We start from the raw sequence: 288,358 nt of genomic DNA on the forward strand, positions 1-288,358 counted from the left end.
TTGGGGCCTCATATGGAATTGGAAATTAGAAATTAATAATATATTAATACAGTCATGCATTGCCTAACAATGGGGATATGCTCTGAGAAATGCATCATTAGGCTATTTGATGTTGTGCGAACATCATAGAGTGTACTCACACAAACCTAGATGGTATGGCCTACTACACACCTAGGCTATATGGCACTACTCTCGTGAGACCACTGTTGTATATGTGCTCCATCATTGACCGAAACGTCATTATGCAATGCGTGACTATATATGATTTTTCAGAGGTAAAAAATTAGTAGCCAAGATGTAAGCAAGAAGAAAGTGAACGACTTGATTGATTCAAGGATTTTTATCAATTTAGTAGGAAGATTAAAGGTTCTAATGAGGTATGAATGTAAGCCAAATGCTAGTTCAAGTGATTGATTATGAAATACTTGACACGTACAGGAAGAAATGAAGACAAAAAGAGGCTAGGTATTTGGGGTAAATGTAGAAGCTTCAAGAGACTTAAGTTTTGAAGGTGTTGAAGGGCTAGTATGGTCATAACTGAGAGACTTGGAAGGAAAAGACTTTTGGGCCAGACATTGGAAAAATTCAATTTAATATGGAGCATTCCAATCTGTAATAATTTATGTGAATCCACCAAGAATGGAATATCAAAATGCCACTCTAAAGAGCTGAGTCACTGAAACTTTTATAGATAGGTGTCTTGGAGGGTGTGTGTGTGTGTGTGTCTGTGTCTGTGTATGTGTGAGACGGCGGGGGGCAGAGAGAAAGAGTAGAAGTTTTAGCTGTGGGTCGGGGACAGAGTGTGTTTCTACATGTTGGAGTGACACGGAAATGGTGTTCTTGGGGTATGATGAGACATGTGTCTTCTATGCATGGGGAAAATCCTATACAAAGCCACTGAGCTGTGGCAGGGTCTGTACCTTCCAAGACCTTCTATGTGACGGTAGTTCAGGGAAATGGTGGTTGATGAGACTAGAAATATGGTATAAGCCCAACTGCATGGTGCTTCACCAATCTAAGAAAGATGGCTTTATATTGTTATTGTGTCTCCAAAATGAAATAATTAGCAACTATAGAGTGTTTTACATATAGCTTTGCATACTGTAAGAGCTAACAATTTATAACTTGGTACTTACTGCATGAAAAAATGTATTAGTGAGTGTTTTCACATTCAACAGCAGTACTAGAAAATTTTATAACATGCCCAAGTGAGAGGGGATAAAGGACTCTGTTTATAACATAAAGAGCATGCTATTTTCACTTGGTAATGATAATGCAGATTTTAAAAAAATGAATATGAGACTGCAACTAAAATTTAAGAACCTTTGTATTAGGAAATAAAATTGTTTGTTTGTAAAAATGTTTGTACTATATTATCATTCACTATGGACCCATCATTAAGGAAATAGCAAAATAAGCTCTTCCAGAGAAGCAGTAAATTGTTGATTTCAAGATGTCTTCACTTTTTCTATTAGACAAATTCCATTCAAAGTACAAATAGTATAAAGACGACATATCCTATGAACCCTACATCTTACTTTTTGCTGAAAAATTTATATGAAAGAACTAATCAAGAAGTAAACAGTATTTATAAAAACAAGACAGGTGCCCAATAGTGTGAACATCTTCAGGAAATGAGAGATGCGAGGTCCATAAAAGTCTATGTAGGTTAAACCACATGTTTAAAATCTTGCAGCTGAAATAAACAATGTGACTGGATTTTGCAACCAGTAGACCATGATTTGATTGGAATTTGATCTAACTCCAGGAGGAATGTTTAGGAGAGATTTCAGCTGCTCCATTCTATACACACAGAAGAAAAAAAAATAACAAGAGATGGCAGATACTGTAATTTCTAATTAAAAATGCATCCCTCCTTCTTTTGTCCCTGCTCAATTGAAGTGGTAGGCACTTGTGCGTTTCCTGAGTGACAGTCCGTTCAGGCTGCTATAACAAAATATCACAGACTGGGTAGCTTGTAAACAACAGAAATTTATTTCTCACAGGTCTGGAGACTGGAAGTCCAAGATCAGGGTGCCAGGCCGGATGGGTGAGGGCTCTCTTCCAGGCAGCAGACCTCTCCCTGTGTCCTCATGTGGCAGAAGGGGCTAGGAGCTCTGTGGGGCTTCTTTTATTAGAGCATTAATCCCATTCATGAGGGTTCCATCCTCATGACCTAATCACCTTCTACAAGCTCCACCTCCTAATACCATCGCCTTTAGGAGTTAGAATTTCAACATATGAATTTTGAGGGGACACATACATACAGATCATAGAACTGAGTCTCTCTCCAGCTCCAAGGAGCAAATATCAGTAAATTTCAGCCAATCACCCCTTTCCTTTACTAGCAATTAATTTAGAAATGGGCATGTGACCCAATTCTGGAGGGCTATGAGGGAAGTCTACTCGGGGGGTCTTCTGAAAAAGGACCCCACATGTAGGATGATGGACCCCTCTTCTGGTGATGCCTGAACTATGGGGCCACCTTTATGTGGTAAAGTTAACTGCCTTCAATATCTCTTTCTGATCTGCTCAGGGCCTTGCCAACATGTGAGAATGGTGCAGCGGAAAGAGCTAATGTGTTTGATGACATTATTGAGACTGAATTAACCCACCCTGGAATCGCCTCTGTCCATATTTGTTGTTATATCAGATAATAAAACTCACAGTAAACGTTAAGACCATTTGACTCAGGGTTTCTGTTATTTGAGGCCAAAAGTGTCCACATGGTTACAGAATTAATAGAGGTTGAATTATGAGGGTATTTAGCAACTGACAACCTTCAATCTTGCACTGAAAGAGCTGGCAAAACATGCAAGAAAAATAAAATGTGTGGAGCTGAGAGGAAGAGGCATGCATAACAAAGAATTAGCAAGGAAGTAAATAACCTTGATTTCTCGCATTCGCTATGTAAGCATTCTGGCACTTACTGGATGGTTCCTGGAAATGCTTATTCAGCACAGATGTTATCTTTTTGCTTCCTTCACAACCTGAGAGCATACAATGTAAAGTAATCATATTGTAATTTCAAATGCAATTTTAACACATTCTTTCCTGAATAGAATATGTGTGCCTGTGAAGAAATAATTAAAAGAATATTGTGTCATTTTAAAATGGTTTATTCTTTTTTATTTATGCACCTTATAGTTGATTGTTTTTATTAAAAATATAATTTCCAAGAAAATTAATGTTGAATAATTTCAACTGGGACCATTCCTAGCCTTCACTTAGGGTACAGACACAAATAGTTATATTAAGTTTAGAGTGACTATCTAGAATTTTCCATAGAAAATAAATAATGTGAGGATAGAACATAGTCAATTAGAAAGACAGAAAGATTTTCAGGTCAGACAGGAACTGCAAAACAGACTTTGTCCTTCCATCTAAGTTTTCTTCTCTGCCTCAGACACTTTTTCTTCTACTCCTCCATATATCTTGGAGTCTCATGGGATTCCTAGGGCCAAGTCCTTCTTGTTTGTATCCAGAGACTTTCTGGGTTACCTCATCCACCCCCATTGCTTCAGCTATCTCCTGTGTCTTAAAGACTTCTGAATATTTATGCCCTGTCCAGATATCTCTCCTACACAAAAACCATGCATCTTCAAATTCTTCCTGGAAAATGTTGTTTGTCATTAAAACACTTCAGAATTGTAATATGCAAAACTTATTTCTACTCCCCAAATCTTAGTCCTCATTTTGTAATTTTTATTTAAATAAATGATATCTCCATGTACTCATACCAAAAATTCAGAGCCTTCCTCTCCATCACAAATCAGTAAACAATACATCAAAGTCTAATTTAGCTTTTCTCTTCTCTCCCCCACACCTTACTTGGAGCTCGTATCTCCTCTCACCTGGATTACTATAAAATATATTAACTGGTATTCCCCTACACATTACTTGGAGCTCTTATAGCCTCTCACCTGGATTACTATTAAATATATTAACTGGTCTCCCTTCTTCCATTTCATTTTCCAAAACTCAGGTTTTCTAAAAATACTTTCTTTCTAAAACATGACTTTGATTAGAAAAATCTCCAATTCTTTGTGAGGAATCAGAATTGGCCACCTCAAAATATGTCTCTTTACCTTGATTATTTTCTCTGAAGGACATTTGACCTTCGCCCAAACTGCCTAAAAGCAATAGACTGGGAGAGTCCTTGCTAAGCCCATTTTTATCAAAGTTCTGTTTAAGAGAAATCTCCATTTGTAAAGGTATCTCCCTCTCTGTACCAGGAAGAAAGAGGGATGGCCTTATCTCTAGAAACTTTTATCAGTGAAGAAGGCAAGGACTTAAATCTGTATACTCTTGATTACTGTGCTTTCTGCTCATCTCCCATAGCTGACTTCCCCACCCCCAACATCCTCCTTTGTCTACACGAATATGCTATTTAAGGTGAAAACCTCCACCATTTGTCGAGAAACTCAGTTTCTCTGCTTTCTCCCATGTATACATGTTATAAAGCTTTGTTTGATTTTCTCCTGCTATTTGATCTCATGTCAATTTAATTTGTAGCCCAGCCAGAAAGGACCTAGAATGGGTAGAGGATCGTCTTCTTTCCTTTCAGCTTCCTATTGCATCAAAGATAAAACCTAAATCTTTAGTATCAGGACATTCACACTCTGTGGCTCTCCCTTACAAAACCTTGCATTTTGCCATGCTATGCAACTCGAAGGAAGCTCTGTGCTAGCTGATAGAGATATGAATATAATGGTCCTTTTCCCTTGATATACAATGCATACTAAACTCTTAGAAGTTCCTCAAACATACCTCTCTCCTTCTTCCTTCTGGTCCTTTGTACACAATGGCTTGCTGCTCAGCTGCCTCAGAACATCTCACTTACATGAGACAACACACATTTCAACATCAACATCAAGAAGAGTCACAATCTCCTTCACATATCCATCCCTCACCCTCCATCTTCTCAGTAATCTGAGGGGAATCCCAACTTTTGTGTTCCCAGAGAACTTCACTTACAGCAACTTATGACACTTCACTTACAACAACTAATCGCAAAATTTTGTTTATTTTTCTTTGTTCCTTAAACAACTATTTAAATATTTGGCATATACTGTGCACTCAGTTTTTAATGAATAGCATATGAGTCTCAAAAAATTTCAATGACACATCATTTTGGAATTGTGGTATTTGACTATCTAAGACTATTTCATAGCAGGTGTTGAGTATTGTCTACGTCCTAGGATCTGAGTGAGATATTGAAGAGATCAAGACAGTGATGTGTCTAAGTGTATGTGACTGATAGAAATTGCTTTAGGACAATCCATTCTAAATATTTAGCATGCCAGGGTATATTAGTCATATTTCTATAATGATTTTATATTTTAATTTCCTTGGATATTTACCACATCCTTGTAAGTGAAGCCAAGCAAATATTATTATCATTCCTGTTTAATTAGTGAGGAAATCAAGATTCAGAGAGTTACAACATTTTGCACAAGGCCATACAGCTAGTAAATGGTAAATTCAGGCCTTAAAACCATATGCTTCAATTATGTCACATTTTCCTAGCACTGATAAATTCAATTTAATAATCTCTAATGCACTTCATAGTTTGCAGACACATCCAAAAATGCACTGTTCTTTATATTTATAGAAAGAAGAAACCACTGAGTCATCCATAGGTAAGTTCTGAGAGGATATTGAGATGCTTCAGTGAGAGAATACATTGGTGTTAGAGAATTATGCAACTTAACTTGTCACTGTGGACTCAGCCCTGGATTCTGGCCTCACAAGGATGTGATAACTTGTGACCAGCCTACAAGTAGGCTGGTTTACTCCAAATAATTTACAAAATTTTATGACCTGTACCAATCTCTGTATGATCTGAATGTTAAGTAGAATTGAGTCCATCCAACTCACTAAGCCACCTTCTCAACACCTGTGGTATAGATCAAATTGAGAAGAACAGGAAATAATTTTTTAATCCTTTCTTTAGAAACTGATCTTTCAAGCCTTCCGGAGATGGATCTCAAGGGAGGCATTTGCCTTCTTTCTGGGATTATCTGTCTCTTATGTTTAATGGATCTCATTTCAGGAGCCATCAGGTCAGTTAATCTCATCATCAAGGATCATCTTACAGGCTCATAAATATCATTAAAATCTCACATGCCAATTGATGGCTTACTCTGTGTATGGTCAAATGATGGATACTTAGTTACAGTCTGAAACAACAAAACATTTGGTAGTTGCCTATTTAGAGAGTTTAATTTTGTTTCAAGGATTACAGGGAAAAAAATAAGATATAGTCAACCAGTGTTTATTTAGAGTTCACATTTTAATTTCCCTTATTTTTTGTTAAAGACTGCTAACAGTGCTCTTAGGTTGCTTCCACATCTTGGCTATTGTAAATAATGCTTCAATGAACACAGGAATGAACATATCTTTCAAATTAGTGTCTTTGCTTTCTTCAAATACATAACCAGAAGTATAATTTCTGGATTGTATGGTAGTTCTATTTTTAATTTTTTGAGGAACTTCCATACTGGTTTCCATAGTGGTTGCATCAACTTACATTCTCACCAACAGTGTACAAGAGTTCCCTTTTCTCCACAATCTGTGCATACACGTGTTAGTTGTTGTCTTTTTGATAATAGCCATTCTGACAGGAGTGAGGTGATAGCATCTCATTGTGGTTTTGATTTGCGTTTCCCTGATGATTAGTGATATTGAACACCCTTTCATGTACCCGTTGGCCATCTATATGTCATCTTTGGAAAAATGTCTATTCAGATCCTCTGCCCATTTTGTAATCTGATTATTTGTTTTATTGATATTGAGTTGTGTGACTTCTTTATATATTTTGACTATTAACCCATTATCAAATATATCATTTGCAAATATATTCTAAGTGTCCATTGGTAGATGAATGGATAAAGAAGATGTGGTATATATATACAATGGAAAATTATTCAGCCATAAAAAAGACTGAAGAGGCGGAGTCAAGATGGTGGCGTAAGCAGACTCGGAACTCACCTCCTCCCGTGGACACAGCCAATTTACAACTACTCGTGGAAAAATTACCCCTGAGACAGAACTGAAAACTGGATGAGAGGAACTCCTGCAACAACGGACAATCCTAACTGAGGTGGAAGAGGCAGAGACTCCCTTCTGGAGAGGAAAAACGCCGCCTTCACAAGCCGCCAGCTTCACGGCCGCCGGGAGCAGCTCACAGGTATGCAGCCTCCCTGGAGGAGCGGGGCCCTGAGCCGGGAGCACCCCCACTGTGGGTATTTTGTGGACCCAGATCAATCGAGACCAGCGGCATAATATTTGACTTTGCCTGCTACTAAAACATTGGGGAGGACCCCCAGAAAAGCCGGTTCACAAAGAAACTAAAACTGGCTCTTAAAGGGCCCACGAGCAAACTCACCCGTTTCAGAAAGCATCCTAAAATCACCAGAAAGAAAGGTGCACAGTGCTTTGGTGACAAGAGACTCACCTAATAGGCCCTGAGTGCATCTCGGTGAGGGATGAGACCTCTCCAGGGACTGGGACATTGGCGGCGGCCATTGTTGTGGCCTGGTGTGGGCGTGCTGACACAGACGCCATTGGAGTTCTCCCTGGGGCCTGCTAGCCCAGGGTCTGCCCCACCCGCTAGAGCACCGATTTAATCCAGCTCAGCCAGGGCAGGCAGCCCACCCTAGAGACTGGCCCCACCCAACAACAAGACCTCAGGCAACTTGTGGGCCTGCATAGATTGGTGACTGGATTCTCTGCAGCCTGGCAACTGAGCCAACTTGAGCAGGGCAGGGTGTGCACAAGGAGCAGGTGGAGAGTGTGGGGTGGTGGCGGAGTGTGTGGGGCTCCCGCCGTGGAGAGACTGGGTCCACTTGGGGAGGTCGGGGCACTCACACGGGGCAGGACTGTGTTGACTGTGTGTGTGGACCTGTGGGCGGCAGGGTTTGTCAGCTGCAGAAGACTTGTGCTTCTCAGAGACCCACATAGGAGGTTTGCCCCACCTTCCAAAGCCTGAAACGATTGGGTGCTCCTGTGCCTGAGGCCAGCCCCACCCAGCTGCAATCCTCAGAGAGCTGACAAGAGACATAATAGGCTAGAGGCTTACAGCAATTGTAAGGCCCTGAGCCTAACAACCTGCCACGCTGGGGGCCTACTCACTTAAAAGAAATACTGCAACACAAATGTCATATTAGTACTTGCAGCCAACTGTGCTGGGGCTCCCCACACCTGATAAAGAGACTGAAGGGCCCACAACAACTACAAGCAGCTGAGAATTACAACAGCTGGTCAGGAGCATAACTCGGCCTCCCTGGGTGCCTACAGGGAGAGCAAACAGGCCACAACAGAAGGACACACGTAGCCCACATAGGGGTCAACCCTGGAACATTGAGAACTGAGGGAAGCACACTGGAAGCCTCCTAAGGCATCACTTACAGGGTCACCTATCCAAGAGCAGGAGACGTAGCTGACCTACCTAATACGTAGACACAAGCACAGGGAAAGAGGCAAAATGAGGAGGCAAAAGAATACATTCCAAGTAAGGGAACAGGACGAAACCCCAGGAAAGGAACTAAGTGAAACAGAAATGAGCAACCTACCAGACAGAGAGTTCAAACTAAGAGTGTTAAGGATGCTCACTGATCTGGGGAGAAGAATAGATGAACTCAGTGAGAATGTCAACAAAGAAATGGAAGATATAAAAAAGAACCAATCAGAAATGAAGAATACAATACTGGAAATGAAAAATTAATTAGAGGGACTCAAAAGCAGAGTAGAGGATACAGAAGAACGGATCCGTGAGCTGGATGAAAGACTAGAAGAAATTACCCAAGGTGAACAGGTAAAAGAGAAAAGAATTAAAAAGAGTGAGGACAGTCTAAGGGACCTCTGGGACAACATCAAGCGGACTAACATCCATGTTATAGGTGTCCCGGAAGGAGAAGAGCGAGACAAGGGGGGAGAGAATCTATTTCGAGAAATAATAGATGAAAACTTCCCTAACCTAAGGAAGGAAACAGACCTCCAGGTACAGGAAGCACAGAGAGCCCCAAACAAGATAAACCCAAAGAGGCCCACACCAAGACACATCATAATCAAAATGTCCAGAATTAAAGATAAAGAGAGAATCCTAAATGCAGCAAGAAAATGACAAGTTACATAGAAGGGAAACCCCATAAGGCTATCAGCTGACTTCTCAGCAGAAACCTTACAGGCTAGAAGAGAATGGCATGATATATTTAAAGTGCTAAAAGGAAAAAACTTACATCCAAGAATACTCTACCCAGCAAGGTTATCATTCAAAATGGAAGGAGAGATCAAAATTTTCCCAGATAAACAAAAATTAAAGGAGTTTGTCACCAAGAAACCAGTGCTACAAGAAATGTTAAAGAGACTGATTTAAGGGGAAAAGAGAAGACCACAAATAGGAAAAATTATCTATTTCCATGATTAGAACGTAATGGATACAAATGCACAAAAAAGAGGTTAGATATGATATCAAAAACACAAAAGGAGGGAGGAGGGGAGTTAAGAGCACAGCTTTCAGACAGAGGTCAAACTAAAGTGACCATCAATTCTGTATAGAAGAAGAAAGGAACAGAGAAGGACTACTAAAACAATGAGAAGAAAAAAGTTAAAAAATGGCAGCAAGTACATACTTATCAATAGCTACTTTAAACGTCAATGGACTAAATGCTCCAATTAAAAGGCATAGGGTGGCTGACTGGATAAAAAAACAAGACCCATATATATGCTGCATACAAGAGACACACCTCAGACCTAAAGACACTCACAAACTGAAAGTGAAGGGATGGAAAAAGATACTCCACACAAATGGCAATGAAAAGAAAGCTGGGGTAGCAGTACTCATATCAGACAAAATAGACTTTAAAACAAAAACTGTAAACAGAGACAAAGAAGGACATTACATAATGATCAAGGGAACAATCCAACAAGAGGATATAACACTTGTAAATATCTACACACCCAATGTAGGTGCACCTAAATATATAAAGCAATTATTAACAGACATAAAAACAGAAATAGACAGTAACACAATAATAGTAGGGGACTTTAACACTCCACTTACACCAACGGATAGATCATCCAAACAGAAGATCAATAAGGAAACATTGGCCTTAAACGACACACTAGCACAGATGGATCTAGTAGATATATACAGAACATTCCATCCAAAAACCGAAGAATACACGTTCTTTTCAAATGCACATGGAACATTCTCCAGGATTGATCACATATTAAGCCACAAAACAAGTCTTCATAAATTTAAGAAGATTGAAATAATACCAAGCATCTTTTCTGACCACAACGGTATGAAACTAGAAATCAACTATAGGAAGAAAATCAGAAAAGCCACAAATACATGGAGATTAAACAAAATGTTACTGAACAGCGACTGGGTAAATGAAGAAATCAAAGAAGATATCAAAAAATACCTGGAGACAAATGAAAATGAAAATACGACATGCCAGAATTTATGGGATACAGCAAAAGCGGTTCTAAGAGGGAAGTTTATAGTGATACAGGCCTATCTCAACAAACAAGAAAAATCTCAAATAAACAATCTAACAATGCACCTAAAGGAACTGGAAAAAGAAGAAGAAACCAAGCCCAAAATCAGTAGAAGAAGGGAAATAATAAAAATCAGAGCAGAAATAAATGAAATAGAGACCAAAAATAAAATAGAATAAATTAATAAAACCAAGAGCTGGTTCTTTGAAAAGATCAACAAAATTGACAACCATTTAGCTAGACTCACCAAGAAAAAAAGAGAGAAGGCGCAAATAAGTAAAATCAGAAATGAAAGAGGAGAGGTTACTACAGACACCTCAGAAATACAAAAGATTATAAAAGAATACTGTGAAAAGCTATATGCCAACCAATTCGACAATCTGGAAGAAATGGATAAATTCTTAGAATCATACAACCTTCCAAAACTGGATCAAGAAGAAGTAGAGAACTTGAATAGACCAATCACCAGTAAGGAGATCGAAACAATAATCACAAACCTCCCCAAAAATAAAAGTCCAGGACCAGACGGCTTCCCTGGTGAATTCTACCAAACATTCAAAGAAGACTTAATACCTATCCTTCTCAAACTCTTCCAAAAAATTGAGGAGGGGGGGAAGCTCCCTAACTCATTCTACGAAGCTGACATTACCCTGATACCAAAACCAGACAAGGACAAGAAAAAAAAAGACAATTACAGGCCAATATCACTGATGAACATCGATGCAAAAATCCTCAATAAAATACTAGCAAATCGCATACAGCAATACGTTAAAAAGATTATACACCATGATCAAGTGGGATTTATTCCAGGTATGCAGGGATGGTTTAATATTCACAAATCAATCAACGTAATACACCACATTAATAAAATGAAGAATAAAAATCACATGATCATCTCAATAGATGCAGAGAAAGCATTTGACAAGATACAGCATCCGTTAATGATAAAAACTCTGAATAAAATGGGTATGGAAGGAAAGTACCTCAACATAATAAAGACCATATATGAGAAACCCACAGCTAATATCATCCTCAATGGTGAAAAACTGAAAGCCATCCCTCTAAGAACAGGAACCAGACAAGGATGCCCACTGTCAGCACTCCTATTTAACATAGTACTGGAAGTCCTAGCCAGAGCAATCAGGCAAGAGATAGAAATAAAAGGGATCCAAATTGGAAAGGAAGAAGTGAAACTGTTACTATTTGCAGATGATGTGAGTTTATATATAGAAAACCCTAAAGAATCCACCAGAAAACTTTTAGAAGTAATAAACGAATATGGTAAAGTTGCAGGATACAAAATCAACATACAAAAATCAGTTGCATTTCTGTACACTAACAACGAAGTAGCAGAAAGAGAAATTAAGAATACCATCCCATTTACAATTGCAACAAAAAGAATAAAATACCTAGGAATAAACTTAACCAAAGAGGTGAAAGATCTGTACACCGAAAACCATAAAACATTTCTGAAAGAAATTGAAGGAGACACAAAGAAATGGAAAGATATTCCATGCTCTTGGATTGGAAGAATTAACATAGTTAAGACGTCCATACTTCCTAAAGCCATCTATAGATTCAAATGCAATCCCTATCAAAGTTCCAACAATATTTTTCACAGAAGTAGAACAAAGAATCCTAAAATTTATATAGAACAACAAAAGACCCCGAATAGCTAAAGGAATCCTGAGAAAAAAGAACAAAGCTGGAGATATCACACTCCCTGATTTCAAAATATACTACAAAGCTATAGTAACCAAAACAGCATGGTACTGGCACAAAAACAGACACACAGATCAATGGAATAGAATCGAAAGCCCAGAAATAAACCCACACATCTATGGACAGCTAATCTTTGACAAAGGAGCCAAGAACATACAATGGGGAAAGAAAGTCTCTTCAACAAACGGTGTTGGGAAAACTGGATAGCCATATTCAAAAAAATGAAAGTAGACCCTTACCTTACACCATACACAAAAATTAACTCTAAATGGATTAAAGACTTGAATGTAAGACCTGAAACTATGAAACTTCTAGAAGAAAACGTAGGCAGTACGCTCTTCGACATCGGTCTTAGCAACATATTTTCAAACACCACGTCTGACCGGGCAAGAGAAACAATAGAAAAAATAAACAAATGAGACTACATCAAACTAAAAAGCTTCTGCACAGCAAAGGAAACCATCAACAAAACGAAAAGACAACCTAACAATTGGGAGAAGATATTTGCAAACCATACTTCTGATAAGGGCTTAATCTCCAAAATATATAAAGAACTCATGCATCTCAACAACAAAAAAACTACCAACCCAATTAAAAAATGGGCAAAAGACCTGAACAGACACTTCTCCAAAGAAGATATACAGATGGCCAACAGACACATGAAGAGATGTTCAAAATCACTAACTATCAGGGAAATGCAAATCAAAACTACAATGAGATATCACCTCACGCCCGTCAGAATGGCTATAATTAACAAGACAGGAAACAGCATGTGTTGGAGAGGATGTGGAGAGAAGGGAACTCTCATACACTGCTGGTGGGAGTGCAAACTGGTGCAGCCACTATGGAAAACAGTATGGAGATACCTCAAAAAATCAAGCATAGAACTACCATATGATCCAGCTATTCCACTGTTGGGTATTTATCCAAAGAAGTTGAAAACACCAATTTGTAAAGGTACATGCACCCCTGTGCTCATTGCAGCATTATTCATAATAGCCAAGACTTGGAAGCAACCTAAGTGCCCATCAAGGGACTAATGGATAAAGAAGCTGTGGTATATATATACCACATAAGAAACGATGAAATCCAGCCATTTGTGACAACATGGATGGACATTGAGGGTATAATGCAAAGTGAAATAAGTCAGAGGGAGAAGGTCAAATACCGTATGATTTCCTTCTTTAAGTAGTAGATAATAACAACAATAAACAAACACATAGGGACAGAGATTGGATTGTTGGTTACCAGAGGGGAAGGCGGGAGGGAGGAGGGCGAAAGGGGTAATTCGGCACATGTGTGTGGTGATGGGTTGTAATTAGTATTTGGGTGGTGAACATGATGTAATCTATGCAGAAATAGAAGTACAATGATATACACCTGAAATTTTTACAATGTCATAAACCAATGTTACTGCAATAAACAGAAAATTAAAAAAAAATAAAAAGAATGAAATCCTCCCATTTGTGACAACATGGACGGATTAGGGGGCATTATGCTAAGTGAAATCAGTCAGACACAGAAACAAGAATAGCATATGATTTCACTTACATGTGGAATCTAAAAAAAGAGAAGCAAATGAACAAACAAAATATAAACAAACATTGATACAGAGAACAAATTGGCAGTTGCCAGAGGGCAGGGAGGTAGGGGGAAGGGCGAAATATGTGAAAGGGATAAGAGGCACAAACTCCCAGTCAGAAAATAAATGTCATGGGGATGTAATGTACAGCGTAGGGAATATAGTCAACAATATTGCAACAACTTTGTATGATGACAAATGGTAACTAATCTTATCAGGGTGATCATTTTGTAATGCAAATAAATGTTAAATCACTATGTGGTACACCTGAAACAAATACAATATTGCGTTTCAACTATACTTCAATTGAAAAAAAAACATGATTGACTGGAAGGAGTGGTGAGGAATGACATGGTAACAAGTGAGAGGCAAAGAAAAGACAATGTGGTAAAGGGAAGAGATGGACTGGAGAGAAAACATCCATGATGGAGTCAGGACGGGAGTGGTTGAAGTGCGGCAGGAGGAGTATGCAGTGGTTTGGAGGAGAAGATAGACCATGGAGACCTGCCACTAACACTCACTCAGGCAGGAGCCCACATAATAACATGTAACTAAAGACTTAAAAAATCAACAAGGTCAACACATTGTAAAAAAATATATGATCTATCCTCCTTCCTTGACAAATATACCTTTGTAACAATAAAATTGAAAAACACATAAAGCTAAGACGTCTGAATTTTATTATTTTTGCCCATATCTGGGTGTTCTGCTTATAGGCTATCAATGTTTCAATGAGAAAGAAAATAGAGACATGCATGTAATAAATTACTAAATATTTATTCAATATAAATTATTGTATGCTTACATCTCAGCAATGTCACTAATCATATTGTGATCAAGATTTTTACTTACTTTGATAGAAATAAACTGAAGGATTAAAAAGTAAGGTGTAATTATATTCAAAGTGCATTTTTCATAAAAATCGAAATTAAAGTAAATGTAAACATCAAAAAGGTAAAATAAGCATAAATTTCAATTTTTTATTGTAAAATATTCAAAATTATCTATGAGACAAATAATTTGTAATCAACGAATGTAAAACTTTACAATTAATCAAAGCTACATTAAAAAATTTATTATTTTGGAAACAATTCTATTTCAAAAAATAATTAAAAATAGTAGTACATTGTTCTGGTACTCAATGGTTACTTGATTGCTAAAGTTGTCAAAGTAAGGAATTGGTAGCAATGTAACTGTGATATTAAGTTATATGAATTTCATAATATCACCAATTGTTCAGGTTTTGTGTGCAACTGTTGTGAATAATGCACTAACCCATGAATTTCTCTGGATCCACAACTTGAACGGAAGAAAAGCAAGAGCATAGGCACTTGGTACCACTAAGTCCAGATTAAACATCTATTATGAGCCTGCTATCTGAAAGAAACGGTTTCACAAGTTAATGGGTTTGTCTTCTTCTCACATAAGGACCTTTGCTGCTCAGATACTCCACACCCTCCAAAGCCTTGGGCCTCTCTTATGTTGCTGTAACACTCATGACCTGTGTGGTTGTCTTTCTCCAAGACTTGGGGGACGACCCTGGAGATGTTTCTCTGGGGCCTGAGCAGGTTTGCAGGTAGCACCCAAGCACTGTACCCTGGTGATGGGTGACCGTGCAATAACTGTACCCAGGCACTGGTAACGTGCACGGCACTCCTACAGCCCTTTTTCTCAAACGTGAATGGAACAAAAATCACTGAGAATCTGGCAAAATGAAGATTGTGCCTCTTTAGATTTGAGGGGAGCCTGGAGGAGGTCCTGCATTTCTAACAGCCTCCAGGTAGTGTTAATGCTGCTGGTCCAAGCGCAAGGCTTTGAAGAGCAGGGATGTAAATTATATGTGCAGCAAGCAGAGGCTTTTCCTACTAAAGCTGAGGACAGCACTTATATCATGAACTGAGCACAGTCATCCAAGTTTGTTTCTGGCATTCAGTTTTTCAGATTAAATCAACTTAATTCTCAAATATACACTCACCAATATATTCTAAGGAAAAATAAGTAAGCAAACATTTATGTAGCTCCTTCTAAGTGATTTACATGAAATCTTCACAAAGCAATAACGTAGCTGCTGTGCTCTTATTTCCTCTGACTTTCAACTTAGGCGTCGTGCCACAGAGAGGTTGAGAATTTTGCTCAAAGTCAAATTACCAGTTGAACCCAGGAAGTCTGGCTGTAGAATTCAAGCCCGTCAGCATTGCACCATACGTCTTTCTCAGCATGAGAAGGTATGATGTATTTCTCTTCAGCATCAGTACTTCTCAGGAAAGAATCCAGAATTGCAGAGGACAAAAGTAGCAATACAATTGTTTCCACATGTACAAGATTATTTACCTTCAAATCCAACTTTTACCTTATTTACTAGGAATAGTTGGGTTGAAAATGATTAGACCCTAACATATATTTTTTTTTTTCTGTCTCAACAATATCTGAATTCCAATTCCATGGCCAAAAAAGGATCTCACATATACTTGAATTATTCCTTAAAGGAGAAAAATCTAACTTTTATGTAGTGCATTATTAGCATGTATTGTGATGGTTCATTTTAATATAATTGGAGAAATAGATTATGTTATGCTGGCTTTTTAAAAAATATTTTGAGCTGTACATAACTGTAAATGTTTTAAAATAAAAGAAAACATACATGTATATGTGTATATATATACACAAGAGAAACTTTAGGTTTTCTTTTGTTTTCGTATTTCGTTTAGTTGTATCTAAAATGGTCACCAAGACAATGCTTTCATCAAAAAATAATAATAAAAGAATATATATATATTTGAAAGTCTTCAGCACCCAAAAGTGTACCAGATGCAAGTCGATTATTAGGTTAGTGAACCTCACAATGATGCATCAGTAGTCTTCCACCCTTTTAAGTTTAGACTATGGTTACATGAATTGAATAAGCTCATCTATGTATGTTTTTTATGTTGTTTTCATTTCAGAAAACATAGATTTACTAATCAGGTATAATTATAAGTACAGTATAGTCATGGGAAACACATTTTTGACTAGTTTAAGTCTCAATCTAGAGGTATTTATGTATTTAGTAAAAACTGAGGGTTGTCTGTGGTGTTAATGAACAATGAAATTTATTTATTTTAAATTTTTTAAACATTTTTAAAAAGTTAAGCATTTTAAGTATTTAAAACAGGGATCAAACTACTTATTGAGGTCCAAATTAGCCCACTGCCTGTTTTTGTAAATGAAGTTTTATCGCAACACAAGCATGGTCATTTGTTTCTGACTGCAGTCATTGTCCATGACTGCTTTCATGCTACAGTAGCAGAGGTGAGTTTACGCAAAAGAGGCCCTATGATTCCCAAAGCCCAAAATATTTACTATCTGGCCTTTTGTAGAAAAAAGATTGCTGACTTCAAATAATTCCTTTTTCAATTATTATATAATTTTTCAAATGTTTCAAAGCTGTTTTGAAGACAAACTCAGACACACGCAAACACGTTACACTCAACACCTGTACAAAAATTACATATTAATCTCACCTATGAGTAACAGAATAGCAAATCTAATTCCACACACTATTAAAATTGATGAAATAACAAATTTATTCAACAAATATTTATCAAGGGCGTAGTATGTGCCAAACACTTTGCCATTGATAAGACAATTTGAAAAGGAAGGAAGAAGGGAAGGGAGGAAATGAGGAACAGAAGTTCAAACATAAGTGCCTGCCCTCAAGACATTCAAGAAGGAGAACACAATAATCTGATATTCCAGCTGAGATCTGGATTTTGAGGGGCTGTTAGTCATGAAAGAGAACAAGTGTGCGTGGTCTGAAGAGAACGAGTGGCAGAAGATGAAAGATAATGCAGAAGAAAGAACATGGGTCAAATACTTCCCGTCAGCCATGGCAAGAACTTTGGTGTTTCACTAAAAACAACTTGTGGCCATTAAATGTTGTCGGGTACAAAGGTGACTAATCCAACATGTATTAAACAAACAAACAAACAAAAATTCTGTATCTGAAAGGAGAAGAAAAGATTGGATGAAGGTAAGAAGTCTATGACAAGAGACCATTAGGGATGATTGAATCAAACCCATGAAACACAAAAGGTGTAATGAGAACAGTCCAAAACTTGAAGGTCTGTATAGAGAAGGAATCTTTGACAGTTCTTTCCTGAATAAATTGGGACGAAGTGTGTGAGGAGACCTGGAGCACCTGATGTGGGTGTTGCCATCCTAAATAAAATCAGTCTTGTTATGGCCTTTAATGGTCTCCTGCATGCAATGAGCTGCAAGTTCACCTTCACATTATGTATGCCCGTGTGCTGTCATTCTCCCAAGAAATGGTAACACAGCTAAGGTTCCACAGTAGTTGGACTTGATCCTTTCATTTGTCATCTACTTGTCTTCCAGTTGAACATTATAAAAAGACTCTCAGTATACAATACTATAAATTTTGAGCTTCTGTTCATCTTGGCTACTTTAACAGCAAATTTATAAAATTCACATATAATCTGATGAAAAACAATTAAAATAGGCTATTCAGTGATAGCTGAGAGAGATATGGCCATAGGTTTATTATCAATGAGTTCCATGTTTCATTCTAAGATTATCAGCATGTTGTATCTCGCTATCATAAATTTGTTTCCAAACCGAACTCTTTTATTAAGCAAAATGCTATAAACTATATGCTATATGCAATATATATAATATTTTATATATTATGCATTATATAGAATATGTTTTATATGCTAAGTAGGCTCTTAATCATAGAAATGCATATTTATTCAACTTGATGGTAAATCATAGTGCCTCAAGCTCTCTCCTTTAATGAAAGACTGGAGAAAGGAGTGTATACCCAAAACTTGGCATAATTGGAAGATGAGCATTCATGTTCAGAACATTTTTTAAAATTGAAAACTGTAAAGGAAACATGCAATTAACACCTGATTAATTCTTAACAGAAATTAACATTAACCAATTGAATAATTGCGTACTGATTTGTGATTCTATGGTATTGAAAGGCTAATTAACCATTGTTAGAATTTTGAAAGAAATGGCATTTATATGAAGTTACAATTAAACTGTAAACTCTTTTTCAAACTTAAAAAGTAATCTAATATTTGAGAAAATGATATTTTGGAGAGTATATTTAAGCATGACAGAACAAAGTGAAAATCTGGTATACTTGAAATAAAAGCAAAAAAGTTCACTTTTGTTGAAAAAAAGAAAAAAATGTAATTAGAACTTTACTATATTTAGAAGTAATGGTTCAAGAAATGTCTTTGTTCTGTTAGGAACTTAGTGACAGGAAACACAATTCATATGAGGAGATATACCCAGGTCTGTTCTGTAACTGGTGTCTGATAGTCACAAAATGGCAAACTGAGGGCCTTGATGCAAGCTCTTTCGTTGCCCATGGTGATCTCTAGGTAGAAGGGAGAAGACATCTTGACAGAATCCCTCCAATAAAAGGCAACCAGAATTGGGAGGAGGTGCAGACAGTACTCATTAGTCTTAAGACAATAAATTGTATGGATTGATCATATACATATGATTCTTGAGCCTTACAAAAATGAAAACAATTAAAATATGTTCATTCACAGCTGCCCTCAAAATTCCTGGCCAAAAGACAAAATTAATCAGCTATTTTTACAGATGCCCAAGGCAGCTGGGTTGAATTCAGTAAGACGGTTTATGAGGCAACATACCTGAACATACACAGGCTACACACAACACACACACATGCACGCACACACACACACACACACACACACATATTTCCAATGGTCATTTATAAAGAGAGGATCAGAACTCTGCGAGTCTCTAAAATTATAATTATTTTTCTCATATACAACTTCCTTGACAATATATCCTCTTGTATATCAAATAAGTGTTTCAAAGCTAGAATAAAAAATAGAACCATTCAGTATTCCTCTCTTCATCTCATAACTTGCATCCAATACATTGCAATTCCAGCTATTTCTGCCTTCAACATACACCCTTATTCTTATCATTGCTCTCCATCTCTCTTGTTAAAATTTTGGTGAAACTATCATCACCTTTCACCGAGACTATTACAAAATCCTCCTAACTTTTCTGTTCCTCTTTCCAGCCTAATGCAGGTGACTGTTTTTCTAGCAGCCAGAGAGATTTTTATAGCATAAATCTGATGCATTCTTCTCTCATTTATAACCCTCCAGTGGCTTCCAAATACAAGTAAAATAAAATTTAAATCATCTGCTGACACTTATAAGGTCTTATATGTGATGAGAGGTGATAGTAAGATTTTATATATTACTTATAAATAAAAGTAACCCTATTATAAAGGATTCTTCTGATTTCAACCCAAAGCTGTCAGTCTTGAAGTAACTTAGACACACTGATTATTTTTTGCAGATTATCAAAGCCTGAAAGGGTGGGAGGGGCAGGCAGCTGGAACCAGGCAATTGAATATGATCAAGACATTTTTAGACTCTCATTGCTATTCATCAATTTCCCCATCCTTTCAAAATGTATGTTTTATTTACTTTGGAAAAATATTGAGTAAAGCTATGTATTATAATTTTAAAAAATAAGTAGACTGAGAGTTAAACATAGCAAATCTCTCCTTCATTCTCCATCCCAAGTCCTGTTCCCCGGATGCATCATTTTAAGTACCTTACCTGTTTCTTCGGGTATTCTGTTATGTGTTTATAAATAGTATACTTATATTATTATTGTTTGAGTTGTCTCTTTTATGATTTTGATACCACATAGAATTGCACAAATTATCCTTTTTGTAGGTCAGTCTGTGAAAAGACAGCAGAGAAAAAAGTAAAATGCTGAGATCCCGGAAATGTGTGATTCAAGTCTAGCAATTTATTTATCAAATTACTATTTAGTAAAAGCCAATTAAGCACAAGTTATATTTTCAGCATTGTATATAGATGTGAATATAATTTGAATTCACAAATTATTAGCGTTATTCTTCAATGAGAAAACATTTATTAATATTCAATAGGGATGACATTGTGTATAATATAATGTAGCAATGTAACAACATAATAATAAAGCAATAACTAATGAAAATCTACTTTGTTATCATAAAAATAGAAAACAAAAAGTATAAAATCTCTTAAAAATCCCTTATCCTAAATCATATCCTTAAATTAAGCCATATTCAGTTATAAATTCATGTATCTATCATAACAAAATGAATAAGAATTTCTTGAAATTGCTTTTTTTATATTATAAAAGTAATACGTAACCATTACTAAAAAGATATGAAATTAAGAAAGATACAGGGAATAAATAAATCAACTGTAATGGAGAAGTCCTTGTAACAATGCAATTAATAAAACAGGAAGAATATTGTTTTTCTGGAATTAATTATCATTAAAACATTTTTAAGAAAATGGAAATATCAACCACATTTTATAGACTATTTCATCTTCCTAGGTATTAAAAGTGAAATAATGCATTTAAATGAATTGTAAAAATAATAAGAGTGGCAAAAATAGCAAGCAGAATATGTTTTATTCATTTGTGGTCTTCCATCCCTTAGGTACCATACATTTTGCACACATTATCTCATTGATCCCAGTTTTCAAATTAAATTTTAATAATTTAATAATTTTTTTTACAAAATACCATCGACAAACATTCTCTTTACAGTTATTGCCTATTCAAAATGTGTATTATATTTTCTTGTTTATAAGCAATTGTTCAAATATCCTTTCTACTACTGGAAAAGAGCAGTATAGAATAAAACAGCAAACAAGTAAAATAAATTACATACACTCTATTCTGGGATTGTGGTGACTATTTGCAGACTAGCCTGAACAATTCTGGGTCAGTCAATTAATATGTAATCATTTTCTAAAATTTTTGTGGCATAAAGTAGATTTACTCAAAAAATTTAGGGCAGATAAAGTAAACTATTATATGCTTTTTCATTTCGAAGCAGCAAATACCACAAATATTCATCTATTGACAAATACAAAAAGTAAAACATTCTTTACAGCTTTTCTTTGGCCTCACTAAAAGCCAATTCATTGTGAAATCTAATTGTGGTTAGTCCCTAAATACACTGGATTCTCATACTTTGCAGCAGTTATGTTTTACAAGTAGCCGTAAAACACTGAATTAGCAAATACTGAACCACTGTGCCTAAGAGAAATACAGGGTTAAGTTCCTGTGAGCCTCTGTTCACAATATTTTCAACAGCCAACAAATACATAACTTTGTTTTATGTTTTTTTTCCCTAAAGACTGCTTATTTAATATATATTGTTGATTCATTAACATAGAACTCGTGATCAACAACACTGTAACTGATCTTTAACTAAGTTTATCTACTGCCTGTTTTTTCTCCATAAGGCTCATCACAGCCTTCCTGCACTTAGGAACACCAGACAGCACCATGCTTGGGGACCATTTTAATCAGCGAAATCAACCATGAAAGGCACACACATATGAAAAACGTGGCTCTAAATAGACCTTGAAAAGGAAACGTTTATAATATGAGAACTGTAACGAGAAGGCACTTACAGTTACAGTTCAACATCAGCCGGGAATCTCCATGTCAGCAACTCAAATTTTTTGGTCTTCTGTGCATATCCTTGATTTATTGTGAAAGCGCTGTGAGTATTGACTTTGGAGTTACAAATAAACTTTAGCAAGTAGGCAAATTCACAAATACAGAATCTAGAATAATGAGGTTAAACTGCATCTCTTGAATCTGTCCAGTTCTCTTCATTTGCATCTAAGTACCATTATCTGCAAACAGTTCAATAGCTGTCAACTAGTCCAATCCTATCCACCCTCGACCATTCTCCATGTTTAGCCAAACTGGAGTTTTAAACACAAATATAATCATGTTATGCTTTGCTTAAAGCAAATTAGTAGCTTTCCACTTATCCTAGGATAAGGGGAAAACACTGAACATAGATTTCAAGGCCCTGCATGGTCTGGCTCTCTTTGCCTCTCCCACCACACTGGCCATCTGTCATTCTCTTCTTGCCATAATCCTTCCTGACACACTCCTTCCTTGTGCAGAATTGAGCACCTTGCAAACAACCCTATGATATAGGCAGAGGTGAATTTTTAACAGCTAAAGTAGTCTCATGGCTCTATGAGGAGGGTTAGATAAAGAAATCTGTACAGTCAACTGCTTCACTAAGTGGGGGGACAAAGTTCCCATCTTCCCTCCAATGACTACACTGTGTTTGCACTCAAAATAAGATTAGTATGTTGCTGGAACATATATAAATGTATATATAGATATAGAGATAGGTATAGAGGTATATATGTATACACACATGTATAAACATATATACATCCCCAGCTTTATGTTTTATATATATATGTTATATATCCCCAGTTATATGTGTACAGTATTCCCAGTGATGCAATTATTTCAAACCATTAATTCCTTGGTATAGATAACATATTGATTATTCATATCACATGATTCTCTGCCCTAATAACTATAAATTCTTTTTAGTTACATTAATATTAAAAGAGTTGAATTGAGTAATTGTTAGCTTGTACTCTAGCTGAATGAATATTGAGTGATGGGGTAACAATTTATTATTTATTTATTTTTCTTAAGTTCAGAGTCATAGAATGTAAGTGTGCTAGAATCGTGGCACTCTGCTCCTATGACTTGTTCTACCAACAGCCATTTTCCCCACCTGTGTAAAATCAGAAGCAATATTTCTTTTCTTTCCTATGAAGACCATATGTAAAAGATTCATTGTACAGTCATCCCCTGATATCCACGGGGGACTGGTTCCCAGACACCCCATGGATACCAAAATCCACAGATGCTCAAGATCCTTACATAAAACGGTGTTATTATTTGCATATCACTTACACACATCCTTCCATATACTTTAAATCATCTCTAGGTTACTTATACCTAATACAATGTAAATGCTATGTAAATAGTTGTTACACTATATTGTTTAGGGAATAGTGACAAGAAACAACAGTCTATACATGTTCAGTACGGATGCAACAATTGTAGGCCTTTCCATCCACCATTGGTTGAATCCGAGGATGTAGAACCCACAAATATGGAGGGTCTACTGTATTACATTTCTTTAATATAAAACATTTGGCTATTTAAAACTTTTTATTTCCAAATAATTTCAAACAGAAAAGTTGCAAAAGTAGTACAAAAAGTTTCCAAATTCACTAATTGTTGATTTTCTTTTATAGTTGCCTTTTCCTTTTCATTATGGCTCCTATTTATTTCTTGTGAACCATTTGAAAGTAATTTGTACATGATGCCTGTTTAATCCTAAACACTTCAGTGTATGTTTCTTAAAAAACGTGCTCAACATTATAAGTCATTAGGGAATTGCACATCAAAATAACAATGAGATACCACTACACACCACTTCAATGGCCAAAGTCCAAAACACTGACAACACCAAATGCTGGTGAGGATGTGGAGCAACGGGAACTCTCATTCATTGCTGGTGGAAGTGCGAAATGGTACAACCACTCTGAAAGACAGTACAGCAGTTTCTTACAAAACTAAACGTACTCTTACCATGTGATCCAGCAATCACACTTCTTGGTATTTACCCAAATGGGCTGAAAACTTATGTCCACACAAAAACCTGCACATGGATGTTTATAGCAGCTTTATTCATAATTGCAAAAACTTGGTAGCAACTAAGGTGTCCTTCAGTAGGTAAACGGATAACTAAACTGGGATACATCCAGACAATAGAAAATTATTCATCATTAAAAAGAAATGAGCTATCAAGCCATGAAAATTCATGGAGGAAACTTAAATACATATTACTAAATGAAGCCAATCTGAAGAGCTACAAGTTGTATGATTCAACCATTCTGGAAAAAGCAAAACTGTAGAAACAGTAAAAGGATCAGTGTTTGCCAGGGACTGGGGGGAGGGAGAGATAAATAGGTGTAGCACAAAGGGTTTTATGACAGCAAAACTATTATGTATGACCTATAATAATGCATACATATCATTATACATTTGTCCAAACCTGTAGAACATACAACACCAAGACTTAACCCTAATGTAAACTATGGACTTTTGGGTGATAATGATGTGTCCATGTAGGTTCATTGTTTGTAATGAATGTACCATTCTGGTGCAGAGTATTGATAATGAAAGAGGCTATGCACGTGTGTGGAGACGGGGTATATGGGAATTCTGTACCTTCCATTCAATTTTGCTGTAAATCTAAAAAATAGTGTATTTTTTAAAATTCAGATAAGCTCTTACATAACCAGAATACAACCATTAAAATTTGGGGATTAACATTGATAAAATATTGTCATCTAATCTATAGATCCTTACTCACATTTTGCCAATTGCCCTTTGTTCACTCAGGATCTAATTCAGAATCACAAGTTGCATTTAACTATCATGTGGCATTAGTCTCTTTAGTTTCTTTTCATTGAAAAGACTACTGCAGTTTTCTAACATCTTAGTGACCTTGAGGTTGCTCAGCCTGGGTTCCATCCCTTATACAAACATGCACCTCATGATTGGCTCTGACCGAGGTTAAGGGGAAGAAGGAAAGAGGAAGGGAGAGAAAGAAAGAGGAAAGGGAGAATTTCAAAATTATTTGATGTGTCTCATATCCTCAAAATGCTCCTGTAGGTGGATAAAGGATATACTCTTCCCCATATTGATGACAGGAAAGTATGGCTTAGACAGGTTAACTGAGAAGCTGAAGGCAAGTAGCAAGTTTTAAAATTAGTCTTCACAGTATTGCAAGACAGTTATTAATAAAAAGAAAAGCTAAGTTCTTTTAAATTATATTTGGGGAATTTAAAGGACAAGTTTTGAAATTATCACAGCAAACACAATTTCTAGAAATAAAACAAAGACAACCAAGTTCTAATTTAATTCAGTGTATACATCCTTTCTCCTGCTATCTATCTATCCATTTATCTACCTGTCTATCCATCTACGCACTTATGCATACATATCCACCCACACACATATATATATGAACCACATATACATAAAATAAATATATACACATATATGCAAATAACTATATACACAGACAAGGCAAATGCTAGATACAATAGGACAATTAGAGATAAATAAATATGGATGGTCTTTCACTGAGAGCTTATCCTATACCCATGCGAGATCCAGTTCAGCATTTTATGATCTAGGTTTTTTGTTTGTTTGTTCGTAAGAGGAAAATACTCCAGAAGCACTTAAAAAAAAGGCAGGAAAAAATGCAGATGTGAATACCATAGCAATTCATCAGAAATTGTCATTTCTAGAAAATATTGAGATGCGCAACTGTTATTCGACATGGTCTTTTCTTATGTTGTCTTGGCTTTTATGAAATCTGCTGCTAAAGCAATATTGGATATGTTTATAGAAAAATGCTTCTGCATAAAGATTGGTTGCCTCAAATACAATGGTAGAAAGTGCAAGGGAATAGGTGAAAGTGAAATTGTTTTCAAAGAAGAAATCTCTGAGACCGTCCCTATCTCATTAGAGCTGCACACTGAATAGAAGAGGTGATGTTTACATGGTCTGCGCTCAGCTGCAGAGAGAATAAAAGGTATTCTGATTTCCTGGTGCTGGGATGCTTCTGACACATTCTAGTCAGTCCTTCAGACGACTTTTCCTTGAGCACAAACCAAACACTGAGAAGCTATTTGTTTTATTTAAATACATGTTGTTTTTCAAAGAAATACACATTTGACCTTCATAAAACATTTTAACCACTTTATTTTTTACTGCATATCAAGAGATTTATGAAAATGTATGGGTACTACTGAACTATGGTAACTCAAATAAGTTCTATTGAACATAAGTGACCAAGATATATATACATGCGCATATGAAACAGGATTTCCTTATACTTGCAGTATATCTCAAACTTTTGTGTATATGAATCACCTGGGAATTTTATTAAAATACAGATTTAGCTTCAGTAGGTCTGGGGTGGAACCAGAGTTTCTGTATTTCCAATAAGCTCCCAAGTGCTACAAATGCTACTCGACCTTAAACCACATTTTGAGTAGCAAGGAAATGGAGAACAGGTAGAAATATATGATCCCTGTTTTGGTTTTCATTTTCTCAAGAATGAAAAAATACCTCCCATATTCAATTACTATTTATACTATAAATATATCTTCAAATACCATATATTTTTCTCTATATTTGTAGATTGATTTTACTGTTGTATTATATGAAAGTTTTTTCTTCCTTCCTTTTTTTTTTTTGTATTAAATATGTAGTCTTCCTGGCTTGAACCACGTATGGCAAGTGGGAGATTACACTGTGCTGTTCTCATGGAAACCTACTTTGCTTCCAATAAGTCTCACAACCACAGATATTAAAAATAATCTTTTCTTCAAAATATTTCTTCTTCTACATAAAAATATTGTTTACTTGCATTCTTTTGATGTTACTTATTTTTAAAACTACTGATGTCTATAGCCATGTGAACGATGTGGCAAATATTATCAAGAATGAAGTGGCTAATATACAAATATTGGAGCAGAGAAAGTATGTTTCCCTCAAATAGTTATATACTTGAAGGTAAGTCAATAATGTTTTCTGTAACGTTAGAGCTGTTAATGGAAGAATATGTTTTGGGAACAACAAAAATGAAGGCCAATGTACATGTATAGAGATTGTTGATACATTCAAATAAACAAAGATATCTGGTACACAGATGTGTTCATTATACTGTACAGGATATAGAAAGTTCCTGTAAGTTATATATTTAGAATTACAACTATATCTTTTACTCTCATCATTTTTAAGGACACTGCCAATCTCCACTATTTTCCAGGATATGTGCTTGAAGCATCACTGGGGAGTAGGGCAATTTACAGTAGTCTTCCCTTGTCCTCGGTTTCACTTTCCATGGTTTCAGTTACCCGTGGTCAACAGGGGTCCAAAAATTTTAAATGGAAAATTCCAGAAATAAACAATACATAAGTTTTATATTGTGTGCCATTCTGAGTAGCATGATGAAATCTCACACAATCCCGCTTCCTCCTGCCTGGGACGTGAATCATCCCTTTGTCCAGCAGATCCACACTGTTCTGCTACCCACCCATTAGTCACTTAGTAGCCCTCTTGGTTATCAGATCAACTGTCCTAGTATCGCAATGCTTGCTCTCAAGTCACCCTTATGTTACTTAGTAATGGCGCCAAAGCGCTAGAGTAGTGATGCTGGTAATTCGGATATGCCAAAGAGAAGCTGTAAAGTGCTTCTTTGAAGTGAAAAGGTGGAAGTTCTCAACTTAATGAGGAAAGAAAAGAAAATCCTATGCTGAGGTTGCTAATATCTATGCTAAGAGTGGATCGTATATCCGGGAAATTGTAAAGAAGGAAAAATAAATTTGTGCTAGTTTTGCTGTTGTGCCTTAAATATGTACATGTAGGAAAAAACAGTGTATATATGAGGTTTGGTACTATCCACATTTTCAGCATCCACTGGGAGTCTTGGAATGTATCATGCATGGACAAGGAGGGATTACTGTATATTAATAAAATTATGAGGAAAATTCTTCCCATGAAATTTTATCTATACTCTGCCCTTAACTATCTAAGTAGAGAAAATATTGAATCAAACATCCCAGGAGCCAGAGTTACCATGTGCTGTCTGTTCCCCAAACATGGTTAAAACAGACCTATGTTATGATTTATCAAATTTATTTATTTAACGCACTCAAACACACCCAAATCTTACAGAAGTATCCTGGATCTCAGCGAGATAAGGGGAACAGAAAATCTTGGCTAGGCTGCTAGGTGAATTCTGTATAGAGTATGTGGAGCCTAGCATGATTACTCAGCAGGAAAAACCAACCTGAGAAAAAGAACAGGGGAGAGGAAATAAGATGCAGTAGACATGGCTCTATATCCAGTCAAGTCTTAGGGGAGGATGATTAAAAATTTAAGAAGATAGGAGGGAAGAGGAAAGAACCAGGCCACTCCATGAACTTTATGTTCTTTTCTAACCAAATCATCTTCATTTACAGTTGATATGATTGTATCTAGAAAAGCTAAAGAATCTTAAACCAAATTCCTACTCTTGACCCAGTACCTGCACTTTTAGAAAGTGAGCCTACAGAAATGAAAAGCAGCTGCACGGAATTACATCGTGCATCATTGAGTAAGAAGAGCAAGTTGCAAACGAAATTGCATAAAACAATCCTGGTTTATTAGCAATAAAAAACAAAAGTTACAGCAAACCCTATACGTGTGTGTGTCCGTACAAGAGTACGTCCAGCTCATAAAAAAATGGAACAGAAATGAAATCACGACCCACCTAACTTTAATATTACCACAGTGGGGTGGATATCAAGAGGCAAAAATACAGGGAGGTCCTAAACTATTTATTAATAATATTGATACATATTCATGTTAGCATGTATTAACATAACAATACACCTTGATGACACCACTTAATAACTGTACATATGTTAGTATCAATCCTAATGCTAACGTTAATTATACATTTTTAAACTGAGGTAGGAACATTTAACTTGAGATTTATCCTCTTAAATTTTTAAGTGGACAATACAGTATTGTTAACTGTAGGCACAGTGTTGTACAGCAGATCTCTAGAACTTATTCATCTTGTATAACTGAAACTTTATACCCATAATTATTAATGTTTTTGCTTATGATGAATATATTATTTTTCTTTAAAAAGGAAACAAATTCTTGGAAGAGTTAGAGGTTGATGTGAATGAGTAATAAAAAAGTGGTTATAATACTTTCAGTTTGTGTGATATCATTCACTGTATTTTCTCAGATATTATTTCATTAAAATTAATTGAATTATATCATTTTTAAATGCAATTAGAGATCAGAAAAGCACTGTAATTCCAAACTAGCAGTGGTAAAGTGTTGATATTGACAGGAAAAGTGAACGGAATGTACAGGCTAGATAGTCTGGCAAACCTCACTGACTTCAACCTTCGCATCGAACTAGCTGCATGCAGAGGCGTCCCATCATTTCTTGTTTCATCGTCCTGGAAATAACTAACTGACCTTAGAAGCAAAAGTTTACTTTGAGGAAAGTGGCTATCTCTGAAACTCATAGCTATTATACATTACCAAGGTGTAATAGCCAGTGCGTTATGACATTTTTATTTTGCTTTAGACATCAGTATAGGCCACAGTTAAAAAAAAATCGGGTAAATATCATGCAGGATTACACTTTGCACAGTGATATTGAAGACCCTAGGTCAAATATTAAAATACTATAAATAAAGTTTAGCGGAAAAAAAAATGAAGAACTTAAGGTTTGACTGTATTTACACTTAGACCTCCTTTCTGAGCTCCTAAGAGAGAAAAATTAGTATTAGAAAACAAATAGACCCTTGGAAAGATGATTTCAGCCATCAACTCATTTTATAAGACATTCAAAGTAATTGCAAAGTAATTTTCATATTAACATTAACATGACTAGACTGTAAGTAGGTTTCAAAATTCAACTCAATTTTGAGCATCCTTTCTCAACTCATTGTTAAATCAAACAGAAACTGTATTAAAATTACACTCTTTTTTCAACATACTAACTATTTGTTAAAAAATGAGTGAGATTTTCCCCAAAAATAGGACCAAGTAAGTCATCCAAAAGCTTGGAGAATTGTGAGAGGAATCTGCCATTCAGCTCAACTTCCAAACTATTAACACATTTAGGCAATACGAGGAACAGAAATGGATGTTTTTTTCATAGAAATAATTTCCTCAGGCTATAAAATTGCAAATTGCTTTGACCTGCCTTTTATACTCAGTAGGAATAATCAAAATAATATTGCCTGAACTGCGTTATCATCCACAAATAATGCTCTTTAATAGTAATACTTTTCTGCTTTGATAGAATTTTTAATCCCAAGCATTCATGATCATTAGACATTCATCTACCTTAAAAGAATTGGCAAAATATGCAGGTAACAGACACCATTTTTATCTTAAAAAACAGGAGCAGAAAACAAACCCTGGGAAACAATGAAAACCAAGCAAGTGAATTTTTATGTTGATTTGATGGCTCAAGAAGCCTTTTTCTCATCCAAGGCTGTAGCTCTGGTATCTGAGAGAGCTACCACTCAGCCTTTTACGGGTGGTCTAATAATCCAAAGGAGGATGTAATGGTCTAATATTGAGGTAATGGCAAGGAGAGGTGGAGAACGGGAGCAGAGTTTAAAAGATAAAATGCATAAAACTTCGTGACATATTGGAAGAGTCAGATAAGGGACAAGAATGACTCGAGAAGTAATTTGAGTATATTTCTTTAAGTGTTCTTTAACTTTTTACCTTGCTGTCTAACTAGCATGGTCTAACTAAGGGCACTGGTAAAATTATCTCTATGAATTTTTGTGTCCTCTTCCTTCTAATCCCCTTGGCATAGATTACTCAGCCTCTGTCTGTGTTTTTTAGCCAAACTGATAAGAGACAATTCAGTGAAACCCACGCTAGTGATTTAGGCAGCTGGAGATCAATTTATCTCAGTGCTGGACCGTCTATGAAACTGTGATCCATTTCCAAATCTCCGAAAGGTATATTCCTTTCAGGATTTGTTTTGTCTCTTGCTTCCTTGAGGCACAAAAACAAATTTGATAGCCTTAGCTCTGAGCTACTTTAGCTTTCTCTTAGGAGTCCTGATCCTAGCTATAGCCCTAAACAAAGGTCCAAATACACTTTCAAACCTCCTTGATGATGCATCTTATTATGAGATGAGATTGCTACACATTTTGCTTAAAAATATGTCCTAAATAAATGAAGGTATATACCATGTTCACTAATTGGAAGACCTAATATTATAAAGATGCAAATTCTTTCCCAACATATCTCTAGATTCGATGGAATCTCAATCAAAATCTCAAATGAAAATTTGTTTTTGGTGGAACTCAACAAACAAATTCTAAAATTTGTGCAGATTTCAAGACAATCTTGAAAAAGAACAAAATAAGAAGGCTTGCTTCATAAGATGCCGTGACTTATTGAAAAGCTATAATGATTAGAAAAATGTGGTATCAACCCAATAATAAATAAATTAAACAACAGAACATAATTGAAAGCCCCAAAGCAGACACTTTGTATAGAAATTTGGTTTGTGATGAGGTTGGCATTGAAGATCAGTGGAGAAAGGAACATGTTTTCAATAAATGAGCCTGGGATCACTCGATATGCATATGTTTAGGAAAAATATCTTTGCCTCACCTCCCATCATATCCAAAAATAAATTATGGAGACATAAATGTGGAAGGCAAAACAATAAAAAAATTAGGAAGTCATTTAGGAAAATATCTACAGAATCTCAAGTTAGAGAAAGTTCTCTTCATCAGGATACAGAAAGCTTTACCCACAGAGGAAATTAATGATATATTTTACTGCATTCAAATTAAGAACATCTGTTCATATAAAGACACCACAGTGGTTCATAAAAAAATACACAAAATAGAAGGTCTTTGTGATACACAGAGAATAGGAGAAGGTCTTTGTGATACAAATAACCAACAAAGAACTTAGAAACAAAACAACAAAAAGCAAGAAAAATTCCTACAAGTCAGTAAGAAAATGTCTGATAACCAATAGAAAAATGTGAAGAGATTATACCAGGCATTTCATAATAGGTTAATTGCAAATGGCTACTAAACATATGAAACAATACTTCATTTACTGCATTAGTAGTCAAGGAAACATCAATTAAAACCAGAGAAATACCAGCATTGACCCACAAGAATGGTTAAACCCCTCCAAAAAGGAATGATAATATCAATACAGGCAATATTTGGAAGAAATAAATCTAACATACACTGTGAGAAAAAGTGTAAAATTTACAATCATTTTGAAGACCTACTAAACCTTATCTATGAAAGCTGGAGATGTGTACAACTGTAACCCAGTAATACCACTCAATAGTATTTACCTGAGAAACGTGTGCTCATAGGTATCAGATATATGTCTAAGAATCATCAGAGCATCGTCCCTCATAGTATCCAAGGAAAAGAAACACTCCAGGTATCCATCAACAGATGAATTGACAAATATTATGGTATACTCACACAATGGAATAAAATAGAGCAATTAAAATAGCTAAATATATCATGGATGAATCTCACCAGCCTAATGTGGAGATGTTAGATAGAGAAGAGTACATACAACGTGATTACTTTTTAAAAATGTTTAAAAAATGGTGAAATGAGACTACTGTTTTCAGTGTTGCAGACCAGGCAGTGATTGCTCTGCCACTTACACTAAAGGTGGTTGGCTGTGGTGACTGGGAAGAGGCCTACAGGAGCTTCAGGAGCTGCTGGCAAAGTTCTATTTCAGGAACTGTGTAATAGCAACAATTTGTTTACGTAAGTCTCCAATGCCTTAAAATTAACAATACAAATAATATTTACAGTAAATTAAAATATATTTCTTAGTTTGAGATAATAGTTACTAAACATAAAGAGTAAAATTCCATTGGTAGTGCACCTGTAATGAGAATTATTTTATATTCTAATAACGAATATATCCATAGTTTAATATTCATTACTGCTAGAGTAAGATCAATTTCAGTGGAAATTAAAGTAAACGAGAGAGTCATTACTAAGAGAAGCCCACTAGGAATTGTAGAGCTTACAAAAAAGGCCTATTAATGATTGGTATCAGGTGCATTATTTAGAGTAACATCCTCAACAAAATTAGGATATTCTAAATCCAATAAATATATGAAAAAAAATGAAGAAATAAGTAGAGAAGTGATTGACAAGTGACAGCAAGGAGGAGAAATCCACTCAAGTTAGCAAAATAGTATGAAATAATAATTTTTGCAAAAGTTAACAAAAATATTTATCTTTTTTTCTGAGTAACTATTCAAGAAAACATAACACACTAACATATAACCTCAACAATACATCTAAATTTAGAATATGCCAGCATAGGCTAAAATACTCTGTTTCTAATGCAACACTTCACCTTTCACAGGAAAAAGTGTAAGAGAAAAACATAAAGCCTTCTTAAGGGTTTACGATGCCTGCTTAAAAAAAGTTCACCAAATATCTGTGGCTGCCCTTTATTTGGTGCCCTGGTTGTTTCACACCTTCTGCAATGCACCATAGGACACTTCGGCATGAGTGTTGAGTGTCCTTTTCTTTTTTCAAGTGGGAAAAAGATGATTTTGAAAGGACAGGTGGGGAGGGGAAATATGCCCATTGCCTCAACTGTAGCAAAATCTCAGGCCATCAGTTTTAGGGAAGAGTATATTAGGAAGCTGACAGTCTATAAATTGATTCTCTTAAAATTATCTCACCTGTGACTCCCTTGGAAAATATTTGGGGACTTGCAGAATTATGTGTATGTTAATTTGTGGACCAGTGCTCTAGGCCCTTTCATTTACTCCCATGGCATCAAGTAGCACTGTTTTAGATCATTTCAAATTTATTCATTGAATAAATAATTAATAAACATCTACCATGTGCCAGGCACTGGGCTAGGAATTGGGTAGTAAAAATATACCAAGTCCTACTATAAAGAGTTCCTAATATAGGTATCTAAATTTTAATCCAGGCATTAATCCTGATTTCAGGCATATATTTTTGTCTCCTTTTTTGTTTAACTGAAAATGTCTTTATTTCTCCCTTACTCTTAAATGATACTTGAATTTGGTATAACTCATCTTGGCTGTATTTTTCCTCAACATTTTGAAGATATTGTAAAATTATTTTGTTAATACAAAGACCGCAAATGTCTCTCTTTTGTAAGTAGTCCCATTTTTCTCTCTGATTGGGTTTACGTTTTTCTCTGTTTTGTTTTCTGTAGTTTTACTGTGAAGTTACAGATTGTTAATTTTTTAAATTATTATTCTGTTTTTCCTGAGACCCATTGTGTTTGTTCCAGCTAAGAGTTCATTTCTTCAATTCTGGAAAGTATTCATACAATCTCTCTGAATCTTGTCCTTTTCCTTGTTGTTCTCTCCCTTGAATACACAGAACCTTTGCATTTTATCTTCTATGAGCTCCTAATTGCTCTCTTAGATTTTGTATCTCTTTTTTAATCTCTGTGCTGCATTTGAGGTAATTTCCTCAGATTCATATTTTATTTTGTTAGTTATCTCTGCATATCCATACGTGCATGCTCATCACTGAAATAAAAAATTTATGACCTAAAAGACTATTTGTTGAAGCAGATCATACTTTATTTTTTAAAACCCTCTACTTTTATAGTTTTTGTATTAATCCCTAATCTATATACAAATTTCAAATTTTTCTAATAAAATAATTATTTTTATGCAAATTGACTTTTATATTTATATGTTAATGTTCAGAGGATAAGGAAGAAACATGTTGCTGATAACTATGTGTGTAATAACCACTTGAAAATTTGAAACTTAATAAAGTATAATATATTTTTAACACATATCTAGTCTACATGAAATCTGATGCTACAGGTAAAGGAAAATGATTATATCAAATAATAAAGAAACGTTAAAAATATTTGGGGCTCTAACTTTTAAAATACAAGTCTCCTGCAGCGTGTAAACAGGCAAATTTCTGGTTTTAAAATGCATGAGTAATGAAGTAAAACATAATAGAGATATACCCATTCAACAAAATCATGCAGGATAAAACATTTCTATAACAAAATTGTATAAACTTGAATTTTATACTTTACTTATTCAAATGCATTTCTCATTCTTTATAAAATCCCTAAATGATGAGTTTCAATTATATTATTGAGAAAATAATATACATAATTTTATCCCTGTACTTTGGTATAGAATATAAATATGCTTTATTATGTTTTGTTGAATTAACACATAATATAAGAACAGAATAATTAAATTATATATCACATTTCTAAATAAAAATACATATGGAAATTTGAAGACAGTAAAGACCTCAAAAAATTATTTATTTATTAAGTAGATAGAATCTTATTCTGTGCTAGGTGCTAAAATACTATGTTTAGTAAAAATCAGACATTGTCCCTGTTCTCATGGAAGTTTTTAACTTATTAGCAAGACAGAGTAGGCAAATGACCATATAAGTGAATGTAAGATTTTTAACTTTGATGTTAGGAGAGGGGGCTTGAGGATCAGGGGTTCAGTTGGCAGGGCTCTGGGAGGTTAGAAAGAGGTTCTTCAGTAGCACTGAGTTGAGATGGACAGGATAAGAGTGAGGTATCCAGAACAACAATGGTGAGCTTCTCAGGGAACAGAATCATCGATTCAATGCCTGTGGTGGAAGGAAGCCAGGAAAACACAAGGCAGTGAACACAGTTTGTGTCATGAGCACAGTGAGATGGGGACATGAAATGAGGCTGGAGAAGGGGAAATGGGCAGCCCACACCAGAGGTGCTGCTTCCACACTCATCCCAACCCCCCACTCAACAACTGCAAGGTAGAGTTTGGAATTCAATTTGATAGATGATGTACTTTGATTTTTATTTTGCAAAGGGGGTGCCTATTAAGAGTTAAATATTTTTGACTAACTTGAGATTTTAAAATTAATTAGAGAATTTCTCTATCCTTGTGTATTCTATCAACAATAGAAAGTATTTGTGGGAGAAAATGACAATTTCTCAAAGCATAGTAGCATTATAATGGAAATAATCATATTTCTGTAACAATGGGGCTTCATTAACAACTGTCCCAGATGAGTATCCTCAATTTTGCTAACACAAACTCCTTTTGATGTGTACAGGTGTTCTTTCCACAAACTCACTGGATAATCATTGCCATCAGCCACACTTTGGGCTCACGAGTGTCTTGGAATTCTGTGGAAAGGTGTCCACACTGAAGACCCTGATGGGCATCTCAGAGCACAATATTTAAGCATGATAAGAATTTTCTCTGTTGAACTAATCAAGTGCCAAAACATTGAAGAAGAAGGAGCAAAATTCTCTTCTGCCTCCAAACAAGAGCTTCCAGAGGGAGGCCCTGGGGGAAGATAATGCAAGGTTCTAATTCTATGAAGACTGGGTCTTTTTCTGGTAATGCCTCAGTTTGGATAACACTAAGCGGCCTTGACAACGGCCATCACAGTGGTCTCTCTCAGGCAGCTCCCTCACACATCCTCTCTTCTCTAAGACAAGGTCCTTCTTATGGTTTCTCTGGTTTCTAGGAACCCATATATCTATTTATTCTCATGTTTCCCCCATTACCTCTTACCTCTTAATGTAAATACAAGCGTACACACGCAAGTGCACAGAAACACATACACGTTATTTTCTTTTGTCTGTCACCAAAATATCCTAAAGAAACATTTTTAAAAATGTATAAATCATTTAGCAACATACAAACTAGTTTCTTTTACCTTCAAGGTGATGAGAGCTCAATTTCCAAACAATTCGTGGAAGTGAAGAAATCACAATCTTCTATCCAGGAAAAGATGCCTTTCTTCTTTTAAGTGGTTGATTCCTTCTAATGGATCAAAACAGTAGGGAAGAGGGTGGCAGGGTTGAGGGGGTAGAATGTAGTTAAGTTTCCATATCTAAACTGGTTGAATATTCCCATTCAGCTCCCTTTCCATGATCTATTTATTGTTGGGAATTTGTGAGTGTGTAATAATGATGCCTGTAATTTGATGCAGCAGGTATTTCTTGGCAGAAAAGCAAGTGATTTTTCTGAAAAGTAAACAGCGATGCAGAAAATAAATTTCTTGGTAGGTTAATGAGGAAAAAAAGCCTGTCTGAAATTTTTTGCCTTCTAATTTCGAGCTGTGTCAGTCAGTGTTTGATCAGGAAAGCAGAACGACTGTGAGTTTTTATAAATAAGGGACTTGTTGGAATTAGGCTTCTCTCATTAGTGAAGGGGCTGGGGCGGTGATGTCTGGAAAGAAGAGATGAAGATCAAAGTCAACAACCAGTTCCTGTGATATGGTGGTGGATAAGTGGAAGCTGGCAGGGAAATTTGCGAAGCCAGGCATGTCCAGCATCTTAATGGAACCATGAGGGGGACCTGGGGGCAGACGTGTGTGTAAGACTATGAACTCTGCATCTGGTGGTGGCCTTGGTGTTGCTATTGATCAGTGCAGGCAGCAGTCAGGAAGTGCTCACATGGAGGAGGCTAGAGCAGGGAAAACCTGGGCTGCCAGGACCTCTGTTTCACCAATGAACTTCAGAGGATAATGACCGCTGAGTCACTTCTGCCTTCCAAATGGTGCACAAACCTTCGTTTCTGGAGTATGTGCCAATAATAATTCTGCCTGTATTGGGTTCTCCATTAACTTTTATCGTAGAATATTGGAGATTTAAGAGGCTTTTCAGACATACTCCTCTCTCCCCTAATTTTTGCTACCAACTCGATTTCCTCATGACAGTCATAGCCAATCACCCCAGCCAGGACAATAATCCTTTTCTATGCCTGTCAGTTTGAGAGTTGAAGAAGCCCAATGTGGCAAAGTGGCAGCCTAAGCTTCCAAGTTAATGAAACCATTACTGAGTCCCCTCAAGGAGGATTCTTCCCTAAGAAAGTAAGACCTCTATACTGACAGATCCCAAAGTTTCATGAGAAGAAAACAATTTTTTTTAAATAAATCAGCAGGGGAAATAGTGAGAGGAACTACTCCCATTTTCATCCCTTGATTACACTAGATCTTTAAATTCTGGCTACGGGAGAAATATGAGGACATTATCCTAGGTCCATAAAGTGTTGCCGTCCAGCAGGCACTAATTGCCAAGTTATCAGAAGGCCATTTCTCCATTCTATCAGGCCAGCTGCATCAGGGTCTCATGGAACATAGTAAGACTAGTGAATTTCATGTGTCCAGGTCCATCATCATGCTATATTTGCAGTAAAATGAATTCTCTGGTCAGAAACAATGCTGTGCTTAATACCACGGCAATGAATAGTCCAGCTGCAAGTCTGTGGATCGTGATTTTAGCAGGTGCGCTACAGACAGAGAAGGCAAATCCATATCCAGAGCAAGTGTCTATTCCAGTGAGAACAGTCTTGCCCCTTCCACAATAGAACTGGTCCAATGTCATCAACCAGACCAATGCAGTCAAACTGGCTGGCTTATTTCCTCAGGGAATACTGCCATATCATGGGCTATTCCCCAGAAATTTTTGTCACTAATTTTCCAATTACATTTCTTCCAAGTTCTTAACCATGCATTCAAATCATTAGCCTCTGCCCATGTATCAATGTAGATCTGTGTTTTGGCCATTTCTCTTTCCAGGCAAAACACGCAATGAGGTGTGCTGCTCAGTTATGCCAACTAGGAGGATTTCCTTTTACCATTGTCCTTCAGGGCCTCCCATAGTTAGATCATCATGCGGAAACTATCCTCCTCTGGGTAGCGTCAATAGATCTAGTAGAACCATCTACACACTGAGGGTGAATTTCTCAAACAACTCTTCATTGAGACCATACAACTATCATGTTGCTCATACAATGAACGTGTGCCTTCAGGACCAACTCAGATAGTATTCTTCATTCACTAGTACAACTTGATAATGGAGTACTGCAGTGCATGCTTAACTTTATGGCTTGGTGGGTGAATTACATCAAAATTTTTGACTCTGCAATGTGCTATTAGAAAAAAATAGTTTTCAGACATATTTCCTGGAGCCTTCATGACTACTGTTTCATTTAATTTGCTTCCTTGAAGAATAATCTCAAATTTTGAGTTGAAATTTAGGTCTGCCAGTGATACATTTGCTCATGACAAAAATGTTATGGTCTTCATTACATTGCTTATAATAACTTCTTTTCACAGTCACTGTCTAAACCAAGTGGAAGAATGGCTTCAATTTTCTTTCTAAGAGGCAGGTCAAGTTATTAACCTGACCATTGTTTCCAGAGGGTGAAGTCAGCCAACATCTGTCTTATACTTGTCTGTTCACTCAGATCTGTAAAGGAAAAGAACATCAGAAATAAGTTTCTTGTGTTGAAGCTGATATTTTTCAAAAAAGTTTAACATAGTCTTTCAGTTAAAAATTTTATTTTCTCATTTTATTTTCTAATGTAGTATGATTTTAAGGTTTTATACTCAAGTTACTACCAGTAATTGGTAGAAGTTCAGTGTATGTGTTATATTTAGGACTGAGTAGGTATTTTTCAATATAGATACCAACATATTTATAAGACAGATAGATAGATAGATATAGATAGATAGATATATGAATCTTTGACCCTTTGTTTATATTGATTTAGCCAAGGACTACAACGATATTTACATATTCTTGATTTATCTTTCACAAAGCTTGGACAAGCTTTCTAAAATTATTAATTACTGAAAGATTTAAACTTTGCTATTTTCCTTTATATAAAAATACTAAAACTAATGTCATCAGCATATTATATATATATATAAAAGGCTATATATGGTTATATAAACACAGGCAAATATAATGGGCATGTACAAATGTATATTTTTATGTGTGTATATATATACACATATATTTTTAATATCCATATTTTAAGTCAAACATTTTCTATTTAAGAAAAAATGTTTTCTAATAAATGATGTTATTTTAAAATGTATTTTTGAAACATAACTAAATTATTTAAAGTGTCAGTTTTATGAATATTCTTGAAGCAGAGGTGCAATTTAGTTTTTGGCAGATAATTTTTCAGAGCATTTTTCTAAATTAGAGGCAGCCAAATGTCATTTATTCATTTTATTAGGAGAATGAAACCAATAGGTAATCTGAAACCTGGCTTCAATCTTTAAAGTATTTAAACTCTTCTTTCATCAAATAGAAAGCTGCTTCATTGAATTTTACCATTTTTCATTTCCTTTTCTAAATGTAGATAATAATGGGTTCTGAAATAGTAAAATGATAGGTGATAGAGAAAAGACTAAAAAAAGATTAAAACATCAAATAATCTGCTAGCTGAATATTTATCTACAGAGTAGTCAATATCAAAGAATTAACATAAAACATCTCACTGTCTATCTCCATATAAGAGTTTACAAAATGTTTTACTAAAAAGAATAGAACTGATTTCTGAAGGGTTTATTTTGAAGAGTGAGTTTGGTAACACGTAAAATTAGTTCAGTCTGTTTCTCCCTCTAGTTTCTCTCCAGTTAAATCTACAAACAAAATCACTCTTAATCATATGAACTTTTCAACATATTTTTTTTCCAAAAAAATTTTAAGTCTTTTAAATAACGAATTGGATTTTTATATAACTATTGCCAATAGTAATCACAAGTATTTGTTTAAAGAGCAACACAGAGGACTTATAACAACTGTGTATAGTTAGTTAATGACCCTCGAGATTCCTCGAGGATTTTTTTCAGCTTATGTCCATTATTCTGCTGACTCACTCTGAACCTAAGGCTGCCAGACAAAATACAGAGAAACTTGAATTTCAGATAAACAACAAATGATGTTTTGTATAAGTATATTCCATCAAGGATTGGAACGTACTTACGCTAAAACATCATTTGTTGTTTTCTGAAATTCATATTTAACTTAATTTAACGTACTGTATTTTTTTTTTGGTAAAATCTGACCTACCTAAACGTTCCTCTTTTCAAACTTTCACAGGTGTCCTTGAGAGTAAAGACAGATGGCCTTGTCTTCTTCAGTAGTTTTTAAATTGTGCATGCCCAGATTCGCTATGTAGATTATTAAAATTTACCAGGTTTCTCTCACAGAAATTCTTTTGAAAGAACCATACCAGAATCAACAAGAGTTTTTATTATATATAATATTCAAAATTGTGCAACTTTAGAAGTGTTATCCTTATTAGACAGATATGCTTTTATTTCTGTATGTGACAAACTTTTTTACCCCGAGTTATGAATATTCCAACGTCGTTGCATTTAATTCAGTTTTCAAAGAAACACAACACAGAGAAGCAGTTATAATCAAGTGACAGGAGAAAAGCTAAATGTTGTGTATGGAGATTGAACCACTAACCGGATTGGTATCACTTGCTACCCAACTCAACCAGTTTCACACACTATTAACAGTTGAGGTATCAATGATGTTTAGTAAACTCAATAAATTTTAATCGGAAATGAAAAGATAAGGATCATCCTGTAAAATTTACGACAGTTTTTTTTCCTCCAAAACAGATTATTAATTCTGTGTTAATATAGTAAGCCATGTTTGTTTTATCTATCCTAACTTGAGTAATTTTTTTTTTTTTTTAGCTATTATGTGATTTTCTCTCAGGATCACTGTGAAAAGTGATCACATTTTATTTCTACTGACTTTGATGGTTTTCTTCTGCATTTATTACCTAAAATGCTTCCTAAAAATACAAAAAGATACCTTCTATGGTGTAATTATCTGGAATGCCTTATATAAATGGTCTTAAAATAGATCTCCAATATGACAACCTTCTAATGCCCTCTTTTGAGCTTTTCATAGAACATGCTATATGGAAATTTTCTTTTTATAATTAATTATGCCTTTATGACAAAAACCAAAGGGATAGCTAAAAACAAGCAGAATTTCTGATGAATTCTCTAAATCATGCAAAATTACTTTTTTTCTGTCAAAATAAAACTTGTTTTAGCAAATAGATTTGTGCTAAAATATCTTTTATTTATGTCCTGTTTTTTCAAACGTTTCCTGAATAATGTTTTGTGGATTGAGAAGTTATCTGTTCTTATTTTTTTTTTTTTTAATTTTATTTATTTTTTTCCCCCCAAAGCCCCACTAGATAGTTGCATGTCATAGCTGCACATCCTTCCAGTTGCTGCATGTGGGACTCGGCCTCAGCATGGCCAGAGAAGCAGCACGTTGGTGCGTGCCCGGGATCCGAACCCGGGTCGCCAGCAGCAGAGCGCGTGCACTTAACCGCCAAGCCACGGGGCCGGCCCCTGTTCTTATTTTTTTTATAATGCTTATTCAATAGCCACTTGGTCTTTAACCATTGCTATATAGTATATGGCACATGATCTAAATAGTTCTGCATATTAAATTCCATGGAATAGAGATGGGATAAACATAGCATCTTTTATTAAGAGGGTACGTTTAAATAGCAAAGAGCAAACTGGATTTAGAGTCTGACAATACTGGATTCAAATCATATCTTTAACATTTGTAACTTTACTGATTTGGGGGGATTTATCTAAATTTTCTGGGATTCATTTTTCTCACCCATAAAATTGAGCAAAAATAGACAATTCAAATATTTATTATAAAGATTAAAGTCATTTAAAATACCAAGTGAGATCACAGATACCCAACAAATAGTAGCAATAGTTACATCTGAGCCTTAAGTCCCCTTGGGGGATGTCTTAATGGACACCTCTCTAACATATCAGAAAATTGATCAAAATGAATCAAATGGAAATTACTTTATAAAACTGAAAATTCAGTGATCATTTATGGAACTATAACTGGAAGCCCAATAATATACCAGATTCCAGATTAATTTTTTTATACTCTTCCATATGTATGAGCCTGTGTTTAGAAGTTGGGGGAAATGTTATATATATATCCCATATATAAAATTGCATATATTGAAAATTAAATATACTAAATATTATATATATCCTATAGCAGAATGACCTGCTTTCATGAATTGAGAGGCCTCTTTCAACCATATGGATTCATTTCTCTTTTTATTTCTGAAAAATCTACCATTACTGGGGCTTCCTAGAACTTCAGCCAGTTTTCTCTCTCAGCCATCCAACTGGACAACTTGAGTGTTTCCGGAGCTCCCAGCTTTTAGAGTGGATGATTTTAATGTCTCTCCTATTTTAGAGTAAGTGACTCAGAAGGCAAATCATTCTACAATCTCACATATGCTTTGGACTAAGATAAAGCTGGCAATGCAGATATGATTTCAAGGAGATATAATTGAAATTCCACTTTTGTCCTGGTTTATTTCCTTTTTTTTTAATAAAGATTTGCCCTGAGTTAACATCTATTGCCAATCTTCCTCTCTTTTTTTTTATTTCCTCACCCAAGCCCTGGCACATAGTTGTACATTCTAGTTGTAAGTCCTTCCAGTTCTTCTATGTGAGCCACAGCCACAGCCTGGCTACTGACAGATGAGCGGTGTGATTTGGCGCCCGGGAACCGAACCCAGGCCACCAAAGCAGAGCACACCAAACTGTAACCACTAGGCCATCGGGGCTGGCTCTATATTTCCCATTTTTAATAACTTAATACTTAAAAGATTTATCAGGGGCTGGCCCCGTGGCTCAAGCGGTTAAGTGCACGCACTCTGCTGCGGCGGCCCGGGGTTCACCAGTTCAGATCCCGGGCACGCACGTACGCACCGCTTGTCAAGCCATGCTGTGGTGGCATCCCTTATAAAGTGGAGGAAGATGGGCACAGATGTTAGCCCAGGGCCAGTCTTCCTTAGCAAAAAGAGAGGGATTGGCAGATGTTAGCTCAGGGCTGATCTTCCTCAAAAAAAAAAAAAAAGATTTATCAGAAATTCTCAACTGTATCTAATTTACTGCCAGTAGAGACTGAGTATTGGTTTGTTCTGAAACTACTCTTTTAACTGTCTCATTGTGGTTTTGATTTGTATTTCCTTAACAGTAATGCTAATGATATTGAGCGTCTTTTTGTGTGTTTATTGGCCATTTGTATATCTTTTTGGAAAAATGTCTATTGAAATCCTTTGACCATTTTTTACTTGGGTTATTTGTCTTTTAATTGTTGAAATATAAGTGTTTCTTATATATTCTGGATATTAGACCATTATTTATACTGGCTTAAGATAAGGTTGACATAAGGGAGGCCATGCTGTAGAAAAGAAGCCCTATTGTAACTTTGAATGACTTCTGACAAACTAACCCAGCTGGATATGCACCCTCCAGGAGATCTAACTGCTCTGTAGAATTTACGACCCCTGCCTGTGCATGTACCTCTCAGCTGTGACAAGATGATAACTTTGTTCTTTTGAGTTCCTTAGGAATGTGATGACCCCCGAAGAGACAGTCTATACTGATAGCCATCATCAATGAAAACTGAAAGATCTGGTGTGGCGACTCCCAGTCTGCAACACCCGAGGGTCAACATTCCTAACCTACTCCCCTATAACCCACCGGCTTATATAACTGCTGCAAGATTTTTGCCCCCTTAAGATGGTTCTTTGAGACATTAGTTGGCCATCTCCCCCCTTGCTAGCAAGCTGGAATAAACTACCCTTTCTCTGCCACCATCTTGCCTCTTGATGATTGGCTTTTGTCTCGCAGCGAGCAGATTGTGCCCTATGTGCAGTAACATTATCGTATATATAATTTGCAACCATTTCCTCTAATTCTGTGGCTTGTCTTTTCACTTTCTTGATAGTGTCCTTTGATGCACAAAATATCTTAATTTGATGAAGTCCAATTTACCTGTTGTTTTTTTCATTGATTCCTTGTGCTTTTGGTGTCATATCTTAAAAACATACCTAATGCAAGGTCACTCGGATTTTTATCTGTGTGTCTTATTATGAGTTCTATAGTTTTATATCTACATTTAGGTCTTTGATCTTTTTTGAGTTTATTTTTGGTGTGTGTATGGTTTGAAATAGAGCTTCAAATTAATTCTTTTCCATGTGGATAGCTAGAAAAAAATCACTATTTTGTCTGAAATTGGTATAGCCACTTCAGCCCTTTTCTGAGTACTGCCTTCATGAAATTTTTCAATGATTTTACTTTCAACCTATTTGTATCTTTAAATCTAAAGTAAGGATTTTGTAGACCGTATATAGTTGTATCATGGTTTTACATCCATTTTGTCACTTTATGCTTTTCAATTGAAGAATATAATCTATTTATATTTAGTTTAATTACTGATAAGTAAGGACTTAATTCTGCAGTTTTGCTATTTGTTTTCTGTATATCTCATGTCTTTTATGTTACTCAATTCCTCCAATACTGGTGTCTTTTGTGTGACATATATATTTTCTAGTGCACTATTTCAATTCCCTTGTAATTTCTTCTGCCGTATTTTGTAGTGTTTTCTCTGGGGATTAGAATTAACGTCTTAATTTATACCAATCTAGTTTGGACTAATATCAACTTAATTTTTGTAATATAAAAATTGCTATACATATTATAAAATAGTATATATTATAATATAAAAATTTCTGTATATATTATATAAATATATTTCTCTCCATCTTCTCCCACCATTATGCTGTTGTTGTCACAGGTTACATTTTTATATATTATGTGCATGTCAACCCAGATTTATAATTACTACTTTGTGCAGTTGTCTTTTAAACAAGATAGGAAAAAATATTATTACAAACAAAAAATAAATTTATGTTGTCTTTTGTATTTATCTATGTATTCTACCTTCCAATGTTTTTTATCTCTTCATGTGGAATCCAGTTATTGTCTATTATCATTTCATTTCAGGATGAAGGACTCTCTGTAGCGTTTGTTACGATATTTATAAACTCTCTCAGTTTTTTGTATAGAAATGTCTTAATTTCTCTTTCATTGTTGAAGCATAGTCTATAGGATACAGAATTCTTGGTTGAAGGAAAGTTATTGTTTCTCCTTTCAGAACTTTGAATATGTCATCACACTTCCTTTTGGCCTCTACATTTTCTGATGAGAAAGTGATTAATCTTTTTGAGAATCCCTTGTAAATGATGACCCACTTCTGTCCTGCTGCTTTGAAGATTCTTTGTCTTTAGCTTTCAATGATTTTTTTTTTCAATGTTTCTATGTGTGGATATGTTTGAGTTTATCCTACTTGGAGATTATTTAGCTTCTTGGATTTGTACATTAATGTATTTGTCAACTTTGGAATTATTTAGCTGTGTATTATTTCTCCTTTCTTTCACACCTCTCTTTCTGGGACTCTCATTATGCATATGATGGTGAGCTTGATGTTGTCCCATAGAACTCTGAGCTCCTGCTCATTTCTTTTCGTTTATTTTGTATTCTGTTCCTCAGATTGAATAATATCAATTGATGTATCTTCAAATTTGCTAATTGTTTCTTTTGTCTGTTCACATCTGCTCTTGAGACTTTCTAGTGGATTTTTCTTTTCAGTTTTTCTACATTTCAATTCCAAAATTTCTATTTTGGTTCTTTTTTATAATATCTACTTTTTACTGATAAAATTTGATGAAACATCATTCTCATACTTTCTTTTAGTTCTTTGGACATAGTTTCCTTTAGCTCATTGAACATATTTAAAATAGCTGATTTAAAGTCTTTGTCTAAAAAGTCCAATTTCTGGGCTTCCTCTGGCACAGTTCCTATTGATTAATTTTTTTCTGTATACCTCATATTTTCTTATTTCTTTTCATGTCTTGAAAACTTTTATTTAAATTGGTCATTTTGAATATTATAATGTGGCAACACTGAAAATCAGATTTTCTCACCTTTCCATGATTTATTGTTTCTGATGATTATTTTAAATGTTATTGCTTATTTAGTTAGAGACTTTTCTGAGCTAATTCTTTGCCATTGTGGCCTCTGAAGTCCCTATTCTATTAGCTTGGTAGTTAGCTATACACTGAACTGATATTTTCTTAAATGCGTGGAACCAAAAAGCCTTCTAGTCTTTCCCTAAGGGTCTGTGCACGTGTTGAGACATGCCTGCAACACTTAGGCAGTTGGCAACTCTTCCTTAGTCATTACTTCCTTATTCTGAAGGTCAGCTAAAAGTTTTTCCTGATCATATGCACAGCCCTGTGCATATGTGTGGCCTTCTAAATTCCCAGTACAATGTGGGAGTTTTTCAAAGCTCTATGAATGTATCATTCCCCAAACTTTCCTCTGTGTTTTTTTGGTTAGTATACTTTTGGCACCCACTATTATCTATTGGCTCAGGCAACAGCAGCCTAATACATTAACCCATAAACATTTTGTGACAAATTTCCCTTGGAAGCAGCTTTAGCACTAGGCCAGTCCTGAGTTAGGTGAAGTAAAGACAGTCAGAAACAGTATGAACCCATCTTCTACGTAACCACCAGACACCTCAGAACAAGACGGGTCACAGGTGCGTTGTGAAAGAGGTTTGTCTGCTCCCTGGCACTCTCTGCACACCGCTCTTTCCGCAGCTACTGCTGAGCTGTGGAACAGGAAGAGGACCTCTGTAAGTTAAAATGCCACAAAGTTTACTCTTTTTACTGATGATAAGTCCATTGTTTTTTTCAATAAGCTCTCCCAGAGTTGTGACAAGACTTTGGTTCATCTCCAGAGATCTGAAAAAGTTGATTCAGACGGTTTTTGTCATTTTTTGTTGCTTCTAGGTAAAGACGGGATTTGGAGTTTCTTACTCCACCATTTTTACTCCTATCACGCCAACTCTTCTACTCTTTCCATCCATTATTATCCTTTGCTTCACTTTCTTCCTTACTGAGCTTAAAGTCCGTGAGTCCATTTTCTTGGCATTCTTGCCAAAACACTAAACTCTCTTGACCTGTAATTTTATACCACCTATTTGGCAAAATCCCAATGTTAGATAAACTCAGTTCTCTGATTTCCACTAATCTATAGCTTAGAAATGGAACGATGATAAAGAAAGTTCCAATGTGGAATATGTTTTCCCATCATTGTGTAAACACGCTCCCATCTCCTTCTGGTAATTGGGGCGATCACCCTTGCCATGATTCTGACTCTACTTCCCACCTGCTCCTCTCTAGACATAGGCAACAAGTGGCTGCTGCCAAGGAACTTTGCATGTCCACTTCTCCTAGCCTCATTTTTTATTCCTCTACCTTCTGGTAGGCATTTTTCTCTCTCTATCTTTTTTTATTTGTCTATCTATAACATAAGGATGGGGACTTCCTTACAAGAGAAAATTCAAATTTAAGCAGTTAAAATTCAAATTTGAAATATAAGATCCAGATGCGGAAAATTGATCATGCTATTTCAAGTGGTGAAAGCAAACGGACTAAAATATGTATATATGTATGGAAACTACTTTGTCATATGTATTAGGAATCTATTGTTGTGAGGAGTTGAATCTATTCAATATTTTATAAACATAAAAGAGGAATTAATTGGAAGGATTTCCAAGGATTTTGAAGAACTGAAGGAGAGAAAGTAGCAGCTCAGCCTCTAAAAAAATTCAAGGAAATTGGAGAATCTGGGTGCCAATTTCTTGCTGCATTATTTTCGCTTGCAGGGCTGGCATTCTGTATTTTACCATGCTTCATGTTTTCCCAACTCTAAGTTTACATTACATCTGATATAACTCTTAATAAAACCTACCATGGTGTCGGTGACCTAATCACAAGTTTCAGTGAGAAAGCATCTTATTTGCCCAACTTGAGACATTGTCTAAACATGATCCATTCATGTACTCTGTCGTTTTTTCATTATTCATTCATTTCTGCACTACTTTTTGTTTACCTGCCACGTGGTAACTCCTGTTTTAGGTAATGAAGAGAGCAGTGACAATATAAATGATGCCCCATGTCTCATGAAGTCGCTATTATACGAATGCGGGAGTCAATTCCAGGATGGCATGTACTCATGCAGTGCAGGTTTTGCTACCTAATTTTCTGAGGGGTATTATGCAAGAATGCGAATGAGTGGCAAGTCTCAGAATAGGGTCTGTGTGGTTGTCAGGTACCCTAAAAAGTGAATCATAAACCCTATTAATACTCTAGAATCAAAGACATTATAGTACGTCAGCTACATTTTATTTTGTTTGTGTGTTATTTTATTAGGAGAAGATTAAAAAATATTAGAGATGTTGACACATTACAAAACAATTATTTCTTTAGTGATAAATAATTGTTTGCCTCTTCAACTTTTGAAATTATCACATTTCCAGGCAAAGTAAAAGTACAGGTCAGGGGAGTTTCATCTGTCTTTAAGAAAAGCAGTTTTGTCATTATGGTAATTAAAGGTCATGGGAAAAGCATGTGTTGATAGGTACTTTGAGAAGTTGAGAAAGCTGTGGTTGCTGACAAACTGATGGAGTTCATCTTTCTTTCTTTAAGCTTGACATAAAGAACAGTCATTGCTTTTCTCAGGTAAGTCATGTTTGATACTGTGGCATAGACACTTTGTACTTCCACCCTTTCAGCTCCTTTCTCATTGATCAGAAATGTCATTTTATCTGGGTGACACACAAAATAAGTTAATATACACTTTTTTTCTCTTTTTTTTTAATTTATTTTTTTGGTGAGGGAGATCAGCCCTGAGCTAACATCGGTTGCCAATCCTAGTCTTTTTGCCGAGGAAGATTGGCCCTGGCCTAACATCCATGCCCATCTTCCTCTACTTTACATGGGACGCTGCCATGGCATGGCTTGACAGGCGGTGCGTCGGTGCGTGCTGGGGATCCAAACCTGGCAACCCTGGGCCGTGGAAGCGGAGCACGCGCACTTAACCGCTACGCCACCACGCCAGCCCCCTTAATATACATTTTTAACTGGATGGCGTTATCTAGTTGAGATGATTAGAAAATAGATAATGTAACTGATTTTAAATTTGTAACTTTTTTTCTTTTAAATATAAATGCTCATTTATAATTTATTTCTATTTAGGGCCAGTGTATCTTTTCTTCTGTTCCTGATTCTAATAGCATTTTGGTTAGGAGTTTATACTTCACATATTTCTAAAATTTCCAATTGTCAGTTTCAAATTGCTTCATATTTTTATATTTTTTAGAAAATTTTATTTTTCACATTCAAAAATTTTCAAAATATGACTATATCCATATATGTGTAATTTATTTATAACACGTACAACATATTTAAAAATTATACACATAGTGTATTATTTGCATATACAAAATTTATATGTAATTCACGTATTGTATGTGTGTATTTCTGTGTATAAGCAGCTATTAAAATATCTGCTCACTCTCTATTCTCTTTACTTTGGGTGACACTCACCCCAAGCATGGATATGTAATTCAAAAGAGGCCAATCAGAACATTGCACGCCTTTGGCCTCAGGTTCAGGATTTCGCACATGTTCCAAGTTGGTCCAATTAAAATAAACTTTGTTGAATTCTATCTCTAATAAATGTTTTTTTCCTACTCAGCTTAAAGCAGAGAAGATATAGCCATTTTGAGCCCACAAGGAGACTGAGAATGCAGTTAGGAATGAAGGCAGAGAGAATGAGAGAAGCTAGGTTCTGAAGATGTTCCTTGAGCCAAAAGCCGGATACACCCTGGTCTTTTCAGTTATGTAAGGCAATAAACGAGACTTACGTGAGTTGAGTTTTCTGCCATTTGCATCTGAAACTTCCCTAAGTGACAAAAGCAACTACACCTTTGACAGCATGTAAACAGAAGTTAATGATATGTTTGCTAATGTCAATCAAATGTGTTTCACATACTCATATGTATCCAACTGTCTTTCTCCAAAGCTTCTATCTATTCTAGTGGCTACTAAAATATCTGAGCTTTTTTTTTCCTCCCTATGGTATATGATTTTTTTGTTGTATGGTACCTGATTATTTTATACACTCCTAAAAAAAAAATCAGGCCATTTTCACTGTAAAAACCCACTGATTTTAGATGCATTTCATATTCACAAAGGTTAAAAATGACAGAGATTTGATGATAGTCTTATCTCTTGAAAATCCATCTATAACATTTTTTTCTTCTAACTAATTGTACATAAATTTTATTAAAGGTTTTGAGATATATAAACTGATGCTGTTTATGAGTAACAGAAAGACAAAATTTTGCCAAGTGCTTGCATAATAATATAAATTGGGTAGACTGAAGTGACATTATATGATTTCAAGAGGATTGAGAAGAAATGAACTTTTTCTTGCCAGCTGTTCTCCTCACAAGAGTCTGATGTCATACATGAACAAAGCCAATAATTCAAGACAATTTAAACATCAATTTGATAACAAGATTTGAGCCTCACAACTTGATCTAGTTTGATAATTTAGTAAGTCAGCTGCAATGAGTACAGGGCTTCTTTTCTTAAGTGAAGTGAAAAAAGGAAGGCTATAGGCCTTTTTATTTGCATTCCTTCTCCTGAGTACCCACATACACACACACATCCCCCTCCACACACATTTTTGGGTCCCTAGATTTACCACTCCAAAGAAGAAAAAAGTTACATCTATTAATTCAAATAAAAATAAGTGCATCAAAGAGAAGGAGAGGAAGAGGTTTCTCTTCAAAAGGCAGAGCAGTCTAGATTACTGCCTCGGCCTTAACCAGATCAAACTATTAGTCTTTAACCCAGTTGCCAAATGGGAAAGGGAGAGAAGAAGAAAGAAAGGGGAAGAGTTGAGAAAGAGAGAGAGAGACAGAGACAGAGAGAGAACTGCACCCTCTACCTCTGCCAGCTGGTCCAGACACCTTCCTAGTGTGATCCCATGGCTAGGAGGAAGAAGACACCACATCTGTGAGCGTTAACTTCAAAACCAGTAAAAAGTCCCAGGCCTGGAGGATACTGAGCATTTCAAACGGTAACTTCTCCATTCACTAGCTCTTTTTTCTTTGGATTGTAGTTAAGAAGGACTTAGTGTAAAAACCAAAGCAAACCAAAGAAAGAACCCAAAACAAACTAAAAAAAAGAAAAAACAACTTTCTCCTTCTGGAAGAAAACAAAATGTACAGATTATCAATTTATGCCTAATATTTTACATACTTGATTTTTAAAAAAACACTTGAAGCAGATATTATCACTATATTTTGCCCTAAATCCTCATTTTAAAGAGTCACGCAGTTTACCGATTCTTTCAGTGTTAAGTGGAGAATTCAGGTGTTTCCAAATTCAGGCCTTTCCATAAGGATTCTTTTGACTCTTCAGTGTTCAGATTTTTTTTTGTTGTTAATTAAATAGGGGAGTAGTCTTAAGTTAGTCCTTGGATTGTGATCAAGGTCTGAATATTTAGAGGATGAAAATGAAAACATAAGACAACTGTTTGATCTAATAGTTGAGGAATTTTCCAAGGAATATCTTTAAATTTTTCTCCTTTATTATTTACATTATTCAGTATATTCCAACACCTCCAGTTCTCTACCAAACATTGTGTAAGGATGATCCACCTATCTGAAGTGAGAGTTAAACTCCAGGTAACCTGGGTTGAATATATGTATCTTCTCACTTGATTAAGGTCTCTACTTCAGGATTACAGTAGATCCTTAGATAAGGAAAATTCTCAGTTAATATAGAAACTATGTCTGTGAGTTATATTTGATTCTTCCCAATTGTTCTTTCGAAAATCCCGTTAGTGATCAGTTTTGCTTCATAGGAGGGAGAATTCTTTCTTCATCTACTGTGACTACTTATCAGAAAAGCTTCATCAAATATAACTGACAACATGTTTCTATTTTAACTTCCTGTCATTATGAATTTAAAAATAATGACTCAAGGGGCCGGCCCGGTGGCGCAAGTGGTTAAGTGCGCGCGCTCTGCTGCGGCGGCCCGGGGTTCGCTGGTTCGGATCCCGGGCGCGCACCGACGCACTGCTTGGTAAGCCATGCTGTGGCGGCGTCCCATATAAAGTGGAGGAAGATAGGCACAGATGTTAGCCCAGGGCCCTCTTCCTCAGCAAAAAAAGAGGAGGATTGGCGGATGTTAGCTCAGGGCTGATCTCCTCAAAAAAAAAAAAAAAAAAAAAAAAAATGACTCAAGCTTATGACATAATTCATAAAACTTTTCAGTCTTCCCAGTGTGTCTATATCTCTCTTTGCTTTGTGGAGATCTTGTAACGGCAGTTGAATGCCATAAACATAATATTATACAGAAAAGAATGAATATTTAGAATGAGATCTGGAATGCTTATGTTATCTATTTGACATTAATTACCTACATATTTAAAACTTTCCAAAAAATATTAAAAATGTTATGATACGTACAAATTTCTGAGATTATGGCTACAATTGGTTAATATTATTAAACATGTGAGCACATCATTGACATCTTGTTGGCATGAAATATTTCCTTTCCCTCTACCTAACATTTTATTATGAAATTTTTGGTAGACTCAGGAAAGATTAGGGAATGGTACAATTGGCAATCATAAACCATCTGACCGGATTCAATATTTGTTAACACGTTATCTCCTCTCTCTCTCGCTCTCTCTGCTTCACTGCCTAAAAGTTTGTACAGTGCCTCTGGAGCTTGCCTTGGGCAGGGCAGTTGGCAGTTCCTGGGATACAGGGGGTGGGATGTGACTGTGAGCGGACAGATACATATCCCAGCTTTGCTATCCTCTGGAGGGAAATTCAGAGTCACATTTGACATGGTTTCTCAGTACTTCCCCAGTGGGACTGTGACTTTGTTGCCTGCAGCCATAAGTGGATAATTAACATAAATTTTATTGGTCTTTCTCCATTTCTTCTCTTATTTTCCTGTTCTTGTACTTGTACTTCCTGGTATCACCTTCCATATAAACTACATGCACCCGAATTTTATTTCAGGTCTGCCTTTGGAGAGGCTTCAAATTAAGACATATTGTTGCTTCATTGTGCCATTTAACTTATTCTTTATCCCTTTTATTTCTTACAAACAGGAAATCAGTGTCTGAGGCTTGCTTAAATTCAAGTTAAGTATTTTGGTTACAAAACGTGAATTTCATACTGCACCATATCAGGAGACCCATAAATATCAGCTTTCCCAATATCCATTATGCAAAATTTGACCCCTTGGTTACTAGATAAAATTCTGCCGGGAATTAAATCACTATATGTGTACATATAAAAGAGATGAATGTGGAACAAGCATTTGATAGTTCTTCATCATGAAGTGATAATTATTTATTTACATACAAGTTTTCTAAGGGAGATTTATTGGGTATCAGAGCTGCAAATCCATCAAGATTTACTGAAGTAAAAGGAGTCTGATTAAAGTTGCTCTTAGCTAATAGAAAAAAGGGTAATTTTTATTGTTAATGTTGGAAACTGTGAAAGAGAAAAACAGGAAGTAAAAACCTGACAATAATTAATGTGTCTAGTCTATTGTAGTGGTAATATAATTTTAGTAGAAATTTAGTAATAGAAGTGAAAACAGGACTTTTGAAATAATACATTGTGTGGATGTGTGAAAAAGATAATGCTGCATGTTTACAATTCTTTTTCTTGTTTTTAATTTTTTTTTCTGTGGCTCATAGGAAGGTAGCATTCTCCAGGCTCCCCTGTGGATTCATGCAGCTAAATGACCATGTTCTGGCAAAGGAAGTTAGATCGGTCACTTACCTTGCCCGTCCTTCAAGCTTCCATCTATGGCCTTCACACACTCTCCTTCTTTTCTGCTGGCTGCATGTAGGGAAACCAGGGGAGGATTCTAAAGTGTAGAAGACTGTGCAGTCACTAGATTGAAGGAGTTCGAATCCTTGCCAGAGCTCCACCTCATTCCATCATTGACTCTTACTGACATTGGAAGTAAATTAGGAGCAAAATTGTGTTTGCTAAGCCACTGAGATTTTGAGATTACTATAGCAGTTAGCATTCCTGGATCTATTTGAAGGGGAATATATGGGGCAGAAAGTGCAACAGAGGTGGAAGATAATTTCAAGCAGGAAGAGGGATTTAAACAACAAATATCCATCCATCCCAAGAAAAATACCCTTGGCTCTACAGATTCTAAAGCAGGATTTGACTTATTGAACCATTTATATCAGAGCAAGGTTGCATTCTAAAGTGAATAATGGACACCAAGATTGACATTTACACCAAGATTGACTATTTCACACTTGGAGACTTCTGAGAATGACTTTTCAATAGTCACTGCCTGGATGCCATTCCAAAGCATAGAACATACCATTTGTCCATTGGTTAGTATCATCGATCAGTGTTATTGAACTGTCAATGTATCTCTGTTATCATAATAAATCATTTTCCTGGAAATTGTTGCAATTAGACTTATAAGAAATAAATCAACTTTACCTTCAACTATCCAATTAGAAGATGTTTCAGGGACACTAAGTCATCTGTATAGACACAGACATTGATGTCTATATCAACGTATCTATATATTTCTATCTATACACTTCAATCTGTCTGTAGTATTTGGAATGTTGGTACACTGCTTCCAAAATAAATATCTTGTCACTTGTGACCGATTTTTATGTTATAGGGTACAAAAAAGAACATTAATCTGAATCAGGTTAACTGAGCCGTGAAATAAGGCTGGCATGGGGTTTGGGAAGAGTGTACTCAGAATTCCCTCAGAGACTCACCATTTAATATCTCAAGAAAAAATTAAAATGATCCTAGGGTTTAAAAAATACTATAATTAATAAGTTTGTAATTAACCACACTGGCTTGCAGTTTTAGAGCTCTAATACTTTTTATTCTCAGTACTCTTGTATTCCTTTCACAGTCCTAATGTGATTATAAATTTTTTTTGTTTGTCTTCACTTATTAACCTTTCACCTGCTTTCTCTAAACATTTAAAGTTAGACCTACCCATTTAAGAAGACACTGGCTATCAAATAATTCTCAAGTTAGTGTCATCGCTAGAGTTAGAATGTTAAAATATTAACTTGTGATTTTTAAAAACTCTTTTATTGAAAAAAGTTCCATGAGCATCTAAATTTCATTCACAGAAAATATATTCAATAAATAATTGATTATCATTACTTAAAATGTTCCTCTATAATTTGTTACATTTGTTTCATATATTTAGAGTTTTAATGCATATCACTCAGGAAAGTTTGGATTGCCTGGCGAGTATCATATCCTTTGTACTAAGAGCTCTTGAAGTGATCTAGATTGCTGCTTGGTGTACAATGTTACACCTGATTTAAAATGGTTTGTTAGTTCTTCCCCGGAGATGACTGATCATGTCTTATAAATTCCCCTAAATAACAGCACGAGCAACAGGGAAATTCGTTTGGACGGAATCCAATTGAAAATAGGCTTAGAGTATTGCATGGAAAAGTGTGTTTGTCTTGTTGTTGTTGTCATTTTTAATTGAAGAATGGTGCAAGTGATAAGACATGAATGAAACATTTAAAGTGGGGAAATGATCCCTTCACTTCTCATTGCTCATGAGGAAAGATTAGTCTAGATCCCCTCATAAACACAAGCAAGAATTTGGTACAATTAGAGAGGTCTTTCCCAAGACATTAGGGAGTCATTCCCTGAAGGTCCGAGTCAAGGGACAATTCCTGAAGCCTGTCTCCATCTGACCCTGCACGCTAGGAGGGCCCACCAGCTCCTGCTGTCCTGGCCTTGATTTGCAGCTTCCTATCACCCAGTGGGGCTGACTGGAGCCAGGCAGAGCATGTGGCCTGCTGGAGATCTGTAGGACAAGGGGGCAAGAGGAGGGGAGAAGCACAAGTCAGCTGGCTTACAAGAGGTGAGTGATTTCCTTTACGCTGTAATCAGAGGGTGAAATCTGCCGCACCAAAGTGGCTGAAGCTGTGAGAAACTAATGACAAGGGGTGGCAAAGAATTTCTCAGCTAGTATAATTATATTTTCTCAGAAAAAAAATCAATGGAAAGTAGATAAAAACAACTGGTTTCATTATTAAAAGTCTGTCTTTGGGCCAGATACAATCATTTTCTTTAAGTAGCAGAGAAGATTGTCATTTCCTGTAAAGCAGCCTTGCAGATGGGTTCAAAAAAAATCTATTGGTCTGAAAAACTTCACATGTCCTTCCCACATTTATCAATGTCATACTAGTAGCATTTCTCAGGCTTTTCCCACACTCATCAATGCCATAATGATACTGCAATGAACTAGCGTAGCGGTAGCCTTCAGACATTGAGGGCTGATTCAACAATTCGTATTTTATTTTGTTCTCAATAATGCCAGTTAGTTTCTTTCCCAGTGCCTTTTATTCTATATGTGTCTTTATTGCTTGATTTTTATTTTATAGGCTAGACCCAATTATTGCCCTGTAGTAAAATTTGTTTCTCAGAGAAAACTCAATTTTACAGAACAATTTAAAGAGGATGGTCTTTCTGTTTATTATTTCTTGTTGACCAAAAATCCAAGCTAAATGGGGGAGTGGGAAAGTATGTTTATGTGAGGTTTTGTTTCACTTCTGCCAACTCTCTGTATGATCTTGGGCAAATCCTTTAATCCAAATCACTTTGGTTTTAAAAACATGAGATTTAAAATAGAGACTCTTGCAGTTTCTTGCCATAATAAAACTCCAGAATAATATGATCTAACCTAAGTTATTAGATATGCAGATACACATAAAGAAAAATAATCACTTGACACTAATGCTCAGTTCTTCTCATTGGATAATTGCCCGTACTTATAAATTCTCAATAACAAGAGTGTTAAGGAGATATGTTTGAATAAATTAAAATCACATTTTTGAATGAGGATTTAAATTCTATACTGGATTAATTTTAGGATCCAGCTAATTTTAGGAAGTTCTAACAGTCTTCTTTAGTATAGTACTGGCATGTTATTGAAATGGAATCACAAATGATAAAGTCAGCTAGCATTAGCTATTTGCTAGTTATGCGAAGTGCCAAATCTATATAAGCTTTAAATAATTGTTTTCCTTAAAATTAATTAATGTAAACTCAAGAGGACAGATTTTAAGTGAAATATTGAAGCAAAGAGCCTCAAATATCCTTAAGCATTTCAAAGCCCACAAATACTCTAAAAATACTTAGTTCCTTTGGAACTGAGTATTACAATAATTTTTATATGTGCAGGTGGAGATATTTCCCCAGCTATGAAAGATAAGTATTCTGGGATTTTGATTTGGACAATCTCTTGATATCTTGGAATTTTCTTCATTCATTTATTCAATATCTATACTTCTAAGTCTTAATAATTTACCATCTCTGATTTTATTTTCCTGTTTGTAAGCTGATTCAATATTATATTTAGGTCAGTACTTGTTTTTATTGGCTGTATGTAAGGATCCTTTTGTCGTAGAAGATTAATGATCTCCATCTATACTTGCAGCTTCCAACAATCCCCCAAAACTAGTTTAAAGGTCCACTCAGTCTATTTCCTTCTCCAATCTTAACAGCTATTATGATGAATTTTCACTAATACAAAATAAGATGAAGGCCTGAGGGATGAAAAATTAAATATTTGTATACATTTCTTCATTTAAGTTTTGAAAAATTTTAAAAGAAAAAGAAAAATGTCATTATAAAATATGTACCACATAAAAATGTAGGAGAATGTAATACTGTGCTGGTTGGTATGACTGTACGTGAACTGCGTCCATAGAAGTGTTCCTCTTTCCCACACACTTAAACTCAGGAATGGCCGTATAATGTGCTTTCCTTTTCTTGCCATTTCACCAGTGTATATTCGATGTGAAGATGGCAAATAATGTTTATGTTCCATAAGTCTCTGGATCGAGAGTCCTATCTAAAAAGACACATCCGAGTGTGGTAGATCACAAGATCCTGGATTCTGGACACGCAGTTGTGACTGGGTGAGACTTTAAAGGTTCCTGTGAGGAGGATGAACATATGGAAGAGAAGTGAATAATTATAGCCAGAGGGTGAACTGTGGCAGATTGATTGTATCAATGATGCAAGATCTTGCTAAGTTGAATTATCAGGAGTTGAGTAACAGTTATAGTAACTTCTCATAACTGTACTGGATACAGACGGGCAATTTTAAAACTAGATTAGACCAAATATATTAGATATTCATGTACTCACCTTGGATTCTGGAATTAATATATTGTGTCCAGTACCTGAGAGCCTGATAGGTTGGTTAACTGAAGCCTGGACTGCATGGTTTCCTAATGACAGTGAGTTTGAAATACTGGAACTTTCCTGGCTCACTGAAGGGGTGGGTAGGGTCTAAAGTTTCAGCAAATGAGACACTGAAGTGGATAGATTTTGTGGAACCAGCTCAGCCACTCTGTAACTACACTATCCTCTGTGATGGCCACTCTTTGTAGGCTAGAGATTAAGGTAGAAGAAGCACTATGGAGTTTGGCTCCCTGATTTCAGTGGGCATGGCGTAATAATGGTCAAGTGGAGACTCTTGACACCGAGAGATGGAGTGAGCACCATTACTGTAAAAAGTAATGGAGACAGAGGAATAATGAAAATGTCGTGCATCTCAGTGATCACTTGTGGTGGCTAGTTGATCCCTGGATTGACAGAAATCAAATACATAAATTACTGAGGAAACACTTGCCTATACAAGAGGAGAATTTCCATGTCTGATGTGGAGAAACTCCAGTGGGAATTCACAGCCTCTTATCCAGGTCTCAGGAAAGGTTTATTTACAGACCTGGAGCTCCTTGACTGAAGAGGAGTTTAAGTCTAAACTCCTCTTCTTTAAGTCTTTGAGAAGAGATCCTGCAACAAAGCCATACCTGTATGCTACGAGTTTTCCTTGAGGTGTTTTTAGAGACTCCTGTGGCCTCTAAACGAAGATGTCAGTACTCAGGTAGAGGAAATAGACTATTTGGACATTATTAGATATTGAATGTGAACTGACCTTAATACTTAACGACTAAAATCTTCATCATTAGAAACACAGAGTGGTCACTCTGTGCTTATGGATGGAGTCTTGACCTGAGTCCATTCTATAGTTATGTGCTTAGTCTCAAAATATATAATGGAGGTAAATATGCCTAACTGTGGACAAATTATCCATATGGTTACTTGATCTTGGAATGAAGTAGGAATAATGGCCCCCTAGTCTCTCACTAAAATAATAAACCAAAAGCAATATTGCATTCCCTGGGAAATTGCAGATATTAGTGCCCCAACAAAAACCTTGCAAGATCAAGGGATAGGGATTCCTATTGCATCCCCATTTAACTATCATATTGGCCAAGGCAAAAGACAGATCTCTTACAATGACTGGATTTTGGTGAACTTAATCAGGTGTTGGTCAATCACAGCTGTTATTTTGATGTGGTTTCTTTGCACTACTCTTTTGCGCACTATCATAAGACAGGCTTGGGGGAATTTGTTTGTTTTCATACTTTACCAAACATCAGAACATTCCATTGATGATGTTATGCTTATTGGACTAGCAAGAAGAAGTAGCCAACAACCTGAATGCCTTAGTTGATCACAGTATGCCTGAAGGTAGATTTTAACTAGAGTATCAGTACAAACTCATGATATATATGTCCACTGAATGGGTTTAGAACAGTGATCCCAGTAGCAATGAGCACACCCGGTACACAAATTTTCATTTCTTAAAACCAGTTGCCACTAAATGGAACCAGAGAGAGCTGCTTGGAGAAATACATGATTCCGGGTCTGATCTTGCAATTTATCATGTGAGAACACAAGCTCCACTAATCTGACCATGAAAATGAATAACACGGTAATGTATTAAACATATTTAATATGATAAATAAGGATAAGTACATTGTACAGTGATACTCAAAATTTTAAAACATATAAGACAAAAAAAATTAAAAGAAAGATAATTTTACAGAAAATGTAAGGTCATAAATATACAAGAAATGATACAATTAGAATATTTCAATCTTACAACTAACTTTCCAAGTAAAATTATTTCAGGCAAGGATTATTTGATTGGGTAATAGGGTTTTTCAGGGTATCAAAGTATTCTACCAAAACCTAAGTATCAATTTCCAGGTGAACTATGTTCCGTTACTGTGAGTGACCTGACGGTCACCACCTTCACATAACTGACCACCATCCCAAATAGGAACACCTCAAGTGCCTCCTGATGATATGCAACGGCAGATGTCATAAAACACATGTTGTATTACTACTAAAATATGTAGCATGATCTAGTCTTAAAGAAATAAGTAAAAATCTGACAAGTATATTATACAGGAAAAGTGGAACTGGAATCCTTAAAACTTCACTATCATGGGGAGAAAAAGAGTTGGAGACTGTTGAGATTATGAAAAATTAAAGATTAAAAAAAACAGGGGCCAGCCCGGTGGTGTAGTGGTTAAGTTCACGTGCTCCGCTTCGGCGGCCCAGGGTTTGTGGGTTCAGATCCCAGGCGTGGACCTATGCACTGCTCATCAAGCCATGCTGTGATGGCATCCCGCATACAAAAAGAGGAAGATTGGCGCATATGTTAGCTCAGGGACAATCTGCCTCACACACACACACAAAATTGATAAGATTGATTGAATCCTGGATAAAAAAACAAATCAACAAAAAAGCTATGAAAGATTTTCATGAGAATAGGGGAAATAAGGATTACGTTACTAAATTGATGTTAATTCCCTTAAATATGGTAATGGTATCATGATTATAGAAACATTGTTCTATGTTTAGGATATCCTGTAAAAAATTTTAGAGCTATATCATGTCTGCATCCTACTTTCAAATGTCTCAGAAGGAAAAAAAAAACCAGCAAGAATAGTCTGAGAAACAGATCTAAGAACTACTTTATCGGAGAAATACACACCAGTACACCTCATTCTTGTATTAAGAGAGACGTGAAGGGGATTTATTTCTTCTCACAACTTAGGCAAGATCATTATTTTGTATTGTGATATTGAGAATTCACTTAATTCACAATGTGAGAGTATAGTATGTAAAAGGTAATTCAATGTTCAGTGTTGTCACTTTCTAAATATACATTACCATTTAATCAGCTTTATATTTCTAATAATATAAAATATTTATCTTTTACACTTTGCACTGGGCTTAAAAAATGTTTTGTCTCATTAAACTAATTTACTGCTATTCTTAATTAACATAGCAAATCAAATTGTGTTGGTCTTTTTGGCATGGTAGTCTTGCATTTTAAGTTAAAATGATCTGGCCTCTATAAGTTATAGGTAACTAAAATTCACTATCGAGATGAAAATATAATTTTTTGGACATTGAGTTCCTGAGTATAACTTAAATTTATAATTAGAAAAAATTTAGTTAAGGATGCATATAAGCTTAGAGAGACTACAGAATCAACTGATTTATCAGAGTATCTAGCTAGATTATTAATATGTCAAAATAGCATATTAACTATAAATGAGAAAGTATCCAACAAATAATATTGAAATGATAGTAGTAAAATATGTGGTACCTATTTAGATGGTGAATATAATATTGTGAAAATAATTATTTATTTAATTCTGTTATTGATATGAATATTGATTGGCTATTTATTTTCAATATTAATGAAGGGAATTTGAAACAGATTTATTATTATTCAGTTGAGGCATGCATATTTTTCTCTCTTTGGAGTTTTTCCTTTTTTGATCAATTTTAATTTCCTTTGTAAATGAATGGCTATTCCCTGGATAATCAGATGCCTTCAGCAGTAATATTTTACTTTCATGTTTTCAGCAGATGCAAAGATTGTTGATTTATTCTAAGTATGACTAAGTTGAATTCTATTGTGTTCTTAATGTAGTTATATAATCATCCAAATGGGTTTACTTACAGGTAATTAAGTCATGCTTGTTTAAGCTTAAACCATAAAAAATTTTTATTGTAATTTATATTACGATTTTTTAAAATTTTTCTTTCAAGGAATTCATCGCTAAATGTTTCGTTTACCCAAAAAATTGCTTATAAAGCTATAGGATATTATTGCAAGCTATACAATCTTGAAGTATTTTAGAAATGCAATACACTAGGCTTTTAAAGGATGTCTTCAAAGTTATAATAAAAAATATCATAGAATCTCTTTCCTAGTTCTTCGGGTAGAGAGCCCCTCTTCCTCGCAAAGTCTGTAATCTATGGAGACCATAATAAAGACAAAGACAATTATCAACATCTTATCAGTACAATGATATAATCACTCATATAGTCAAAAGTCATTTTGATTTAAATGGTTGATCCTAATCTTTGCTAAAGCAAGATATATCATGAGGTGATCCAGGATCAATCCTTAAAACCTAAAAGTGCAAACCACATAAGTCATCCTTGCTCTACTACATTACCCTATTTTTGAGAATAGAGACCTATTCCTGGTAAAATGGTGTTACTTCAAGTCAATATTACACCGGTGATCTCTAAGAATCCTAGCAAACATTGGAAGGCTTGATCAAGTCAATCAAAATAAAGTGTGCCAAGTAGGCCAAGAACAGAAACATTAGTATTAAATGAAATTACATTCATAATTTGATCTAAATTTGATCCATTATTTGATCTAGAAAATAGTATTATGAGTAGATAAATGAGACAAGAAGAGCCATATCTGGAAGAAAGATTGAAGAGACATGATTTAAGAACTTTAATTTTTTCCTATGAGCTACATATTAGACTTAAAGTTGTAATCTGAAATATCTGTTGCCTTGACTTTTCTTACCATTTGATTTTTCTCTCTTGTTAAACTCTTACGAAACTATTTAGCATTGGATCCTTCTGTGCACTCTCTTTTGCCGTTTTTACAAAATGTTGTTCTTGTGGAAGTCAGCCCAATTTCACAGATTTTTGCATGCTGACCAGAATGCAGATGTGTCTATGCAATTTTGTTATTTTCTCAAATTATTTCACTTACTTTGCAAACATTTGGCAAATTAAGAATTGAAATTTCTAAGCGTGACACAATTTTAGTTTTCTTAAATGTAAAAATTAAATACAATTGCCTGAGCATAATGTAAAGTACACAGTATTTTAATATGTATATACAATAAAGTAGGAACTGAATGTGTATGCAGTAATAAATATCTCTAGAATGAGTATAATAATCCACCTTACAGGATTATTATGAGAATCAAATATACAAATGGAGAGCACTTTGTAAATTGCAAAGCTATGTCATTTCACCTTTTGTCAATATCAATTATAATTGATATTCAGAATGATGATGTGGGTACTCTCTAATTTATTGAATATCTTTGAATTATTGGAAACTTCTATTCTTTATATTTTAACCATAGCTAAAGCCCTATTATACACAAAATTAATATTTTAGTCAAAAATTAATTTTACTTGCTATCCCTTTTTTAATAAAATCTAGATGTCACAAATAAGAAGAGGTTTCTGCAAACCAGGCCCAAGAGGTACCACAGATGTTTTGTTTTATTTGGTTTTTTGAAATTAAAGCCACCTTTATCTTCAAATGCTCATGATCTCTGCTTGGAACATTCAGTTTGAATAATGGATTTCCACAATTTTTTCCAACACTACTATGGAATATGTGTTTAAGTACTGTGGGTGCTATGTGTTGATTTCTTAGATTCACTTTACTTACTGACTCATTACTAATTTATGATAAAAGATAACTATGGCAGTTTATTGGAAAAATTAAAATATTAAATCTATAACATTTAAGATAAAATGTGCTCTGGCATTCTTAAAATTCAAAGAAAAGTTAATAATTTTGAATGGTGTAATTAAGAAATGATTATGTTATCCTGAATATCTTCTTTAAACATTTATTTTTAATGGATATTTACTATTTTTTGAAAGTGACATATTTATTAATGTAAAATTCAGAAATAAAGTATGTAGAATAGAAAATAAATATCACTAATGTTAGCCAATGTTAATATTTGTGTTGCTGTAATTTCAGTTATTTTTCTATGTAGAAGCCAAGCATAGTCCCCAAATGGGTATTTCATTATATATCTCCATCTATCTGTGTTTCTGCCTACTTATCTATTTATACTTTTGTATTTTTTAGATAAACTCTTTATTAGACTATTTTAACATATTAGCAAAAATTCTATCATAGTATGTATATATCAAAAGTTTTAGTTGAACTTATATTAACATTGAAAATTGTTTCAATTTTTTCACAATAATGTATAAAACCAATGTCAATTTGTCTCTAAATCTTTGTTTCTATGTTTTATACTTTTCTGATAATGTGTATCTAGGAGCTAGGAGCAAGGTTACCAAGTCAAATTTTACATAATGTGTTAAAAGAACTTTAAAGAAACAACCAAGTATCTTTCTAGAAAATTTGCAATACTTATACAAACAACGTCAGGGAATGAGTATGCCTATATTACCGCACCTTTAATAAATTTTACATAACAGTTATATCTCACATTTTTAATTTGATTTTGTTTGATTACAAAAACTATTGTGTAAACTGATATACATTTAGTCAATCTTTATATTTCTTCTTTTAATATAGTATTTATTAACTATATATAAGTTCTTGTGTATGTTATTAGTAACTTGCCAAATTTAAAAAAAAAATATATTAATTATATGAATGCTTGGTCTATGAGTTTTGTGCTTTGCAAAAGATTAGCTTTATTTTCCATGTAATTGATCATGTTTTTCTCCTTTGTGATATTTTTCTTTGCATTTATGCTTAAAAAATATTTTATTAAAGGGCAATGACATATTCTTCGACACATTTTTCTAGTGTTCTATATTTTTCTCAGGCTAAAATTTTTTTCTTTTTATCATAAAATGAATTTCTAACTTCCTAATGTCTTTGGTTTGCTTATCGTGCATTGCCAAGTATACAAACATTTCTTCTCCATTCATTTGTGATATCTTCTTTACTGTCTACCACTCTCCCAGGACTAGGATTTGTTTCAGGGTTATGTCCTTTTCTTCTTTTCTCTCTCTCTCTCCTACACTCTCTCTTTTTTTTTTTTTGGTTTTTGTTTTCATGTGTCTATTGATGTTTATACAAGTACCATATTGCTTTAATCCGTATTACTTCAAATTATATTTTAGTATATTATTAAGTAACCATATGATAAGGAAAGTCCAAAAGTATTGCTCTTATTTATAACAAATTTTTCTGTTGATTCTGAATGAACTTTAGAAAAATTGTACCATGTTGCTCCCAAATAAAATAAAATTATTAGATAATTGTTTACATTTTTATGAAATGTTCATTAATTTAGGGAAATGTCTTAACCTTTTTGCCTAATAATACTTAATTTGCTTATTTAGAATATTTTTATCTCTGTATTTAAAAATAATATTTATATTTTTCAATAAGTTTTTATAGTTTTGTTTATGTGGGCTTTTATATTTTAAAAAAGGAACTTTTCTTTTTACTTTTGTATCAAAAATATTGTTGCAAATGAAATATATTTATTATTGATCAAACTTTTTAGATATCTATTAATATTTAATTTTTCTTCATGTATCTGAACATTTTATTGTTTTCACTAATTTTATGATTTTTATTGAATAGAGTCTATTGGATTATCAACATAAGAGAAATTTGCTCTCATTATTCTTTTTTTTTTTAAATAACAGTCTGTTTTATTTGATTTTATTTATTTACTCATTTTTTGGGAGGAGGGTTAGCCCTGAGCTAACATCTGTTCCCAATTCTCCTCTTTTTGCTGGGGAACATTGGCCCTGGGCTAACATCCATGCCTATCTTTCTCCACTTTTCATATGGGACACCACCACAGTGTGTCTTGACAAGTGGTGCGTTGGTCTGTGCCCGGGATCTGAACCTGCAAACCCCAGGCCACCAAAGCGGAACTCGCAAACTTAACTACTACGCCACTAGCCGGCCCTGCTCTCATTATTCTTAGTAGTTTTATTCCTATTTCAGTTTTATTACTTGATGTTTTTTCCCAGAACTCCAAGAAGTATATTAAATAGTAACAGTGATAGCAGGCGTTTTAATGGAAATATCTCTAGTATTTCACTATAATACATGAGTGAAACATTGGATTAAGATAGACTGTATGCTTAGTTCTTGTTATATGTTATTGAATGACTTTTCTTCAGTTATCGGAATTCTCTCTTGAGACTTGATGTATTAATAAATTTCCTAATATTTTCCATTATAACAGGATGATTATTTACTTATAATAGTGCCATCATTGGTGCAATCAGGTTGTGACATTCTGTTTTGTGCTTATTTTTGGTAGAGTTTGCCGGAAGTAGAATCAGAGGTGGATATGGTGTGCAAGTGAGGTAGTACTTTCAAGGAAAAAAAAAACAACTGTAAGGGAGTGAGGAAAACAAAATTGGGCAGAAAAAGACAACATCTAACCTCAAGCAAATCTACATAGAGCCCTAGAGCACAAATTGCAACACAGAGGTTCTGCCCTGAGGCAAGGAAACCAGGCTGATATATCAGGACCAGCATCACTGAGTCATGGAATATGAGCAGCCCCTGGGAGATCGGAAGGGAAGCATAAACCTCTAACTACCTCAGTGAGAGGCTGCTTCTACCAGGCAAGGGTAGTGCTCCTGATGAGGCAGCTGTAAGTTATTGGCAATCAACCTGCACAGCAGGTGGGGGATGGACACACCTGCACAATAAAGGGCATTTGGCTTGGTTACCAACAGCTTCCATTACTATCTACTCTTTCCATCCCACAGTCTCTTGTTTTTCACATTATATTCACTCCGTGCTGTCACAATTTCTTGAGGTTTCTGGTTGGTGAGAGTTTCTAGGGAAACTTCTAAGAGACTTGGTGAAGCAAGCTGTAGCTTCCACTGATGTAGCACATCCTGAGGCCATAACTGAGTCTTATCATTTTCTTCCTTACCACTCATTCTAGATTCTCCTAGAATTCATCAACCTACATCCTCAACCCTGAGGTATCTCAGCTCCTTCTTAGGCTAGCATGTTGTACTTGCCCAATTAAAGTCAGAATTAGACATGAGGATACCAAGAGATGGTCGACTCAGTGCCAAACATCTTCTTCCTCATCTCCGTGATGTAGCAGTGGCTCTAACTCATCATAATGATCAGGATCAATTACTCTTGTCACAGTGGTATTTCCTTCCTTTATCGGATGGTCTATTGGCATGCAGAGCTCAAGATGACATAATCACAACCATGGCTTCAAGTATGGTGGGAATTAGATGGAATGCTTATTTAGGCCTTGGAAGGAAGGGTCCTCCCACAGGGAACCAGGACGTCTAGACTCACAGAGCCTGAAGATGCAAGAATAACTTCTCCAAGCACAAATACCTTACTGGAAGTGATGGTAAGTGGGACCAAATTTGCTATAATTTTGGTCAGTTTCCAGTATCAGAGTTATGCTAACTCTGTAAGACCATGAATTTACCTTTATTCTAAATTTCTCTATAGGCTACATTTTGATGTAAAACATTTCTTGTTTTTTAGCCCATAGAATGTATAGATTGTCAGTACTCACAGTAGATAGTCAGTAGTTCATTTTCTTGTCCCAATAGATTTTTCACAAATTCTAAATGGTTAGATTTTTAAAAATTTATACTTACTAATTCCTAGTTTTATTGATGCATTGTAGGCAAGGACTAGTCTACAAAGATTTTTTTTTTTTTCTTTTGAGGATTTTGAGATTGCCTAGGTTATGGCAAATTGGATAAATGTCTCAGTGATAGTTGCAAGGAAGCTGTGTTCACTATTCTTAGGGTATATAGCTTATATGCATACTCTTTCAATATCATCAATTATATTACTCAAATGCTCTCATTTGTTTCTGTTTACCTGATTTGTTGAAGATTTAGCAGTGTGTAAAAAGCTCTCACAACACATATTTCTTTTAATTTTCCCTTATATAAATGTTATTTAATATATATTTAATGTTACACATATCCATGCTCAATATTTTTGCTTTGCAAATTATATCTTTTATGAAATTTCTCTCTATATCTCATTGATTGCATTTTCTGTTGAATATTCTTATTTTCTAATATTAAGGCAGCCAACCTTATTTTCCGCTTTCTTTTGTCTGGCAAATGTTTGTCCAACACTTTATTTTTAAAAAATGCCTTTTCTGTTTGATATATTTACTGTATGTTTCATCTACCTATCTTTAAAAAACATTTTATTAAAGTAGATGGAGGTAATAAATAGATAAAAAGCCCAAATTATGAGCATGCAGCCCATGAATGTACTCATGTAACTACCAGTCAGGACAATAACTAGAACATTTCTAACATACAAGAAGCACAGCTTTTCATCAAACCCCTTGTTTCTTATTAAGAAGAACATAGTCCATATATGCTATAATTAATATGAATGCTTTTGTCTCCATCACCTTATTTTTAAATTTTGTTGCTTTTATTTATTTTTTATATATATTTTCTCTGCTACATGTATATTTACTTTTATTTTCTCCAGTGAAAGGGATCTATCCTGTTTTTATTACATTTTTAAAAATTGCCTTTATATTTCTCAAAATGTTACTTTAACCCACATTTCCAAACAGAATAAAATTTAAGTTACATATAATAACTTTTGACTCTTTCCTAAAATAAGGTAAGGAATTTAGCATGCCTTCACATTCCTCATTCTCCCACTTCCTGACATTAAGAATATAAAGATTATTCCCCCAGGATTCCTAAGAATGAGCATACTGTAATATGATGTACAATACCCTCAAGGAAACACCATTATAGTGGAAACAGATATGAGCATAAGATTGCTGTTTCTTCTATTATCCTCGAAAGTAAGTCAAGCCAAAGGGAAATTCATAACAACATAACTCAACAACAGACAGCTAATACCAAGACTCCAGATAGCGATGGTTGGGAGCAGGGTCCCTGGAACTCATCTTGGTGATCTATTTGAAAATGTTTTAACTTCATGGCCCGTAGATAAAAAAAAAAATCGGTAAATGCAATGCTTGCAAGAAAGAAGTATAAAATATTTCAGATAACGGTGTTCCAGAAACTAAGCAAGAGATCATCACCAAAATATATATACATATTTTAAGGTCAACGCTTTAGAATATTTGGTAGAATAGATGCATTTCATTTCATTGGGGTAATATCACGGAAATATAGTTTCATTTGACTAAGCTCCTGATAGATATTGAATGGCAGTGAACGTTTAGTCCCTGGAAAGTTCTCAGACCATGACTTTTTCTGAGCTATCATGTTAGTACAAGAAGCAATTCCTCAATTCAGAGTTCAGCACAGGAAAGAAGTGGAATTCTATAGGAAAATTGAGAATTCCATGGAAAATTTGTGAATGAAAAGTTACTTCCGCTGTAGTATATGGTGAACTAGGGAAACAACTACAATTTTTTGGACAAATCTCTATATTTTCATAAGTATTACTGTTATCTATAGACATATTTATGCCTTCTTTCATATATATGCAATTTAAAAATTTTATATTTTAGAAAAATTTTAGGTTCACAGAAAAATTATGAATATAGTACAGTTTCCAAATACCCCACATTCTGTTTCCCCTATTATTAGAATAAAATATTTATGTGGTTTATTTGTTACAATTATTGAATCAAAAATGATACATTATTGTTAAGTAAAGACTGTACTTTATTTAGACTTTCTTAGTTTTGACCTAACGTCCTTTTTTCTGTTCTAGGAGCTCATATGGACCACAATATATTTAATTGTAGTGTTTTGTTGGCTGTGATGGTTTCCTTTCCTTATTTTTTCCTTATTTTTAATGACCATGAGAGTTTTGAGGAGTACTCATCAGGTATTTTGTAGAATGTCCCTGAATTGGGATGTGTCTGATGTTTTTCTAATGGTTAGATTGAGATTATGTCTTCTTGGGAAGAAGACCACAGAAGTAAATCCCATACTCTACACATCCTATCAAGGATGTTTACTATCAAAATGACAGCACTGTAGATGTTAAACTTAACCATTTGGCTATAGTAGTGTTTGTCAGATTTTTCCACTGTAAAGTTTTTCATTTTTTCCCCTTTTTCCATACTGTACTCTTTGGAAGGAAGTCACTGTGTGCAGTCTACATTTAAGAAATGCAGAGTTAAGTTTCACCTCCTTGAAGATGGAGCATCTACATAAAATATGTGATGCTCTTCTGCACAGAAGATTTGTCTATTCTCCTCCATTTATTTATTTATTTAATCACTCATTTATAGGAGTATGTACTCATCTATTTATCTTTTGGGTTACAATCCAGCACTATATTTATTTCATTGCTCAAATTCTTGAAGGTTTGGTCTTTGGGTGATCTTTCATCATGCTCCTGTGTCCTATTGATATATTCCCATCAATGTGTGTGGTGTTTTGTGTGTTTGTTGTACTTCCTCACTCTCTGGTACTATAAGATGTTCCAGGCTCATCTTGTACATTTGCTGTCCCTGTCCTAGAATCAGCCATTTCTCCAAAGATCCTGGTTCCTATTATTAAAGAATAATATCAGAATCCAAGATTTTGGAGCTAGGTGTGTTCATTGCTGTGGTGGGGTGATTTCTTCTAGACCTCAGCTGACAGAGCAAGGAAAAGTATGTGTATGGAGTATCTGTGTATAAACACATATGTATAAATATTTCTATATGTAACTATCTATATCTATATTAAACTAAATAGTTCATTCTGATGTCTCCAACTGTAATCCATTACCACATCGATCATTCTAGCCTCCTCCTCTTGTTTGTGTATAAATACCTACTCCAACAGTGAGAACTCTGGCTCTGGCCATTTGTCATTCATTTATCTAATTGTTCAACTCCAGTATACATGTAGAGTCTTTATTTTTTATTAATCTAAAAATGTACTGAAAACAAGTTTTGGTAAATTTTTGTCCAAGAAAATTCATAAGACTTCCAGCTTTAATTCTGACATAAAGAATTTGGAACTCATCACTTTGATTGGTAAACAACAAAAGCTAGAAATGTGAAAATTGATGACTTGTTGAACTCCTCAGAGAACTGAAGTCGCATGTCAAACTGCCACTTGAAATCTGGAGAGATGACACAAGAGAGAGAGACAGCTGAGATATGCTTACCTGAGGCAAAAGCTGCTGAACACTTAAACTTGATCATTTAACAGTAATTTTGAAGAATTACCAGATGCTAAATGTGGTCTAACATGAGAGTGAGAACCTCCCGGGGGCTGAAGTCTTGGCAGGGGACACTTTCCTGGGCTTTACCTTCCAGAACTCTACTAGGTTCTCAGGGTGAACATCTGAAAAAGATCTCATCAAAGCTCTGGGAAGGGGAGAGGAAGATTAATCCTTGTGAAATACACTGAGAGCCTTCTCTATAACAAAGACCTTCTTTCCAGAGGAAAGGACTTTAACAGAGCTTTATCTGAACTGTGGGAAGGGAATCCAGCCAGAGAAAAGATGAGAAAAAATTTGTATTAAGAGTAGTGACAGGAACTGGAATTATAAAATTGCATACATACTATAAAGCTACTGGAAATCAAATCTAGATCAGTGAGACTAAATAGAAAATCCAGGAAAAGGATCCTAGCTTATATAAGAATTTGACGTATGATGAAGTTGATATTTCCGTGTAGTAAGGAAAAAGACAGATGATTTAATGCGTGAAGATACCACAACTTAGTACTTGCTATTGTTTAGGAAAAATAAAATTGGAAACATATTTTACCAAAAAGGGGGAAGGAGTCGAAAGAATTAAAAGCCTAAAAAATAAAACCATAGATAGCCTGTGAGAAGAAATTAAAAACTAAGACAAGGGAAAAGTTAACCAAGAGTTATAGGGAGATTCTATAAGAGTGGCATGCTAGACTATGTAAAAATAAAGCTTTACATGGAGAAACACCCTATAAACAAAATCAATAGACAGCCAATAGATTTGGAAAAATAAATGTAATATAGAATTTAGCTGGAGGTAAAGTTGCATGATGAACAGAGTCCCCCCCCCAAAGCCCCAGTAGATAGTTATATGTCATAGTTGCACATCCTTCTAGCTGCTGTATGTGGGACGCGGCCTCAGCATGGCCAGAGAAGCAGTGCGTTGGTGCGCGCCGGGGATCCAACCCTGGGCCTCCAGCAGCGGAGCCCTGCACTCAACCGCTAAGCCACGGGGCCTGCCCATGAACAGAGGTTTTAAAAGAAGAAAGTAAGCTACTCTATAATAAAATTGAAAGAGGCCATGAAAAGATAATTCATAGAAGACAAAATCCAGATGTTTCACCACACGTATAAAAAGATGCTCTAACTCAGTTGTGCTCATATAAATGAGTAATAGATTGACAATGTGATACCATTATGCTCATAACCTTGTTTGTAGTTAAGTTGCAGAAAATAAACTAGATAAATACAAAGGTCCGGTTATAAAAGACTTTGTATGCTATGTTAAATAACTTTAACTGAATTCTACAGTCAATATGGAGATAGTGAATTATTTCACACAAGAGTAAGAGGTGAAAAAACTAGAATTTGTAAAGCAATTAGAAAATTGGTGGTGAAAGTCTTAAAGATCATTTGAAAGTTACTTTTGATGCTGTTAACCAACATATGAAAGAGAGGAGAGAAAACAGATTTGGAGGCATAAGGATAATTATCAATTCCTGTTCAATAGCTAGGTAAGATGATCACTGAGAAGGGGCACATATTGTTTAAGAGACACACAGGTTGAAGATACAGCTCAGTCATCAACGTTTAAGTGACAGTTAAGAATGGAAGTGAAAAATCACTCAAGCGGAGAGTGGAGTGAGATGATGGAAAGGGGTTTTTATGCAACTCTGGGTCACGTCCAGAATCAAGTGTTGGGTATTGAACAAGGAACCCATGTATCAATACTCCATACATCCGGTTTCCTGTTCACATAGCTGATGCTAGAGAGCTATTTTTTTGTAGATTTGTTTTGGAATTCTTGGAAATAAAAACAGCAGTATTGTTGTTCACTCTGTTCTAGACACATTATGCCAGAGTCTAATGAACAAAAAAATCTGAACAAATCATGCTACAGATTAAAATATAATTCACTATGCATGAGTGCCCATTTAAATTAACCTCTTTACTTGGCTCCAAAAGCCGGATGTGTATACATCTTCATTTTTGTTGGTTGGTTTGTTTATGTCTAATTTGTGGTATTTAGGTTAAATTTGTTGACTGTTCACACGAGAAAATGCTATTTTAGGTGGAAGAGATCTGAATGGAATTTTCTCTATAACAGAAAGAGTAGAGGGAAACAAGATTAATAAGACTGTTTTGCTGCATAGCCTTTCCTAGAGCTTTGCTTAAATGTGTCCTTCTATTCCTCACCAATGTGCAGTTAGTCCATCAAATACAGGGTGACTGTATGGCGAGTTCCTATATCTGCCTATACACCAGCATAATTATTTAGGGCTCCCTTTTTTACTTTTAATTTTCTTGGCTTGGAAAACAAATTATATGGTCACCCTACTCAAATAATACAGTATTATTGCAGTTTACTTTGTACTGTGTCTTCATACCGCCTATAATTTATTTCAGATAATTCTACAATTTTTGTCCAAACATTTTATATTAACATCCTATGATGCACTACACTTTTTATCAGTCATTTGTATATTTGTAAAAGTAATTAATTCATTTATCATTTCCTAAGTGTCAAGAAATAATCTATACTCTTAAGAAAATAAATAATTGTTGAGTAAGAAACTCTATCATTAGAACATATAATTACAATATAAGAAGATAAAATAAGAGCTGTAAATAGAGTTGCTTGGCAATGTGTTGGGAGAAATTATTAACCATGGGTGTCTAGAGAGTCAGGAAAAGCTCTATAGAGAAAGTCAGGTTTCAAGTGGGTGTTGAGTAATAGGAACTTACAAGCTAAATTTATGCTGAGCTTCCAATCTAGAGAACTGAGAAAATCAGACAAGTTTCAACTAGACCCTGAGCATGGAGATGTGACCAAAGTTTTACCTTCATTATTTTTATATTCCCAGAGCCAATGCAATTCTTAACATATAGTTAGTTTATAATAAATACTTGTGGCTTGAATAAATAAATAAGTGGGTTAGGAAAGGACATATCAACAATGTTAACTCTCCTTATGTCTCCAAGTTCTACCTTCCTGTTCTAGATTACACTATTAATCAGTGCCTACTGGGATTTGAGATTAACTAATAATTTCAAATGGTTCCTGGAACCATTTTACAATAAGTCTTATCTATATTTGTATTTGCCTTATATATATTTCGGTAAATATCTTTGGTCAACCTACCATTTTCATGTATAAGGTTATATCCCCTAGGCATATTCAGAGACATAATGAAGTATTGACTTCTAGGAGTTTATAATCTAATGCAAGAGATAAGACAGTCTTTTAAGAGGCAGACATTTGAGAGGTGGGAAACGTTCGTGTGTGGCATGAGTGGTACAGTGAATACAACAATATATAATTTCAGAAAAGAAAGATCACTGAGCTGGAACTCCACAAAAGAAAAAAAAGCCTTCCTGAGGAGGTGAGATTGGAATGGGAACATAGAGGTGAAATATTATTTTGCTATATTAAGCAAAGTGAAAGGACATTGTTCATAAGAGACACAGACGATCTGAAGATCAGATTATTTCTTTTAGATAACTGCTTCATTTAGGATATTCAGGGTGCTCTCTATATTCGACTCCTGAATATTATAGAAACAGTATCAGTGAGAGAATACGCATATAGTCTTCCAAGGTGATTATTTTAAAGAACAAAATATATCATATGCTAAATTTCCAATGTGATTATTTAATAAATTATTATTATTATTACTTTTACAAATGACCACTTTAGCTATTAAAAAAGACTGAGGAAACATATTTCTTCATTATAGATTCAGAAGCAGGTGAGAATGTGCAGATTGCATATATAGGAGGTATTAATTTTAAGTCCTCTGTATAATTATCTTTGCTAAAACTATAACCCTCTTTATACATCTCACAAGGTCTCATGTAAGTATACAATAAGTGCTTATTCAATGAATCAGTGAATGAATTATTGAAGTAAAGTAATCCCGGCTTTCCAGCTTATTTTATGAACTAGCACACCAGAGGGCTCTCCAAACATATTTTAATCAGCAGGGTTCTTTGATGTAGTTTAGTTGTATTATAATTAGATAAATCACGTGAAAATATAAAATAAGAAAAAGAAATCCCTAATACAAAGATAATTATCTAAGAAAAACTTCATAGCAGTGCTTCTGTTTCAGATTTTATTTGAATAAATATATCCACATTTTAGAATGTCCCAAATTATTATCATCTGTTTATTGTGAACTCATCTACCATTTTAATCACCTCCATCTCTCCCAAACCCATTTTGGTACCTATATTTTTTAACCACAACTTTAATAGAAATCTGTTTTTCTGGTGGGTAATTCTTTAAAATTACAAGAAAAATTATTTTTAGTCAAAGATTGCAACTGAATAACCATGCATCTTGTCCATAAACCTTCATCGTTATGACTTGTCATTTTTTTTTTTTTTTGGTCACATTCAGAACAAAAATGAATAGCCTTTGCTCTCTGGTGAGATGTATTCAAATTCAAATGAAATTTCAGATTTATATTTGAATAAAATTATGATTCACAGGGATTCCATGTAATTCTAAATATAGGCATCATAAGGCAGTGGTAAAAGGTACTTTTTTTCTAAATAAAAATAGCTTGTCTAGGAAGAAATGTCTTATCCAGGACCCCACAGACAATTATTTGACCTTACACTGATTATATTACTCTATCTACTTTAAGAAGGAATTCTGAGTCTAAAAGAGGAGGTTCAGTGTTTTCATTCACGTAAGTGTTGACAAATGTATTCAGATTTCTATTTTTAACTTTGTAAGCCATTTTGTAGTTCAGAAATAACATAGCTCTGGGCAATTTTTGCTTGTTTGCATTCAATGTTTCTCATATTGAGGGTCAGGAACTCTAGCCATGGGGTCACTGAGGATCTCTGAAGGGGTTCAAAGAGACTGTTGATAAAGAATTAAGCATAGGTAATTAGCACTGCCATTTCCTTGCAAAGAACCATACATCAAAATTACCCATACTTACCACATCAACACCCTCTATCTGTGTCACCATTTTTTGAACCTCCTCTCACTCACAAACTACTCATTCTTCGTCAAATTTTTCTAACAATGATCACCATCACCATGGCATCTTCCATTGCAACTCACTGCTGGTACTGAAAAGCAAAGCTTTAACTCTTATGAAACTGAAGCAGGAAACAAGTTAATAATGATAATTGGCTCAACATGCATATTTTTTTCTTCCAGATTTTGGGAGCACCGGGATTATAGCACAGGAATAGGCATTTAAAACAAGCAATGTCTTCAAATACAACTTTAGAAACTCCTCAACTTTACAGTTAGATTTTATTTGGGTTTCAAAAGTGATGGACATTTTGCATACCAATTATGTTCCAATCAAATTTTATTTCTCTTGGAACACTATAATTCTTGAGATGAAAAGTGTGTGTCTTGATATAGAATTTGTTTTGGTAATCAGTTTTCCAACACTTCTATTTCACAGTAACATGACAATAAATATCCTTTAAACAAATTATCGTTTTCATTACATAAAAAAAATCGACTTTCATTTAAAAGAAAATGAATTAAGACAACATACAAGAATATTTTAAAATTCAAATCAAATTAACATCAAAGAAAACATGAGGACTAACAGACTCAGTAAAGAGATAGACGACAGATATTTCAACAGTCATGGAACAGAATAAAAATCATTTTTTCAAATTGTGATCAGTAAAATAAGCAGAATAATCACCAAATGCTTCCTTTATAGCTCAAAAAGGAAGATCACAAAATCAAGGTGGGACAAATATGATGGCATAAATTTACAGTAACATAAATTCACTGATATGCCAAATAGACATTTGAACAACAGGCTTAGACTATTTAACAAGGTGACAATAAAGTATAATTGCAATTTATATTCAGATCAAGGGAAATATATTAAACTTTATAAGTTATAAGAAAAGGCATAGCACTGGTAACTAGTTCCACATCGGCCAGGATAGGATCAGGAGAAATTATTCATACTTCCTATTCAATGTAAAGGAGCATTTTAATACCTAATTCTATTTGGCTATACTAACATGCAATATATAATAATGTATAAGTTATTGTCCAAGAAAAAACAAACAATTATCTTAGAGTCAACACTCCAAAAATACTTACATTTCATAGACAACCAGTAATGGATTGATTCTCTAGATTAAATATATAGCAAACTCTATATCCATTAGATTAAAAATCATTTAAAAAAATGTGGGTCTTAACTTTGTAACAACAGATGTTTTATTAGTCGATGATATTGGTAAATAATAGTGAAATTTATATCTTAAGAAAAAAAAGAAAAACACTAAAATAAGATTTATGTTGAAAATAATTGGCTATATAATTAGAATAAAAAGAGACATAAATAATGGGAGATCTTTGACAACAGTAGATGAATGCAATCAAAATGGACCTTAGAAGACCACAAAAGTAGATTCTATTATCTAGAACAGAAATCTCAAGAGTGAAAAGACAATTGGTCTTTATATTTGGAAAGCCCAATCATATCTCTTTCAAGAGACCATGAAAAGGACTTTAACTTGAAAATTAGCTTTTAAAATACTTGGGAGTTTTTGTGTCAAATTTTTGTTGCTTTGATGAGAATGTGAAAATGTCTCAAGAGAATTACAGAAGAACAGAGTTTTAAGGAGTAAATTACCAGTTCTCTCTCAGGCCAATAGTAAAATAATCCTAAATAGAACAGTCAATTTCTGCTTTAGAGTTAATTATATTGAAGTTTTCCCATACCTATAAAGACGTCTTCTGCACTTCAGCTTCCCTTTATTCCGTATACATTTCCTAAATCTCACAACTTTACCATTTATCTCACATAAACTTACAGTCTCTCCGTGCAAATATGCCACCTCCTCCTATGAGTTTTCTAAAACTTTCTTTACTGTAAACTATTCTCTTCGATGATACTTTATGATACATACAACTCAGTTTCAGAAATGCCTTTTAAAATTCTGTCAGATCATACTAAAAGGCAATTAGTTGTGAAGAAGTTAATCCCTAAGAAATTTACTTGGTTAGTTATATTCAATAAGCATGACAACCAACGTTGTTAATACATGTATATCTAACTTGTGGTCATATATGTAAATATTAACATATTTACTGATTTAAACTTTACTTCCTTTTATTCTCCATATTTGCCTAAGAAAGTATATTTTATTTGCTGATAATTTTATGGAAATCACTATTTTTATGCTAAATTCCTAGTTATAAATAGTGGAGTACTATATTCTTTTAGCTACTCAATAATAATGTTGGGCTTATTACTATTATTTTATTTTTAGATATGAGCACAAGAAATTTATATTTCTCAGTTCAAAGCATGCCATTATCAGTGCTAGGTAAGGACCTTTTACCTTTTTTATTTCACTGATTATTTTTCATCTGTCATCCTCAATCATATTCTCAGTCTCACTGCAGCATACATTTTAGAGTATTTAATAAATTTCCTTCCAATACACCACTTATATATTTGTTTAGTTATATGCTCTATTTGTTAATAGAGAGATTTATATTCTAAATGTACCTAAATGTTTTGCTATACATCTCATTACATTTCTTTCTGTTCTTTCAATCATTTATATTTGAGGTCTACTTGGGTTTATATATGTCAATATAATTATATTACTTCTGTTACTGCATAGTATTCCAATTTATACTTATATCACCTTTCATTTATATATTTCTCTTAGGTAATTTAGATTGTCATTTGTTCTTTGCCACCAAAATATGGCAATGAATACTGTCCTTTATAAATCCTGTGGACATCTGGATGGCTTTCCTCTAGGTATTTACTAGGAAGGAGGATGCTGGGCCATGGAGTATACAGAATTTCACTAGGTATAGCAAGTTTATTCCCAGAATGATGCCCCATATATTCCCACCAGTAGTACAAAGGTTTTTCATTTCTTCATATTTTGATATCATTTGTTATTATCCATCTTTTGAACTTTTGTCAATATTATAGGCTTCCACTGGTATGTCATGATTTTAATTTGCTTTTCCCAGATTATTAGTGCAATTCGCTGACTTTTTACATATTGTTAGCCTCTAAATGTTCTATCTGAAATCTTCGGTTTGATATATTCATCTGCACCCATTATAGTTTGTATTTAAAAAATTAAGAAATATTTCTCCATACACAGGTTCCACAACTATTTGATATTTTCTACTATTAGGATTTTAGTTTTAGCTTTTATAATTAGACATTAATCCTTTTGAAATTGTTTTTCATGTGATGTGAGATGGGATCCAATTTTTTTTCACTTAAGGATGAGCCAGTTTTCCTCCCTCATTTAGTAAATAACCTCTTCCTTTACCCACTAATTACTGAAACCACTTTTGTCATATAACACGTAATAATATACAGATGGAAGTTTTAGAACTCTATTCTTTTTGATTCTTCTCTGCACTTTTACCAGTTCTTCAGTATTTTAACTACTTTGTATTTTTTAACGTTTTTATTTTGAACTAATTTTAGAATTTTGAAACATGCAAAAATAACAAAAAGAGCTTCCTTCTAGCTCTCTCTCGACTTCTCCTAAAGTTAATCTCACAAAACCACAGTACAATTTTCAAGAACAGGAAATTAACACTGGTACAATATTACCTAGACTAAAAACCTTACTTCAACTCATCCTACTTTCCCACCAATGTCCTTCTAAATGTCTTATGTTTTTGAAGATTGTGTCCTCTCTCTGGCATTCTCTTTCAAAAGTACTTTCTCTCTCTGTGCATATCTATCCTTTCATGATAAATTTAGAGTTCATTGTTATAATTCCATCCCAGTAGAATTGATTGGAATTACAATAATTTCAGATAAACTTGGGGAAATTTGACATTTCTATAACAATGACTTGTTTCATGCATAAAAACAGTGTTTTTCTTCACTATTATTATTTATCTTTTCCTACAATAGATCTTATCATTTTTGCCCATAAGTGTTCTACTTATTTGTTCTTGGATATAGTCCTATATAATTTGTTTCTTTCTTGCTATTATAAATTATATTTCATATTCTTTTTATATTTCTACTTCTATCAAAATTATGTAAGAACATGGTTTAAAATTTTGACTTATTTACGAGGTATTTTAATAGACAACAAACAGCCTCCCTTCTCAAGTCACTTCCGATGATTTTGGCCAAGTCTTTGACTTTGACTTCCAAATTTCTAAATAACACGCTTACATTCCTCTCTTCTATTCCTTAAATTTAGGCACAAGTTATTTCCTAAGATGATGACGTAGCTCTTTCTTCCAGTCCCCCCACGCTCTTACATGTGAAAAAGTGCCTAATTTGATCACTATTTACATTATTATGTGCGCTTTTTAAACTTAAACTATATCATGAACTAAGATTAATTATTCTTTCTTCTATTTTTTCTGTTTGTTTTCCGTGAAATACTTTTTTTCATTTTGATAGTTTTCTACATGTCAATTAGTAATTCAGGCCGATTCTCCTCTCAAGACAATCCTTCACATTAGGTAATAGATCTCTTTTATCTACTAGAAGGAATATCTCCTGCAGTTCCTTGACTTGTCTGATCTGAATCGATTGCTCTTTTCACGTGATACACAGATCTCATCCTGGTGTCTCCCTTCATTTCCATTTTTGGGATTGTACCACATGCCTCCTGATTTTGCTGTCTCCTTTCCTGAAATACTCTCATTAGAATGAAGCACACCTTTCAGTAGATTTATGAGACAGGAAGATTATGAGGTAAATATTTTGAATTTTTATAGATCTGGAAATATCTTTATTCTACCAACACACTTGATTGATTGCTGGCTGATATAGATTTTTTTGGCTGGACATTATTTTCCTTCAGAACTTTCACACATGGCTTCCTCTTCTAGCTTTCAGAATGACTGTTGAAAATCTGAAGCTGTTTTGATTCCCAAGTCTTTTATGTAAACTGTCTTGTTTCTGTGGAAATTCGCTCTGCAGAAATGCCATTTGAGCAGGGGTCTGAATGATATGAAGGGATGAGTTTGTTGGTCTATAAACTGGGCCCCATACACAGAGGGCAAGGAGAGACCCAAGAAAGAGGCAGACCACTCCAGATTGGTAGGTGGCAGATTTAATCAGCAAGGGGACTTACGAGGCTTGTCTTGGGTGACCACAAGATGAATAGATCTCCACACTCACCCACCAGACTCAAAAGTTTATATAGGGGCCTTAACAGGGGTTCAGTCATGTATAGTGTCCAGATGGTCTTAAAGACACCTTACTCTCTCAAGACTACATCCTTGAAACAGCTGCTAGTGTGGGAATATTAGGCAGGATGTACATTCCAAGGACAAGGGAGGAGGTGAGGAACCTCCAATTGCCCAGGTCCAGTTCAAGAGTCCACTGGTGGTCACGTCCTTTTGACGACTTCCTCCAACAGAGCTAGTTCTTGAGATGATGTGAGAGGTGGCTGTATTAGTTTCCTATGGCTGCTATAACTCATTACCACAAACCTGATAACCTAAAACAACACAATTTCATTCTCTTACATATCTGGAAAAGAGAAGTCTGAAATGAACCTTATAGGGCTAAAATCAAGGTGTTAACTGGGCTGGTTCCATCTGGAGGCTCCAGGGGAGAATCCATTGTCTCTTTCCGTTTCCAGTGCCTGCCAGCATTCTTTGGTTTGTAGTCACAGCACTCCAATCTCTGCTTCCAGAGACACATTGCCTTCTCCTTTCCTGTGGTGAAGTTTCCCTCTGCACCCTCTTAAAAGGATGCTCGTGATTGCATTGGATTACATTGGGACCGCCTGGATGCTCCAGGATAATCTTTCTATTTACAAATCTTCAGTCATATCTACAAAGTCCCTTTTCACCGCATAACATGTCATACTCATATTTTCTGAGGAATCAGATGTTGGCTTATTTGGAGGACTGTTATTCAGCCTACCACAATGGCCAATCAGAAGAGAGAGATAATCAAAGCAAAGATTTTTTCTGACCTACTGAATTTGGCTAGAATTTAACATGCCATGGAAGGGTAGAACATGAGACTAAAGCAAGATGTCAGATCTGACTTTGTGCATGGTGTTGAAATTCATTTAGGAGTTCACATTGAGTGAATGAATGCTTCCTTTAAATTCAACAATAAGAGAATCTTCTTTTTGAAAAATGCAGGTACTGGCTAGTTTAGGTCCCATGCGTTGCTCTTAACATTTATTCCTATTAGAAATGAAGGATCTAGGTTTTTAGGGAACAAACAATACTACTGATTTTAATAACAATGAAAGCTAACATTTATTGTTTATTTACTCTGTGAAAAGCTCTGTCGTGAGCATATTACATGATACTCTCATTTTCTTCTCACAACAATATCATTGTTATCATCCCCATGCTCCAGATCACGGATTATATAACTGGCCCAAGATTATACTTAAGTCTGAAGTCAGAGTTGGAATTCAGACTTAATTTCTTCTGAAACCAGTTGGAAAGACCACCAAACATCCATTAGGAACAAAGATGAGGAAAGTGCTTTCCCCTTGTAGCTCCTTCCATTTGCTGTACGGAGTGTCTCAGTAGTAAGATGAGAATGAGTTGGTTCTACCAGATTTGATACAAGAATACAATGCAGTTAATACAGAATAAATAGTTTTTTTTCTTTTAAAGAGTAAAATGTAATTAAAATATACTAATTATAAATGTTACAGTACTCTAGTTCTCTCTAAATATGTTTAATTGACAAAGATCTATTATTACCACTCAGAGTGATTTAATCTTCAAATATTGAGAATTTTTGCATGACCTAGGTCATAGTTAGGAAACTATGTGAAACTCCATATTTAAATTCCAGAGACTAGAATAACTTCTGTACTTGACAATCCTGAACGACTCTGCCAACATGCGTTTGGCTGTGAAATGCAGTTTTGTTTTATTTTCCTCGGTGCAGGTAAGGGAAATACAAAAGTAATCCTCTTTACTCTATGATTATATGCTTCCCAATAGAAAAGACACTAGGTTTTAATTATTGTTCTTCAACTTTTCAAAGCAAGTTAATTAATTTTTGGAATTTAAAATATTATAAATTTCAAAATAATACAAAGGCCTACAGCTTTGGTCAAGCTGAGAACATTGATGGGATGTCTGTTTCCTAGGTTTAATTTCCTGTTTTATGATAAATTGATCCTCATTTAGGGAGCAGGGGAGTCTTTGCGGTGCTGTTCAAATAAGTTCATCTGCTTTAGTTTGAGGCCACTTTACTCTTTGCAGTTCTAATTTTCTTGGTATTTAGTTCTATATCCAAATGGCTGGATTGAATCACTGAAGGGTGACATAGACTCCTTCATGTATATATACTAATGAGTTTCATAGTCTCTCTTTCTACATGCTTCTGAATAATGGAGTATGCTTCCTCCTCTCCTCCTCTATTTTGATGTTACTCAGATTTACGTCTTTAACTTTTTATTATCATCACTCTAAACATTTTTCTCGAGAGACTCTATCTTTGCCCATGACTTCAGCTGTCACTTATATACTGACATATGTTCTTAATCCACACCTCCCTTCTGAGATTCAGAGGAATAGACTCAACTTCCTCTTGGGCATCATAACTAGGTGGTCCCTTAGGTATCTTAAGTTCAACATGTTCACAACCCAACAAACCATTCTCTCTGCTCCTCACTCCAAGCCTATGCATTTTCATGATTCTTTTCTCAGTAAATAGCACCTCCACCAACTTGGGTGTCTAAGACTTTCGTGATTTGCTTAGCTGCCATCTTTCTCAGGGATTCTAAACTCAGACTACTCTTTAGAATCACCTAGGGAACTTTAAATAATACTATAGCTGAACTCCCCAGAAGATTCCGATTCAATGTTGCTGGGCAAGGTTGTGCATTCATGTTTCTTAAAAGGTGATCAGGTGATTAATTGCAGTCAGAGTTAAGAACCACTGCTCTATCTCATGCAAACTTCATTGATTTACCAAATCTATAAGTCACTGGTTCGCAATCTTGGCTGGACCCTGCAATTATCTGGGGAACCTGGAAAGTATATTGATATCTGAATCCCATCTGTTTCCCATCCAAGGCTAGGAACTACCCCCACTGATACTTCCTCAGATATTTGATCCCTGGCGATCCCATTCTAACCCACATTTGTTGCCTTGGTTCAGACACTTATGAATTCTCATATAGCTGCTAGAAGCTATGTCTGTCCCTCTAATCATATCTCCTCCCGGCTGCCAAAGAGATTTTCCTAAAACACAAATCTGACTGTGGTCTTTCTTGTCCTAAAATCTTTCAGAGAACCATTTGGCCTCTGTAACATCCCAACAATGTGTTTCTTATAAATCAGCTTTACCAACAAGAAAAATGATGCTTATGAAGTTGTAATAACTTGCCCATGATCATGGAAGCAAAGAGTGGTAGGGCTGGTATTTGAGTACAGGTACCTGTAAATGACTAAATCTCACATTTTTTCTGTAGTTGATATTGCTAATTACATACAATATTCCCATAAAGAAAATGTCTCTTGTGGCAAGAGCATTTTCAATATCGTGGGCAGCTGCTAATAATAAGAAAAAAGAATAATATCAACAACAACAACAAAAACACCAACAACTACGAAAGATGTAATTGCATATTTTTGTGTAATTTAGATACATAATAAGACTATTAAGCATAAACTGTTAACAAATAGCTTATACCACCTGGAATAATTTTATTTAGCAGCATTGTAGTAGTCAGTCTGTTTAAATGTTTCAACCAGACTGATTTTACAAAGAATTATTAGTGATGTTGAATTGAAACTGTTCAAAAAATATCTAGTCAATAAGATTAAGTGTTTTACACTCTAAATGTACAAAAAAGCAAACAAAGAAGTCAAACATCTATGTCTCCAGATGGTGAGAATTTAGAGCCCTTCTCCTCTCTGGATGCATAATGTTAGAAATCTCAAATGACTTCAATATTGCTCTAAAGATTGTTATCATTATGCAGTGACCAAATTTATATAATGCTTCTGAAAGCCAAGCTTGAAAACACTCTCTGAGGAAAGAAGAGATTAAAAGAAACTATGTTGTATTTCATAAAATTAAGATAAAGAATAATTTCTATCATCATTGATCCATATCTTTCTAATATAATACTATTTATTACATTTTTAAGGTTTGACAATGAAATCCCATGGGGTATCTGTCATCCATTTAAAAGTAACAACAACAACAACAAAATTAGAGAGAGCTGTAATTCTGAATAACTCAAATAACTGAATAACTATAATTTGCCTTCTTCCTGTGATCCTTTGGGCTGTGAACACTCAGAATCCACAGGCTGAACTTCTTCTGAGATACACAACCACTTTCTAGCCACTCCTCCTGTGCCAACTAAATGGACTAACTTCACCTCAGCCCCCTGGTCACAATTGTTTTATCCAATAGAAATGCACCTGACACAAACTAGGCTAACAAAGGTCCTTCTCTTAGATTTTTTACATGGATTCAAGAAGCAGCATTCATTTCTCTGTGTGGCCAATAGAGGGTCTTGGGATTTGTCATTGGCCAGGTTTTGCCCTATAGTTAAGGAAGCCAGTGTACTATAAGAAAAATTAATAAAGCTAAAGTGAGAGATGCAGAGAAAGATCTGGCAGCTTTCTGATCTCTGTTTTTTGTTTCGCTTGACATAAAACGGAATGCCTTTCTTTCCTAGATTTTGGTGGTTCAACACTCCTTGGATTTAATGAGACAATATTCCCCATTTAGCCATGTTATTTTGACCCATATCTATCTGAGATACATTTGTTCAATCACCATGCTTAGTTGGTTGCTTTGAATGTTCTATGTGGTTGGTCTTTATGGTCTAAATTCAAGTCGTGTGTGGAGTAGATACAATTAAAAGTAAGAAGCCAAGTATTTCCTGGCAAAATCATTGATTTGTGGTGATATTCAAAACACTTAAAAGCCAGGTAATAGCCAATCAAATCAGATATCAGCTATAGCCAGTGGACCACGCCAGCAGAGACTAACTGAACACTGGTCCTGCATTGGTTTTCTCTGAAATTCTCACTTAAAAACAAGAAAGCTCCTGTTTTCCTGGGGGAAAAGAGAGGATGGAGCTATACAGCACTAAGCAAAATTTATGGAGTCATAACTAAGAAACTAAAATGAAATCAGGTTTATAAATTAATATATTGTTGGTGATCTGCAAGAAACCTTTATTACATTGACTTTCACATTTTTCTTTTACCTTTCTTCCTTCTTTATTTTTTTAGAATCAAAATTACAAAGTAGGCAAAGTGTGCCCCTCTTACTTTTCTCTATGATCCCTGAGTCTCCCCCGACTTTCCTTGTCTCTGCCTCTCACCTACATGCCGTCTTCTCCACCACACTCTCAGCTGCTCTAATGAGTTGCACCCACCCAGACAAGCCAAGTCCCCACATCATCCTTCTTCCCTCTCACTCAAAATTCTCATTGCTTGAGACTAGTTATACTTTCTATTAACCACACATACACAAACATACGCACCCCAAAGACAATGGCTTTTTAAATCAAATTAAAGGACCGATAGTAAGGTCAGAAGCGCCTACTAATTTAGCCTGTCTATATTCATTCCTTCTCTTCTCATAAAATTCAAATAATATGACATGGAAATTTTTAAAATATGGTAAAATATAGCTTCATAAATATATCCAAATCTTTCACCTTTGCTCATTCTATCCTATACTTGGTAAGTGACATGTGAGAATGTAATATGGCAATGCTGAGGACAGAAAGATGAAAATTATGAACATTTCTTGTCTAAAATAATTCACGATTATACAAATTCAAGAAGCAGACAAATCCCTCATGTAAGTCTTTTGAACAGATAGTGTGTTTGTCTCCATGAAATTGTGCGTGAAATCATTTATCATCAATATGAAAAATGTTAAGCTATTTAACAACAGATTTAGGAAGTTAGAGTGTGCTTATATCTCTTGGGAAGGATAGACTGTTAAGACAGTTAACTGATTTATTTTTTTATAGATTTTATTTTTTAGAGCAGTTTTAGGTTCACAGCAAAATTGAACAGAAAGTACTAAGATTTCCCGTATACCCCTTGATCTCAAGCGTGCACAGACTCCCTCATTGTCAACATCTCTCACCAGAATCATACATTTGTTAAAATTGATGAACCTAAATTGACAAATAATTATCACACAAAGTCCATAGTTTACATTAGGGTTCACTCCTGGTGTTGGACATTCTATGGATTTTGACCAGTGTATAATGACACGTATCCATCATTATAGTATCATACAGAATAGTTTCACTGTCCAAAAAACCCTCTGTGCTCTGCTGATTCATCCCTCTCTCCCCTCTATTCCCTGGCAAACACTGATTTTTACTATATCCGTTAAATTTTACCCTTTCCAGAATGTCATATAGTTGAGATCATATAGTATGCAGGCTTTTCTGATTCCTTTCTTTCACTTAGGAAAATGCATTTAAGGTTTCTCCATGTTTTTTCATGGCTTGATAGCTCTTACCTTTTTAATGTTGAATTATAGTCCATTGTCTGATGTACCACAGTTTTATTTATCCATTCACCTACTGAATGACGTTTTGGTTGCTTTCATGTTTTGGTAATTATGAATAAAGCTGCTATATACATGCAGGTGCAGGTTTTTGTGTGGACATAAATTTTCAACTCATTTGGGTACAAAGGAGTGTGATTGCTAGACGTTATAATAAGAGTATGTTTTGTTTTATAGGAAGCCACCAAACTGTCTTCCAAAGTGGGTGAACCATTTTGCATTTCCACCATCAGGATGTTGCTCCACATCCTCACCAGCATTCGGTCTTGTTAGTGGTTTGGATTTTGGCCATTCTAATAGGTGTGTAGTGTGTAACTGTTGTTATTTTGAAGTAAAACGATAGACATTTCATTGAACAACCACTTCTTGAATGCCTACAATGTGCAAGCCAATGTTGAAAGGTGCTAGATAAACACGAAATTCCATTTCTACTAATAAAAGCCTTAATTCCAGAACAGAGACTCTCTGGACATAGAATGCCCATTTGCCAACATTTTTTTAAATAACAAAGTTGTTTTCAAAATTCTTTCTTTGCCCTCCTCCCCAACCAAACAGTAAATAATTACCATTATTCTTAGCTTGAGATCTCTAGAAAACAGAAGCATTACTTTGGAGGTGCAAATCCAGGTCAGCAAAGATGAGGAAAAGGGAAGTGAGGAGGCAAGGGGAAATGGAAGGTCGTACAGAGTGATGTAATGCCACCCTCCTGTCGCTTCACCGTGAACCACTGAGGATGGAGGTTGTTCAGCTGGTGCAGATGTATCTTGTCAGAAGGACAGTGAGAAAAATGATGCCTCACAATACACCACAATAGAGAAGGAGGAAGGAAGAGGAGTGTATCTTTAAATGGCTCCTGTCTCCTCTTTCCCATTGGTTAAAGTTACCCTATGGAGTCTTGGTCTTAGTGTTAGTCTTAGTCTTCACAATTCTGGATTGAAGCAATCTGCCCCTTGGGTGGCTACTCTGCATGCCAGATTCCCACACCCTATGAAGTGATAGTCTAACCAAGCCTGAAAGTGGCAGAAGGAGGCAGAAACCCCTGATCTTGAGCTGATGAACTATTTCCCTGGTAGCGGGCAAGGGTGAGGGTCTGGAACACTCAGACGTGTGACTGGCTCTGATGATGATAATGAGTGTTGGAGCCAGGTACTGGTCAGAGAACCTAGGACTCATGCTTAATATACAGTTAAATAACAATAACAGAAAGAAGGATGTATACTATTATGGGAAAAAAATAGATCTGTAGAATCAGATAGCAGATGCATATCATCTATGTTGGAGGGGGGCGGAGAGTGCATCACAAAAAGCTTTCCAAAGGAAAATATGCTTAAATGGGAAACTGAAGAATGGGCAAGCATTAGCCAGGTGAGTAATAGAGATGTAGGGGGAATGGTGCTTGCGATACAGGGAATAGCATGCATGAATGCCCAGAGGCAACAGATTTCAAAGGAATCAAAATGTAGGTGGTAACCAAGTCACCAAGACCTTGCAATCCATGCAAAGGAACGTAGACTTAATTCTAAGCTGAATGGACCACTATTGAAAAAAAATTAACAAAAAAGTGGCGTGACTCTGTTTATAGTGTCAAAATTTCACTCCTCTTTTGCCATTTATTTATGAAGAGAAAAATTACAAATAACAAAGTAATATCCTAACATTTCACCCTGAGAGCTGAAACAGTTACTACTTTTTACCAATCAGTATGAGGTGGCACACGTTGAATTGACTAAGGATTATCATAGGCTGGAAATTTCTTAATAGGAACTTTTTACTGGTTAATAGTTTACCAGTTTCTTCTGAGTAGGAGTCCTGAATGAGAAGGCCCACCCAGGGGACATGTAGCAATATCTGGAAACATCTTTGTTTTTTGCAACTGGGGGCTGCACCTGGCATCTAGCGAGTAGATACCAGGGAGGCTGCTAAACATCCCACAATTCTCAGGACCTCCCCTCACAATAGAGGATCACCCAACCCCAAATGTCACTAGCAACTTGGTGAGGCGGAGGACCCTGAGCTGAGGGAACCGAGCTTTTCTTGCACACGTTGACTTTACTTCTCTCCTGTGCATCTGCGATGGATGCTTCCGGCTGTGTGCCATCCCTGGGTGATTTGAGAAAAACAGGACTCATTTTCTGTGCTTCAGATGAAAAAATCTGGTTGAGAAAGCCTAGATAAGAGATAACTGGTCTCCAAACATAAGAGCAAATTTTTAAAATCAGATACATGATATTCAATAATCACAAAATTTAGAAGCAAATCTTCCTACCAGATTTTTTTAAAGGACTTTCTCTAAGCTACAGGATTTGTTTATTTGTTTGTTTGTTTATTGACTTAGAAATGGATGTATAGATGTGGATGGATTTTAAGAGACAATGATTTTGTACATGAAGAATTGGGAGATATTGAAAAAGAAACTTCTTAACGGCAAATTATTAAATTTTTGCTATTTTCTATGATGCTTTCACCTCACCTGACTCAAGTAAATATACTATAGTTAACAAGCAAGTTAACTATTCCAACTTCAAACTGTAAAATGCAATTCACCCCACTTCAAATTTATTTTTGTAATAAAAATGAAATAAATAACATTTCACCTTAAAATAATACAATGAATGTGATATGAAATTTATTTTTGTTTTGCACCTGAAACAAAAGAAAAAACCTGTGTTTACATCAGGATCTCTAGATCAAGAGCTTGACTAAATATGAACCTTTAAAAAGAAAAAGAAGAAATAGTAGAAAATATCTGCTTTCTCTTTCTCATATGTTACAATCTATGACCCCCCCAAAAAACCCTGTATCTGTCACCAAAAAAATAGCTTACTCTGGTTTCTACTTCATTTTGGACCGTTAGACATTATCTCCACTAAACACTGGACCTTTAACCAGGCTCAACAACACTGTGCCCAGCACCATCGCTTCCAACTAGCACTGCACAGAGCTTTGTCACAGGCAGTTGCTGTCACTGCTCTACCCACGTCCTTCAGATTCCTTTACCTTTTGTATGCACGCCCTCCACCTCCAGTTCCTGCACGTCTTTGTTGGCGTTCAGCTCCACGACTTTTGGAACCCACTTTGCCTTTGCGCATGGAAAGGCCAGGACTGCTGAGGATTTTGCATTCTCCCCACGGGAACCTCTTCACCCATGCTGACAGCAGTAGGAGTATAAATTCTCCAGCTCCCTTACGCTCACTTGTGGATAGCTCTCTGCAAAGCTACCCTGCAGGATCAAGAGAGATCTACCCTCTGTGATACTGGCCTTGATAAACTTTCTTGCCCTCCTCCTTTTCCAGTCTCCCTTCCCCTCTGCCTTATCAGTTTTTCTTGGAAAACTTCTGATGAAATCTCTTTCACGATAAGCTTTGTCTCAGACTATGTTTCTGGGAAACCCAACTTAAAAGGGTTAGGGATAGGCTGGATCCTATGGCTACATGTGCATTACACTTTGCACTGAAATAAATCATGTAATTAAATTAACATTAATTCTTATTCATACAATTCATTAGCTCTAAATTATCATTTAAATCTTCTTATCTAATAATATTATATAGTCTTACATGGGAAGCTTGAAAATGCCTTAGTTTTGATCTCTCCACAATCAGCCTTAGAATGGTAAATAAAACTTCTGCATTTGTACTTTGAAATTTTTTTTTATTTATATATTTAAAACAATCTAATTGGTGTCAATGTTAGCCTTGTGTCTTTGGTCTAGAGGAGCTTTGAGCTGAGTAATCTTTAGGAAAATAGACACGTAACTCTCAATGTGTATAATTTAATGAAAAGTTCAGTCTATCTAAACATATGGCCAAAATGTAGTTCATGAATTAGTAGTTCAGGCAATAAAAGTGAATCATTAGTATGGAAAGGGAAAAATTGTACTTTTATTGTGGAGAAAACTGGCAAACACTACTTTAATCACGTGCTCAAGGCTAATCAGGCCATAAGTCATGTTGATTCCATGATAAACTGTGATGAGATAGGGACTTTATCTTTGTAGTATTCTTCTCAAAAAAATATAATCCAAGAATAATTATAATAACTACAATTAACAGTTTTCTCTGAGAAAAATATCAGAAAAAAACCAAATTGAAACACATTCTAGGGCCGGCCCCGTGGCTTAGCGGTTAAGTGCGCGCGCTCTGCTGCTGGCGGCCGGGGTTCGGATCCCGGGCGCGCACCAGCGCACCGCTTCTCCAGCCATGCTGAGGCCGCGTCCCACATGCAATGGCTGGAAGGATGTGCAGCTGTGACATGCAACTGTCTACTGGGGCTTTGGGGGGGAAATAAATAAAATCTTTAAAAAAAAAAAAAAAAAGAAACACATTCTACAAATTACCTGACTAGTTCCTTTCAAAATCTGGAGGTCATCAAAAACAAGGGAAGACAAAGAAACTGTCATGGGCTAGAGGGTCCTAAGGAGACATGACAGCCAAATGTCAGGTGACAGAAAATAGACATTAGCAGAAAAACTTGAGGAGTCCAAATAAAGTCTAGCATTCAGTTCATAATATTGTGCCAATGTTAATTTCTTAGTTTTGACAAATGTGTCACAGTGATGTAAGATGATAACATCAGGGGGAATTGGATAAAGTGTATCTGGGAATTCTATGGATTACCTTTGCAATTTTCTGTAAATTGAAAATATTCCAAAATAAGAAGTTATTTAGAAAAATGAGTCATTAACACCGCAGGTAGCCTGTAAAATGTCATTGCCCTGTTTTCCAATTGATCTTAAAGAGAAAAAAATACACATTTATTTCATTGAGAATGTGTGATGGAGGTGGGGAAAGGAGATGTAGAATAGTAGGTTTATGATAAATTTTAAATGAATTAAGCAGCAGCTAGACTTTTACCAATTTGCATATATAAATGATTTTAGCCAGTACAGTATAAGGAGATATTGGAAGAGAATTAAAATGGAGGGCTACAGTCTGTGAGAATTTGCCTATATTAATTTCTGGAAGAAATTATGTATACTTTTCTGCTATAAGCAAGGTTAGAAATAAAATCCAGATATAACCTAGAATTTACATTGAATTTCAACAGCATAAATATTTTAGTATAAGTGTGTTCCAAATTATGCATTTGTTATTTATCTGAAATTTAAATTTAACTGGGCATCCTTTATTTTATTTGGCAGACCTACATAGAGGGGACCCTCAGGGCCCATGGCAGACTGCCTCTCTCAATACAACCATAGCTAAAAGTAGTTTACATTCTACTGGGAGAGACAGCTATGTGTGTAGTTAGTAACTTGAAAGCCTGATACAATGTCAAAGATTCCAAAAGAGGAATTTAAAATATTTTGAAACCTTTCAGAGACAACATTTAATTAGAACTTAGGGAATTAAAGAGGCCTTAATGGAAGACATGGTATTTGCACTGGGTTTCTAAAGAAAAGCAGAAGGTATGAAAATTGAGAGACAGGTATTTCAAGCCATATCAACAATGTGTAAAAATTACATAAATTCACACAGCAAATGTTTAGTGATTGCCTAGAAGGTGGAATTCTTGATTCTTGGGACTAGGAAAACTGCTTCTTGAAAAAAAAAAAAGAAAAGAGAAAACCCTATTCTCATAGAGCTAAGGAAGAAGGAACCAAAAGAATCTCCAATGATTGATAAGTATATAAAATGTAAGGTAAATGTTTTACAAAACGTATAGTTCAAGAAGATTCAGAATGATGAGAGAAGGGTGCAATTTTACATAAAATGCTCACAGGTAAGGTAACGCTTGAGCAGATATTCGAAGGAAAAAGAAGGAAGTCATGAGGCTCTTGAGGGAAGAATGGCCCAGGCAGAAAGGAAAGCACCTGCAAGTGCCTGGGAGCAGGAGCATGTCTGCGTGATGAAGAGGAGGAGGCCAGTGGGGCTGGAGCAGTGAGGGGGCAGGAGATAGCAGAAAGAAGGGTAAATGAGTCAAATCATGTAGGTCTTCCAGGATCAGCAGACATTTGGTCCTGTTCAAAACGTCTGTGAGCATATTTGGTCTATGCCAAATGGTTTTGGACAGGACCAAATATCAAAGACCTATTGGCTGAACTAAATGTCTTGTGGATGTTTTGGACAGGACCAAATGTCCTGCAAAGCCTTTCAGTCAACAGCAAGGATTTTGGCTTTGTGTCTGAGAGTTGGAAAGTTCTTGGAGCTCTGTGAGCAGAGAAGTGACGGGTTCATAAAGGAATACTCAGGTCTCGCACTGGAGTTTGACTCCAGAGTGATGAAGGTGGAATCTGAACAGCCAGTGAGGAAGCTGTCATGAAGTTTCCACTGAGATCAACTAATGAGGAAGCTACGGCAGTGTTTCCAAGGCCAACAGCCAACGAGGAAGCTGCTGTGATATTTCCACTGAGAATAATCAAGGACGACACTATCGCGATGTTTCCAAGGAGACAGGGGGGCTCACGTTGCAGGATTTATAGCAAAGGTGGGGTTTGCAGGATTTGCTCATGGATCAAAAGTGAAAGAAGGAGAAAACTGAGAGATGACTTCAAATCATAGAGTCATAAAATAGCAAAAGATGTTTGAAAATAACAATTGATACCATTAAGGGAATGAATGATAGACTAGAGTGAGAATAAATAAAGATTGTTACTAAATAATGGATGACTTTTTAAAATGTTGGAATAAACAAATTGGACCTTAATTCTGTAAATTTCAGGGAATCACAAAAGGTTTTTGAGCAGAAAAATGTCATACTTATGTATGACATAGTGTATAATATATAATATAATAAAATACAACATAATATAATGTAATATATTATATTGTATGGTTTAATATAAATTGCTCTATCTTTTTTGGACTTTAAGTGGAAAAGTTTGATTTAATTATGTTACTTGCTTGATGGCGTATTGATCAATGCAAACCCCTGACTAAATTTATTTATCCACATACACTACCCCCAGCCCCACCCCACTTCCTTCCACCTGCAAAACTCTCAGAAGAAATTGCCCCACTCTTTTCTAAAATTCGGAGATGTCAAGATTACAATGTTCTCCCTCTCCATTTCCCTCTCTTTCCTTTCTTTCCTTTCTCTAGAGCATTTATCTTAATAAGTGTGTGGGGAATGGGTGTTCTCATACACCAATTGAATGAGAATATTAAAGGGTATAATTTTTTTGGAAGATAAACTGGCATGATTTACCAGAATTTAAAAATACACATCCCCTTTGAACCATAAAGCTTAGTCTAAAAGTGTGACTTATAGAAATAAAGACAAAATTTTATATGAGTATATAAAAGAATGGTTATAGCGGTATTATTTGTAATAACCAATAAAATAAAACATTATAGAGATGCTTGAAACTGGAGAGTATTACTGATTTTAGCAAAGATTTAAACAAATGAAGTAAATAATTATCTACCTATTAAGAGAGAGAGATCTAAGTAGTTATCCCTAATACAGTGATAAAAAAAAGTTAGTTGCAAAATAAGATATTTTTTTAATACAAAAATATATAAATGCGTATATATTTGCATGTGACATTTTTTCTTTATAAAAATTGGTGTCCTCAATAAAACAGTAAGCTCAATTAGAAACAAGGGTATAATGCAATTACGTTGTTAGTGGATAATAGTAAAAACAAATATTCTCAGTGTACTAATAACGCAAAAAATAGGAATTTATTTAACAATCATGAATTATATAAATTACGCATTAAAAACATAGCAAGTTACAAATATTTTTTGTCATGTTCGAAGAACTAAATGTGATTTTTCAATGTAAGAATTTAATCCCTTTGTGTATCAGAAGAAAGAAAAATAGCTGATATATTGAATCTTCCCCGTAATCTTTGTAGCAAATGTTTTTAAGCATTGTGGGGGACTTGTGATCTTAGCTCTAGATAATGGATTATTACAGTTAAAGCAAATGCAGCAGAGTTTGCCACAGGCAAAATACAACATGCTTCCAACAACAGTTACAGCTCCACCAGGGCTGTTGCGGTGAAACTTCATGGTATTACAAGAGCTGTTTTTGATGTAATAACAAATATTAAGCACTTACAAAATGCTTACCCTTAATTGGAATGAGTTTCGCCTGAAGATAGAATGTAATTTATTTAATGTTTTTTCACTTGTCACAATTAAATAAATACATAGCCAAAATATGTGATGATTAGCAATCACTTGAAGTTCTTTATAAGGTACACAATTTTTCAGGATTTATCAAATATATATAATGATGATTCTACTTTTTGTTATTCAGGAAAGTATTTATAATGATGACTAATTGTAAATAAATAAATTAAAAAATCTACCCTTAAAACTACATTGCTTTTTAAAAATCCAGCTTGGGTTTCCATTTGAAATTTCTATGTTATCAAAGTCCTCGTTTGTCACTCTACAAAAAGCCAAAGAACAAATGCTGTATCTTTTTAACAATTTTTTACTTTATTTTCACTAGTTTTTTTTTCTCTCCTGCATTCAATTTACTTTTGAGAGAAAAGAAGGTAAAGGGAGAGTTTGTTTGTTTTCAGTGCCCTGTAAAGGGCTGGTTAATAGCCTTTTGTCTTGTAGTTACCATTTTTTTGTTTACTTGTTTGGGAAAATAATCTTAGAGAAGCAGTAAGCTTGTCATTCTAACATTCAAGGTTTGTGGTATTTAAAATTGCTCATGTGAATATATCAATCAACTTTGAACATAGAATAAAGAGGAATTAGACATATTTTACAAAAAAATGGCTTAAATGCAAAATATCCAAATTATTTAAAAAACAATATTGTGCATGAAGTATAATTCTATGGGGCTTTTGTTTTGCAACAAGGGACTGGTTAATATACTACTTGGGCTTTTCTGTAATGAATCAGCTATGGTGACCTTTGTTCTGATGTAGGATACCGGCTAAATGGTTCCATGGTATACATTCTACTCTTGATCAATCTTGACTATTGCTTCCATACTAAAGAATTTAGTGAGAAATTTAATTAGTAAACAAAGAGTAGTTTTGTATGTTATACTTAGTTTACATTAGTCTTTAAATATATCCAATTCCTTCTAAACTAAATGCTCTGTATTAGTGGCATATCACTAAATACTATAAATACTATTATAAATCTTATAAATAATGTCAATATGTTTAAGAAATTGTTGTTTATGTATCCAATATCTGGATGCAGCATCAATTATTATTCATGTAACAAAGCGAAAAAGTAAAGAGACAAAATATTCATAAAATGCAGGAATTAATAAAAATGCAGAAATAATGAAGTAAAAAGGAGGAAAATGTAAGTCTTTCACTGATCAGAATGCAGGGTTAAGCTATAAGTACAGCCTTAGTTAAAATCAATATAAACTTAGGTTTCAAGTAACATGGTAGGCTCTTGAATACCACGAGAACGCCTGAATATTTCAGACTATTTTCCTACACGGTTTTTTAAAAGGAAGTACATCAGCCTAAAAACGAACACAATTGGATTTTAAAGTTCATAAATGTAATCACTACTTGTTGAGATTCATCATTTTGACGTACTAGTTCAAATTAAAAAAAAAATGGCCTAATGCATTAAGAATTCCAGTGTGTCTTATTATGAACTAAAAGTTTGATTTTAGAACGTTTTAATTTCCTTCATTTTAGAACAAGCTAAATAGAAACCTCTTTGTCTTCCACATGAAACCCCACAAAATTAACTTGCCTTGAGATTAATTAGAGCAGTGTCATCACAACATTAACCCAATCAATATTTTACAAGGAAAAATTTTTCTCTCAATTTTTCATACTGTTCATTAAAATTTGGATAGGTGGTACAATAATGTCTCATTAAGTAACTTGATCATTGATTTACAGATTTCATTTAACAGACCATAGTGCATACAGCCTTATGTACTGAGAACATGGAGTCTCCGGTCCTCAAGGAAGTCCTAATCACACGAGGGAGATAAATCATAAGTCATCTTATAAACACCAGGCTGGAATTAATATGTAATATTGCTTAATATTTCTTGAAACTTTAACACATTCAATGACACTACTTTGCCTTGTGTTGTTAGTCAATCAATTCAAAATATTTATGAGTCTATGATTTCCTCAGAGTGATATATAAATAGTAGTCCTTATCATATACTTGATTTATAAATGAGGAATGAAGACATACACATACAAGATATATATATAAATAAATACACATAAACATATAAATATAGACACATATATGTTGTCTGTTACTCATTTCTACGTACCCACTTGTCCCAGTAGCACTGTTCCAGAATGATGGCAACGGAAACAAAACCAAAGTCCTTCAAACCCTAAAGTAACACTTTTAAGTTTTAAGAAACATGTAAAAATTTCATAACCTTCTGCATTTTGAATTGTTTACTCTAGTCAATTGTATTGATTTCATTAAACTAAAGAAGGAAAAATGTACTGTTTTTATTCCTTTAATCCTTCAAGTTTCTGTTTGTGTTTTAGGTATTTTGCTCATAATTCCCTACAGTGTAACTTTAAGAAATGCCTCTGCAGGCCTAAGTGATTATTATTTTGGAACCTGTGCCTCTTCATGCTGGCAGATAAATAACTTAGAGGAGACACGGGCTTTTTCATTGAGTCATTTTAAGAGACTATGGTTTTTATTTTTATAGACGTAAAACATAATAAATTAAATGAAGACTTCGTCACTAATGTTTCACAGTTACTCTGTTCCAGGTGTAGATGATGTGTGTCAAGAACTTGGTATTTTCAGAATCTTCCCAGCAATGATCTTTAGTCATTAACCATTACGATTTTGAGACAGCTCACATAGAGAAGAGACGACCTTAAATGCAAAGTCAGAGAGAATGTGGAGATCTTTTTTTAAAATTTAAGTCAAGTTGTGTGTGTGTCTGTGAGTGTGTATTTTGTGTACAAATGCAAACAGATGCCCAGTGAGTACCTTTAGTGAGGAAGGGGACCAGAAGGATAGATAGAGAGTTACGTAGGTAGACAGACAGATGGATAGATAGATAGACAGACAGACAGATAGATAGATAGACGATAGATACATAGGTAGAACTACCTTGTCTTTTTCTTTTTTTATTTTTAATAAAATTGCCTCAAAGTTTTATTCAAAATAAAAATAATATGTGTTTCAAAAGACACAAAAAAGACAAAAAAAATATGTCTAATGAAGCACAATGAATGGCTTCTCTTCTTTTGCCAAGAGACATGGGTATTTAAATATATAAATTCTGGAGGAACATTTATGTTCTCTATTCTGTTAGTCCAATGGAAAAAGAAAAGGATCCTGACAGTTACATCATTTCGTTTTCATGCACCTCCTAATTTAGCAAGCCCTGCCTTTCAGGACCTAAGTATCATGGTGATTGAGCAGACTGCTGGGATGAAGGTGGCCTAGGTTCTGCAGGAATTTCAAGGCTCTGTTTCATGAGCAACTGGAGACCATTACGATTGCTGTGTTAATGTAATTGATATTCAAGAGAGTAAGTATATTCCTGGCTTTCAGAAGAGTATGAGTTGCTGTTAGACTGTGGGAGAATTCAGCCTGAGAGAGCAGAATGTTGTCCTCAGGAAGTACAAGCAGCCTTAATCTAAATGAGATCCAAAGAACCCAGATTCCTGAAGCCAATGCATATGTTCTTGCCATGTATTTTTTGTATAATATATTTTGTTTCAACACTCGGCAAACATCACATGCAAGCTGTGTGCATTGATTCTGATTTTCCTTGCTGATTATATCTCCTCTTGGTAGTAAGTCAGACACTCGGGGAGATATTTGTTTTTCATATGAGGCTATATCATATTGAAATGACTAAGACTATCAAGTCACATCCGGAACAAATCAACAGTAAATAGAGGCTTTGGGAGTAAAGGTGAAATATGGAAAATATCAGACAGTTCTCTTTTCTAATCTTATATTTTCACTCCATCCTTCTCTGTGTCTGGCATGGTATCTTGCTCAAGATTAAGTTTAAATAAATATATTTTGGATTGATTGAATAGATATTCAATAAATTCATATAGAATGAAGGAATGAATGAATACATGAATAAATCTTTCCTTCTATGTGGATCTAAACCTGGAAATGAATGTTTTGCTGCATAAGAAATAAAAGGAGACAGAAATGAGGAACATCTGTAGGAAAGATTTTTATCAGAGCCGGGATGGCTTCATAGGTAAGAAGTATGGGATAGAACAATTTCCCTTTCTGTCCTTCAACTTTTTTTCCATTCCACATAGGTCTTATTGGTAAACTAAGAAATTAATATATCTGTTGCTATGTTGACAAACAAGATTTTTAAAATATCAGTCTTGAGAAACATTGTAATAAATATTCTTACCAATCACCTTTAAGAAATAGTTGATAGTTTATCAGAAAAACAGTGTTATTGTATTATATATAAGAAAAAAGAAATATATAAAAATGATCTTTAGAAATTAGAAATATTACCCTGAAGAATTAATTGAAGACAGTTTTGGAAAACATTAGAAAAAATTGCAATGTGCTACAGTTGAGAATGGAAAAAATACTTCTATCTAATAGAGAAAATGATTGGCTAGAAATATAAAGACCCTATGTCATACAATTTTATGAGTCACTAAAATACTGCATCTATGTAAAACAAAAAAATAAATAATAGCAGATTATAGAAAAAAGGGAATATGGTATCAATGTGCCCAGCGGTACTTATTATTCTCTGCTTGGGTGAAGAATTCTCTGCCCTTATTAGAGAATGATCACAGTGGGATATGGAAGGTGCTGGAGAAGCTCTGAGGCCATGCCCATGCCTCACTCCCCAGTTCCAACCCCATAACTGTGTGGTCTTGGTTTACTTAAATTATCTGAGCCTCATGTTTCCTCTTATATACAAAAGGAACATATTAGTACTTATAATATTTGATTGTAATAAATGTTTTATTATTTATTCCTAATAATAGAAATGTTTAGCATTATGACTACGTTCAACAAATATTATATGTCTATATTTTTATCATTTTGAGATATGCAAAGACATTGATTATAGAAACAAATGGTTTTTGAGAAAACAACAAATATGATTAGACTTATGACAAATTGAACTTTGAATTTATTTTAGAGGAATTGCAAATATTTAACTCCAAAACAAATAATAAAAATAAGGTGATTTTTTTTCCAAGAGCATAGTATTATATGATTAAGATAATATTGCTTTTTCTCTATGTCTGCACCAGAACAAACAGTAAATGGTCTTAAATATTAATCAGGGAAAATTGGTGATGAACACACAAAGAATACTTTGATTGACAGATTGGTGGGCATTATATAAACTTCATATTCAACTTTTAGAATATTCATAATTATTAAAATTAGAATTCATATTTCTAAAATAATATAACAATGTTAAAAATACAATAGTAGTAATAATAATAATATTTAATGCTTATACTGTACAACAATTACTATATGCCATGGATTCTTCTAAGCCCCTTTTTATATTGTCTAAGAGACAAGAGATTGATCCAAATGGCCTCTCTCTTGAGTTCGTAACTTAGTTTTTAGATTGTAGTTCTCAATGTTCTTCAGACTTCCAAGGGAAGTTCCCAGGGAAATTGAAGAGAATTAAAGATGGCTTACAAAAAATGCATAAATATGCTTTCAGGTATGCACACATAACAAGACAAGACAAGGAAATGCAAGACTCAATGAAAATTAATAGTCTAAAGTAGCCAACATTGCTGTGGATTATATGGCCTTGAGAGCCCAAATAATTTCTTTCAAGTCAAGTTTTGTGGTAATTTGTATGCCTTCCTTCAAAGACTAATTAGTTTAAAACAAAACAGTGCAGTTCAGAGCTAAAGTAACAGTTACATTGCTTAATTCTAGCTTGGACTCTTCTTAATGCTCATATTCTCTGTATTAAAAGATTAGTAGGAAGTTTGAAGCAAATCCATGTTTTATGAGGTTTTGTCCTAAACTCTGGATTTTGAGAGTGTCCAAATCTAAAAACAATTTTTAAAAAGATTTAGGATGTATATAATAGCATTGTATGGAGAACTAATTGCCATTTTTCTTATAACTATGGTAATGGGCACTCTGGCTTCAAGCTGTTTATCTCCTTTTGAAATAAAATGTAAAGATATAAGATTCCTAAAGCTCAGACACCTTCCATAGTTGAAAGCCCACTGACTCTCTAAGCCACTCCTGGCACATAGATTTTTGCTGTTGTTCTTGACCAAAATAACAAATATCGGACGAATTACTGCATTTCTGGGAAACAGAATGATTTTTATATTTATTATGACATTTGGAATGAATTAAGAAAAAGATGAGTGGAGTCAAGAAAAAAAGAGGTGCTATTAATGTTAAAGGGCAACAGGTAATCATTCCCATCACATTTTTTGGGTATTAGATTTATCAATAAATAGTTTTAGTACCTCTTGACTACAGAGATTTTATATACTGGATTAGGAAGCCTCAAAAATGAAAGAAAGAGGGGAGAGGGGAGGGGGCAGAGGGGAAAAGAGGGCAGGTAGCAGAAGAAAGGCTAAGGGAAGGGAGGGGTGGGAGGGAGAATAGAGAGAAAGAAACAAGTTGAAGCAAGCATTTACCTAATAGATTTAACAAGCATACCATAGAATTTGTTTCCAACCATATGCCATATTTGGGAAACTCATTCTGAAATAATTTCAGTGTTTTTTGTGTCTTCCTTTCATTAATTCGCAATCATCTGTTGCTCTATAACAGAGTGATGCACATAGTCTGATGAATGCCTCAGAGCAATTCTGATCATTCTTTGCATTATTTTTATCAGATGAATTTTGAGGTAGGATCATAATTCTTATCAACATCTCGCTTCTTTCACCAAGGGATGGATTTTTGATTCTCAAGTTTCAATTCACATGGGGAAAAACATGACTAAGTTTCTTTATTGGTGATTTGCCCTCAGGCAGCCTCAGGGGCCTTGGGAGAGTGACCTGTGCTCACTCTACACCACGTTCATCTTCTCCATCCTATTGTGACAAAGGCTTGTGAATGGGTGGCTTTAACAGTTGTCATTGATTTCTTCTTTCGCAAACTCAGAGTCTGGAAATAAAACTTGCTTTCATCCTTGAAAAACAGTGCTTTTATCATTCGGGCAGAAATGTATTTGCATATACTTATGGCGTTTGTTTAATTAAGTAGACTTGAAAAACACCACCTTCTACAAATATAACCAAAAAGCTAATAAATCATGGCTGTCACTTCTTAACAAAATATTAGCTTAATAAAGCGCAGAGACCATACCCATTTCAATTTTATCTAATCATAAATACACATTTATGAAAAAAATAATCTACATGTATTGTATTTGATTGATTCCACAAACAGGAAATATGTCTTTTATTTTTCTAACTAATTGCTATTCATGCTTTTCAAGTTTTTGTATTTATACGAATAACCAGGGGATCTGGTTAAAATACAGATGCTGTTTCAGCAGATTTGAGAGGGGAGCAGTGATTCTCATTTCTAACAAGCTCCTTGGCACTGCTGAAGCTGCTGGTTCACATAATTATTTTTAGTAGCAAGGTGTTCGAGCGCCCCAATGCATTACCACCTATTTTCCTTTTGAAGCTTCTCTTTCCCACAATTATCCTTAAATCCCCGAGAATTTATTCAGGCAGGAAGGGCGCAGAGCTGACTGGGAACTTGAGTCTATGCTGACCGCTGCCTTTGCTTCTCGCTGTCCTGACGTCAGTCTTTGAAGGGGATCCCTCCGTGGAGCATTCCGTGCATGCTTCCCCCTGTGGCATGACTCCCCGATGCTTCAGTGGTGCAGCGACACCCATTCTTGGACTCTAGTACACAGTTTTCTTACTTCACGCTCTTACACTTACTGTTCTCCAGCACAAAGCACAATTCCAGGGTAAATGAGGGGAAAAGGGCTCTCAGCCCTGGTCAGCGACTGCTTCAGAACTGTCCACACTCCTTCCTCAACTTACACACACCCTGAAACACTTAGTTCATTCTACTCAGGTCTTCAATCCAGAATAAATAAAATACTACTACTACTAGTAATAATCATAATGACAACTTCTTTAAGAGTTGCACATTGGCCTACCTGCCTCAGGAAACCAGTCATGTTTACTGAATGGGTGAGGCAAGTTTGGTTTCATTCTGGGTTGGCAGGAACCTAACGGCGTCAGTTTGTGTAACAACAAACACCACTCAAGTGACCTTTCACTTCAGAGAAGACGGATTCTTCATCAGTTAAAAAGAGAGAGAAAAACATATTTCTGCTACCGTTTCTGAATCTTGAACTATCTGTAGGCGTGATTGATTGATTGATTATTCAAGTTATATTCACGTTACTGTTACTGTCGGTACTTATTAAGGGTTAGAGCAAACTGACAGAGTAAAACAACCAGTAAATAGATATTATTTTATGTACATCTTTCTCTCTACCTTACCAATTAATATACGGAAAAGGTTATTTTCCTAAATATTTTCCCAAAGAGTTATTGAGTCTGATGTTGTGTTTCTCTACTCCATCACAATTAGTTGATGGTCTATCTTGAATTACAGGAGTTTTTCATTCATTTGAACAGAATGGGAGCATTAAATGGGAAAAACAATGACAAAGGCAATAGCAAAACAACACAAGAAAAACCATAAAACTTTTCCATTTTAGAGAGGAGTGTTTAGTTTGATTGTGGTCATGAGAGAAATTTATAACAAAATAAAATAAATCAATAATGGATAATGTACAGAAGTAAATTCTCATTGAATACTACCATAGACTTCTTTTACCATCTTTATAGCAGTCAAAATTCCATTCAAATGTTAAGGAAATCAAAAGTTGCTAAATGTAATGAAAATGCCCTGCCTGGTAGGCGTATTTTTTTGTGTTCTTTCAAAAACAAAGAACATATGAAAACATATAGACAGTCTTTATTTTATATCCATTGGTCATTAAATTACTTCATGTCGTAAATAGGAACCTGCCAAGGATTTTAATTGGGTTGAATGGGTACCAGATCCTTCCTTTGTTATTATTGTTTACTACTGTTTTTAAAAAATTTTTAATAAATAGATTTATTATATCTCACAGAGTCTATTTAACTGGGTCCTCACCATTCAAGGTAGCTTGTGGGTGTGCGCGCGCACGTACACACACACACACACGCACACACACATGCAATGCAATTTACTAAAGGGAAAATAAAATCTTCATTGATGTGAAGTGATCCTTTTATCCTTACATTCCAAATCAGAAAGTGCACGGCAATTAATAAAAGAAAGATAGGGAAATTTGACTACTTGGATTATGCGATGTTTATAAGAACAATTGTATCAGAATTAGTGATATGAATAAAGTTTAAATGCTGAGAATATTGGACCCATTTTGTATTAGACTGAATAAGGGTTATTCACAGGGAGAAAGTATACATGAACCCCAACTGCGTCACTAACAGATGAAACATGTGCCCATGATGAAAGGTCTACAGCTGTGATCAATTCCAGCAGTTACCAAGATTCACAGACTTAGACACACAGTAAAGATGGGATAAAAGGATTCTGAAATGTGTTATTCCCTCTGATCATTAATCTGCTTGTTTAGTCATGAAGATTTTGATATTTTACTACTGGTTTTTCGCATTCCTTCTCTTAATTCCTTGCAAACACAGAGGAAAATGTCAAGTGACTACAAGGGGAGTATTGTATTTTTTATATTGTCTGAGAAGAATTTTGCCAAGGTCCATTATTCAACTCTCATACACTGTGCTTTGAACAACTTATATTTAAACACAGATTTACTAAGTACTATCATCTATGGCAAATTTGCATGAGTGGCTCAGTCATATTTCTTTGAATTTTGATGATTTTTCTCCCAAACAACTTGGAAGTACTTATATATGTGTTGTCTTCTTCTCCTCCTCCTCCTCCTTCTCCTCTCCCTCCCTCTTCTTCTTCTACATTCAGTCTACAAGACAGGCGAAGGATTTTCCATCCACATTTCATAGGGGATAGATGTAATAGGATATGTGTCTCACAAGAGGGGATGAAATGCTGTTTTCACTTAACAGATGTAGAAATTCCAAGGCAAATAAAAGCATAAAAATATTCAGGATTCAGACAGAAATATAATACCAAAGTTGAGACGTCATCGTGTAGCAAATTGGAAATAATGAAAAGAATAGTAATTAATGGAAAACCATAAAGTTGAAGCTCTATGAATTTTGAATCAATGAAATAGAATGGAAGGCCCAGCAGAACCTTAGTGAGCAGATAAGAGGGGAGGCTGAGCATTACATAAACACCAAGGAAAATAGTTTTGGCTTTTCTTGTAAGATAAATCAGGCCTGAAGAAGTTGTATTACTTTATTTAGTTTTATTTTCCTCTTCTTTACATTCCTTCCCAAGAATATTGTGTCCCGAAGTTGGTCTCTGATGGCAGTAACAAAATTGAAAGAGAAAAATAAACACGGAAAGGGTTAGGGAGGAAATGTGAAAGAGAAGAAAGATGGAAGCATGGGGAAAAGAAAAATTTTAGACATAGGTATTCTAACAGAGATATCTAGCGATGTGGTAAATATTCACGCCTTAGATTAAAGATTTAAAACTTAATTTTAAAAGACTATAAAAGACTGCTGAAAATGGGAGGATTAGGGCAAAACTGTGAAGCATAATACATTTTCATAATAAATTAAATGAAATTGATAAAATAACACTGTGCATTAATGAGATAAACAACTTGGAAGATAATCATATAGAGTGCTTTACTCTCCGAAAGCATCATTCTGAATGTGCGGGTTTCAGAAATCGTCCCAGTTATAACATAATCAGACATTTTAGGGTAGAAGTTTGCAGCACAGGAAAGTGCTAGATAAGAACTTGGACAGATGGAGGAATTAGAGGAATATAGAGAAGCTGAGTGTTAGGGTCAGAAAGGAACACAAGATGATCTTGGAAATAAAGCCTTAGGATAAAGAAAATTCTAAAGCATAATAATTTTAATTATGTTTAAATAAAATAATATTTGGGAGGGAAACAGGCTAGAGAAGTAAACGTAAGAGAATAGTAAAGAATCAAATTTTTAATGTATGTGAGGTTTAAAAATCAGTTCGTACTTTTTTCTTTCACAATAGACAATCATTTTAAATATGTTTATTATTTTTAATAATAAAACATTTATTAAGAGATTATGTCCATGTTCAGGACCAGGGCTCAATTAGATCAGGAATAGCTATAAAATTTAAGGTGGCACCAAAAAACCTTCGGTAATCAAGATAAATACTATTTTAATTTATGTTTTAAAAACCAAAAATTAATGCAAAATATCCATGGTGAGAAAATATAAAAATTTTAAATAAACACAAACCACTATGAATATATTATTTCTTTTCGACTTTCACTTTCTTTTTTTGCGTGTGTGTGAGGGAAATCAGCCCTGAGCTAACATCCGAGCTAATCCTCCTCTTTTTGCTGAGGAAGACTGGCTCTGAGCTAACATCTATTGCCCATCTTCCTCCTTTTCTTCTTCCCCAAAGCCCCAGTAGATAGTTGTATGTCATAGTTGCACATCCTTCTAGTTGCTGTATGTGGGACGCGGCCTCAGCATGGCCGGAGAAGCGGTGCGTCGGTGCACGCCGGGGATCTGGGCCCCGGGCTGCCAGTAGCGGAGCGCGAGCACTTAACCGCCAAGCCACCGGGCGGCCTGACTTTCACTTTCTTAAACATGACCTCTTTGGGGTCTATCTGAGGAGTGCCATTGTTCTTCTTTAGTTTGCCTGCTTTTGTTTTTGCTTTTATTTTTAATGGGAAAACAAACTGAAATTCTGATCTGTGAATAGTTTTGACAGGAAAAACTCTGAAATTCTTATATTAGATTTTTAAAAGCACAGAAAATGTTCAATTGTAGATAAAAGAAACAATGCAATATCACTACATATATATAAAGCACTTTTGTTATCATGTTCATTTTAATCAGTCATAAGCGATGTGTAAATGAGATTTATGGAAAATAAAATTGTGCTATTTTTATAATCCTCATGGTTTCATATAGAGTATTTTGGGTATATCATTGAGTTTCATTTAAGAACATACGAATCATTGGTTGTAGAATTTGGAATATAGTCAGATATAAATGTACTAGAAAATTAAAGCTAAAGAAATAAACAAATCATTCCAGGATGTTTGCATGTATCGTAAAACGGTCAAATATTATCTAAGACATATCATGGGTATTTTCTCTTCATTAGTGTTAATGTATTATTATCAGTTTTCTCCTACTTGTTGTTTCTCCTACAACAGAGATCAGCAAAATAACTTACAGCTTAGGCTAATGAAACCTCATAAAGAAATACAGCAGCTCCAAAGGAAAAGAGCAACCTGGTGAGAGATCCGATAAATGTAACTCAAACATTCTTATTTCCCTGTGCAACTGTATGACCTTTTGGTCCTTGCTTGAGCAAATTCTTAAAGTTCAAATCTTGGGAATGACCAAAAGTGTCATCTAGATTTTTCCTACTCAAAATGTGGTCCCAGGCCAACTGAATCATCATGACCTATAGATTGACAGAAATGTAGTCACTCAGGCTGTATCCTAATCCTCCTAAGTCAGAATCTGCATTTTCACATGATCCCCTGGGGAATTTTCCATGAAGAAGGACTCCTGTTATCATCTAGTTGAACCAAACTGCATTCAGGCAGTGCTGTATTAAATATATCCTGGAAACTAGCTAAGAAATGAGTGTATGTGCATACAGGTATGTGCACACGTGGACATGTGGACATGCCTGTGTGATTCCATTATTAGAGTAATGTGTGTAACTTTTTTTCCATGATGGATTTATAAGCTTTACAAATAATTATTGCGCCAGTAGCGAGTAACAAAAAATCATAATTTTTATCATCAAAGAAATTACTACATTTTGGTAGTAAGATTTACTAAATTTATGGTTTCTCACTTTTTTCATTAGAGAAATGGAATAGATCATAATTGTTAATTTTTTAAATATTTCTGATGAAAACAATATAGGACCAAAATTAGATGTATAAGAAAAAAAGATAATCTATTCACATAAAATACAAAGAAAAAAACGTAGACTTTTTAAATTGTGTTTCCCATAGACTTGATTAAAATTGGACATACTAAACGTTGGTGATGGGAGATTTAATTGCTGTTGCTGTGAGTGTTATTAATCCAATATTATAACAAGGCAAATATTTTCTCATCCACATGAGTTCATTTTAATTGAAAAGACCATAATGAGACAGAAGTTGTTCTATTCAACTCAAAGAGAAACAAAAAACAAAATTAGTAGAGAATTGTGATGATAATGGTCCTGAAAATATCACTCACTGGGAAGACGTGTTTCCTTTCAATTGTTGTTAGTAAAACTGGAATAATAGTAAAATTTCTTCACTCAAAATAAATCACAGTTTATGTTTCATGTTAATCACTGAATTATAGAGCTATTTGCATTGTAATGTAATGTGATTGGTTTTTTTCCAAGTTACTATAATGGATTAATGGCAAGCATAGACAAATACCATGCGTCATTTTATATAGATTGCTTGAGGGTCAAATATAGCAACAATTAAGTTATTGATGAGATGATTAAAGGAAACCTAAACTATCAAGCGGTTTTAGCTGACAAGATAAGTCTGCAACTAAAATAAGAATTCCACCACAAGATGAACAGAGTTAATTCAACAATTCAGAAACAATTATTGATTTCCTTTTGATGCCAAGCACTGCAATAAGTACTAGGTCTGAAGAGATTAGTCAGGCTGTACTTTAAGGAATTCACAATTTCTCACTTGCCCTGTCATCCTGTTCTATGCCTCTCTAGCAGACTCTTTACCACCATTATTGCTTTCAAGAAAATTTTATTTTAGTTAATTTACTGAAGATGTAAATTCAGGAGCCTATAAGTGGTGCAGAGGTGAAGGAGTATTGAGGGAAGATATTTAATCAATTAAGAGGAACAGAAATCCTTTAAATCAGTTGTAAGAGACTCAAGGAGAGTCAGAGAGAGTTGTACAGTATGCTTGTCAATCATGTGTTTTATAATGTTTCATGCTAGCTTGCTTTGAATTATTTTGATTTGATACTTTGCTAGCCTGGTATTTTACTAGAGTATGTAATGAATACTCTCTACTAAACCATTCAAACATTTTTTACATATAAGTTTATTTCATTTTTTCATCTTACAGGAAACTTTTACAGCAGCAAACCATCATATGTATCTTTCTCCACTTAGTGATTTTCAAACAACGTAGGAAATGGATTCTTTACTCCAAGCTAAAACTTATGGATATAACTGAGAGTTACCACAAAATTGCTTTCAGTGCTGCCCTGCATTAGTGCATTATTCTTGCTCTTGTTTGCCTATAGGTAACTCTGGTTTAGATATTGGAGTTTCACATTTTTTTCCTCACAAAAATATCATTTACATCGTATGCTGGTGGAAGACAGGGACTTGCTGTCTTCCTGTTATAGCATGGGAAAGTATTTGACTTCTGCTTTCCTGGAAACATATTTGAAAATGAAACTTTCAAGAATTGCTAAGGAATAAGCAAGCAAGCACTGTTAATTTTTAGAAAATGACATTTCCATAATATTTAACTAGGAATCAATTATGTTAAGGATTGGCTAGGTGAGGTTGAAGTAAGTTTAAGGTAATATAAGAGAAATCCACATACAATGCTGACATCCCCTATACTTACCTAATAATTTCCCCAATTCACTTCACAGGCAAAACCAACCCTTAACTTATGTTATTTGTTTTGATGGTTTTTTTTTTTTTTTCTGAGGAAGATTCACCCTAAGCTAACATTCACTACCAATCTTTCTCTTTTTATATGTGAGCAACTGCCACAGGATGGCCAATGACAGAGGAGTATTGTAGGTCTGCACCTAGGAACAAAACCCAGGCCACCAAAGCAGAGCACACCGAACTTAACTACTAGACCACCGGGGCTGGTCCAACATATGTTATTTGGAACATTCCAAATACATCTCAATGGTGGAGATCAGGTACCATAAAGGCTAAATTTTACATATGTATATATACATTGCTCAATAATTTTAGAATTTCAACTCAATACGTTCAAAATAAGAAGTTTATTCTAGTTTGAAGCGATTGCGTCAAATTTCTTTAGGGCATTCATATTTATTTTTATGCCAATTACATAGAATTCTTCTTCCAGTCTATATAACTGTTGGAAATGTTTCAAGAAGCCATATATTTAATGATATTGTACCTGCAAAATGTGCAATCTTTGAAACTGAAACCCAATCCTGTGCTCTGTGTAGAACTCACAATCTAGTGCCTGTATAAGGACTGTATAAGCCTCCTCTCTAAATTGCAGTGGCCTAAAATTTGCCCAGCAATCAGTGGTTTGCTGAGAAGAGGGAATGCAAGGTTAAACAAAAAGAAAGAGGCTGACAATCCACTTTATAGGATGGCACGGATTGATAATTATAAAACTTTTTGACAATACTATACTATTTTAGGAAAGAAGTTCATACAGCCCAACAGCTGTCTCATTTGTAGCGTTCAGCTTCTCTAAGACCAGGCAAGTTACCAGATCACAATCTTGTGATATCTGAATAAGTTCTATAACCAACTAGGGAATAGTTGACTTTTGGTTGATCCCATAGTGGATGGTGTCCGTTTGTGGTTAAAAATGGCAGATAATAAATTATTTTGATTTAGTAGTTATGGATTTAAAGTGTACGATTTATTATATTTTTTCAGACTCATAGAAGTAACTTCTCTTGATTCTACTTAAACCTATTCCCAGAGGAAAAGAAATTTAGTAAGAGTTGGAAGTGGACATTGGCCCTGGATAGAGGCTTCTGTTTTCTAGGCTGTTAGCATTATGCCAGACTCTGCTAACCTGGGTGGTCATTTTTAATGTGGACATTTTTCTAAGGAAGTAGACCGAAACCACTAAACATATTTGCTCCATGAGCTAAACCACAATAAAACAGAGGTCTCCTGTGTATAGCTTTCCTCACTCTTTGAATACAACTCATTCTTATTTCCATAAGAAACAAATGCCCCTTTAGAAATTTTCCCTTTGAAGTTTAAATGCAGTTGTGTAAGTGTGTGAATGCATGTGTATCCAAAATGCAATTACATGCAAGTATTTGATTAAATGACTAAATGATCATTTCTTCAAGACAGTTAAGTGTCCTCTGAGGGGTTAAGCATGCCAATCCCCCAGACCCCAGCTGGATGATCAATCATCACCCACCTATTGTTACTTTGAATGCATGAAACGGGAGAAAAATCTGGTGTCATAAACGAGTCACAGTCAGATTCCAAGACAGATAATGCTGTTCTAGATGTCTATTTGAAAACCAAGGATCAGTTTTTATGGCTTTCTTCCAATTTTAGCTGTTCAACATCACTTCAGAGACTACATAATCCTGTCTTTCCTCCTTCTTCATTTTTCTTCCTTCATTGATGTTAGCCTCTGTACCCTACCAAAAGAGAAAAGAATCACTAATTGTTAGATCGAGAACCCTCCAGATCACATAGAGAGCTGAGCGAGGTGAAGTAGCTCCCCAGGGATTGTGATCAGAATGCTGGAGACTTGATCTCATGCCTAGCCCTTGCTCTTCTTGTTATTCCTGGCTGCCTGGGAGTCAAGAGAACACCTCATCACTATGTGCCCCGGTTCTCTCTTCAGTTTGAAGGAGAGTATGAATTTCTTAAAATTAGTAACCTATACACATCATCAGTGCTATGATTTTTCTGCATAAGTCTGAGAGGTAAATAGAAAAGCTCCAAACATCGTCTGAGCATCTATTGCTCATCTACCTAGTCAGATGTTTCTCTTTCCTTTTTTGTTCATTGTGTGTATGTGTGAGTGTGTGTATGTGTGTATAGTAGCCTTAAATATGTAATACTTTTCATTTCTCAAAGCACAGGTGATGTATTTGAATTTGATATATTTCCCTAAAATGCAAGTACTATCTTGGATATGAAAGTTATATAAAATGTGAATTCAAGATAAATGTCATACTAGCTTATTCTGTGAAATTGAAGAAGTGCTGTCTTGGATGCCTTATTGTCCTAAACAGAAAGAAACTGGTCATGTTTCCCAGACAGTACCAGGAGAGGAGATTGTTCTGAAGTTGCACTGTGATGGGCAGGATTAGAGAGATATTTTGCTTCCTAGTATATACAAATTAGCACAATCCTAGGAAGTGATGATTCGTCACTGGTGATTTTAAAACCCAGTTGTAAAACTAACCTAAAATCTATATAATAGAAATTGTGATTATTGCCTTGCTTAAAATAAAAATTGATACATATATTTTATTGATTACATATAAATATTACTTTAAATAAGTATAATTAAAATACAGTAGTCCCCCCTTATCCATGACTTTAGTTTCTGTGGCTTTATTTACCCATGGTCAGCTATGGTCTGAAAATATAAAATGGAAAATTCCAGAAATAAACAATTCATAAGTTTTAAATTGCTCCCGTTCTGAGTAGAGTGATGAAATCTCCCACCTTCCCACTCCATCCCGCCCAGGACGTGAATCATCCCTTTGTGCAGCATGTCCACGCTGTGTAAACTTCCTGACCATTTGTTAGTCACTTAGCAGCCATCTCGGTTATCAGACCAGCTGTATCACAGTGCTTGTGTTCAAATAAACCTTATTTTACTTAATAGTGGCCCCAAAGCGCAAGAGTGCTGATGCTGGCAAATCGGATATGCCAAAGCAAAGCTGGAAAGCGCTTTCTTTCAGTGAGAAGGTGCAAGTTCTCACTTAATAAGGAAAAAAAAAAAATGTATGCCAAGGTTCCTAAGATCTATGGTAAGAATGAATCTTTTATCTGTAAACTGTGAAGAAGGAAAAAGAAATTTGTGCTAGTTTTGCTGTTGCAGCTGAAATATGTACGTATAGGAAAAAACAGTGTATATAGTGTTTGGTACTATCTGCAGTTTCAGGGATCCGCTGGGGGTCTTGGAACTATCCCCCTCGGATAAGGGGGGACTACTGTATAGGGACACAAACAGCTTTTTCAATGGCATTTTATTCAATAGTATATTGGACGTATGCATCTTTATAAACCTAATGTGCACATGTATGTTAAACATTTGCAATGTTAAGGAATTAGACATATTTATGTCATTTTACTTTAAAATAAATGTTGAAAGGAAGATTCAATAGACTGGACATCTAAAATCAATTTTAAAATAATTATACAATCTGCAGAACAGTAGAACAAATAATAAAATCCCCTAGTTGATGTATTATGTCAGAACAAAAAATGCAGTTGCCGTCCTTGGTTTTCACCTACTGTGGAAAAGTAGATAATATGCATCCATCTCTGATAGCAATAACAACATTGTAATCGGTGATTCTGCATGGAGAATAAAGCAAAGGACCGAGTCAATTTCTGGTCAATAGAAAGTGACTGTTGGCAGTGGACACACGTTTCCTTTTCAGACAGCTAAAGCCACTCAGGCAAAGGCTGTTTCGTTATTACCGATGACGGAGAGTTGACCTGCCTGCTCCCTGGGGAACACAGCCCCAGCTCTCAGATTGCAGTGCTGGGTTGCTTCTTGCCCTGTTCTAGAGACGGTCGAGTGGAATGATTTTAAGCCACTTTAACACAGACACTTATAACTGTCTTAGAGTTTCCACCACTTATAGGATCATATAGAGCAATTATTATACAATCACGGGACTTTCTGCAAATCCAACTTTTTTCTCTTCTTTAATCAATCCATAAGCCTCAAAACAGCCATAAGTATCAAGCACTGCTTGCTCCTTCCATCTACCCTACCCTACCCCTGTCACATTTCTAGGGTTACATCTGCAGCTCAGTGATCCAGGGAAATAAATGTTGGGGAAGAGCAACAGAATAGTGATAATAGTTCCACTTACTGAAAACAGTACTACTTCTCTCCAAATTAAGTGTGTAATTGGCAGCCTTATTTATACTCTCATAGGGATTAGCTTTTATTGATCTAATTAGGATGAAGCTCTGAGATCACTTGACAGTCAACCTGATGGAGCAGCAGCTGTGCGTTATTCTATTCTTCAAACAAAAAGTGACATTAGTGGGTGACAATAGAGCATAATATTCTAGGCCTATGCTCGGCCAACAGAAGAAGAGCCTGTAACACTAAAGAAGAAGTCCTGATGGAAGGATATCTCCAGAGCTTAAATTTGATACTCTTACCTATAAGATGGGAAGAGAAGCTTCAAAATTTTATTTTTGACGGCAAGTAGCATTGCATTGTTAATGAATGCTATATATGTTAGCAGGAGACCTTTTTAAGATCAGGTAAATATTAATCAGTATTAAATAACTCAACTTTACCTGAAAAAATGTAAGTTCTTTTCCTTTTGTAGTTGATTCTCATATCTTTTCTTTTTATTCTGATCAAAGGTACCAGAAAGAATTCCTGAGAAAAAACGTCTTACTTTCCATTTAAAAGTCAATGTGGTAAATTATCAGCAGGACTTGAACTCCTAAAACAATTAGGAAGAAGGGGCAAAGATGTCTTTTCTCTAATGAAATTGCTGTGCACACACGATAGGTTTGAATATATTGACTCAGTTATTAGGCGAGGCCCTGTGAACGCTGATCAAACAACTCCATTAAGATAGCCTCACAGATTTATCCCTCAGCAACGATGAACATTCATGGACACCGTGTCAATATTTTGAAGAAGATTAGTGGATAAAGTAGTGGCCTTTCATTTTCCAGATTGCATCAATTTTGAGCCATAATTCAAAGACTCTAGCCTGGAATGAGTAGAGCTGAAATCTGAAGTACGTTTTGCTACTGCCAAGATGATGGAATTAATTGGCTGAAGTTATAGAAAGTTGTTTGCATTTAAACAAAATGCAAAGAAAATACTCAGCTTACAAGATCTTTAATGAGGACTTCTGGCATTTGGAAATGTAAAATCCAATACAAACATATATTTCCTTTTTATTACATTTCAAAATATATTTCTGCATTCCTATTTCTGAGAGATATGACATTTATTGGCTTTTAATTTGATGAAAATAGAAAACTATTATACAACAATATGCTTATATTATTTTTTCTCCATGAAAGTCTCACTTTCATTTACATGCAAAATAACTTTCTTTTATTATAATTTTTGTATTCTTTTTTAATGTTTGCATGACTTAGATAATATAAGACCAAGGAAAATTGTTTTTTTAAAAATATACCTACTTTGGGGCCGGCCCCGTGGTGTAGCGGTTAAGTGCGTGCACTCCGCTGCTGGTGTCCTGGGTTCGGATCCAGAGAGCCCACCAATGCACTGCTTATCAGGCCTCCACATAAAGTGGAGGAAGACAGGCACAGATGTTAGTGCAGGGCCAGTCTTCCTCAGCAAAAAGAGGAGGATTAACACGGATGTTAGCTCAGGGCTGATCTTTCTCACACACACACAAAAATAATTAAAATAAAAAAAATAAAAATATACCTACTTTAATAATGCAGCTTAGAAAACCTCCTCTCTCTTTCATTGTGTCTCTCATCCTCTCTCTCCCTGTCTCTCTCTCTCTCTCCAGACACACACAAAGGATATATAAACGTTACTAAATATATATATATTGCTACCTTTTGCTTTCATTTCTCAATTTTGTTTTGAGGTGTACATTTGAATCAATTGAACCCTTTTAAGTTATTTAGTTTTTTTTTTTTAAACAAATAATCACTGTGTTAGGCATCAACAGGATGCAACTCCCGTCATATGACCTGATAGCTCATTAGAGGCAAATGAACCTCTAAAAGAATATTTATAGTAGATTGTGATAAATGACAATAGCGTTCCAGTGCCTAAATCTGCTTGTGTGACTTGGAGGCCCCTTCAGAGAGGAGGGGTATATGAGCTTCTTCGGGAAGGATCAGTAAGAGATTATCAGCCAAGAGTTGGGGTAAGTCATTTAGTATGGGTAAAGAGCTGAACCTTCAGCGCAGTCATACAAGGAGATGGCCACGCAGTGCATGATGGTTGTCAAGGAAGATGACTCTAGAGAGATGTGTTCAGACAGATCATAAAGGTCTTTAAACACTATATCAAGGTGTTTGGATTATACTCAGAAGGCAATGCATGATAGCAGAGGTCTTTTAATCAATGGAATAATACATTCTGATTTATTTCTTAGGACAGTAAATTTGCCAGCAATGTGTACAGTGGATCAAATTCTAGGAGACCTTGAGGCCAGCCCTGTGGCGTAGCGGTTAAGTGCGCGCGCTCCACTGCTGGCGGCCTGGGTTCAGATCCCGGGCGCGCACCGACCCACCACTTGTCAGGCCATGCTGTGGTGGCGTCCCACATAAAGTGGAGGAGGATTAGCATGGATGTTAGCTCAGGGCTGATGTTCCTCACAAAAAAAAATAAGTCTAGGGGACCTCGCAGCCAAAGACAATTTAGGAGATCGTAAACAAATTGCAAACAAGATATGAGAAAACCACAGTATTTCTTTAGCTTTAGGTAAATGTTATGGTGATAGATTGGAGAGAATGGATTCAGGATACATGTGTTTGTAATAAACCAGATTTGGTAATAAGTTTATTTTGAGATGAGAGGGAGACGTGGTGAGTGATGGAGACGGAAAGTAACAAAGGAGATGCACGATGGACACCAGGTATGTTGGAGACGGTAAGAATACACAGTGGATAAACAACATTCATGCTGGCAGGGCAGCCAATGGTTGATAGCCCAAAGGCTTGGCACTCAGGACAGTTGCAGGGCCTAGAAATAAAGGCATAGCAATCATTAGAGTGCAGAAGCGGAATGGAAGCCATCGTTATTATTATGAGGCAATGGTACCAAGTAGGGAGAGAAGAATTGAGAACTTAGGGGAGCGCACTATGAGAAGCCAGGCAATTTAAAGGGACAAATCAAAAGTCAGAGGAGTGTTGGAAAGAAGAATCCTGGGAGAAGGGAGATTCCAGGAGTACAGCATTTATAGGTACCCGCAGTAGAGGTAAAACTAAAAATGGACTCTGGTTTCTGGTCATTAGTGACTTTAGGAAGACAAGTTTCAGTAGAGCAGTGGTTCTCAACTAGGGGTGATTTTGTGACCCACGGAACACTTGGGAATGTTTGGAGTTATTTTTGATTGATTTGGCTTGGATGGGGGGAGGTGATTTTGTCATCTTGTAAGTAGTGTGCAGGGATGCTGCTAAACATCTTACAATGCACATTACTGGCCCTCACAACAAAGAATTATCCAGCCCCAGATATTAATATTGTGGAGGATGAGAAACTGCAGTAGAATAATAGAGTCCAGATTAGTTCTCAGAGTTGAACAGAGAATTTGAGTTTAGGGAGCAGGCAGAACAAATAGAGACTACTCTATCAAGACCAAACAAACAACAGAGTAGCTGGAAGCAGTTTTATATTGAGGAGCCAACAGGTATAGGAACAATTAGAATAACGTGGTAGAATGTTGGGAAAATAGCTAGCATGCAGAATGAAGCAGAGTATCATCTACAAAATACTCTAGGTTAAATCATATTGTCATATATGGATTTTAGATGAATAGGACAAAAAACAAACTTATGCTATAAAAATGAGATTTGAAGCAATCTATGAAAATTAGATTTAAAACAAAAGCAAAAGCAATATAGATATACATACAAGTATTAATATTGCTGACATCAGAAAAGTTACGGCACAAGGAAAAGGTAACTCGTGAAGAAAGAATAAAATTCTGTTTGATATCTAGTCTTTCACAGGTCAGAAATAAAGACTATAGAAGGATAATTATTAGGATATAATGTGCAGAATAATTAAATCAAAAGCAAGAAGATCCAGATACATGCGGCATCGATTCAGTGATATGTTAATCTAACGGAGGTAAATTGATTGGGGCTGCCCTTAGTTCCAGCACTAGAGATGCCTGGGCTATGGGATTATGTAGAGTTGATGTAGAATCTTGATACCAGCACTTCCCAACAACATAACCTTGGACACATTACTCACACTCTACAAGAGATCTGGTTTCTCTTTGGGTTGGGAAGGGAAAGTTGCGATGTTTTCTTTGAACTTTCTCTTTCTATACTCTTCTCCCTTGTCAATTCTGGAGACCTGTTGCTCTCCTATTGATCTCTCAAGTTCCAAAACCCCTCTCTTAAAATGTCCCTTTGCTCCCAAATATTCTTACCTCCAGTTTTATTCTAGTTTGTTAAAGTTGGCTTGACTTGGGTGTTCATTGGATTAAAATGGCATTTTATTGTAACTCATGCTAAATCACATAGTTTCAATTAAAAGTTGGAAAATATGGCCAGAAGTTATTTTTTCTTTCTCAGCACAGTGTATTAGTTTGTCCTTACATTAAATTGAAACCTTTAGAGGACCATGTGCTCACTGTCAAGTTTGCCTCAGCCTAACCCACTTATTTTACCTCACACCAAGCTGCACTTTACTCTTTATATTGTCGGCCTTATCCTTGAACATATTTGAGTAATAGACACAGAGTTTATCCCAGCCCTTCTCAAACATTAAAGTTCATAAGAATTACCTGGAGATCTTGTTAAAATTGCAGATTCTGATTCTGTAGGTCTGGGGTGGGCTGAGACTCTTCACAACAGAAACTCCAGGTGATGCTGATGGTTCTAAACCACCAAAAGACCATTTTTGAAGTAGCAAAGAATTAATCTTTCAAAGGGTCTGGTGATTTGCTAAGAGTCTGTTCCTTGAATAAATCAACCATTAGAAAGGTCTATTAGGAAATTATTGTTCAGCAAGTATAGACTCTTCTTCGGTCTATTGTTTTAGTTAGTTTTTTTTTTTTTTAATTTGGTGAAGATGACTCGATTTTATGGGACAACTCTATTCTGATGATTTTCATCCAAATTAAATGCAATGGCAGGACAAGAAGAGACAAATACTGGGTTCTTCATGTCCTTAATTTCCTGTCAAATGTTGAGCTGATTAATGTTTAGATAGACCGATGATGCTTTCATTCATCTTTCTCAAAGTGAGTATGTTTCTATTATCTGAGCGTCCTGAGCTGAACATGGAAGCTCCCATTATTCCCTGGACTGACTAGCCTGTACTTCTAGAAGAAGGAGTATAGTTATGGCCCTTTTATTACTCTTCTGGGGCAGAAATTGTTACCAAATTAAATCCTCTGTCTACTTCCTCTTTGCTCATGTATAACTCAGAGAGAAGGCCTGTTCTAATCTGTTATTTTGGAGACATATTTATCAATATATGTTTCTGTCTCTCAAGAGAGAGCTAAGTGACAGGGCTTACCTTCAATACAAACAGTTTTCATGATCTCGTAATACCTCAGTTGCCAGGAAAAGGAAAAATAACGTTGTATATCAGGTGCCAGAATTTTTGGCCAATTTTTGTTCTGCAAGCACTCCTCTCCAAAATTGGTTATTTAGGGAGTAAAACATGGAGAAGGGTGGCCAGAAAACTCTGATTAGAGACACCCAGACAGGAAGCCTTGACTCTAACGTGCTCATTAAAAATGTAAAGTCATCATCTGGGTAGAGAATGTAGAATGCCAAAATGATCATTAAAACATTATCAGAAAATGAACTTACATAACTTTCTTGTGTTTTGAAAATGACATATTTTATATCAGAGTTTATCCAAAATAAACATCTAATTCCATTTATTTCCTTTCTTACCAACACTTTTTTATTTATTAACCAAGCCTTCATTTGGTTTTATGCTTGCTGTGTTTCTCTAAATTCAACCTTGATTTTATAAAAACACTATATAGATTCAGGCCAATTGCTTAAACTCTCTCTACATTAACTTATTTCTTTGTTTTCTTTCCAAGTATTCTTTGATAATTAACAAAAAATTTTAGGACAAATTCTAAACCAATATTTATTAAGTATTTATGTTAGGTACATTTGTAACTGGTGGGGCAGAGACAGGAAAAAAAAAGGAAAAAAAAAAACAAAGTTCTCACCTTCACGAGCTTTCACTATAGCTGAGGGAAACAGACTCATATTCTGTCACATGGTATTACGTGCTATTAAGGAAAAGGAAGCATTTACTGGGTATAGGTCATGTCAAGGTTGAGCTAAGACCTGTAGGAAATGAGAGAGCAAGTCATGGGGTCAAAGTTCAAAGAACATTCCATGCGGAAGGAACAGCAAGTGCAAAGTACTAGGTGAGCTGATGCTTGAGAGAAAACATAGAAGCTGACCTATGTGGAAGAGAGAGAGGGCAGGGCAAGGAGGCTCAGAAACCCAGCTAGCGTCATCATCTACAGAGGATGAGTATGTAGAGAAAGGAAGTTGTCCTAAAACAGAAACTTGGCAGACCTCTATGTAAAAACAAAACATAAATCAAAATACAGAATATGGGTAAACCGTAGAATTCAATATCTGCAAAACATGGCAGAGGTTTAGGCACCAAAATTTGCATAACAGAATAGTTTACGTTACAAACATTTGATGACTACAGTTCTCTGAAGTAGAGTGTTATAATTCTCATCTTATAGCTGAAGGGGTTACAAAAGTTAACTGGTGTCAGGTGGTACCATGGAAGTAATAACCACTGTGGTGTCCTTCCCAGCACCGCCTCCATGAAACGATTCCTAAGGACTGGCCAGGCAGGTGGAACAAGACAGAGGGACCAGTGCATTCTTTCCATTTTGGTTCATAATTCTAGGTCCGAGAGTAGAAGATAGACAAGCTTTGGACAGACTCATGTCCCACATTATTTCTCTTTTCTGTTAACATTCCATATGCTAGAGTGGGTGAGGCAGGGAGGGAGTGAGGCTATAATAGGGAGAGCGCCAAGTCTGGGCAAAGAATATCTTCCACTAGGGCCAGGAGCCATGGTGAGTACGAAGTATGTACCTGGAAGGTCACCTGTGCTGAGCAGACATATGCCACATGCCCATCTTTGTAATTACTCTCTGGGGATGGAGCATTAACAGCAGCCAGCATGCCAGCCAATCATCATCCTACAGGAGTGGGACCCTACTCTCCTATACCGCAAGGCTTTATTCAACGTTCACCTGAGCCCTCATAGCGTCAAATCTTCCCTTTCAAATCCAAGACAATGGAAAGGGCACAGAACAGAGTGGTACCCTGCACACCTGGAGGCTTGTTGGTGGAAAGGGAAATCCTCTGAATGGCCATGTTGAAACAAAATGGAAGCAGCTCAAATTCCAGCTTCCTCCCAACCCTGCTCCATGCATGTTTGCTGTAAAAGTGGTAGACTTGAAATTTTAACCTAGGGTTTCCAAACCTTCTGTTCTTTCCACTATGCCACTTGACTCTAATGATAAATTAATAATTTTAAAAGAGATAATAAAGATACAGAATATTTTCTCCACAGAAATGGTACCTCTTCTAACAAGTCTTATCTTCATACTTTCTGAAGAACACATACAACAATAGTAAAATAATAATAACAGCAATAATAATCAGAATTTACTAATCATTTGATATGTGTTAGGCACTAACATTTCTAAATATTTTACATGAATTCCTCATTTAATCACACATCATACATCTCCTTCCCTGGCTTCCCATGCCTCAGTCACCTTAGGCTGCAGCCAGTTCCTAGAAAGTGCTAAGCTCCTTGCTGCCTCAGGATGAAAACTTTGCACTTGCTAGTCTCTCTCCTTGAAACAACACTTCTGTCGAGTTTTTCGCAAGGCTTTCTTTTATCCTTCTTATTTAAGTTAGGCAACTCAAAGTCGCCTAACCAGGAGGCCCCTTCTGAGGTCTAAAAATAGTCTTCTCCATTCTGACCACTCTATATGACATTACCCTATTCTATATATTATTTCACTGTCTCTTTGTCTAAAATTGTGTTTTATCTACTAACCATCTGTATCATCTAGCTTACTCCACTGGAACATAAATATCTAGAGAGCAGGGACAAGTCTATTTTGTAGCCAGCAGAGAAATGTAATTCAAAACCACAATGAGATACCAAATCACATGCACTCAGAGGGCAGGAATCAAAAAAGACAGTTAATAACAAGTTATTGGTGAGGAAGTGACATATTAGATGCCTCCCACACTGCTGTTGGGAAAGTAAAATGGCACAGTTCTTTTGGAATAAGTCTGATAGTTCCTCAAAAAATTTAAATATAGAGTAATCATGTGATTCTGAAATTTCACACATAGGTTTATACCCAAGAGGAAAGAAAAGCTATATCCACACATATATGCTCACAAAACGTGAGCATGAATGTTTGTAGCAGCAGTATTCGTAGCAGCCAAAAAGCAGAAATGACCCAAGTGTTCATCAACTGATGAATGGATAAATTAACATGGTATATCCATACAATGACATATTATTTGGCAATTTAAAATAAAGTACTGATACACGCTACAGCATGGATAGATCTGGAAAAAATTATCTTAAGTGAAAGCAGTCACAAAACACCACATATTGTACGATTTAATTTATTTGAAACGTCCAGAATAGGCAAGTCCATAGAGACAGGAAGTAGAATAGTAGTTGCCTAGGGCTGGCACAGGAGTGGTTGGTGGAAATGGGGAGCAACCACTAACGAGAATAGGGGTTCTTTTGAGGGTGATGAAAATGTTCTGAAATTGATTATGGTGATGGTTGCACAACATTGTGAATATACTAAAAACCAGTGAGTTTTACAAAATGAGTGAATTATATAGTATGTTAATTATATCTCAATAACCATATAATGAAAATAGGGATGCGGGGGTAAGTGGACTTGATTCTCAATTCCTTTGCCCAAAGGTAGAAAAATTTTCCATTTTTCTTTTACATTTTGGGCTTCTCAAGGAGAGTTTCTTTCAAGATGAGGAGTCAGTAAAATGATCTGAACTGTGATTAATGGGAAGATTCCAGTTAAGGCATAATTAACTACTTCCTAATTTAACTTCAAAATGATGAATTAAAAATGGCGTTTTTAAAGCAAGAATAGGTAGATATCATCAAGGCATGTAAGAATCTCTAAAATTCTATCCTACTGGTGCAAATCCTCCCTGTCCTGCAACAAAGTGCGATCGGATATGGTGTGCTCCGTCTGCAGGTTGGTTTCCCTGGACATCTTGAACTGCTTTCAAACACTTAAAGTCAAAGCTCTGAATGCTCCTTTTGGAATTACTTTGCCCTTGAGTTTCATAACCTTGCGTATTTTAACGGGAAATTTAATCCATATGTTTTTGGTTCATTTACATTTAAATCACCAAAACACCAGTCTTTTAGAGTGATTTGATATCCATGAAGACTATTGAGACTTTTTGATAACCTTTCAGAGCATTAAAATAAAAAGAAACCAGGAAGTTTTGCTTTTCCCAGCATAAAGGAAAATGGTGGAGAGTTCACTTTTGGTGTGTTCTAAACTTGTCCAAACAAGTTCTGTCATCTGTAAAAGGTAGAGGGACAAGCAGGGTGCTGGCGACATGCTCCCATAAGTAAAAGTGCTGAAGTTTTTGATGAGATGTGGAGCATGTGTAATTCAGAGCACATCTTACAGCACTCAGGGGCTTTTAGACCTTTTCATCTTAATGAAAAGTTCTGAAAGTAGTAATTTGCATTACTGTGGATGCTGTTACTTGTCTAGTTTTATGTTTCCATATTTGAATGCATTACTACTTACTCAATGTTATTAAGCATTTTATTGTACTTTATTTGAAAAGTACTCAGTAATAATTTTAAATTTATTTTTCACATGGTATGTAAATTTATTTTTTACATGAGGTGTAAAAAAAATTACTATGCATTTTATATACCACTGGTTCCATAAAAATGCTTTTTCCACTGGGTTATATTTATAGTAGGTAAAATTAGTGCTAGTATTACAAAAGAAAAAATAGTTTTGTTTTAAAATACTATATTTTAAAAGTGGTTTCTTTCAGTCTCTTTTTTTTATAGTTAAATCAGTTTTGCTTTTGAATAAATATATATTACAGATGCATTAAGCGACTCTTCATGGTCTCAAATTTTCTTCCTTTCTTCATTTTTCCAAAATGAAATATTTAATCCTGTATTTACTTACTCTGGTCCATATGGATTGGTTACTATCATTTCATTCCTAGTGTCCATTTGAGGATCAATTTCCCTTTTTAAAAAGGTTACTTGATCTGACAATTAATAGCCTGGTTTTATACAATTATTTTTTTCTACGTAGACCATGTGTGGAGAGTTCCATGTGATATAAGGATATTTTTCTGAAGTCCCTTCTCAGGTCTTTTCTTATCTAATAGCATCCAGAATTTATAGAGCTTCTGAATGTATGTTTATTTTTACATAATTTAAATTCCATTTGTAAAAAAGCAAATGGATTTTTGTTTTTCTTTCGGTAATTGAAGTGTATATTGAATGTTCAAATGGATTAGATTGTCATGATGTTGACCCAAATTGAAATCAATCTAATTTTCATGTAGTGTTTTCTTTGCAGTGCTGTTAGAGATGCACCTTTTAATGAAAAAGACTTTTACTATTTGAAAATTATCAAGAAGCACAACATGTACTCCAGTTAACCTTTGCCCTTATCTATGTATGACTTGAAAATATCACAACTGTTTCTCAAAAATACATAGAAACCTTATACTGTGAATAACGATCAACACTCTATGATATTCTAAAATAATAATTACTTCAACTCTAAAAAGTTAGATCCTTTTAATATTTTTTTAAATCTGATAAAACCTATGATCATAGAAATGCATGGTGTATCGAAGCTGGCATTATTCTTAGTTATCATAATTCACCAAATATCTTCCTCATATATTAGAATGAAGAAGCCAACCTATTGTCTTTAAACTGCTAAGTCCCTAAGATATATTGAGATGGTTTCATTGAAATAACCATTTTTAATTATTTAATTGCTCAAGCGTAGCTTTTTTCATCATCACATAGCATGCTGATACAATGGATATTTATTTGTATCCACTTGATTTCTATTTTATTTTTGTGCCACGAGGAGCATGAACTTTCAGTCATAATAATGTAGTGAGTTGAGATTGAATGTCTGGATTATTTTGGTCACTTTCTCTTTGTAAGTAGAATTTACAGTGTGAATCTTAAATTGAGTTGCTTAGGCTCAAAAAAACTGTTGACAGGGCATGTGGCCTTCGGGGAATATATCTTTCAATGTACTATTTAAGTTTAATGGCTAATGATGCTTCTGGATTTCTTCCTTTCAAAGGAAAGCACTCAATGCTGTTTGTCGGCTACTGAGATTAAAATACTGTGGTCACTTGAATGAGAAACATCTAAATTCTTCGCTATTTCTCTATGTTTGGTGAAAGATAATTTGATATCATATGTAGAAAAAATTATTTGAAAATGTTTACATGGACCGTAGTTAGTAGAAATTTCATAATGAGGAAGACAACTTCATTTTTAAGCTAAATAAATATTTCTTTCAGCCCAAATAGTAGTATTTACCAGTTACCAGGTATGCACCCAGATAAAGGTGAGACAATAACCTAAAATTATTTTAGCTCCAAGAATTTTTTCAGAAAACAATATGCCCAAATGTGGTTGAAAATCTCTTTCTCTTTTTCTTTTCTCCCTATATCTTTTTTTTTCTTCTCCAAACATTTATTGATCAAATGTGTACATGATTCTATTGTGGGTTATAAAGCCCACGCCGATTTCTGAAGCCAGTGAACGGTTATTCAGGAAGCCTTAATTTTAAAACTGGCATGTCATTAATTTGTCTGAAATTCCACTGTGTATAATGAACTAATGATGTTTACTTGCTTTATATAAATCAGCATTTATAAATGCAAAACACACATTTTGTTTTATTTCAAGTGTTCTCTCACTTAGAAGAGCTTAAAGAATGTGTTATTATTATATAACTACACAAATATTTATAAAGTCTTAAATCTTTTGTTACAGTGTTTTTCTTAGGCCCAATATTAAACCAAAAGATAATTTTTGCATTATTTTTATTGTGGAATATTGGGAGCAAATTAAAATAATAAGAATAATGTCATTATTTTACCACAACCATTTACGTCCATATTTAAGAGCTTATCTAAAAATGAATTCTTAAACTGCTTTGTAGAAATAAGCTTTTTGATTCTGATAGCTTTGCCACTTGCTGCCCTGCCTACATGAATGGATCCATATTTTCTGCAAGCCGTTTGCAAATGTGCAAGCCATCTGCAGCCGAATGATTAGTGGAGTGCAGGAATACGTATCCTGCATTTGGTCCCCATTGGCCATTTGTTTCTGTTTTATTGTTTTAATTATAAAGACTAGTCTTCATTGTGACTGTTATATGGCATTTGTAAGTTAAAAAGTGGCCTCAAATATTCATGTACTTTTAAATTGCACTATAATTTTAAGAGATATTAATCTCAGATCAATTTTGAGTATCACTTCGTGTTGTTGGAATGGGTTTGTGCTGGAAGGTGGTACTGAAACTGGAAGTTACATTTCAATGTTAACTGACTGTTACATGACAAGTAAACAAGTTTAATTGTGTTATTCACCTCATTGACTTTAATGAGTCAATAATAGAGGTAATAGGCACCTCAGGACCAGATGGCATAGGGTAAAAAGTCCCCATGAATACCATTTTTTCATCTCAAGTATCTGATAAATATGTTAACTTCCTGCGTTATGGCAATTGTTGAAATTTCTCAGCAGCTGGTCAGACACCCTACACTGCAGGGGCCATCATGTGCTGTTTATAGCTTAACTCTCAGCTTTCTATTTGTGGAGAGAGGAAGATCAAAAAAAAAATGCCCTCTTTCTGAACTGTAATACAATATCATAACTGAATAATTGTATAAAAATATTTTATTCAATTAAACAAAAGTTTGGGGAATTACCCTGAAAGGGATCGTATAATCAATCTGAGAGTTAAGAGGAGCCTTCAGAAATGTCGAAATGTCAATTTCACATGCATATTATTAGTCTGTCTTTTTCTAAAATTTTTTCACCTGTCCTTTTGTTACTTTCCTTCACACACACATACACACACATGCACACAGAGTATAACTTGATGTTAATTGGAAAAGTAACAGTAGCATGTATTGTGGAAAGAACCATCTTCAACTTGTAGCAATGGATTCCTCTTTAGTCTTTATATTTATGGTTTGCTCTATGAACAGTACTTAGGGTTGTTCCTTTCGTCATATGCTTAATAGTATTCTTTTTTAAAAACAAAAAATCCAAATAGGTTTGCCTCATGTAATATCTAAAAGTTCATTCTTGAGTTAATGTTGAACCGTTGCCTTGGCAACCAAAGAAATATTTTCAATAGTTTTATATGTTATTATGTTCTTGGAAAAGCAAATAAATATTCACCCTGTCAATTTAATATTCTATCAAAATAGAATTCCCATTTCTTCTGATAAAACTTTAGAACCCCAAAATGGCACTGACCCACAGTCATGAATTTACAGCACATTAAATATTACTGAGTTAAAATGAAAACAACCTATTAAGGTCTCTCCAGCTTACCCTCATCACTGAAGTTTACGCCATTTTCATATGCATTCAATACCTAAAATTTTAGTTGCAGCTCAGTGCTATGTTCTCTAGGACACTTCATGCTTGTGCTAGATTGACAGCAGAATAGCAATGGTTGCTACAGTGCCCACCTAAGAAAGGGCATCTGTGAGCATTTTGTGTGTGAGAAGACGCCTATATTAGTTGCTATTCTCTTTGTTGGTGAATGGGACTTTTATTCTCTTGGTCATGGCATATTGGAGCTGTTTTTCCTAAGAAGGTAAAAAAAAAAAAAAGCCTATTTCCATAATTTACAATTTCACATTTTGTCCTAGAGAATGAATTCCAACTCCTGGAAGTGGCAGAATAGATAATTGAGACAAGTTCTCTTTCTGAGAAAAATGAGGAAAACTGGATAATATTTTTTAATCTGTAGGAATATGTTGAGAAGCTTTCAAGATCCAATATACCTGAACTACATTTGGAGACTTTAAATCCTCCAGAGGACCCTGGTGATCCTGGAGGATAATGTAGAGGCTTTGATAAGACAAGTACAATTTTGACTGTCCTCTGGTATTGTGAGACAAAAATATAAATTCAGAAAGCACTGAAAATTGAGACAGTCTGACAAAACAATCTGAATTTAGTTTGGGATCCTAAAAAAGCTCTACTATAAAAGTAAGAGGAACAAGATATAGAGCAGCTCTGGTGATGACCGAGACCCTGTTGTTGCTTGAAATAAGATAACATTGAACTGCCATTGTCCCTAGGCTCCTGACACGGAAAAAAAAATCATTCCAAAGGAAAATAAAAAATTTCCTTATATCTATTTATTTTTTTATTAACAAGGTACTCTACCAGGCAAACAAAGGGGCAAAAAATAATTTTCTAAAAGAGAAAAAAACAGAGCGAGTGAAGACAGATAACAGACAAATCACATACAAATTTTGAAATAACTATGTTTATATTTTCAACAAATAAAATTAATTAAGCATTAAGAATTTCCATGGAGAACTAGAAACTATATAAAAAGGAACCAAATGGAATATATATAGCTGAATAATAAAACAGGTACAATTTAAAATATAGTAAATATATTTATCAGCGGAGTAGACGCAACTAAAGAGAGAATGAGTAAACTGGAATATCTGAAGAATGTATCTCCCCAAGAAAGGACAGACCAAAACATAGAAAGTATAAAAAGATTTCAGAGACATAGGAATACAGTAGAAAGGTTAATTATGCATATAACTAGAGCTACTAAATGCAAGAAAAAGAGAATAGAATAGAGTATATTTCAAAACAATGATAGAAAATTTTCAAAACTAATGATAGTTATCAGGACACTATCTTAAAAGCACTACAATCTCCAAGCAGATGTGCACACACACACACACACACACACACACACACACACAGGGTACATCACAGTAAAACTGCTAAAAAGCATAGATTATAACAAAAGTTTTAAAGGCATTCATAAAAATTAAGACACATTATATTCAAAGGAGAATAGTAGACAAAGATCTAATTTCTAAACTAAAACAATGGAAGCTACAAGACAACGCAATTATATTTTCAATGTGTTCCAAAGAAACAAATAAACAAAAACCAATCAACCTAAAATCCCATGCCCTTTTAAAATATACTTTAAAAATATCTACACAAACAAAAACTGAGAGAAATCATTGCCAGCAGAACCATACCAAAACATGTTCTTCAAAATGACCCAATATGGAAGCTCAAATATAAAGAATGTGAGGAAAGGAAAAACATGTAAACATGTAGGTACATTTATAAAAGGATATTGGATGTTTCAAACAAAAATAAGAATGTGATTTTTAAAATATTCATATTTCCAAAATATGGGCTAACAATAGCATATAAATCTGGGACTGGAAATGTATTTACATTGTTTTGAGTCTACATGAAATATTTACAAAAAATGACCCTTTTCTAAGTCCAGTAATCCGCAAGCACTGGAAATTTTTGCCCCCACCGAGGAACGTTTGGCAATGTCTGAAGACATTTTGATTATGATGACATGGTGGGGAATAGTGTGCTACTGGCATCAAGTGAGTAGAGACCAGGGATACCGCTAACCATACCACCACGCACAGAACCATCCCCACAAAAAAGAATTATTTTATCCAAAATGTCAATAATGCCATAGTTGAAAATCCCTGTTTTAGATCATAAATCAATTTGTCATCAAATTCCAAAAATTTGAAATTATACAGAATATACACTATTAGTGTATAATTAAACTGGACAAAATAACACAAAGAGAACTGAAAATTTTCCACTTGTTTGGAAATTATCTACAACTGTACTTTTCAAGAATCCATGAGGCAAAGAAGGGATGTTGATGGAAATTGAAAATATTTAGAATTAAATATTGTTTAAAATTTAGATTTCAGGGCCAGCCCCATGGCATACCGATTAAGTGCGCATGCTCCGCGGCTGGCGGCCCAGGTTCGGATCCCCGGCGCACACCGATGCACTGCTTGTCAAGCCATGCTGTTGTGGCATCCCATATAAAGTTGAGGAAGATGGGCACAGATGTTAGCCCAGGGCCAGTCTTCCTCAGCAAAAAGAGCAGGATTGGCATGGATGTTAGCTCAGGGCTGATCTTCCTTACAAAAAAAAAAAAAAAATTTAGATTTCAAATCTTGGGACGTACAAAATAAGTTCTGATTAAAGGGAAATTTTATAGTATCTAATGCATATAATTGAGAAAAATATACAGAATAAATCAATTAACATCAAGAAGTTAAAAATATAACAACAAATTAATTGAAAGAAAATAGAAGAAATAAATCAATAAAAAAGAACTTAATAGAATAGAAAAATATTTGTATGAATTCAAATCCATTTATGACAAAAAATCATAGCGTACTGGGAAATGAAAGAAGTTTCCTTTATTTGATAAAGTGTCTACAACTGAGGATGAAAAAGTACTGGAAATACCATTTAATATAAGAAAGGAGGCACAATAACCAATATTAGAAATAGAAAATAAGACATCATCACAGACTCTATAGATACTGAAAAAATAAGATGATATCATGACAAACTTTAAAGAAATCTAAAAATTTATGTGAAATGGGCAAACTCCTAGAAAAATAATAGCATTGTATCTATGTCAGTTTTCTATTTTTGATAATCATACTGTGGTTTTGTAAGAGAATGTCCTTGTTTTTAGTAAAAACACACTGAAATATTTAGTGATAAAGGGGTATGAGTTCTACTACCTATTCTCAAACAGTTTAGAAAAGAATAATGTGGGTATGTGTTTGTATCAGCAAGTATATCAACATAATAAAAAAAAAGATAGACATCACATATGTTGCAATTGGAAAACTATAGTGAAAGAAACTGATAGTGAGAGTGCAAATTGCCATAAAAATTCAGAACAATAGGGAAAGACATCTACTAGTACTGAGAACATGCATAACGTGACCAAGCCGTTTCACAACAAATTCAGCATACATGCATATACAAGTAAGCCAAAAGACTTGTCTGCTCCTGGCAACATTATTTGTAACAGCCAAGCACTAACTTGAAACAACTCAAAAGTCCATCAAGAGTAGAATGGATACATAGTTGGCGGTACATTGCAAATTGGGATTATAGATAGCAATGAAAGCAAATGAACTATTGTTACATAAAACAACATGGAAAAAAAGATGCAAACACAAATGATTTCCTACTTTATTATCCTGTCTATACAAATTTGAAAAACAGACAAATCCCATCTATAGTGATAGAAGCCTGGAGAGTGGTGACTTGGAGGGATAGGGATCAGTCATGATCCAGGGGTCACAAGGGGGCTTCTAAAATGTTGGTAATATTCCATGACTTGACCTGGGATGGTAGTTTTGTAATTGTATTCAGTCTGAAATAATTAATTAAGCTGTACAATCTTGTTTTGTGTACTTTTCTGTTATGTCTTTCTTAAATACAAAATGGAAATAGAAAAAAATGTATGTAGACAATTGGAATCAGACTCGGAGCTATCTAATTGTAATTGACCTTGTGAATTTATCCTCCTGCAAGTTTACTAAAAGCTAATCTCATCTTCTAAACGTTTAGTCACAATACTTGTTTGTCTCTAGGAGAAGCTCAAGGCTCCTTCATCATCATCCTACTCCCTGCCTCTTAATGATTTGTATCCAAAACCGGGAAACTCGAGGATGCTGATTAGGCCATGCTTTCTAGGCCTGGATTATTCAAAGGAAGTGTGTTCTCTAACTTTTGGGGCTTCTTTTCTCTTCTTTCAAAGAGCCCTGGTGTTTAATGTTCAAATCATTTCAGAATGAAAAGGACTGAGCCAAATCATTCCACCTCTCTTTGGACATTTTCTTCCTTCTTCCCAAAAGGCAGCTAGACACGGAGACAAACTAGATCCTTGGTTTGGAGGACAAATGGGCTCTTGTTTATACTCTCTTTTTTCCTTCTTACATTCTTCCTTTCATTCTATCTCTAAACCCCTATGGCTCCCCTCCTCGCCTTTTCTCTACCTTCCTGAAATAATCTACAATTTGGATATGATCTTAGAGATATTTTACTACTTAGGCTCAAGTCAACTTAGTTCTAATTATTTCAGTAAAAAATATTCTAGACAGGTTTGGGATTTGGGACTGAAGACTTATGTTCTTACTTTGTATACCTTGCACGTATTCTACCCTTGAGGGACCAGGGCAGAAAAAGTCACGGCAAAGCCAGAATACAGATGTTCCTCTGTTCCATCCTATACACACCAGAACAGCTTTCCAGTATTGTACTGAGGCTGACCTGTAGTGATTTTCTCTTATTTATGCTGGACTAAAATTGGCTAGGTCAGTTTCAAGAGCAGTCTCCTGCCACAGGAGCCCTAATCAAAGGTTTTCCTAATTCTAGATATGAACAAAGTAATTTTTTTTTAGATTTTGAGAGAGTCGCTTGCCCATATATAGGTTGACTAATTTAAAAAACACTCTTCCCTAAAAATATTTATAGAAATCGAAAATCTAAGCACTCACATATATCAATGAGCCTAAAATCTAACACTTATTAAATTCTTATGGTCAGTAAAGATAGAGTTCCCTTCACTTATTAGTTCATTTTTAATGTGCAACTATATTATCTTTATGCTGAAATAAGCATTTGTCAAACGACCTTTGAATTGACAATCCAGGATCCCTGGATCTTTTTAGTGTTCCTTGTCCAGCTAACATCACTGGCATAAGAATCTGTAAACTCTACAGACTTGTCAATACGACAGAATGTGTTTTATTTTGAGGAGTGATGCTTATTCTTCTATTTTGCATTTCACCCAGAACGAATCTATTCCGTACCTATGAAATCCACACAGATGTTCACATGAGCTATAGTGTCCTACAGCCCTAAACACTGCACTATTTGGGATGCCTTTAAAATATAGTATGTGAGTGTTCTTAAAATGGTTTGAGAATATTCTTCTTCAGCTTTTATAGGAAATAGGAAGAGTAAAGTAGCATAAAAAGATACTTTTAAATAATAGGAAACCCAGGCAGGCCTGTTCGCTTAGCGGTTAAGTGCGCGCGCTCTGTTACTCGCGCCTCGGGTTCAGATCCCGGCCGCGCAGACGCATTGCTTCTCCGGCCATGCTGAGTCCACGTCCCACATACAGCAACTAGAAGGATGTGCAACTATGACATACAACTATCTACTGGGGCTTTGGGGGAAAAAAAAGGAGGAGGATTGGCAATAGATGTTAGCTCAGAGCCGGTCTTCCTCACAAAAAGAGGAGGATTAGCACGGATGTTAGCTCAGGGCTGATCTTCCTCACAAAAAAGAAAAAAAAGAATAGGAAACCCTTTTGAACACGTAAAAATACTTTGGTGGCCTCTCAGGGCAATATTATAGACCTCAGTAAAAGTAGATAATAAAATTTTAGAATGACAGTACTTTCTGAAGGAGGAAAAGTAGAAAACAAAACAAAAATTTTAAAATAAAGGTTTATAGGGTAATGTACAAGTCACAGAAAATGCTCATTTCTTTGAAATCATTACCACGGACTTCATTATGGGAGTAAATGGGAAGAAAACAAGTGAAAATAAAATCGTGATTTTTTCCCTTTCCCTTAGGAGAATGTTAAACTCCATTCAAAAAAAAGAAATAAACAGTAGTCTAAATGAACTTGTACTGCAAGCTGCTGTCTACAAAATAAATAAGATAAAAATAGAAAAGTGCACTAATTTCTTACCAAGTTGAAACTTTTAATTCCTTTATAGCTAAACATTTATCCAAGGCAGGAAACTCTATGAAGGAAGAGCATGGAGTAGTAATTGATTTTTCATATATGTATTTATAAAAATTAAGAATATAATATTTACTGCATGTTATGATAAAAAATGAATTCTCACATTCATACTGCTAATATAGAATAATCTACCTTACAGAACTATCAAAGAAAACAAATCCACGTTAGAAGTCCCTGAAGAAACTTATACTCAGTGTCGTAAACAATACATGTACATATGAATTTTTTTAAAAAATCAACTATACGTTACAACTATTCACAGATATAAATGTATATTAAGCAATTTTATGAATGATTTGAATATTAGTTTCAAAAAGTGTTCTGTAAGTAACGCTCATGAAAAAATGTATATTTAAAAAATATGCTTAAAGGAGGGGAGAGACACAATTGGGTAGAGAAAGAGAGATGCTTCCGATGTGATATGTAATCTATAACTCAGTGGGGCTAGAAAGCGAGCTACGTGTCAGAAGTGGAATTAAGGTCTGCCTTACCGTTTTGTCAGACACAACCCACCCTTTCTTTGAAAAAATTGATTTGTTGATGCAAATTTAAGACATCTATTAATATTTAGTATTTTTCTTAATGTTGCTGACATTAGTTTAGGGCCCACCATGTGTAGCAGGCTGAATTAAACGCTGAGGTTATATAAATAGGGAAAACCATAGTACATAAAGGAACTCTATGGAAATAGGATAATTAGGTTAAAAAGCAGAGCAGTGGAGCGTGGATTCCATATCAGCCAGAAATGATTTCAGATTCTGAGACTTTTACTTAGTAGCTATTGGTTTTTAGACAAGTTACTTAACCTCTCTCTGCCGCAGCTTCCTCGTCTGTGAAATGGAGATTGATACTGATGACGGAGAAGGGGCACTGATTTTGTAAGGGTGTAAAGTTCAGACAATCCTCTAGAGGTGGAGTTTTAACTAAAGTACTTGCCGTTTTCCATGTCCGCGTGCATAATAAGGAGGCACTCACCACCCCCTCTATCTGACTCACATGGCTCCTATCTATTGGCTTAACTGAATGCTCACGCATTCTAGTAGATATAGGGCGAGGGTCTGAGAATCAAAACCATCTTCCCCTGCATATATCGAGGACACTGAGTTCTAAAATCTCTACTGCCCACATAACTTACTCTATTGTTAGCATGACTTTACTATTCCTGCAAATTCTTGTTCAGGCAAATAGCTTGATTGTCCATTTTAGGAACTACCCATCAGCTCTTCAGTGGAGAACATTGGCAGTTTGTGCCCTAAGGTTCTTTGAATCTCTTCCTGAAAAATCCTCACCTCTGTCCTTACCCAAACTTTCACCACTGTCCCCACCAAGAGAGCTCTACTCAGAAGGTTTAAGAGATGTAACACTGTGGAATTCTTTGTCTGAGACACATTCATGGAGCTTTGTGATAGCACAGCACAATGTTCCAGTTTTAACATATTTTGAATAAAATGGTATTGATTTGAGCTTTGTAAGAGTTCTTCAGAAATATATTCAAAGGCAGATATCTTTTTAGGATTAGAGAAAATTTTATATAAAATCATTTACTAGACTTTACAAAAAATACAACGTTATATCATAGCCAAAGAAATAAGATAAATGTGTGTGACTCGCGGGATGGGCTTTAGAACTTTGCAGTAAGGACATGTTTAAAACTGTAAATAAAAATTCATCAGTCAGGTGATGGCACATGAGGTCTGCCAAGGGTTGCACTCCAGCGCCCTGCACCTCAGGTGTGTGATGCTGAGACCAGCAAAACTTCGAAGCTGCCTAGAGGGCAATTTTGGTTTGGAATCATTCTGTTTTTCCCACATGAATCTCCACTTTAAAACCAAAACTTTCACACAAGAAACCAAACATTTTATTCTACATTTTTGTTCCTTTTATTGCATTTTGGGGGAGCATTGCCTCAGTTTATGTAGATTTATATAGTACATTAAATGCTGTAAATTACAGTAAAGTGAAACAACACATCACACACTGATGTCGGAACCATAAATCATTACTATTTCCTGCTGCAAACAGATGTTCTTATTTTTAGACCCACGTCAAGATTCATTTTGTTCTTCCAGATCGTTGAGCCAAATTTTAAATTTTTTTGTTATCAGAATGAACTATTATATTCACACTGTCATTTATAAGCCGAGCAAAATGAGTTGCTCAGGCATTCAAGGTAAATCAAATTGCATACATCACTCTTCCACAATTGGCTTCAAATATGTCAGAATTTAAACCAGAAAGATGAAACTGTGATAGACTTTAAACGATGGTCTTATTTGACATCATTAAGTAAAGATGACATCTTAACTTCTGTTGAAAGATCATTATATATGATTTAAGCAGTGATAGTTTTGCCAGAAGTATCACAGTTTTTGTCTGCCAAATCTGGCTTGCTGTCTCTTTGCCTTTGGGAATGGTATGTCATTGATCAGAAAAAGGAGGCACTAGAGACTCAGATGCCTATGTCACTGTTTACTCTTTGCTCCTTAAACTCATCAGTCTGTTTTTCTCAACATCTCTTTATTTGCCTTCTTCTTATAAAATTGGAGCTTCATTTATGCGACTCACTATTGAGGGCAGCAAGTGACAGATCTGCAAATAGATCAAGATTTTATGCCTCCAGGCAGAGGCTGGGCAGATGAGAAGGAAGTATTTGCAAAATGTCAAAGGTGTTTGTTTAAAGATCCCTCTGAGGGAAAGCAGAAATCAACAGAAGTCCCGGTGAAGGAAAACCAAAGGAACAATTGAGGCAGGAAAATATATCGGAAGCTTGTAAGACTATATCAAAAAAATGAATTTCACTCATAAGAAGCCAAATGTCTGCTGCAAAAAAAAACTATCTGCAAATAACTCAGCGCAGGATTTAATTGGGATATTTTCAGTTTTCATTTTTGTGTTTTCCATGTTGATGAGTATGAGATTAAGTGGAGTATGTTTGAGAGAATAAGTATATAATTCGTAATCTACTCTAAGTAGAAAGATGATATTTAAAATCTTATTCAGGAATCAATCCAATAATGTAATTTTTTATGTGTTCAGAGTAATAACTTGTCTGCAATAATTTATATTGAAGTTTGTAAGGCAAAATTACCAAAAGGTACATCTTTCAGTTGTCAAATTTATGGTCAGAAACTTCAGTTTTAGATACAAACATGAGTTTTAAAATGTTAGGAAATATGTTGGGAAAATCTTTCAGTTTTCCCCTCTCTCATTTCTAACATCATTTTTCTCTTTTCGGTCTCTAAGCCCTTTTACTTTTCTGCTTACTTTCTCCCCTAATTTTTCTTTTTTCCCCTCTCTTCTCAGCTCCCTAATTTCTCTTTCTCTATTTTGCTCTCCATGAGATAATCCTTTAACGTACTTTCTAGATATCAGAGTTCAAGACTAAAGCACCTTTTTCTACCTTTTTACCAAAATAATGGAAGAAACATTTCCAAGATAATTGTGGAAATTTATAAACTGAGTAACCAGGGCCAAATACTCAAAGTGAGGTGATGACAATGGATGGGTCAGACGTGTGTAAACGTTTGTCAGTAGAGAACTGCATTATGATCTTTAGAAACTCATAAAACAAAGGAAAACTTGAATTTCAAAAGTATCAATCATTATTAGTGTGATTATTAACAATATTGCTCATATCAATTATTATTTTTCAGAGAATAAGCCTTGATGATACTATATGAGTCACAGAAAAATGTAATGATGTCTTAGAAGTAATGAAAGGCCATTATTCAACTTAACTTATTGTATGAAAATCTATTATCTTGAGATTTATATTATTAGAAATCAAACAGAAGAATTCATCAACAAGCAGTTTGAATATTATTGAGTTTATTTCCACTGCCATAGAAAATTATTTCACAGAGATTTCCAAGAAATATATTTGCATCACCTTGAAATAAAACATACTTACAAATTAAATACTTCTAGAATCATTAACTCTTTCAACTTACCATGGTGTCCTAAAATGCCTGGGAACAGCTCAGCACATTAGTCACCAAAAGGAACTGATAAGACTTCCCAAGGTAACTAAATTTCAAGCAGGGAGTACTTTTAATCTCAGGATCCTATGTTGTGTTTTGTATAGGGGGTGAGATTAAAAAAATAATAATCATTTTGTTCACTTGGATTAAATGTTCATGCTGTTATTTTTCACGGAGATATCAAGGGTAAGTGTATTCATTCTACAAAAAGGAACTCAGAAATTGATCAAGGATAAAATAAAATAGTGAAGAGTGTGGTTTTCCTCGCCTATAATAAAAATACTTTTCTCCCCTGAGTGAGTGTTGAATTCTCTGCATTGTGCAACTTCTTTTCACACTTTGTTGTCCTCTTTACATGAAACTCTCTGCCACATCAAGAAACATGCAAGTACTCATCTTCAATTTCATAAAGATAACATTAAGTACACACTCAATTTGACTCCATCAACTATGTCCAAGAATGCATGCCAAAATATCTTTGTGTTAATGAATATTAAACAAGAATAAAACATTGTTGATAATTATAACCAGAGCACCACCAGTCAGGAATATTCTTTAACTTTCAGGTAGAGACTCCTTATTTTCTAAAAATTGGCATTATTGATGTGAAGAGATTCCTGTTGCAAAACATGTAGTCTGTAAATAAAAAATATTTATCAGGTACTTACTGATATGATTTTTGACCTCAAGGAGCATATAATTTAGTTGAGATGACAAAAATAACAAACAAGGAGCACAGCTCAATAAAAAAGAATGTGTTATGAAGTGCTGGGTGGCACCAGCACCTACCATGAAAATTGCAGCTGCTCATGGAGAGGTGAAGAGGATCAGATATTCAAGGAAAAGAGGATACTTGAGCTATCTATCAAAAGATAGGTAGGATCTGGTAAGGAAGAGAAGGAAGTGAAAATACAAGGGCAGAAGAAGTCGAACTCAATGTGTCAGACATTTGTTAGGGACTAATGACTTGGTATGTGAGAAATGACTAGATCATGGAAATCTTAACTACATTTTTTACAAATTTATAGGCAACTTAAAAAAATTACTATAGGATTACTGGAGTGGCTTTTACCCCCAGGTTGAATGGATATAGACATTTTAAACCTTTGATATACCAGTGGGTGAGAACAACATTATCATGATCTCATCCAGTATGTGAAGAATCATAAGAGTTCCATAACCAACCTATACATGGAGGAGTATATAAGAAATGATGACCTTGAATCTCCTTAGATTACCAGTAAATGCATAAAATATAAATGGCACTTAAGTAGCCTATTTCAAAAGTCACTTTTGTAATTCTGTTCTTCCTTGGTATTTATAGTTTTCAAGTAGCTTGCACTTCTTTCTCAGGGCTGGATCACCACAAAGGTAATCACTCTGGACATGAATTGCAAATGTGGAAATCAGTTCTTGAAAATATAAGTCACTTTTCAAGTGGTATTATCGAAAAGTATTGGAAAAAATGAGTTTGCCTTAAGAACCATTTTCATCTTCAAAAAGTAATCTTTGATTTTAGCTTCCACACTCTTGGATTTCTTAGAAATTTTATCAATTCAAAATAACAATAATTAATTGACTAGCTACTGAACTGTGCTCAGACCTGGGTATTTTCTCTTCATTTTCTTATATATCTTATGTTATTGATGAGTTAGTCTTAATGTAAGTTATATTGATTATTTGAAATCAATGAGGGTATTCTGAATTATGAAAGTGAAGTTTTAGCATTTAATTAAAAAACTATAAATAATAGAACTATATTATTTCTTATTATTTTAGATTCCTTTTAATCAGTTGCTGTTCTTATTCTTTCCAAAACTTCTGGACTGAATGTGTACGTACAAACAGTCTAAATTCTTTCATCGCTAACTACAATAAGACAATACTCATTGCTACTTGTTCTTTCCTTTCTGCATGTATTCTATATGTCCCTAGTTCACACCAGACTATGTATACAAATTTAAGTATTAACATTAACACACAATTTTCTTTAGCTCACAAACCCTGTACTTGCATAGTTGGATTTCTTTCCCTCCTCCAACTACTCCCAATTATTTCTAGGAGTCCAGGTGCCTTGTAACCAATTTGTCTTCCATTTCTCTCATTGCTGTGAATACTAGATATACCAAATGATGCTACATTCAGTTCTCATTGTGATGTAGGTGTATTGTAGTCAATGAAAACCACGGGGTCAGTACTTTCTCCCAGCAATATGCTTCCCTGTGACCTTAGGTTCCCAAGCCCCATTAAGTCATCTTTAGCATAATTTTCAGTTCTAGTTCCTCTTCAATAAAAACTAAATAATAATATAACAAAAAAGTCCAATGATCTTAAAATGAATGGATACAATGACCTCGTCCCTGCACATATACAAATACATATACTTAGCCCTTCTTTATCCCTAGACACTGGCTGAATATCATATACTGTCCTACCAACCTTTTTCCTCCATGAATACCAGAACATTTCCCCAAGCAAAGGAATTTAAATTAGACACAAGTCTGGAAGTTACCAGCCTCAAAACCCAAACACTAATTTAAACTGTGTTAGGAATCATACTTTTTATTGACTGAACTCAAATATCTAGAGGTGGTTACAGCTTTTTGAAAGTGAATTAGCATCTTTTGGACCATTGGTTAAATTTGTCAAGTTACAAATGTTCTTAATACTTGAGTACAATTATATTCTGTGACAATTTTACGACTTGTGTAACTCACCTATTCTTTGCTCTATGTTATGTACTCAATCTAACACTGCAGGCATGACTATGGTCTGCTTGTTTTTAGAATATCCAACCTGAAACTGGACTTCAGAACCCACCCAGTCTCTCTTTGACAAAGCTGTCGTGGAACAATGTGGTATTCACCTTACATTTCATTGCGTTCATTCAAGAATTATTTACTGATGATCTATTATAGTTGAACTATTATAGTTGAGGCACTGTTTCATTTCTGTCCCACTCTATCCATGATCTTCATGTTTCCATTTAAGCCAAAGGCATATAACATCAAAACATCATGGGGAGACTAGAGAAAAGACATTCATTCATCAATTATTTATCCATTCCACAAATATTTGTTGTGACTCTTGTCCAGTCACATTATATGTTCTCCACATGACTATAGGCATTTACATATTTTGAGAACAGAAAGAAAAAGCATGAGAAGAAGAATCCTGGGAGACAATGAAGTAACAGGATTAGAAGTAACTGAAGCACTATTTCCCCAAATACGACTGCCTTGTAGTCCTACTGATTCATTCATGAGTTCTCAACAATGGAGTGGATGGATGAAGCAGGTACAATTAGTAGTCCTCTTTTTATAGGTGAACAAACCAAGGTTTAGTGTGTTTTTGTAATTTTATCAAAGGCTAGTATGGCAGTGGAGCTCCAATTTGAACCAAGGTTATCTGACGTCAGAGAATTCTATCAGAACAAATGAACATATGAATGAATGCCTAAAAGAAATCATTCTGTATTGGACATATCAGATCATAAATACATTCACACTTGTAGCAGATAAATATTGTAGAACAGAAGTTGATAAACTTTCTCCTCAAAGGGCCAGATAGTAAGCACTTTAACCACTATGGGCTACGCTCTCTTCGTGACAATTACTCAACACTGTGGTAACTACTCAATTTTGCCTTTGTAGCAGGAAAGCAGGTATACACAGTCAGGAAATAATTGAGTGTGGCTGTGTTTCAATAAAAAATTTGTTTACAAAAACAGGTGACTGCCAAGATGAGTTTAGGAAACACCTCGTCAGTTAAGGAGGAAAACTACGCTAAGAGTAGACTGTGAAATATTCTGTATGATACAGGTTGCCATGGGAGCCCAGAGCAGATGCCTTTAAATCAGGCAGCCCTCCCATTTTCAAGCCTTCCTTCAACAGGCTCAAAGGGACCCTATTTCTTTAAAATATGTGATTTAGGTCTTTTGATCATAAATTTTTGGAACAAAATGATTGTGTACACTTTTGGCACTCACTTGTCCCAACTAATGAGAATTTTATAATGTTGACTATTTTTTGTCTTCTCAGATCAAAAGTCATTCAATTTGGAAGTATTTCTATGTTATTCCAGCCCAAGTGTTGATAAAGCATCAATTTCTAAAGTGAATACACTTACTATACAATATTCCACATTAAGAAGTTTGGCAAAGCTCAAACCACTTTGAGACTACATAACAATTTACTGTAGTTCAGGATCTGAAGATATATTGACACTTAGTTCATGAGAAGTTAAGTGCACTAATATAGCCCTGGAGCCTTTTGGGACAGTGGGCTCAGTGACAACAAGACCAAAGAGTACTTACCCTGTGTGATGCACTCACCTTTGAGGTCCATCAGTTATAAATAGCACAGTTGCTGCTCCAGTAGCTGGCCGGCAGCCAGGAGAGAGAGCAAAACAGATTGAGGTGAGCCACAGGAAGAAGATCAAGGTGGGCAGAAGGCTATCCTATATGAAAGAATCAAAGAAAGGTAAACAAGGACATTTACATGATGAAAGCAGGAGGAAAATCTTACGTGGTTACTATTTTATTAGCTTTCTCTGCAATTCCACTATGTCTTCAACTGTACAATCATCTCTCATACTTATTGAGAAAACTACTAGGACGAACTAGAGCAAGTAATCTATGAAGCATATAGTAATCATATAACATGGTTCGGCAATGAATCCCACCTTCTGTTTTGGAATAGTAGCCGGAGGACATAGAAGAGCAGAAAGGAAACAGAAAATGAGACATACAGTGGATCTGGGGGGCACAGGACATGCTTAGTCAGTGCACGTACGTTGCTGAATTTATGAGACATCTTTAAAAAGTAGCTAAGCCTTCCCAACATGTAACAATGTCAACTTTAATAGGGATACCAGATAGACAATATGTAACTGTGCTTTTTGAAAACTATTATTTTAATCAGCTTTCTATTTTATTAAAACCAAAGCAAAAGGACTGTATTAGTCTTGAGGCTGCAAATTTGTTTAAACTTTTCCTTGAAGTCTTTTTATAGTTTACTTGTACAATGCATGATAAATTACTGAGAAATAAAAATATTTTGATTTGTCTCTATAAAACAATAGAAACCAACTTGTAGATATAACTTAGTTAATATTTCTCCCAAAATTAAATATTTTAAGATCAATCTATTAACAGCCTTCTTAGTGTACAAAATATAGTACTAGAAGCTCTGGTGATATATGAAGAAATCTAAAGACACCCTTCAGAGAGTTTATAATATAGTGGATTAGGATGTTTCCACCTTCAAGTAATAACAAGGTGATGGAATGTAAAGCATGGTTGAGTCTGTGCTCCATTTGTGTATTGGATCCTTTGCCTGTAAGTGTAAGAATTAACCCAAACAACTCCAAAGAGAGTGTTAACAACGCAGATCATGTTGCTGGCTCATAGCCGGTTTTTAAAATTCATAGTACTTAGCACTTTAACAACTGAGATGATTTCATTTACAACTTAGAAGAATGAGAGTTCAGCAGTTAATACTCTTTAGATACTTACTGAAATTATCTAGAGATTTCCAGAACAATAACAATTCATTTTCCTCTACTTGGAATATAATTTATTTGCCTGTTGTGTGATAATATCGAGGTATTAAAATAATTGAATCAAAATAATGCATGATCTTCTATATACAAAATAATTTTTACTTCTGAGGTATTTTCAAATGTACTGTGTCATCTCTAAATAGAGTAAAATTCTCTCTTTATAGTTTAGAAATAAATGTGCTAATATTAATTTTTCTACCCTCATTTACAGACTAAATAAAAAAGAAAACTCACATGATCATATCAATAGATGCAGAAAAAGCATTTTACAAAATCCAGCATTCATTCATGATAAAACCACTCGGTAAACTAGGACTGGAGGGGGTCTTCCTCAACTTAATAAAGAATTTCTACCAAAAAAGCTACAGCTTACATTTTTTACATTTACTGGTGAGAAACTCAAAGTATTCCTTCTAAGGTCAGGCACAGGCAAGAAAGTCCCCTCTCACCACTCCTTGTCAACATTGTACTAGAAGTTCTAGCCAACGCAATAAGACGTAAAGGAAACTAAAAGTATACAGATTGTGAAGGAAGGAAAAACTGTCTTTGTTCACACATGATGTGCTAGTCTATGCAGAAAACCTGAAAGCAGCAACAAAAAAACTCCCGGAACTAAGAAGTGATTATAGCCAGGTTGCAGAATAGAAGGTTAATATACAAAAGTCAATCACTTTCTTATACACCAGCAATGAACATGTGGAATTGAAAACACAATAACATTTACATTAGCACCCCTGAAAAAAACTTAGGTATAAATCTAACAAAATATGTACAAGATCTATATGAGGAAAACTACAAAACTCTGAAGAACGAAATCAAAGAAGAACTGCATAAACGGAGAGATATTCCACATTCATGGATAGGAAGACCCAATATTGTCAAGACATCAGTTCTTCCTAACTCCATCTATAGACTCAATGCAATACCAATCAAAGTCCCAGCAAGTTATTTTGTGGATATTGACAAAGTGATTCTAAAGTTTATATAGGGAGGCAAAAGACTCAGAATAGCCAACACGATGTTGAAAGGGAAGAACAAAGTTGGAGAACTGACACTACCTGACTTCAAGACTTACTATAAAAGCACAGTAATTGAGACAGTGTGGTACTGGCTAAAGAATAGATAGATAGATTAATGGAACAGAATAGAGACACCAGAAATTGATCCCCATAAAGAAAGTCAGCTCATGTTTGATAAAGTGGAAAAGGCAATACAATGCAGAAAAGACAGTCTTTTCAACAAAGGGTGCTGGAACAACTGCAGATCCAGTGCAAAAAAGTGACTGTGGACACAGACCTTATGTCTTTCGCAAAAATTAACTCAAAATGGATTACAGACCTAAATGTAAAGTGCAAAAATATAAAACTACTAGAAGATAACATAGAAGGAAACCTGGATGACCTTATATATGGCAATGACATTTTAGATACAACAGCAAAGGCATGATCCATGAAAAAAATTGATAAGGTAGATTTTATTAAAATTAAAAACTTCTTTGCAAAAAACAACATCAAAAGAATGAAAAGGCAATCCACTGATTGAGAAAAAATATTTGCAAAAGATACATCTGATAAAGGACCACTATCCAAAATAAACAAAGAACTCTTAAAACTCAATAATAAGAAAACAATGCAATTAAAAAAAGGATCCAAAGCCCTGAAGAGATATTTCACTAAAAAAGATCTACAGATGGCAAATAAGCATAAGACAAGACGTTCCACATCTCATGTCATCAGGGAAATGCAAATTAAAATGACAATGAGGTACACTATACATCTGTTAGAATGGCCAAAATCCAGAACACTGACAATAACTGCTGGTGAGGATGTGGAGCAATAGAAACTCGCATTCGCTGCTGGTGAGAATGTGCAATGGTATGGCCACTTTAGAAGATACTTTGGCAGTTTCTTACAAAATAAACATACCAAGATGTCTTTGAGCAGGTAAATGGATAAACTATGGTACATCAAGACAATGGAATATTATTCAGCACTAAAAAGAAATGAGCCATCAACCCATGAAAAGACATGAAAGAACCTTAAATACCTATTACTAAGTGAAAGAAGCAATCTGGAAGGCCACATACTGTATGATTCCAACAATGTGACATTCTGGAAAAGGCACATCTATGGAAACAGTAAAAAGATCAGTGGTTGCCAGAGTTGAACAGGCAGAGCACAGAGGATTTTTAGGGCAGCAGAAAAACCCTAATGTAAACTATGGGCTTGGGGTGATAATGATGTGTCACTGTAGGTTCACCAATTTTAACGAATGTACCACTGCAAAGGGAAATGTGGATAATGGAGGAAGCTGCACATGTGTGGGGATGGGGGGTATGTGAAAATCTCTGTACCTTCCCCTCAATTTTGCTCTGAACCTAAAATTGCTCTAAAAACAAAACAAAGTCTTAAAAAAATAGTCATAGCTGTATGGATGCTTGTCTTTGACAAGGTTTCTGACAGTTCAATAACAAGTTTTCTTTAAAACACATCCTCATATATGTCTGACTACAGTAACTTTATAAATAGTAGTTAATTTTAAAGCCATGTTATCTTTGTGACTCTAGATTATAATCATACCAATGCATGCATTATTTAGATAGATAGTCAGGGAAGCTGATATAAAGTAACGTAGGATACACGTTGGTCTAGAAAATTGTAAGCTTGAATTCTAGATCCAGCATTGTCCTAACTAGTTCAGTAATATTGAACAAATCACCCAATACTTAGACACTTTTCTTATATTTAATACAAATATGATTTGATCTACAACGTTTTAGAAACACACTTAGCTTCAAGTGCCAACGTAGTGTCCATTACAAGAAATCAGAAATAAGGAAAAATAAAAAAATCTTGTGTAGAAAATGCTACAGTAATTCACATGACTTCGAAAAATACAATAATGACAGTTTCAATTGGCCACAGCTGAACAAAAATTAGTGGTGAAATAAAAATTTCAAAAATAATAGCAAGACGTCATGAACTATGAATATGAATATTTTTATCCCGAAACTAACTAGAGTCACGATGCTGCTCAAGAGTCAGAACAGAATAAATAGGTAGGGGCAAGAACAGGAAACACGTAGGGTATAGTTATTTTCTGTTATATTTATATTGTTAGTATGCTTTACTGTTAGAAATATATGTTATCGTTAGTATTAATTTATCGCTGTTATTTTGTTAACTTAATGTGGACTGAAAAAAGTCACAGCACTGCTGGTAGTATATGGCGTTACTTCCAATTAGTTGGATAAAATGGTAGGTGCATGGGAACTGAGATGATATTGCACTGTGTCAATATTTCCAGCAAATGCAGCAGACAGGTTTGGGATTTGGACTAGGAAACGTAAGTGTGAAACAGAAATGTGGCAAGGATAGGGAGGGATTAGCCACTTGCCAGGTGTTTTCCAGTAGAAACAAAGAAGGATTGTCGTTATAAAAAAGACAATTAAAGACACACTTTGTGTAAGGCATGAGAACTCATCTGGGAGCAATGTGCAGTCAGGAAATGGGAGCTTGGTGTGGAGGAAAGGGACATGGCACATTTTCCAATAAAATGCGTGCAACCTTTATTGTGCAGAGGAATACTCTATCTGTGCAAACCACTCAACAGCTGGACCAGCTTTAAGGACTCAGTATGAAAGTTTTTTGAAGTTTTTCCTTAGAAGAAAAAGAATGGATATGGTAACATTCTCCTAAATTATTATAACAAGGATTCTAAGGTGGGTAGGAGAAGGCAGAAGTGAGGGGGAGTTTAAGAAGAAACAGGGAGAAATAAAGCAAAGACTGATTTCAGGGAGAAGTGAAAACAAAACGACAAGGAAAACATACATCACAAGGGAAGGCCGTGATGTGCGGCAGGAGAGCAGCAAGGCGGAGAAGGATCATGCAGAGGAAAGGAGACAGAGCACGTCAGAGGCGACACTTGTCTACAGTCCTCAGACGCCAGAGGAAAGGAGGGGGAGAATAAAGCGAAGAGCGGATAGGAAACCAAATAAATGAGAATAGCAGGACCTTAGGAAGGACCTCCTTTCCCACCAGGCTGAAGACAGGAGAAGATAAACGAAAAAGAAAAGCGGAAAAAAAAATAAGGATAACTCAAGGACACATAGGTTAAAGTAAAGAAGCACAAAAGAATACTTGAAAGGCAACCACAAAAATATATGGAAAGGACAATGCAGCACATTGGAAGAATCATCAGAAAACGCGTGTTGTTCCATTCACCTTCCATTATGAGAAAGTAAATGAATCAATTCATCGGAAGTGATCAAAAGGTTAAAACAATCTACAGCTTAAAAAAAAACAAAAACAAAAATCCTAAGAAAGGAAGAGAGGTAGGAGGAGGGGCAGGGGAGGAGACAGAAGAGAAATACAATGACAGTTTGGGTAAACAGGTGTGTTTTGTTTTGCTTTAGGTGTTCTGGGCTACAGTTTCCTTACATGTTAAGCGAGCAGATGGAACTTCAGGATGGCTGAGGTCTCCCTGTCCTCTAGCCTTCTGGGGGTTTGCCCTTCCGTTCTGGCATTGTGGAATACCAAATACAGAGAAGGTCAAAGACGCTGCTTCCGAGTCTAGGGAAGGATATATTCAAGCAGCTCAGAAGAGTATTGCAGGTTCAAACATGAGGATGCAGGTAGAAATGAGAGAAATCTCTTTAGTCCTAAGATTTGAGACTCTTCTCAGAGAAAAATAAGTGAATATATCTGTACAGGAGTTGGATTTATGACATAGTTTGAGTATTTAAAAGATTAGGAATCTGCATGGGGAATTTTATGATTTGAAGGAGGAAATTTTACCTTTTAGAAAAATTCAGGCAAGTTTGAATCCACGCAAAAAGTAATGATAATGTCAAGTGCTCTAAAATCAGTCTGTTAGGAGGTGCCATAGAAGGTCTATTGAGATAGACATGCTGATCATCTGAACTAGAATGACAGCAAGGTGAAGTATACCAAATGTTGATAGGGTGTATAGGGAAGTTAGAATTGTAAGCTATAAAGAGAAAAATGCCACTTTTCCTTAGCATGATATTGCAATAGCTGAAACTAATTTCATACAATCCTGGAAATTTGGAAGTCATATGGAGGACGCAAAAAATTCTTCTGTTAGAACAGGAAGAAATTTCAATTTTTAACATAATCAATGGAAGAAAAGGCTTGCTTTCATTTTAAGATGTCACTAGTTGCATAACCCAGGAAACATGCTATTAAATGTAAGAAAAGAAATGGCAAAATAGGTATTCTGTTTCTGCATTTAGTGACATAAGTTGATTGTTTTAAAGCAAAGAACAAAAAACTGAAATAGGACTAGCAAAAAATGGTAGAGAGGGGACAAATGAGAGAAGACTACACAGACAGAGACAACGTAATAAAACAGAGATAGATTTGCAAGAATGGAGTCTCTGTCTAGGTACATATTACAGGGCAAGGAGAAAAAGAATGGTGGTGCGGGGCTTAAGAGATTTAGGTGGTGCTGAAATGGAAGATGTAGGTAATAGTGCATAAGAATCTACAGCATGAAAGGAAATGATTTGAGCTAACATCGCAGTATCACTCAAACTCTTCGGGTAAGCTGGTGAATATAGGGAAGTTCTACCTGATTGTAATGGCTTCATTGCAAAGACAGTTGGGGAAGACCTAAACAAATGACAGACTTTGTTTGCAATGGCACCTGTAATGGAGAAGGGCCATGCTAAAAGAGGGATCAGAGTAAAACAGGAGCTGCTGGTAATACAGTATCAAAAAGGAGAAGGGAATGAAAATAGAAGCTGCATAATTAACTATTAATCATGTAGAATGGTACTTCTCACACTTTCATGGGCATACACATTCCTGGCCAATTGTGTTAAAATGCAGATTCTTTGACCACCCCCTCGCCACTATGAACACATTGGTATTAGAGACTCCATATATTTCAATCAATTACAGTTTTCATTGTGATTGTTGTTGTTAGACGCTCAAATTACCCATCTTTAGCTAATTGGAATCCCTTCATAAGAGCCCCAGTATCTTTTTGACATGACTTCATTAGGTTTTTCTTTTTTCTTTTTTTTGGTCTCACCTGCTTTCTGCCACAACATTTCCTAGAAGCATCATGCGTATTTTCTACCCGTAGACTGGAATCACCTTTCCTTAAAGGAGTCCTGGTTCCTTTTGGTAGAGAATTCCCAGAACGCACATTTCAGCTGGACTGTCATTGATTCTAGGCCTTTAAGAGTTCACAGAGCCAATAAATACATAATTTAGAAAAAATAAAAGAGTTTTTAGTGATATTTTCAGTAGAATCAACTTCTTTGATTTTATACTTCAACTCACTTTAAATAATTATTTTCTCTGTGTGGATATGTCATGCACTCAGCATATTGCTAAGCTCATTCATTGAGTTTGATGTCAAGTCTTAACGAATATCTCTTTTATTTTTTATTTATTTTTTCTGTATTGTAAAACAGTTGTATGATATCACAGCCAAAATAATAAAACGAGGATTTTCAAAGCACTCTTGCTTCTATTCCTATTAACTCAACCCTCTTGTCTATAACAAACTTAAATTCCTTATCTTGGCATTCATGACCTGGTTGGCACCATTCAGCATTCCAAACTTGTCCCCTATAACTACAACATAAACTCTAGCAAAATTGGGCTATGCATGACTTCAAAGATATCAAGATTATATCCTTGCTTTGTGATACTTCTTCAATGTTGATCCCTTTTTCTCAAATGCAGTTCCTGCCTCTGTCAATTTAAACTGCGTTCTTTCTCCAAAGCCCATAATACTTAACTCTTTGAAGACTATTAGCACTATTTTAATCGCTTCCTTTATAACCTATATATTTCTTTTAAAAAAAGTGCTGAGGTGGCTTATAACAAAGATATATATAATTTAATTATGAATAAAAAGTAGAGAAAATCAGAAAAGAGGTAAAAAAATAATATTTCAGCGAAAACAAATAGTTTTATACATGTATGCCCTGTCTTCTCAGATTGCAAGCACCTAGACTGTAGACTATGTCCTCAGTATACGTTTGATAAATAAATGAAGACTAAATACCATGGTGTAGTCCCAGCGTCTAGAGCTCCTTGCACATAGGAGTTTCCAAATTTACCTGTTGGTTTTCTAGTGCATCTAGTGCATAAAGAGTTATGTTTTTAGGTGACATTTAAGCAAGTTTAGAACATGGATTGCTTGCAAAAATTTCCTGAAATTTTTTTTTTTTTTTTTGCAGAGGAAGATTGGCCCTGGGCTAACATCCGTGCCCATCTTCCTCCCCTTTATATGTGGGACACCACCACAGCATGGCCTGATAAGCAGTGCCTAGGTCTGCGCCCGGGATCCAAACCTGCAAAACCCGGGCCACTGAAGCAGAGCACACAAACTTAACCACTATGCCACTGGGCTGGCCCCCCTGAATGGCTTTTTAAATAATGTATTCTCAGTGCAATATTTATGGCATCTTAGATTAGATTCTCTAGAACAAGATCCTAAAAAGTAGTACAGCGTGCATAAGTTTCATTGGGGGTGGTTTTAGAAGCTACACCTGTAAGGGAGAAAGAAAACCAGGTTTGAGGGGAGGGAGAGGCTGACCCACTGTGTGAGAGCAATTGTAGTTCCACCTGATTCCCCAGTGAGCTCTGGAGTTGGCATGCCTGATTAAAGTTACTGGAAATCAGACATAGGTGCTGGGCATTGCCATCACATATCAGCCAATCACTGGGTGTGAGCCAATCGTGAGAGAAGGTTTGACCTGGCCTCAGCGGTTCCCTGCAGCCAAGGGCAATTATCACTGAAGGATCCAGCTGAGTCCTCAGCAGCCCCTATTCCAGGCAGACTAGGGTTGGAAGCATCAGCTCTGTAGAGGGCATCTGGGCAAAGTACCATAGTATCCACTACATATAGCAAGTTGCTATCGTGATGCTGGAGAAACAGTGTAATTTCATGGAAAAATGATTTTTTAAGTACAACAGACAAACTATCCAGGTAGTTTGTGTATTAACACTCTCTAGGTTTCCAAATACTTGTCTGAGTATCTCGATTCATGTTAATTATGTATGATTTTTAAAATTAGAAAGAAAAAGACAAGAAAATAAATTAACATCATTATAGTATTATTATCATCTTTATTAGTGTTATTTGATTTTTACTATTTGGAAATAAACATTATAGTTTGCCAAAAAAAAAAAACCTTTAGGAAAAAGGACTTATGCCTCAACAAGGGGGAAAAAAGCTATCTAAATTTAAATAAAAACAAATTAATTTTCTCACAGATGTTTTGCGATATAAAGAAGCCAATGTGTTAAAGAAGCATTATTTTAAAAGAGTTTTGAATTCTTTGGGGAAAAAAGCATAACAAGCTTATTTTGAAACTGCTAAATATTAATCTTCTATCCTATTTTCTTTCAAATAAATACATCCACTTGCTATATTCTTGTTTTAACGTCTAATTTATTTAAAACTGTTTCTTATTGCATCCTCTGGTGAAATAAAAACATGTGCATATACGTGGAAGATAATCGAAGCATCACAGGATTCCATGACTATTAGAACGGACTCCCCAGACCTGTGGAACTGCTTTCCTTGGAGTTTTTAAAAATAGACACCCTTCTGTTTAGAGCAAGTTTAATAAAATTCTGCCAGAGTATAGAATATATTCCTTAAGCTGTGGGTTCTCTGAACTCTCCTTTTAAAACACAAGCCCTTGATAGCCTATTGAATTTAAAAAACAGAAAAAGAGGAAAAAAAATCCTTTGGCCTTAATTTGTATTTAATTTATTAGTGTTCAAAGAGGTGTTAGTTTGTTGTAAAATGTTTTTAAGTAGATGTTTATAGCCAAAATATATTTCCCACTAGGTTACTTCAGTCTAAAGTAGGCCACCTTCTGGTTTAAATTAAGGAGGAGGTACCCTTTGTTGGTTTTTTTTTTTTTTTTTTGAATTTCAATTTAACTGTGATTTCTAGGATCAAGGACATAAAGTTTATTCACCAAAAAGAAGTATGTCATTGGAAATCAGATGAATGTGCTAGATGACAACTTAGTTAAAACAGCATCTAAAAGGAATTTCACTGTATGTGTTTTTTTTCCCTTAATGTTTATCTTTAACCAGTCTGTGGTCTCTATTCTTGAAATCCTACTTCTTATTTTCATTGTTTCTGCCTAATGTCCCCAAGGCAGACAGAGGGAATAGCGTTGACGTAATGGGTTCCAGTCACTGGACATACCACAATTGCATATCGCGTGGCAGTTGCTATGATATTGGCACTTTTTTCTGTGTGTGTGTGAGGAAGATCAGCCCTGTGCTAACATCTGCCAATCCTCCTCTTTGTTTTGCTGAGGAAAACTGGCCCTGGGCTAATATCCGTGCCCATCTTCCTCCACTTTATATGGGACGCTGCCACAGCATGGCTTGCCAAGCGGTGTGTCCCTGCGCACCTGGGATCCGAACCAGCAAACCCCGGGCTGCCCGCAGCGGAGGGCACGCACTTAACCGCTTGCACCACCGGGCCGGCCCCAGCACTTTTTAATGAAATATCAGAGTAAATACACTTCATGTAATCTTTCAAATATGTTTGTGTTTGTGTATATGTGGTTGTTTATATGCGTGTGTTTTAACCTGACATTAGGTAAAAATACATTTTTTCATAGAAAATATTTTTCACTTTCAAGACAAATTTATAAAATATAAACAAGGAAAATGGCAATTTAATCAACCTAGTTAAAGGATAATTTTGAATTTTAAATGCAAAAAGAGTAAGGTAGAGATTTTCAGTTTCATAAAGTGGCTGATACATCTCATCATGAACATGCTTACGTCTTTCTAATATTTTCTTCTTATGAATATATTCACATTGGTCTAACTCAATGAATAAATAAAATTCAGAATATGCATCGTGTACTGTGGATTTTCGAAAAAGCTAGAACTATGTTAAGTCTTATCTAACTGTGTTTTATTAACAAAAGTGTCTAATCACCATTTTTATTAGTATATTTGAACAGCATATTGATCTGTATTTGCTATAAATTACAATATAATCACATAACAGACTTGAGTATAACCTATTGCAAGCAAATGAGGAGCACATGAGGAGACAAAATGTGGATTTCAGTGCTCAGACCTTATGAACACTTGCACATGTTCAGGAAAGCCCACTGGATAAAATTTATGTATTGCTAATGATTTTTATTGGCCCCTTGGCCCAAAGTAGTGGCAAGCTGCCCAGGAATCTGAAGGAATCCTGTTTTCAGTTAGTAGTCAGAACGCAAAGAGTAATAAAATTCCGAAAAGGCATGGTGAAAGCCAACTTACATTTATCCAGGTACAATGAGACCAGCCAACCATACAGTTGTGATTTCTTTTGCCTTTATTTTTCCTGAGGTCATGGAATTTCAGTTTATAAGGTATCCTAGTTGAAGGATCATTTTAACAAAGTCTTGAAAAGTGCTGCATTATCTATTAGCATGTGTATTTGTTTATATTTTGTGCCTGTACAATGTCATAAAATGGCTAATATGATCCACAGCTTTCTTTTTCCTACTGAATGAATGATCTCTTATATTCCTGATGGAATTGCAGGCAAACCACTTTGCTTATATTAAAAACAGTCATGTGGATAATCCAAAAGTTATATGTAATTGTACATATGATCTTTCTCTGTAAAGGTAAGAGCAAATTTCCTGCTGAATTGCATTCATACGGTCACAAGAAAGAGATGATAAAGTTAAAAGCAGCACATCAGCTTTTTCTTCCAGACTGCTTATTTGTACTTCTCATTACTAATTAAAAACTTAGTGTTCTTGTGATTATTTCAATTTTACAAAAACATATTTATAAAAAGCATTATGTTTGACTCCTGATTCGAACAATTAACTAATGGCAGTGTGAGAGGGTGTTTGGGACATCGAATCAGTGGCTGGACAACTGATGATATGAAGGAATTATTGTTATGATTTTCAGAGAGATAATATTACAGTTATATTAGAAAATAGAGTTGTTGTTGTAGTGTAGAAATACATAGGTATATAGAGATGAAACTATATGTATCTGGAATATTTGTTTTAAAATAATCAACTGCAGAGGTCAGGAGAGAGAGAAATGGTTGTGAGTATAGATGAAACAAGGTTAGTTATGAGCAGACATATTAGTCAGAGTTCTCCAAAGAATCAGAACCAATAGGATATACAGAGATACATATGTAAGAGGGGATTTAATATAGGAATTGACTCACATGATTATGGAGGCCAGAAGTCCCACCATCTGCCCTCTGTAGGCTGGAGAACCAGGAACCCCAGTGGTGTACTTTAGTTTCAATCCAAAAGCCTGAGAACCAGGGAGCTGATGGTGCATGTCCTAGTATGAGTCCAAAGAGTGCTGACGTCTGAGGGTAGGAGAAGATGGACATCTCAGCTGAAGCAGAGAGAATAAATTCACCCTCCTCCCCCTTTTTGTTCTATTCAAGTTCTCAGCAGATTGGATGGTGCCCACTCACATTGGTGAGGGTGCTCTTCACTCAGTCTACTGATTCAAATGCTTATCTCTTCCAGAAACATTCTCACAGACACATCCAGAAATAATGTTTTACCAGCTCTCTGGTAAACATCCCTTAGCCCACTGAAGTTTGCACAAAAAATTAACCCTCACAACAGACAAATGTTGGAGGTGGGTAGTGAGTACATAGAGATTATTATACTGCTACCTTTATTTTTGTATATGTATGAAATTTTCACAGTAATGGTTGTATTTTTCCTTCCTTTTAAAATTTTCAGTATATTTTTAAGATAGGGAGAAGGATTATTTCAGCTGTAAGTTTTGCTACAAGGCCGGTGTCCAGAATTTTAAATCCTAATGCCTGAGATGCCTTGGAGATTTCTAATCTGGGCTGGTTTCTGTCTACGCAGGTGATCCAGTGGGTAGGGAAGTTATTCCTGAGTAGAAGTCATACACACGGTTAATGGTGAGAGAGCTGATGATCTTTGTCTTCAGAGATGTGTGAATTGAATCAGGACCCTAACCAGCAGTTATACCCCCAGGAAGCAGTGTCCAAGTACAAAGGGTGGAAGAAGCAGGTCGCCCTCAGGAGCTAAGGAGGGAGCACCGCATTATAGTTAAACGTGAGTCTAAGAACAAGGCTCCCATTCTAGTGAGGGGAAATATAAGGCACACGGGTATCCAGACACAAACTTGTCATAATGGAGCCGGTGGCCAGCGTCCGGGCTGGCAACCATGGCAGGTCCCCCACACAGCCAAGACACCATACTTTAGTAACAAGACCAGTGCCAACATAATCCAATTCCCTAGTGGTGGCAATCATCCTTTAATGTAATGTCAGGTATAGTTAAGATTATCCCAGTTACTGTAAGGAGTCAGGCCAACTGTATGAAATTCTGAATACGTATAAGCCTTTAGGCTAATACAGGTGAGGCTAGTCAGTTTCTGTTCTTCCCTGACATTCGAGAACTCATCCTCAATCTGTCCATTACTTCAGGGACCACTCTGATCACTGGCATGCCTTATATGAGACCCAAATTTCACATGTCTGCCTAATGTGTTCATTATCTGCAACTGAATACATCAAATTCTTCCACGTATTGTTGGACCCAAATCAGTAATCAAAAAATAATAATAGATAGCTTATGCAGTGGAAGTAAACCAAAGCAAATCCTAAATGCTTGTTCAGTGAAATAGTCATGACTGTCTTCAAACTGAACTGTATATGCCATGTGGCAGAGCAAATGAGGGATACCCCAGAGAGAGCCATTGAACATATGGCTGCAAATACCCTACCTAAGCAGGTAGAAATAAAGTTCACAGGAAATAAAAGCTAGTATTAAAAAAAAAAATGAAGCATGAGAAATAAGGATGATAAAGCAGCAAACATGATAGTCATAAATTCCCAGAATTCACTTGAATGTGCAGAAAATTTAATAAGCATAGCCATTATCAGAAGTGCTGAGAGTGAGCAGGGAGGCCGCTCAGGTGTACGGATCCTTAAAGGGGTGGGGGCGGAGCTCTTCCGGTGGGCAGACGCAGACACGAGTGCAAGCTGAGAAAATGACCTTCTAAAATAGATACAAATGACCTACTTAGAGGGCACCGAAAAGTTCTGAGATAAAAGAAGAATTAATAGAAAAAGCTCAGATAGCAAATATGAGAACCCTGAAATTATAGACAAAAGCCTATACTGGAGAATGAGAACTACAAGCAGGCGTAAATGCAGGCTCTTGGTGTGTGAAACAGCTCGAAAAGGAAGAGGGGAAGGAAGGAGGGAAGGAGGAATGGAGGGAGGGAGAGACGGAAGGAAGGAATATTCCCCCAAAATAATAGTTTTAACTGTCTCTCAATAAGAAAAGCATTCCCTTAAAAAACGAAAAAACTGCAGATAATATCTGAAGATGAGTTTCATCAAAAGCGGCTCAATAGATTGACGAGTTTACTAAACGTGGAGTTAAGGTAGGATGAGCCCTGCCACCTAATTGTTGGCAGACTTTAAGAAAAATATATATCAATTTAGGAGGCTTTGTTTTATCATCAGTAAATGGGGATAATCATACTTCTAGCCTCTCTATTGTCATGGGTCAATAAAAAAGATCATATCAAGCAACATAAGCACCATGTAAATATTTGGTAATATTTCTTTCAGATATATTTGCTGATCTAAAAATTATTTTAGTTGATTTCTCTAAGGAGAGCTGCATAGGTTTGCTAGGGTTGCTGTATCAAAGTACCAGAAACTGGGCAGCTTAAAAAACGGAAATTTCTTGTCTCACAGTCTGGAGGCTAGAAGTCCAAGATCAAGGTGTCAGCAAAGTTGGTTCCTTCTGAGGCCGTGAGGGGAATCTGTTCAGTGACTCTCTCCCAGCTCCTGGCGGTTGCAGGCAATCCTCAGCAATCCTTGGCATATGGATCTCTACCTTTGTCTTCACATGCCATTTTCTCTGTATAAGAGCCTGGGTCCAGATTTCCTCTTTTTGTAAGGACACCAGTTAAATTGGAGCGGGGGCCCACCCTATTCCAGTATGACCTCATCTTAACTAATTATTTCTGTAATGATTCTCTTTCCAAAACAGGTCACATTCTGAGGCACTGGGAGTGAGGACGTCAACACATGAATTTTGACACATGAATTTTGACATAATTCAACCCAGTACAAGTAGTATATGTTAAGGTTGCCAGATTAAATACAGGATTTGAACTGAATTTCAGATAGACAGCAATTATGTATCCCATGAAATATTTGTATAAGTATATTCCATGTAATATTTGCAATTTTATTTGCTGAATTCGGCAATCCTGGTGTACATACCTCAGTATGTTGAAGACTGTGATTTTTTAGTGAATGTTAAACAAAGCAGTTTTATAACCATTAGTTAGTTCCCACTAGACCAGAAGCTCTGAGATAAGGTCACTGCTTCATTCCTGCTTGTTGATGTGAGCAGAGCACAAAGCAAGTTACTTAGCACACAGTATGTACTTAATTTTAGTAACTTTTTAAATAAATCATTTCTACCTTTATGTTTCAAAATTACAGTGTATGCATTATATTGTTAATTAGACTTTGTGAACAAAATTAATAATTCAGCTATGCATCTTATAATTTATTATATAAATTTAGACTCAGTCTAAAGATAATGTTTTCCAATTTATAAATATAGATAGTTACATAATACTTGTGGCAGTTACTTATACATTGGGCAAAATTTGTTTAGTATTCATTTGGATGGTTGTAAAGAATCATAATAAAAGCTTAAGTATACAATATAGATTATTTTGCCTTTCAACACCTGCCAAGTAATTCAGAAGAGTAATATGTCTCCATTTCATAAAGATCAACATTTGTCAAGCAAATACTTCTAAAATATGTGCAATTGATAGGAGAAAAAATTCTTCTTCATTCTCTTCTTTATATAAAATTTAGCTCAGTTGGAATATGAACATATAGTGCAAATGGATACAGATGAAAGTTTTTTAAGAGTTAGGGAATATAGACCAATGAAGTTATTATATTCTGAAATGCCTAATATAGTAATAAGTCCTCCAAATAAATGGAACATTTGGAGATAAAATTAGTAACTGAAAGATGATGCAAGATTCACCTGCTGAATCCTCTAAGACCGATCATATTCTTGCCTGTGCCAGCAACACTCTGACACTTCCCACACTCCAGTGTGTCTCATTTGATGTTTGCAGTGTCTCCTAATCTTCGTGTATTTTTTCAATCTTGTGTCTCCAACCAGATTGTAACCTCTTGAATAACAATTATTAAGTTGATATTCTTTTCTCTTTCAATATTGCTGTCAATTATTAGGTGCTAAATAAAAGATAGGTAATTGAATATGAATAAATCCATTGAAAGAAGCAATAATATATGCATACCGTTATTACATATCAAAAATCTAATAATGGTTATAGTAAATATCATTTCTCCACTGATTGACTATTACTACATTTTAAATTAAGTACCTTGGAAGAGAGCCTGCTCACTAAATGACCCAGTTGCCTCAAAAGAGTACAGCAGCCAAGTTCCTGATTAATGATGAGGTTACAATATACATAGCCCCTTAGGAAAACAGACTAATAAGTGAATGCTAGATTTCTCAGATGTCTGTGAACTTCTGCTCTACTCCTTATGCTGAGTGCAGCAGATCGCTGTTTCTGGTCAAGACAAGACTGGGCAGAGCCGGCCTGGCTGGAGTAACTACTAAAGAAACCCATGATGGAGATACAGATATGAGGATTAGAGTCTGGGAGTCATCCTGGAGGTGAGCCAACATCGAGTGATGGCATATATCCTTAACTAGGCTAGAAATAAGTGCAGAGCACAGAGGGGATATGGGAGCAGTTTGTCAAAGATGAGCAGGGTAAGAAGTAATAAGAAAGAAGGGAGTGGCCGGATAAGCATGGGTGGGTTTGACTTAAGACATTCTCACAAAGTAAGAGTGCAGGCAAACTGGAATTATTTACAGGGATTAGAGCCAGGGGGAAGACTAATTTAAGGAAGGACTTCAGAGACAAACAATCACAGTGGCTGTTTTACGGTTGGTTGGTTGTTTTCTCTTAAATGAGTCCTGATCTTTAGTATGGTAAAAGAAAAGAAAAAACATATACAATCTGTCGTAATTATAGGTACATACATATTTCAGTGTTATGTTGAATTGTTTCCTCTATATTACATGTCATGAAGCACATTCCAAAAAATTTTTATGGGAATTTTTTTTAATACTCAGAATTTGCTGTGTATTGTAACCTGACAATTATCAATCATCATCATCTTCTTCATCACCATTGCATCATCAAACTCTCCTTGCTATTTCCAAATATTCTGCAAGAAAATATTATTTTATATTGTGGGACAAAACAACACTTCTCAACTTACACAGAAGATCAATGACAGCAAATAAAAATGGAATTAGAAATTGGTACCCTTTCATATTGTTGTACAAACTTCATCACTTTCTATGTGGGCACAATTTCAAAGCCAAGATCAATCATCAACTATTATCAGCAATACATAAAAAGACTCAGGGAATGACGTCAAGGATGCGGCAATAGTTACTGAAACAACAAAAGCTATCTATGACCTGAGTCTTGGACAGAAAAATTCCACTTAGGAGCTGTTGAGACATTGTCATGGCTTTATCTGCTGACAAACAGCAAACAGGAGAGAGGAGAAAAGCTAAATAGTAATTGCAGTATCATTTCAGTCTTTTATTCTTGCTTCTATGTAAGCGTCATAGTGCACTCTACATATCCTAACACTGCAAAAAATCTTCATGCAGCTGTGAAGCAGGTTCAGCTTCACAGACCTTCTCATTATTGCTCCTGCAACATCAGCAGAAGTGTTATGAAAAATTACTATCATGTTTCTCCATACCCTTTATTAAGCATTTAGGACAAATTTCAAAATCATATAATGTTTCAGTTACCCTTTTACTGCAAAGTATATTAATATTACTTTCTATATGAGAACAATGAAGTACAGGGTTACAACTATTTAGGTTTTAACTCAGAGGAAGCAGAAGAGGCTGAATAGTCCTATTTTCTAAGCCAAGCAACTAAACCACTTTTCTTCGTTTGCCAAACCTGGTTATTATCCTCCTATCCTTACTAATTTTGGAGACACACTCCAATAATGCACATAGAAGAGTCATTTCATTTACAGCAAGGTCGTGTAATATACATAATGTGCTCCAGACTTTTCTTCTCTTTCTGTGAACTAGTTACTCCTATAGGTCAAAGGGGTCACCATGTCTAGAAATGACCTCTTGATCTAAAGCAGTGACCAGCTTAAAAATTTCTCTTGTGTTGTAGGCCCAGGCTGTAGATTTTCTGCTAGATTTCTATTCAGTGAGTCAATCTTTGCATTGCATGGGTAAAGGCATTAAGATGGTGTCAATACCACATTGAGTAAAGCGGGGAGAGACAATCCAGATCTTTCTGTAATTATTACTAAGAGAATATGCACAAGAAATTTATGTACCTACTACTGGTCCATAGTATGTATATATTAAAGATGTAATTGCATTCTCACAAGAGGTAGGATTTGCCCTGGAGGCCTCTGCCAAGATTCTGGAGTCTGGATGCAAACCAAGAACTTGGCATATCCCTATAGGTTAATATTCACCTTATAAAATAAAATTTATGTATTTACTTAATTATGCCATATGTTGCCCCTTCAAATTTATGGTCAAAGTTTAATTCAACTAAATTTCTTTGTGATGAGTGTACCTCTGAGGCTGAGTGAAAGAATTTACTGATTTTCCAATCATGAATGAATCAAAAATCGATTAAATGTACATTGACCTCGTGCCACTGATACTTAAGAAGGAGGCTGCAATAAAGCATCTCTAGGTTTAATCAATATTTTTCTTCAACTAGTATTTAGAGAAGAAAGCATCAAGGCATGGTTAAATCAATAATGTGAAACACTTTTTATATGTAGAAGAGTGACTAACCATTTTTTTTTTTTTTTTTTTTTTTGTGAGGAGATCAGCCCTGAGCTAACATCCGCCAATCCTCCTCTTTTTTTGCTGAGGAAGACGGCCCTGGGCTAACATCTGTGCCTATCTTCCTCCACTTTATATGGGACGCCGCCACAGCATGGCTTACCAAGCAGTGCGTCGGTGCGCGCCCGGGATCCGAACCAGCGAACCCTGGGCCGCCGCAGCGGAGCGCGCGCACCCAACCGCTTGCGCCACCGGGCCGGCCCCCGTGACTAACCATTTTTATTGCTACTGATGCTGGAATTAATGGGTGAGGTTAAAATAAAAGGCATGAAGCAAGACTATTATGGCATTTCCTTCCTTTGAAGTTTCAAATAACAGGCATAATTTTGACCTCCAGTTTAGTGATTGCATCCAGAGAACTGTTAATGAGGATTAATAGCACTAGAATTTTCTGGCAAAAAAAATACACACACACACACACACACACACATATATACACACACATACATATACGTGTATACATATATATATATGCATTAATTGTGTTTTAAGGAGAAGTCACAAAAAATAGAGGGTTTTGTTGCTGTTGTTTTTTAGTTCTTTTATGTTTTTCCTTCTCTAAATATCACAGAACATTTCCTATGGCCTGGATTCCCACTTCCTGACAAGTCCCATATCATTGGCTGCATTGGTGACAACCATGTAGAATTAGGATTGAAAACGACATCCGCCCTTGGACACTGCTCAGGCTTTCTGCCTTCCCTCTCTAGAGACTACTACAGTTAATGTGATTTTCTTAAAACTTTCTCCCTACCTAGTGTGTTCCCCCAGATGCTATTTCAGGTATAGATTCTGCCTCACTCCTAAATCGTGACAGGGGAATTTAGTGTGGCATCAGAACTTAGGATTGATTAGATAAAAGCATCACTTTTTCACACAAGTAATGTTCCTATGGAACATCACTCCACGGCTGAACTCCAAATACTAGCTGGCAGGAGATGCACGTACCTGCCGAGGGGAGTGTCATCACTCAGGCCAGTGAGGAAGGCAGTTGTCGCGGGGTTTTTTCAGAAACTGAGTGGTGGGAGAGAAGATAAAATTCTGAAATGTTGAGACGTTTGTTTTTCTCCTCCTCCTCCTCCTCTCCTTTCTCTCCCTCCTCCTCCTTCATCTTCTTCCTCCCCTTCACCTTCTTCTCCTCCTCTTCCTTCTTTCTCTTGTTCTTCTTTTCCTGAGTAATAAAGGACAGATTGACTCAATGTCCATCGTTATTTAGCAGAATGCATTAATGAGAGGTGGAGGAGTTAATTTTTCTGCAATAATGCAACTAGGGAGATTGGATTTCCAGGAGGAGGTCATGGTGAGTGGACCAGGCAATGGGGAATTAAAGAATCTGGAGAGAGCACAAAATGACTCACCTAGAGATTATAACATCTCGCAGTCAGCACAAACCTTCAGAAAACTCTTATACAAAGTTACTGCAGCCTTTATTGAAGTTAAGGTAAAGATCTGTGCTCTATCTCTGAAGCATCATAGTGTGACGTACCTGGGAAGAGCAAGGGGAATGGCCAGACAATGGCCATGGTAGCAGATTAGATGCAGAGCCCCCAGGGAATGAGGAAACACTCTCTCTCCCCCAGGTTTGAACCCTCCTTCACTGCCTGAATCTTAGGAAATGAAGTTGGAATGGATGGATCCACCATAACATGTGGAAAGAATTAGAGCAAATTGCATTTGCATTTCAAAGGATGGGATATTACAGTTGACATTAGAATTATATATAGGGAGAGGTCACTTATTAGATACTGGGTTTATCAGAAAAATATAATGCAAAAATTACCGTACTGAATTATTAAAACTTGCTTATGTAGAATTTTCGTCAGTATTTTTATGTTCTTTAGCTTATTATTTTTGTTAGCTACTGTGCAATAGCTGGATATTTTTAATTTTGGAAGTGATTTTGTATTGTTGCTTCTAAGGAAAACTGGTACAAAAATATAGTGAACTTTTTAACTACAAGAAAATTCTCTCATAGAAATATTTGTGTGTATGTATATGTATATATATATATATACTATATATATATAGTTTTCTCTCCCAAATTTTGTGTTATAGTATAATAGAACATATGAAGTATTATTGTTGTTGTTTTAATATTCTCATGTCAATAGTTGAGTGCTTATGTTGTGTGTTTATGTTATGTGAATCATATGCTGTTCTTTTACCCTATTAAAGATAAAAGGTCTCATGGTCTATCTTTACTACAGTGGAACCTTCTCCATTTATTTTTTGAATTTCTCTCTTTGTCTCTGTCTCTCAATCTCTCTCCTTTCTCTCTCTCTCTTTCTCCAATTTTCTCTATTTTTTTCCTCTCTCTATTAAATATCTACTATGTATTCTGGGAAATAAAAATAGGACCTAACATTTTTAACTTTATAATTACTCCATGTTTCTATCCTAAGCTGTAAAATGCACATCACTCTTCTGAGGAATTTGAGTACACTTCTCCCACAGTCACTGATTTATAAGGTGTAGAGCTTGGACCATCCTGGGGGTCTGGAGTGGGCAGGTCAGGTAGGGAAGTGGTAAAAATATCTTAGCTGTGAGTATCCTAGTACTGTAGCTGAAGAAATTAACTTCAGAGAGATTGGGTAACTTACCTGAAAATTAAGAAGAAATAGAATTTATGTTTGAAACTTACTACAAGAATGTGCTTTTGATTACATTGCACCTTTAATTATCATTCAGAGACCAGTATTCAGAGAGTTTAAGTGAGTTTCCCGAGGTCATACAGTTACTTAAAAAACACGTGCACGTGTTCAGAAATTACCATGAAGCGATGTTTTGTTTTGTAATTGATGAACCATTCCTTCAATTAGAAAGAGCTAACATTATTCACTGTTCATTGTCAAAGGGTGTGGTATGTGTGCATGTGTGTATGTACTTTCAAAATAACTTGCCACCAACCTACCCACTCATCCCCATGCTTGCAGGACAGCTCCAGGAGTGAGGGGCAGAAAACTGAGCTCAACATATTATTTCAATTGCATTATTAACATGGGAATTATATATATAATTTTATGTGTATAAATATATATTGTATAATGTTATGTATAATTTATACATGTTTATATATTAAATATATGTGTTTTTAAACATAAAATGTATTTTCTCTTAGGAACTCAAAGGTGTGCATATAAGAGCCAAAAATAAGTTTACATTTTACGGCATGCCCCAATATTAATGGAAAGGAAGTTTAGGAGAAAAAATATATGACGTCTTAAAGAATATTTTAGTAGGGTTAATTTCTTCTTAAGAGGAATTGTCATTGGAGAAGCCTGAAGCTGTTTTGTATGTTCTTTTCCTTCTTTAGATGTTCTTGGCCCTGGGTCCTCTGCATGTTTAGTGGGCTGAAGAGTGAAGTTGATACATCTGTGGGTTAGGTCAGGGATCAACAAACTATGACCTTTGGACCAAATCTGGATCCCACCCATTTTTGTATATAAAGTTTTACTGGAACACAGCCAAGTTGATTTGTTTGTGTACTGTCTATGGCTGGTTTCTTGCTACAAAGCAGAATTGAGCAGCTGTGACAGAGACCACATGGCCCACAAAGCCATAAATATTACTATCTGGCCCTTTACAGAAAATGCTTGTCAAACCCAAGTTAGACTTTTGCAACTCAATAAATAGGGTCTCCTGTATCCCTTCTAAAGCCAAATGCTGGATCCAGTGATGTGAAATGGCATAAGAAACAGAGTACTATTTATGGACAGGTTATATTGCTCAACTGCAAGTTGCTCAAAGCCAACCTGTTAAAGTTTATTTTACTATCATGTATAACATTTTATTAATAGAACACTTTAGAACGTTCATTTAAAATAAAGTGATGGAAGATATGTTTTATTCCTTTGGCTCTTTAATGTTTTTAAAATGATAGTATAGATCTTCATCTATATATCTATCAATATCTATATCTATATCTATATAAACCAATTCAGCTAAAAGTTTCTAACAGTATTCTAGCCTTCCATCTCATCTATATGCCACTCTCTATTGGGCTATCTAGTGGCTATCTCAGTAGTCTCAGCTCTATGGATAAAATTCAGCTGTTTTTGCCCCTGTAGTGGGAATAGTATTTACCTAAAGAAACGAATATCTGTATTCCCAAACTCTAACTACCAGGAGGTTTCACATTATAGGAAATAGAAACAAAGAATTGCACTCTAAGCCAATTGAAATAAATGACTTCTAGAAACAGGCAGGACAATAAATACATATCATAGCAGGCACAAATACTGCCATTTGAATTAAGATTTTTTTCAACTTGATTTTCTGATACAAAATTTAGAAATACCATATATTAAAGAAGCAAGAATAGAAAATGAAATAGAACTTCCTCTGGTCTGTCCTCTTCTCAGCAGGTATCCTGCTTCTGTGCTTCCACTGTGAGCAGCAGTAAATCAATATTATTTTTTAAATGGAAGTCTAGTTTTTAGGTGGAATAGGCAGTGTTAATATCCTTGAATTGGGAGGCCAGCCTAATGTGGCACTAGGCTCCAAATTCTATCTTGAATAATGATAGCAAAGGGTTTTTGGTGGAAGGAGTTCTCAAAATTGCGACTACCATTATCAGAATTCAATTGCATGCAATAGTGACTCTTTTTCTCACATAATGAATGCATATTTTTGGCGTGGTAAATGCACGCCAAATGTACCCAGTTTTTGTTTTCATACTAGTGGGGTAAAAACTTACCCCAAGATCCTTTCTCACATACTTCTTTTCTCCAACTTTTCAGATGAGAACATGAATGCTGAAGATGGGTAGATTACACCTGCTGGCAGAATTCTTGGCTGCAGCAGCAGTGAGCTCAGGACAGGCACAGCCAGTCTGTGCACCTTCAGGAAAAGAGGCTACATCTCAAAGTGTCCACACTTAAAGCTAAATGATGCCATCATCCTCCCAGGATCAAGAAAACGTGGACAACTTGCTGGTGAACGATTTATGCAAGGACTGGAAGACGTTATCTATGTGCAAGATTTTGATTTGAGGACGTTGGAGGTGTGGAAGACAGGGGTGACTTCTAGATGATACCATGTGACTTTCTATCTGACTCTTTTCTCTTTGAGCCTTCCCTCCATTTATATAGAACTAATTGCAGTTCTCCGTATGTGACAGGCTCTTCTGGTCTCTTTACTGTGCACAAGCTGGTCCTCTGACCTGGAATACCTTCTCTGAACATACCTACAACCATGTCCTCTAGTGTGGCATGACCATGCTTTATTTGAGCAACAGAAGTCTCATCATAGCACCAGCAGGAAACAGAAGGGGTCCTGCTAACAGGATTTGATGATGACTTTAAGATTTAATACTCTCGAAAAAGGGACTCCTGATCATCTATCCCAACCCCATTGCCCTGACGGTTTTTCCACCTCAGTGAACGCCACCTTAATTCTTCCAGTTCTCCGGGTGAACATTTGGGGTCAGCGTTGACTCCTCTTTTCTCTCAAACTCACGCTGAATCTGTAAATAAATCCTGTTTATTCTACTTTCAAAATATGTCCAGAACAGACCAGCTCTTGACGCTGACAACGATCCCTCTCATCTCCCTGGAGCGAGCCCTCCAGCAGTCTCCAGGCTTGGGCTCTTGTGTCCCATTAGATCTCTACTTATCACCCTGAGTGTGCATTTTACAAACTGATATTTTTTCACCATCCTTCCCAGAGCCCTCTAATGACCCCTCACCTCACTCAGAGTAGAACCAAAAGCTTTTCCATGGTGTGGGAGACATTACTCCCACACTTCTCCCTGTGCACAGCTAGTTAATCTGTTTCCCACTGTTCTCCTCATAGTTCACTGCAGTGTGGGTGCAGTGGAACTGCCCTCTCTGCGGAGCATCAGCCCAGCCACCGTCTTCGATGAGGACATGTGCACTTGCTGCTCCCTCTGACCAGAACGCTCCTTCGCCATGTGCATACACTTACACGGGGATCAGCTCCTTATCTTCTTCAAAGCTTTGTTTAAATACCCCTCTATCAGTCAGAAACACAGAAGCAATAGGATATACATATGTAGAGATTTTTTTGCAAGGAGTTGGCTTACATGATTGTGAGGGCTCCAAAATATGTAGGGCAGGAAGGGCGGGCTGGAACTCGAGGGAGGAGGGGGGATGAGCTGAAGGTCCAGCTCACAGCGGGAGTTTCTTCTTCAAGGAAGCCTCAGCTCTGTTCTTCAGGTCTTGCAACAGATTGAATCAGAACCACCCAGATTATTTAGGATAATCTCCCTTAATTAGAGTAAACTGATTATAAACTTTAATCACATCTACAAAATACCTTCACAGGGACATCTCCATTAGTGTTTGCATGTCTGAGACTATAGCCCTGCCAGGTTGACACATACAACTGACATTCAAACCGCCTTCTCAGTGAGCACTCTCCTAATTGTCCTGGTTAAAACTTGCAACAACCTCCCCCTTCCCCACCATGCCATAGACAGCTGTTATGTTTCTTTATTTAGATAACATTTTGCCTTCTAAGAATTGGCAAACACTCCATGAATACTGGTCAGTTTTGTATCTCCTAGATACACTAGAACACTAGCCAGCACAGAGTAAGTACTTAAAAAAATTTTTTTTGAATGAATGAATAAAAAGGAAACAAACATGTGTAAAGCCAGAGTAGAAAGAGAAGAAAAAGGCAAAGGCTTTGTATATGGGAGAAATCTCCTGAGATTTCCCAAAATAAATTGGAAAAGGTTTTCCCAATAATTCAGTATGAATAATTTCAGACATGTACAAAAGTGAAAATAATAACATAATAAACCTTCATACGCTTCCCCTAGATTCTATGTATATCTATATATATGGACATTGTAACAATTCCCTACTAAATATTTCAGCATGCATCTCCAAAGAACATTCTTCAAAAAATTACAATGCTATTATTCATATTAAAAAATTATTAATCTTATACTGTATAATAACCATTCCATATTCAAATTCCATCAATTGATTTTCTTTTATAGTACACTTTAAAGCCAGAATTTACTTCAGAGCATTTTTTTAACCTGTGTTTGATCAAACTTCACTCATTGCTCTCAGTTCTTACATTTCCTTACTCTTTTCATCTAGACCAGTGCCCTCGCCTATTTTTTCATCATAGTACTCTGAAGCATCAAACCAGTTGTTTTATAGACTAAATCATATTGTGAATTTGTCTGAAACCATGGTGTCATTAAATTTATCCCTCCATCTCCTATATTTCCTATAAACTGGGAGTTTAATTTATATTTTTAGAAAGTATACTTAATATGTTGGCTTTTCTTATCCTATGTGTTACGTCACTTTAACTGTCACACAATCCCGTTGTGTTTTCTGATTAGTAATATCATGCTGAATAGGAATATTTGACAGCTATCGTAATCTCCATTGTACATGCCAGGCTGCCTTGGTTTAGAAAACACGCATTACATACTTTGTGTCTAGACCTCCACTGTCACTTTTTAAAATATGTACCCTTATGACAATAGACACGTTGTGTTGTTTTTCAGAAAAAGAAAAATTGCAAGAGTCTTTTAAACATGACTTCAGATTTGGCCTCAAAAAAGGCAATGTGGGACACACAACACTAATGTGAAAATAATGTCTCCTACAGACTCAGTAATAAAGAGCAGAAGAGGTGGAATGTATCATGATAAATGTTGAATATGTATGTTTACACTTAACTTTATCTAGAAAATTTTTACCAGGGAAATAATCACATTGTTATCTATCTCATCGATAATTAGAAAACTGACAGACGAGTGTACAAAGCAAAGCATGGGTAACTTTTAAACCAATAAAATGTTATTTTTAACACATTTAATATACCTTAGGGCTGTATATGTATAGATATATTTTCCATGTTTTATATATAGGTAGATGTGTGCATGTGTATGTGTGTGTTTGTGTGCACGTATGTATGTGCCCACAGGTAACAATAAAGTGTTCTCGGATATTCAAAGTATCGAATTTCTTCTGTCAAAGAAAATTTTGAGAATAAAAGTTTACAGGAAATAGTGGTAATCCTCTTTTGATTTATATAGTGATTTTTGAAAATTGATTTGCAAATTTATTGTTTAGATCCCAAGTCCTGTTCCTATTGTTAGAGGCCATTTTGTACACTGAGAGGTTCGGCTGTTTGAGCAGCTGGCTTGTTCTCGCTTCTCCAAGGTACAGAGCTGCCAGATGAAGCCCACAATTGTAGCATCCTTTCTAATGCCACAGACTGTCCTCCAACCAAGTGCACATCCTTCCTGGGTTCTCTGGGTTCTTTGAAATTGGAGGCTCTGTCTTATGTCTCTGTTTCTGAGTACCTCACACAGCCTTGGTGATTGTGTGTGTCCAAACATAACATAATATCCTATCTTTCTTCCTATTTATTTCTCTGTCCTTGAAGTAAGCAAAGTGATTCCTTTGAAATTTATTAGGATTTTTAAAAAGATGTAATTACCAGCAGCAAATGGAAAGCTTTGGAAACTTGTGCATACCTGTGTGCACATGTGTGTGCCTGTGTGTGTGTGTATGTTGCTGTTGCTGTCATGGTAGCTGTGGTTGTGGATGTGGTTATTGTTGGTCCTTAAGTTTCTAAACCCCTTACTTAATTACAGAGATCCTACAGATGAAGACAAGGGCATGCAGAGAAATAATCATGGTGGAGAATGAGGGTAGATGTATGGGAGGTTTTATGGATCACAAAAGAAATTCTAGATTTTTTCTGGCAGGATGTGATAGCAGTAGCGTACAGGACCAGCACAGGATTGCAGACACTCTGACAATCTCTACTCACCCTCCTTTAAGCTACAGTTTGGTAACAGTAAGGTCTTCTTTGCATCTATCATAATTGTTTAAGCAGAGTAGATGTTTAACAAATATTTGGGATAACTAAAATTGGTCTTTGGGTGGGTGTAGCTGCCTCTAGTGTAATGGAATCTCATATATAATTTTTCTCTGTTAAGAATCTTGCATTGGGGCTGGTTGTAAGTCAATTGTGGCAGACAAGTAACAATTCTGTGGTCAGCCTGAAATTTATATCTAATCCTCTGTTACCAAATATTCTTCCACCAGAAAGTTAACTAATGTCCCTCAAAAGCATATACAAATATTAATATTAAAAATATATTTAGAAATATGCTATATGAAATTACTTATATATGTATATAATTTTATCAATATTTATCTAAATAGTTCTTGAAGTTTGTATATGTGGACAAATTTGCATTTATCTTTCTATAAGGACATCATTCTTAAAAATTTATATTTATACTTAATTTTCTGCTCTTGGGATTAATGGCACTTATGTTTACATGTTTAAATAAGATAGAACAAGAAAATGAGCATATTTAAAATACTTTATAAGCAATAAAGCCAACATTTTGGCAAAAAATGGAAATATGAGGTGTATATTTTACTCTAAAATTTTAAAATATCTATGTTTTCTCACATTCCAAAAGGGAAATAATTATTGGTTTCTGATTTGCTGAAATGGAAATTTGTGATAAAAGAATAAGATAACACGGGTAATAGATCTCAGAAATTCTGAGATCAAGCCGTGTAATGCTATAATTGATGCCAAACTGTAAATTACTTTTAGATTCGTAAATTTACCCATCCAACAAATATTTAATATATATCTGCTAAAATAAGAGAAAAAAGTGGATAAATATTTTAATGCATAAAAACTTTCCCTCAAAGAATTACCAAAAGATAGTCACAGCAAAAGCAAGGCTATAGGATGATCTCTATCAGTGTTTTTTTTTGGAAGAACTGATTTAAACACTTTACCCATCAAAATCAAATGATTGAGTGTCTTAGAGGAAACTGTATTATAATCTGGGGCACACTGTCTAGAAGCTTGAAAGAGAAAGAGAAAGAGAAAGTCAGCTAAAACATTAGAAACAAGACTTAAAATTCTTTCTGTGGCCATGGGACCACAGAATGAAATGCTGCGTGAGGCCTCTCTGAAGACTCTATGAGTACTACAGAGTCAATGCTAATATTTTGCTAAGAATCAATCTTAAGCAGCATTGATTCTTTCAATAAATTTTTATTGAGTATTTATGACCTCTCAAGAGCCTTCATAATTCAATAAACTACAAGATGTTATTTTAAAAAAGTTCATCCTCCGAAGGCAGGGGTATCCCACCAAAACAAGAGTCCTGAAAGCCACTTTGACCCACAAGCCTGAGACTGTCTTCTTTCACTGAGAGACAGCAGCTCATAGGCAGCACCAGCAAGTGAAATCTTGCACAAGAAGTAGCTGGGACCTAGAAGCCTTTCATCCTTGTAGGCCAGAGAATCTCTTCCCCAATCTGAAAGCTCCAGGCAGCTTTGCCTGGAAAACTCTTTCTGAGCTCAGGCAGCAACAATAGGGACTAGTGGGGGTCTGAGCAGAGTCAGATAAACCAAAGAGACCAAAATACCCCATAGAGCCTTTGAAAATGAAGTTGCCAGTGGAATCCCAGTCCAGCAAAATAGGCCAGGATCTCTGTGCAAAACATAACAAGGTGACTGCCTGCAAAATAAAAAATGTAACAAGGATCCAGAGTTTCCTAGAATAATAGACAGAATGTCTAGGATACAATGGAAAATCACCTGTTACGGCAAGATCCAGAAAAATCAAAACTTGAATGAGAAGACCATCAATTGACACCAACACAGAGACTAATTCAGTGTTGGAATTATCTGTCCAGAGTTTTACAGAAGCCATTTTAAAAATACTTCAACTAGCAATTATAAATTTTCTTGAAACAAAAAATAGAAGATCTTACCACAGAAATAGAAGTTATATAAAAGAACCAAATAGTAATTATAGAACTGAAAAATAAGATAGAATTAAGTTAAAAAAAAAAAAAGAAGCAACTTGCTACATGGGCTCAAAATTTGAATGGAGATGACAGGATATAATCATTGAACTTCAGAACAGACCAATAGAATTTACCCAATCTGAACAACAAAGAAAAAATAAACTAATAAAATAAATGAACAGAGCTTCAGGAACTTGTAGAACACTAACAAAAGATTCAACATTAACATCATTAGAATTCCAGAAGGAGAAGTAAAAAAGTAGGATTGATAGAGTATTCAAAGTAATAATGGCTGAAAACTTACCAGATTTGGTGAAAGACATAAATATACAGAATGAAGAAACTGAATGAATCACAAAAAGGATAATTATAAAACAATCCACTCCAAGAAACATAATTAAACTTCTGAAACCTAAAGACAAAGGAAAAAAATCTTAAAGGCAGACAAAGAGAAATGGCACATTATCTATAGGTAAATCCAAATGACAGCAGACTTCTCATCTGACACCATGGAAGCCAGTGGGATGTGGCACATCAGTTTTCAAGTGTTGAAGGAAAAACTTCAGCAAAACTTTCCTCCCGGAATGATGGCGAAATAAAGATGTTCTCAGATGAAGGAAAATTAAAGGAATTTCTTGCTGGTAAATATACCTGTAAAGTATGGCTAAAAGGAAGATCTTCAAACAGAAAGAAAATTATAGCAAAAAAAATCTCAGACCATCAAAAAGGAAGAAAAGACAATAGAAAGAGAAGAAATGAGAGAACACAAAATAGAATATCCTTCTCACGAGTTTTATAAATCAAACTTCGTGACTGAAACAAAAAGTATAATACCATCAGATAGTAAAGTCAATGATGTTTATAAGTAGAGAAGCTAGAATGATCTAAGTGGAAGTTAAGTTTGTAAATTTCACTCAAAGTGGTTAAAAAAGGCTGCATATAAAGGGGCCTTATAAAATCAGGGCACAATGATTTTGACTTTTTGTCTTTTGACAAAAAGACAGTCAAAAATAAACAAATGAACATCCCAAAGATATAGCAAGGAAGCTTTATTTCTAATGCTTTATATTTGCTTATGTATTATTTCATTATTTCCCCATCAGAAAATATCTCTACTTATTTCAGTGACTTCTCATGCAGACCATTGTTTATTGATACGTATTGAAGATCCTCTTGTTGCTAAATTGATATATACTTTCAAAAACAACTATAAAATACATTTGGGAACCTATTTAGGAAATCTGAATATGAATTGAACATTAGATATAATTGGGAAACTATTGTTCACTGCATTAGCTGTGCTAGTGCCATTTTGATTATGGGAGAGAATGTCCTTAGGTATAGGAAAGGCAAGCTGAGTTACTTAAAGATGAGGTGTCTTGATAATTTTAGTTTATTTTCATATGATTGTGTTTACACTCACATAAACAGAATGCAAAAAGTGATGAAAATGTTGGTGATTATTGGATTTAGGTGGTAAATATCCAAGTGTTTATTATCCTAGTGTTCAAACACTTTAGTATGTTTGATTTTTTTCTTAAAAGAGTTAGACAAAATAAAGGAGAAATAAAGCACGGAATTGCTTTCTTAAATTAAAAACAAAGTGATGCATAACGCTATCCTAGTTAATCTGAAAATAAAAGAATTCTATGCTTGAAATATATATATATATATTTTTTTGTGAGGAAGATCAGCTCTGAGCTAACATCCATGCCAATCCTCCTCTTTTTGCTGAGGAAGACTGGCCCTGGGCTAACATCTGTGCCCATCTTCCTCTCCTTGAAATATTTTTATTTTTATTTATTTATTTTTTTTGTGAGGAAGATCAGCCCTGAGCTAACATCCATGCCAATCCTCCTCTTTTTGCTGAGGAAGACTGGCCCTGAGCGAACATCTGTGCCCATTTTCCTCCACTTTATTTCCTCCACCACAGCATGGCCTGACAAGCCGTGCATTGGTGCGCGCCCGGGATCCGAACCCTGGCTGCCAGCAGCAGAGCGCGTGCACTTAACCACTATGCCATGGGGCCGGCCCCTGAAATATTTTTAAATTCGACTTTATCTCATTCTTTTAAAATTTCAATTTTGTTTTTGGTTCACAGTACATATAATACATTAATATAGTGGCATCTGAAATACTTGATGTAAAGAAATACACATATATAGACTATACATAATAAGAAATTACTGAACACTGTTTGATTTTGTTGTTCCACAGATTCACAACACATGGTTGCTTCTGGTCCCAAATAAATTATTTTCTAAAAAAACTGGTTTCTTGATGCTTTTACCTCAGAATCTTAAAAATCTTCAAAAATAAATAATTTCAGAAGCTATTATAGGGAAAAGAAAGGAAAAAATATGACCTACTCACACCAATAAAAAAGGATATGGCTTAAAGAATGAAAATATAAAATAATTCAGAGTGAGATATATTCAAAAACTTAACTTGGAAATTGTTCCAAAGCACGGAAGGGATATAATGCATGCAGATTTTGTTCTGTATTGGGATTAATATGACCTTAACGTGGTTGGGGAAAATTACGTTAGACACAAGAAAAATAGTAAAACTGAATTTAGGAGGAAATGGGGCTCAGTGGAATTGCTGAAGATTTTTTCCTGAAAAGAAAATACTCAGCAATTCAAAGAGGTGACATTTTCCCTGAAGCAACTTAATGAAATGCATTGATGGTTTAACATGTTAATTAATTGGCATATTCTGAAGCTAATTCATAAGTGTAAAAAGTTATAGAGTAATTGACCTTACGAAATCACCTTAAGTCATTGCCAAATGCAACACCATGTTTGGAAAGGGTGGCAGTTTCTGGGCTCGGTGCACACTGGGACAAGGTTTTCCAGTCTCACAGGATCAATAGTGCATTCGAGGGAAACAAAAGTGTTGGAACACAGCAGCGAGAAAGAGCACCGCTCCTTCAGGTGGAGAGACTGGCGGCTTCAGTAGCAGCCTCACTGGCTTTCCCGGGCCCGTCCATGGCAGTCTGTCTCGTATTGATTGAACTCCGGCCACTCCACTTCTGTCTGAACCCTCCACAATAATCAGGTACAGGGAAACCACACAATTGGAGGAAGGAGAAATCTAAAATGAAAACTTGAGTTGATCCACAATAATCCATTCTTAATCCCTACCTCTAAAGTTGGGCTGAAAATGCATGGGAACGTGCACTGAAAGCTATCGACAAGTCAAAAGACAATTATTCATTTTCTTTTTAATTTTGAACTGACACCTGAAACCTTTGGAGGCCTGATAGAGGATCAAAAGGTAAATGCATTCTAGCCACAGTCACAAACGCCTCCTGTGCTTCACCAGTAAACTTTCCTTAAAATTAACCAACAAGACTGTAGTGAAATTAGGACCTGGGTATTTTAAGAACATGTTCTCAAGGATTTAAGGGAGTTCCTAATTTTACTGCAAGTGCTTAAGTAAAGGGACACCTTGTGACATCCATTTATTTTGGCCTTTCAGCCACTAGAATAGTTATTCTATCTCAGGAATTTTGAGATTGAGGCATCCACTACATTCATACATTCATTCCACACATTTGGAACAACGTCAACTATAAAAGTGGCTTTGTCTAGTTTTATAGTCTTACGTCACAATAAAATAATAGAATCGTTTTAAACATAGAGAAAGTGTGATAAAACATAAGTTCTGAGCTGTACTCTTTTCCCGACAATTAGCTCAATTTAACCAAAGCATCACCCTGCCTTAAAGACAGTTGGCTAATGCTATAGTCCCAATTTAGAACTGCCTACTCAACTGAACTACAAAGTGCATATCAGCTGCTGCTGGGTAGGTGAACTTTATCTTCCACTCATTTGATTAAAGCATATGGTGCCTTCCTTGTTTTGAAATAACACAGCACTGGGCATTCCTTCTTTGCCCATTAGAGTTTTAGAAATACGTATATAATTCTGGCTTAGTTTAAAAAATTCACAAGTAGTGGTGAAATCAGAGTTTGTCATAACTGGGTATATTATAACTGCCCTATTTAAAAAGTGAAACTTAGATTTGAGAATTATTATGCACAGTGGCAACATATTAATAGAGACTTTATTAGCTCATGGATTGCTCTGCACAATGAGTTATATAAAAAGTTGGTTTTGCTTCTGCTGACAAGGTGTCCACCTTGCAGTAATGTGAGCTGTAGCAAATCACATATAACAATCTGTGGGTCTCTGATACTCAGTCCCTTTTCATTCTCTTGGAAACACATTTTAAAAAATGGTGCATTTTGCAAGATGAGGATCAAATGTTAGCATTTTAAGTAGCCTAAGAAAGTTAACCACTAATATGGATAAATTTCAGGTTCATTTTATTAAATAAATGACTTTGCTTAAAGAATGGACATTTGGTTAACAACTGATTTCATCTTTTGGAATGTGATCATGAAGAAAAGAGAGATTAAAAATGAAAGGGCAAACATTAAAAAAAGCAGAGTCATGAATTAAAAACAAGCACAGACATGTGGAAGAACTTTAACTGCCTGAACCATAGCAGTATTTGGACTCTATCACTTATAATAAAACTGTACCTAAGATTATCAGTTCTTTATAAGAGAACAGGAAGTTTTCCAAGCAATTCTTCTCATTTCTTAATGGTGTCAGTTTTGATGGAATGAAAGCAAGCAGTGGCCAGTTACAGTGACATGAGGGAAAGCCCTGTTGAAACACACCAAAGTCACATACTGAGGTAATAGAACCTTAAAGAAAGGTGGTTTTAATAAAGAATTCTTTTTATACTGGACGCATTTGTTTAGATTTATATTCTGTAGACTCTGATGACAACTCAATAATGATTGCTCCAGACCTCTGTATTAATAAGATTTAATATAGTAAAGTTTCCAGAAATGTGTTTTTTGAAATATTATGAGTCAGGAAATATTCCTCTGAAGCTGAATCTCATCAACAGATTTTTATGAGTTTGAATTCAAAGAATTATGTACAGTTTCGAAGAAAAAAATGACCCCAAAGCAAGCAAATTAGTTAACTAGTTCTTATGCGTGACAGATACGTATGCTAGAATGCAATACATCTTCTGTGAACCTTTTGAAGTTCACATTTTTGCAGTTAAGAGTAGAACAGAATCCATTCTGTTTGCAGATGTATTTCATTGTAATTGCCAAAGGTCTTGGGCCGAAATATTAGTTCTTTTAAAACGCACTACGGATTTTGAAATTTTAAATGGGCCTCTTAGATCATTCAAAAGAGGTGAAAAATTACATGTTGGAAATACAAAGAATTCAGTATGTATGCCGTAACTTAATTTAACAATGAGGATAAATTTCCCATATATTAAAATCAGTTTAGGATGTTTTCATAAGTATGGCTTGATGTTAATATAATTATTTTATGACCAGAAAAGAACATTTGGAACAGACTTATTTGAAAAAATATTTTATGTGATTTATGTAGTTATTTCACTTACTCCGAGGCAATTTATTACTTCTATATTTTAATCTCTTTTCTAAATTTAAGAAAAGCTCTCTTTTCTAAATTTAAGAGAATCCATCTTATATTATCAATAACTTATTTAATTGTTAAAATGCTTAATAAGAGTGAAAATAAGTTCTTTTTACATAGTGAATTTAAAAAATTAGAAAACCTCTATAAATTTCTAAAATAATTATATTTAAATTATATTATATTACTATATTTTATATTAATTATATATAATATGTAATTATATATGGTAATTATGTTGTTACATTAAATATTAAATCCAAGTGTATTTGGATGACTGCCTGCATTCAAAAGTTACAGTATTCAATAACACCAGCCTTGTTTCCCATTTTTCTAAAAACAATTCTACATGCAAATTAACAAAAATGAATAAACTAAAAACGAAATTAGCCCTCGAATACTGCATCCAACCTCTATAAAATATTTTCATCTTTCTCATCATTGTGACATTATGCTTTTTTTTGAGTTCAGACTTCTCTCAAGATAATAATACCGCTCCAGGCAACATTTCAAAGTTTGATTACTTGGCAATTAATCACATCACAGTTTATTTTTCTTTAATATTAATGGCTTACCTATTGATTTGTGTTAATTTATAATGACACATGAAAAATGTATAAGATCAAATGTTATTCTAGATTCAGTATCCAACAATAATCAATTTAGTAAAGGCATCTATATAATCAGCTCTTTAATATTATGTGGCTAGCAGTAATTTGGTGAAGGCGATGTTCTGAATTTCAATCAATTTGGCAGAATCATCAAAAGTGACATTGTTAAAAACAGAAGAACTATATCTCAGCAAATCAGAAACACATGAAATGCAATCAATAAAAACAGAATGAAAATATATACAATAACATGTTTTTTAATGAAATTTGAAATTAACTATTTAAAAAATAAATGTCTTATTTATTGCACAAACTACTGAACCTATAGGAGAGATTCTTCTATAATAACGGCAAAAATGGTTTCAAATGAACTTGTAATTGTCAATGTGACATCACACTGAAGACTGACATTTTGATATTTTCTATCTTTTAAATTCCTTTGGTTCACATAAGAATATTGGAGATTTTCTGACACTATGAATGCCATTATAATAAGGATGTGTATTTCAAGAAGTGTTACCTTTTGCCAAGGGAAAATCCTGCATAGCAGCATCGATAGTAACAATAAAACTTCCAAACCAGATTGCTGTAAAGAAATGCTTCTGGAAAAGTTTTCACTGTAACTGATTTACTCTGATGTTGTGAGCAGAATTTTCCAGCTGAAAAATGTTTTTCATGGTTTGTAGTCAGCCAAATGGCCTGGATGTTGTTGACCACCCACTTAAGAAGCAGAGATCTGGGAATTATTAATTTTTGATCCTTCTTGGAAGTCTTGAAGTTAACACTCTTGTACTCCTGCATCCTCTCAATCATTGTGCTGTGTATATATATACATATACATGTGTGTGTGTGTGTGTGTGTGTGTATATATATTTGATCATTCCTCTCATTATTTTATCCATTTTAACACTTACTTTTTTGTTTTTTTTTTTTTTGCTGAGGAAGATTCGCCAGAGCTAACATCTGTTGCCAGTCTTCCTCTATTTTGAATGTAGATCACCGTCACAGCATGAGTGACGAGTGGTGTAGGTCTGCACCCAGGATCCAAACCCGTGAACCTGGGCTACCAAAGCAGAGCGCGCCAAACTCAACCACCGGGCCACGGGAACAATCCATCCATTTTAACACCTCTGATAGATCATTTACCAGAATCACAGTTTTGATCACATTCTCCTGATCAAAATCCTTCAGCATGGTAGCATTTTTACATTATCAGTTAAGCAATATTTCTTACCTAAATATTTACATTTCTTCATTATATTATCACATGTACCATTCCTACTTCATTCTCTATCCTTCTATTTCTACTTGACTTTCACCAGCCAAGTAGTGGAAGGTAGTCATACCTTCCAACAAAATTCTAAAATACTTATGGGCAGAGTGATTATGAATAGAAATGCCTTCTTTCTCTTTTACAACACTTATAACAATAGAAGAATAGTGCACTCTTATACTCACTTTTGGTGTATAAGTACTAAATCAATATTTGGATTCATGGTTGACGTGACTAAATCAATCAAAGAGCAGTGTACTTACAGTACCTAAATCTCCATACTGGCATTTTAAGTGCTCCTTCTTATTAATTTATGAAAAGTAGTATCCAAAATATGAAATTAGACTGGTGGAACTGTATGTTTTCTAGAGTCTTGTGATTCTAAACTTTTAAAAATGTGTGCTCCTTACAAAGGGGGAAATATTCCACTCCATCACAACCACTATCACACATAAATAAATATATTGGGGACCAGCAAGTTTGGTTCAATATTTGAGAATTAATCAATGTAATGCATGGAAGAAAAATCATTTGATCATACCAAGTGGTGCAGAAGAAGCATTTGACAATAACAAATTCATTCATGACAAAAACTGTCATAAAAATAACAATAGAAGGTAGCTTCTTTTTCTCTTTTTTAATTTCATCACTCTTTCTTTTTTTTTTTTTTTTTTGGCTGGGAAATATCCATTATGAGCTAACATGTGTTGCCAATCTTCTTCTCTCTCTTTTTTTTTCTCCCCAAAGCCCCAGTACGTAGCTGTATATTCTAGTTGTAAGTCCTAGTTCTTCTGTGTGAGCTGCTGCCACAGCATGGCTACTGACAGACGAGTGGTGTGGTTCCACGACTGGGAACCGAACCCAGGCAGCCAAAGCAGAGTGCACCAAACTTTAACTCCTAGGCCATCAGGGCTGGCTCAGAAGGTAACTTCTTTAACTTGATAAAGACACTCTACAAAACTTTACAGGGAACATACTTAATGCTAAAATAATGAATCATTTGCACCTCCAAAAAAAATTTAGGAAAAAGGCAAAGATTTCAGTCTTAGCATTCTTGTTCAATATAGTGCTAGAAGTTCTAAATAGTGCAATAAAGCAAGAAAAGAGAATAAACTGCATAGTGATAGAAGAGGAAGATATAAAACTGTCCGTATTAGCAATTGACGTAATTGCTCAGGTAGAAAATCCTAAGGAATATACAAATAAATTTTTAAAACTAAGAATTGAATTCATCAAAGTCACAGGATACACAATAAATATAAAAAATCTAGTATATATCCATATACTAGCAATGAACACCATGATACTGAAATTAAAAATACGGTACCATTTATAATCACTCAAAATAGTGAAATACTTGAGTGTAAGTTTAACAAAACATGTATAGACTTATATACTGAAAACTACACTATGCAGATGAAAGAAATCGCAGAAGATGTAAATAAATGGAGAAGCACACCATGATCATCAATTGGAAGATTCAATATAATAATGATGTCAATTTTCCCCAAATTGATATGCAGGTTTAATGAAATTTCTATCAAAATCCCAGTAACAATTTTCATAGAAATAGTCAGGATTATTCTATTTTTTTTGTTTGTTTGTTTATTGCAGTAACGTTGGTTTATAACATTGTATAAATTTCAGGTACACATCATTATACTTCTATTTCTGCATAGATTACATCATGTTCACCACCTAAATACTAATTACAACCCATCACCACACACATGTGCTAAATTATCCCTTTGGCCCTCCTCCCTCCCCCCTTCCCCTCTGGTAACCACCAATCCAATCTTTGTCTCTATGTGTTTGTTTGTTGTTGTTATTATCTACTACTTAATGAGGGAAATCATACGGTATTTGACCTTCTCCCTCTGACTAACATTGCTGAAAGAAATTGGAGAAGACACAAAGAAATGGAAAGATATTCTATTCTGTGCTCTTGGATTGTAAGAATTAACATAGTTAAGATATCCATACTTCCTAAAGCAATCTATAGATTCAATGCAATCTGTATCAAAGTTCCAACAACATTTTTTACAGAAATAGAACAAAGAATCCTAAAATTTATATGGAATAACAAAAGATCCCGAATAGCTAAAGGAATCCTGAGAAAAAGAACAAAGCTGGAGGTATCACACTCCCTGATTTCAAAATATACTACAAAGCTATAGTAACCAAAACAGCATGGTACTGGCACAAAAACAAACACACAGATCAATGGAATAGAATTGAAAGCCCAGAAATAAACCCACACATCTATGGACAGCTAATTTTCGACAGAGGAGCCAAGAACATACAGTGGAGAAAAGAAAGTCTCTTCAACAAATGGTCTTGGGAAAACTGGACAGCCACATGCAAAAAAGTGAAAGTAGACTCTTACCTTACACCATACACAAAAATTAACTCCAAATGGGTTAAAGACTTGAATGTAAGACCTGAAACTGTGAAACTTCTAGAAGAAAACATAGGCAGTACGCTCTTCGACATCGGTCTTAGCAACATATCTTCAAGCACCATGTCTGACCAGGCAAGAGAAACAATAGAAAAAATAAACAAATGGGACTACATCAAAATAAAAAGCTTCTGCACAGCAAAGGAAACCATCAACAAAACGAAAAGACAACCTAACAATTGGGAGAAGATATTTGCAAACCATGCATCTGATAAGGGCTTAATCTCCAAAATATATAAAGAACTCATGCATCTTACCAACAAAAAAAACTACCAACCCAATTAAAAAATGGGCAAAAGACCTGAACAGACATTTCTCCGAAGAAGATATACAGATGGCCAACAGGCACATGAAAAGATGTTCAACATCATTAACTATCAGGGAAATGCAAATCAAAACTACAATGAGATATCACCTCACGCCCATCAGAATGGCTATAATTAACAAGACAGGAAACAACATGTGTTGGAGAGGATGTGGAGAGAAGGGAACTCTCATACACTGCTGATGGGAGTGCAAACTGGTGCAGCCACTATGGAAAACAGTATGGAGATTCCTCAAAAAATCAAGCATAGAACTACCATATGATCCAGCTATTCCACTGCTGGGTATTTATCCAAAGAACTTGAAAACACCAATGCATAAAGATACATGCACCCCTGTGTTCACTGCAGCGTTATTCACAATAGCCAAGACTTGGAAGCGACCTAAGTGCCCATCAAGGGACGAATGGATAAAGAAGATGTGGTATATATACACAATGGAATACTACTCAGCTATAAGAAATGATGAAATCCAGCCATTTGTGACAACATGGATGGACATGGAGGGTATTATGCAAAGATTATTCTAAAACTTATCTGGAAAGGCAGAATAACTAGAACAATACTATTTTGAAAAAGAAGAATAAAGTGAGGAGAAACAGTCTACTCAATTTCAAGACATTGTATAAATATAGTAATCAAGACTGTGTGGTATTGGCAGAGGAATAGACACATAGATCAATAGGACAGAATATAAAACCCAGAAATAGATCCACAGAAATTTGCCCAACTAGTTATCAACAGAGGTACAAAAGCAAATCAATGGAGCAAAGACAGATTTTTTTAATAAATGGTGCTGGAACAATAGGACATCCATGGGCACAACAAATGAGCTTCAACCTAAGCCTCGTGTCTTATACAAAAAGTAACTCATTTATCATGGATTTAAAAGCAGAATGTAAAATTATAAAATTTTAACAAAAAATACAAAAGAAATTCTTTGAGATTTAGGGCTAGGCCAAAAGTGTAGAAGTGACACCAAAAGCACAATCCATAAAAGCAAAATTATTCAATTGGACTTAATTAAAATTTAAAAAACTATTTTGGTCTAAGAAAGACTATTAGGAGAATAAAAAGACGAGCTACATGGGAAAAAGATATGAATACACGGTTCACCAAAGAAGCTACAAAGATAGCAAATGAGCACATGGAATGATGATCATCTTTGTTAGCCATTTGAGAAATGCAAATTAAATCCACAGTGAGATCCTCTTACACAGTTAGCAGAAGGGCTGAAATAAAAATTAGTGACAACACTAGATGCTGATGAGGATGCAGAGAAACTGCGTCACCCAATGTCTCATTGCTTGCTGGGGTGTGAAGCAGTGCAGCAGCTCTGCAAAACTGCTTTGCAGGTTGAAAACTGCAAATACCATGTCACCCAGGAAGTGTACTCCTGCGTATTTGTTGCAGAGAAATAAAGACTTATGTTCACCTACAAACCTGTACACATACGTTTACAGCAGCTTGATTCAGTATAACCTAAAAGTGGAAACAGCCCAAATGTTTTAATGGCTGAATGTTTCTGCTTTCTTTTTTTCAGTGAGGAAGACTAGCCCTGAGCTAACATCCGATGCCAATCCTCCTCTTTTTGCTGAGGAAGACTGGCCCTGGGTTAACTTGCGTGCCCGTCTTCCTCTACTTTATACGGGATGCCGCCACAGCATGGCTTGACATGCTGTGCGTTGGTGCGCGCCCAGGATCCGTATCGTCGAACCTTGGGCCACCAAAGCGGAGCACGCGCACTTAACCGCTGCACCACCAGGCTGGCCCTGAATGTTTTTAAAAAGAATAAAAGAAAAAGAAAAACAAACAAACAAACAAAACAACTGGTGCATCCATATTATGGAATAGTATTGAACAATAAAAACAAACTATTGATGAATGTAAAAACCTGGATGAAGTAACAGAGGATTATGCTAAGTGAATAAAAGCAATCCCAAAAGGCTATTACTATGTATGCGTTTATATGACAATATTGTAGAGCAGATTAGTGATTCTTAGCGGTTAAGGAGGGCATGGGGACAGGAAGATGTGGCTATAAAAAGGCAATGTATGGGATCCTTGTGGTGATGTGAACGCTTGGTATCTTGACAAATTCAACATCAGTATCCTGATTGTGGTATATTATAGTTTTGTAAGTTGTTACCATTGGTGGTAACTGGGTAAAGAGTACACTGGATGTCAGTATTATTTCTTAAAACTGCATGTGAACATACAATTATTGCCAAATAAAACATTCATTTAAAAAATATGTGATACAATCAGAAAACTATAAACACTAATATTGATGATGTGAAAGTACAGATTTAATGTTTATGGTGGTAATATTTAATGTTTATAATAGTAATTAAATTGTGTTTCTGTTTGTTTGAGAATTCCTAACATCTAGAGATATATACCAAAAAAAAATTAATGGGCAGGATATCTAGGATTTGGTTCAAAATTAGCTGGAAATGTGGGGGCAAGGACAGTGTTGGGTAAAGATTGGCTATGGGTTATTAGCCACTGCTGTTGGATAATTAAAACATGGGTATTCATTACACTTTTCTCTCTAATTTGTGCATGTTTTACATTACCAATAATAAAAAATTAAATATATATATTTAATTAAATATTAAAAATTTTATTTTAATAATTAAAAATTAAATATATATATAATTTTTAGTATATATGTACACGCATATATGTGGTAGGGAAATAAATGTATATAAGGGATATAAATAAATGTTGACTAGTTATCAAATAGAAATTGAGTTCAAAATTAATTGGGAATTATAGATTAGAAGACTAAAAGTGTGGTAACACAATATTCTTAAGGAGTCAAGTGAAAAGATGGAATTTAGTGGAAAATTGTTGGGTTCGTTTTTAGACATAATACACTCTATTACTGCAGGGATTCTTAGTCAGTTTTGTAGTGGTAGTGGTGGTTGTTCCATGGAGCCCATTTGGCAGTCTGGTGAAATCTATGCACTCCTCTGATTAATTGGCTTAATGCATATAAATACCTAGAATTACAAAGAAAGTGAATTGTATTGAAATGCAGTTGTTGAAACATTAAAAATACAATACAGTAATATGTGCACTTCTATAATGGTTTAAAAGATTTGACATTTAAAGTTTTGACAAGTTAAAGTTATATTTTATTTTTAAATGAGGTCTTCTGTGAATACTGTTTATTCGTCAGCTAGAATATTAATATTAAACTCCCAGGTGCTGTTGGACCTACCTCTTTCCATATATTGTTCAGAAAATAACTGTAAAGAGAGAATAACACAAAGCAATGTAGATGCCTGGGTCACCGATATGTGGGCAGCCCCCCACCCCTACACCATTTAACGGAACAACTGCTAGCTGCAGAACATACTAATGGCGGACAAGCTAGACCCCACGATGGTTTGGAGACATGAAGGCTGTAGTCATGTACAGTAGTATAGTGACAGGTAGTTACTCGAGTAATCACAATGTAGGGACTACTGTAAATGATATTTGTACATATTTGCAGCAACCATCACTTACATGGAAATATCCGTGTTTTTGGTATCAGAGTTAAGAGTACTGCTGATACTACTATGACTTGTGATCACATGTAATTAAAGAAATACTAAACTTTGGTTAGAGGTTAATATAAATAAAGCTGTAAATTTTTCCCATCCTATCAGATTTCTGTATAGGGATTCTCTGTAGACTTCATGTTAAAGACCTTCACTAGAGAAAAATTTAATAGTAAGTTTTAACTGAAGTTCAGGATAAGAGTAAGCAGTGAAACAGATTCAGAGATTTTCAATGTACAGGGAGATAGTAGACTTGGAGTTAATGGTTTTCCTAAAGGAAGAGAGGTTTTGAGAAAATAGAAGAGGAACAGTCACTTTTAACAATGCCTATATTAAGGTGATATAAGAAAGAAGACTATAAATAGCATTATATTTGACACATAAACATTTAATATATGAGGAGAGAAGCTGAGGGAACCTTTGGAAAACAATATCTAATTCGAAGGGCAACCTGTTAACTAAGAGTAACATGGTCTAGCTAATTGTTCCAAGATTCACATTTTCAACTAAGGGGAAATGCCGAATTACTAATAGGTGACATTTTGTGGAACATGCTGCTTAAAGTTTGTGGTCGGCAGAATTCTAAAGATGTGCTCTGTGATCCCATCACCTGGTTATTCAATTAAACACTAATCTAGATACTACTGTGAAGGGGCTTTGCAGATGTAATTAAAGTTACTATAAAATGACCTTAAAATTAGGAGATTATCTGGGATTATCAACAAGGTTTCAATCTAATCACATGAGCCTTTAAAAAGCAAAGGTATTTCTGAGGCTGGAGTCAGAGAGATGTGGCAGAATAGGAAGGCAGAGAAAGGGAGCTCAGAGGGGTTTGAAGTGTGAGGAGGACTCACCCTCCCATGGCTGGCTTGAAGACTGAGGAAGGAGGCCATGGACCAAGGAATATGGGCTGCCTCTGGGAGCTGAGGACCACCCCTGGCCAACAACCAGCAACTTCAATCCTACAACCACATGGAACTGGATTCTACCAACAACTTGAATGAGCTTACAGGTAGATTCTCCTGTGAATGCTCCAGAAAAGAATGCAGCCCTGTTGACACCTTGATTTTGACCTTGTGAAATCCAGGCTGCCCCGTACTTGGACTTCTGACCTACAGAACTATGAGAAAATAAATGAGTGTTATTGTTTATTTGGAACATACATAAGCAGTATGTTAAATATTTGTGTGTAAGGTTGACACATACAATCCATGGCATCCGTCACTGGGTCACACTGAAGCATTCATACAATGACAGGTTTCAGAGGTGTGAATGGGGGATAGCAGACTTTCTGTAGTTCATTTTGCTCAGCAATTGACTGATAGCCATGTATTCCCAAGTATCAAAGCAGGACAGGATGGAATCCAATGGGGGTCATCAGAATTTGTTTCAAATCCTTTCCCTCCAATTCTTAATTATTGGATTCATCACCCCCTAAAGCAAAAGCTTGTGCAAAATATCTCCATTTTGTTATTGCCATCATGAATTGCTACAGGAATAGTGAGTGCTTTAAAACAAAACTGTACTATTATCTAAATCTTTCCCTCTAGTTCTTCAAACTTTGTTTTATTTTGGTTCCATAATGTCTTCAAGTGTCTTAAAGACTCTTCTTTAATTTGTGTCTGTTTTCTCTTACATATCAGAAAACACACAGTAAATTTTTAACAAAAACATATAGAGTTTTTGAATTGTATTTTCATATTGCTATTAATTTGGAAATGCAATTTTGGCACGAACACTTTTTAAACTTTGTTTACTTCTTATTAACAAAAGCTATGCCTTCAAATCAAATACCAATATCAACATTATTTTGACGCACAACCTGGGTATAAAGCAATATGATGGCCAATTTCTATTTCCCTTCAAGTATTTACTCTTTCAATTTTGCCATGTACTTTCTTAACTGTGGGAGGAAAAGTAAATTACTATTTTGGAGTTTAAAACTTAATTGAAAAATTCCAAAGTGATAGTACTTCCAATTTGCTGCCTGTAATGTAGATCAGAGGTTAGCTACACAGTGTAAAGAAATTAACTTATAAATGCAATACTTCCTTTATATTCAGATTTCTGTTCCAAATTAGACAAAGGTGACAAAAATGATGGAATAAGTATAAAAGAGTATCTCTTGCACTGAAAGGTTTTAATAAATAGATTCATTTGTAGTGTGATCAACACTGAATGGAAGGCTAATAAAAAGTCCAACAAAACAGAGAGCCTAGGAAAAGATGAATAATAAAATAAACATGCAAGGATAAAGCATATTTAGAAGCTCTTTAATATGATATATTGAAGAGATACTTTCCTTTATGTTTTGCCTTTTTAACCAGTAAATTCCTCTTTAGCCCTATAGAGTTATCCGTGGAGACAGCCCAGAAGAAGACATGAAATATTCCCAAGTACAATTTGCAAAAAATTACAATGAAGACCCTCTTACAAATATTTAGTGAGCCTGTGTCAAGGATTTGTTTAACTTATGATGAAGGCATCAGCAGGATGGTAAATCTGGTTGAACAGACAATTTGAGGGACTGAGTAAATATTGTCACTGACAGAAAGAATGCTGGAATAAGATTGCCAGGTTAGACTGAAAAACTAGTTAATATACCACAAGAAAACCGTATCTTGTTATCCGTCTTCTCAGATAGAAATACAGGTAAAAAAATTCGCAACTTAATATGCAACTTTACATGGTCTTGGCCATAATCCATGATAGATACTAAAGCAAACAGAAGCTCCTTCTCCTGGAGAATTGAATAAATCCAGGATGTGTCCATTAGACAACGCTCCAGTGCGACACTGAAATGACAAAACACTATCCTTTTGCCTTATGTCCAAACTTTGTATATTTTTTCTTAACATTAGGATGTTAAACTTACACTTTATTGGTTTCTTTGAGGTAAAAATGATGCTTCTGGAACTTAGGGAAGATATAGCCTTAATCTCAGTGCATTCAAACTGAGGGTTTGTTGATTATGAAGTTAATTTGACGTGTCAAGACCATTATCTTACACAGAGTGACATTAGGAACATGGCTGAACAAGGCATCGCTTGTCATAACCCCTCTCAACAATAACAATTTGGCAGCCATCCATGGACAGAAGTGCCTTTGTGGGAGCTACGGGATCCAGCACGGCAGCCAAGGGACCCAGGAGGAGTCTGTCCACCCGTGAAGGGGGTAACAGGCATACGGACCTCAGTCCCAGCTGTGGACCCTGCAGTGGCCCTCAAACAGGCTCCCGCCCTTCTCGGCTGTGGTCCGGGAGCCTGGAGAACGCTGTCTTAAACAATCACCCACGGACGAGAGAGCCTTTGTGGAAGTCCAGGTTTCCAGCGGAGAAGTTCCAGCACACCATTGGAGCAAAAAATAAATAAAAGGTTGGATGCATTGGGGAGGATAAGAGGACCGACCGGGTTGACTTAACCACGTCACCTCTCCCCGACGGTGGACCAGCTCAGTGCCAAGCGAGACCTGAGCCGGTGATTTCTCCTGTGGGGGAAAGTGAGAGCGTGTGATCGGGTGGTCAAAGAGGCCCATTTCTCTCTCACCCCATCTAGAGGACTGAGTCGTTAAAGGGACGTGGATCCTACTAACTTTCAAAGAATCCTGCCCACGAGCATCTGGGGACGCCTCGCCCAGGGATCCCCTCAGCTGGCCCTCGGGCACCCCCAGTGCTCCACGCCTCACACACACACACTGGGACCAGCTCTCTGTGCGAGCACCTCACAGTGGTGAGAGGAAGCTCTGGCAGATGGCTAGTGAGCACCCGCAGAAAGGCAGCTGGAATCTGGTGGCCGGGGAGAGACCACAAACGTGAGCTGTAGCTTTGCCGGTGGGAAAGCAAAATGGAGGCTGTCAGCGCACGGCCTGGTGCATGGCGGCATTGAGAGAAGGCAGGCAAGCTGAAGAATTCTGCACAGAGGGAGCAAGAAACAGAGAGCAGACACATCATAGAACCGACCAGCAAAGGACCACAGTGACCTTCCAGGAACTGACCCCAAAGACATAGAGATCTGACATAGAGATTGCCTGATAAAGAAACTGACCTTTGTACCAACATGTAATGTCTTTTTCTTGTCTCATGTAACATTTTTAAAGCTTTTTTGTTTCTCATTTCCTCTATTAATGCCTTCTTTTGTGTGTAATTGATTTTTGGAGCATTCTTTTTTGATTCCATTCTCATTCCTTTTGTGTATATTTTTTAATACATCCTGGAGAATGCAAATCTGATTGTGGTTATTTGACAATTACTAACTTTGCAATCTTTGGTTACTTAAATTCCCTGAGTTTCAATTTCAGAAATTGAGAAGTAAAATTTCAATTGTTGTGAGGAATGCAGGAGAAAATACCCATAAGGTGTCTGTCATCATGCCTGGTGTAGAGTAGGTGCTGAATTAAGGTTCTTCCTTCCTTTGTCCATCGATGTATAGATCAAGTTTATTATAACAAAAGATGACAAGATATATGAAGAACTCTGCTATGTACAGATTCTTTAATTTTGAGACTCCTCAAATCAGGTTGTTTTACAGCCCAAAGACTTGATAATCTTCCTAATCCCTGAATTTATTCTTCACTCTCAGCAAAATTCATAAATAGGTGAAAGAAAGAAAGAAAGAAGGAAAGAAAAAAAGAAAGGCAGGCAGGAAGGAAGGAAAATTTAATCAACACTTTATTTCTTATTTTCCAGGGTTGTAAGCCTTCAGGTCAAAGCCCATAACATAAACCTTCATATTTCCAGTTACATTTAACATGACATTATATGCTTAATAAATATCTGATGAATGAACAGAGAAATAAATAAATACCACGAAAATCTAAAAATATTATTTTTAATTGAGTTTTTAAAAGATCAGGTTAAAGCAAGCATATTTAGTATTTGATCACCTGGAACTTTCTAGCTCATGTTTATCAATGTACTGATCAGTGATGTCCATGATTACTTTCACCCAATAAAAATACTCTCTTTTCAAATAATCATAGGAAAATTAATTTTTAAACTGTAGTTTTACAGACATTTTCTTCATGGGGTTACAAATATATATTGTAATACATATTGTACATCTTAGAGAGAATGGTTAAATAAAGAGATGATTTTATTCCCTAGCCATGTTAAATGACCGAACATTTACACCCCATGGAGCTCAGTAAATGTCCTTCAATTATTATTTTGTTGTCAATGAAATAATACATAAAAGTGTCAGGCAGTACTGTAAGGAGGATCTTGGCCTTTCTGCTGCTCGTCTGCAGTTCGGTCCCGCCTGAGGCTCACATGCACATTCAGTACCTGTATTTATTCCTCGGAGTGACGTGAAACTACTCAGCCTGCTTGTCCATCGCTTTAGCAGCTACTAAAAATCACTCTCGTCCACCGAGGCAGGTTCATCCCAAAATAACTGGAAAATGGACACAAAGTTAAATTTCCATATTCATTTCTCACTGTTTGCTCCCTAAGAAAGATAGATTTTGCTTTCATTAAAATAATCTTTGCGGGGGCTGGCCTGCTGGCATAGCGGTTAAATTTGCGCATTCTGCTTCCGCGGCCCAGGGTTGGCCAGTTCAGACCCTGGGTGTGGACATACTCACCACTCATAAAGCCACCCTGAGGCGGCGTCCCACACAGAAGAGCTACAACTCCACAACTATGATACACAACTGTGTACTGGGGCTTTGAGGAGAAAAAAGAAAAAAAAAAGAGGAAGATTGGCAACAGATGTTAGCGCAGGGCCAATCTTCCTCAAAAAAAAAAAGTCTTTGGGATTCATATGGGAAAAAGAAAGGAAATAATAAATATAAAGCACAGAGGAAACAGATAAAAATCAGAGAATATCATAAACTTCTTAACTAAAAATGGAGTCAGCCTGCTTAATGACAAGAATAAAAGCCATTAAGTCATGCATATTTGGTTTGAATTACAGGTCCAAACAGTTATTAACTTCTTTTATGCCTCACTTTCTCCATCTATCAACTGGGGGAAATAGAAGTACGTCATTTATAAAGATATTGTGTTAACTGAAGTAACACCAGGAAAGGGTTTGACATGGTGGCTGCAACAGAGTGAGTACATATTGTGGACTTTAAAAAGCCAAAGCTTGGGGGCCAGGCTGGTGGTGTAGTGATAAATTTCACATGCTCTGCCTTGGCAGCCTGGGGTTCAAACATTTGGGTCTCAGGTGCGGACCACAGCGCTCATCAAACCATGCTATGGCAGCATCCCACATACAAAATAGAGCAAGATGAGCATGGATGTTAGCTCAGGGCCAATCTTCCTTACCAAAAAAAAAAAGATAAAAAAATAATAATAATAAAATAAAAAGCCACAGATCCTATTCACCACTGGAGATTCTAAGTTGTGGTCCACTTGGATGCCTGCCTTCCATTTCCATCTTAGGAAGAAGTGTCACCAAGTTCTCTGCCATTCTTATCACACTCCCAACTTTCTATATAGCAGTTCTCTTGAAGAAATAACAGACATATCATGTTTTTAAGTAAATGACTTAGATCTCTGGGTGGGTCCATTCTGAGAATTTCTTCTCCACATAAGAAAAATCACATATTTTGGAATTTTTTTTAAATCACAATATTTCTTTTACTTAACCATATGCAACATTTGGAAACACCATATACACATAAACACAAATTTTGCTGAGAACCAAAAAAATATATATGTAGTAGAGTGAAAAGATAAATGGAGTCTATGTAGGAGGAGCATATGATATGTGCTCCAAATTGGCAGATTCATGAGGGTGAAAGTGTTTCCAGTAATGATTTCACTGAGACAATAGATATCAACCTGTTTTTATAGACAGGATTGTTGACAAACCAGCACTGTCTCAGACAACCATAGCACACGATCATCCCATAGATAAAGCAGGGAGATGTGGGTTTTAGGCCAAGTTTTCATTGCCTAGCTGTCACTTGATTAAGTCACAGCAAATTTCTAGACCTCCTGCCTTATCAATAAAAGAAAAGAGGAACGACTCGATCATCCATAAGACCCTTTCCAGCTATCCTTCTATGAAAGAAAGGTATGTGTGCCTATTTACTGAAGAAGACGTACAACCCAAATTGCTATTAATAGACCCGTATAAAAGATACATCCTTCGTAACTCTCTAAAAACATCAATAATAAACTAGAAGGAAGTTGCAATAAAGAGAAAGGGAATGGGGCTGAGGATGAGAAGGAGGATGAGAGTGAGGGGGTCTTAACAAAGCTTTTGGTTGAGCAGCAGGTAGAAAGGAAGCTCCTGAGAGAGCTGTTGGAAGAATTCCCGCTCCTGCTGAAGAGCTGTAGTGGAGCCAGAGTCAGGTGAGAGGACCGCAGAGGGAAAAGGATGCCAAACAATACCCTCCTGCCTTTTCATCTCTTGCTTTCCAATTAATTACCAAAAACCCTCCTTCTGTCACCTTGGAGGGAGGTGTGTGTGAGCAGATGGAGAGGCTGGTGGGTTGTTTGTGTCTATATTCTAACCTACAGTAATGTTTTGTATTTGCTAATTGATAGTGATCAATTGAAGCCCAGTTTCTGAAGCAAAAGAAGTTATACATAGATATAAGTATATGTCTATTTATAGATGTGTCTGGGTGTTGTGTACATTTTATATAATCTCATTCTTCAGGTCTCAGATATTTTCTCTGAGAGAAATTTCGTGAATATTTTATTCCAATCATGCCTCCTCACACAATTTCTGTCCTTTATCTTCAAAAGATCTATCAAATTGATATTTCATAGTTATTAAGTGCTTGTCTGTCTCCAACAGACTACTACCTCCATGAAGTCAGAGAATATATTTGCTATCTGCTGAAAGCATATAGTAGAGACTCAATAAACGTTGATTAATAAATGAATAAAATCAATAAATGTTAGTTAAATAAATGGATATCTGGTATGAAATTAATGAAAATATCATAGAAGAAACAGAATTCTAATAGAACTTAAAAAATGGGCTACAACAATGAGATAGAGGAGAGGCTATATATGAAAAGGAAATTTAGACTGAATTTTTGTATGTAACTAATTAGGGAGTAGGGATTGTGAGGAAAGAAGGAAAAATTGAAAGTGCATTCATTCTGTTATTCAAAGTTTCAAAAAATAGTTTGCCATTTTTAGATATTGGATAGAGCCAAAGATTGTGGAGTATAGACCCTACAACATCCATGTGAATATTTCTCTTTTAAGAGCTTTGAATTTGACGTACAGGCAGCCTTTCTCACTGTGATGGGCAGGAGAAAGTTATAATCATGCCACTGAAACTTGCAAAAATGGTGGAAAACTGAAAGTAGAGATAATTACATTTTTGGTAATGCATAAAATAATTAAAAGACAGAGAAGAGAGAAGATAAAATATACCGAATCAACAGCAATGCCCTTATTTGGGGGTGAGGTTTGAATTTGTGTTATTAGTAAACAATAAAGAAAGGAATTAGTCAAAGATCCAGATGGACTACATTGGCTAACAGAGAGTCTTTTGTTTAGAAGGCAACAATAAGCAGTATGAATCAAAAAATTAGGAGGTCATTAAGTCACTCTGAGTGAAGATTTTTATTATTCCAGAATTTAAAGTTATATTATGTGGCATTATTATAGGAAACAGATGGTAAATAAATTGAGACAATGAAAACAGACTCTCTTTGGCTGTGACTGGAAAGGAGATTCACTGTCAGTTTAAGCAGGTTTGGTGGAAATATTTCCAAGTACTTATTTGAATTAAATTTGTATGAAAGTCCAGTGGAATGAGCTGGTGGAGTGGGAAAGATGGGATGGTGCTGGTAGCTGTGCCATGCTGTGATACATTGTTTCACACTCGTGCAATGCGTGGCCACACTCAGGTAGAATTTATAATATCAAATCTGTTGTTAAATACAGCCATGTGCCACATAAGGACATTTCGGTCAACGACTAACTGCATATATGATGGTGGTCCCATAAGATTAGTGCCATAGAGCCTAGGTGTGTAGTGGGCTATACCATCTAGGTTTGTGTAAGTACACTCTACGATGTCCACACAATGACAAAATGCTTAGTGATGCATTTCTCAGAACTATCCCCACCATTAAGTGATGCATAACTGTAGTTGTTTCTCTTGACATATCCAGATTATATTTTAAATATCTATGTTTTAAGGTTGGCTTGTCTCATTCTAGATAGTTTACAGTTAGAAAAATGCAACTATTTGGAATCTCTGAAAATAAATACAAGGAGAGGGAAGACCTGACTATGTTTGAGTCCTCCAAAAAGGCAGATGTCGTGATGGAATTAAATATTCAAGCCATTTATTTTGAGGTGAGGGGATATCTGTGAAAGAAAAAAGGGAGAAGGACAAGGCACGGGTGGGAAAGGCTGCAGACCATACTGCAGTTCTGACACCTGCAAAGGGAGAAAAGGAAGGAAGTAGGATTGGGCAGGAGGAACCTCAGCTGACAAAGCAGCTGGCGAGTCTTGGCCAGGGTGATGGGGAGCAGGAACGGCCTGACTGTAGCAGCACTTCCGTGCTCATCACTGGCTGGGAGACGCCTGGGCAAAGGCTGCCTTTAGCATTAACGCTGCGGGTGGGTCCCTAAGGTGCAGCAGCTGGAGGCTGTCAGGAAAACGCCCTCCTCACCTGAGGTTCTCTTGAAGAAGAGCGGAGCAGCTTACCCCCGGGCTGCCGACCAAACTAGGTTAATAGCATCTCTGCTATTTACCTTCGTAATGGGTGACCTGGCCATCATAGGGTTCTTTTTCTTTTTTTTTGTGAGGAAGATCAGCCCTGAGCTAACATCCATGCTAATCCTCCTCTTTTTGCTGAAGAAGACTGGCTCTGAGCTAACATCTATTGCCAATCTTCCTCCCTTTTTTTCCCCAAAGCCCCAGTAGATAGTTGTATGTCATAGTTGCACATCCTTCTAGTTGCTGTATGTGGGACGCGGCCTCAGCATGGTCGGAGAAATTGTGCGTTGGTGCGCGCCCGGGATCCGAACCCGGGCCGCCAGCAGCGGAGCACCAGCACTTAACCGCTAAGCCACGGGGCTGGCCCCATCATAGGGTTCTTAGTAAGATACCAAGTTCTGCAAGGCCAAACAAGCTGAATCATTCAGTTCCTCAAGTCCTGTGGATAAGAGAAGGCGTTTGCACTTATCTATAAATTGAAAACATCATTCTCTACTAAGTTGAGATAATTCCACAGACAGGTTGTGACACAACTGGATGTTCTCCATCTGAGTATTCCCCCATCAAAATTTATCTTCGAGCTTATTTTAAAAATTATAATTTCTGTGACATTTTTAGCAATTGCTCCACTGACCTGGTTTGAAATCCCATGCGTACCCTAGTCCTATGTGATATAAACATTTTGTTTTGGAAAAGAGAAGTAAGGGCTACAGTGGGAAAGCTTTCAAGACAGTTAAATTCAGGTTGCAGATTTCCTTGGAGGGGAAAAAGAAAACAAAACCAAAAAAAAAAACCAAAAGAGAAATAAACGCTGAATTCCATAGTTTTAAAAACACATGTGAAGTGGTTGCTGCTACCAGTGGAGGCAGCATTTGTGTGTATTTACACGCTTCTTTGGTCTAACTGTTATGTCACTTACGTGGAAAATGATAGACATTTTGAATTACAATTCGATTTTTTTTCTCCTTATTCTGTACTGTGTAAAAAAAGAACTTCTTTCCTGTGATATGTTCTCTATTCAAAGTGAGTGGTTCCATTCAAATGGCCCACCGAATTTTTTTCTAGGGAAAATGAAATCATTTGAGGGGCCTTCACTTCGTGTGACGGCCCCCGGGCGCTGTTTTACACACACTTGAAGAAGCCGGTTTTGGTTAGCACCCAATTGTAGCGGCGGATAATTGGCACACTTGCTCTGCACACCCCCCTGCTAACACGATCCTGCTCGCCACCACTCAGTCCCTACCCAGCTTTGGATTGCTCTGACACCGATGAAAGGGAAAGTTGTGAACAGATAGGAGTGAACAGGTCTGCATGAAAGAATGCCTGTGAGTCAGCTGGCCACGTGTTTCTTCATCACAACAGGGTCAGGGACCTTATATGGTCTTAATAAATAGAATCAACTGGCTTCATATGTATTTTGGCACTAATCCGTGGCCTATGGCATCATTTCCTGAGGTTTAGTATAATATTAATAAAAAGGGTATTCCAGATTAGGCACAAATCAATGCTCTATTATAAAACAGTTCTAATTTTTGCTAAACAAAAATAAAATAAAACAGGGTTACTGCTGCTTATAGCATTGACTTGAATACCTGTACAAATAATTTAAGTTGATTTGCTTTGTTTTTAAATTCCTTATTAGTTTATGTTTGTTACTTAAAAAAGCACTTCTTTTCCTAGAAGTAAGAAGTTGAATATTGTGCATGCCCTCAGTAAATCCAGGTTTGGCCCTCAGCTCCGAAACACACTGAATTCATTACATTTGTTTGTGCAGCCTCTCTTAATCTGTTGTGACAACAAATTAGACTCTGATTTAAATTAAAGCAAATTGCAAAATAATTAGAAGTGTTTTTCTTTCTTTTTTCTCCTTCCTTCTCCAACCTAACTTCCCTCAGATAATCTGGAAATAAATAAGACACTTTGAGGAATTTACTCTTCTTTTCATTAACAATGATCTTTGGGAAAATTTAATAAAACAACCTTTCATTAGGTTTATTTTCAGAGTATAATAAAATATCTACTAAAATAGATAAAAATAATATTCCTTTTTACAAGAAATTTTTTCCTTATGTTCCCAATTTTGATCTTTATTTGCCTGTATTATGAATTGGAGTTGGAGTAAGATGCAGCAGATGAAATAACTTTGTATTATATAGTATGATACCAAGAAAAAAAACAATGAGGTAACTTGTTCTTCCTTATGCAAAATTGTCAATTTCTATTGAGTTTCTCTAACTTCAAAATTCAGACTATAAATTTATTTAGCATGCTTAAAATTTGTTATTAAGTGTTCTGTCTAAGGCAGGCTTACAACTGAAAGGGTAATAGAGGCCATGCTTGAGGAGCAAGTTCTGGAGCCCTGTCACCCAAAATGCTTCAGGAGCCCTACCCAATAGTCTGTTCCCTCACCCACCACCCCACCTCGCCTGCCCTACCCGTCAGAGCCCGGACAGGGAAGCAGCCTTTGGTGGCACTATCATTTCCCCTTAAAGAATGTGGTAATCATGAGTACTTGGGTACAAGAAAACAAAACAAAACAAAAAACCAAAATAGCTTCATCAACAGGACTAAAATTTTGGAAAAAGTGCTCATCCCTGTCTTTAGGATCCATGCTGTAGAAAGCCCGGTCTGAATATACAGTGCCTTTCATACAAATGGGAAAGATTTCAGCAGCTATTGAATTGTGCTAAGGATATACACATCGAATAAACAAATCCACTCACAGCAGCCAGTGTTCAACACCCCAAAGGGGATGCTCAGCTGGATGTTTTCCTATGGAAGCAAGAAAGGAAAATCTGGAGATTTCAGCTCAGACAGTGGGGAAATCAAAATTGAAATCAAGAAGCAATCAGGGCTCCTTACACACTCAAGAACTCTTGCATTATGGTTAAAAGACTAGAATCAAACATCAAGCCCCCAAACCCCTTTTAATTTGCTCTGGGGATTAGGTGATATAATACCCCTTTGCCCAGGGCAGGAGCAATAAATATTAACAATTATTATTGCAAGTAGGCTGAGGCTTTGGAAAACAGTGTGCACACACACACACACACACAAATCTCCAAACACAGGGAAGAATAAAACACAGCTTTTATTAGTGTAACATTTTTCACAATAAACTGTTAAAATGTATTTATTGAATTTTCACGTTAAACAAAAATAATTCCCTTAGAATGAAACTCACTAGTGCTTAAGATGCCTATAAATGATAATGTGTAATGGCTGAGAGTAATAAATAGTAGACAAAAAATTTCGTTTTCCCTGCAAACAAGGGAGATTATGTGCCATAGATGGAGGTGGGAAAGAAAATTAGCACAAGGCTCCAGGATATTCTACACCAGAGCTAACTTCACCATAAACGTCTGGTTCAAAACCAACAAGTAACGGAGAGAAACCTATGATAAAAACTGAACAGGTCTCTAATAATGGAAATGATGTAGTCATATAAAGAGCCACCCACTCCACACTAATCATTTAATATTAATATGTCAACAATCATTTAATTATTACACAGCATCTGTCTGCACTCTGAGAAAACAATAGCCTATAAAAGATGTTAAAATGTACCAGCCATTTTCATCGCATAGATGGGTCTAACTCCACAAATTTTACCATTTACCCACAAAGGATGTAGTAACCATGAGTACTTGGGTACAAGAAAAAGAAAAGACAACAATAAAAAATAGTTTGTGCCTAAAATAAAGAAAGTTCAGAGTGCAACAGAGTAAAGCTCAGAGTTACACACTGAAACACGTTTTGGAAACTCCTTAAAAGCAAATTACTGATGATAGCAGAACGCTAAGTTCCTGGAGTTTGTCTGATTAATTAGCTTGTCTTAATTTAGAATGTACATGCACACCATAAGGTGAAATGCATTCCTGAAACATAAACACATTAAGAGTTCATTGCATTTTATCCTCGGCTTCCTGAACCAAAAGATAAATGTAATTTTGCCCTTGATAATAGACTCAGTGGAAAAAATCATATCTTTATTCAAAGGCTATCTCTTCCTCTGCTATCTTTCAAGACTTACGTATTTAAATACTTAAGAATAAGAGGGATACGAATATTTACACAAAAATGAAGTCATTTTGAAAAGAAGTGGAGGAATACATTTCTATATTAATTTTCACTCTTCTCATTTTTATTGTACTATTGTTAAAGTTTTTATTTGTCTTTTAAGAAAATTTATTTCAGGAGTTTTGTCGTTCTATTTCTTATCATTGGATAACATTTTATCACTATTTTTTTCTGTGACAGTCATTGTGACAAAAGCACCTTTTTATAAAGAAGAGTCAACATGTTAATAACAACTACAACACATTGAAAAGTATTTTTTCTTATGGGGAAATTAACATGACCAAGGAAGCCAAGGATAAAAATTTATCTTTTTGTCCCACATAAACATAAATTAAAATATAATAGAAAAAGATGTTATGAAATAATTTTCTCTCTGTTAATTCTCTTCCTGTGTTCATAAATAGAAAATATAAAGGAGGAATAGCTTTAAAGCAATATGTCTGTATTTAGGAAATGTTATTGTATGGCATTTTTGTCTGAGTTTATGCAATCTTATTACACATAATTGGAAATACTCTTCAGTGATATCTTGATTAAAATTTCTTCCAGAAATAAAACTCGTAAAAGCAGCAAACTCCTGAGGATTTGAAATGTAAAGCCTTCAGCTCTGGAGTCTAAGTCAAGCTCTGGGCTCTGGATTAGCACATCCCTAACTAGGCTCTGTTAGTCACTGTCTCTAACAGGGGGGTACCAAGTGAGAGAAGAAAGAGCCTCTCTGCACCAGTGTGGACCAGTGGGAATGGTCCACAAGCAGTCTTCACAGAGGAGGATATCTAGCACCTACTGCATCTCCAGTTCCTTGAAGGAAATTCCATAGTTCATTTGCTTGGAACAGAGCTCAGCCTCCCCACTCAGATTCCTTGCATATGAGGATGCAGCAGGATGCCCATCCTTTCTTAGTTTCATACCTCCATTATTGCCAATGTTGGTCTAGTTCAGATGTTCTCCTACTTAGTCTAGAGCTCTCCTCGCCTGAACTCCATGTCTCTTTATGTGGATCCATGAGCACCAACGATATTTTCTTCCAGGAACTCAGAAATCTACAGAGGACAAGATCACGTGCTTCTCAGGCACTTTACACTATTGTCCTTTCTCATTCTACCATCAAAGCTTTTCATAGTTAGCCTCCAAACTTAGATTCTTCTATTAAGGAAGTTGCCACAAATCCTGATGTTCACACGTGTTCCCAAAATTTAAGGGAACGATGTTGAGCTCTTACATGAACTTTCCTTTTCTATGGAAGCATCAGATAGGTCTGCAGGTCTCATTGTTCTATCACCCCATTCGCCTGGGGGTTACAGGGAGCATGAACTGTCCATCTTAAGCCAAGGGAGTATGCCCTGTGCGGCACCAGTCTCCCATGTGGGCTGCCACTGCCTCATAATGGCAATGACGTCAGATATCGCAGAGACCAAGGGTGGCCTCTCATCATTTAATCTACAGTAGTCTACTGTCAGCCAGGCAGACTGGGCTGTTAAACTGTGATGATGCGGTGTGTAACCCTCCTGCTGCACCAGGTCCTGAATTAATAAAGTAGTGTTATTTTCTCTGCCTGGTACGCAGTACTGCTTTTGTTGAATAACTCATCAGGGCTTGGGTAATTGAAGCGGTGGGTGAAAGTAGATGCACCTCACTGTTATAGCTCTAACCCTTTGTTGAGAGGGGGCATCCCTCCCTGAGGCTATTGTGATATTTTGTGCTACAAGCAGCCAAAATGTCAATACCTATAATGCACTCAGCTGTGGGAACCACAATCACTGGTGCCAGAAAATGACCCAAAGGGCCCCACCCTCAAGTGTATGCAAACATGTTTGCCATGGGTCATTGGATTTGTCCTAAAAACCCCCAGTGCCACCAGCTTTCCCTACTGTTGCAGGGGCCTGAGATTATTGTCACTCGGGCACCAGTGTCCAACAGCCCCATCAAAGCCTGAATCCCTCCTTGCTCCCCTCTACCTTCATGGGGGCATGGGGCCGGTTTCCTGCCAGCCGCCAGCCGGAAGACCTTGGCCCCACCTTTAACCGTTGTTTCTGCGAGGGAGCCTTGGCCACTCGAACATCCCCATTCCCCGGACTGTGGTCAGAGACTCCCAGGGCTGCTCTGCTGGACTCAGGATCTTCCCGGTCCTGTGAATCCTCCTCCTCTTATTCCTTCACAGTTCTAACTTAACTACTAACTTAGTGGGACCCTCTTTTACTTTATAACATTGGTGGAGATCTTCTCTGAGAATTCCGTCAATTTCTGTTTTGTCTATTCCATTTCAGTAGCCAGAGCCATATTGCTCTATGCATTGGTCCTCCTCATCCTTCCTTTCTGCTCCATTGTCCTTCGGGTTCCCTTTTTGGCTCTTCTGGTGTGGCTTCCCATTACCGAGTTTCTGCCTCTTCAGGTCTGCCTGCGTGGCAATGACTGAGACCATCTTGCCATTTCCACCCCAAAGTGGCATGCTTCAATGGAGCTTCCCCCATGGTCATTCCAGAGGACAGGAGTAGGGAAAATGGGGTCTTCCTTTGGGGAGTTCCTGCTGCATGCACGTCTCCACTGAGGTCTGGCACATGAATGTGTCACCTTTATCCCTAGGGGCTGGTCATATAACCAAGTATCTGTGCCTATACCTGAAGAACACTATGGCCTCATGAATTGTTTTCCAGTGGGTATCACTCTTAGGGAAGTCTACCTTAGTTGGGACTACCACTCTCATGCTCGCTGCAACCCAGATCAGGAGCAGCATGGATTTATCTCTGTCTCTGCTCTGTTGCTTGCCCTGTTCAATGTGGGCAAAAGTGTGTTGCAACAGGGGGTCAGCAGTTAGCTTCCCTAAAACACACCACCAGGCCTGAGACATTTGGGTCTGCAACGCCTCTTCCTTGAACATATGCACCAATAAAGCTACATGGACTCCCATGGCTTCTGCCCGTATTGACTTTCAGTTTTCACGTTTCACTCTCAGAGAAGGACCTCATTTCAACAAGTTCTTTTTCAGCAATGCCATTGGTGGTCTTGCACTGAATGAAAACAGGTCTTACTTGAGGATTCCAAGCGACAGTCTGACTAGGCAGAGCTCCCTGCGTGAAGGCCCTTGACTTCCCTCAGGTGTCACCTGTGACCTCTAGGACACTGTGGGAGTTGGAAGATGGCATGAGAGCATGAAGGTGAGCAAGAGCCAAGGTACAGTTTCCCTGCTTTTTCTAGGACCACTTCTCACATCTCCACCCTCATCCATGGCACCAGCTCATCCCTGTTGACAGGGGAACCGTCTCTATCCCACTTATCCCCATGTGACCAGAGGGAGACAAGCATCTCAGTCAGCCTGTCACTCCCTGGGGAGCCAAGAGCATCCTGGGGTGGCTGGACTGATGGACCCTTGTGCCTCTACCATTCCATGGCATGCCTTGTTGGTGACCCTGCTCACTACACCAAACTGTCAGGCAAGTGACATCTATTACCCTCTCTAGGGGAGGAGTCCTACCTCATGGATGACAGCAAAGAGTATAACAATGCCCACCACCAGGAGCAGTAGTCCCAGGAGGTCCACCCACTCCATGGTTTGCAGGTATCGGGGTAGATAAGAAAAACATGATTCACACAGGCACTGGATGGAACAATGGTTCCCTCACGCAGAGAAGAGATGGAGCAAGGTCAGGTTCAATAGTGAGAGTCAGTTCCCCGTAGTCAGCAGCTCTCATCCTGCAGCTGATGTGGGGAGATGGTCTACAAGTACCTCCTTGTGCTGTAGGGGAAGGACCCTGTTCTTCCCTGCAGAGAACATATATAACAGTGGGGTTGGCCGGGTTCATCATGATGCAGAAGCTAAGCAGAACAAAGGAGTACAGGTCAAGTCCAGAACAGGAAAGATATTCCCAGGCAAGGAGATAAGCCCAGCACTCGCTGTGAGTGTTCTTTATCTCCCAGGAAGGAAATGTTCTGGGCCCAAGGCCACTCTTATGAAGCCACGCAAGGGGTGAAAAGCTGAACACAACCGCCTTTCCCAACACTGTGGATATACCACATTTTGTTTATTCATTCATCAGGTGATGGGCATTTGGATTGTTTTTACTTTTTAGCTGTTATGAATAATGCTGCTATGAACAATAATGCCCAAGTTTTTGTGGAAAAATGTATTTTCAGTACTCAGCATATAACTAGGAGTGGAATTGCTGGGTCATGTAGTTACCCTATGTTTAAACTTTTGAGGAACTGACAAGCCCTTTTCCACTTTGGCTGAACTATTTTACATTCCCGCCAGCACTCTATAAAGTTTCAATTTCTCCACATCCTCACCAACACTTGCTATTTTCCATTTTGTTTATTACAGACGTCTTAGTGAGTATGCAGTGGTATCTCATTGCGGCTTAGATTTACATTTTCATGCTGGCTAATGATCTTGAGCCCGTTTCCGGGCCCATTGGCCATTTGTTTATCTTGTTTGGAAAATTATCTATTCCAGTCTTTTGCCAACTTTTAAATTGGGTTGTTTGTCTTTTTGTTGCTGAGCTGTAATATTCTGAACTGGACTGTTCTCAGATAGTTGCAATTTTTTCTCCCGTTCTATAGCTTGTCTATTCACTTACTTGGTAGTGTTCTTTGAAGCACAAAAGATTTTAATATTGGTGAATTCTAATTTATCTATTTTTTTGATTTGTTGTTTGTGTTTTAGATGTCATATTACAGAAACCATTGTATAATCCATGGTAACACAGATATACACCTATATCTACTTCTAAGAATTTTGTTGTTTTAGCTCTTATGTTTAATCTTTGATCCATTTTGAGTTCATTTTTATGTATGGTATAAAACAGGGTTCCAAGTTCATTTTTTTGCATGTAGATATACAGATGCACCAGCACAATTTAGTGAAAGTACTATTTTTACCCATCGTATAATCTTGGAATCATTGTTAAAAATCAATTGACCATAAATGTAAGTTAATTTCTGTAGTCTCATTCAAATCCATTGATCTATGTGTTTATTCCTGTCACATCATGTGATCACTATAGCTTTGTAGTAAGTTTTGAAATAAGGAAGTATGTGTCCTCCAATTGTATCCTTCTTTTTCAATGTTTCTTTTAGTGATTCATTGTCCTTTGCATTTCCATATCGGTTTTAGGATTAATTTGTCATTTTCTGCAAAAAAAGCAGTTAGAATTTTGATAAGGATTGCAACGAATTTACAGAACAATTTAAGGATTGTTATCATCATTACAATATTAAGTCTTCCAATCTGTCAGTACAGGATGACTTTCTACGTATTTATGTCTTTAATTTCTTTCAAAAATGTTTTGCAGTTTTCAGTGTACAAGTTTTGCATTTATTCCTAATTATTTTATTGTTTTTCATGGTAATGTTAGAACCCTCAGAGTTTTTTATATTTAAGATTATATCATCCACAAATAATAGAGATATTTTTAATTCTTTCTTTCTGATCTGGATGCATTTTATTTTTTTCTCTTGCTTAATCACCCTGGCTAAGATTTTCCGTACAATACTGCATAGAGGTGCTGAGGAAAGACATCCTTTTCTTCTTCTTAGTCCAAGGGGAAAGCTTCCTTTTTACACCATTGAGTATTATGTTACCTGTGAATTTTTCATAGATGCCATTTATCAAGTTGAAGAAGTTCCTTTCTATTCCTTGTTCTATCCCTAGTTTCTATTCCTAAAGGTTTTTGTTTTGTTTTGTTTTTCTACTACAAAAGGGTGTTGGATTTTGTGAAATGATTTTTCTGCATCAGTTGTAATGATCATGTGTTTTTGTTTTCTTCATTTTGTTAATATGGGGTATTGCATTAAGCCTAAGATTTTTGTATGTCAAACCAACTTTGCATTCCTGGGATAAATTCCACTGGGTCATGGTGTATAATCCTTTGAATATGCTCCTGGATCTCATTTACTACTATTTTGTTGACGGTTTTTGCATATATTACTAATAGATGTTGGTCTGTAGTTCCATTTTCTTGTGACATCTTCATCTGGCTTTGATATCGTGGTAACACTGAATTTATGGAATGACTTAGGAAGTTCCAAAAAAGTCTCCCATTCTTCGCAGAACAGCTCTGTGTGTACATTAGGGCACACCTTTGACATTCAGCCAGGCAGTTGATAACTCTGCCTTAGGCTTCACTACTCCCTTGTGCAGAGCTTCAATGTCAACCAGAGGTGAGAGTTTAGGGTCTTCTCACGTCTTTCCTAAACATGTGTACAGCATAGGCATATGTGTTACCTTCTTGATTCCAAGGAATGTGTTGGAGCTTTTCAAAGCTCTTATTCTCCAAAGCATCTCATTCCCCAACCTTTCCCCATAAGCTTTTTGTTTAGATTATTGTTTGTTCCAATTGTTATCCATCGTCTCAGGCAGCAATGACTAAAACATTTTTCTGTACATGTTTTGGACAGAGATTCACAGGTAGCAGCTTCAGCACTGGGTAAATTCTGAATTAGATGAGATAAAGACAAACGCTTTGGCCAATCTTCCAGCTATATCACCAGCAGGCAGTAAAGAAATAGATGAATTAATAAATAAACAGAAATACACAAAATTCTTTGCAAATGAGGTCAGCTCTGCTTCCTCCTGCACCTGTAAAGGAATCCAGGCTGGCATTTTCAAGGGAGCCACTAAGATGGGAATTGGGCCACGGGTCTAGGGTAAGTTAAAAGGACACATAGCTGTCTGTTCTTGCCAAGATCCAGATCTTTTTCTTGAATGAATTTTCCCTGGTTGCTACAAGCTTTTGCATAGCTTCTGAAGTTCTGAAAAAGTTGATTCTGACAGTTTTTTTTTTTCCCAGTTATTTCATTGCTTTTAATGAGACACAGACATTTGGAGTTCCTTAATCCATTATTTTGCTACCTCATAAGAATTTAACCATCTACTTTTGTATTAACATTAGTGCTCATCTCAAATGAAAACAAACAAACCAACCAACATAATTTGTGCAAACTTGAAAAGATGCAATCCATGTGTATATGTGCATTAAGATTTATGAATACTCTTCTTATCAATTTCTTTTGGTAATTTTAGTCATATTATGGGTGAAGGGCATCTGCTATATTTAGTCTTTTTTTTTTTTAATTAGACTCTATGGAGTAGACTTCAAATCATAACACAACAAAATTAAGTGCATTTTAGAGCAATAGCATTGAAAAATCTCTCTTTCCATTTTCTTCCACAATAATTCAGAGAAAATCAAGGCGTGCCTTTATGGGATTTTAGGACTCATGCATCAAAGTGACAGAGTGGAAAGTTAGGCTCTATTCCCCAGAGCTGGCCTCCAGGTCGGAACCAGATGGCCCTTGTTCTCTCCTTTTTAAGCAATTGGAGTGCTTCTGACTGCAGCTGTACTATGGAGGCAAATGTTCAGGGAGTGGGTGTGTGAAATGAAAACCTAAAGAAAGCTCCCCAACAAGTTTAGAAAGGTTCTGTCTCTGACCTATGAGTAAACCAAAAGCAAAACAAAAAATCACACAAAAAACCATGGTCTCTGAGTCTTCTAGTATTGGCTTGTATGCAAGCATATTTTCCGTTGTTAATATCACAACTAAGCAACTATACACAATCAAACCTATAATATGAACTGTCTATACTATCACATAAAGCAAAGAACTCTCATTTATAACTCCTGATAATGAGTGTATTATATTGTATTATAACATTTTAGAAGAAATAGAATAAAATCTTCTACTAATTCTATTGTCATTCAGTATCATTGAGTATCAATTAGTATCATGTGGTAGGCATGTTTCAAGAACTGGAGATTAAAGCTGTCAAGTAAAATATAGGATTTTCAGTCAAATTGAATTTCAGATAACAAACAAATTTTTAGTGTATGTCCTAAATATTGGGACATACAAACAATTGTTATTTACCTGAACTTCAACGTTAAATGGACATCTTGTATATTTATTTGCTAAATCTGTGAAACTTACTGGAGATACAACTGTGGACAAGATATGAATACTCTTTGCTCTTATATATATTTCCATGTAGTGAGAAATGTAATTAACTAGGCAGGTACACGACAGAGAATGCTGAGGAGGATATACAACCCCTCTTTAGAGTGGTCAGAGAAGCTTTCTAGAAATATTGATGTGATGTCTAAGCCAAAAATTGAGTTATAAATCACAGGGGAAGAGGAAGAGGAAGAATGATTCAGTTAGAAGGAAGAGCTTGTACAAGCTCTTAAAAGCATAAAGGAACCTTATTGAAGAATTATAATTAATTCATATTCCCAGAGCATTGAGGAGCAGGTGGAAATTTGATATACGAATTCTAAAATCCTATATTAACAAGATAAGTAGGTCCATATAGGCCAATGTTAAGAGGAAATTGATGTAAAAGAAGGCTTGATGGGATCATGTATGGAGAAAGTTCACTCTGGCTGCAGTCAAGGGGATGGATTTGGGGGTCAGGTCTGAACCAGAGAGTCACACTATTAGTCTATTCCCATATCTAACAGTAGTTTAGATCAGCAGAATGGGAGTGGAGATGGAGGAAACAATGTATTTTTGAAAGATCAGTGCAAGTTACTAACCGATAAAGTATGGGGGATGAATGAAAGAAAGACATCAAGAATGATGTTTAGGTTTCTGCATTTGGCAACTGGATGTACAGAGTGATCCACATTGACACAGGGGACATCAGGGGAAATGAAGATTTGGAAGAGTTTAATTCAGGCAAGTTATAAGGGACATTCAAAGGCAGGAAGCTATAATTTTGGTGTAAATTATATATTTTACACAGAAACATATACATGTATATATACACACACACTTCACACATACAATCATACTATATATGTGTGTGTGTGTGTATAAAATGTATATTTTATGTATATATTAGAACCAAAGGACATATGTGTCAGTCATTAGCCTGCTGATGATACTTGAAGCTTTAGGAATGGCCTGCTCATCCAGGGAAAAAGAATAGTGAGAGAAGAAGAAAAAGCCTAAAGTAGAATCCTGAGGAATCGTAACTTACGAAGTACAAGAAATTGGCAAAGGAAGAGCTGCTGACGTGGGGGCATATGAGATATCATAAAAAGTTAGAGGATTGTGTCTTGATGAAAAATCCCAAAGAAGAAAGATTTAATTAAGGAGGAATGAGCAATAGCATCAACATAAATATACAGATAAAGTAAGGAGGGTGTTGATGAATACAGGACCCAGTGAAGTAAATATCCAGAAGGATATTGGTGGCCAATGTCCACAATTCAGTAGCTTACTTTCCTTATTTTTTTTTCAGATTCAGGGAGAAAATATTTTCTTTATAAAATCAATGTAGTATTAACATTAATTTTTATCATTTTAATTCTCACTACTTTGACCAATTCCTCCTCAGTAGGACGATATAGTCAACAAACACCAGCCTAACTTTCATATGTGAAGTATAAGTCATGGTCTCAACTTCTAGGTTGGGACTTTATCTAACAGATCTTCACTATGTTTACTGATATATTTTTATTATCCAGGAGATTGCTTTTTACTGCTTTGGAAAAATAAAAGTTTATTTTATAGATAAAACATAAATTCATATTTTAAGAATAGAAACATGGCTGTTTATTTCCTTCCTCAAATTCTAAGGCATGCGTCTCCCTACCGGCTCTCTAGCTGATGAGCTCATGAGCAATATTAAGCCAAACAGCTGAGGTTGCTTCTACCGATTAAGGGTTGCTTAAGCAACAGGCTGGGAGAAGCAATATTTCCAGTTTACTGCAGTTGCTGAGAGCAACAGTGAAATGAGAATCATGGAATCATTAAACATTAGATCTGGAAGGACCCTAGAGAAATCTTCTGCCTCATTTTCAGTTGAAGAAACTGTGGCTTTAAGCAATTTATTGATTTCTCCAATGTCACTACTAGTTACTGTCAAAATCAGAACTAGAACCTCGTTCTTCTGATCTCTGCTCTAGTGCTTTGCTGTATTTCATTTCTGGTCCAGATATGCCTCAATCCCAGTATTACCAGGGCTGGAACAACAAATTTTGGAAGGTTGTCTAATGACAAAAGCAACAGACAAATGGGGAAAAAGATAGGATCAGGGAAGATTGGACAGAGAAGCTCAGCACTGTAGAAGACACGGAGCATTAGCACCAAAACCTGGAAGACAGGAGCAATGGTTGCGAACTACACCACATCAAGAACCATCGCAAAGTCAGCTTCACGAAGGCTCCAAGCCACACCCTAACTGAGCAGGGTACCAGGAAAGACAGCTGTATGGAAGCCACAGTCCAAGGACACGCAGAAGAAACATGGAAACTTGATATGGCCAGCAAAAGAAAACGGCACCAATCAACTAGGTGCATATTGAGTGGATAGGCTCATTCTTTCAGTTGGTGGCTGAAAACATAAGGCTTGGGCTGGCTGTAAACGTTCCTTTTAAGCCTCTAGGACCTGCTGTTCCTGTCTGAAGAGAACATAGTTCCATTTGAGCAGAGGGAGAAAGAGGCACATGCGTCTTACCTTCAGGAAGCATCTCCCATCAGCATGTTTGAAACTCTACATTAATTCTAACCAAAATTCTGTAAGCTTGCTATCATTATCTCCAGATAATGAGAAAATAAAGATGAGAAAATAAAGCCTTAAAGGTATTCAGTATCTCATCCAAGGTCACATATTTGTAAATGAAGGAGATGGGACTCAACTCCAAGTCTGCTTACAGCCAAATATCAGATGTCTTGCATTTTGCGTGGTGAGTCAGCCCTGAGAGGAGGAGACCGGAAATGAGCTGGGAGTAGTGCCTGGTAGAGGCGGCGCGGCTGACTTATAGGGGCTTGAGAGCTAGAGTGTGATCTAAATGAATGGACATGGAGTCGAGACATCAGGGCTGAGGACGGAGCTTGGAGCTTTTTGAATGAGTAACAAATGAACCATAAACTCTTGAGGCTGAAACATTTCCGGGCTCAGCGCCGGTGTGTGCAGCTTAGGGCACAGTGAGGTGGCAGTGTGCTGGAGCCAGCTCATGTGCGCTTGTGAGAGACGACGGCTAATTTACAGAAGTTTTTCTATCTGCTTGTTAACACAGCCATTACTAAAAATCATATTATAAATAAACCAACGATTAAATTAATTATAACAGAACAAAGGTAAATATTCAAAACTCATTATTTTCTAATTATTTTCCTACATTTTGCTATGATATATGCTTTGGAGTTATTTACGCCTGTTATTTCTGCAGAGGAAATGATGTGCTACTTACTGCATGTTGCTTCCCAGCTCTGTGCTCAGTGATGTCACATCGGTAGCATGAAATTGGCCATGATGGGACTATTTATACAACAGAAATTGGCACATGCTACAAATTGAGCCTTCATTTTTTGTTTTTTGGACTTCCTAGGCTTAAGAAATTGATGAAGAAAAAAGTAAATAAGGCAGAGTAAACTTAAAAGTGTGTTAAATTTCTCATTACTTTGTAAATAGCATAAAATGTTGTCAAATCATGGTTGAATTGCAGCCATAGGTTAGCTATGGACACTAGGTACAAGAATTTGTACCTAACACTAAATAAAAGCATTCTGTGAAAATCAATTGGCTATATGGAATTTACAGTAAAGGTATTGTATATTTTATTACTATTTGTAAATTACTTACCATACATTTTTTACATCAATAAAATATAATCTAAACTTAAATACATACACGTACACTCATGCATTTTACTTTTTCTGGAGAGCCAATTGTTAAACATTTTCCAGCCCACTACAGGGTGAAGATCAAATTGATGAGGTCAGCTCTATAGGCTGGCATCAGTTAACACAAAAATGTCAGAAATGGAACGTAGTAGACAAAGCAGAAGCTGATTGCACTGTTGAAAAGCACTGGGATTATTCCTTGCAAAAGAGCTGCATTCATAGTGATTGTCCTATCAATGCAGAATTTTGGTTGGAATATCCTTCAGCACCATGGATATGTACTTACAGAAAAAGCAGAACAGAAAATTTGAAGCTAGGGAGGTCCAGTAATGCTTATGGAAGTTTATGCAAAACCACAGGAAAGAGGAGAAGGGAAAGTAGGAGAGAAACTACAAAAATCCATGCTTTTATACATACTTTATACTTAATCCTGTATACTGCATTTGCATGGAGTTGGACACCTTTACAGAGATAAAATTACCTGCCTTCAAATTATTCAAATGCAGAACTCTGGCAAATGTATGCTTTAAATTTGTTTTCCTCATCATTTATCAATCCTAGCAAATATAAGTCAATGGGAAGTTGATTTTCGAGATAGTATGCACCTCGGATAAATTATAATTCTGTATGTATTTTTCATCAAACCCTTCCCATTCTTAGGAAGGATTTTGTTTGTTTATAAAATTTTTCATGCAGTTTTATTAAAAATTGTTCTTCCTTCATTTATCTATGGAGTGATATTGCAGAAAACTCTTGTCATTTAAAAATCATTCTATCGCTGTGTCAACTCCAGCAACTTTTCTTTCTCTGCCCTGCATGCTTCCTTTCTCAGCAGTCCTGGGAATCTTTCCTCATTAGATCCTAAGTCACTCCATCTTCTGTGATGGGAGTTGCTTTCCTGAAAGGTTTATATTTCTTCCCTGACTTAAGAATTTTATTTACAAAGTTAGGAGACATTTTGTGAATCCTATAAATAGGATTTATTTACAATTTGTTTTATTTTTGCTGCTTTAAAGCAATTGGTTGGATTCAAAATCAGTTTTTTTAAGTAGAGAAGTTTTCTCATTTTAAATATAAAAGCAAACCACTCATTTCATTTCCTTCTGCAAGATTTTGGGAGAAAGAGCAAAAATAAGGAGTGTTTACGTTTGTTTTTTTTTTAATAAAGAAATTTAATTGCAGACAGAGCTGAAGCAATGATAATGAATGTGTCTTCTCTGGTAAAAAAGCAAGGGTAAAGCTATCCAATTTCTATTTTATTTTTTCCCTAAATAATTGGACCATACTATCACAGGATTATATCTTATTTCCATGTAGGACTAGTTATACAGCACACACCATAGATTATGAGAACTCACAAATTAAATACGGAGCTGTGATATATTCACTGACATGAAGATATTAAATACAACACAAAATTGGGTTATATGACAGCAGAGTTGTTAATCAAAAACAATGAATTAAGCCTCAGATTCCTGTTACAGGCCAGTCATTTTCATAAATTCAACTGCTTAAAAGTACATACTGGTGAAATATTCAGTAGATTTATGAGTGGTTGGAGTGCTGTACTCCAACAGCACCATTATCATTTGGCATTTATCACATAAGGCTTTCTTTTGGGTTGAGGACTCATCTTTCCTATAAGACTGCAAGGCTCATTAGGTCAAGGGCTTTGTTGTAAATATCTTGATAGCTTTTGCAAATCACACATCACCTGGTTCATACATCTTACCTGGAAGAATTATACGTAATTGCAAAATTAGTGCCAAACTATCAATTTAATAAAGAAATGTGAATAGATATGTGTAGCATAAACTATAAAGGATCCCTTTCACCTTTCTTGGCCCAAATTAGACTCCACTAGCAGAGTACTGACTTAAGTACTCTGAAAGAGGGGGAGAAGTGACTGCAAAATGTTCAGACAAGAGTCACAAAGTAATTTAAAGGCAATATTCAGCTGAAAGTATCAAAAAGCAAAACACTTTTAGTGACAGTCTATTAGTACTTGATGGGATTGATACACTATGAAGAACTGTTCTCTTTGTTCTGGAAAGCAGAACAAACAGGTTGATGATTTGAATGAAGTACAAGGAAGTAACAGAATACCTTTTATTCCTAACCTAATCAAATGATCGCGTTGCTTGAGATCAGAGTGTTCTTCCTGCGTAGCCACTGTATAGACTACGATGGCAGATTTCACAGTAGCAGAAAAATTCAGCACCCTGTTGTCTTTACTGAGGATGGGAATTACACTAGTAATACTGTTTCCCTCTGTATTAAATATTAGCCACTGCCTGCCACAATCCTTTAAAATTCAAATGGTCTTATGCAATGTAATTTAGCTCTTGAAGTCAGTCAGTGCTAATATTTCTTTACCAGATTGTCCTCACTTCTCCCTCTGATGGGAGAAGTAATATCTCAGGGTGTGTGTGGTGTTGATGGATCAGGAAAGGGAGAGTTCCAAAGAAGAAAGAGAGCAAAAGACAATCAAAGAATACAATGGGAAGTATTCTAATGAATAAAAACTACTTTATCTTTAAGTAATTACTTTTTTTACTCATAGGAGTAACATAAAATTTATGTACTTTTCTACTTTTATTATTTTAGAGTTTGATGAAGTTCTTTCAGAATATGTTATTATATAAAGGAAAACAAGTTTTCCTGTTATTATGCAAAAGATAATGAGAAATGGGCTATTAAGTCTTTTTAATTGTTCAGTAATGATTAATAAGCTATAAATAATTATGTTGGTGATATTAACTGATGCAATCACAGAACAATAAATTTATGCAGGGGTTTGCAAAAGCAACCCCAAATGTGCCTCAGAAGTAAAACACTACCTTCTAGACGATTTATTTTCACATAAAATAAAATTACACCAAACAAGTTTAATTAAAAGATCAGAATTATCACTTTAATAGATGCAATTTTTTTCTCATTAGATCTCTTTAACTATTTGTCTTTGGTTATTGAGTTATTTGATTTAGGACCTAAATAAATATTGTTACCTATTACTTGGTAACATTTATGTCATGTCTTAGCCTAATGGCAGAAGTTATTATTGTATATCATAAGGATATATGCTTAGTATTTTAATTATTTTCATAATTCTTAATAAAATTTTACTGCTTTGAGAAACAATCCCATATATATTTAAAATATTTCCCTCAAATAATTTATTTATTAGTGCATTTCTTCATGTATTCAACAAATATTTATTTCATGTTTGTTATATACCACGTGTGTTAGATCCTACAAGGAACTCAGTAGTGAACCAAACAGTAGTAGCCTAGTGGAAGAGACAGACAAAAAATTCAAACACACAGAATGGCAAAGTGATAAGAATATAAATAGGACGTGGTGAGAGAAAAATGGAAGCAAGGTTTTATAGATAAAGTGGTCTGGGAAGGTTTACTAAGGACTTAATATCTGAACTAAACTGAAGCATAAGAAATAGCCAGCCAGAAGGAACCAGTAAAAGGGCAGAGGGAAGAGCCTGTGCAAAGCTTTCCGCTCGTTCACAAGCCCACCCTCCCCCTAGTCCCAGTGTGGGAGCACGTGGTCTAATGATGCCTTGGCTGTGGGGTGAGTGAGAGGGGAAGTCAATAGTGACTCCATTCCAGTGGAGACTATTCTTTAAGAAACACTTTTTGGGGAAAGAGAAAGAGTTTTAATTGGACATTTTCAGTTTGTGGTATTTGTGAAGCATTTAAATGTAGATGTTTGTTGAATAAACAAATTGGAACTCAGGAGACCTGGCTGAACTGGAGAAGCTTAGTGTCACTATCTTATTTGTGGCTATAAAACCTCAGGGAGAATTGAAATCATCAAGGAGGAGAAGTTCACATGCCCAGCCTGGAGGAGCCAGAAGATTACACAAAGATCATGGAGACAGAAGAAATGGGAAAGGGAAGGGATGTGGGAGTAGAGAAATTGTGCATCTTGCTATTAAGGGCAGTTGAGGATTGAGGAAGTGTGAACTATTTACAATCTCCTATTTTATTGGGTGTGGCTTTATAATAGAAGATATAAATCAAATATGGGCTGAGGGGAATGATCCTGCCCAATATGATGTTTAATGTATAAGAGGGGTCACCAAAGAAATGGGGGTATAGGATTTCAAGTTCATGGTAAGGTATTGCCCTTTGATCATAAAATATTTGATTTTTTTTTCTTTTTCTATGGAAATAGGAAGGAAGAAGGAAACTCAGGGTGGAGCTCCAGGGAGAGTGGTCATAGGGAAATGAGGGCATTTCCACAGGATGGCAACATTTTTTTCAACAAAGTAGAGGCAAGGGCAGCAGCTTTTTAAAGAGAATAGTGGTAATGTTGCCAGATTTATCTAATAAAAATACAGGCTGCCTAGTGAAATTTGAATTTCAGATGGGAATGAGAAATGTTTTGTATACATACGCCCCACGCAATATTAGGAAGAATATATATGTCTGCAGTCAATGAAGATGGCATAGGAAATAAGGAAACGTCTATAGTAGACATTGTAGAGAACAAGCTTCCTCAAAAAATATGGTAGGAGTGACAGGTGTCGTGTGCGCTCATATCAGGCAGGTGGCAATGAATGTACAAGCGGCTCAGGTTGCCTAGTTCTTCAGGAACATTGCTCTGCATGTATAAGGAAGATTCAGACATAGACTCACAGCTGGTTGGATTTATAGAGCTGTGGATTTGGTGGCTCAAGGCCGATGGAAGGAGAGAGAAGCACAGGAATTAAGGGTATTTTTAAAAAGTAGTTAAAATGATTAAGCCAGATAAGGAAGTGATTTCAGAGACATTGCAATTTCCGGTGATGAGAATGTGCATGATGTCATCTTGGGAATGTATAGCTGAGAGAAAAGAGAACAAAAGGAAGCTGAACATGAGGTGATCACAGAGATGAAAAGAACAGGTGGTTGGGAATTTGACCCACCTGGGTTTTGAAGTCAGTGAGGGTAAAGAGAAATCTATGAACATGTACTAAAGCCTTAAGTGAATGAAATAATAGAGTTATCAGGAGGTAGGTAGAGGTCAGAAAATCTATAAGCATGATTTCTTTTTTTTTTTTTTTTTTTTGCATCAACTAGCAATCTTTCCTTTCTTTCTTTGGGTGGTAGCTGATGGGGAGAGGTAGGAGTTGTGCTGCTAATGAGAGCAAGTGTGTGCTTCCAATTTCCTGATGAGTGCATGTTCTTAAGAAGGCAAGTCAGCATTTCTGTTAACTTAGAATTGCATATTCTAAATTAATGGCCAAAATCAACATTATTAAATATGTTTTATCAAGGATTTTCTCCTGTAAATGTTAAGAATCTACTATAGTGCTTCTCATTATAACATATTTCATTTTGTGAAAGGCATTTCGTTATTTTATATCCCATTTCCTATTTTTTTACTACATATTAAAGAAATTTGAAGTGTAATTCCAGAAGGTACAAATACGTTCTTGATTGAAATAGGATTCTAGGAACTTATGTTCAGGCCACCAACATTAGTTGTGCAAGCATTTTATCCTTTTATTTTTGTTTTTCTATCACACTGTTTAGTTCTTATTTTGAACCCCATTTTTCCTGCTAGCAGAAATTTTTTCCTGACAATTCAGGAAAATTCAGTCAGGTCATTGCCTTTCAATCTTTATTATGTAAGCTCTGCCAATTTAGAACTCATCCCTTCCCATTCTCACTCCTCTGATTTGCATTTATGTTTCTGGGAGATTAAGTAGTAATGTCTATTTTGCACATCAAGATAGTGAAGAGTACTCCGACACAGAGCCGAAGGCAGGATACCCTCAATACACAAATGCCCAAAATAAGCTGGGTTCTCACTCCTTCGATTTCAGTCCTAAGCCCGAAGGATGGCACGGTACAAGTCTCTTCTCATCAACACGCTCTCTTATTTCCCTAACAATTTCCCTTTTTCATTCTCCCCCAGTTTGGAAGATCTTTATCTAGTCTCGTGGGGATAGGTGTGGTGAGACTAACTGGCTCGGTCTGAACACACGTTCTTCCAAAGTTCCCTGTCTTGCATTTGAGCCTTGGCTCTTGAAGGGCTAATCAGCCATTTCCTATGTAGTAAAAATCAGAACAAAGGAGGAAGAATAACAATATACAGAAATATTACAGCCATTTAATTTAACATGTGTATATATGGATACATGCAGATAAACACACAGACACACCCATATATATGTGTATGTCAGTGTTTATATAATGTCAGGTGGAATTAAGGGCAATGGAGAAAAATAAAGCAGGGTAGAGACGATCTGGAGTGAGGGAAGAGGTGGAATTGCCGAATCAGGGAAGGCCTCTCTGATATGATGAAGATTCAGTAGTGACCTAAAAAAGTGAGAGATGAGCCATGTGCATATTCCAGAAAAAGTTACCAAGCAAAGAAAATAGCACATAAAGCTCTGAGACCGGAGTGACCAGATTGGAATGAGAGACAAGACAGGGAGAACAAGAGAGATGGTGTGTATGTGTGTGTGTTTGAGAGACAGAGAAAGGAGAGAGAGAAGTTGTTGGATGGAGAGGTGGGGAACAGGATCAGATGTTGCAAGTTCTGTGGGTCATTATGAAGACTTCATGGTTCAGGGTGAATGAGATTTCAAACCAACCACTGGAGGGTTTTGAATAGAGGAGTGAAATGATCTGAGTTACATTTGGAAAGGATGGCTCTGGCAGTCGGGTGGAGAACTGGATACTGATGGAGAAGCAAGGCTGTCAATTAGCAGGTTATTGCAATAATCAAGTAAAGAGGTGACTGCAGTTTATCAGGTCATAGTTGGGGGGATTTCAGAGATAGTTAGATTCTGGACATATTTTAAAGGTGGACTTAACAGTATTTGTTGATGGATTAGATATAGAGTGTAGGAGAACTTGTGCCAAATAGTTGATAATGATAACAACACTTTTTCAGATGGAGATCCTTAGAAAGAATATTTTTTATTAAGATTCACCCTAGACTCATAAACACATTTTTCACCAATATAATATTAACATATGTATAAAGATTCATTGATTTGCCCAAGGCTAAAAAAGGTATTAATGTCCAAGGAAAAGAATGTCGGCAGATGTAATGACAATTAAGAAGTATTTGCAAAAGACTTTGAGATAAGCACTAATAATATTATCAGTGCTTCTCTATTTACCTTCTTATGCCAACACAATACCCATGTTCCTTGGAGCCACTCTTATTTCAAAGAGATAGTTTCTAATGGCATGCTATAACTGTTTGTCAATATAACTTTTCACAGTGATTTCCTCTTTGAAATTGCTAAGACCAAAATTCTCACACCCAGCTTTAAAAAATATACTATTCAGTAAACAAGACTTCACTCTTTTTGAATAAGATATGCAATATTCCACAAGAAGCCAATTCAATGTGAGATTGAATATTTGTGTTGCTTGTGTTTTTGTTTGGGTATATTCTTGTACACAGAAGGTCCACTTAAAATACACACACCCCTTATATAATTATACAAATGTTCGTATATTTAGATAGACATGAAGATTTTAAAACTATTTGTATATCTGTTTTTTTAATCCTTATCTAATTTCAAATAAAGTATTTTTGTAACCTATTTCTATAGTAGCTTATATAAATTGCTTTCACATCTTATCTCAATTTAATATCACAACTACTTTAAAAGATATAGGTCATTACAATTATAGTATTTGAGGAAATTGAAACACTAAATGATTAATTGACTTGCTCAAAGTTATTTAAATAGTAAAAGTTTTTTCTAAGATGTGAATCCCAGTATTAAGATTTTAAGTTCTCCAAAAATACCACTGTCCAATTCTTTTCAAGTGGAGAGTGTCCTGGGGCTAAGTCATCTTTAATAGAGTTATTTCAAAGAGGCAAATATCATGGCTGGTGCACTGTAGAGGGCAAGTACATCTTTACATGTGACTAGGATAAGTGGCAGTTTTCTGGACATTCTTAGACCTTGTGAATAATTTGTCAGATGATGGAACTGAGGCGAGAGAGATACAATAAATTACAATTAAATGATGGAGCCAGGATCCAAGCCCGTTTTCTCTGATTTCAAAATCTACAGCATTCCTATTAGATCAGACTCCCCTCTAACAAGGTTACATTAAGTCTGCACAGATAATTTTTAAGTAGTTCATAAAGGCTCCTAATGAAACTCATATATACAAATTTCTATTCATATATGTAATAGAAAAAGAAGAGAGGGTCCCGATGAAACACATGAGCGCTATGTAGAGTCACAGAAATCCTGCTAGTAAATGGTTCTGGTAAAGTGATGAAGGTCTGGAGACAGCTGGAAAGCAATCTTGTTACTTCTTTTGCATTGCTGCTTTTTAGAGTGTTCTGTACCATGCTGTGCTCCAGCATTTGAGAGGATTGTGAAGACTCTGGTGAAAGTACACAGCGCAGCAGTGAAAATCAGTAACAGACAGAAACACAGAATCAGCGAGGTCAGGTTAAGGAATGTAGCACTGATGAGGATGGGAAAGATGGAAGGGTAAGTTTTAAAATTACTCTCACAGGTATAAAGAAGAATGTGATTCTATTTACTCATCTTTACTAAATTTGGGCAAAAAGTAAAAAAGGTTTAAAATAGCAAAATATAAGCTTCCTATAGGTAAAATATTTCAAATATTAAGAAAAGTATAAAACCTATTTTTGATATCATTTTGTGGTGTAAATAACAGAAAAGAAACCAAATGGGGTTGGAAGAAAACATTCTTCTGATGTTATTTTTTAATTTGACACCAAAAGGGTGGTGAGACATAAAGAATGGGTTTTGGATCTCACTTTCTGGTATAGTATGAAGTCTTGTACATCGTTATCCAAGGAGGCGTCATTTTTTAGGATAGATATTTAAAATCGCTTTTAAGCCTTCATTTTTTCTTTATTTTATTTTTATTATTTATTTATTTTTTTATTTTTTTACTGTTTTATTTATTTTTTTATTTTTTTAATTTTTTGTTTATTGCAGTAACATTGGTTTATAACATTGTAAAAATTTCAGGTGTACATCATTGTACTTCTATTTCTGCATAGATTACATCATGTTCACCACCAAAATACTAATTACAACCCATCACCACACACATGCACCGAATTATCCCTTTCACCCTCCTCCCTCCCCCCTTCCCCTCTGGTAGCCACCAATCCAATCTCTGTCCCTATGTGTTTGTTTTCTTTTTAAACAGACTTTATTTTTTTAGAGCAGTTTTAAGTTCATGGCAAAAATTGAGGAGAAAGTACAGAGATTTCCCACATACTCCCTATCCCCACATAGGCACAGCCTCCCCCACTATGTAACTCCCATGCCAGGGTGGGGCATTCGTTACATTGATAAACCTACATCGACATAGTGTTATCAACTAGCGTCCATAGTTTAATTAGGGTCCACTCTTGGTGTTGTACATCCAATGAGATTCTTGTCCCTTTTTAAACATAAAACTCCTGCGTGTACAACAGGTGAGAGAAAAGCAGGTCTCACTGAGATCAAGAGTCACGAGTCAGGCCACCACAGCCTCCAGAGCCTTGAGGAAACTTCCAACCATGGCACCAGTTTTAAAAACATTCTTGCAAGAGAAAGTGAACTGGATTTGGAGTTCGACAAATCCGGGTGGTAACCCCATCCCTAGCTCCGTGACTTTGAGTAACAAACTAAATTTTCATGATTCATTTTTCTTATCTCCAAAATAGAAATCATTATAAACCTCACAGGTCTCTGGGAAAGATTGAAATGAGGTTACCTATATGTAATATTTACCAAAACACCTGGCACAAGTAGTTATTCAGCAAATGGTAGATTTCCCTAAACTTTCTAAGTCTTATTTTACTCAAGACCAATATGACTAAAGCCGCCTCAATCTTCTAAAACAATGGTGCAAGTATATGATAAGGTTGTGCTGACAAGTTTAAAAAATACAGAAATATGCAACATTTTATTATTATTATTCATAGAGATCATGAAGCACCTAAGATGCTAGTCTCAAAAACAGGTTAACTTTGGCATGAGGTAGATCTGCCAATAAAACTTGCATAAAACTTTCTGAAATGATCAGAAAGCTAAAATCTGTATTATTATTGTGTACAGAAAATTTTCTGTTTTAAGTAAGCTTCTAATTTTACCATTTTGTTCCCTGCTTAGGTTATTTCTGTATGACTTCGACCTGCAAGGGGAAAATATAGAAGACAAAAAGGAGCCCCTCTGGCTGATAATTTATTTTGTCTCATGGGCGTAAGGAACACCTCCAAGAGATTAAAGAGATAGGTTTAGCTGTTAGCTTATGGCACATAAGCCTTTCTCCTGAAAATTTAGCATTGAAATCCAAAGCTTATACCTATATTTGAACTGTTATTCTATTATTTGACTGATTAATTTTGAATAATATCCTATGCTTTTGATTTATCTTCTTTTTTCACTTATTAAAAGAACTATTTTTTGATTCCCCATCCACTTTGCATGAATATAACAAGATCAAAGATTTAGTGATTATGAACGACATTCAAATTTATGATTGTCCTATAGTACATATCTTCTCATTATCCTTTGTACAGATTTGCAGGATTATACAATAAATTATGTTATTTTGCTTGGCCTTCAGTTAATTCTATTAGAAGCTGAGCATATAATTTACAATGAAGAGAATTAATGTTGGAGTGTTTTGTCATTTTAGCTTACTATAAATAATTATGTCTATATTATCTAATGTTGACTTCTCATAAAAGATTAATGTGGAATTAGTGACAAAATGGGATTCTCATCAAATACGAAACTCTATAAAAATTAATGCTTCCCAGGTTGTAATTTGAAAATCCAAAAGTACTTGTGGTTTAAATCTGTTAACTCTCATTATAAAACTTACATTTCTCTTCAAACGCATACATGAAGGCACAGACAAATTTTGTGTAAGAAGCAAGAAGTGTGAGGAAATATCTTAATCAAGTGTAATAACCTGTTTATGATAATGCATTCATACCTTTTTTTTTTGAATCATGGGAATATTGAACTACCATGAATCTAGGTAGCTTTCTAATGGTAAAACACCCTTATATTCTGGTGGGTCTTCTAAAAGATACCTAGATTGTAATGTCACGTTGCATAAGCTGATTTGGTAAATAAAATGCAGTATTTTCAGACTTTTTAGGTTGGAAATGATCTAATCAAGAGGTCTGGATTAATGCTTTTTTGCCACAAAAGTTATAAATTATACATAACACAGCATAGCATTAAAGCATTAACATAACTTAATAATACGGGTCTATCACTGGCTAAATAAAAAGCTGAAAGCTTCTTATCTGACAGATCTGACTTTGCTGCTATGTTATATGCTAGCACAAATTTATCGGTAAAAGCATTTCAATACTATCCATCCTAATTTTCATTTTAGTAAATTAGGCAAAGAAATATCTGATGGATCATTGCTAAGAGAGTTTACATATTGTTAGCATCAACCAAAACCTTGTCTTTGTTCTCTATATTGTAATAAAGTTTTGTACCAAGAGATGCCTATCCTCAAAACAGTAAAATAGAAATATCTCAGACTGAAGGATGTCTTTTGTTTTGCATTTTTCCCCTTGGTTTTATACATCTTAAATTTCATAAATTGGAGTTCTACAAAACTATCTTTTCTATAAAACTTCCTAGAAAATTATTTACCATTTTACTAAAGATTTGCCTGGCTCATAGACAAAAGAAAAGAATTCTTTCCCTACTTTGCATACCACACCATAACAATCTATTTGTTAAGAATGCTCTAGGGCGTGCAATACCACCTTATGTTGCGGTGTTTTTACAGGGAGGACCATATGTGGTGCTATCCCTGGAAACAGCAGGGTTCAGTTACAGGGTTGGATGCTTTTTTTACCCCTTACCCTAACAAACCCTGCATGTATCCATCGGTGCCATCAGTGCTATTTATTTAGCATAATTAGTATACTTTCAGTACATTTGTTAAGAATGCTATATACAGCATTATTTATATGCATGTCGATATTCACAGCTTTGTAACTTAAAATGCAGCATTCTGTATTATATAGCAATGTCACCCACAAATAAGTTTGAGTGTCAACCAAATCTATTTTGGAAAATGTGGAAATGATTTTACTGTACAGATTGTCTCCCACCTAAAAAGGTGTCCTGTGAGGACACTTACCATACCTTGTTGATAGATTGATGAATGTGTATCTGAAGCAGGAGTGTGTAATCCACTGAGTCTGCTATCAAAATGTTCATGGTACCTTGGCCCATAATTTATGACATGAGGTTACTCTAAAAATCTCTAGCATATTCCTGATGTGTGTATTTAAATTGATTTGAATTTAAATTCCAAATTTGTAATATTTATTCCAAAGCTATTAGCCAATCTCTAGGTTAATACAAAGATTAGGGGAAAACTTGTGGAAAAAAGGACTTAGAGTTTCTGCTTCCTCAGAATCAGAATCTTGGAAAACAATGAAGAATCCGTGGGGATGTACTTGATTTGGATTTGGTAACCATTTTAAATTATGCCAGAGCATTCTCCACAATGAAAGACTACTCTTTCCAGGGGAAAGGAACTTACCTGCTCTGTCCCACCTGGGGGAAGGGATACTCTAACCGTAGCACCCTCTAGCCTACCTGTGTGAACTAAGGAAGCAAAAAAAAAGCTAAGAAATACTTGTGAAGGCCACAGCCCAAGGACTCAAATCCACTAAAGGGACTGGATTTAATCATAAGATTATAGGAAACTTCTCCTCCCTCCACCTTACTGCAAAACCATCAGGACTCACATGTAAAAGAGTAGATTACAACTGCAAGAGATAATAACAACAATAAACAAACACATAGGGACAGAGATTGGATTGGTGGTTACCAGAGGGGAAGCGGGGAGGGAGGAGGGTGAAAGCGATAATTCGGTACGTGTGTGTGGTGATGGGTTGTAATTAGTATTTTGGTGGTGAACATGATGTAATCTATGCAGAAATAGAAGTATAATGATGTACACCTGAAATTTTTACAATGTTATAAACCAATGTTACTGCAATAAACAAAAAATTAAAAAAAAAAAAAAAAAAAAAGAGCTATAAGACAGAGGCTTTCTCCAAAGAGGAGTTCTTGGGAAAGTCCTAAGAAAATAGGGGAAATGAAAAAGGGACCATAGAGAAATTTGAAACCTCTGGAACCAGCAGCTAAAAGGAACATTAAATGTAGGCAAACTCCTAACCAGATCAACAAAAAAACTCACACTAAGTGCCTAATTAGCTCAGTTTCTGTTAACTGATATATCATGCCTGGTTTTTAACAAAAATTACACGGCAGGCCTAAAGACTAGGGGGAAAACAACAGCCTGAGGAGAGAGAGAGCACACACCAGAACCAGTCTCAAATATGACACAGAGGTTGGAATTATCAGACCATGTATTTAAAATAACCAAGGACATATCTTCAACCTCACTGGTTTTTTCCTTGGCTGTGTCAGTCTACCAAGGATCCCATCAAAGGCATTCTTCATTTCTGTCACAATTCTTTTTTATTTCCTGCATTTTCTTTTGATTATTTTTTAGCATTTCTATCTCTCTGCTTATATTACTCGTCTACTCTAGCGTGTTGTCCACTTTTTCCATTAGAACTCCCATGAACACAGATGCAAAAATCCTCAACAAAATATTAAAAAATTTAATTTAACAATATATAAAAACATTAAGCAGCACATCCAAGTAAGATACATTACACATATTCAAGGCTGGCTTAACATTTTAAAATCAATCAATTTAATCTACCACATTTACAAGACAAAGAAGAAAAATCATATGATTATATCAACAGAGGTGGGAAAAATATTTGATAAAATCAAACACTTATTCATGATAAATACTCTCAACAAACTAGAAATAGAATGGAACTTCCCCAACTTGATAAAGAACATTTACAAAAATGTACAGCTAACATCATACTTAGTGGTGAGAAACTGGATGCTTTCTCCCTAAGAGTGGGAGCAAGGCAAGGGATATGGTCTCACTACCCTGCTTTACCATCATATGAGATGTCCTAGCTAGTTCAATAAGAAATAAAAGGCAATAAAGCTATAGATATTGGCGATGCGGCGATTGTATATGTAGAATCCCGCCCCCCCCCCACTTAGTCAAGTTTGAGGAAATATGAAGAAAATTGTAGGGAATACATGATTTGTATATGAAATAGAGTGAATATTGTGTATTGATGTGTCTCAGAGGTATCTGAAACTCACACACACACACTTTGATTATATGTGTGTGTATATTTGTGTGTTTGTATGTATATACAGTCATGTAAAGTGTGATGTACTGTAATGTGTAGTGTGCCATTTTCTTCTTTATAGTAGCTAATTTAGAGAAAGAAAAACATGTATTTGTATATTTTTAAAAATAATTTTACAAATAAAATGCATGGTATTTTAGCTAAAATAGATCTAAACTTCCATGACTAGAGAAGAATAGAGTTGTAAAATAATAACTAACCATGTTTTCCTGTCAAAGGAAGTAATTCAAATCTTACTTGTGAACAATATAATTTGTGTGAGTGTGTAGCTCTGTACTAGTTGGTTAAAACTCTAATCACATTTTTATGGATTTAACTTTGAAATAATTATAAAGACTTAACTGTTAGGGGATGCTATATACATTGTTATTGCCTCAAGGTAACTTTCATAGATTATAGGTTCCAGGAAATAAGATCTCTGTAGAGAAATAAGTAAAATACATCTTCTCTAAGAGTTTTTACTGGTTGCCTTTTTTAAAAGAAGTAGGCAATCCAAAGATAAGTGAGGAATTTCATCTTTTTTTAAGTTCCACTAGATCTTTTCTATTTCAATTAATTTCTACCTTATTTTCCTTAAAAATATTTGGCATATATTTCCAGAATTTTACATGCAGACAAAAATTAAAACAATCTATAATACCCACAAATGCATTTGTTAGCTCATTTCTAGGTTTAAGCAAAAAAGATTTCCAAAAGAAAAAAATAATTAGATTTCAGCTGGGGTATTGAGAGTCTTGATATTGAGCTATGTCCAGTAAAGGCTCTTATTCTAATGTGGTAGAAACATAGAAAACATTTGGGAAATTTGCTTTGCACCTATGTACTTAAAAGTACTTGAGTAACTTACATAATGTGCATTTATTATGTTTTGATATTTCCTCTAAATTTAGAATACTGTTATTATTGCTGTGTACTTTCCAAGGAAATTTCTGCCTCTGGGTAGAGGACAGCCTTAGATGTGCAGAGTCTTTTCTCCCTTCTTAAAAGTTTCCTCCCAGGCAACTTCTTCCTATTAATACCATTGAACCCCCTACAGACACTGATCATTACTCTTGCTGTTGGCAGAAAGGTGAAACTTGGGGATTTACCCTCCTCTGCTTACTTTCTGCATTCAGGAGGCACTGCAGCCCAAATAGTATTCTCCAGGAGCCAAAAAACTTAGTGCTCACTTTTGTGAGCAGTCAAAATGAAAATAATTGCACAAATTATTGCACTTATTGGAAACTGGTAAATGCTACAAGAAAGAAATAGAAGTGGAAAAAGATATGTGTGTATATTTATATAATATACACACAGACATACTTTATATGCGCGTTTCCAGTGTGTAAATATAATACATAAATACAGAGCAACAATTTTTTATGTGTGTGTGGCCATTGTCGTCTTTACTCTTCCTTCTCTGACAATTCTTATTAACACAACTATAATGTTGAGGGTTTATCAGATGCGAGTATAATGTGGAAAATACTGAATCACTGGTTGACCCATGAATAGTTATCACACTCAAATATAACATGTAAAGCATAATTTTATGCTTCAACACGTAGGGGAGTAAAGAGTTTAGAATGATTAATATCAGTATTGAGAAAGTCACCAACAATAATAAGTTACCTGTGACTGTCATCTTTTCTTAATAGTGAGTTTTAGAGGAAATTTCATATATTATTCTTTTTTTGTGCATAAGACAATAAACAATTGAACTTTAAGGATACTGTTTCTAACATTATATCATTAAACATAAATGATAAATTGTATTCATTTGTTCATAATAAAGAGAGAAATCTCCCTTCGTTTTCCCCACGAGCTAGATATCCAGACAATTAACTTACTCCTTAGTTCATAACAGATACAGGAATGGTTTCAACTCTACTGGGAAATCTCAGGATTAAAATACATTATAAAGGCAGGGCAAGTATATGGATCCCTCACATGAAGCTATCACCTTCTATGAAAATTTAGATTTAATTTAAATAATAATTATAATAATGATAAATGTAGAAACCAGGATTTATTTTACAATGAATTCAACTCGGTAACATGAGGAATCTCTAAGCAGTATGCTCCTTTCTATTTTCAACTATGAATCATTATATAGGAATTAAATTTACACATAATATTTAAGGAATATATGTACGTGTGTGTGTATGTTATAGAAAAATTACTTAGGTATATAAGCATAATGTTTAAATTTCGTTATTTAAATATGGTTTGAAAAGTGACTAAGAACATTTAATATTTGTTTTCAACTGCAGCAGAGTGAAACGCTATTAGAACAGCCTGATCAGAGGGAAAGGGCAAAACGAAATATTACCAGACAAGATAGTACTTGAAAATCTGAATTCACAAAATCTCAAGCTATAACACAGACTTTAGGAGGGAGGTGGAGACTTGCTTCTGGGACTCAGTTATGGCTGTGGGCATCAGACACGCTGGTGACACAAGGACTCTCTGGACCAGTCCCCAACCTCAAAAAGTCTGAATTCTAATGTGTCTCTTGAATTCTTTCTTTCGTGATCTTAGGAGCAGGCTTAACTTAGCGCCACGATGGATTAAAAACCCATCCAAATGTATTCCATGTGTGGAGGAGCATATGATAGAAGATTCAGTGATTCCAGTCCAGAACAAGACAGAGATGTCAGGCATTAAACTTTAAGCTTTCTGAAGGGAGGAACCTTCCTGCGATCATCTTTCCTAGCTCTGGGATTGGCATGGAGAAAGGCGCAACACACCGTTACCACTGAATAAAGACGAAAATCCAGGAGAACAGTATGCATGCCAAGGTCTAGAAAAGAACAGACAAACAGGAAAGAGAATATTTGAATTGCATTTTTTTTTAAAAATAACAAAAATTTTCTTTTAAAGAGCTCTAAGATACATATAATTTAAATGAGAATTAGAATATATTAGATGAAGCAGTTACATTTTTTTAACCTATAAATATTTCCAAAACAATTTTCACAAACCACAAAACCTCTGACACCACCACAGCCATCAGCTGCCTCGCCCGGCAACATGGATCCACCTCAGGTCACCCACCACATCTCATAGAACACACAATGTTTATTTCTCTCTCTGTGGTTTTTATTTTGCTTTTCACCTTCTTTGCCAAATGTACCCATAGTAAAAGTGGAAGACTGGAACCTGTTTTCTATGTTGGAGGAGATGTGACACCCCCACAGTATAAACTTGGCCCAGGGGCTATCAGGGGCTCCCCAGGTCTGTTAGCTGCATTTATTCCTGTAGGAACCTGGAAGTGTTTATGTCAAGGGTACCCCTCATGGTAAAGAGAGCGAAAGTTTCTTTATCTGTTGAAACACACAAGCACATCATATATAACAAATCCCCTCAACTGTGCTTCTCTGAATGGATCCTAGTTCTTAAAATGCATACATATTACTTTTATAACTAGAAAAAAAGTTATTTTAAATATGTCCAAGTGAACATTCTATTCATCCATCAATGCCCAGATTAATTTTATCGCTTCCAGAATACCTTCCTAATTTTCTTCTGTATATAATTTCATAAGAAACATGTTCCCAGAATTGTCGATCTTATGTTAATTTATATACGCTCTGTGTTCCTTTTAAAACATCAAGTTATTGAAGCCTATAAATTATTTCTAAACATCTTCATGTTTCCCACAGGATCTAGAAAAGTGTCACCCTTAATAAATGTTCATTCAATTGAAATTAATTAAAACTATTATTCTGGATTGTTTTATTGCATATAATATATCTCTTTTTTCATGTAGAGGGCATAAGGAGCCTGGGGTTATATGCGGGTTCTGTTTGTTTGCATTGAAAATACACAAATGAGGGGCCCATTTGTACTGAGTCTCCTTTCCAAATCTCTGAGTGCTACTTCACGTCCTAACCTTCCGCTAAGAACCAGATGTTGCACAGCAATGGACCAGTGTTATTTGGATTTATGGGAAATTTGAGAGAAGGTGGACTGCTGAAAGAAAAATACGGAACTCTGGGAGCCTCGTGTGCAGCTGTGCTCACAGGCACCTTGAAAGGCTTGATATTATGTGGATACTCAAGTCTCTTAACTGGGGTTTGGTGCCATGTTGAATAATGTCAATCCAGGAAGTTCTCCTTCAAAATGTGCATGTCATTGTAAAAATGAACAATGGAAAACTGTTCTTAAATGGCGTCAAATTTGTGAAACGTTGACCCTTGAAATATCACCGAGATCAGTAAAATCTATCATTGAATAAGTCACGCCAGTTTTAGTTGCCTAAAGAGAGGCTCAGTCTATCTGGGTTGCAAAATGGTAAAAACATCTTCTAGCTTGTTTCTTCAGGGCCTGCTCTGGTTTGTGTTTTACTTTTTCCCTTATTTATTTTTCGTTATGTTAACATGTTGTTGAGATTCAATATTTCAAAAACTAGGCAAAAATGGTAAAAACATAGTATATGAATACATATATACACACCTCTTCCTCACATATTAAAATTTAGTCATATTTCTGTGAGTATATTTTCAATGAAATAAAAGATGCAGGTGCAGTTGAAGCCCACTTTTTGCCCCTTTCCTGCAATCTCATTCCTAGTCTTCCCTCTCCGAAAATAATTGCTATTTTCAATTTGGTGTTCATCTTTAATACAACTGTTAAACAGGTTTGTCTAAAATATAAAATTTTCACATTTTATGTAAAAATTATTGCATATTGCATGTCATTATGCATCTTGTTCTTTCAACTAGATATTTAAAACTATGTGTCCACATTGGTGCACATGTCCTGGCCTCTTTCTATGTCACAGCTGTGTATCTGTCCATCGCTGTCCGGTAGTTTACGTCTTCTGATACTCATGGGAGCTTATGTGTCTTGGAAAATTCTATCCCCCAACATCCTTGCCTATGCTTAGTATTGTTAGAAATTTACATTTTTAGGGCAAAAAATGTAAAACAAGATATTGATTAGCAACTGAATACTTTTATAATCTTGTCTTAGTCTGGTAAATTATAGTTTCTTTAAAATTATTTTATTAGAGTTTCAAATGAACAGTTAAAAATTGCTCATATATTTAATGATTTTTCAAAATCTATATTGTATTTGCAATTATATTTAACGCAATGCCCCTCCACAATGTTATTAGTTGCTTATACCTTTTTACTTCTGTGATCAGTCTGGGCAAAGTTGACATCTTTTATTAGACACTAAAAAAACTGAAAACCCAGACTTTTGGTTTTGTATTTGTTGCTGCTTTATCTCTGGTGACATCACTGTTTGCCCACTTCTTCCTAAACGACACTTTCCATGGGTTTACTCTGCACAGTGTTATTCCTCTCCAGTTTTAACATCTGGGCTATTTTTCCCTAGGTAGATGTATCTCATAACAATTCTTTTGATAAAGATTTTGAGTGCTCAACTGCGGTTCAGGAGGTTTTAATTCTTCATCACTCTTGATTCCTTTAGCTGGGTTTAAAATTACCAGTTATCAGTTATTTTTTGTGAGTACTTCGAAGTTATTAATCATTGCATTTAAGCTTTTGTTTTATTTGGTAAAAAACACATAACATAAAATTTACCATCTTAACTAGTTTTAAGTATACAGTTCAGGAGTTAAATAGCACTCCAGAACTTTGTCATTTTGCAAATGTGCAATTCTGTAACTAGTAAAACACAACTCTTCCTTTTCCTCTACCCCCCAACCACAGTAACCATGTTTCTACTTTCTATTATTATGAATTTGAGTACCTTAGATACCTCATACAAGTGGAATCATACAGTATTTGCCTTTTTTTGTGACTGCCTTCTTTTACTTAGCATAATGTCCTCAAGGTTCGTCACTGTTGTACATGTGACAGGATTCTCTTCCTTTTTAAGACTGAATAGTCTTCCATTTTATGGATATACTACATATTCTTTATCAATTCATCTGTTGATAAATATTTGATTTGCTTCCACGTCTTGGCTATTGCGAATAATGGTGCTATTGCCTTTATGTTTTTTATTATCATTATTAGTCTAATTTTCTTCAACTGTAGATAATCTGTATTTTGTAATTTAAAAATATTATTTTATACTAGATATTCTTTGGCATTACTACCACATATCTCAATACAAATCTATCTTTTTTCATCTTTCATGGTACTCACAGTCACTTGAAGTGAAAAAACTCTATTCTTTTTTACGTTCTAGAAAATTAACAGATGTATGTGTTATAGCTTCTCTGCCATTTCTTTTTTTATTTCTCCTGCAATTACTATTATATACATGTTGGAAACTTAATTTTTATCCTGTATGTTTCTAATATTTCTTAATATTTTTATTTTTTATTCTTTGTTCTATTTTTATATTAATCCCATAGTTTAATTTTTCATTCACTAATTTTTGACTTTGTTGATCAAATCTAGTCTAGAATCTATCCCAATTAATTGCTATATTAATTATAATGAGCATACTTTCAATATATCTAATTGATCTTTTTTAATCTATCTCTTCTTACTTTATATATGTCTGTTTTGTGTTCAGACTTGTATACTACAATGATTTAATTCCATGTTATTTTTCAAAGCCAGATAGCCAGTTATAAATTATAGGGATATCTCAATTTCTCAAACCTACATGATTTTTTATAAGTATTTGTAACAAAAATCAATTTTTAACTATAAATAATGTGTTTTATAATGAAACACAGTTATACAAAGGAAAGAAAAACAATTATACAAAGCCTGATTGTCAGTCACTTAATTAGGTAAGATAATCTCATATAATAAGCAGTGAACTTCATTCTCTTCCATCAATGATCTTGAGATTCAGTGACATGAAAACAAATGATCTGTTCCTTGTACATGAAGGGACAGACACTCTTCGCTGTCTACACGTGGCTGATGCATTTGTACTATCTATTTGTGTTCCTGAAATATCCTTTAGTCCAAAGCACTTTGAAGAGGCAGGGGTAATGAAAAGATGGAATTAATCTCTGATTTGGACAGTCCATGTAAGATTTGGCCTGAATGTAATTTTTATGTACATGTTCAAGGCTGAGTTAGATGTTTAAAAATGAACTTAATCCCTAGATCAATACTGAAGGAGATCTGAATTAATATACAAATTCAGATGCAGCTGCTTTTCACAAATCCTTCTTGAATGCTTCCACGGGCCGGTCAGTGCTTCCACATGCCCTACATTTTAGTCATTAAATACATCCTGGGGAAGAAGTTATCTTTATTCTACTTTATTTTAGAAGAAAAACTGAGGCTCATAAAATCTAATCACTGCCCCAATGTCGTATAGTAAGTGGCATAGCTGGGATGTAAAGCTAGGTTCCTCATATCCAAATCAAGCCATTATGGAAATATGAACTTGGATATTCACCTTTGATGTTTCCATCACATCTTATTTTAGTACTGTTTACTTTCCAATAAAACTCCAACTATAGAGTTTTCATTGGTCATGTTATAGTGAGGATGCCTTGCAAGTTTCTAAGAAAGAAATATCCCTGAATCTTTGTGTTTTCTCACAGCAGGGAACGCCTTCATTAAATGTTCATTGATTCATCAGGCTCCTGAGAAGAGAATGACAAAGGAGCTCAAGGGTAGAAGGAGAGACTCAAAGGACAGAGAGAAGACCACCAAAGGCAAACTGAGGCAGGTCCATGTTGGATCTCCTTCCGAGGTGTAGCAACCACCAGGGAAAGAATAGCTCAAGGGGCAGTTTGGCCCCTATCATAATGCCTGCTGCTATGTCTACCATTGTGTTCTTTAGCAGAGCAGTGTTGAGTTGTTTCTGAAGTTGAACAAGGACACTAGCTCTCAGTAACTATGAGCTGAAGGGAACTCATAAAAGGTTGTGAACGTCTTTCTAACCCTCAGGACTAAACTAGAGTCTCCTGACACTTTTCCTCTAGTGAACCTAATGTGTGCTTTACTTTCTTTGTTGTTTTTCCATCCTCACGGAATTACTTTCCCTAAGGATTCCTATCAAACACTACTGTACAGTTTGCATTTCTCACTTGATTGTAAAAGCTCAGTATCATATAAAATTTTAAATGCACATGATACAGAGCTGTAGATATGATAAAACTGCCAGAGACGTTGATTGGACTGGCATTATACTTTGTGGAATAACAAGGTGAGTACAATGAATTTAATAGCAGAGTATACTCATGCTTTGACTAAAAACTTTGACCTACTCTGCTTATTAATAGTCTGAGAACATTTATAGTTGAAATAGTATGGATAATCAAATCCTGAAAATGTTTATACACTTTAGTTTCCAATTTCCTCAATAACTTGGAAATTAATTCTTGAGCTAATCTGATAAAAACTGCCAGGAGTTGCTAAACCACAGGGGTAGTTAAGCATAGATAATCTGTGCATTGAAATTGATGCCATCCAAACAAATGGGAGCGAGTGGCCAGAACCCAAGTCTGAGATGATAAATCTGTAGTTTACTTTCAGCTGACTTGGCTTCCCAAATAGTCATACTGCTCTTTGCCCTTGGGTCTCCTGGGATTTCAGGGTTGTGGTCAGAAATCTGGTGCCCATGTTGGACTTGTCTCTGCTGACACGTTTCCCTTTATTTTTTTCTTGGATAGGGTTCTAGAATAGCTTTTGGATAACTTCTTTGTTAACTACATTTAAAAGTTAGTAAAACTAAAATATGTAATTTTCTATGACAAAGGACAAAGTTTATAGGCTCAACAGATTCACTTGTTGACTAATGATCTCAGTTTAAGGTAATGGGAGTCCTGGCAGCTTAAGTGACTTATCTGATTTCAAAGTCAATGAAAGACATAAACTGGATAGACTGAACTAATAATCTATTATTATCAATATTCTGTTATTATCATTCCCAATCAATGCAGTCAAACATCATAAGAGCATTGGAAATGGTTCAGCCCAATTTAGATTTATTTTTAAAAGCTGCCAGTATTCATATGATATAAACAGAAGTGATTTTTCTACTCAATACATACAAAGTTCAATTTGGTTGGTAGGGTTTGTAGATGAATGTGTGAAAGGTAATTAAAATATTAACACGCCAAATGTATCATAGAATTAATTGTTACAAGAATGAGTTATGTTCTCTACAGCACATAGCTCTGCATGACAAGGAACTGTCACCTCATCTCTGCGTGCCTCAGTTGCTGTATCTGCAACATGAAATGAGATAGATGGGTAATCTTAGAAGATCTTGTCAACTCTCGCAGTCTACGAAAGGGTGACTGAAAGTTAAGGAATAAATTTTCCCAAAGCCTCACATCATTCTCAGTGCTATAATATCAAGGGTACAAAACAAATAAGAAAGACAATGAAGACACAGAGGTAATGAAGGTCATCATCAGTGCACAACTTCCCTATGTTGGTATATCTCACATTTTGGGGATAATTTACAAGTTTGCTTCAGAAATGGGAGGACAAATTTATATCTTTTCTATCCTTGTCTTAGAACGATCTCAGGCCCTGGCTTTCCTGATTTTATGCTCTTTTGAATTCCTTCTCTGAGTGACTCTTATCTCAATACCTTTGGTCAAGCACTCAATAACACTAAGCTATAATCTAGTATATCTCCAGCTAGCAAATAAGTTCCAAAACATTTTAAAAATAGCAAAAGTGAAGAAATATGTGCAATATTATCCATTCAACCTGAATCTTTTTTGCACTAAATGGATGGCTATTTTCAACTTTGTTGTACACTCAAACCTTTACCTTTGGTAAATGAGAGCACAAATCTCCTGGAACAAAGGGAAGAATCAATTCTGAGGCAGGGGCAGAGCAGTTGGGCGGAGCTGCCTTTTCTTCCCCAGAGTGGAGTTCCTACCCTGTTCTCACTACATCTGGCAGCACAGATGGCAGGAAAATTAATAGGAGGGAGGAAGCATTGACCTCATGTGGATATAAACAAGTCCTGAGACTACACAGGCAGGCAAATCCGATAATAGCCTTAAAAGAGACCTTGAAAGTTCATTGAGTTCAGCTCCCTGCTGCTGATAGGGCTGTGCTTGATGAAGTTCGATGTCCTGCGCAAGCATCATTGAGGTAATATGCATAGAGATACTAGAATAGGTCACAGAGGACAGCTATACAGTGCATCTCCTTAAGTAAGTGTGGAAGTAGGCTATGAACATCTGTTTTATATTAGTACATCTTGTTGGAGATAGGAGATGAGGAAAATGACTACTTAAGTTCTTCCTATCACATGTATTTACCCCATTATTAGAATCCTTAGAAACAAAAAGCTTGTAAACAGATAATCATTGTTAGACAGATTTATAGGGTTAACCCAACTAGTTTGTTTCAAGAACATGTTGGTAATTGACATTACTCACTGAACACATATCTATTGACTATAGAATCATTGATCTGAAAAATGATCTGGTTTTGTACATGTTGCTTGTGGCAGCCCTGGACTGGCTATTCAGACATTGTTGACAGGATCATGTAAAAGTCATTCCCACCCCATCTCTCTCACCACTTCCCATCAAAGGTGGCTTCGTGTGGTAATGAGCCTTAACTCAAGGCCCTTTCGAGGGTTTTAAAGAAAGATTTGCTTTTCTGATTAAAGAGACAAATGGATTTTACATTGTGCTTTCTCTCCTACTTTCCTTGAACATGGACTTGTGATATATTGCAACCATGGAAGCAAAGCAAGAGAGTTGCAAATTGCTGACATTGTTCCAGCAACTTTCCTGGCAACACATTTTTGCTATGTGAAAATAATTAACTCCCATGTTCAAGCCGGGTTTAATTCATTAACTTCATTTGAAAACACACCTAAATGGTCCACTTACTAGTGTCTGAATATTCTTTACAATATCTTAACGACAAAAAGTCTATGCTATGCTAGTCAAGTAAAATTAATTCAAATCTTACTCTAAATAGTACTTCAACTACTATATCTAGGTTTATAATCTAGAAAGCACTTTCAAGCACTATATCAGCAAAAATCTTTTCCTTAACCTTGACAATTTTTTTACTTCATTTACTTTTCATTCCATCTCAATTAAACCACTATTACTGAATATTAAAAACATGCATTTCTCTAAAATTAAATTTGGAAAAAGTACTAAATAGATCCAGTTGTGTATATCTGAATACTTTTATAAAATGAAACATATGAGGGATTTTTTTAATAAGGAGTGTTTGAAAACTACATATATAGACCATGAATCCTTATATGACAAATGATGAGGGGGATGTGTTAAATTTGAATACCTTCAATATTTTACAAATAAATTCAAGTTACTGATACCACCAAACCACATTAACTTGTTGTGCTCTAATTTAGCATGTATACACGTCATCTAGAAAACTTGTTAAAAGATCGATACTTGGTCCCACTTCCAAAAATTGATCAAGTAGGTCTAGTTCTGGAGTCTAGCAAATTACATTTCTAACCAGCTTCTAGGTGATCCTGATTTTGCTGATCTGAGGACCATATTTTCAGTGGCACAGATACAAAGGATTTCAAATGACGTTCATTACTAACACTGTTATACTTGTACTTCAATATAGGAGAGACGAATTGTCTTGGAGAAAGGTGTTATCATATTCTACTTCAAAGTCATGTTTCTACTTACTATGACCATTGCATAGCATTGGCGAAGTTACAGTTGATATTTAGATCAACAATCTGATTTCCCAGACATATAACTCTTAAAAGTATGTGAAAATGATTATGCAAATAAATTATCTCCCTACTCCAATTCTGATAGCTGTTTAAATGGGTCCTCACCATTTCTATCTTTGGAATGCATTATGATCCATTTCAGGTCCTATTGTGTGTGAATAATCTTCAAAAACATATTAACGCTATAATAAAAGAGCATGTGGAATCCAAAATTCACAGAAAAATACTTGACCATGCTATGAGGCAATAATCACATTTTCAAAGTTTTAAATTCCCATTTAAATAAGGAAGAAAGTCTGTTCCTCACTGATCAGTATTCTTTTCTTCTGTTTCTACTTTTAATCACACACATGTACATTGACAAGTTTCATGTGCCAGAGAATGCAAGGAAGATGCTACTTTACTCGTGATGGAGAGGACAGGCTGCTGTGATGAATCTCGTGCAGCAGGTGTCTGATGGACTATTATTTAATCTCTACTTTGGGAAAGAGCAATCAAACGGTAGCTGTTGGTATTTGTTTAATAAAAACTCCAGATGTTGACAACGTTTCCCCATGGCCATTGATATATAATGATTTGCACACAGCTGCTGAAAAACCATCAAGCCCAACTACTTCATGGTTGTCACTGGAAATAATTCTTTTTTCTTTGTGTGTTTTATGCACAGCGCTTATGGCATGACTCACATATTTTTCAAGTGTTAAATTGAGCCAGCTATGTAAGATTTATTCACATTTATTCTCTGATAGTTCTGTAAAGAGCTCTGTCATACATTAATGGAGGCATTTAGATGTAACAATAGGATGTCAGCTAGTTAACCTGGAAATGCAGTGAGGTGTGCAGTGCTCCTTTTGGTAAATTTTTATCGTAAAAATATATATATTCAAACTTTGAACACAGCGAAAGAGAGTAAAGATTTTGTTGATTTATTAAAGGACAATTCACATTTGGACCGTCCCATTATTTGTATTTTTCCTAGAGTTTAAAAGAATGTTACCTTATTTTTGTTTTCTACAGTCAGCTAAATGTCAGCAAGAGAAACGTCTTAAATTTGTTCCACATCAACAGAAATATTTTCAGAACAATTTCCAAGTTGCTTCAGGATTGACAGATAGATGGTCTCCCCAGAGAGCAAAGACGAATTCTCTCTGGATTTTATAAGACACTCAAGAGAGTGACAGGAGCCTCACAGGAATGTAAACGTTAACAGCAACAAATGTCATGTACTTTTTCTTGTTTTTTCCTTTCAGTCTCTTCATGGGTGGGCTCTTTTAAGAAGGTGTAGAAAATCCTCATGGGCTGTTTTAGGGGGTGAGACTCTGGCTGAAGACGCAGTAGCAGAGCTGCACGTGGCAATGCTCTATAACTGACTGTGGTCCACAGACGGGGCAGGAGGCGGAGTTTCCAATGTGTCCAGTCATCAGGGAAGAGAAATTCAGTTCTGTGTGTTCCCCAGCCCTTCCTAGTCCTCATAAATCACCTTAATCTACGTCAGCGTTGGCCTCTTTCTCTCCTCCACCACAATGTTCCTCACTGTTTGAACACACATGGCCACAGCTACGTCAACCAATACTGAAATCACTAGCAAGGTGTGTTGGGTTGAAAAATTGCATTAGTAACACTGAGTGATTATACAATGCTGTTTTAGGTTCCCATTGCTGCTGTGACTAATTACCGAAAACTTATTGGCTTAACAGAACACAACTTTATCATCTTATAGTTCTGGAGGTCAGAAGTATGAAATGAGTTTAACTGGGTAGGAATTAAGGTATCATCAAGGCTGTGATCTCCCTGTAGCCTTGGGGAAATTCTGTTTCCTTTCCTTTTCCAGCATGTGAAAGGCATTCCTTGGCTTGTGGCACCTTCCTCCACCTTCAAAGCCAGCAGAGTAGCATCTTCTAATCTCTATCTCTGGCCTTCCCTTGCTTTGTTACATCTCCTTTTGTTATATCTCTGGCTCTCCCTTTTCTCTTTTATAAGGATCCTTGTGATTACGTTATGTTCGCCTGGATAATCCAGTATAATCTCCCATCACGAGATCCTTCACTTAATCACATCTGCAAAGTCCCTTTTGACATGTAAAATGACGTATTTTCAGGTCCAAGGATTATAACGTAGACACCTTGGGGGTAGATTATTCTGTGTCCCACAAGTGCTACAATAATTATATATAGTCTTTTCATGTTCCAGATAAGACCATGAGACCATTGTGTTCAGCCATGCTCTTTAGAGTTAATTTTAGGGCATTGTCAATTAAAAAAAAAATCCTATGATTTTCAAGAAGTTTTAAACTGTTCTTTTAAAAAAATACGTTTAAATAGTTAAACATGGTAGAGGCCTAAGAAAGAATACAAAGAGCATATAAGATTTAAGACAGCTATTCTGGGATAGTTAAACTATACTAATTACCACTAATTAACTGATTATAAGATAAAGATTAGAATATTAATGCATATAATTTAACATAAACTGATTTGTAATAAAGAATATATAATAGAACAGGCATGATTGACACTTTTTCTTGAGGGTTCTTTTCACTCCCTGGAGTTTATTTATGAATGTCATCTTGTCTTGATGGTAGAAGATAGTAGGATTAGGAAAGCAAAGCAGGGAAAAATGAATGTGGTGAGTGTAAAATACGGGGCATAAAATTTTCAAGGTTATCATATGACAAGGGGGAGAGGCAAGGGTATCACTGGTAAGTAAAGGTAAATGCATGCTTGTGTGATTGTGTGATTAGTTTTCAGTGAGATATTGTGTTTAAGATGTGAGACCCCCTTACAGATGTTAGAATGGCTATAATTACTGATAAAAAAATAACAAATATTGGAGAGGATGTGGAGAAAAGGGAATCCTTATACATTGCTGGTGGGAATGCAAACTGGTACAGCCACTATGGAAAACAGTATGGAGATTTCTCAAAAAATTAAAGATAGAACTACCATAAATCCAGCTATCCCACTACTGAGTATTTATCCAAAGAACTTGAAATTAACAATACAAAGAGATTTATGCACCCCTGTGTTCATTGCAGCATTATTCACAATAGCCAAGACGTGGAAGCAACTGAAATGCCCATCAACTGATGATTGGATAAAGAAGATATGGTATATATATACAAGGGAATACTACTTAGCCATAAAAAAGACAAAACGGTCTCATTTGCAACAACATGGATGGACCTTGAGGGTATGATGTTAAGCAAAATAAGCCAGATAAAGACAAACACCACATGATTTAACTCAGGTGTGGAAGATAAACAAACACATGGATAAAGAGAACAGATTAGTGGTTACCAGCGGGGAGGGGGTTGGGAGGTGGGCGAAAGGGGTAAAGGTGTACAGATATATGGCGACAGATAAAAATTAGACTATCGATGGTGAGCATGATGCAGTCTATACAGAAACTGATAAATAATAATGTACACATAAAATTACACAGTGTTATAAACCATTATGACCTCAATAAAATAATCGGACAAAAAAAAAAAGGATGTGAGTTGTATAATAAATATGACCCCAGGATTGAGGAAGGTGGTAATATAAACAGAGAGGTGCTGCCTGAAGTCAAATATAATGAGCTATGTTAATGGAGAGTAATTATCAAATTAGTCACCTGCTGGCTGCAGTGAAGGCACCCCTACCCTCATGTTTTTGGGAAGTTGTTGGGCACTGATAGGTCTGTGTCTGGGTGCTCAGGGAGCCTATCCACATGGCATGCCCTTCAATGTACGCTCTTCAATACTGAATGTGGCATTTAGGGGATATTTCCATACATGGAATCTCCAAGCTGGTTTTTTTCTGTGGAGTGGCATATAGCTCTGTGACTTTACCAAATGCCAATGATTCTAAAGATAGGAAAATATGGATGTTGAAATATGCAACTCTTTATTTAAAAAGAAGAGCCACAAAGAAACGACATTTCAATAATTTTAGTGTGGTGTCAAAATAATTTGAAGGTGCTACACAGTTTCCCATCTGTTAGAAAACCCTCCTGGGATTCCACATTTCTCTCCAGATTCCACCTGTCTCTTTTCTCTTCTTACTCCACCTCCAATTCACTCCTCAACTCATAAATAATAGCTTTGAAGCAACTATGTCAAAAGTCAAAAACACCTTTGTTACTTAAACCAATGGACTTTCAGTCACTAATTTCACTGGTTTGCTCAGCAACCGTCAACATGCTTGACCCATCTTCCTTCTTTGAAATGTTTTCTTTGGTGTTGGTGACACACTTTGTTGCATTTTCCACTAAAACTTAGGCTGGTGTTTATCAATTTCCTTCACTGGTCTGTTGTCTCCTATCCAGTCTTGGACCCCCTCATGCACCATCTTCATCCCTCAAAAGTCTCTTCCACTCTCATAGTTTCAAATACCAACAATATACCATTGATAGCCACAGGCGTATCCCTCTCTCTATCAAACCTCTGTTGTCAGCTCATATCTATGAAATGAAAATCTTACACATATGTCTCATACTTATTTTAAACTAAACATATTCTAAACTGATAGAAGATCTTTGTCTCAAATGTGCTTTTCCAACACCCCTTATCTCAGCCAGAAGCCAAACCCTCACTCACACAGCCGACCAATCGCCAAGTCCTGCTGATTCTTCCTTTCAAATATTTTCCGTGTCCACCCTCTTCTTCCTACTGCCACTTCCACCACCGTAGTGCAAGCCACTCTCATCTCTCCAGCATACTACCTTCTAATCATTTTGTTCTCATCTCTCTCTAAACCTATTCTCCACTCGGGAACTAGAGTGATCTGCTAAAGAAAGAAATATGGTCTATAAGGCACATCATGGTTTTGGTTCTGGCTAGGACTTCACATTAGGATCAACTTTTTCTCTGCCCTCCAGGCACTACGCTTACCCTCCAGCCCCATGCATCACTCTCCAGCCACACTGCTCTTCTTTCTATTTCTCCATTACCACAAAACTCTTTTTCTGTCTCAGGCATTTGGACTTCCTATTGTCTGCCCGGAACATTCTGCTCACCTGCCACTTGTTCAAACACGTCTTTCTGGTCTCGCAGACTATGTATGGCATACCCTTACACTCACAAGGCACCCTGTCTCTGCGGGCATCTCAATTCACATTGCATGATTATTTCACGGACTATGACCCAGTCATTTTTCCACTACGCTGTCCAAGTACCAACACTTCTCCTTGCACACATTAACTTTATAAAAAATATGTTTAGTACATGAATATCTTGATGGATGCATGATATGAATGACAATTCTTTATTGATAGAAAATGAGGATGGTCAGCTACAGAGAGAACTGGATGAAAATATTTCGAAGTATGCTGTTCATTGTGTGGGCCCTTCCCATATTGAAACTTCCAAGATCATGCCTCCTGATGACATTTTAAAATAAATCGCTGAAAAACAATGCATACAATTTAAAGAAATACTTTCAAAATCTATTTATTGATAAAATAAATAATGCATGAACAAAACCATAATTCAAATGCCAAAATATAAATATAAATCCCAGTACATAAAGTTAGAAGGAGAATAAAATAAACAAAAACAGTTAGAAATATAAAAATTTACAAGAAATAAAAATTGGAAATTTAAACATAAAACCATAAAATTAAGATAATATGATGCAGAAGTACTAAGTAGAAATTTGAAACTAGAAAAAGATAGTCAAGGAAAGAAAAATTCAGGCAAATTAAATAAAGAAAATATTAACACCAAGATATATTAAAGAATGTTTGAAGTGAAAGTTTAAAGTGGAAGAATTAAACATAAATAGGTTAAAAAAATCACAAAGGTGATTGAGAATTTATAGGAGCATAAAATGAAAGAAGATACAGGTAAACAAATATATAATTTGGAAATATGGTTAGATAAGTTAAAATTCAAAAGGAAAAGTTATAAATCGCTAAATATACTACAACAGCCAAGAAACAACCAGCAGATATCTTTTTATAATGAAGATTCTTAATAAAGAAGAGAAAACATAACCAAAACCAGACAAATGAAGATAGAATTCTCTGAGGTGAAATGATTTCCCACCGCATGAAGGGCAGGACAAGGTCACCAAAGGTTGAGAGTGAAGGGCAAGGGAAAGAGTGGAAGCTGTTAACCTCTTACCCCTCGAACAACAACTGGAGGTTCTACCCCTGGCCCCCAGCTGTCCTTCCCAGGTTCATCTGTAAACACAGCTATAGTAATCTATTGAAATTATTTACTACCATTTTGCACAGAGTGAATTCTTAATAAGTATTGATTCATTGAACAAATTGAAGCTTGAGTCTATACTTGGACCAAATTATGGCAATAATTTGTATCTGTAGACAGTTCTAACCCACCAATCACTGACTTTTTAAAAAAAGTGAAATAGGAATATATATACATATTCCTGCCAGGAAACGCATTGACAAACAAAACAGTTGAAATACAGAAAGTAATATCTGCAGTTCAGACTTCTTTGATATCAATTATTTCAGGAAATACACCTAGAAAATGAGGTGAGAAGGACTGAGAATTTTGACCTCTAGAAGCAAAATATTATTTAAACTATACATTCATTCATTTCATTCATTCAAAAATATTTCTAATTATTTACCTTCTAGGTATGTGGAAAACATTGAAAATACGTGACAAACAGGCTTAAAATTCCCTACTTTCACGGAGCCTGCAGTTTTGCTCAGAAAGCTTCCATTAAACAGTATCGGGCATCCAGCAAGATAACTGTACTCACCGGGGAAGTGCATCATGCCACAGATGAGTATTTCAGGTGGACTCAACCTGATTTAAGGGCCTGTTTTGCCCCACTGAGAAAGTACTTAATCTGACGCCTGAAGCGTGGGACTGACGGCCCAAGCAGGCTGAGGTAGAAAAGGGGGAGTGTCTCAAAAAGAGGGAATCCCTTATGGGAGAGGTTCTCACTCTTTCAAGTGCATCAGAAACACCTGGAGGGCTTGTTAAAGCATGGATTGCTGGGTCCCCCCCAAGGTTTCTGATTCAGTAGGTCTGGGATAGAACTCCAAAATTTCTATTTCTAACAAGCTCCCAGGGATGTTGATGCTGCTCGCCCAGGGCCCTACTTCCAGAACCACTGCCTTAGAGTCTAGTTGTGAGATGGAAGAGCGTTTGTCAAGGAACAAATGGAGAGCAATTCAGCATTCTTAGAAGGCGACAGAGAACGAGAAACAAGCTCAAGGTGTAGCTGAGAGGTAGACTGAGACCACGCTGTGGAGCATCTGGAGCTATTGTTACAGGACTCATTTACGGGTGATAGAAAGCCATCAAAGGTTTTAAGGAGGAAGGCACAATTTGATTGTGTTTTATTTCTATCCTTCTAGCTGCAGTTAGAGAGTGGTCTGTGGAAGAGAAGGAAGCGAGCTAGGGAAACCAGTGTAGAAGGAAAGGACGTGGCCCAAGCAGGGGCAATGGAAGGATAAGCATACGGGGGATCTGCAAATACTAGCAAAAGAATGGTGAATGTGATCCTTCATGGTGAGTAAGGGAATAAAAAAGGCACAAAACTATAAGGGGCCTGATACATCGCTTGAAGTTAAAAACAAACTAAAAACTAGCAAACAAAGCAGATTGGATGTTTCGATGAGACCAAGTATAGATGTATTAATTAAAATTAATTCTGAATTTTGTGGCCTTTTGGATAAGAAAGAACAGGGGGAGGAGAGACTTCTTATTTCAATAAAACAAAAAAACAGGCTAACATGAAAATCTTCCTACAAATAACTTTAGAATCGGGATTAAATACAGCTTTTTGAAATATAGCTAGCTCCAAAATGAAGCCAACTCCACAGGTGCTATGAACAAAGAGGAAGCTGCCAGCCAGGAAACAGGAAGGGTGCCAACTGGTTAGTTGGACCCTAAAATGGCGAAAGCCTTGAGAAAGGAGATCAGGTCTCTCCGCCCTGTATGTTGGAAGGAACTAAACTCATGAGTGGGATGAAAGCCCTGATCTTTGCAGTGTTACAATCTCAGTGAGAAGATGACTGACCTGCCCAGAGGAGGAGATGGAGAGATGACAGGAACACTACTTCTATCTGGACTTGGGGGTGAGGGTAAGGGCATTTTCCAAAGAAATTGAAACTCATGCTGGCACTTTGCTTTATATTTGTGATTTTATTTTAGAAGTAAGCTGCATAAAGGCCCAAGCCAAGATATGAATATAAAAACTGGTCCCAAGACCATGAGATCCAAGTGTGAGCAACAGATACACACTCAAGACCAATTTGGAGGAATACTTCAAAGACATAGGTTGCTTATGGTAGAAAGAAGTAAAAGAAGAAAGAAATCATAACTTACAGGAAGAAATCTTCCATCAGGTGGAGAAGTTGCAGACACAAAAATTAGGACATTTAACACTCACAAAACTTGAGGTAACTGGAAAACGAAAGAGTCTAATAAAATTAGTACACTTACAAAGAAGACACGGGATGAAAGAAAGTATTGAAAGATACAAAGGGAAAAATACACATGAAAGTGCAGCAGACTTGAAAAAGGATCAAATATAAGTTTAGAAATAACAAATATAAGCATTCAAATTAAATTTTTAATGAATGGCTTAAACAGCAGATTAGACATTGTTATGAGAGAATTAGCAAATTAAATGATAGACTTGAGGATATTACCCAGTACATTATAAACCATTAAAGAGATGGACCATTTGAAACAGTATTTAAAAGACAGGGGGATAAAACGAGACAATCATACATATGAATCTTTGAATTCCAAGAGGATAGAATAAAATCAATGGGAGAAAGGCAGTATTAGAAGAAAAGAAAAAAAAAAAGAACTGACAAAATGACAGGAATCTTAAAATTGAAAAAATACAATAGATTTCAATCAGAAAAAAAAATAAAACAAAATATACCTCATCATAGTGAAGTATTGGAAGACAAAAGGAAACACAGAAGGCACAGGAGTATCTTTGCTATTAACCATTACATTATGTCAAATTAATAAACAGAAACCTCATTAAATCGAAGTCAGGAGGCTAAAAGGGGGAGCTCCCATGCCTTATGGAGATAGCAGAGCACAAGAGGAAGAAGAAAGACTTCCTCTTCTTGACGGGCAAGACGCTCGGCCAATGAGAGACTGTCACAATTCAGCCAATGAAAAGCCACTACACATTGAACTCCCAGTACCTTCCAATGGACTCTGTTTACGATAGCCCTCCCCACTTCCTCTTCTCCTCTGTAAAGGCGTTTCTCCTTCCTTGCTGCTGGGGAACATGCACGTGGCTGCCCACAGTTGTAGACTGCAAAATGCAATTCTTTGCTAATTCAAATAAACCCACTTTTTGCTGTAGAAATAACTGACTGTCTATTTGTTTAAGGTCAACAGCTATAGGCCACATAAAAGTCATCCTCTCAGATTGAATATAAAACAATAATTATGTATGGGTTACAGAAGACCTAGGTAAAACATACTGGTATAGAAAGACAGAGTAAAATATAAAAAAGAATATCACAAATAAAGTTGAAAGAATGCCGGCATAGCAATATTAATTTCATACAAAATAGACTTTAAGAAATGTAATAGGGCATAAAGAATGTTAATGCAGACTAACAAAAAGAACAAATATAACCAGTATAGATAAGACTTAATATGCTAAACCTGTGGGACTTTAATATCACAAGATCAAAATATATAAAGTAAAAATTGACAAAATCACCAAAAAAATCAACCAATGTATAAAAAATTGTAACACATCTTATTTATAACAACTCTTTCTCAAGAATCGTACTATAAGTGATCCAGATAGATCCAAAAAAAAATGAAAACACAATGAACAAGATTGGGTGACAGAGAATGAGAGAGAGACAGAGAAGAGACAGAACCAGGGATGAAGAGAGACAGGCACACAGACAGAGTTGCATCCCAAATTTGACAATATATATGAGTTTGAAGCATACATAGAATATTTACAATTACCGATATAGGACACACAAAGATTCTCAACAAATACAAAGACAGCTATATAATGCACATATCATAAAATTAGGGATTCATATTTTAAAACATCCCCCAAACTTCACACTCTGGAAAATAAAATACATACATATTTAAATAATTCTTGAGTTAAAGAAGAAATAACAGAAAGTACAAAAGATTTAGTACTGATTAATGTTGAAAACACTATACATCGAAACTTGGGGTTACGACTATAGCAGTAATTTGAAGAAATTTTGCAGTTTTAAATATTTTCATTTACTTGGACAGAAGGTTGAGAATGGCATGGCGAATATTTGGTTTAGAGGCTTAGAAAAACAATAAATGAGTGAGCTTAAGAAACATTGAAGTAAGGGAATAATAAATATAAGATCTAGCAATTAACAAAATAGAAAACAGAGTCTACAGAAAAGATTTTTTAAAAATCTTATTCTTTAAAATGATAAATACAATGGATGAGACTATGGCATGATGAATCAAGAAAATATAAACAAAACACACACAAACATTAAGAATTAAAGTAGTGTAATAAATTGAAACCCATGGATTCAATTACTTAAAAAAATAATTACATAAATAACTTTCAAACCTGTATAAAATAGACACTTTTCAAAGGGTAAAAATTATTATAACTGACTTAAAATGAAATATAAACCTTAATAAACCATTTGTGAAATTAAAGCTGTAGAAGCTGTATTTTAAAATCTACCCTCCTCCCTCCCCGCCTCCCACACACAAAATAACACCAGGCCCAGACAGTTTTATAACCAAGTTCTATAAAACCTTAAAAGAACGTGTAATCCCTAAATTATATAAACTGTTCCAGAGGGCTGAAAAATGAGAGCGAGTTTCCAAACTCGTTTTATAAGGCTACTATAGCTCTGATAGCAAAACCAGGCAAGAATAGATTGAAAAAGGAAAATTATAGGCATATCGCACTTAAGAAAATAAATGCAAAAACATTAAATATAATATCAGCAACCCAGCACTCTCACCAAAATTATGAATGTGAATAATATATTGTGAATGAACTAGATTTATTCTAGAATGGCCAGAATGGTATCATTAACATTAGATAAACTATACATGAAATTCTTCATATCGTATTAACAGATCAGAGGATAAAAAGTAATGCGATCATTTCAATAAATGTAAAAAAAAAATGATAAAATCAACTACCAATAAAGCAAGGTATCTGGAAACTAAGGACAGAAGAGTGCCCCCTTCATTTGATAAATGATAGCTATCAAATAAATCTATCTGAAATAATATCTAATGGTGAAATTTTAGAAGCAGTGCAATGAGGTCATAAAACAGACAATGGTTAACACTATGACTACTTATGCACAACATTGTATTTGAGGCCCTAGCCAGTGGAACAAAATGTAAATAAGTAAATAAATAAATAAGAATATGAAAAGAAAAAAAAATGAAACTCCTGTAATAAAATAAATGTGATTCTGTAGTGGACTATACATGAGAATATGAGATCATACAAATGTCAATAGCATCCCTATAACTAAGTAACATGTGAATATATAATTAACATGAAAATATCATCAAATTCTGCTACAAACCTAGAGGGGAAAAATCCAACAAATATATGTTCTTTTTTAATAGATGGAATTATAAGATTTTTGTCAGAGGACTTACAAGTAATACATATATTTCTCATGGATGGAAATATATTATTCGAAGTATTTCTTTTCTCAAATCATGCTAATGATTTCCGGCAATTCCGATAAAAATTTCAAGTCCTTATTTATGAAACTCAAGAAAACAGATCTAAGCTTCTTATGGAGGAAGAAAAGCCCAAGAATGGCCAAAACATATTTGAAGAACTAAAATTCCCCCCACTAGTTAGTTAAACTCATTATGAAGCAATAGCTATGAAGTATATTGGTATAATGGCAACAAAATGCACTGTCTGAGGGAAACAGCCATGAAGCATATCCACACGTGCAAACTAGGAATGCACTGGAATTTTTACATGACAGGTGAAATTGTGAGTCAGGATATTCAATAAATCGTGCTGGACATAATATTTATACATATGAAAAAATATGTATTCCAATTGCATAACCTCACAAAATGTTATCTACTAGGTTTAAAGCTATAAATGCAAAAGTTAAAAAAATAGAATTTTAGATACAACTTTTAAAAATAAGATGTTTTAAATAAGATCCAAAAGGACAAAAAAATGAAGAAAAATCTAGATAATTTTTCTACATTAAAATAAACATCATGCACTAAATTAAACGGTAATCTGCAACTAGAAGATGGTATTTTCAAAACATATAACTGAAAAAGATTAGTACTCTTGCTTTATCAGTGTGGTTCCTGGACAAACAACATCATCTGAGAGGTAGTTAGAAATGCAGAATCACAGGCACCTGGCCAGACATACGGAATTCGAGGATCCATTTTAACAAGATCTCCAAGTGATTTACGTGAGCATTCAAGTTGGAAAGGCACTGTTATAAAAACAAGTAATTGGAATAAATCTAAGTGCCTCCTTGAGGAAATGCTTAATAAGCATCTAATCATTAAAACATATAAATCATTTTGCCCATTTTCTAAAAAGAGAAGTATAAAGGAAAACAACACACTTTTAAGAGAAACCATTTTTTTAAATGTCATTTTAAATGTCATCAGTGTCTGATTTAACTGGACACAGAAAATTAAAACGAGCTTGAATCTTTCAACCTCTTATTTTATACCCAAATTTCAATAAGGAGATATTAAGTCAATTACCCAAGGCTATATATGTAGTTGGAGAACCTGGCGTTTCTTGACAAACAAATCATTGGAAAGTAACCAACTCTTATGGAAAGACAGGACATGAGCACTGGATTCCGTGGATAGATCTGGGTCCAGATCCTCCTTGGCTCCTTATTCTGACACAAAACATCTTTACCACCTGACAAAAAAGCTGAGCATCTCTAAGCCTTAGTTTTCTAATCTGGAGGAGAAAAACAGTACTCACACATTTCTAGTTTTTGTTAAACAAATGAGTACATGGAAGAGAGGATTATTCTCGGTAAGTATGAATTCCGTTCCATGGTATCATTTTTTAAATCTCATCCTGTTTCAGCAGGTAAGGTGTCTGGCCAATAACAGTTAACTGTGACTATGTTTTTACTTCAATTTTCTGTACAAAAAATGTGACGCTGCGGCTTGTTTTATACTTTGCTTTTCAGTTTTTGGCGAAGCTTCAATTCTACAGCAGCTTTCTTTTCATCTCCATAATGAAAGTTCAGTTACGAACTAAAGAACACCAGAAACTTGTCTTGGAAAGATGCGTCCTATTCAGGGAGCATGAAATGTTTCATCTTGACTTTTGAGGAATAGCTTAGAAAACTGAAGTTGATTGCGAAGAAGCTGTACTCTCCTGGTGAGCCCCCCTAATTTCAGAGTTGGAAGTTAGTGGAGAGTGCATGAATTTGATAATCAGTAATTTCCAGGCATGTGGATTAAATGTTTTAAATGAATCAATATTATGTTTAGACAAAAATCAGAAAACATAAAACAGGATCAAACGTATTTATTTTTAGCGATAATAATCCTGAAGAGAAAAAATATGATTATAATTAGGAATTCACAAATAGGATTTGAATTTCAAAGCTATATGAATATGAGTGAAGGCTGGCTATTATTTAAGATTACAGTATACTTTAGACCCTTCTTGTTATTTTAACAAGAAAGGCATATGAAATATTAAGATATTTCACATTCTATGAATAATTTAAACTGAAAATATGGTATCTGATGTATTTTGTTAAATTCTTTTCTCCTACATTTCTTAGTGTATTGTTGTTGCCCTTTATGATAAAAGTACCAAAAGAACAACTCTTTAACCTTGTAACCCTTAGAAAGGCTTCTATGAAATCAACAGTGGCTTTTAGCAGTAAAAGAAAATAAAACTGGGTTAAAACTCCAGCTCTGTGTTTTCTACAAATAAAAAATAAAATTCAAATATGGTTGTTCCTTCATGAGTATTGTTGATAAAGTTGTGTGAATAAATAGTGGGGGCAAATATTTATAAAGCCTGCTTAACTTTTGGTTCAGCTCTGACAGGTAAGGAGATTGGAAGTTGTCACTCTCACCCTTATAACAAGAAAAACTCTGGAAGAAAACTGACCATCAATGACTTGACTTGGACCTATTGGAGACTGAAGTTTCAGGGCAAATTACCACCCTGAAATCTGGAGATACAGGCAAATACACAGAATTACAGCCTGGATCAGCTTACCTGCAGCAGAAGCCACCGGAGCCATAAATGTCTAGGAACGCTTAAACAGAAACTTTGAGGCATTGCTCGAGTCAGAGCATGGACTAGCATGAGAGTGAGAAAATTGGGAGGGCCAATGACTTAGGGGAGGACCCACACTTTCACGGAATTTACCCTTTAGGAATCCAACCAGTTTCTCATGGAGAAGAATCCAGAAAAAAACTTTAGTGTGTCTAGCAGGGGTTGTGGGAATGAGGGAAGTGGGACAGAGGAAGGAGAGGGGAGAGAAACCATTTTGAAAGAAGCCTAGAGGTTTATCCCACTTGGGGGAAAGGAATTATCCGACTACAGGACACTCTGGACTTCCTGCCTCAACTAAGGTGTCCCGGAAAAGGTGAGAAACAATAGTGAGTTCACAGCCGAGGTACAGAGGAGCACTAAAATATTGACCTTTAATCGTAAGATTACAGAATGTTGCTTCCACCTCCCACACCTTACCATCACATCAACTGGTAACTGCATTATAGCTAATGCCATAAGACAAGAGAAAAGAAAATGTATACAGATTGAGAATGAAGAAATTAAACCATCTTTTTTTGCAAATGCCATGATTTTCTGTCTAGAAAAATCCCAAAAAAGCAGCAAATAAAAGACACCTGCAACTAATAAGTGATTATAGTAAGGTCACCAGATGCAAGGGTAATATCCAAAAGTCAGTTGCTTTCGTATATACACAATGCAGAATAGGAATTTGAAATTAAAAACACAATATTCTTTACAATAGCACCAAAAAATGAAATACTTGGGTATAAATCTAATAAAATATTATGCTATATATATGCAGAAACGCTAATGAAAGAAATCAAAGAAGATCTAAATATATGGAGAGATATTTCATGTTCTAGGATTGGAAGGTTCAATATTAAGACATCAATTCTTCCCTAACTGATCTATAGATACATTACTATTGCAAGTAAAATCCCGGCAAGCTCTTTTGTAGATATCAACAAACAGATTCTTCTGTTTATATGAAACGGCAAAAGACCTAAAATAGCTAACAATTTCAAATGAGAAGAACAAAGTTGGAGGACTGACACTACTCAACTTTAAGACTTACTATAAAGCAGCAGTAATCAAGACAGACTAGCATTGACAAAAGTGTAGACAAATATATCAATGGAACAGAATAGAGACTTCAGTAGTACACTTAAAAAGCATAATCAGCTGATCTTTGACAAATGTGCAAAGAGAATTCAATAAGAAAGGATAGTTCTTACAACAAATGATGCTAGAACAATTGGAAGTCCACGTGTAAAAATCAAAAACCAAACAAAAACAAAAAATCTAGACACAGACCTTACAACTTCACAAAAATTGACTCAAAAGGGATCACGTATAAATCTATATATAAATATAAAACACAATATTACAAAACTTCTAGAAGAAAACATTGGAGAAAATCTATGTGACCTTGGGTTTGGTGACGAGTATTTAGATAAAACATCAAAAGCATGGTCCATTAAAGAAAAAAAAAGTTGGACTTTATTATAATTAAAAACTTCTGCTTTGCAAAAGATACTCTTAAAAGAATGAAAATTCAAGCCAGAGGCTAAAAGACCATATTTTCAAACCACATATTTGATAAAGGACTTGTATTCAAAATACAAAGAAAAATAAAACTTAACTAAGAAATGGGAGATGATTCTCAACAGACATCTCACTGAGGAAGATATACAGATTGGTAAATAAGCGTATGAAAGATGCTCAAGATTATTTTCCTTGAAGAAATTGCAAATTAAAACCATAATGAGATACCACTGAACACTTATTAGAATAGCTAAAATCCCCTAAACTGGCAATATCAAATACTGATGAGGATGTGTAGCAATAGGAACTCTCCTCCATTGCTAATGGAAATATAAAACAGTATAGCCACTTTGGAAGACAGTTTGGTAGATTCTCACAGAGTTCAACAGTCTTACCATATAATGCAACAATTGTGCTCCAAAGTAGTTCCCCAATTAATCTGAAAACTTTTGTCCACACAAAAGCTTCACGTGAATATTTATAGTGGCTGTATTCATATTTGCCCCAAACTGGAAGCAACCAAGATAGTCTTTAATAGGTGAGTGGATAGACAAGCTGTGATATATTCATACAATAAAATATTAGTTAGTGATAAAAAGAAATGAAGTGTCAAGCAACAAAAAGACATGGAAGAAACTTAAATGGGTAGTATTGTTAAGTTAAAGAAGCCAGTAAGAAAAGGCTACATACTATGTGATTCTAATTACAAGACATTCTAGAAAAGGCAACACTATACAGGCAGTAAAATGATCAGTGGTTGTGTCAGGGGTTCAGGGTGGGGCATGAGAATAAACAAGTAAAGTACAGAGGATTTTTAGGGTATTAAAACTATTCTATATGATACTGTAATGACAGATACATGACTAATTTGTCAATACTTATAGAACTTTATAGCACAAATAGTGAATTTCAATGCATGCAAATTTATTTTGAATAAAAAAATTTTTTAGGAGGTCCTGGGATCTCAGGAAAGAATGCAGACTGTGGCAAAAGAATCCAACTGTATTATGAATATATGAAACAACCTCTACAGGGAGTGGGGGGCACACTGCTGACCAAAGTCACTTTTCAAATGAGTGGAGTCTGTAAGACTAAAGGCCAAAGGAATTGCACGTAAGCATTGTACTTTAGCTGATAAAGTTTATCCTGTTAGGCTGTGAGTTAATTCTGATACTGCCATACATGTTCACTGAAATTGAACAATTAAGTAAACAAATGAATAAATGGCAGATGGTAAGAGCCAGGTTGCTTACTAACGGAGTGGGAGTTTTCAGATAAGCAAGGTGGTGGGGAGGCTTGAATTAATCCATATACATCATTGGAGAAATCAGTATTAACTCATATTTTGCTTAATATAGATACAGATCATTACATATAGGAAATATAAATGTGTGCGTATACGTCGGTTGCTCTGTGAACTGAGAGTGCCTAAAAGAAATGACATCCTACTAGTAAAGAGCCCATCAGATCTTGGTTTCTAATACCATTTGTTAATAATAAGTACCAGGGCTACTTGGATAAATGGCTGATTCTAGGACTGGGGTAGATAATATACAAGATGGGCCTGGAGCATTACGTAGGGCCAGTAATCAAGGAAGTGGTCAAAAAGAAATCCCATTGACGAGGTATGTCATTTTTTTTTTCAAATGTTTTGTTTACGTCGAGCCAGACACAGTGCTAGCTTCTTGCATTGATTTTCTCTTTTAATCCCTACAATCAGCAACTTCCTGGCATGCAAATTGGATACTTCACCTGGATCATTATAAAGCACGTTAGAGGTTATAAAGCAAAATCATAGTTTGAATAAGTTATAGCTCTAGGAATCAGACAAAGATCTGTATAACTCCCAATTTCACTTTTTTTCTGAATAAAACCTGAGGCTCCTATATTAGGAATATTCCATTCAGAATTACTAAAATATGCCTGTGATAGTGGCAAAAACAAGGGACATTTATGGCTCAGGACGTGCGATAACATTGTAAAGGCAAAACGAAATTTCACTGTGACTCTGAGTTAAAGGTCTATTATTATTTTGGGGACATGTTCCACGTATGTTACAATTCAAGATGGACTGCCTTTTAGGAAAATTCATCATATAATAAATTATGTCATGGTCTGAAGTAGAAGAACAATAACTGTTAGGTCATAATAAAGAAATATCTTAGGCACTGGGAAAATCTGATTCACTCATCCTGAGAGGCTGTTGTCCTCAATTCTATATAGGGTTTAAGACTAAGATAGCAGTGACAACAATTAGCAGCAGCCAAGACCTCTGTAATACTTGAGCTGTGCCCATTGATGCTCTCTGTCAGAGAATCAAGCGATTTTATTCGCAAATGGGTACTTGCTCATGCAAATTAATGATAATTACAAAAAAAAATCATAGCATCCAAAAAACCCGTATACTCTTCAAATCTTATCTAATACATTACCCATTGCTAGTTAATAAGATTTTCAAAGTATCATAAGATACTTCTTTGTATAAAGCTTTACTTTAATATTTTAAATATTGTAGCTTTTATTTATTCCCAAATTTCTCAAAAGTAGTGAATATAGAGTGATGAAAATCACCATGAGACTATCTTCTGCACAATTGGTGTATCAATGGGGACAGCTGTTCTTCTCTGGATTTATGCCACCTATATAATTTTAATTGCATTTAAAAATAGTTCTAAGCATTGATACTAGAAGCAAAACCAAACTTGGAGATCAGTGTTTCGCACAGATTCACTCGAGCATTTTAGACACCGCTTGTCAACAGTAATCTTCTATTTTCCACTTTAAAAATCATCTTCTTGATAATCACTCTAGAGAACACAGCTATTAATATTTAATCATTCTACCTTGAAACATGATTTAGCTGCATTCACTTGAAGTTTATTTTCAAAAGCATAAAAGTAAAGATTAATTAAGATGAAACTCTTATAAATCACAATTCCAAAATGGATTTTGGTGGTACTTCTGTCTATACTTTGGGTTCGTGATAAAATTTAATATGTCATTAACAGATTTTTTTAATTTTTACTTTGTATTATAAAATTATTGTTTTTTATGCACAGTGATATGTCATATGATAATTATTTTCTTCTCTTTCAGTAGTTCACAAAATGAACAAAAAAATATCAAGCACAGGTCTAAATAATGCTAAGTGCAAAATTTATATGGACCTAATTTTGGTGATTTGAATTTTCTCATTGTCATCACCGTTACTCTTTCAAGTAATTTTTATGACTTTATTTCCTACATGTAGATAATCCTCTTCTTCAGCCAGCTGCTTTTTTTCTGAGAACATTTTCTTTTCCATAGACTTCGAGGTGGGGTTTGGCGTGAATGTGCTCAGTTTTAAAAGGGGATTGTCTTTGGCCATCAATCCACAATGCTTGGACTGTTTCCAGATGGCCACACTGATATGAACTGTTCTGCTACACAACGTAGATTGTTTTAGTGTCAGGCTGTCATTGGGGTACTTCCAGATATAAAATAACTTTAAACCATTTGGCCTTTCTTATCTTTTGTTGCTCATTATTTTAAATCTCTACTACAGCACTAACAGGAGTTTCCTATAGCAAAAAAAAGGAAGGAAAAAAAAAAAGAAAAACACACACACAAACCTTATAGACTCATATTTCGAAGCAAGATTCTCTTTCCAAGGAATGTTATCTTTTTGTCAAGTGTACTTCTGTGCGTCTAAAAAATTTGAAATTTGATAAGAATGAAAAAGAACTGTTATGTTTATCCTTAAAAAAAATAGTAGGTGAGCTATAGTTTTTCTCACGTGACCTAAGAAGACTAGGTCTAAAAATCAGAGGTGGAACATTAATTTAAGTTCTTATAACTCTTTACCTTCTATCTCAAAAGTAAGCAGACAAATGAAACTTTTAAAAGAATTTTAATTCCAGGAAGAATGCTTTTTTCAACTGATACCTAAGTGTTCTTTACTTTGTGCCTGTATTAAGTTCATTAATCCACTTACATAAACACTCAGATAGCTATTCTTTGCTATAATTTTTTTGTTAAATATCCAGGTCAAGTTACGAAAAGTAAAACTTGGAGAGAAAGAATCTATGTATTAAGTTTGTAAGTAATCTGAACTTATGAAAACAGCACAGGCCTCCCCAATGTTCTGGCCCATAACCGATTTTCAGCCCCTAAATCCTTTTGTTCACGTCTCTGTTTATTAAACTACTAGACTGTAAGAATTCTTGAAGCAAATAACTGTGTTATTCACAAGTGTAATCCCCACATGATCCAGAACAGTTTCTTAGCCATAAGGAAAATGTAGGCAGTTAACATTTTTAAAAGTAAAATTAGCAAAATAATTTTTTATTGTCCATGTTAATTCAGCTCTAGAACCAAGTGGTGAAGAAAAACTACATATGTGAATTTTCAGTCATTGTATATAAAATACTAAGTCCTCAGACAAAATTGTTGTTAGAATTTCAGACAGAGGAAGATGATAAAGTCAAATTGGAGAATAGAATGCAATGCTTCTAACCAAAAGACATCTTAAAAGCATTTATGCCACCTATGTTGTAATAGAGAGGTTTCCTCCTTTCATGTTTGAGTAGATGTCAGGGGGTACAGATTAATATGTGAAAGAAATATTTGAAGGAAGCAGGCCATCAAAAACATGAAGCTATCGAAGTTTCAAGTTTCTTGAAACCAATAGAAAGTCACATCTTATAAATCAAAAAACTAATTATAAAATGAAAATTACAAAATATAACAGCAGATCTACTTGTGATTTATTTGCAATTTCTTCTTTGATTCAGATAAAATTTTCTTTTGTAGTTTAGATTAAGCATCAGAAGATTAATGGCACACTTAAATAAGTACTTGAATATTTTTTTCAAGCTAGTTCCTTTGGAGATCTGGTCTTAGAGGCATGCCCATAAATTGCCTATAACGGATTACAGTTACATAAACACTTAATAAGTGCAGACCTGAAAAACCTTCTCTCTCGGTTCCTTTTTTTTTTAATTGTTCTCCCTGTCTACAAAATTCCTTGGTGACTCATCTCTTCAGACAGTTTTGGGTACTACCAATGTCTGGTAATTACAACTCTATTCTCAAATTCATATCTTTAAAATTGTATTTCCTTCTTCTTCACCTCACTCCTAACAACTTTTCATATAGGGCTTGGCTATTGATATCTAATGGTGATATTGTATAGTTTTCGAATCAATTTCTGCTCCAATTTCCAAGCACATCGTTATTTCATCTTTTGTTGATGAGTGATTCTATTTTGAGAACTAGGATTCATGGGTAAGGAATTATTCTTCAGGTACCAGAATAATTCCTGGGTTCTGCATAATCTCAGGATTTCACCAGGAAGTTTCATGTGGAGAAGGAAAATATACAAAATATGTCACCAAATTTCACGGCTCTTATTGTTAGTAATGCAGCTCTAATTTTAACTATTCAAGCAGAGAGCATTATTTCCATGAAAAAGTATAGTATCGGTGTGTAGGTGGAATCTTTCACTTGTAATTCCACTGGAGACATCCCCAAAGAGAAGATATAGACCACAGATGGGAAATGGAAACAAAAAAAAATTTAGATTAAGATGCAATTAGTTAATTTCTAACATAGCAGCCTACATTAAAAATAAGTTACTCTGAGTGGCTCATAGCATAGTCACAAAAATTATATGCAGTGAAATAATTGCTATCTGGAGAAGTAAAAATGGCATAATTATTCATTATCCCATATTTAAGATGAAAGCCTTTGCAAACAATAAAGAATAATTTCATTGATCAGTCATCATTTTGTTATGAGTGAATTTGTGTCTTCCCCCTTAAAAAAAGATACATTGAAGTCCTAACCCTCAGTACCCCTGAATGTAACCTTATTTCGAAATCAAGTCTTTGCAGATGTAATTAGTTAACATGAGGTCATACGGGAGCAGTGTGGGTCCTAAACCAATATGACTGATGCCCTTATAAGAAGATGGCCCTATGAAGACAGAGTCACAGGGAGAACACCATGTGATTACAAAGGCAGAGATTGGAGTTATTCAGCATCAAGCTCAGAAACACCAAAGATTACCAGTAACTACCAGAAGCTAGGAAGACGCAAAGAATGATTCCTCTACAGGTTTCAGGTTCTGCCAACACCTCGATTTTGGAATTCTAGCCTCCAGAACTCTGAGACAATAAATTTCTGCTGTTTTAAGTCAGTGTGTGATATTTTGTCAGTGCAGCCCTAGAAAACTAATACATATCACTTCTTGTATGTTAAAGCAAAGATTTATTTAGAATTTACTATGTATCTACCATTTTACTTAAGTACAGATAATGCAAATACAATGGTTGCTTGGGGTTGGAGAAGCATGGGGAAGGATGAGGATTGACTGCTAATGGGTATAGAGTTTCTTTAAGGAGGATAAAATGTTCCAAAATTAGATGGTATAGATTTCACAGTCATGTGAATACACTAAAAAATATTGAATGGAACACTTTAAATGGGTGTATGGTATGAGAATTATACCTCAATAAAACTGTTAAAAAATGAAAGACTCTTGTTTCAAATAAATCATAATGAGGTTGAAAAAAAGATAAGTAACTACAGGAAATTGTGGTTAATCGAAGTATGATGCAGACTGTGTTAGGGAATCACATTGGAAGGCCCCTCACCAAGACGAGGGTCAGGTGAGTGAGGAGTGGAAAGAATCATGAAGGGCCCTCAAAGAAGGTGACAACAGGCCTAAGTCTCAGAATAAGGGAGGGCCAACCACAACAGGAATTACGGAATGGCATTCTAGCTGAGAGAGGACATCTTGACAGAGGCAGCTTCATGTCCAAAGATCCTAAAGCAAGAAGAAAGCAAATAAATATCCCAATTACTCAAAATCGAATATTTGCAAATCTTTTTGGAATGAAGTAGAAAGCAAAACCTATAGCAATCAGAAATATCTATGGTAAAAATTGAGTTGGCATTTCACTATGTTTAAATTTATTTCACAGCATAAAGGTGCCTCTTACTATTCACAAATTTTCATATATTCATCTCTCTGAGCATTTAAGAAAGAAGATAAACTCAATGAAAAAAATTATTCCTTTAAAAATGTTAATTTAAATCTGTTATCTATCATATTTAGAGTCATATAAAATTCATCTGAATGTACTATTTTTCTCAGGGCCCTGATGAAACATACAACAGGCAGTTCTTCAAAGACATTCTCTAAGCGTATTTTGAGAAGATGAGTTACTGCTGCTTGCTCCGTAGGCTTGAATTGAACTTGAAAATTATGCCACCTTAAGGCTAAATTTTTAGGTTGCACAAGCCAATGAGGCAGCTCACCTCATACTCTTATGAGTATGAGTACACTCAGATTTTGATCAGTGCTGGACTTTTAATAAGAATATCATTCATCTACAGATGCATGTGGGGTGCATAAGTATGGTATGTATTTAAAATGGGTTAATCTTTTCAGTGGAAAAGTAAAATGTTTTTAAATAAGAAAATAGATATCAAAAAATTTTATAAGTTAAATTTGTGTTGTTTCTTTTAAAATGTATATGAGAGAGAGCGTAGTATAGAAATCAAAAACAGAGTCAGACTGGGCAAATCTGCTCATAGATCCCAGCTAACAGAGGATGCACCATCTTCCTCTGAGTCTCCATGCAAGCTTTCAAGGTTTGCGAGAGCTGGGGAAAAGAGCATGAAAAATCTCACATCAGGTCCGAAAGTGATGTGTTCTCACATAACTCAATTAGACTTAACTTCAAGAGGGTGGAGAAATCTAATCATCCCAAAACCTCAGAAGGAAAGAAGAATCAGAAATATTGATGAGCTGCAGTAATGTCTGTCTCACCAAGAAACTAAAATTACCACATGTGCTTGACGGAAATTTTACTTAGGAGCCTCTAATACATACTAGCCTACCATAATTAATGTTAATGGCAGTGCCCCTGGGACATATTATAGGATATATGAGGTATTATGGGGTGTATACACACACACACACACATACACCCTACACATCCCAACACACTAACACAGTTTTCCTGGAAAAAGTTCTAAGACCTAGCTTAGAATTCTAGCTCTCAGCAGCTGAGTGTCCTAGGAGAAATAATTTAATCTCTTAAAATCTTAGTCCTCTCTAGAAATTGAGCAAAGGATAACTAAGAAGGAGCAAAGTATCTCTAGGCTGTGGAATCTGTATTTGAATTCTGACTTTGTTGCTTAATTTCCGAATGGCTGTCAGTGACTTACATAAACATTTTGAGCCTCAGTTTCCTTACCTGTAAAGTGGAGATACAGTGTACACTTGAATGGTTGCTGTAAGTATCAAATAAGATGCTATGTGTGTTTCACAGGGTGTTCTGAATTTATAAGTTACTACCAAATATTAGAAATTATGCTTACTTCACAAAGTCGTCTGAGGCTGAAATAAGTTGATATAGGTGATGCTACCAGCGGCAGCCCTTGGCATATAGTACACACTCAATCTTCAGTGATCAGATGTTCTAGTTGCACCTTCACAATGCACTCTGTAAGAGGCTGATTAATATCTGATTGATTCAGCAATAAGAACCTATGGGGAGAAGACAATAAATCCATGTCAAAGAGGCAAAACAAGAAATAAAAAATAAATTAAGAAATGTAGATTCTATACATTTTATTTTCTAAATGAGGAGAAAGAGCAGTAATATAACTGATGAGACATTCACATTAAGATCTTTAATTTATTGACATAATTCACGCTTAATAGAAAATAGAACATAAAGTAAATATGAAGAATGCTATAATGATCACCTTGAACCCTTTCGTGCATTATGGTAACCACTGTTGGATTTCTGGATGCATAATTTTTGACATATTTATTCTTCTGTGCATAGTAGCTTTTTATTCTTCTGTGCAAAAAAGTATGACCATACTATATATGTTGATATAAAACATTTTTAAACCTTAATTTTTTTGTGGAAATATTTACGCATCAATACATATAGCTCTATTTCATTATTTTGGGAGTTTTTTTTTAAGCTATTATTACATTCTCTGAAAAATTTAGAGATTCAAGAAAATATTTATATCCATTTGTGATCATTTATCTTAGTCTCTTTCCTCTTCTCTCAAATATGCTGGTATTCTTTAGCTTCTCATTTACCGTTAAAACCAGAGGACACAAAACAACCATATGCTTTTGCCTTATTAATTTTCATTGGGTACAGGTGTAGGAAGGAGGTTATACGTAATGACGGAAGGGTGAAGACTGCATAGCACTCTTCTCACAGTGCCTCTAATTTCCGTATATGAACATCATTCTTCTAATCACAGTGGTCAGAATCAGAGTCTAAAAAAAGGTCAAATAATTATTGTGTCATGGAAGCCTCTGATGTTTATTCAAGGCAATCCAGAATAGTTTTCCTCTGTCAATTTAGTTAATTATACCTTTTTTCAAAAAGAAGTTAAACTATTACTAGCCACATACAGGAAAAGATAAATGTTTTCTATACTGATCTTTACTCTCCAACTTGCCAGTATGCTTGACGAATCACTCTGAAGGGGCTGTTTTGGTAGCTTCTCTGCCCAAGGTGTCTGTCTTCCAGCTCATGCTTCCTGCTCAGCTTCTCAGCGTCTCCACTATGGCCGCACAGGAACTGGAGAATGTCTGGAGAGGAACTGCTGCATCAGTCACAGCGCAGTGAGGTTCATTTGTCCAAATCTTGGTTCCTCAAGTCCTGGCAACCTTGGTAAGTCTCTAATGCCACCCACCAGGTCTCCTATAGGCTGTTTTCTTCACATTTTCTCGTTCTTCTCAGTGGGATGTTTGGTCAGCTACAACTTATTCTGCTTTTACAGAATGGGGAATCGCTATTTTAGGGCACAATTTTATTAATTCTCACAGCAACTCTGTCAATCTGATATTATTGTTTATAATTTCCTATCAGACAACTGAGGTGTTCTCTGTTTAAATGATTTGCTTGCCCAATTCTAAGTAATTTGATGGAATAACTGAAGTTTGGTCTTCTTGTGTTCTGGGTCCAATGCACACACCCCTTTATATTATGTCTTAGGCACTGTGCTGGGTTCTTCATGAATACTGCAAAGAAACTAACATCTTTTCCATCATATACAATAATTCTTTGAATTCAAAGTTTATAAAAAGATCATTGTTATAGCACTCATGTCAAATTTATTACTTAGAGATATTGAGAGGTAAAATAATGAGAATTTATTGGCAATAAAGTATATTAGTGTGTGTCTTAGTCTGTTTGGGCTGCTGTAACAAAAATATCATAGTCTGGCTAGGTTACAAACAACAGAAATTTATTTCTTACAGTTCTGGAGACTGGGAAGTCCAGATCAAGTCACCAGCAGATTCAGTGTCTGATGAGGAACCACTTCCTAGATCATAGAGGGCATCTTCTCTCTGTATCTCCACATGGCAGAAGGGGAAAGGGAGCTCTCTGGTGTCTCTTTTACAAGAGCACTAATTTCATTCATGAGAGCACCACCGTCACGACCTAATCAACTCTTAAAGGCCCCACTTCCAAATACCATCACATTGGGGATTAGGATTTCAACATATGAATTTGGGGAGGAACGAAACATTCAATCTATAGCAGTGTGTTCTAATAACATTTCAAAAATAAGTAAACTTAATTCGTGAAAGAGCCAGCTATCAAACAGAAGCAAAAGTGCAGAGACAATGAAATAAAGAAAGAGACACTATGGTTTAATGCCAAGTGATGTCTCTCAGATAAAATCAAATGTAAATTTCTAGTTCTTAGATAAATTTGATCTCAGAAGCATAATATGTAAACAAGCCAAATGGCAATAGTATAATGACCAAGAAAGAACTAGGAATATATCATAAAATGACATGCTAAAATAAGTCAGTTTCTAAGTTATTGACAAGTCACTCAAAAGGCATAGACTTACATACTTAATTTACCTGCCTGTGGGCTTTTCCCCGGGGGTGCAATAGACCAGGTTAGTAGAAGTGGAAAGCTGCAGAGTCCACAGAGGGGAAAAATGGAAGAAAGAGTTTGGAGTTTTGCATAAATTTATGATTCTAAACATATCTGCTTGATATTTGGCCTACCGCAAATTTTTTAATTGTCTTCCTGTTACTGGTACAGTGATTGTAGATCACCATTTCTTTGTGTGTTTATTGAATAAATACATTAGTAGAGGAAACCATGGAATGGCAAAAGACAGACTCATTCTCCCAGTGCCTTGTGGGTCTGTGATTACTTGCACAAGGTGGCCAGCCCTCAGCATTGCCAATGGCTTGTCCAGAGAGATAAATAGAAGTTGGAATCAAGAAGAGTATCCTTTACTTTCTGCACGGTCCAGGATTATAATTGAAAGATACTTAAATAAGAAAGAAGGCTAGCATCTCAGAAATCTCAATAAGAGAAAGAATATCAGGAGAGATAGAGGAATGCAAAGTAAAACAGCGTCATAACGGGATAAAGGAATGAAGGAGGGAATCTAGGACTTGGGTCCACAATATCCCACCTGATCGTGTTCCTGAAAAGAAAATAACAGTTTTGCATTATGAAAGCAAGATTAAAGGAAATGAAATTAAAATGAAAAATGATTATTTTGGGAGGAATCTTTACATCTATAAGTGGGATCCAAATATTTCAATCGTCCGCACATTATTCTGAATTGCTGAAAGGGATTCAGAGGTGGATGTAATTCACTGTAATAAATGAAAAACAGTTTTGATTGTCAGAGTAGAGAAGGTAAGGGAATATGTTTCAGAAACATCCCCAGTTAATTGTGATCATAAGAGATAGCTGAAGAAAATCACAGAGACAGGTTGACGATCTCCTCAAGAAAGATGCTTTGTAAGATGCTTATTCATGACAGATCTCTACATTTAGGCTTAGAGAGGAGACTGCAAAGGTAAGAGTTGCTTCCTGCCAGCTGAGGAGCCTATGGAAGTGTGCGTGGTAAATATGAATGATAACAGTAAATAGGGAACACCATGACAGGGAGAAACAAGCTTTGAGGTATAGGAAATCAGGCAAACTTTCGAAAAAGAATCCTGCTTTTTCTTTGAACCTTCTGGACATCTCTCAATACTGCTTTCTTCTCAATGTGTCTGCACATTTGTTGATACTCAGCCGGTCTAAGAGAATACCTATGAATATGTAAAGTGCAGCTTCAGTAGCCTATTATTATGCTATCACTGAAATACAGATCTGAAGGAATGAGCATTCTGAGGATTTCTCTAAGCCCTCAGTTACCTCTGGGTCTCGCATGCACACGTTTTTTTGCCATTTCTTTGGAAGTACCCTAACTCCTGTCAAGACTGAAGATAAACGCTTGTTGAAAGAAACTCTTCACTCCCCATGGGTGCCGCATGACTGAGAGCACAAGTCCTAATAATGAATCACACTCTCCTCGCTGCAATTGAAAGAGCCAGCAGGCATGTAACTGGGGATTTCTTTGGGCATATGAAGTGGATTAATCACTATCGATCTGTTAAGAATGCCAAAAATCATCTGACCCCAGGAAAGCTGTCAAAATTGTAGTTGGTGACAAATTTCAGGGGAACTTTGTTTTTAGAAACCATCCTCCTATATAGGTCAGTTTACTGTGTAAAACAAGACAAAGCATTAGGACAAGCTACACAGAACATGTTTATGCATGCAAGTGAGCATCTGCACGTTCAATAAGAATGATAAAAGGAAATATGTCAAGTGATAATTAAGGTTTTTTTAACAACATATCTAAAGGCTATTAAGTATTTAAAAGACAATGATGAAAGAAAACATTTAACTAGTAAATCAGACCTTATAAAAAGACATTGTGCAAAAAGACAAAAAAAGTACAAAACAGGAACTGTAAATAACTTTAGAAAATAAAAAGAAAAGAATGCATCACTCCTCAGAGTAATATTGTTGGAATTCAATTTCTAAGTGTAAAAGAGGAATATGATAAAGTTATATAGATTAATAAGAGGAAATCACTTCTCAACCATGTGAAACCATGCCTCGAATAATATTGTCCTCATGAATAAATTAGTCAAAAGATTAGTAATGACTAATGGTTGGTTTTATTCTCAGCTGTCTATTCAAAGTTGGTAAGGACAATTGAAGATCAAATACAGCTGCTTTGTGCTGTTGTATTTAGGTGTGTAGACCTGGCAGTTTTCCTCAATGGACACATCCTAGTCACATTGGAGTTTACTTAGGTCTTCTGGACTTGCACGACCCAGCTTTATAAAGGTTGCTTCCATTTTAACAATAAAATGAGGTGTGCATGTCCAGTTTTGTGGTTTGATGAATCCTATAACACCAGCTCATAGTGAGCAGTTGAGTCGAGTAGTCATTTGGTTACATGTGTCCCGAGGTCAGATGCTCAGTCCTAGGAACTGCTTTTGAAATGGAGAATGGTTATCAACAGAAGAGGGCCAGTACTTTCATTCGCCGACAGGGACTTTTCAGAGGCTCTATAGAGCTTCCCCATCTGCATTGAAACTGCTGGGTCATAAGACCCAAGAGGCAGGGCAATTTGCATCACATCCTGAAACTACTGGAGAGTTTTACTTGGTCCAGGCCCCACTTAAATGTGTCAGCTTAACAAGTTTTGGTCAATGGGTCAGAGCAGCCTACCAAACATGCCTCTTTCTTTACAGTAGGCAGTTCAAGGTACGGAAAATTATCTCCCAGAATATTCTTAAATTTCCCAGATCATTGGACCTGTAGGAACCTCTGTAATTTGTTATGACCCTGGACTTACATGGGATTTATATCTTCTGTCATATATTCTTACTAAGGTTTGTTGCATCCTACTCACCAGATCCAATTAGCACAATATCGTGAATGAATGGACAGTATGATGTCTTGTGGGCTACAAAGATGATTGCTGTACTCGAAATCTACATTACTGCAGAAAGTGACATTATTGTGATGTAACAAAGGGTAGTTAGATTGCTGTCCATGGCTCGTGAGGCAAATGATCTGAGTGTTTTTATTGAAAGAAGTTTAAAAGAAAGCATCGTGCTATGTCAAAAGTTTCACACTAGATGCCAGAGGCTGTCTTTATTTAATCCATAGAGATAACACACCTGCAATCACAGCTGGAATTGATATCATCACCAATTAAATTTTTGATAATCCCTAGTCATTCTGCAAGGCCCACCTGGCTTTTCACTGGACAATCAGGCACATCATGTTAGGAGATCCTCTGCACCCCTCAAGGCTTTGATGACAGCAAGGTTTTTTGTGGCCTCATGGGTGCAGTAGTGCTTTCTGTTTGCTCTCATGGGGGATGAGAGGTGAAAGAAGACAGATTCAGGGCTTCCACTTGACCCTTCTTAACATAATAACTTTTCACAGATCTAGTAACCAACGTGGAGATTCTACGTGTTACTAAGCATATTGGTTCTCACTATACATTCTAAAATTGGGGCAATAACCACAGGGTGGGTTTGTGGTTCTATTGGACCCCTATAAAACACTTGGACCAAGCCACCATTTGTCACTTGACTTCCATAAGTTTCTACTCTGAGCAATGGATCCTGGTGGAATCTCAGCAGATTAGTATAAAAACAGAGAAAGTATAAACCTGTAGACTCTAGACACTGACATTTACTATCAGAGTCATTCAGGCAAATGGCTATAGGTACCTTTGGGGAAAGACTTGGAGGAAGATTTTCAGATACAGAAGTGGGCTGTGATATGGGTTCTTCCCATATCGAGTAACATGGCTTCTTGTCAACGGAGGGGCGCCAGGTTTGTGAATTAACTTAGACTGGGAAGTAAGCAAGAGGCCATCTATTCCCCCTAATACAACTCAAGTCAATTCAACCCAACAGAATTTGAATTATCCAATTACATATGTCAAACAGGACCTAGAGGGGCTACCCATCCAAGTCACTCCTAGAGATTTGTGATGAGTCAGCCACAACCACAGATGCCTGAAGCTTAGATGCCAATCAGGCACATCTGACAGTGAAGTGTCACCATCTGGCCTCTACCACTGTGGAATCACCATTATAAGAAGAGGTCTTATGCAGGCAAACAAAACTAAGCTAAACTAACGGCAAACTAAGCTAAAGAAACCAACCTCTCCCAATAAAAAAAAAAAAAATGTATTAAAGAATTGATCATAAAGTTAATTATTTTTTTTAAATTTTTTTCTTACATTTTGTGATGTTAGTTTTATTTGACAGCTTTTAAAGCCTTCCATTTTCATGGTTGTTTTTATCATTCTAAATCAATAATCATTTTTGCACTTTTTTGCATTCATAATATTGCACTTTTTACTTAAAGAAGGACTTCAAAATTGTGTAAGCCACAAAATTTACAAAACTTTGCTTAACTTCTGAGTCCAGTTTAACCGCAACATCACACAGTGCCACCTATGGTCCTTGGAGGCAAGACCTTATTTCATTTCTTCATGTCCTAGTGAAAGAAGTGTTCTCCAGTCTTGGCAGGGATATTGTGGGGGGAATGGGAGGGGTCGCTGAGCAAGTTGTACTGTAAAGCACCAGATAGTAAATATTTTGGGTTTTGTGGACCCTACGACCTCTGATTCAACTATATAACTTTGGCATTTTCATGCAAAATCATCCACAAGACCATGCATAATGTGGGTCTGGCTGTGTTCCAATAACACTTTTTTTACAAAAGCAAGCTGGCTGGTCCAACCTGGCCCATGGGCTGACCTGCGACACAGAGTGCCCAGCAGCTCTGGCAATTAAACTCCGTTGACTGAGATGAATCAGACTTAATTAACTAACCTGCTAATCTATCAATGCCATCCCAGCTGCTTGAGCTAATATATTAAATCCTTGCTTCCAGATAAGTGTATCTACATATTATTTACCCTTCTTGGTCTATCACCCTCAGAATCCACTCCAACACCTTCCCCAGTTTCCTGTTAATTCAAATTGAAGATGTTCTGCAATTCTTCCGGTGTATAGTGTCTTTTCTCCTAGAGGAGGCCCTCACTGATACTTCTCTCTCTGGGCTTTGTTGGGATGTGGCTTTCACTGTGGGCCTGGGAGCCATGAGCATGGTGAGAAGAGACACTGGTTGGGCCACTGCTTCAGGTGTGATCACTATAAGAATTTCAGGATGTGGAAGGCCAGTCCCTTCATTCAAGGGAGAGTTGTTGTAGCAGACAAGGTCCTTTTGGGGAGATTCAGCAGTTCAAAGCTCTTAGCTTTGATTCTGTCTGGTTGCATGTCCCATCCCATGTGCAGTAGCATCCCTCTTCCTCTAAGTTCCCCTACTTTAGTAGAAGAATCCTGGAGGGTCACATTCGTCAATGTTGCAACTCTGTGAAAATTGCATTTGGGATCTGGGCTTAACTTTCAGCTTTATCTTCTGTATAGCTACAGAAGATGAAGGCCATCTTTTTAGCTGTCATGGTGGCCCTCCGAGTTTCCATATGTGCCCTGAATTGGGCGTACACTCAAGCCTTTCAGTTGGTCCACTCCTCTGCGTATAGTTTCTAAGGTTGTCAAAAACAGCCAGCCTATGCCTTGCTTATTACTCTTATCACCATGGCTGTAGTGACTCTGAGTCACAGCCATTTGCTCTCAGAACACCTTGCCCTCCACCTGCCCTCATGATGCACCATGTGCCACAGATCCTCATGCCCCATTTCCCTGGCACGGAAACGATCAGCACACTCATCAAGCATGTGAGTAATCCAACACTAGAATTTCATTCTAATGTTCTCTTTCCTTAGGCCAGTCAAAGTCCTAGAAGAAACTGATGCACTGTCAGGAGGGGAACTGTAGAGATCTAATAGAATTCAATGAAATGGCTAATTTATCATGGTGTTAGTAGGCCTATGTTAGCCAACCATGGATAGTAAGAGCCCCAGCGTCAGTAAGGGGGAAAAGCATTACCAACCCAGGCTGAAAGAGCAAGGAGAGGAGCATTCGCTAGAACACAGAATCTGGTAGCTGCAGGTACTGGTAAAGGTTGACCAACATAAGCTGTGCTTTTGGAAGAGGAATGCAGCCATAGCCAAAATGCAGACTACTAGAGGAAGCCAGGAGAATAAACAATCTGGCTTCTCTCTCTTCCCGCCATCGACGACTGTGCTTGTCACCTGTTCATTGACACCACCCGGAAAACAGAGGACCACAGAGCGGGGTTGATACCACCCATAGAGGTAGCTTCCTGGGGCAGAGTGCAGGCAGGAAGGGAATGGAGAGTGGAACTGCTAGGGCAGATTCGAAAATCCGGCACAGAGATCTTAAATATCTTGACCAAGCTACTTCTCTTGTACTAGTCTCATTTTCTTTGTACGTAAAATAGCTTCGATTTGCTTAAATAAGCAAGCATATATCAAGTTCGTGGCTTATAGTAGGTATTCATTAATTTATAGTCGCTCAGATTATTACTTCAAGCTCCACAAAAATATTCAGAAAAAATGGATATTCCAGAAGTAATGTTATTTAATGCCTAAAATACTTTGAATGCATGTGCAACATGTTTTACATATTGTCTGTAAAACAGGTATAAGAAAACATTATTATTTGTATTAAAGAGCAACCATATTTCAGGACTGGCAACAGAATAACGTTCAATAAATGGTAGTTTCTCTTTTTATTACCTGGAACTCTACACAAAAATATTCAGAAAACTCAATGCCAGGGGTAGCATTTTCTGAAAACTAAAATGCTTATTACATATATGCAACATATTATCAGTGGACAATCACTGCTATTTACAAACTTCAGAACTTAAAAAAGTAAATAATCTGTAAAAGCCAACATAACTACCTAGTGCAACAGAACTTCCAAAAAAGGACTTTTATTTATTAACCTTTGTATCAGATACTCTTGCCATAAGGGAAAAAATGTTTTAAATGGCCATTTGAATATGAATTAATAGTGATTAGTGATATCAAGGGAATTCTACAATGACTGTCTAAACCAGAGTTAAAGATAAGAATACAGAGAATATTACTTTAGAATTAACTAGTAGCTTCCTTATTGAAACTGCAGTAGTTAGGATATGCCAGATATGTGTAATCAGCTTTCTTTCCTTTTCTTTTCCTCTTACATATATAACGACCTACATATTAGGAGAGTAGGACATCTACTGATGCTCAGTCTCTCAGATGTGGTCCAGGATGTGTCTTGATATTCAATATGTTTTAGGCATAGATATTCCTAGAGAGAGGGGAAAATCCTTTGTAAGAAGAGGAAAGTTTTACCCAATTATTCACTCTGCCATATAGAAGTGCTTCACAAGATGCATTTCTGGTTATCAGAGGCTGTTTACAGCTCCAGGAAATTAACCTAGTGGGAAGGAAATTTTATCAATTGATTTGAGTTGCTTTAGTTAATCCAAAGGAACAAGTAAGACCTGCACTACACCTTCACCAGAGGTGGGAGAATTTAAAATCAACATAGAGCTGCTAAGCTACTCCTTTATTCTGGACTGAGGGTGACTTATTACCTAACGGAAACTCCCAAAGATAGAGCTGCAGGAGGTCTTGGTACCTCACCCAGGTGGTTGAACTCATAAGCTGCCCTGTCACAATTGCTATTTTGGATCTTGATCTATAAGGTTCAGGAGTTCTCAGTTCTATTCTTTTCTCTGTAATCTGGGTGTTCAGTAATTTAATGCCTGGCGACCATGTGCAGAGCAGGGCTCTCACTCCGCTGAGAAATCATTAGGTGCCCTCACATCCTTTTGACCAGAAAATAGCAGATTATTTCCTCTCACTGGATAGGGCGTGTGGGGATATGTCGAAACATTGTAATCTGCTCAACCTGGTTTCAAACATGCCCATTTGTTTTTTCCTTATTCAGGCTGTAGCTATTCACAAGGAAGGCAGAGCTACACTGATATGCCATGGGTAAGTCATGGATGGAGAGGACCAGGGGCCATGTATAAGCCAAACTATAAGCCATCAGTGCCTATTCGAGGAAAGAGGAAGTCAGCACAGCAGTGAGAAGAAGACAGTGACTTAGGAAGTAAAACAATGTGATTCTGAGTGATATAAAGATGTTGCAGCTCAAGCCACAAGGATGCAGGGCCAGGGTGGTTTTGAAATGGCCTTCGATCCTGACAGATTGCCTTCACTAGGTCTAGGTCCTGAAAATAACTTGTCAGAGGCTCTTCGTGGTTTTCCTTTGTCTCGTTTTAACCAAAACGGCTTGGAGGAATCAAAAGTCTTCCACAGCCTTGGTTCTAGCTGTGCCAGAGCTGGATGAACCCCCAGTTTGTATCCTTGAAGGGCTGATAAATGGTGTAGGGTGAGCAGAGAGGAACAAAGAAGCAAAGAGAAGAGGAAACAGATGAAAGGATAATGAGCATTGGCTTAGCAAGAGTGATGAGAATGATGCTTTCCATGTGGCAGGGCTTTAGAGGAAACAAAACTGACCATGACTTGATGATCATGGAAGCTGAATAATGGGAATATATTGCTTCATTGTACTGGTCTATGTAGTTTGTATATAGCTGAAAGATTTCATAATATAAACTTTTTTAAAAAATTGGGGCTACTGGTAGAAATGGAGGGGTGTGTGTAAGTGTGCACACAACTACACACACACATGCTCCTGTGCTTGGGAGAGGGAACTGAGAGCATAAGCTAAAAGAAAAAAGAGATTAAAAATTAAACAGTTACATTCCTGTAACAATAGCCTTTGGGAGCAGGTGCTTACCTTTCATACTTAGAAACAATCAAATATAAGACTAGAAAAGAATATTGGGCCATATTGAAGACCTCTTATGAATGTGCTGGAAACAAGTTACAAATTCATCCAAGTGTCCAGGCAAGAAAGTAGTTTCCACATCATAGGGTAGGTCAGGGGAATTGAGATACGGGGACAGACATGAGAAACATGGCAGAGATACATGTTATACAGCTAAGAAGCTAAATGTGAAAGAAAGGTGGGGAGGAAGAGAACAAAGAAATTTTCAAAATTTTTGAAACTGGTGATGGGTGCAATTTTGAACTGCTACTAATAAGAAGAGAGTCAAGGGAAGAAGCCTATAGTGTTGCACAGGAGATGCAGGAAAGGGGAAAATTCTTATCACCACTCCCAGCTAATAACAAATTTCTTTCAAGTGTTCCTTCCAATTATCCCCTATGCTCATCCCTTCCTCTTTATTGCTACTGCCACTTAACCACTCAATGTTCCTACAATTCCTTGTCCAAAAGTCTAAACATTTCCCTTGAGCAAATCAATCTCTCCCTTATTCAAAACTCTATGATATTTCCCCACTGACTAGAGCATAAAGTCAAGACTTTTTAATGCTATATCTTTATCCTCTAACTGCTATCTTCTTTTCTAGAGCTTTTTCCTATTAAACTCAACATGACATTAAATTGAAGTCAAACTAGTCTCCTAACTGAAGTGTGACTTCATTCATGATTCTCTCAATATTCTCTTTTTCATCCTTAAATATATTGTCCATCTTTCAAGGCATGGCTCTGTTCCTGCTTTCTTTGTGCTGGTTTCTCTGAAAACTAGACCATAATCCACTCCTTCCTCCTCTAAACAACTCCAGTGTTACGCTGAGATGATTGTGTATCCTGTTTTACACACGGCATATTTGCTTAGTACAAAGGCTATGTAATTAAAAGGACCTGCATTTGCCTTTTCTTGCCTTGTGACCTTGGGAAAATATCTTAATTTCTCTGCGCTTCAGTTTCTACACTCCCAGTGGCCTCCCATCTCACTTCTCACTAAAGCTCATCTTAGTGTCTACAAGACCCTACCTGACTTAACTTCCCTCCAAATCTCCAAATTCTTCTTTCTAGTCCCTCAAGTGGTTCAGTTGGTTCCAGCCACAACGGCCTCATTGCTATTCCTGGACCACACCAAGCCTAACCCATCTCAGGGCAGCCTTCTGTCTGCCTGCTGACTCTTCCCCCAGATGGCCACAAGGCCCACTTTCTCCCTTCCATCAGTCTACTCAATTGTCTCCTTACCAAGGAGGGCTTCCCTCACCATCCTGATTAATGGGTCTACCAACCCAACCTGTACACTCCCTGTTTCCTTACCTTACTTTACTTCATTTCTTTTTTCCATAACATTCACACCACTTTCCATATTGTATGCATGTGATCGCCTGGCTTCCCTCTCGGGAGCTGAGCTCTGTGAGGGAAGCTACTTTCCTTTGCTCGTTGATTTCTCCACGCATTAGAACAGATAGATAATTAGGGCATTGGCTCGTATTAGGCTCTTTACATTTTTAAAAATAAATACCAAACTCATGGTTGTGTGTAAATAAAGTGGGATAGCCTATTCATAGCTTTCAATAAGTGGAATTTTTTTACTTTATTTAGTTTAGATATTATATTTGCAAAAATATTGTAAACCTAGTGACCACGGATTATGTGTCAATTACCTCCTTCCTTTCTAATGGTTTGAACATAGATATGAGCTTTTACTGTTTGCTGTTTGAGAAATTTAGAAGGGAAAGAAGATACACCTACTTCCAAGCTTTGAACTGATCAGATCAAGGGGAAGAACCGAATATAATTTTTATTATTTTCATGACTTTATTCACTTTCCCTATTTTTAGAATGGCATCACTCTATAAAACTCTCCTATCTTTCCCTCCTGTTACAGTTTTTGGACAAATGTAGAAACAGAAGGTTGTTTTTTTGTGGGTCTCCAGGAAGAAACGGTACTGTAAAAGGACTGTGAAAATTAAGAGAAGGAGTTTATATGAAAGAGAATTGAGAGAATGTGGACCCTCAGGCCTGCCATGCATCAAGTTCTGGCCCCTCTATGTGTGAGAGAACCTATTCAAAACAGAAACAAGTGAATTCTATTTTTGGACATTGGGTACATCTTAGAAAATACATATGTGTTCTCAACTTTAGTAAATAGTTCAGTTTTTCTACAACTGCAATTATTCTCTCATTTTGATGTACAAAGTTCACAGATGAGGTATTGGAAAAGTCATTTGGGGAAATATTTTTCCATAATTCAATATAGTGTTTCTCTGTAATGTGATATCAAAGCTAAGCCATTTGTTTAGCAAGACTATCCCCACCTAAATCCGTGAGTAACTATACTTATCTTATTTTCTAGGTGAGGGCAGGAGAGAGAAGGACTTTAAGGAAACAGTGGCAACTCTAGTTAGTGACTGGCTAAGTAGAGAGCAGTAGCAAAACTACATATAGTAGCTCTGTTGGGCACACCCGCCTAGAGGGAGTATACGAACAAAGGGCCACATACAATTACATTTTGTTTCCATTTTCCAAATCCTAGCAATATAATTTATAATGCTTCTTATTCTGCTATTTTACTCAGCTACAAATTACTCTCAAGATAGTTTCTCACATCATAATTGTTAGATAACCCATTTTTTGGCATTTCTTTTCATTTTTTTAACCCCTAAATCCTCCTTGCCTGTAGATGTAATATAAATGAAAAATGATAAAATGGAAAAGACAGGAAACATAAAATTTGTTGGCTTTCAGGGCTTTGAAGAAGCAAATGATTAATTGGATGTTGATCTTATGACAATATAAATTTTAACTATCCTTCTTTAAAAATGTATACACTGGAAATGGAAATAAATTACAGTTAAATTATTTTTATTAAGAAATTTTCTTTAAACCAAGGACCTCTACAATCCATGCTTTCCTCCATTTATCTTAAATACCATCTAGAGAGGAATCAGTTTCTCTACTAAAATAGTTGTGTAGTTTGTCCCAAAAATGTTATGTAAGGTCAGTTTTTACTCTGAAAATTATAATCAGAGATTATAATGCATGAACACTTTGGTTATAAAGTAGAAAAAAATATTAGCATTAATGTCAACATGAGACAATAATGAGAATGATGATTTGAGTAATAAGTCTTGAAAGAATCTCCATTCCTAGCTAAATATCTCAGTTTTGATACATGTATGCTTTTGGTATACGTCTGTCTATCATGATATACTTTGGACTAAACCATTATATTGTACTTAACGGTCCAAAATTTCTACATTACTAAAACAGAAATAGGAGCCGGCCTGGTGGCATGGTGGTTGGGCACGTGCACTCTGCTTTGGGGGCCCTGGGTTTACCGGTTGGGATCCCTGGCGTGCACCAACGCACTGCTTGTCAAGCCATGCTGTGGTGGCGTCCCGTATAAAGTAGAGAAAGATGGGCACGGATGTTAGCTCAGGGCCAGTCTTCCTCAGCAAAAAGAGGAGGATTGGCATGGATGTTAGCTCAAGGCTAATCTTCCTGGCAAAAAAAAAAAACCCAGAAATAGAATTAGTTCTAAATGTTTGTTTTATTACTTATTAGCTGTGAGGCTATGAGCAATTCATTTTAACTCTGTGAATTTATTTGTTCCTATTTCAAAAAGCTGTTGTGATCAGTGACGCCCAGATCAGGGGTGGTCAGTGACGCCCAGGCCAGGGCTGGTCAGCAATGGCTGTGTCAAGCATGGCCAGCAAGGCTCAGGTCAGGGCTGGTCAGCAATGGCTGTGAGTCGTGTCATGATCCCTCAACAATCCACACTGAATTGTTATCTGAAACTTACTTTGAGGGAAGGAAATCTTCTAAACACTAGATAAATTATCCCAAATTTCCTCTCCATGCTGGATGCACAAATAAATTCTGGATTCCCAAAGGCCTTTTTGCACAAAGCTTGCTCCAGGTTTGTTAACAGAAAGCCATTCCTGGGTCATCAGTCATCAGGATGACATCAAGTAAAAAAACAAAATCACATATACAATATAACATAACAACTACCGTCAAATTTGAAATAATTAGAAATAGTTGCAAATGATAGATACACTAATACAGGTTATAAAATGCAATGCTGTTTATTTTAAACCATCACTTGTATTCACTGTTAAATAAAATCAATAAAATTTTTGAAAGGGAGCATCATTTATTTTGACTGGTTTGCACTTTTTTAGCAGCCCTAGCTACCTATCATATACCATTTTTTTAATGAAAAAAAGGATATGTGCAAATAAAAAGCATGTTGCTTTCTTTGCTTGAGGATTTCAAATTTTTGATTATTTAGAGAAGTAAACTTGTAAAAATAAAAAGAGATATACCAATGTTATTTAGGAAATAATATTTTACAGAGTTTTATATACAATGTGGTTTATCCTTAGAAATAATTTAGTTACATTGTAGCTTTGAAACATTAAATATAATTGCTAAAATATCAATAATACAGCCATGCATTAATCATTTAATCACATAAGTAAGAAACTAATTTTCTTTGTTATATTGGCAGAAAAATGTCACAGAATAGTTTTCATTAATCCCCATAAAGGATGCTTTTTCTTAATTTTGAGGTCTAGCATCCAGAGACATGAAGATGATTTCCCATATATTATAAACATTATAACCCTCTATTTAGGTTTGCTTCATTAAATATGTATGCTTCTAGCAATCTGATTCCTAATATATATCACTACCATTGTGCATTAACAGCAGTTCTGTTCCCTCTAATGGGTCTGTAACAGTAAGCTACCAAGAGAAGGCTGGGAAGAAGCAAGGAATGCTAAAAATAGCAGCGCACCAGACTCTGTGAAATGATAGTCCAATAATTTATATGTGGAAAAGCTACTAAGAGTCTGGAATGTGACACCAGATTATGCAAGCAAGTGAAAGATTGAAATTTATCTTTATTTGAACAACAAAAAAAGCAGCAAACCGCAGCAAAGCAAGCTATTAGGTCACTGCAATGTCATAGTGAATGCAGCTAACACTTGTACCCCACTGTCAAGCACCGTTAGATCTAGATGAGGAATTTTCCTCTGTAACCATATTTTTCCTGAAGAATCAAAGCACCAGGTACCTGCAGATTATAATATATATGTGTCTGTATATATATATATAACATATATATATATTTGCATATATCAATAAATTTGTTATATGTAAATACATACATATATATTTATAATATATATATATAATTATAAATGTTTTCTTCTGGAAAATCAACACCACATGGATTGGCAGAAAAGAAATATCTCCATTGTCCTGAATATATTTTCCCAGCATTTGATGTATCTGTGTTGACAAGGATAGTTATGTGCCACATACTGTTTTTGGAACCAAAATGTACTGGTCAGGAAAAACAAGTACAAGTTTAGGGGGGTTTTGTTGACTTTTTTCTCCTGTCTTTGTACTTAAATCATTGAACTTTTCCTATGTGACATGAGCTGCTAGCAGCTACCTGACATGTCAAGATTGATTTTGACAAAGTGCCTGCATCATGACTCTATGTACTGGTTGGTACACAATGAGGGCCTGCCTCATCAGAAAATAAAAGTAAATGCATTTCTCTAGGATCATAGCAATTACCCACAATGCTGTGCAGTAGCTCATCGTGGTCAACAGAAACCAGTTAGCATTACCTAAAAGTAATTTTTTTCTTTAAAAAAACATAAGTTTTATTCAATAGAGCCTAGGCTATTTTTTTTTTTTTTCTTTTTAAGAAAGGCATAACTGATTTGTTGAAATGTATCCTTTAGGTCAGTTCTCTGAATTCACCACTCACCTTATAGAAAGTCTGGTTATTTCAGCCATTTTATTGCAAATCTTCTAACTTTTTAATCATGAAATATTGTGAAAAGGGAACAAGATTCTAATCTTAGTTCTTGCATCAATAACACGTGACTTTACAAAGACCACATAACTTTCCAGAGCTTCAGATTCTCTTGTACAATATGAATGATTTTCAATTTATTCTCATTGTTAAATTGTGTAATATAGTTGCGAAGAAGGCTGGTATGGACACTCCAAACAATCCACATTATTTTGTACAAAGAAAAGGAAGAGAGGCTCTTTATTACCTTACATAATCTGTCCCCTGGGTCCTTCTTTTGTGGGTTATATGGGTTCAAATGGAGAACTGGGTACTGTACTATGTGAACTTCAACAGTCTTTGCAAACTCTCCAATCTTGATTCTCAAATTTTTACAAGTATCCCTGGGCCTTTGTTAAAGTGCAAAGCTGATTAAAAATCGTCTTCTGACAGAGTGATTTAGTACATGTAGACACAGTTTAGAAATTTTGATTATTCCTAAAATAAATATTGACTTATCCAAAAATATCTGAAATATATATAATAATTTCTTTTCAAAAGGAAGTCAAGTTTTACCAAAATTTTTAAATATTTTACCAAAGTGATCCATTTGAGGTGATGAATTATGTAATTGTATGGATAATCTGATTAGGTCAACCTAGCCAAATATCACTTTACATTCTTTTTAGTTACTTGGAGAATTTTGAATTATTACTTTACATCATCTTAAAAACTTACATATATTATAAAGAGAGGACAAAGTTAATTGCGATAGCATAAACCTCACATAACTCATTAGCCAAAATATAATTTCAGCACCAAAGGGATTAGGATGATTTTTTTTTTTTTACCCCAAGTAAAACATCCACTATGCATTATTTGTTTTATATTAAATGTCTCTATTAAAAATGTATGATAATAGTTCTGTCTATAAAAGCATTTGGGGATTGTTGCCATCATCTCCAAACTTCAACCTCATTTCTTTGCCTCTCCAAAAGTGGTATGATTCTCAAAATCATAATGAGAGGGCCAGAACATATTTATTCAGAGGATCATGGGATATCTACCATATTCGCATGTTTGTTTTTTAGATCTGTAAAAAGTACTCACTTTCACAAGTTTTGAAAGGTAAATACAACGCTTTATAGAAAAGTTAGTGGATAATAGCACATATGAAAGTAATAGCTGGAGTAGATATTTCTTCCTCTCTGTTATCTTGGCCTTTCCTTACTCCCAAAAGCTTAATGTCATCTGCATACAAGGAGATTTCACTATGTGCCCTCTTTCTGGATCATTTATAAAACCCCTAAATAATAGCAGCCTTGACCATGGCCTCTGGACCACCACACTGTCTGCAATTTACACCAGAAGAGTCTCCTATTGTCCCTCCTTGTAATTTAAATTCATAAACTTACTCTATGAAAAATTGACAATCCATTAAGAGAGACCAAAATTTCTTTCGTTAATCAGAGGACTTGCGTTTATTGCTGAGAGGGTAGATGCTTCCATTGAGAGTGTTCTTGCTCTGCTTACTCATAGTTGAAGAGCAAGCAACTTGCTAAAAGAATTTTAAAAATAAAGTGAAACAAAACAAACACAGAAACAATCAAGCTTTTGTAATAGAATTAAACTGACAAACATTTCACTTGGAAAGATTGACTCTTCAAAACAGAGCTGGTCTCTAGGTGAAATTAGAAAGCTGGCTGACCTGGAGATTTAATTTTCCCAGCTCCAGTCCACTTTTGGCCTTTCAAATAAAGACAAAAGTGATGGATACATTTATATTCTCACTCCTGGCTGCCACTTGCCCCTATTCACACCCCCTTCACTTCAGTGGGTGGCTCTACATAGAGGGTTTATGTATAGAACTCAAGCTAGCCACACAGTCTTAAAATCTTATGTTAAATTAGAACCACTCTGTAAATTCTCCTCTGATGGGTTCCATTCTTAACGAGCCAACTCTAAAGAAGCTAATTTCAACATATCCTCTAGATAGTAACGCTTTTGTATTAGTTTCTATTAATTTATTTGTTCTTCCCTAGCATTCACTGAGCATTCTCTATGCACAATCACTGTGCGCAGTGGTAATGCTCTGCCCTCTAACGTACTTTGCCCTGTCCTTTCAGCTCCTGACATCGTCCTCCTATCTGTGCCTGTTTGCTCTAACATCTCATCGATGTTCTTCTCTGGCTGCCTGATTTTTGATCTGGCTGCCATGTCTTTCTCTTGAAAGTGATAAATGAATTTATTCTGAACCTCCTATGGTCTGTTCCATGTCCTTATTGTGACCTTGAATAAATGAATGCAGATCGACAATGAAGTACCACTGAATCCAAACTCCAACTCTTCTTAGACCTGGACATTTCTCAGGGCTGGAGCCATCCCATAAATACCTTCCTTCCATAAATAGCCTTTCCATTGCCTTGTCTGAATCCTCAGAGCTCTAGTTCTTTGCTCCAAAAGTAATGCACTCAGTAGCCTATCATCCAAATACTGATAGATTTAATGTGATTAATTAGGCAGGAATGCATTTAGAAAAAATACACAATATGTTTTAATTCAGTCATTAACGAGCAGGTATTTTTAGCTATTTGCTAGGCACTGCACTACGTGCTAGAAATAGGCAAGTTTTATAGAAGAGAAACAATTCTGTTTACACTGTTTCTCATATGATTTTATAGTTATGTATGATTGGTCATGAGCAATGCTTGTCAAACACAAATACTTTAGATGTTTTAAAGCCTGATAGCTTCAGTAGAATGTAGGGAATTAGAATTTGTCGTCATTTGGTATCTGACCTTTATGCAAATAAATCCAATGGATGAATAAATATTACATATTTTCCTTTGATTCTACACCTCACTGGTAGAAAGGTGGATAGGAAAGATTCCACCTCTCTGCTTGGAGTCAGTCACTCTCATTTGGAGAGACTAAGGAGGCCTGGTGAAAAATTTATTTCAGCCAGTTGCATGATGAACCCAAGGCCATGCCAGTTAGCAATGGTAGCACGCAAATAAGTAGTTTTGAGATCTTCCAATATTCGGTAATGTAGATTAGCACATTTTCCCTAAAAATAATTCTGTGATATATGCAGAAACTTTCCTCTCCCCATTTTAAAACAAGGAAATCCAAGGATCAATTATCCTAATTTAAGAGGCATTGTTGGCATGTAAATTTTGTGCCTCTGGTGTCAAAGCAGCAAAGTCTGGTAGGTGGTAACAATTACTGGAGCAGAATTAAGAGACAAAGTCAGATGGGGAGTAGGAGACTGGTCTTAAAAGTCTGTCCCAATTGTTGGAACTTTATTTAGTGAAAAATGAAAATCATTGAAGATTTTAAACATGGAAAGGTTGCATTGAAAATTTCATTAAATTTGACCAATGTGAAGGGTTTGTATTGTCTCCACTTTACAGGTGAGAACATCAAGGTTTAAGATTACATCATATAACCAAGGTCACACAGACAGGAAATAGCAGAGCCAGAATTCACACCTGGGTCTGTCTGACACATCTAGTCCTCCTTGGCCAAAGCTGAAGATAAAGGAAACATTAAAAGGCAAGGGATGGAGGTGGGCAGTGGATGGGAGAGACACTTTAAGGATAGAGGTGCATAGATTTAGTCATTATTGACATACGAGATCATAAGAAAAGAGGGAGAAATTAAAAGATAATTCCATATTTTGAAATCAGGAAAATGCATTGTTGATATAAATTGGGAGACAAATTAGCATTGCAGAAACAAAATCTGGCATGGCAAACCAATGTTGTACAATGTTATTTTAAATTATTAAAAAAAATGATCCAAAGCATCGTATTGACTGAACTTGTTTACTCTATTAAAAGTGGCTGACATTTAGTTATGGCATCTCTTTAATTTACAAAGTCCTTCGTGTGAATTATTGTATTTGATTTCTCATAACTTTATGAAATAGGTTCTACTAGTCCAGATGAAGAAATTAAGGCTTAGAGAGGATACGTAACTTGCTGAATGCCATACGGTGAATGAGTGATGAAGTTGGGGCCTGAACTTATGTTTTCTGATTCCAAATTCTAGGTACCAGGAGGTTCTTAGGATGTGATAAATAGTCATAAGCACTTTTAACTTCCTTGAATCAAATGGAATACACATAAATTCCAAACTGAATAGAACTAGTTATCAATCTATTGAAGTGCAGTAAGGGAGATTTACATAAGCTCAAGGCATGATTTCTAGTTCAGCAAGGATATAAATACCTCACTAAAGTAGAGGTGAAATAGCCTTATCTTCCAAAATACGAATAAGGCAGATAACCCTCTGCCCTGGCAAGATTACCTGTGGCCTTTTTATAGACTGTGAAGGTGGTCTGATGACCTTAGAGTTCTCATTCTATATTCTAAATATGTTACATAAAAGAGCAAATTTAATTACAGTCTTCAAATCATATTCTCTTCATTTTTTTAAAAATTCTCTGATACTGAATAAAGAAGACAGTGTTACTCCAAAATGGACAAGAGTCTCTTTCCTGTGGTTTTCCACCTGATGTGGAATTTGAAGCTTTCCCTGACCCTGTAATTCCTTACTCTCATTTCATCTCCTGTGCTATTTTTTCTAATTTTGAGAATCCATAAAACCTTGTAAAGACTTTTCCAGTAGCCCACCTGTAATAATTGGTCTCTATAATACACAGAAACATGACACATCACTGTCATATCAAAAAAGGACATGTCATTAGGACAATGACCTCTGCTCCTACCAGAAAGACTGTTTCCCTGAGAATCTCTGTAATGTGATCTTCTGGCATAACGGATGACAAATGAAAATCATTTAAGAAAACAATAACAACAAAATCGAACTTTTACTTAGCAATTATCATACATAGTAGTAGTTATTATGAATTAGTTGTTTTATTATTTTTTTCATTTCCAATAAAATGGAGAAAACAAGTAATATATTTTGACAACCAAAATGATCAATCTTAGTGGAAAAAATAAATCTTTTCAATTCACTCTATACTTCACTGAGACAAATGGGATCCAAGAAGAGAAAGACTAAAATTCCAAAGTCTTTATCAGTTCTTCCAGCTGCTTCTGGAAGAGATAATCGTTTAGATAGTAGTCTTTTCTTATCCTTCGTTTGGGTTACCCTTGGTCAACCGCAGTCCGAAAATATTTAAATGAAAAGTGTCAGAATTAAGCAATTCATTAAGTTTTAAATTGTGAGCTGTTCTGAATATCCTAATGAAATCTCGTGCCATCCAGCCCCAGATGCGATTTGTCCTGTGCATCCACACCGTATATGCTACCCAGCAGTTAGTCACTTAGTAGCTGCCACGGTTGTCAGATCGACTGTCGCATATGTGGTGCTTGTGTTCGAGTCACCCTTGTTTGACTTAGTAATGGCCCCAAAGCACAAGAACAGCGATGCTGGTGATTCTGATACGCCAAAGAGAAGACACAAAGTGCTGCCTTTAAGTGAAAGGTGAAAGTTCTCAACTGGATAAGGAAAGAAACAAAATTGTATGCTGAGGTTGCTAAGACTTACAATAACTTTTATTGCAATATATTGTTATAATTGTTCTATTTTATTATTACTTATTGTTGTTAATCTCTTATTGTGCCTAATTTATAAATTAAACTTTATCATAGGTATGTATATTAGGAAAAAACATAGTATATACAGGGTTCAGTCCTATCTTTGGTTTTAGGCATCCACTGGGGGTCTTGGAATGCATCCCCTCCGGATATGACAACTTTGAAACGTTATTTGATGAAACAAATGCATTTTTTTAAAAAAGAAAATAAAAATTAAACCTCACCAGCTAGTTATATTATATATAAATATACACATAGTATTTTATGTAATTAGACTTTATATAGTTTTTTTTTAATTTCATGTACACCCTTAATGCATACTTAATAACTAGGTTTTAGTTTTTTAGCATGGTTTTAAATAATATCCTAGAGAATCATTTGAAACAGGTATATAGCATCCCCTTTTATGTGCTATCATTTATTTAATCAAAACTTTATAATATGTAAATTGTTTTCAATGCTTAAATATTTTAAACAATATATTGCATCTAAATTTTCTCTATAGTAAACCGTTAAAAATGGGACTTGGCATCAATTATAAATATTTTTAAAGCTTTTAGTACATTTTTCCAAGTTGCTCACCAAGAACAACCAATTTAAACCCTAGTGCAATATGTGAGAGGGTGTATTTACCCCCAATCTTGTAAATATTGAAGGACACATTTTAATTCCCCATTTTATAGATAAAATGGCATTTGATTATTGCTTTAACTTTCATTTGATGCTTACTTGCCTATAATTTCTCATCTGCACATTGGCCATTTGCTTCCTACTTTTCCTCAGCACCAGTTAGGTTCTTTGCCCATTTTTCTACTGATATAGTCAATTAGTTAACATTAGAAGATACTTATATAGTAACTATTAATATTTAGGTCATACACTACAAATTACTTATATTGCCTGTCATTTTACTTCTTCACCACACAGAAAAGTCATGCTGTGTAGTAAATTTCTTGCTTTTACCTTCTCTGTTTGGCACGTGTGCTTCCATAGCCCTCCTTTATGCCAACAGCATACATTCGCTTGTTTCATTTCAGTGGTTCTGTGGTTCTACTTTTTACATTTAAATATTTAATTCATCTGGATTTTATTAGGGTGCGTGTTGTGAGGTAGGGGTTTAACTGTATCTTCCTTTTCCACATGGTTAGCCAATTGGCCCAATACCATATGTTAACTAATTTATGCTTTCTTTCCCTGAGGCAGAATGTCGTCTTCGCCAAGCCGCCTTCAAGTGCACGTACAGCGTATATTTGGCCTGCTTTCGGGCTCCTCTTCCGTGCCATTTATCTGTCTGTGTCGTCCTGCAAACAGGTCTGACATCTTAACCGCAGGGCAGGTGGGAAGATGTATGACACAGGAAGTTTCCTGGGGGGGGGGTGTGGGCAGAGTAGGGGGAGACTGAAATTGATGACGGGAAGTACTGCAGGGGGTCTGCTCTGAAGAGTGAGAAGAAGTGAAAATCTCAGAGGAAACCAAAAGATCTCCTTTCCCTTGACACGAGCCGCAACAGAAAAAATCCACAGGAGGAAAGGCATATTGAGAAGAGAAAAAAAATGACGACAAGAACAAGAAAGAAAGTCTATAGTTTTTGCTTGCTCTTCTCTTCCCACAGTCTCCCTAGCTGAGGGAAGTATGTAGTGTCATTTTGAGCTTCAGAGTAAGTGACTTTAGTCAGAACATTTCAAGGAGACTGCCAGGCTCTCCAGAGAGACAGGGAGAACAGCATCCCAAAACTGTCTTCCAGATTTGGGGCAGAATGTTCTTCAAAATGAGGAGGAAGTTGTAGTAAATAGGAAAACTCTTCAATTCTTCAGTCATCCTGGTGGCGTGGGAAAGAATTTTCGTAATTCCCCGTTACAGCCACTTAAAACGTGGCAGTATTTTTGTGTGAACATATCATGCACATATATACATTTTTAATTTAATATCTAATATAAATTTTTGCCAAGAATGCTTGATAATATATGAAATGTTGGACAGTTGGAGAAGTAGGGAGAGAATACTTTATTTCTTTGTAATAGATATTCCCATTTGCACCCTATATTAAATTACAATGGACATAAAAAATATTACCTGGGCCATTTACGGCTGTGCTAGCAAGCACAAATGTTTCATGTGGATTTAAATAGGACCTATCCCCAGGCATGCAACGTATTCTATATATCAAGAGCCTAACAAGATACGGTTACCACAATGTTGATGTCTTTCCAGCTCCTGACAGGCATTCCTTCAACAAATCTTTACCCTACAAGAACACCTCCATGGCTGAGTTACTTGCTGAGTTGGTGCCTTGGAACAATGCTGACTGTGCAAACATAGAAACGCCAGGTGTAAGGAAGAAAGTATAAATAATATGCGTTTTTAAATGAGTAGAATCAGGGTTAGTGTCTGTCTGTATCATCTGTTGAGGGAAATTAAACACACATATTTCAACACCAGAAGGCCATGTCAATGAACACTGCTCAGCAAGAAACAAAGTTGAATCCAGAGAGAATTCACAAAAATGTGCGGAGGCCTCACAAAGGTCTCAAATCATCTTCACAAGCAGAGGGTGTTTTTGATTGTGTGGTTTTCACATGGAATGCAAAATGCCTGGCTTGGTGCCAAGGACTTTTCACGGTTACCCAGAGAACAAGAGGGAGGAAACCCGGCCATAGGGAGCAGGTGGCATCTTTCACACCCCGGAAACTTACACCAGGTTTATACAGGACTGGTCCCAGAGCTCCTTACAAAGCAGAGCGGGAGGATGAGCTCATTGCTTTGGAGTAAATTACCTCTCCTCTCCGAGGGTTTACAGGCTTATTGCTATCTTCGTGCGGTTAGCTACACCTTCAGAATCATTAAGAATTGATTTCGATTTTCTTTCACTTAATCCTAAACCATATTTTTAATTGTTTTTAATTAAATAGGGCTGGTTGCTCCTTTAGAAACCTTTTCTTTCTGTAATCAAAAAAATTTGCCTTTTCTTATCTTTTTCAGTTTTATTGAGGTATAATTGATAAATAACGCTGAAGACATTTAAAGTGCACAGTGTAATGATTTGATATACCCATACATTGTGAAAGGATTCCCCCCATCGGATCAATTCACACCTCCATCACCTCGCAAATTTACCTTTTTTGTTTGGGTGAGAACATTTAAGTTCTACTTTCTTAGCAAATTTTGATTACACAATACGGTGTTATCAACTACAGTCACCATGTTATACATTAGGTCCTCAGAACTTATTCATCTTATAACTGAAAGTT

Source organism: Diceros bicornis, chromosome 9, assembly GCF_020826845.1.
Source record: "Diceros bicornis minor isolate mBicDic1 chromosome 9, mDicBic1.mat.cur, whole genome shotgun sequence".
Classification (NCBI taxonomy): domain Eukaryota; kingdom Metazoa; phylum Chordata; class Mammalia; order Perissodactyla; family Rhinocerotidae; genus Diceros; species Diceros bicornis.